The sequence below is a fragment of the Microchirus variegatus genome, assembly GCF_963457635.1.
Source record: "Microchirus variegatus genome assembly, chromosome: 6".
NCBI classification, from domain to species: domain Eukaryota; kingdom Metazoa; phylum Chordata; class Actinopteri; order Pleuronectiformes; family Soleidae; genus Microchirus; species Microchirus variegatus.
This window is the reverse complement of record NC_139807.1, coordinates 11,832,035-12,075,827: the sequence shown is the minus strand read 5'-3', so window position 1 is coordinate 12,075,827 and position 243,793 is coordinate 11,832,035. Positions and strand designations below refer to the sequence as shown.

The following is a 243,793-nucleotide window of genomic DNA, read 5'->3' as shown; positions in this document are numbered from 1 at the left end:
CTGCTGTTTTCAGTGTGAGCCTGTAAGAAGTGCTGTTTTCTCTTGCAATATGCAGAGGCAGCAGTTGGCCGCCTGGATGGCGCTGTCCACCTCCGTGGTGCTGAAAACAGATCCAGCGCCTTTCCCCTCCCGGTCTCTCACTAAGCCTTTCTAGCTGCATCTCCTTCTGTCACCTACACCCATTTATAGCACACGGCTATAGCAAATATAGTAGCTGTTTATTGCACTTGTTTTTCATATCAATTTACTATCAAAGTCATGATTTTCAGTGACAGATCAGAACTGAATTTAGACGTTTTGAATAATTTGAAATGTTGGCATACAGATATTGTATTATTGCAGTGCATAGGTTTTAGAATGGTCTGAGGAACGTAATACAGGCACATTTGTCGCATAAATGTACATGTTGTTGTGGATGCTGTGGTATACTGTTGTGCGTATGTGAGCGAATGAGGCAGAGATGGAGAGAAAGAGAGCCATCTGGGCTCCCCCTCCCTTTCCATTTGTTCTACAGACCTCCATACGGGTATTTTACGTTCGCTGCAGCCAGCGTCATATCTCTGAGGCTTGTTAAAAGCCACGTCATAACATACTCGGGCTGCACTGGCTTTGTCTGGCCACAGGAAGGCAACGAAGAGCCTCGTCAGCCACAAAGGTGTGTGTGTGTGTGTATGTATGCATTTAGGTTCACACATCAGGCAAGATGATACATGAATGAAGACAGATCATTAATCTAAATAGTTTAAGTTTATTAATTTTTGGAAACCGTTCCGATATCTATGCCAACAACAACTTTTTAAGTAATGCCTTCTCTATTTAAATTCCTAATTTATTATATTTATGTTTAAAACATCTATTGAACAGATGAGTAGTAAATAAATACATTGTATAAATTATTTTAATTCATTATTCATTGGTTTGTATTTATATTTTAGGATAGTCTGTATGCTGTGTTTTAAAACTCATGCGATAATAATTTAATTTAAGTATCAATAATATTATATTACATTTACATTTTCCTCCTGTTCACAATTTTAAATAAATTGTATTGGATGGTAAATTACCTCTAAAGAATAGTAAATATTGTTATTTTTGAAGTAACTGAAACCAGATTATATTTTCTTGTGGATTACCATATCTACGTCACTGTAGTGTTCATTTCCACTGTACTGTGATTGGTTTGGGCAACCGTGCTTTGTCCACCAATGACATCCAGAGCTGTACAAAGAGATCTACTCCGTCTCACCGAGTAGCTTCAGCGTCGTAATCACTGCTATGCTCTGCACAGTAGAGGAGGAATATGCAGACACAAAGAATGATGAGGACGCCCTTACATTGGAGTATACATATTTTCGGCTAATTCATTGAAAAATGGGATTAATGCAACGAGGAATAATGTGGAACAAACTGTCTGCTTGGCAGATTTTTTTATGGTGGCATAATTTCTCTCTGTTGTGGAGTACAATAGATGGACAGACTCGCTACAGCATCCCGGAGGAAGTGAAACAGGGCACCGTGGTAGGAAATCTCGCCAAAGATTTGGGTTTGGTTGTATCTGAATTGTATAGACGTAAATTGCGAATAACCTCAGAAGCTGGTCGACAGTATTTTAGTGTGGACTTGGGGAAGGGAGAACTGGTGGTGATTGATAGGATAGACAGGGAGGAACTGTGTGGACAAAGACCGTCATGTCTGTTGCCTTTAGAATTAGTAATAGATAACCCCCTACAGCTACACAGGGTCGAAATTGAAATACAGGACACAAACGATAATTCGCCCAGCTTTCTTACTAAAGGAAAAGTGTTGAAAATCGCAGAGCTGGTGAATCCTGGCGCACGATTTCCTTTAGAAAATGCAAACGATCCAGATGTAGGTGCTAATTCTGTGCGCTCCTACCTCATTAGTAAGAATGACAATTTCAAACTGACTGTTAAAAATCTTAAAGATGGAAGAAAAATCCCTGAACTAGTTCTCGAAAAACCTCTGGATCGGGAAAAGCTGCCTGTGCATAATCTTATTCTCACCGCTGTTGATGGCGGAGATCCTGTGCGCTCGGGAACATCTGAAATAACAGTTGTAGTGCTCGACAATAATGATAATGCACCACAATTTGAGAGGCAGATATATGAGGCAAATGTCACCGAGGTGGCAGCACTAGGAACTGAAGTATTGCAGGTTAAGGCCACAGATGCAGACGAAGGACTGAATGGAGTAATTGAATATTTCTTTGCAGAACAAACTACAGATACTATTCTATCATTATTTGATATTGAATCTTCGACTGGACTTATTGTAGTCAAAGGAGCGTTAGACCATGAAACAAACTCTGTGCACAGATTTGATGTAATAGCAATGGACAAAGGAAACCCTAAAATGCATGGACATTGTGGCGTGGAAATTAAAGTAGTGGACATTAACGACAATATTCCTGAAATAATTGTGACGTCATTAACAACACCTGTTCCTGAAGATTCTGCAGTCGGTACAGTTATTGCATTATTAAGCGCAAAAGACCCCGATTCAGGTGACAACGGCAAGGTTACTTTAACTTTGTCGTCAAAGTTCCCCTTCAAGTTAAATCCGTCAGTCTCAAACCATTACTCATTAGTAACGAATGGGCCACTTGACCGTGAAAAATATCACCAATACAGTGTCAAAATAACTGCCGTTGATTCTGGAAAACCTGTATTAAAGAGTGAAAAAATAATACTCGTTGAATTATTAGATGTAAATGACAACCCACCAGTTTTCTCCCTGCCTTCTTATGTCGTCTATGTAAAGGAGAACCATCCTCCTGGTAAAATTCTGTACTCAGTATCAGCCTCTGACCTGGATTTTGGTGAAAATGCTAAAATCTCTTACTCTATACTGGACTCTAAAGTGCAGGACGTTTCTGTCTCATCGTATGTTTACATTAACTCAGATAACGGCAGCATCTACAGCATGCACTCGTTCGACTATGAGAAACTCAAAGTATTTCAGATTCAGGTTCAGGCAAAGGATCAGGGCTCTCCGTCTCTCAGCAGCAACGCTACTGTCCATGTTTTTATCCTGGACCAGAACGACAACGCCCCCGCTGTTATTTACCCCTCCTCCGCTGCCATGGGCTCCCTCTCTCATCAGAGGATGCCTCGCTTCGCTAAAGCGGGTCACCTGGTTACCAAGGTGACAGCTGTGGACGCTGACTCGGGCCATAACGCCTGGATCTCCTACAAACTGGCGGAGGCCACAGACGCGTCTCTGTTCACTGTCAATCTGTACACAGGGGAGGTGAGGACTAAACGCGCTGTGTCCGAGCAGGACGACTCCTCTCAGAGGCTGATTATAGAGATCAAAGACGACGGTGAACCGGCCCAGTCCTCCACCGTCACGGTGTCCATCCTGCTGGAGGACGGTCTCCATGAGCCCATCTTAGACCTGCGACAGAAGGTAGCAGAGCCCAGCAAGAAAAGTGGCAGAATCGCCCTTTATTTGATTCTCTCTCTGGCCTCGGTGTCCGTGCTGTCTCTGTTGACTTTTCTCATCTTAGCGGTTAAATGCATCAGGAACAGCAGAAATAGTTGCTGCATGAGACGGAGCGACTGTGATGATTACAAGAACCCCAACAGAAACCTGCAGATTCAGCTCAACTCTGATGGACCCATAAAGTACGTGGAGGTGCTGGGAGGAGACATGTTGTCTCAGAGTCACTCCTTCAGGTCCTGTATGTCTCCAATGTCAGAGTACAGTGATTTCACTTTGATTAAGCCCAGCAGCACCACTGACTTTAAGGAGGTGATCAGTGTCCTGGATGCGTCTTTACCTGACAGCACCTGGACCTTTGAGAGCCAGCAGGTGAGCAGAAAACAATTACTTATCTGTGTCATCGAGAAATGAACATATCTTGTTGAATACAATAAATATTCCGTCACATTATTTGCATCCAACACATCTTACAGTCACCCATTCCTAGTATTTCAGCACCACGTCAGTGGACAGCGACGCTGTGTGAAGAAGGGCTGTTTACAGCTCAGTGGGTGTGTGTGGATTATTTTGTTATTATTTCAAATGTTTACTTAATTTTTTTAATAATTATTATTGTTATTTTTAAATTGTTATGTCTCACTCCTCTCATAATATTTCTCTTTTTGAGGTGAAGCCTCACAAACAAATGAATGCTGTGTCTTTAAGACTGTTGATTTGCCTTTCTATCATTGGATGGTGTAAACGGATGCTCTGGACCAATAGGATTCAGAGCTGTACAAAGGAATCTAGTCCCTGCCCCCTTGCAGCCTCTGCGTTATAACACGTATTGACTGCAAAGAGACAGAAGACGGAGCAATGAGCTCTTAAATGTTATCGAGAATATGAAAAATATACCTTTTAGTTTACAGCCATGCTCAGTAATACGTTAACATGCTCAACTGGAATAAAGACTGCGATGATGGAGATCAGGATTTTTCTACACACCATGTCGGTTGGAGTGTATGTGTTGTAGCGGACGAAGGATGACAAAGAGAATGGGATACAGAGACTGGAGGTGGCAGGCGCTTTGGTGGCATCTTTTCTTCCTCTTGTGGAGTATAATACACGGACAGACGCGTTACAGCATCCCAGAGGAGCTGAAGCAGGGCTTTGTGGTAGGAAATCTGGCCAAAGATCTTGGTTTAGGACTTTCTGAGATTTTGGACCGTAAACTGCGTGTCGCCTCTGAGGCTGATAAGCAATATTTCACTGTGGATGCGGGGAAGGGCGAGCTGGTGGTGAATGACAGAATAGACAGAGAGGCTTTATGTGGACAAAGCGCGAGCTGTGTTTTGCCTCTGCAGGTTGTAATTGAAGACCCTTTGCAACTTTTTCGTGTTGAGGTCGAAATATTAGACATTAATGACAATTCGCCTAGATTCCCATCAAATGATGTCACGTTGGATATTGCCGAGTCCACAGTTGTAGGGGTTCGATTCCCTTTAGAAAGCGCCATAGACCCCGATGTTGGCAGTAATTCGTTGAAATCATACACACTCAGTAAAGACGAATGTTTTAATATTCGAATTAAAGAAGTTGCAGGTGGAAGAAAAGTCCCTGAATTAGTTATAGCAAAGATGTTAGATCGAGAGAAAAAGGCTGTTCATAAGCTTTTGTTGACAGCTTTAGATGGGGGTAACCCACTGAGATCAGGAACATCTCAAATATCGATTAATGTCCTCGATAGCAACGATAACGTCCCAGTTTTTGAGAAACCCCTTTATAAGGTTTCTTTTAACGAAAATACTGTAAAGGGTGCAATAATAGTACAGACAAAAGCGACAGATATGGATGATGGTCTAAATGGAGAAATAGAATATACTTTTGGAGCGCACACATCAGAATCTGTTCTCTCTGTCTTTAGTATTGATAGTGTATCAGGGTCAATATCTCTTCAGGGAAAACTAGACTTCGAATTAACTTCAAATTATGAAATAGACATAAGTGCGAAAGACAGAGGAACTCCGAGAATGGAAGGACACTGCACTGTCCACGTTGAAGTATTAGATGTGAATGATAATGCCCCTGAAATAATAGTCACCTCTCACCCTAAGCCAGTGCCCGAAAACGCTCCTGATGGCACTGTAGTAGCTCTGATCAGTGCTCGAGATCTCGACTCTGGCGATAACGGTAAAGTCACATTACAGCTCAAAAAGAAATCTGGATTTTCACTAAGACCCTCGTTTTCCCAAAATTACGCTCTAGTTACCAGTGGCATATTAGACCGAGAAAGTGTCTCTGAATTTAACATTGAGATCACAGCCACTGATTCAGGATCTCCTCCTCTATCGAGTCAGACAATTATACCTGTCATTGTCGCTGATGTGAATGACAACCCTCCTGTATTCAGTCAGTCCTCCTATAATGTATATTTAAAAGAGAATGGAGTTCCAGGATCTATACTGTACTCAGTATCAGCCTCTGACCTGGATTTTGGTGAAAATGCTAAAATCTCTTACTCTATACTGGACTCTAAAGTGCAGGACGTTTCTGTCTCATCGTATGTTTACATTAACTCAGATAACGGCAGCATCTACAGCATGCACTCGTTTGACTATGAGAAACTCAAGGTGTTTCAGATTCAGGTTCAGGCAAAGGATCAGGGCTCTCCGTCTCTCAGCAGCAACGCTACTGTCCATGTGTTTATCCTGGACCAGAACGACAACGCCCCCGCTGTTATTTACCCGTCCTCCGCTGCCATGGGCTCCCTCTCTCATCAGAGGATGCCCCGCCCCGCTAAAGCGGGTCACCTGGTTACCAAGGTGACAGCTGTGGACGCTGACTCGGGCCATAACGCCTGGATCTCCTACAAATTGGCGGAGGCCACAGACGCGTCTCTGTTCACTGTCAATCTGTACACAGGGGAGGTGAGGACTAAACGCGCTGTGTCCGAGCAGGACGACTCCTCTCAGAGGCTGCTTATAGAGATCAAAGACGACGGTGAACCGGCCCAGTCCTCCACCGTCACGGTGTCCATCCTGCTGGAGGACGGTCTCCATGAGCCCATCTTAGACCTGCGACAGAAGGTAGCAGAGCCCAGCAAGAAAAATGGCAGAATCGCCCTTTATTTGATTCTCTCTCTGGCCTCGGTGTCCGTGCTGTCTCTGTTGACTTTTCTCATCTTAGCGGTTAAATGCATCAGGAACAGCAGAAACAGCGGTAGTTGCTGCATGAGACGGAGCGACTGTGATGATTACAAGAACCCCAACAGAAACCTGCAGATTCAGCTCAACTCTGATGGACCCATAAAGTACGTGGAGGTGCTGGGAGGAGACATGTTGTCTCAGAGTCACTCCTTCCGGTCCTGTATGTCTCCAATGTCAGAGTACAGTGATTTCACTTTGATTAAGCCCAGCAGCACCACTGACTTTAAGGAAGTGATCAGTGTCCTGGATGCGTCTTTACCTGACAGCACCTGGACCTTTGAGAGCCAGCAGGTGAGCACATGACAGCGATGAATTCCTATACTGAAAAGTAATTATTCTGTATCTGCTAAACCCATGCAGTTTGACAAATGGTTTGTCAGAGTAGTATGGAGTGTGTCATGGAAGTTTGTCGAAACAAATCTATCTGCATATATTTTCATCATTCTTGTCACATGTCATCGCACCTTTCGCATTGTCTCTTATACGATTTTATTTAGATTTGGTAAAGGCCAACTGGAATGCCTGTAATATTCCACAAACTTTGGAATTGGCAGTGCAGGAATACAACAACTTAGTGTTAAACATACAATTCAGCACCACGGCAGCGGACAGCGACAATCAGACGCTGCAACAACAAACAATGGTTAAAAATGTGTGGATTTTTTTTACAGTAATAATGACGGTGGGTGGATTTAATGCTTTCACTTCTTTCTGTAATGTAAAATTTATTAATTGTATCTTGTGATTCAAAAAAAAAATAAAAATTAGATAATGACTGACGGTCGTTTTAAATGATCAAAAATGACACGGTTCCATATCTTATTTGACAATCAATTCTGCATGTTCGTAACAGCCCAGAGGAAAGCTCACACAGAGTAAACGCCTCTCATAGGATGTCGATCAGCTTCCAACTAATTGGCTGTTAGTCATGGATGCTGTGCACCAATAGGATGCAGAACTGTACATAGAAATCTAGTCCCTGCCCCCACTCAGCCTCGGTGCTCAGACACGTACAATGCAATGAGCTCGAGGAGAGACAACATTGATCTCGCGATTTTTTAAAGGTTTAAACCTATTATTTTAGCTTACAATCATGCTCGAATACTGTTGGATTTCTTCTTTGGGAGTATTTTCTATTGCATTGGATCCCAGGATTGCTGCAAATAAGATCACGGTCGAAATTAATGTGTTATAACGGACCAAGGATGACAAAGAGAAAAGGATACAGAGACTGGAGGTGGCAGGCGCTTTGGTGGCTTCATTTCTTTCATTTGTGGAGTACAATAGACGGACAGACACGTTACAGCATCCCAGAGGAACTAAACCGAGGATCTGTGGTTGGAAATTTAGCAAAGGATCTTGGTTTGGGACTATCCGAGATTTTTGACCGTAAACTGCGTGTCGCCTCTGAGGGTGGTAAGCAGTATTTTAGTGTGGATGCGGTGAAGGGCGAGCTGGTGGTGAATGACAGAATAGACAGAGAGTCTTTATGTGGACAAAGCGCGAGCTGTGTTTTGCCTCTGCAAGTAGTGGTTGAAAATCCTTTGCAATCTCATCGAATTGAAGTGGAAATAAGAGATGTAAATGACAATTTTCCTAATTTTCTTACACAGCAGATAAACCTAAACATACCAGAATCAGTTGCGCTAGGAAAGCGTTTTCCTTTGGAGAGCGCAGAAGACCCTGATGTTGGAAGCAATTCTTTAAAAACCTACTCGCTAAGTAAAAACGATTATTTTTCTCTAAAATATAAAGACACGAGAAATGGAAAAGCTGTCCCAGAATTAGTGTTAGAAAAGTCTCTGGATCGGGAGAAGAATGCTGTCCATCAGCTACTGTTAACGGCATTAGATGGAGGAAACCCAGTCACATCAGGAACTTGTAAAATCATGATTTCTGTACTTGATATTAATGACAATTTTCCAGTATTTAACGAAAATGAATACAAAGTGTCCTTGAAGGAGAACAGCACCAACGGAACATTTGTTATCAAACTTACAGCCACAGATTCTGACGATGGTCTTAATGGTGAAGTTAGATATTCATTTGGCTCCCGCACCCCAGACTCTGTGTTATCAATATTTGACATTAACGATATAACAGGTGACATTGTATTAAATGGGTGGTTAGATTATGAGAGCTCTAGATCATACCTTATCGATATTACTGCTAAAGACAGGGGCGTCCCCGAAATGGAGGGACACTGTCGTGTACAACTAGAGGTGGAGGACATAAATGATAATGCTCCAGATATTGTGCTGACTTCAAAACCAAGTCCAGTTCGTGAGGACGCACCGAGAGGCACTGTTGTGGCTTTAATCAGTGCACGAGACATTGACTCTGGTAACAATGGTAAAGTGACGTTGCAGTCATCCAATAATTCTCCCTTCGCTCTGAAACCAACATTTTCTAATAATTATGAGCTGATTACCAGCGGTACCTTAGACCGAGAACGTTTCTCAGAGTATAAGGTTGAGATCACAGCCACTGATTCAGGTTCTCCTCCTCTGTCCAGTAAGAAAATCATACCTGTCAGTGTCACTGATGTGAATGACAACCCTCCTGTATTCAGTCAGTCCTCCTATAATGTATATTTAAAAGAGAATGGAGTTCCGGGATCTATACTGTACTCAGTATCAGCCTCTGACCTGGATTTTGGTGAAAATGCTAAAATCTCTTACTCTATACTGGACTCTAAAGTGCAGGACGTTTCTGTCTCATCGTATGTTTACATTAACTCAGATAACGGCAGCATCTACAGCATGCACTCGTTTGACTATGAGAAACTCAAGGTGTTTCAGATTCAGGTTCAGGCAAAGGATCAGGGCTCTCCGTCTCTCAGCAGCAACGCTACTGTCCATGTTTTTATCCTGGACCAGAACGACAACGCCCCCGCTGTTATTTACCCGTCCTCCGCTGCCATGGGCTCCCTCTCTCATCAGAGGATGCCCCGCCCCGCTAAAGCGGGTCACCTGGTTACCAAGGTGACAGCTGTGGACGCTGACTCGGGCCATAACGCCTGGATCTCCTACAAACTGGCGGAGGCCACAGACGCGTCTCTGTTCACTGTCAATCTGTACACAGGGGAGGTGAGGACTAAACGCGCTGTGTCCGAGCAGGACGACTCCTCTCAGAGGCTGATTATAGAGATCAAAGACGACGGTGAACCGGCCCAGTCCTCCACCGTCACGGTGTCCATCCTGCTGGAGGACGGTCTCCATGAGCCCATCTTAGACCTGCGACAGAAGGTAGCAGAGCCCAGCAAGAAAAGTGGGAGAATCGCCCTTTATTTGATTCTCTCTCTGGCCTCGGTGTCCGTGCTGTCTCTGTTGACTTTTCTCATCTTAGCGGTTAAATGCATCAGGAACAGCAGAAGCAGCGGTAGTTGCTGCATGAGACGGAGCGACTGTGATGATTACAAGAACCCCAACAGAAACCTGCAGATTCAGCTCAACTCTGATGGACCCATAAAGTACGTGGAGGTGCTGGGAGGAGACATGTTGTCTCAGAGTCACTCCTTCAGGTCCTGTATGTCTCCAATGTCAGAGTACAGTGATTTCACTTTGATTAAGCCCAGCAGCACCACTGACTTTAAGGAGGTGATCAGTGTCCTGGATGCGTCTTTACCTGACAGCACCTGGACATTTGAGAGCCAGCAGGTGAGCAAAGTGTGACACAATATATGTTTTTAATTTGATCGTGAATTATTGTTTGTCTGTCCTCTTGCGGTGGGAAGTGATATGATACTTGATTATTAGAAAACAGAATTCACGTACTTCATCAGAATTGTTTTGATTTTTGATGCAACTTAGATTTTATTTTCACAAACCAAATCCCACTGAAGTAACTGATATAGTAGATACACTTTTTTGCCACCGCAGTGTCTGCTTTGTGTTTGGCTGATTGATTTTGACGCAATATAATACTGTTGTAGAAGCATCACTGATTCATGCTGTGATACCTCGCATCCACTGGAAGTTGCCTTTGTTTTTAAGTGAGTTTCGTATTTTATACATTTTGTAAATGTAATTTACATATAATCATTTTGATTTCAGTGTTAATATATGTCGAGGTATTTTTCAAAAATAATACTGAAAAATTATTAGGTGAAGTGAATTTAATAGACGTCTTTGTTCATAAGAATCACCTCATTGTGCTATAGCACCTCCTCTTGAGTTGCACTGCTGCTCCATCAGTGCTGGATGTGGAACACATTTGTTGTGAGCACATTGGATATGCTTTAGATGCTGTGCACCAATAGCGAGAGGCGCTGTACAAAGAGATCTATTCCCTCCCCCAGCCATCTTCAACACTGTAGCCAGTGTACTGCTCAGACCAGAGATGAGAGGACGATGCGTTTAGACATTCGCATAAAATAACTTGCGTTTTGTCAAGATGCATATATGGATATCTTTGGAGTATGACTAGTGTATCTTTGATGGATTCTTACACTGGCTTCTTCATCAAGAATTATACATCGATGGGAAATAACGTCCTGTTGTGAGGGACTGGGGATGACAAAGAGAATGGGATACAGAGACTGGAGATGGCAGGCGCTTTGGTGGCACAATTTCTTCCTTTTGTGGATTACAACACATGGACAGACTCGGTACAGCATCCCGGAGGAACTGGAACGAGGTTCAGTGGTAGGAAATTTAGGCAAAGATCTTGGTTTGGGACTGTCAGACATGTTTGACCGTAAACTGCGTGTCGCCTCTGAAGCTGGTAAGCAGTATTTCAGCGTGGATGCGGGGAAGGGCGAGCTGGTGGTGAATGACAGAATAGACAGAGAGGCTTTATGTGGACAAAGCGCCAGCTGTGTGTTACCTCTGCAAGCGGTAATAGAGCAACCGTTACAGTTGCATCGAATAGAAGTGGAAATCAGAGATGTTAATGACAACGCTCCGACTTTCCTCAAAAGCGATCATGTTATAGAAATTGCCGAATCCACCGTTGTAGGTATGCGTTTTCCCTTGGAGAGTGCAGAAGATCCTGATGTTGGGAGTAACGGACTGAAGACATACACTCTGAGTAAAGATGAGTGTTTTACTTTAAAAGTAAAAGAAATAGAAAATGGAAGAAAAATACCCGAATTAGTATTAAATAAGTCATTAGACCGGGAGAAAAAAGCCATTCACAATTTATTTCTTACTGCTATGGACGGAGGAAACCCAGTGAAGTCTGGGACTTCAAAAATAACTATAACTGTGCTTGATATTAATGATAATGTGCCATTATTCGAAAACCCCATTTATAAAATTGCTCTTCAAGAAAACAGTGCAAATGGCTCCTTTGTAATCACAACAAAAGCAACAGACATAGATGAGGGTCCAAATGGAGAAATTGAATATTCTCTTGGCATACACACACCACCATCAGTGCTGTCCTTGTTTTATATAGATGTTGTAACTGGAGATATATATTTAAAAAGCAGATTAGACTATGAGAATCAAACTTCATATAGGATAGATGTTAGTGCAAAAGACAAAGGTTTACCTAAAATGGAGGGTCACTGCAGTGTACAGGTGGATGTCTTAGACATAAATGATAATGCCCCAGAAATTTTGCTGACATCTGAACCCTCGTCTGTGCCCGAAGACTCTCGCAGTGGGACAGTAGTGGCTTTGCTCGGTGTCCGGGATCTTGATTCCGGTGATAACGGAAAAGTGACGTTACAGCTTCCCAAAGGTTCACCCTTTACTCTGAAACCTTCTTTTTCTAATAATTACGCACTGGTTACTAGTGGTGTTTTAAATAGAGAGATGTGCCCACATTATAATATTGAGATAACAGCCACTGATTCAGGTTCTCCTCCTCTGTCCAGTAAGAAAATCATACCTGTCAGTGTCGCTGATGTGAATGACAACCCTCCTGTATTCAGTCAGTCCTCCTATAATGTATATTTAAAAGAGAATGGAGTTCCAGGATCTATATTGTACTCAGTATCAGCCTCTGACCTGGATTTTGGTGAAAATGCTAAAATCTCTTACTCTATACTGGACTCTAAAGTGCAGGACGTTTCTGTCTCATCGTATGTTTACATTAACTCAGATAACGGCAGCATCTACAGCATGCACTCGTTTGACTATGAGAAACTCAAGGTGTTTCAGATTCAGGTTCAGGCAAAGGATCAGGGCTCTCCGTCTCTCAGCAGCAACGCTACTGTCCATGTTTTTATCCTGGACCAGAACGACAACGCCCCCGCTGTTATTTACCCCTCCTCCGCTGCCATGGGCTCCCTCTCTCATCAGAGGATGCCCCGATTCGCTAAAGCGGGTCACCTGGTTACCAAGGTGACAGCTGTGGACGCTGACTCGGGCCATAACGCCTGGATCTCCTACAAACTGGCGGAGGCCACAGACGCGTCTCTGTTCACTGTCAATCTGTACACAGGGGAGGTGAGGACTAAACGCGCTGTGTCCGAGCAGGACGACTCCTCTCAGAGGCTGATTATAGAGATCAAAGACGACGGTGAACCGGCCCAGTCCTCCACCGTCACGGTGTCCATCCTGCTGGAGGACGGTCTCCATGAGCCCATCTTAGACCTGCGACAGAAGGTAGCAGAGCCCAGCAAGAAAAGTGGCAGAATCGCCCTTTATTTGATTCTCTCTCTGGCCTCAGTGTCCGTGCTGTCTCTGTTGACTTTTCTCATCTTAGCGGTTAAATGCATCAGGAACAGCAGAAATAGTTGCTGCATGAGACGGAGCGACTGTGATGATTACAAGAACCCCAACAGAAACCTGCAGATTCAGCTCAACTCTGATGGACCCATAAAGTACGTGGAGGTGCTGGGAGGAGACATGTTGTCTCAGAGTCACTCCTTCAGGTCCTGTATGTCTCCAATGTCAGAGTACAGTGATTTCACTTTGATTAAGCCCAGCAGCACCACTGACTTTAAGGAGGTGATCAGTGTCCTGGATGCGTCTTTACCTGACAGCACCTGGACCTTTGAGAGCCAGCAGGTGAGCAAGTGACCGGCTGTTTTAATGTTTCCATTACGCGGTTATTCATTTGGTTTTTTCCTTTCTTTTTTTTTAACTGCTTCAATTGACACTTTATTAATTTGTCCAGTAAAATGTAGTTATTGGTAATTTAGTGCTTAGAAAGAAAACTCTAATCAAAGTTCTCCTCCTAATTTCGATGCTCCAACAACAGCCATATATTTGACAAAATATGTGACAGAGAAAATAGGACATGTGTTTATTGTTACTGTATTTATTCGTTTTGAATAAATGCAAATGTTTTATTTTTTATATTTAAGATTCAAGTTAAGCTATTATACAAATAGTGGGGATATGCTTTGATTTATTTATATCTGTTGATCTGTTACATTGTGAAAGCGCATTCACTTTGATTTGACAGATATAATGTTCAATACACTCACACACACACAAACACACAGTAGTGCATTTGTTCAGGCTCTCTTGAGCGCAGCTGCGTGTTTTAATGCACTGCTCAGTCGTCTTCCTATTGGCTGCTTGTGGTGGATGATGTTCGCCAATCACACACAGAACTGTACAAAGAGATCTACTCCCTCCCCCTCAGCAGCTTCAGCACCACCAACGTTAACAGTGCAACGAGCTGGTGGACGGTGTGTGATGCGTTTATAGCTCAGATATGAACATGAGATCGTATATTTTTAAGCTTCTGAAATGAACGGAAATGCATGGAATATGTCAATCGGAGTGACCAAGCCTCTAATAGAAGTGGATATTATTTTCGATTTTCTCTATGGGAAATAACACATCCTAACGGATCTGGGATGACAAAGACAATGCAATACCGAGACTGGAGATGGCAGGCGATTTGGTGGCATTATTTCTTTCTCCTGTGGAGTACAACAGCCGCACAGACTCGTCACAGCATCCCAGAGGAGCTAAAGCAGGGCTCTGTGGTAGGAAACCTAGCGAAAGACCTTGGTTTGGGACTGTCTGAGATTTTTAACCGTAAACTGCGTGTATCCTCTGAGGCTGATGAGCAGTATTTCACTGTGGATGCGGGGAAGGGCGAGCTGGTGGTGAATGACAGAATAGACAGAGAGGCTTTATGTGGACAAAGCGTCAGCTGCGTGTTGCCTCTGCAGATTGTCCTTGAATCCCCCCTAACTTTACATCGAATTGAGGTAGAAATTAAGGATATAAATGATAACGCTCCCAGATTTCACTCAAAGGAAACGGCTTTGAAAATTTCTGAATCGGCAGCAGTGGGGTCTCGTTTTCTTTTGGAAAGCGCAGAGGATTCGGATGTTGGTAGTAATTCAGTGAAATCCTACACTCTGAGTAAAAACGACTGTTTTACGCTGAAAATGAAGGAGGTTGAGGACGGAAAAACAGTTCCAGAATTAGTGTTAGAGAAGCCACTGGACAGAGAGAAGAAAGCAGTTCATCAGCTTCTGCTGACAGCATTAGACGGTGGGAATCCAGTCATGTCTGGAACCTCACAGATCACAATCACTGTGCTTGATGTAAATGACAATTTCCCAGTTTTTGATAAAAATTTATATAAAGTTTCCTTACCAGAGAATACTGCAAAGCATACGTTTGTTGTAAAAATGACAGCAACTGACGCTGACGAGGGCCCAAACGGTGAAGTTAATTTCTCTTTTGGCTCTCGGACGCTTGATTCTGTTACATCAATGTTTGAAATACATTCATTCACAGGTGAAATATATTTGAAAGGAGATTTAGATTATGAAAAAGACACATCCTACAAAATAGAAATAACTGCAAAAGACAAAGGTGTTCCTGAAATGGAGAGTCACTGTCGTCTCCAGATAGATGTTGTGGATGTTAATGATAACACTCCAGAAATTGTTCTCACCTCTGAACCACAGCCTGTGCGCGAGGATGCACCGAGTGGCACAGTGGTGGCTTTGCTCAACGCACGTGACGCGGATTCGGGTAATAACAGCAAAGTAACACTGCAGCTGCCCAAAGGTTCTCCTTTTACTCTAAAACCATCATTTTCTAATAATTACGCTCTGGTTACAAAGAGTGTTTTAGACAGAGAGAGTTTCTCTCAGTATAATATTGAGATCACAGCCACTGATGCAGGTTCTCCTCCTCTGTCCAGTAAGAAAACTATTCCTGTTAGTGTCGCTGATGTGAATGACAACCCTCCTGTATTCAGTCAGTCCTCCTATAATGTATATTTAAAAGAGAATGGAGTTCCAGGATCTATATTGTACTCAGTATCAGCCTCTGACCTGGATTTTGGTGAAAATGCTAAAATCTCTTACTCTATACTGGACTCTAAAGTGCAGGACGTTTCTGTCTCATCGTATGTTTACATTAACTCAGATAACGGCAGCATCTACAGCATGCACTCGTTTGACTATGAGAAACTCAAGGTGTTTCAGATTCAGGTTCAGGCAAAGGATCAGGGCTCTCCGTCTCTCAGCAGCAACGCTACTGTCCATGTTTTTATCCTGGACCAGAACGACAACGCCCCCGCTGTTATTTACCCCTCCTCCGCTGCCATGGGCTCCCTCTCTCATCAGAGGATGCCCCGCCCCGCTAAAGCGGGTCACCTGGTTACCAAGGTGACAGCTGTGGACGCTGACTCGGGCCATAACGCCTGGATCTCCTACAAACTGGCGGAGGCCACAGACGCGTCTCTGTTCACTGTCAATCTGTACACAGGTGAGGTGAGGACTAAACGCGCTGTGTCCGAGCAGGACGACTCCTCTCAGAGGCTGCTTATAGAGATCAAAGACGACGGTGAACCGGCCCAGTCCTCCACCGTCACGGTGTCCATCCTGCTGGAGGACGGTCTCCATGAGCCCATCTTAGACCTGCGACAGAAGGTAGCAGAGCCCAGCAAGAAAAGTGGCAGAATCGCCCTTTATCTGATTCTCTCTCTGGCCTCGGTGTCCGTGCTGTCTCTGTTGACTTTTCTCATCTTAGCGGTTAAATGCATCAGGAACAGCAGAAGCAGCGGTAGTTGTTGCATGAGACGGAGCGACTGTGATGATTACAAGAACCCCAACAGAAACCTGCAGATTCAGCTCAACTCTGATGGACCCATAAAGTACGTGGAGGTGCTGGGAGGAGACATGTTGTCTCAGAGTCACTCCTTCAGGTCCTGTATGTCTCCAATGTCAGAGTACAGTGATTTCACTTTGATTAAGCCCAGCAGCACCACTGACTTTAAGGAGGTGATCAGTGTCCTGGATGCGTCTTTACCTGACAGCACCTGGACCTTTGAGAGCCAGCAGGTGAGCAGAAATATAACTGAGCTGCTGTGTAATCTATTTCACATGCTACTGTTGGTAACAAAACACAAACACGTGTTCTTACGTTTTATATTTTACCTGCATGTGCCTAGTGTTTGGTATTCGTATGTGTTCTTAACTCGTGATACTACATTGTCATATTTTACTGCCATTTCTTTAAAACATAATATTATACCTGTCAGAATACAAATATATCACATGAAACTTTTACATTTCCGCTTGTGCAATGCTGTATTTAGGTGTTGTAGAATCGCTCTTTTTTTCAGCACCACAAACCTGGACAGTTCCTTGTCTGAATAATATATATTCAGAGCAATAGTTTCTTTTCATCAAAACATATATTGCAGCCTGTTTGTGGTTCTATCCTCCTCTACACTTATATCCTCCTCCTTTATATACTATACTTAAATTTGATATGAAGTATTATTGATGGTGACGCACAACAGCTGGCATCATAGCATTTCTGTCGACAATGCTCATGCAGTAAGGCAGGTTCTTTAGAGGACGCTGTGCCTTTAACAGTACTGCTCATCTCTTCTCCTATTGGATGGTAGAGATGAATGTTGTCCGCCAATGAAACAGAGAACTATACAAAGAGATCTACTCCCTCCCCCGTGCAGCTTCAGCACCACTAACACATTACTATGAGCTGAATTAGAAGCCGTGATGCTCTTATCGGAACTACGGGGGAAAACCTTGATTTTGCTTTTTGTAATGGAGCAATATTGGATCTTTGTTTTGGAATAATGCTTTCTTGCAATGGATGATTCCTACCGTTTTGTCGTTTACCTCACTGGGAAATAATTCTAACGGACCGGGGATGACAAAGAGAATAGGATACAAAGACTGGAGATGGCAGGCGCTTTGGTGGCATCTTTTCTTCCTCTTGTGGAGTATAATTCACGCACAGACTCGTTACAGCATCCCAGAAGAGCTAAAGCAGGGCTCTGTGGTAGGAAATCTAGCCAAAGATCTTGGTTTGACACTGTCTGAGATTTTTGACCGTAAACTGCGTGTCGCCTCTGAGGCTGAAAAGCAGTATTTCACTGTGGATGCGGGGAAGGGCGAGCTGGTGGTGAATGACAGAATAGACAGAGAGGCTTTATGTGGACCAAGCGCCAGCTGTGTGTTGACTCTGCAGGTAGTGATAGATAAACCGTTACAGTTGTACAGAGTCGAGGTGGAAATACAGGACATTAATGACAATTCTCCAGTATTTCCTTCGCAGGATATTATATTAGAAATAGCAGAGTCGACAGCAGCAGGGGCACGTTTTCCTTTAAAGACCGCCCAGGATCTCGATGTTGGAGTGAATTCAGTCAGGTCTTATACGCTGAACAAAGACGAATTCTTTAGTTTGAAAGTTAAAGATGTTTCCGGAGGGAGAAAAGTCCCAGAGCTAATCCTGTCTAAATCTTTAGACAGAGAAAAAAAACCTATACACCACCTGCAATTAACAGCTTTAGATGGTGGAAATCCGGTAAAATCTGGTAGCTCACAGATAACAATTAATGTGCTGGATAACAATGACAATTTCCCTGTGTTTGATAAAAACGTCTACAAAATATCGATAAGCGAAAATAGTGTACAAGGCGCATCTATAATAAAACTGACAGCAACAGACGTCGATGATGGTTCTAATGGAGAAGTAGAGTATTCATTTGGAGCTCACACGGCAGAAAGTGTTCTGTCTGTGTTTGATATTGATTCGTCAACCGGAGAAATTAATCTGAAAGGGAAATTAGACTTCGAAACAACCGCAAACTATGAGGTTGAGATTTGCGCAAAAGACAAAGGAACTCCAAGAATGGAGGGACATTGCACGGTCCACATTGAAGTGATAGATATTAACGATAATGCTCCTAATATATTTCTGACCTCTCAACCTAACTCTGTGCCAGAGGATGCGCCAAGCGGAACTGTAGTAGCTTTAATCAGTGCACGAGACCTTGATTCTGGTGACAACGGTAAAGTGTCATTACAGCTTCCAAAGGATTTCCCTTTCAACCTGAAACCATCTTTTTCTGATAATTACGCTCTGGTTACCAGAGGTGCGTTAGACCGAGAGAACATCTCAGAGTATAATATTGAGATCACAGCCTCTGATCTAGGCTCTCCCCCTCTGTCCACGAAGAAAAATATACACGTTTCTGTCACTGATGTGAATGACAACCCTCCTGTATTCAGTCAGGCCTCCTATAATGTATATTTAAAAGAGAATGGAGTTCCAGGATCTATATTGTACTCAGTATCAGCCTCTGACCTGGATTTTGGTGAAAATGCTAAAATCTCTTACTCTATACTGGACTCTAAAGTGCAGGACGTTTCTGTCTCATCGTATGTTTACATTAACTCAGATAACGGCAGCATCTACAGCATGCACTCGTTTGACTATGAGAAACTCAAGGTGTTTCAGATTCAGGTTCAGGCAAAGGATCAGGGCTCTCCGTCTCTCAGCAGCAACGCTACTGTCCATGTTTTTATCCTGGACCAGAACGACAACGCCCCCGCTGTTATTTACCCCTCCTCCGCTGCCATGGGCTCCCTCTCTCATCAGAGGATGCCCCGCCCCGCTAAAGCGGGTCACCTGGTTACCAAGGTGACAGCTGTGGACGCTGACTCGGGCCATAACGCCTGGATCTCCTACAAACTGGCGGAGGCCACAGACGCGTCTCTGTTCACTGTCAATCTGTACACAGGGGAGGTGAGGACTAAACGCGCTGTGTCCGAGCAGGACGACTCCTCTCAGAGGCTGATTATAGAGATCAAAGACGACGGTGAACCGGCCCAGTCCTCCACCGTCACGGTGTCCATCCTGCTGGAGGACGGTCTCCATGAGCCCATCTTAGACCTGCGACAGAAGGTAGCAGAGCCCAGCAGGAAAAGTGGCAGAATCGCCCTTTATTTGATTCTCTCTCTGGCCTCGGTGTCCGTGCTGTCTCTGTTGACTTTTCTCATCTTAGCGGTTAAATGCATCAGGAACAGCAGAAATAGTTGCTGCATGAGACGGAGCGACTGTGATGATTACAAGAACCCCAACAGAAACCTGCAGATTCAGCTCAACTCTGATGGACCCATAAAGTACGTTGAGGTGCTGGGAGGAGACATGTTGTCTCAGAGTCACTCCTTCAGGTCCTGTATGTCTCCAATGTCAGAGTACAGTGATTTCACTTTGATTAAGCCCAGCAGCACCACTGACTTTAAGGAGGTGATCAGTGTCCTGGATGCGTCTTTACCTGACAGCACATGGACCTTTGAGAGCCAGCAGGTGAGCAGAAAACAGTAGTCCTGCTATTATATGTCTTCCAGTCGCTGGTGAAATATACATTTCGTTTTCAACCAAAAAATATTGGGGTTTTTTCACCAATATAAGAACGTATATTTATTTATTTATTTGTTTGTAGTATTTTTTATGACTGAGATTAAACTCTTGCAACTAAATCATACATATTTTTCTTTTGCAAACTTTTTCAGTACGCGTTACTCTTTTTTTTAATAACTTTAAATCAGATATATCAACACTTTTGTCTCACTTTAATCAGATAATTTAGATGTACAATTTAATTAGGTTAAATTTATTGACGTAACAGTGTGAAATATCCATAGAGTTAGACCATTTTCTTTAGAAGGGCTTTTTTGATGTTTTAATATCACATTGTATCTACAAACTTTCGTACATACCATGTTTTATATACATTTCCGCAGTCAAACTGTTTTTATTGAACATGAGCCAGCTCTCTGAGTTTTTTGAAAATTTTTGTTCACCATCATTTAAAAAAAAAAAAAACTAGATTTTTTTTTGTGTAATGTGCTGTTTTGTTTGCTTTCCTTATTTGTCTCTGATAATAGTTTTTGTGAAATAAATCCCACTATTTCTCCTGTGAGGGTTGATGTGGGAGGGAGGGGGTGGTTACAATAGCTGTGCAGACAGACTCAGCCTTCTGTGATTGGATAGTAAAGATGACTGCTGTGAGCCAATAGCGTACAACACTGTACAAAGAGATCTATTCCATCCCCCTTTCACTCTCCTTGGAAACCACAGTGTCAGAACTGGAGCGGAGATGCGTTTGCTCGAAGGAATCTGGAATTTACACCTTTTATTATAACCGATTATTCGTGGATTTTTATATCATGAAGCATCCTCTCTGGTGGTGGATTTGATGGTGAGCTCGTTGTGGGAACAACAACTCGATGGGACATATAGTATTCTAACGGATCTAGGATGACAAAGAGAACAAGATACAGAGACTGGAGATGGCAGGCGCTTTGGTGGCATCTTTTCTTCCTCTTGTGGAGTATAATACACGGACAGACGCGTTACAGCATCCCGGAGGAGCTGAAGCAGGGCTCTGTGGTAGGAAATCTGGCCAAAGATCTTGGTTTAGGACTTTCTGAGATTTTGGACCGTAAACTGCGTGTCGCCTCTGAGGCTGATAAACAGTATTTCACTGTGGATGCGGGGAAGGGCGAGCTGGTGGTGAATGACAGAATAGACAGAGAGGCTTTATGTGGACAAAGCACCAGCTGTGTGTTGCCTCTGCAAGTAGTGATAGAGAACCCCTTACATCTATATCGAATAGAGGTGGAAATACGGGATGTTAATGACAATTCTCCGAGTTTTCTCAGCAAGGAAAAAAATCTGAAAATTGCGGAGCTGACAGCGGTGGGTGCGCGATATCCTTTGGAGACAGCACAAGACCTCGACGTCGGTATTAATTCACTAAAGTCATACAGTCTTAGCAAAGATGAATGTTTCAGTTTGAAACTTAAAGACTTGGCTAATGGAAGAAAAGTACCAGAGCTTGTGTTAGAGAAGCCGTTAGACAGAGAAAAGCAAAATGTCCATCATTTACTGCTGACAGCGTTCGATGGGGGGAATCCTGTCAAAACTGGAACATCCAACATTATAGTGACTGTGTTAGACAACAATGACAATGTCCCTGTTTTTAAAAAGTCGTTATATAAAATAACTGTACCCGAAAATAGTCAAACTGGCTTCATGCTCGGAAAGGTTGAAGCAACAGACGCAGATGAGGGTATTAATGGTGAGATTGAATATTATTTTGCTGACCATACACAGGAAACAGTGTTATCTATTTTCCAGATTAATTCGGAAACTGGAGAAATTTTGCTTGTAGGGGAGTTAGATTATGAAAACGCTGCAATGCACGAAATAGACATTACCGCAAAAGATAAAGGCGTTCCTGAAATGGAAGGACATTGCCGTGTTCAGGTGGAGGTGATAGACGTGAATGATAATGCTCCAGATATTGTTCTAACTTCAAAACCGAGTCATGTTCCAGAGGACGCACCGAGTGGCACTGTAGTGGCTCTACTCACTGCTCGGGACCTTGACTCTGGGGATAACGGTAAAGTGATATTACAGCTTCCCAAAGATTGTCCCTTGACTCTGAAACCGTCGTTTTCTAATAATTATGCGCTGGTGACGAAGGCTGTTCTAGACAGAGAACGTTTCTCTCAGTATAACATTGAGATCACAGCCACTGATTCAGGTTCTCCTCCTCTGTCCAGTAAGAAAACAATACATGTCACAATAACTGATGTGAATGACAACCCTCCTGTATTCAGTCAGTCCTCCTATAATGTATATTTAAAAGAGAATGGAGTTCCAGGATCTATACTGTACTCAGTATCAGCCTCTGACCTGGATTTTGGTGAAAATGCTAAAATCTCTTACTCTATATTAGACTCTAAAGTGCAGGACGTTTCTGTCTCATCGTATGTTTACATTAACTCAGATAACGGCAGCATCTACAGCATGCACTCGTTTGACTATGAGAAACTCAAGGTGTTTCAGATTCAGGTTCAGGCAAAGGATCAGGGCTCTCCGTCTCTCAGCAGCAACGCTACTGTCCATGTTTTTATCCTGGACCAGAACGACAATGCCCCCGCTGTTATTTACCCCTCCTCCGCTGCCATGGGCTCCCTCTCTCATCAGAGGATGCCCCGCCCCGCTAAAGCGGGTCACCTGGTTACCAAGGTGACAGCTGTGGACGCTGACTCGGGCCATAACGCCTGGATCTCCTACAAACTGGCGGAGGCCACAGACGCGTCTCTGTTCACTGTCAATCTGTACACAGGGGAGGTGAGGACTAAACGCGCTGTGTCCGAGCAGGACGACTCCTCTCAGAGGCTGATTATAGAGATCAAAGACGACGGTGAACCGGCCCAGTCCTCCACCGTCACGGTGTCCATCCTGCTGGAGGACGGTCTCCATGAGCCCATCTTAGACCTGCGACAGAAGGTAGCAGAGCCCAGCAAGAAAAGTGGCAGAATCGCCCTTTATCTGATTCTCTCTCTAGCCTCGGTGTCTGTGCTGTCTCTGTTGACTTTTCTCATCTTAGCGGTTAAATGCATCAGGAACAGCAGAAGCAGCGGTAGTTGCTGCATGAGACGGAGCGACTGTGATGATTACAAGAACCCCAACAGAAACCTGCAGATTCAGCTCAACTCTGATGGACCCATAAAGTACGTGGAGGTGCTGGGAGGAGACATGTTGTCTCAGAGTCACTCCTTCAGGTCCTGTATGTCTCCAATGTCAGAGTACAGTGATTTCACTTTGATTAAGCCCAGCAGCACCACTGACTTTAAGGAGGTGATCAGTGTCCTGGATGCGTCTTTACCTGACAGCACCTGGACCTTTGAGAGCCAGCAGGTGAGCAACGTGTGAAGAAAATATCATGCACAATTATGTTTTATTTGTTTTTTGTTTTAGTTTTTTTCAAACGACATTGATTAAAAGCTTTAGTGTCCTCAAAAGTATCACTTTTAGAGATTTGGTGTGAAATCACAATAACAAGTAAATATCCAGATTAATTAATTAAAAATTATTAAACGGGTTAGTTAGTCATCTAAATGAAAAACATTATATTATTAAAACAATAAACGTTGTGTAATTTATAATGTTTTATTTAACTTATCAGAGTTTATAACACATTATCCCTTTCTTGGATAGCTTGTCCAGCTGAGCCTTTCAGCACCACAGTGATGGACAGCGACTTTGACCTATTCTTTGGAGGGTATGCCAATACGTTGTTGTTGGCAAGGTTTCCTCGTCTTTAACATGTAAAGTTACATTTAACATCCCATTCAGCATTTTTAACCTAGTTCGTGTCTGGAGTTGTATTATTATTATTATTATTATTATTATTATTATTATTATCATTATTATTACAAACTGAGACTGATATTTATTATACTGGGGGAATAAAACCAACAACAACAAAAATGTAGTTATCTGTGAATACTAACTGCAGATAGTGTTTCACATTATTTAATGCAGTGTTAAGGTTTTTCCTCGTGGTGTTTCACCCTCATGGCAGTGGAAATGGTGAGTGTGTCTTTAATGGTGCTGCTCAGCTCTTCTCTCATTGGATGAGAGAGATGGATGCTCTGCACCAATAATATTCAGAACTGTACAAAGAGATCTACTCCCTCCTCCACGCAGCTTCAGCACCAAAAACCAGAATGCTCGGAAAGGGGAGAGAATACGTTCATGTTTCGCATGTTCGCAGTAAAAGATGAGGTCTTAATTGTATTTTTTTTGCCATGGGAGGTATCTTCTAAACGGATTATCTCACAATCGTGGAAGTTGGATTTTGACTTTAGGGTCTTTGTTCCGATGGATTGAAAATTGTGTATTTTACTGAATCAGGATGACAAAGACAATGGGATACAGAGACTGGAGATGGCAGGCGCTTTGGTGGCATCATTTCTTCCTCCTGTGGAGTACAATACACGCACAGACTCGTTACAGCATCCCGGAGGAACTAAAACGGGGCTCGGTTGTAGGAAATTTAGTCAAAGATCTTGGTCTTGGGCTGTCAGAGATTTTTGACCGTAAACTGCAGGTCGCGTCTGAGGCTGGTAAGCAGTATTTCACTGTGGATGCGGGGAAGGGCGAGCTGGTGGTGAATGACAGAATAGACAGAGAGGCTTTATGTGGACAAAGCGCCAGCTGTGTTCTACCTCTGCAAGTGGTTGTTGAGGACCCGCTACAGTTGCATCGCATTGAAGTAGAAATTAAAGACATTAATGATAATTCCCCGAGTTTCCTCTCAAATGAATTATCATTAAAAATAGCAGAATCGGCCGCAGTTGGCACTCGATTTCATTTGGAAAGAGCAACGGACACCGACGTTGGTAGCAATTCTATTAAATCATATACGCTTAGTAAAAATGAGTGTTTCTCCCTTAAAATCAAGGAGATGGAGGGTGGTAAGACTGTCCCTGAGCTCGTTTTAGAAAAGTCTCTTGATCGAGAGAAGAAATCTGTTCACAAAATATTACTAACCGCTTTAGATGGAGGGAATCCAGTCAGATCAGGAACATCTCAGATAACCATTACCGTGCTTGACAATAATGATAATTTCCCAGTGTTTGAAAAAAACATTTATAAAGTAACCCTGGATGAAAGAAGTGTGAAAGGAGCAGTTGTTTTAAGGCCTAAAGCAACAGACGCTGATGAAGGTCCAAATGGTGAAATCGAATTCTCATTTGGTTCCCGGACACCAGGTGTTGTGTTGTCAATCTTTGATATTAATTCGTTATCAGGTGAAATCAGCCTGAAGGGAGAGTTAGACTATGAAACTGTCAAGTCATATGACATTGATGTTACTGCAAAAGATAAAGGCAGTCCTGAAATGGAAGGCCACTGCCGCGTGCAGATTGATGTTACTGACTTCAACGATAACGCTCCTGAAATTGTCCTCACGTCTCAGCCAAAGCCAGTGCGCGAAGACGCAGCAAATGGCACAGTAGTTGCTCTCATTAGTGCGCGTGATCTCGACTCTGCTGATAACGGTAAAATCATCCTACAATTAACCAAGGGCTCACCTTTTGCTCTGAAACCTACTTTTTCTAATAATTACGCACTGGTTACTAGTGGTGTTTTAAACAGAGAGAACTGCTCACATTATGATATAGAGATCACAGCCACTGATTCAGGTTCTCCTCCTCTGTCCAGTAAGAAAATCATACCAGTCAGTGTCACTGATGTGAATGACAACCCTCCTGTATTCAGTCAGTCCTTCTATAATGTATATTTAAAAGAGAATGGAGTTCCAGGATCTATATTGTACTCAGTATCAGCCTCTGACCTGGATTTTGGTGAAAATGCTAAAATCTCTTACTCTATACTGGACTCTAAAGTGCAGGACGTTTCTGTCTCATCGTATGTTTACATTAACTCAGATAACGGCAGCATCTACAGCATGCACTCGTTTGACTATGAGAAACTCAAGGTGTTTCAGATTCAGGTTCAGGCAAAGGATCAGGGCTCTCCGTCTCTCAGCAGCAACGCTACTGTCCATGTGTTTATCCTGGACCAGAACGACAACGCCCCCGCTGTTATTTACCCCTCCTCCGCTGCCATGGGCTCCCTCTCTCATCAGAGGATGCCCCGATTCGCTAAAGCGGGTCACCTGGTTACCAAGGTGACAGCTGTGGACGCTGACTCGGGCCATAACGCCTGGATCTCCTACAAACTGGCGGAGGCCACAGACGCGTCTCTGTTCACTGTCAATCTGTACACAGGGGAGGTGAGGACTAAACGCGCTGTGTCCGAGCAGGACGACTCCTCTCAGAGGCTGCTTATAGAGATCAAAGACGACGGTGAACCGGCCCAGTCCTCCACCGTCACGGTGTCCATCCTGCTGGAGGACGGTCTCCATGAGCCCATCTTAGACTTGCGACAGAAGGTAGCAGAGCCCAGCAAGAAAAGTGGGAGAATCGCCCTTTATCTGATTCTCTCTCTGGCATCGGTGTCCGTGCTGTCTCTGTTGACTTTTCTCATCTTAGCGGTTAAATGCATCAGGAACAGCAGAAGCAGCGGTAGTTGTTGCATGAGACGGAGCGACTGTGATGATTACAAGAACCCCAACAGAAACCTGCAGATTCAGCTCAACTCTGATGGACCCATAAAGTACGTGGAGGTGCTGGGAGGAGACATGTTGTCTCAGAGTCACTCCTTCAGGTCCTGTATGTCTCCAATGTCAGAGTACAGTGATTTCACTTTGATTAAGCCCAGCAGCACCACTGACTTTAAGGAGGTGATCAGTGTCCTGGATGCGTCTTTACCTGACAGCACCTGGACCTTTGAGAGCCAGCAGGTGAGCAGAAATATTGTGGGTGAAACTGTACACGTGAAAATATAGGTTTTTACACAAATGTATTTGTTTGTGCGTTTTGATTTTTTTTGTTCACGTCTTTGTTCAATGTGTGATGAAGCGTGTAATCCAGTTTTGTCATCCAGTACCTTTAGTCCAGATAAAGTGGCATTTTAATTAGATTAATTATTTCAGCAAATGCATATAATCAATACATTCAATTTCTCAAAGTGAATATTTTTAATGAAGTTTTAAACTTAACTTTTCCACTTGTTCATTGCAATTTGCAAAGTCATGGGCACTTTTATTTTGTTTTCTGCATAATAATCCAACATCAAGCTGCGTAGAGTTTTCATGTCTTGCATATAGTTATAGAACCAGCTCACTTGGAAACTCGATTGTAACTTTACTCAGATGTGGACTTGGACTTTGTTAAAACCATGGAAAAACACTTTAGAAAGTATGCCCCCCTGCGGATACCAATGGCATTGCTGTAAAGACAGCTGCATGATTCATCCCTTTGAGGTCTCACTGAGAGCATGCATCACAAGAAGTTAACTTTTACCTCTCCTTTTCTAACATAGAGGAAATAAGATTTCTACAGTGGTATCTCAAACCTTTAAACTTTAAATAAAAGTCGATATTCAGTGAAAATGCAGTCTTGGCTGGAAAGTTTTCCGTGGACCCTGAGTGTGAGTGTGAGTGAGTGTGAGTGTGTGTGTGGGTGTAGAGACAGAGTGTGTGAGCAGTGTGACAGCGCTGGTCCAGCTCTGTCTTCCAATGAGAGCGGAGGCCTCCCAGTCCTCTCCCCGCCCATGAGGGGAGTGAGGCGGAGGAGACAGAGCAGCGGAGGAGTTTCTGTGGAGACGGAAAATACTTTGACTTTTATCCCGTTTTCTTTTTTTAAGTCCGCCGCCATGATCACATCGAAACTTCCAATCGACCTGTTTTTAAAACGGAAATGTTTTCCGTCGAGCCGGGCAGCCTCGTTTTGAGACGATTATGGATCCGTTACGGTGAGAGAAAGAGTTAGAAACTTTCCCATTCCCCGATCCTCGGAGCGCAGCACAATGGACTCCGGGCAGAGAAAGCGCTCCAGAGGAGGGAGGCTGTGGAGGATGTGCTTTTATCTGGCCTGGCTCTCCAGCGCGTCCGCGCAGCTCAGTTATTCCGTATCGGAAGAACTAAGTCCGGGCTCTGTCGTTGGAAATATCGCTAAAGATTTGGGTCTTACTGCTCAGCGGATCGACCAGAGGAGGCTGCGGGTTGTCTCCGAATCCAACACTCAGTACTTTGAGGTAAAGCAGACGACAGGCGATTTGGTTATAAAACAAAGCATTGATAGGGAGCAAATGTGCGAACTGAGCTCAACGTGTTCGCTGCACCTTCAAATACTTCTGGAGAAACCTTTAGAGATCCATCGCGTGGTGGTGGACATTCTGGATGTGAATGACAACGCACCGCAGTTTTCAACGAGTAACATTTCTCTGGAGATATCAGAGGCTGCTGCGCCGGGCACAAGGTTCCGTTTGGAGAGCGCACACGACCCAGACGTGGGGACCAACTCCTTACGCACGTACCACCTCGCAGCGAATGACTTTTTTACTCTGAATGTGGAAAGTAAAAGCGACGGCACCAAGTTTCCAGAGCTCGTGGTGGATAAAGCTTTGGACAGGGAGACGCAGGCCATGTTTCGCCTGATGCTCACTGCCGTGGATGGGGGTCGACCGGAGAAATCTGGCTCCACACTTCTGCTCATTAAAATCCTGGATGTAAATGACAATGCGCCCGTCTTTGAAGAACCAGTAAATAAAGTTAGTTTATTAGAAAATGTCGCACATGGCACTTTAGTAACTAAACTGAATGCGACTGATGTTGATTCGGGCAGCAATGGAGAAATATCTTTCCTCTTCAGTAAATATACGCCGGATCGTGTTCTCAGACTTTTCAGTGTGGATTCTAAAAGTGGGGAGATCCGTGTGAAAGGTGATGTGGATTATGAGAAAGGTACTGCATACCACATCACTGTGCAGGCCAGAGACGGTGGCTCCCCCGCTATGGAGGGCTCCTGCAACGTCATAATAGACATCATCGACGTGAATGACAACGCACCAGAGGTAACACTGACGTCACTGACCAGTCCTATTAGAGAGGACTCTGCACCAGAGACGGTGATAGCACTTATAAGTGCACGAGACCTGGACTCTGGTGTGAATGGGGAGGTTAAATTAACTGTCCAACCAGGTTTGCCATTCAAACTTATTTCAGCATTTGGCATGCATTACAGCCTCATCACTGCTGGTAACCTGGACCGTGAGACTGTACCAGAGTACACTGTGGTCATCAAGGCCACTGATGCTGGTTCACCGCGCCTCTCATCACAAACCACCTTTGTGGTGAAGCTCTCTGATGTAAATGACAACGCCCCCACCTTCTCCCAGCCTTCATACTCTGTGGACATCCCTGAAAACAACGCTCCCAGTGCCCCCATCGCCGCCGTCACAGCCACTGACCCAGACCTCGGTGACAATGCTCGCATCTCCTACACCATCCTCCCCAGCATGGTCCAAGGCTCTCCCATTGCATCGTATGTGTACATCAACCCAGAGAGCGGACACATCTACAGCATGCGCTCTCTGGATCACGAACAGCTGAACGTGTTCCGGATCGAGGTGCAGGCCCGGGATGCTGGGGTGCCCCCAAGGACAGCCAATGTCACTGTGCATGTGTTTGTGGTGGATGTGAATGACAATACACCAGTGCTTGTTCACCCCTCCTATCCGAAAGACAAAGGATTACAGCTAACTTTGCCCTCATCTGCAGCCACAGGACACCTCATAAATAAACTTGTAGCAGTGGATGCAGACAGTGGACACAATGCGTGGCTCTCTTACTCCATTGCCCCAGGACCAAATGCTAGAATGTTTCGTATCGGGGTACATAGTGGGGAGCTCCGCTTAGCCCGCAAGTGGGCTGAGGAAGAAGAGGGCTCAGTTTATGACATTGTGGTCATCATTCAGGACAATGGTGACCCCCAAAAATCCTCTTCTGTGAATATTACAGTAACTGTGGATGATAAGGGCACAGTCAACGATGTTCCAGCAAGACCCCGCCACACGCCTTTTAACCAACGTACAGGGATGTCGGACATCACTCTGTACCTTATCATCTCTTTAGCCTGTGTATCGGCTGTTGCATTTATTACCTTTGTCGTAGTTATGGTACGGTGCCTGAGGCACCGCGACCCAGGGCTAGGAGACTCTGACTGCTGCTGCTGCTATGGGCGCCACAGGACCGGCCGCTACATTCAGAGGCCCAGCAAGGATCTGCACCTGCAGCTCAACACTGATGGACCCATCCGCTATATGGAGGTTGTGGGGGGCCCCCAGGATCCACACACGCGCACTTACAGGCCCTGCTACTCTACCTTATCCAGTCGAAGTGACTTTGTATTTATGAAGACACCCATGCTGAGTCACAACAACACACTCAACATGACACTCAGCAGGAAGCACCTTATGAACTCAGCCAGTGAGGTGAGGCTTTGGTGCAATTAGACCAATAGATTTTTCACAATATATCTGTGATTCTTGCAGATACATGGATTTAAAGCCTGTGGGATGTAAGGTACCTAAAAACATATTGCATCATATGCCTTTATTGTATCTTCCAGTCACACAGCAGTAGTGATGCATTTTCTCTCTAGATTTGGAAAAATAATAATGAATCTGATCTGATGCAGGAAAAATGAGGATTGGTATAGAAGAACTGGTCTTCAAAGAGAAGGAAGCTGAAAAAAGATAGCTAGAAACATAGGAAAGGGAGGAGAGTGGGGGGGAGACATAAGTGCTTTGAGCAGATGGGGAGGTGGAGACAACAGATGAAAATACGTCCTGCAGTGTTGATTCAGTCAAATGGCTTGGAGGCCAAGTCGAACAGGATGGCCGAGGATTTTTTTTTTTCTGTGTGGGGGGTTGAAAGAGGAAAAGGGCCAAGGAAAGAAACTTGTCAGTGGGACGGGGTTGAAGAATTACAGCATAAGGCAGTGGTTGAAAAACAGGAATTCACAGGGTCAGTGGCCTGACCTCAGACTTCCTGTTGTCCTCTGAACTTTTAGTTATTGGATCCAGGACTCAGCAGCACCACAAGTGGGGGTCCCTGGTTCTAATTTTTTTCCATTTATTTTCTGCCATCATCTTTACAGTTGGATATGACTACATCCTAATTATGACCATGTGGTTTAATGTGTAGGAAGCGGGTACCTAAAGAAAATCACCAGGATGAGTCATTGTAGGGGAATTTAGTTGGAGAAAGTGTTTTTCTCATCCACATTTCATGTTACTGTAGAGTTCAAATGGCGTAGAGTCATAATTTTCATGGTGAGTGTGTATCCTACACATGACAGACTCTATACCTTTCAACATCATCTGATTCTCTTGTTTCTCTCGCAAGTTTGTGTGACATTGATTCTCTCTGTACTGAATAAGTTTGTCCCTGAGGTTAGCAGAGTGCCATCTGTCTCCCTGATCTAGTGACACGTGTGCAACGAGGAGAACAGAGGAAAAGAGTTAGAGGGATAGATAAAGGGAAAGGAAGAATGGCTTTTTCGCATGTGTGCCACAGCAACAGACGGCAGAGGCTGTCCTGGCTAAAGGAGCAGCGGCAATCACTGTGGGTGTTTATGTGCTCATGCGTGGGATTGTGTGTTAAACACATCAGGCACAAGAATCCTGTCAGTCGTGTGTAACTTTAGCAGGACCCTTGGGCCATATACTGCCTTCCTCCTGCCCTTCTTTGTATTCCCTATTCATTTACATTGTGCCGTTTTGGCACACTGGATCTCACCATGTGTTAACACAGAAAAAGTTTGAGATTATAGCTTCCATTTGGCCTGTTACTGTGATTATTTAAAGCAATATTCTCCTGACCATGGGTATTTGATGCAACCTTGATCGACCGCACTTTATCCAATTTTCTCGTAGTCTGAACATTCATCACAAGATATTTGTGCATCTTATGACACTTATGAAACTGACCACAAGGGTTTATCAGTTGAATCATAAAGTTGTTCAAAGATGAAGGAATATAGAAATTAGCCACTAGACATTTAATGTTTTTTTTGTCAGTGTTACAGTTTTCTGTGATAGATCCAGCCTTTTAAGGTTAAAATCCTGATTTCCACTTGACTAAAGATAATATTTGTGTAAAGAAAACTCTGGCAGTAAAGAAGTAGGGCTTGGATGTGTCTGCCTCTATGTGCTGAAGGTTATATGGCGTGTGTGGTGTGTCCATGTGTGCTTAAGATTATCATCGGGACAGAAGCGGACAAAAATGACTTCCCATTTTCAGGAGCAAAGCACCAGGTGCAATCCACCCATGGTTATTTTAACAATTTGTGTGCGTGTTAGGAAACTGAATCTTTCAAAAAAGAAAAAAAAAAGAAAAGGCACCAGGTGGACCAGGTGATACTGCATAGGTTTCCCTTTCTACACCTGGATAAATATTTGTGTGACATGATAAAGAAGTTTACGAGCAAACCTGATGTTTTTAGCGGAGTTAACATGGATGAGCCCAGATGTGATCAGTCCAGTGTTCACGTCCACATTCACATCTCTAAAGATCATAGTGTTCCAACTGGCGCATACTTTAATGATGGTGCAGTAGCTAAAGAGCTCAGACAGGTTGCAATTCACCTCGATGTCGTGATGTAAAGAAAGTGAGGCCGGAATTAAATTCTTTCTCTTTGATGAGAGTTGATGTTCACAGAGCTGTTTTCCCTTCACGTCTTTGTATTGGTATGAGTATGACTGACCTTCTCTCTCACATCTTGGCATTTTGAAAACCTTCATCTCATCCTCTTTTTGAGATATATTACATTGCCCAGGAAAAAAAACAAAAAACGCAAAGAATTTGAAAATCCCTTAACCATAACTTGATCAGGAAGGAATTCCATTCTTATGGATACTACCTGTGTGCTTGTGATATGTACTGTATGTGCAGTCGATCTCCATCATATTACACACAGAATAGCAGTACAGTTATGTGTATGGCCCTTCACACAGAGCCTGTTGTCCTTTGCTTCACATACTCCGTGGGATTTCACCTTGATGGAAAAGATAAGCCTGTTTCTGTGAATGTTTGCGTGTCGAAAGCGAGTCACACAGCTGGAATGCTGGATCTTTTTGTGGATGTATTTCGTCCAATCAGTGCCAATCTTTTTCCCTCTCTGCTGAAACACAGACAGTACCCACACACACAGACTCGTCTCTGAGTCCATTTATAGACTCCAAACATCACCGAACTCTGCCATGACGGAGGTTAGGCATTTCATTATGTCCTCCTCCTCTGCATGTCATGATGCTGCATATATTGCTGTAATTTCATCTCCTGATGCCTATTTACGCTCACCGACTTGTTCAATATTCTATTATTGAGTGAACACAGACTGATTTATGGCTACGTTCACACTCCCACCATCAAATGAACAAAGGTTCTTTTTTTTTAGTCCTCTGTTGCCTCATGAATCAAATTATTTACCATTCATTGGTGCTTTTGCTTCTTATTTACCGACATTCATATAGACGATTTTCCCCTGCATTTCTCCTCCTTATGCAAAGGTATTTTTTCCTCTTTGTTTCCTCTCCTGTTCCGTCATGTCTTTTTGAAGATTCCTTCTGGTACAACAACTCTTTTAATAATGCAGCACATCATCCTGCTGGCCTCTCACTCCAGGGAGTTTTTGTGTCGATTAGGTGGCAGAATCTGGAGGCAAGCCAAGGGTCTATTTACCGCATCACTGCACAACAAGAGAAGCTGAGAGAGAGAGAGAGAGAGGGGAAGAGCTAGAAACATGGACTAGACATGGTGACATGGCCAGTGAAGTAGAGATGGTCAAGAGCGAAGACATAGAGCTTAGCAAAGAGTATAGATGAGTGAGGCTTTTAAATGTTGGTAAATGCATTTGGAAAATATTTAAAGGATCCACCCACCTTGTGTGCTGCAGTTAAAAGTGTGTATTTATTTCTGTTAAATGCTTTAATTTAATAATATTCCCTTATTTCACCCTTATCTGTGTACAGTATGTGATCATGTTCTTTGGTAAACCTTTCTTGGTTTTCCCTTCCTAGTTTTTACTTCCTGTTTCATAAGCTGAGCCCCACTTTGTGTTGTGTTAGGTTTGTGTTCCTATGTGTTTGTGTTTGCTCTTATGCAGCATTTTATGCCCCACAGCCCGTGCAGCTTTCGGAAAACAACAAGGCTGCCTGAGTACTCAAATATTTGCGTTACCATCTGTAGCCCTTCATTGAGCCTCACAAGAAAAATCCACATCACACTCTGACACACAATAGGACACACAACACACACACACACACACAGGTTTCAGCCACAAGACAACAACCACTTTTGAACCAAATGGAACACCTGAGAAATTGTCCGGCTGTTATTCCAATGAAACATGTGTTTCATGGTGCATCTTCTGTTCTCTTCACAGCAAAAGCCCCCCAACAATGACTGGCGCTTCACACAGGGACAGAGACCTGGACCTAGCGGGTGAGTACACCGACACTGAAGACGTGTTGTTCTGACGCACATGCTTATCATAAAAGACAGAGAGCAAAGACAGATGATGATTTTAAAAAAAAAAGGGGGGAAGAAGGTCATAAGTGCTGCAGTAGCCACTGGAGCTCCTTGTCCGCAGGCTGCTGATTTTAAAGAACTGATGACACTTAATTCTGCTCAGTTTCATTTGTATATCACTAAATCAAGGTCGTACAATATTACACAGAGATCCCCAACCATTAAAATTCTGATCCAAACTCATATAGACGTACATTATTGTTGAATGTTATGGTGTAAATGTGCTCTAAGACGTACTGTCTTTACACCCCTGAAAGAGCACCTCTGCCTGTTTCCAGCCTGCTCTGTAAAATGGCTGCCGCAGCTTGCACTCCCCCCTCCCCCTCCTGTTCCTCTCCTCTCTGCGCTCTCTGAGCCTGTGCGCCATCACTCAGTACTACTGATGAGGGACTGTGACCAGAGCCAGTGGGGGGATGGGAGGGTGTTTTTTTTATCCTTCTTTCTCTCCCTTCTTTCTCTGTTTTCAGAGAGGGTTCACTGACTGAATTAAAACATCTTTACATTAGTGATTTACCCTTTTAGATGACTCTGTTTCAGTTATGGGTTTTAGTGAGCGTGTTCGTCGGCGTCTTCCCATGTTGCATGGGATAAAAATTGAAAACCTGCACCAAAGGTTTTCACAGCTTCATAAGACTTGAGGCTTTTCCCATGACACATTCTTGCTGAACCAAGTCAGGAAAATGTTAGACACACAAGCTTGAGCCACTGCAGTTTTAGAAGAGGCAATGACATCTCTGGTATTTTTAAATGGATTTTACAGACTCAACATATTTTCCAGAGAGATGTAGAGCACAAAATTTTAGCTCTTTTTTTTCTTCCATTACACCATTCCCCCCAAAAAAACAATATGGTTCTTTCAGACTGTATAACTTGTTGTGTTTTTAGTCCCCACATGCCATACGGTACACACATACGATGGACGCCGAAGAGTGGGAAAAGGTACTAAGTTGGTCTTGGACATTGTGTGGGTCCCTTTCTGTCCTTTTTAGCTGATCAGTGCTCAATTGTATGAATTCACAGAAAGGAAGGACCCGATCAGCTGAAAAGGGCAGGCAGCGGCTAAAAACCTTTTCGGTAGTGCACTGCAGATGCGTGCTGTGCTGTGTGTAGATGTACCTAACCCATAGCTTCTGTTAGTCTCCCTAAAGGTTTGTTGGGGTTTGTTGATCAATGTGCATATAGGCCACAATGCCTGCTGTGGCATAGAAAGGATTGTGACACTTTTGAGTTTGCGTGCAGTGTTTTTGTAGATTTGCTGTGCCATGTATGTGTGTTATACATTTAGCCGTTCAAGTCTGGAAAAAGCTCCTGTTTTTCTCCTTGCGGGGAAGTGGCTTATACTGTGTATACCATATAGCTCTGCCTTTGATGTGCGTCTGATGGTTGTAGCTTATCATCACCACATGCGGCTTTTTTTTCATGTGATCAACTGAGCAATGAACAGTCAATGAAACAGAAGTCTGATGATTGATTTTCTGTTAAAGTGGGAAATTTATTTTCAGCTTATTGAGGCCAACAAGTAGTCAGCACACATCGTGTGACTGATTAAATCTGCAAGTTTAAAGTTTCTGCATGCAAACAACAACACGCGTCCCCCTTGAGAACGACGCATATCTCAAAGTACACAGAGGAAAACAGATAGCAATGTCTAGTCAACCGAGGTCCTTTCCTTCTGGACCACAGTTCACATTTTACCCACAGGAAGTGATAATCCCTACCACAGGAAACTCCGTAACACAGCCACAGGACATGATAAGCACAGCGATGCTAATTTGGCTCAAATGATGCATTCACTTTTATCTTAATTGTGGTGAAGAGGCACAAAATGGCTGCCCAGGGTTTACAGGCCATGCTTTTACCCAGCCTGTTTCTCATTGGCTGTCTGGCACAGGATGGGCATGTTTGTCTCGCTTAGTCTTTCTCTGGCACTTAAGTGAAAACCACTTCAGAGTTCTGGCAGCGAGAGTTGGCAACCTGCTTTTAAGTGGAGCCCAGAATTCCCTTTTCACTTTTTTCAATATATTGTGTCCTTTACTTTCCCTTAATTCCCCCACATAGACCAATTTGTCCAGGTTAGGTGAGTTCACATTGGTTGAAACAGAATGGAAAGCTTTTGTCTCCATAGTGTGCACATTTATCTGTAGTGTTGTTGTCCTTTACAAGACTGTGTTCTCTGAGCTGTGCACGTCACCCACGCCTTTTACACAAGGAAGTTTGTTATTGCCCAAAATAGTGAAATAACTAATGATATTACAGACAAAATCAGCACATTGAGAGAGTAGTTCAAGTTTTTTGTGGTACAACTGCTTGTTCCATTGTTGGTACTGGTACTATTATAACTGTTCAGCTTCATTGCCAACTAAAGTGACCATGTAAAAATACAGGTAGTGCTTTGTTAGCTCTTCATGATCGAATCACTGTGATCCAGTTGTCAGGTGTGGAGTTTGTGTTGGGTGTGGGAATGGAAATAAGTAATGGAGCATAAGCGATCGCAGGACTTCCTTCTCCTTTGTTGCACGCACATGCAAATTACAGACTTTAAACAAACAAGCCTTTGAAAGCGACGTTTACACAGATGGAAATGTTCAGCGCTCACTGAGCGCTGCATGTGTGCACACTATGCGCACAACATTTTCTTTCAAAAGGTGGGATGATAATTAAATATTTGATCGCATTTACTCGATGGCACTGTGATCTCGGTGATATCAGAGAGAGAGTGAATGCTGCACATCGCGCGTGTGGATAATGAACAGGCTCACTCCTGTGCGTCTGTGTGCACACACACCTGCCCGAGAGTGTGTTTAAAAGTGTGTGTGTTTGTGTGCGACACACCCTGTTTTGTGAGCTATACATCCTCCTTGTTATCCTCGCCGCGTTCTCCTCAGGCTGTTGTACTTCACTGTCAGCTGCTTTGCCTTTACGTCCAAAACCACCAACTGTCAAACAAATGACTTAGACACACACAGACACACACAGATACACAAACTGTTCATGACAAATCACAAGTTATTTACAGTTGTTGTTTTTCTCATTTTTGCCACAGGGCAACTGGAGGACCTGAGGTTGCCATGGGAACTGGACCCTGGCCTCAGCCCCCGACCGAAGCTGAGCAGCTCCAGGCCCTGATGGCTGCTGCTAACGGTGAGTCCTATACCACACCACCATGTCCCTCCCTCCTGGTTATTCCACCTCTATCAGTCACACTAGGTGGTTCAGTGGTGCAGCAAGTCATATTTCAACCAGAAGGTCAAGGGTTTGATTCCCAGCTCTTCTAGTCTACTCAGCGATGTGTCCCTGGTTAAGACGGCTGTGGCAGCAGTGAGTGAATGGCTATGAAAATGTGTGATAGAAAAAGAACTCCGCACATAGATGCACTATATAAATACAGAACATTTCCTCTCCTGACCCCATCACGTAGAGGCTGTGTCCATGACGCAGGTGGATGTAGCCACCCGCACGTCTCCAGTCAAACAGTACACAGTCGATGTGTTGTATTCAATAACATGGCAGTGGGCTCCGTGTTTCTACAGGAACACACTGTTCACATGTCGAGTGTTTTAACATAAGCAGGAGGTTTACGCCAGCTCTGCAGTCTGCCCCTGCAGTGACTGCCTAACCCACACACACACACACACACACACTTTCACATAAAACCACAGTGACTCATCTTTGGGCTATTACTGTGGCCTCAGCGAGCACATGGAAAAAATACACATGGAAGCAGGCACCGAGTATAGTGACAGGCAAACACGAAATGAAACGGTGGAGGAACAAACATGACAATTAGTAAAGTCACTGTTATTTTGACAGTTTTCTGCAAATGTTCTGTTAGAGTAAATAGTTAGCACAGACAATGCCATCAGGAAAAAAGGAAACAAACTGTGCTTGTGATAAAATACTGAAGGTCATTAAACCTCTATATTTAATGTCACGGTGCTGATGAGGATTACGCAGGAGAAACCCTCCTTTTAAAGCACTGGGTCAGAACAGAGAGAGGATTTGAGTCTGTGTTTTCAGTATAAAGTCAGTGGAGATGCCGCTGTACATGTGTGTGTGTTCATATAGGCTGAGAGGAACTATAGGGTGGGGGAGGGGGCGTTTGTGTCTCTGGCTCTGCAATGCAGAGGCTGTGGGAGAATTAGGAGCGGAGGAGCTACGTCATTCACACACAGACTCGGGGCATTCGTGACAGAAAACCAGAAACACAGGACTATTAATCACTAACAGTTGAATCATTCCTTAATAAAACACTATGCGTTGTCTCCTAATACACTTTTGTGCATGCTTTTTTTCTGCTTATACCAGAGCTTGTTTGAATTAAATGTAATGCTCACATCTTTAATTGACTGTAAGCACGGTCACTTTGTGGTCTCCACTAAGCCAGCCTGAATCTTTCTGGTAAGCTCTCTTAGCCAAAGATGTCGAGATGTTGAGGATCCCGAGAGTATTTAGTGAAAAAGTATATAATTCAGCAGAGGCTGACTGTGCACAGAGGAATGCACCAGTGAATTTTAAATGTCCTTTTCATTTTAGGCCACTACACGTCCAACGTCCAGGTTTCCCCTTCAAGATAACTGACTTAGTTTGTGCCATGCAGTATTTGAAGATACAATATGTAGCATTTCTGCATTCAAATAAATAAAAACCACAAGACTAATGTTGTACATTTTATTGAATAGTGTTCTCACTTCAGCCAAAATGTTTCCAACATTTCTATTCAAGTTGTAGAGCTGTATTATTTCGGTTTCTCTTAAATGATGTCATCTGCATTCCTTGTTTCTGCTTTTACTTTTGGGGCAAATGGAAACTGTTAGTCAGTGCGTTGCCTTTTGTACTTCCATTTTTATTATGTGTCACAAGTACTTATTACTGTTTACTACATGTTCTGCTGCAGAAGCTCTTCTTCCCTAAGAGTGCAAACGCTTAAGGGAACCAAACAAACCAAAAAACTAGACAAATATTCCCATGTCATCAAACCTTTCATCATTGTTTTGATTGAGAGCGGCAGAAATGACATACTGACTTATGTGATTTTACCAAAACACATCAAAATTCACATTTTCTAACAAGTTTCATCCCTCTCTCCTTCTCCTCCTCCTTTACCCCCGTCTTCCCCCGCTCAATCTCTCTTCTCCCCAGCAGTGAGTGAGGCTACAGCGACACTGGGGCCTGGAACTATGGGCCTTAGCACCCGCTACAGCCCCCAGTTCACACTGCAGCACGTGCCTGATTACCGCCAGAACGTCTACATCCCCGGCAGCACAGCCACGCTCACCTCCAACCCCCAGCAGCAGCAGCAGCAGGCCACTGCCCAGCAGGCCGCCCAGCAGGCACTGCCCCCGCCCCAGATCTCAGCCCAGCCTGAGCCCCCCAAGGCCGCTCAGACCCCTGCCTCCAAGAAGAAGTCTACCAAGAAGGAGAAAAAGTAGATCTGGAAGGAGAGAGGTGGTGGAATGATGAACCCGGCCTGACCAGATGAGAAGTTCGACCCCCCATATCCCTCCATTAGGTATCTGACTCTGCGGTCACTCGTGCTAGCCATGAATTTGGCCGCATGGATAATGTTGATGGTTCTTTGACGGAGAGTCTTAAAGAATCTGAATGTGTTGAAGGCTGTTGATGGTGTTGATAACCCGTGCTGTGCTAAACGTCTAGTATTGCTCATGTGATCTATGTTGGTAGATATTTTTGGCAGGTTATGGGGGGTTATTGTGATTTTCTTTTTCTTTCTTTTTTTTTTAGCTTTTGGCGAAATCAAATGAAATCGGTTCAAAGAGATTTAGTGTAAGCAACAAACCTTGCTGGGATGACGAGGCTCACACACAGTGATGTATTACAAGATAAAAATGTTGATGTTTTTCATGTTGGATCCATTGTTCTTTCCCTGACGTGGAAAGTCCGCTGTAAAGTACGCTAGTTGCCATTCATTTGATTCCTACACAGAATCAGCCTTGCAGGGTCCTAAAGCATAACTCCTGTGGATATAAGGCTGTTTTTTGACCGGTATTACACACTCTTCTGCATGCTCTTTAAGGTTTAAACCACATATACTAGTCTAGAATTACAAAACTATGCATTGCAAAAGCAAAGAGGAGGACATCTGGAGTCTATCATCCTCCCTTCAATCGCAGGTCAACGTAATGCACATGTAGCATTTACTTGACACAAAAAGAAAATTACTTTTGTTATCATAGTTTAACAAATAAGATTTTAATCTCCTGTGATTTTTTTTTTAATGCCCTGAGCATGCACCCAGAGGAAGGGTTGGCAGAGGGTGGAGTGACATGACATTGTGTAATGGAGTCACGGCCCGTGCTGTCCATGCAGGTAGTGCAGCAGCAGCAGACACCAGCTTCTTGTACAACACCTCCAGATGGGCAGAGACATGTCCTGCACCCTTTACATCCCCTCCTTCGTACCTTGCTCATGTCCCATTGAGAGCCAAACAAAGAAATGCACTGTTTGTAATCTGAAGATGAGATGATGTAGGGAGTAGTGTATCACTTTCTTCTTTAGGGAAACATGTAGATGTGGTAAACTTGAGTTCTTAGGAGTATCTCGACACTTGAGCAGAGTATTTCCCCTTCACTATCCCGAAGTGCTGAAGAAACATATTGATGTGACACATTAACAAGCTTTTTGTTTTTGTTCTTTTTTTTAGGGGGGAGATCATGATTCAATAGCAGATGAATTGTTTGTATGAGAAATTAAGTCTTTACATTGCTGTCCATCTGTCTGTCAGGACCCTGGCCGGATACAACTGCATGAGAAAAGGTAGCTTGCAGGCTCAGTCAGTGGGAGTGTGTGGGGGGGAGGAGGGGTTGAGGTGGAAGGTACAGAGACTGAGGTGACACCACAGCGTCAGTCAGAAGGATGTGGAACAACCATGGCTCTATCCACTGAATGTACAGATGAACTTCTGTTGACCCGCCCACCCCCTAAACTTTCTCTAATGCACTGACCCAGGTAGAGGTCAACAGGCACATCCAGGCACAGCTGTCCCTGTTGGGAGGATATACCACTCCAGAGCCTTTAGAAACATCCTTCTCCACTAAAAGCAATGGGAAACCTCAGCCTCTCTACCCGTCACCTCACCCCTCTACTCTCTGGTCCTGTGAGGCGCTTCCCCACTGTACATAAACACAAGTCCTGTCAATGGCATGAGCCAGTTGTTTGTATAGTCGGGACTGCGTCCAACATTTTCAAAATAAGAGTCCCTCTCCACAAGGTGTGGCTTACTACTGGAATGTGTTGCATTTTGTTTTACAAGAAAAATAAGAAAACCGCAGTTTCAAAAAAACAAAAAAAAACAATCATGAATTTAAAAAACGGAGATGTTCTTCAACAGTTTGTGTTGCAATGTAGTAACTAAGCACCATGAAAGCCAACTAACTCTCTTCAGTGTAAATAAATGAATAAAAAAAAAATAACTTTAGATAAGTAAACAAAGTGACACACGTAGACTAGTTAACTTGTGATATGTGTTGCGCATATTTTTTGTGTTCATTTTCTCTCTACTATCTTTTATCACCCTGTAAAGAAACAAAACAAAACAAAAAAAAAATATGGAAATGTTTCTATCCTTCTGTAACCTCTTACTGTTCTTTTGCGGTGATTTTCTCTTGTGCATTTGTGAAAGAATGCCTCTCATTCTCTTTCTGTCCATATGAACAAATGACTATAAATATTATATATGTGTAAGTCCGTCCACTGCTGAATTAATACTGCTCTATCCTGCTGTATTATCTTTCTTATCAAATGCTTAGCCCCCACGCTATATCCCTGTGTTATTCTCTTATTTTTATGCTAATATTTATATTGCTGTTTTATTTTCTCTTGGACACTGACATTTCAAATAAAACGATTCTGAAATCATTTAAGACATTTTTGTCTGTGCTGTTTGTTTTACGCTAATGTATGAGTTTCTTCTTCTTCTTAAATGAATCAATGTTATAGTAAGTGTTATGTTTAATGGACTGAAATCCCAAATTTAAATTTGACAGAAGCTTGAAAACTATTTATTACAAAAAAATGAAAAAAGAAATACTCATTTTCTTCTATTATATAAACACTAAAATGATTGGAAAAAAACAAAACATTATTCAAATTAAAGCTCATTCTACTTGCAATGACTCACTTCTGTTCACCAGCTTGTTTTTCCTCTCACGTACTGTGTGCCTTTCACGTGGTCTTACACAATAACATACATGTCTATAAATAGCCAATGGGAGACATCACAAAGCAAAGCAAAACAAAGGGAGCTGCCGCAAAACTCACTGCTGCAGTTGTTGGGGGATAGAAGAGGGGACTGAAAGGATGAAGATGATGCAAGTGTTCTTTTCCAATCAAGCATGTTTTCCATTCATGTGTCAGCCAGGAATTTAAGGTTACAGCCTGAAGATTACACAATCTGAGAGCATACTTGGATAAAAATAATTGAATCCATATAAAAAAATATTTTAAATGAGAAAAAGGTTTATGTCATGTACAGCATTCTTCATTTTAGGTAAAATAAAAACATTTTGACTTGATAATCCATTCGTTCACACAGCAGCAGCATTCCCAAAATGGCCGTCTCCTCCACTGCTCTTCTCTAGCTGTATTATGTGGTTGCTACGGCAACTGTCAGCCCCAGCACTGGATGCTTTAGGTCCCTTATCCACATCTTCATCACACATCTATGCAGTGGACATTTTTGGCTCCACTCGGAGGCCTGACTGAGCTGAATGACCAGTGTGGGAGGACAAACATATTCAGGCATTTTGTCAAACCTGGCAACACACAGAGAGACATGTGCAGTAAACATGGCAGAGCTGAGCGGAGAATCTCCCTCACAGAGACACAAGTGGATGAGTCAGAGGTGATAAAACACAGCGGGTTTGTTCCAGTTTGATTCACTGAAGATTTACCGGATGAGCCTCCGTTGGAGAGCGATGCAAATTTTGCATCCACAATCAGCGGAAACTGAATTATTATTCACGTGGGCCTGTACTGTCGACTGCTAGACTTTAAAATAGCTTTAGAGCTTACTTTGTCAGCTGATGTTTGTCATCCTGTGACTCGCACAGATGTCCACTCTGTCCCCTTGTGTCACCATCTCCCCTGAGGGGAGACCCGGCAGAATGGGGAGATTGTTCTTTTATTGCTCACCCCCCCATCTCGCTTAATTAAGCACATTCCTGCTGATTATACACAGAGAAAGAGAGAGAGAGATACATAATAGAGTGACACAGTCATACACAGGCAAAAGACCTCAAACCAGTGATATATAGTGTGGCTGACCAATGACAGGAAGCAGTAGCAGACTGGAAATTGACAATAGACTGAGTGTGTGCAGAATAACATGAGTCAAACAACCTGGACAAAAGACAGAGTCACAACCATCATCACATCCTGAATGAGTCAAACGTACATGTACACTCATCCAGACGTATGACAGCACACTTACATAACGTTAGAAAAAACTAATTATTGTGTCAGTCTTACGAAAATCACACTTTTAAATGACATGTAAACATGTCAGTCTGACTGATATTGTTCTAAATTGAATCTCAAAGTGGGACTAGCACACCCAGATAATGCAATTGGGAGTCAAATTACTATTGCATGTGCACGACCAGTCAAACTCAAACTAGCTTGGTCACTCAGCACACGCTCCACAGTCCACAGCACACACTTTGACCTGGAAATGACCGTAGAAGAAGCTGGTATACACACAAAAAGAAGACCTGGCTGATGAGGAGACCAAATATATGCTCTGTCAGATTAAAGGATTTAATGGATGGCTACAAATGTAGGTCAACTTCACTGACCGTGGAAACCTATAGAGACCCTCATGATCAGTCAGTCACATTCACAACACAGATTTTCTGAAACCTCGTAAATCAACTGCATCATAATTTGACTAAAAGCAGTATCAAAGAAAGCAGTGCTGCCTCTCCTCTCCTCTCCTCTCCCCTCAGCGCCAGAGCTGCCAGGATTTCCCAGCAAGCGGAAACAAGGATCTTGTTTCAGGCAGAGGAGGATCACCTCTGATCCATGTGTGGAAATAGCAGGACATGACGTCACCGGCTGCTTGTGGCGCGACAGGAAGTGAGTTTCCGCGCCTTTTTTCCCCTCCTCTCAGTAGTTTAGTAAAGGGAAACGACCCTCCCCCTCATCCTCCTTCACTGACTTCCTCTCTTCTTCCTACTCCCCCCTCCCTCCTTCCTCCCATCCTGCAGCTGCCTCTGCTGTGTGTTAGGTCACCACATGTTGGAGGACAGAGCTCTGCTCTGTGGACATGCAAACTGAGGGATAAGCAGCAGCTTAATCTGGATATAAGCGGGGGAATAACACCTCACAACCCTGTCGTGAACTTAGACGTGGTCTCAATCCAAGTGACACATTTAACGCAGATTATTTCTGAAAGTTTCAGAGACCCAGAAACAGGCAGGAGCGAGTTGATGCGATTTCCTCTAATGCGGTGCAGAAAAAGACGGACTGACACATTTGGATGGATGTTTGTAATAAAATCTTAACAAGCTCGAGAGAGAGAAGAAGGAGACTTGACTGTCTGCTCACATGCACGGCTCCAAAAATAAACCCTGACAGTGGTGCACGCTCACAAACTGTCTTGCGTCTACACGTTGTAAAACACACGTTCGTGTTAATTTTTCTTGAATCTAAAAAGCCCACATTTCGCAGGCTAAAAAGGAATGTGCTCATCAGACAGTGTTAGGAGGGAGAGCCGTGGTCTTTGGCTCAAAGAAGAGGCAGGAGCATTGGAGCCTGATCGTTGCTAAGGCTAACACGACCCTGATTTAAAGAGACACAGTAATGTGCTGGCTGCTGGGTCGACTAAATCACAGCGATGGAGCTGTAGCAACGTGGAAGAAGAACACAATGCTCCCTTTTAAAGGCAGCAAATTCCCTTTTTTTTCCTTTATATTTCTCTCTTTCTCTCTCTCCGTCTCCATCTTCTTTGCCAAGAGCTCTTTCGCCTGTTGTCTCAGCTGTGAGGATGGAAATCAGACTGGAGGGAGAGACAAGAATGAAGGAGACAGACTGAGGGATAGTGAGGGCAACTAAGAAACGGGATGAATTGCTTTGTTGTGATTTTGCCACAGAATTAGAGAGGGTGTTACTTTACTAAGTTACTTTCCTGTATTGTTTTCTACTCGCTTAACAATGTGTTTGGTTAACAGTGTGTGGTTTTAAGGGATCAAACGCTTCCATCTGGTGCGGTGTGGTTTTGGGGGCATCATCTAACCCCTCCCTAACTCCCTCCAGACACATGAAAAAAAAAACATAAACCCAATCTCTCTTCATAAGCCTTAAACCCCACTAACACCCCCCTCACCCCCGACATACAGCACTCATACACATACAGCTGCCACACCCCCAGCAAACAACAGAGCATTTAATTCATTTCATCCAAAGCTGGGGTTGTCATGGAAACATAAAATTCCCCATTTGAGAGAGGGGAGAAGGGAATGGAGTCAGGAGGAGGGAAAAAAAGAGGAAAACATGAAAAATAAATGCAATGCAGCAAATAATCCAATAAATCAAATATCTTTTGTACTTTATTTCTGGTTTTTTTGACAGACAAGTGTGTGTGTCTCTGTATGTGTGTGTTCTCAGACGACTGACAAACCGTGTCTGTGTGCAACCCTTCACTCTTGCAGACACTGACACAGAGGCATGTCGGCAACTCAGCACCATGGCGACAGGTGTTGCCGCGGAACTGGTGCAGCTGCTGCGTGGATATTTCAGGCTAATAAGCGTACAAAGCTCTTTTCTGCCCCCACTCCCTCGTTCTGTTCTCCGTTCAACACACATTCACACACACACATACTGCTGATATTGGAGGCTGGAATGCAAACTCTGAGAGAAAACAACCATATTTATACTAAGTTATTACAAATTCAGCTCGCTGTTTGGTTCAGGAAAACAGACAAATGAAAGATTATTAAATCTTGATCAGATGATCAAACATGGGTTACACAGGATAATGGTGAAACTCTATTATTCCTTAAATGTCAAAACATCATAAAATACAACTGTTAACTGTAACACTTTGCAATAATGGTCCCTTAATTAATGTTATTTAGTACATTATTAAGCATTCATTAACTGTTTAATAATATATTAAAAATTATTATTATGTATTGCTTAGCATTACTTAACATATTAGTTAATGAATTAATAAGAAGTGAATTAATGTTTACCACTAAAAATGTAGTTAATAGATGATTAAGCATTAATAAAAGTTTGATTTTGTAATTAGTTATCATTACATATGCATGACTCAGCATGAATTAACACATTATATGCCGTTAATAATGTCTCTAGTAATCATTTACTAATTATGTTTATTTAGAGTGAATAAGCATAAGTAACAGCTGACTAATGCATCTACTAATCAGTCACTATGTGGTGTACATGTTACCTGGATGAGCATTAATAAACAATTAATTTAGGTCTTAATTAATCATTTACTAATGCTGGGCTGTGTATGCTACTTTACCTTATGTGACTGTAGCAGTATGAGCGTTATGTCTTTTTGTTTACATTGGTTGTTATGGTTTCCGTTCTTCACCAGCGGCGCTAATCAGCCGGTATAAAAGCAGTGATCCGCCCACAGCACTGGTTCTTCCTCTGCGCTCCCATCGTCACCTGTGTCACTTCCGGGTCAGAGGTCGCGTTCCCGACAGGTATGTCCGCTCGCTGTTTCACCTCGCTGCCCGTTTCGTTTGGTCATTTTGCTCAAGGCATTTGTGTTGTGTTGTAGTTCGACTGGTTGTGTGCTGCTCCGTGCTCACTGTGTGCGCTGCTGTGGTTGTTTTGGCGGTGGTTAGCGTCATCTCTCTCTGTGTGTGTTATGGTTGGTGCTGCTAGGTGGCTAATGCTAGTTACAGGTCATTTAGCTAGTGTGGTCACAGGTAAATGCTGGCGGCTGTCTGGAGCTCCTTTTCCCCTTATGAGTGTCGGTTGCTACTAAAAAGGTTATGTAGGTATGTTGTCATAATTATAGTGTATGCTAATATGCTAATGTTTTTCGTGATTAGTTGTTACTGTAACCACCTCATTGTGCAGCTGCTGCCATGTTTGGGTTGAACCTGGATTTTGCTTATGTTTCTATTTTGTTAATTCAGGGATTTGTTTTGTAAATTAGGTAATTTAGTTTTTTTACAACTTACTCTTTTGTTATATTGGGCAGTTATTAATTGATATATTGGTAGTTTAAGCCTGTGACCTGCCCATCCCTATAGGCTCTGAGTTTTCTTTTTTTGAGTGTGTTCAAAGCCACTAATTTGTTGTTCTCCTCCCTTTTCAGTTGCTGTAGGCTGGTGGTGCTGGTGACCTGGTGATAACATCCTCCGGTCTTGTCTTGCTTTGTCCCTGGTGTGGGTTTTCTTCACTGAGAGAGCGTCTAACGGTGGATCCCTCCCCTGCACTAGCCTTTGACCATCCACTTTGGCCTCAGCCCTGATTAGGTTTTTTTTCTTCATTTTTTGTTTGTTTTAATGAGTTTTATTAATACTTAAATACTGTTTAATATTTTAATAAAAGGTGTATTTTTTACTTGGAACCACGTCTCATGCCCTCTCAGTAACCACAAACCAGTGTGCCACTGCCTTGTGTCTGAGAGTAATTCCCTGGGTGAAATTCTCAGGGTGGTGTTGTAGAGCTTAACTTTTTTTTTGGTAATACCAGTTCCCTACCTTCTCACCACATACTGTATTAACATTAGTAACCAGATACTAACCCATAAGAAGTGCCTCATAAGTATTAATTAACCATTACTGAATGCTTTTTGGACTCTTATTGTAGTGTAAATCTGTATCCCTTAGGAAACATGTAACAGTGGTAAATAAGCATTACTTAACCACTGTTAGTTGAAGGAATCACATAAAGCATTTTACACATTTTATTTAAAATGCATTAAAACAGATATTTACAGATAACATCTCAACTTGCACAGAGGAGAACTTTGAGCAAACATGAAAAAATAACAATATGGTGGGGGGGGCCTCACTTACAGATTGGGTTCAAATATTAATTTTGTTCCATGTTCTTAAGTAAAGAAGAGATCAAATGTGATAGTTGAGATGGTTTCTGTAAATATCTGCTTTGGTGTGTTTTAAATAAAATGTGTAAAAGGCTTTGAGTGAAGGAAAAGACATAGCAGTGACAGTTGAAGGGGCAAAATGCACATGCACTGGAAAAAGTAGGCTGCCCATCGCTTGGATTTGTGTAAGCATCTTTGTGTATTTAACACAATTATCTCATGTTCTGAAGTTGAGCATAACTGTATGTAGAAACTACATGATATGCAGAGAGGTTACATGCATTTGTTCAGATCATGTTGGGATGACGTGAATCAACAATGTTAATTATCTTGATACTGCTTCATGAGACTTGTTCTACAATCTTTTTATAATGATACTTATTTGGAGAGTTAAAGAATAATCAAAAAAAGATGGCGACGAGGACACAAACCATGTGACTCTGCAGTCAGACTCTGCACATATCAACTTCACAATTAGCCTCACAGTCTCATTTGTAAATATGTGCCAGTGCCCTAATTTACTGCTCTCATCATACGTCACAGACTCCACATCTCTCCTTCTCTTTGCCCCCCCCTCCTCCTTTCATTGCTGCATTTCTTTTCTACCGCCACACAAACACATTTACTACGTCAGTGTTTTTCATTTCGCTGCTCTCATTTCTTTTCTATTATTATCCCTACATCCATATCCTGGTCTCCCTTTTTGCTAACCCAGATAACCAGGCACACGCTGCCCTAGATAAAATGGACGTCTGTCTCTCCCTTTATGAACCCACCTGCCTTCCTTCCATCCATCCATCCATCCATCCATCCATCCATCCCTTCCTCTGCTGTCCTACTTCAGTCTGACCGCTCTGTGTTTCCGTCTGAGGATGTGGTCCAGGTGCAGAGAGCAATGTGTGTGTGTGTGTGTCATTTGTTTGCCTGTGTCCATGAAGCTCAAATATTCATGTGACATGCTCTACATTGCGACAACCTATGATGTCGGCTGGCAACAGACTCGCAGTTTCCATGGCAACCTCCGCCATCCAGCCCCTCCTCTGCCTTCTCTTGAGTCATTTGGGGGGAAGGGGAATGGCGGTGGTGGTGGTGTTTGGTGATCACCTCCCTGGCAGTACGTGCAAAAGAGGGGAGACTTGTCAGCATCACAGGGAGTAGACCACCAGGAGATGAGGCGAGGGAAAGAGGAGAAACTACACATACTCTGTTATTTAGAGACAATCAAGACCGAAGGAAAAAGAGACAGATGTTTGGCGATTGTGCACTGAACAAAAGACAAAAGGATATTTCAATGGGATGACACCATGAAGTCACAGCTCTCTCTATCCTCCTGGTCTCCTCTCTGTCGCCTCTTTGTCCTCTTTCCTTCCACCCCCCCCCCCATAAGAAGCCAAGAGACTATAAGCTGCTTACTGTAACACGGCTACACAATGGCTTCATAATACTCCTCTTTTACCACACACACACACACACATCAACTATGTTTTCCTGCCTACTAAAAGAGACTGTAAAGCAGGACATGACACTGGATCACTTTATCTGAGCAGAGGAATGTTGCTGGGCTATAGGATTTAATATCATCATTTATGTTGTCAGTGTAGAGCCGTGACTCATGGAGTCCACCATTCTCACTTCACTCTTCGTTTACTGGCCCGATCTTTTCTTCTCAACACCTCTCTGCCGCCATCATTGTTTTATATGCATGACGGAGCATCGTGCACAGTGGTTATTACACCCTGATGCAGCTGCAGCTTTACATGCACATCTGTGTCGTCTTTGTCTATGTGGGTCATCTCTATCTCTGCAGCAGTTCTTGTCTGTTCCTCTCATAATGCGGTGCAGAAAACCTTGAAAGCTGTGACCGAAAATGCATTTAATCCAGAATGAAGGAATAGAGAAGGAGGGAAAAAGAGTAGGAAAGAGAGAGGTGAAGAAAGCAGACACGACAGGATGGGGGAAAACATCAAGAGGAGTCTGGTATGGGTGCTGATTTTTACCAGCAGGAGGTTGAGTGTAACCATGGTTACAATGCAAAGGAGTGATGTCATCGCTTCTGATATGTCATGGTGGAGTATTTGGAAGTGTGAGTCTTTCTGTGCCCTCAGTCATTTACAATCACAACCAGGAGAAAAATTGAGATTTCTGTGTAAATGAGTTTGTGTATCTGGAATTATTTTTACAGCCTTTGTAGATTATTCACCGTCACATCCACCATTTTCCCTTTTTTTTAAATTTATGTCCAAGCTTATCTTTTTTTGTTCTTCAAAACGAGTCATAAAACCAGAGATGCTGCGCCGGTGTTTTGTTCATTTCCTGCGTTAATTGCTTTTTCTTTTCCAATTAACCTCTCAGACTTTGATTGGAACAGACATGCTAGCCTTCCAGTGATATACGTTTCTGTCTGTGTTAGAATCTGCTCGGAACAACCTCTTAATGTCACAGTAGCTGTATCTTCATCCTGTGCTCAACCTCTAATTCTCTTTATAGGACACACGCACACATACACACACACACACATATATGGTGCACCCAGAAGTTTACTGCCCTCTGAGGAAATCTGTCTGCTGCAGTGTCAGCCATGTAGGTCAATAGACGGACAGCTCATCAACCTCCATCGATGTGTAAAGACAGATAGGGGGCAGGAGGGAGGGTCACATGTGGACACACACACACACCGCCTTCCACAATAACATGTAAAAACATGTAATCGCTCACAACTTAAAGAACAGGAATAAGACACTTGAATGTATACTGTAGTAAAAAAAAAAGAGGATTTCATCATTCGGGTCAGTGACTTGTGATGAGGGCCTGACTTGTCCAGACAGACGCAACAGCCTCAGGGGTTTCACTTGGACACCAGCATCATTTCAAACCTCCTCACATCTCTGTCATAACAACTACACAACCACAGCACACTTCCCTAAAGTGCCGAGGTATATCTTGAGGTTAAGATATACAGCTATTTTTGTCGGTGTCTAAAAAGACATAATCTTGGGTTTCACAAACCCCACAAGAATTTATCCCAGCACGTTAAGGACCAAAGATAAAGCCCACAAACAAAGCTGCGTTTGACTGTGAAACCCCTGGTGCTTATTGATATTCTGTTTGCATCAGCATCAAGCTCAGTCTGCAGGAGAAGACAGACCCTCATCTCTCTCCACTTTGCTAATGTTTGGGGAGAATTCCTCTTCAGAGAGATGGTGATCGACCAACATGTGCCACGACCTTATTACGTGTGTTAGCAGTTGAAAATGCACAGAAATTATAAGTTATAAATGTAAGTCGTGGAAGGATTTTTGTGTTGAATGACTTAGTAGTAAATAAAAGGTGGATCCAAAAATTGGGACATAAAAACATGTTGTATCTAATGTTTCTTCATAGCATTGACTGCAGAAGTTTGTCTTTATAACCCTGTCAAGAAGAAGATAAATTGCCACACCTGATGAAAAGAAGGAGAGGAATGTCGAGGAAAAAAGGGACAGTTACAGTGGACACAGACCTTTTTTTTTAAAGAGTCACACAGAGTTGTTTCATGTGTGCATCACGGTGCATCAGGGTGAAGACGAGCAACGCTGTGACGATGGAGATGTCATTCAGTGGTGTGATGGCACAGCCAATCGGTTGACACTCACTGGCCCATGTTAATCGTCCACTAATTGTGTGTCACATGGAGAATGTTGTACATGAAGCCGAGTAATTCGATCAAGCTCATATCATTAAGATATGACCACCAATGCAGGCAGACACGTTTGCACGCCAGCTCCGTCTTGTGTGTTGTTTGTTTAATTCGAGTCCCACACACTCATACTCGCATGCACATGCACAGTCGTACACTGACTGGCTTTTTGTGGCATTCATCAGCAGTCACTCAAGCACTGTTTTCTGTGGAGTTTAAATGCCACAGTGGAGTGTATTTCTCTCTTTAACCAGCAGGAAAGTTGAGAAACTGCCAAACGAAACAAATGAGGTGACGCTTTAATCCAAAGTTCTCAGAAACTGAGACGGGGAGAAAAAAAAAGAGCGTAGCTGCAGAGAGTGTACAGCCAAGTTTGAGACAAATGAAACACTTATTTTAGAGCTCTGGCTGGCAGTGGGAAACCTGACAGCAGCCAGAGAAATGCACATTCACACATAACGAATATCAGAGCGCTCAGGAAATAGACACAGGAACAGAAGGAAAGCGGGGAAAAGAGAGTAAGTAAAGTAAAGATAACATGTTCTGTGCATTCATTGTTTCCTTTTTCTCCACAGCTGAGGTCACATCTCCACACGCCTTCCTCCTCCTCCTCCTCCTCCTCTGCCAGGCGGTGGAGGGGTGACAGAAATGCTCCAAGGTTCACTTTGCTACCTGGAGACCGACAGCCTCCCTCAGCTGGCCAATAGGAGGCTCTGAAACACAGCCTCCTGCTCCTCCATTGGTCCACTGCTCGGGGGAAATCATTCCACTATCAATAGCCATGTCATTGTGTCGTCTGGCAGCGCTGAAGCCAATTATACTGCCCCCTTTTCTTTGTTCAGACCTCTTTTTTCCAGCAGACCCCCTTCATGCATATAAGGACACACACAGAGAGAGAGACTTTTGTTACCTAATAAATACATCTTCCTGCAAGTAAACCAAACCTAAATGTTCTTGTTGTTGTTTTTTTTAGCATAAACACTAACTCTTCTAATTTTCCCTGAATCAAAATATGTCTAAATCAACTAGTGTGCATCTGCAACATTCAGAAGGAAACGTGTACACAAGTGAAATCTGATGACAATGCCATCACCGTGAAGGTATTGATCATTTTGAATATCAATTAATGCCACACTATTTTACACATGCTAACATATCAAACATGATGACATGGTGTTTGGCAGGTTTAACTATGTTTTACCTTCACAGTTTCACATGTTAGCATGTACATATTTGCTCTGAACATAAAGTTGAGCTTATTTGTTTTGCAGGTTGTGGCAACAAGTTGACCTGATGATGTTGGCATACAGCTGAAATGTTACATTTCAGATCTATTCAATAGAATAAAACACAACAAAATCTCTCTTGTTGGCCACAAATTATATCTCAATTCTTTATCTCAAACAAAATTAAAAACATATAGCTATTCTCCAATAGACAATTAGCTATTCAAATCTTGGAAATATGACGTACGGCTGAATGCTGCTAAATAGGTTTTAATTGTCCATATGTTTCACCATCTATAACCACCCCTCTCTGTACGCCAGAGTAAAGGTAAACGCACAATAACTGGGTTAAATTAGGTGAATGTTTAACTAACGTTACAATGAATCGGGAGGAAGTTAAATGTTAGCGTGTCATTTGCATTTAATTGCGAACAACACGTATTCGGCTTTCAGTGGAACGCAATGTACAGGCATTCACTTGTCCGATGTCCTTTTCATTTTTATTTAATTTATTAAATCCAAATCCAAAAACATGGTTAATATTCAATGGAATTGTTTTTAATGATCATAAAAGTACTTCATGTTGTCATTATTTTCTTAGACAATAAAATATAACATCCATGTACTGTGACAGCAACATTTTTGATTATTAGCATACAGTATTAAAAATATAAACATTTGATTTGATTTATATAAGGGAAATCAGTCAAAAAGTTTTGTCACATTTTGGGCTAGAAAATAAAAAATCAAAAAAAAGGTCAGACTTTGGACAAAATAGTGCATTATGACATTGAGGTCGAGGACATGGTATAGTATGACGTTTTGGCACATTTTAGGCTAAAAAAACACATTTCCCAAAAAAAATTCTGATTTTGGACGACATAGTATAGTATGGCGTTTTTGTCAAATTTTGGATCAAATTTTTTTTTTCAAAAGTATGGTCAGATTTTGGACGAAATTGTGTAGTATGACATTGAGGTCGACGACATAGTATAGTATGACGGTTTGCCAAATTTTGGATCAAAATTATTATTTTTTTCAAATTATCAGATTTTGGACGACATAGTATAGTATGACGTTTTTGTCAAATTTTGGACCAATTTTTTTTTTGCAAAAAAATGGTCAGATTTTGGACGAAATAGTGTAGTATGACATCGAGGTCGACGACATGGTATAGTATGACGTTTTGGCACATTTTAGGCTAAAAAAACACATTTCCCAAAAAAAATTCTGATTTTGGACGACATAGTATAGTATGGCGTTTTTGTCAAATTTTGGATCAAATTTTTTTTTCACAAATATGGTCAGACTTTGGACGAAATAGTGTATTATGACATTGAGGTCGAGGACATAGTATAGTATGACGTTTTGTCACATTTTAGTTTAAAAAAAAAACATAAAAGAAAAAAGTTCTGATTTTGGACGACATAGTATAGTATGGCGTTTTTGTCAAATTTTGGATCAAATTTTTTTTTCAGATTTTGGACGAAATAATGTTTTATGACATTGAGGTCGACGACATGGTATAGTATGAAGTTTTGTCAAATTTTAGTCTAAAAAAAATACATTTCAAAAAAAAATTCTGATTTTGGACGACATAGTATAGTATGGCGTTTTTGTCAAATTTTGGATCAAATCTTTTTTTTCAAAAGTATGGTCAGATTTTGGACGAAATTGTGTAAATATGACATTGAGGTCGACGACATAGTATAGTATGACGGTTTGTCAAATTTTGGGCAAAAATTATTATTTTTTTCAAATTATCAGATTTTGGACGACATAGTATAGTATGACTTTTTGTCAGATTTTGGACCAAATTTTTTTTGCAAAAAAATTGTCAGACTTTGGACGAAATAGTGTATTATGACATTGAGGTCGAGGACATAGTATAGTATGACGTTTTGGCACATTTTAGGCTAAAAAACACATTTCCAAAAAAAATTCTGATTTTGGACGACATAGTATAGTATGGCGTTTTTGTCAAATTTTGGATCAACATTTTTTTTTCACAAATATGGTCAGACTTTGGACGAAATAGTGTATTATGACATTGAGGTCGAGGACATAGTATAGTATGACGTTTTTGTCAAATTTTGGATTAAATTATTTTTTTCAAAAATATGGTCAGATTTTGGACAAAATTGTGTAGTATGACATTGAGGTCGACGACATAGTATAGTATGACGGTTTGTCACATTTTGGGCAAAACATTTCATTTTTTTCAAATTATCAGATTTTGGACGACATAGTATAGTATGACGTTTTTGTCAAATTTTGGACCAAATTTTTTTTGCAAAAAAATGGTCAGATTTTCGACATAATAGTGTAGTATGACATTGAGGTCGACGACATAGTATAGTATGACGTTTTGTCACATTTTGGGCTAAAAAAACACATTTCCAAAAAAAATTCTGATTTTGGACGACATTATAGTATGGAGTTTTTTGTCAAATTTTGGATCAAATTTTTTTTTTCAAAAGTAAGGTCAGATTTTGGACGAAATTGTGTAGTATGACATTGAGTTCGACGACATAGTATAGTATGACGGTTTGTCAAATTTTGGGCTAAAATTATTATTTTTTTCAAATTATCAGATTTTGGACGACATAGTATAGTATGACGTTTTGTCACATTTTAGTTTAAAAAAAAAACATAAAAAAAAAAAGTTCTGATTTTGGACGACATAGTATAGTATGGCGTTTTTGTCAAATTTTGGATCAAATTTTTTTTTCAGATTTTGGACGAAATAATGTTTTATGACATTGAGGTCGACGACATGGTATAGTATGAAGTTTTGTCAAATTTTAGTCTAAAAAAAATACATTTCAAAAAAAAATTCTGATTTTGGACGACATAGTATAGTATGGCGTTTTTGTCAAATTTTGGATCAAATCTTTTTTTTCAAAAGTATGGTCAGATTTTGGACGAAATTGTGTAAATATGACATTGAGGTCGACGACATAGTATAGTATGACGGTTTGTCAAATTTTGGGCAAAAATTATTATTTTTTTCAAATTATCAGATTTTCGACGACATAGTATAGTATGACTTTTTGTCAGATTTTGGACCAAATTTTTTTTGCAAAAAAATTGTCAGACTTTGGACGAAATAGTGTATTATGACATTGAGGTCGAGGACATAGTATAGTATGACGTTTTGGCACATTTTAGGCTAAAAAACACATTTCCAAAAAAAATTCTGATTTTGGACGACATAGTATAGTATGGCGTTTTTGTCAAATTTTGGATCAACATTTTTTTTTCACAAATATGGTCAGACTTTGGACGAAATAGTGTATTGTGACATTGAGGTCGAGGACATAGTATAGTATGACGTTTTTGTCAAATTTTGGATCAAATTTTTTTTTTCAAAAATATGGTCAGATTTTGGACAAAATTGTGTAGTATGACATTGATGTCGACGACATAGTATAGTATGACGTTTTGTCACATTTTGGGCTAAAAAAATATTTCAAAAAGAAATTCTGATTTTGGACGACATAGTATAGTATGATGTTTTTGTCAAATTTTGGACCAAAATCTTTTTTTTCAAAAAAGTGGTCAGACTTTGGACGAAATAGTGTAGTATGACATTGAGGTCGAGGACATAGTATAGTATGACGTTTTGGCACATTTTAAGCTAAAAAAATACATTTCCAAATAAAATTCTGATTTTGGACGATATAGTATAGTATGGCGTTTTTGTCAAATTTTGGATCAAATTTTTTTTTTCAGATTTTGGACGAAATAATGTTTTATGACATTGAGGTCGACGACATAGTATAGTATGAAGTTTTGTCACATTTTAGTCTAAAATAAATACATTTCCAAAAAAAAATTCTGATTTTGGACGACATAGTATAGTATGGCGTTTTTGTCAAATTTTGGATCAAATCTTTTTTTTTCAAAAGTATGGTCAGATTTTGGACGAAATTGTGTAGTATGACATTGAGGTCGACGACATAGTATAGTATGACGGTTTGTCAAATTTTGGGCAAAAATTTTTTTTTTTTTTCAAATTATCAGATTTTGGACGACATAGTATAGTATGACGTTTTTGTCAAATTTTGGACCAAATTTTTTTTGCAAAAAAATGGTCAGATTTTGGACGAAATAGTGTAGTATGACATCGAGGTCGACGACATAGTATAGTATGACGTTTTGTCACATTTTGGGCTAAAAAGATATTTCAAAAAAAAATTCTGATTATAGTATGACGTTTTTGTCAAATTTTGGACCAAATTTTTTTGCAAAAAAATGGTCAGACTTTGGACGAATTAGTGCATTATGACATTGAAGTCAAGGACATAGTATAGTATGGCGTTTTTGTCAAATTTTGGATCAACATTTTTTTTTCACAAATATGGTCAGACTTTGGACGAAATTGTGTATTATGACATTGAGGTCGAGGACATAGTATAGTATGACGTTTTTGTCAAATTTTGGATTAAATTTTTTTTGCAAAAATACGGTCAGATTTTGGACAAAATTGTGTAGTATGACATTGAGGTCGACGACATAGTATAGTATGACGGTTTGTCACGTTTTGGGCACATTTTAAGCTAAAAAAATACATTTCCAAATAAAATTCTGATTTTGGACGATATAGTATAGTATGGCGTTTTTGTCAAATTTTGGATCAAATTTTTTTTTTCAGATTTTGGACGAAATAATGTTTTATGACATTGAGGTCGACGACATAGTATAGTATGAAGTTTTGTCACATTTTAGTCTAAAATAAATACATTTCCAAAAAAAAATTCTGATTTTGGACGACATAGTATAGTATGGCGTTTTTGTCAAATTTTGGATCAAATCTTTTTTTTTCAAAAGTATGGTCAGATTTTGGACGAAATTGTGTAGTATGACATTGAGGTCGACGACATAGTATAGTATGACGGTTTGTCAAATTTTGGGCAAAATTTTTTTTTTTTTTTCAAATTATCAGATTTTGGACGACATAGTATAGTATGACGTTTTTGTCAAATTTTGGACCAAATTTTCTTTGCAAAAAAATGGTCAGATTTTGGACGAAATAGTGTAGTATGACATCGAGGTCGACGACATAGTATAGTATGACGTTTTGTCACATTTTGGGCTAAAAAGATATTTCAAAAAAAAATTCTGATTATAGTATGACGTTTTTGTCAAATTTTGGACCAAATTTTTTTTGCAAAAAAATGGTCAGACTTTGGACGAATTAGTGCATTATGACATTGAAGTCAAGGACATAGTATAGTATGGCGTTTTTGTCAAATTTTGGATCAACATTTTTTTTTCACAAATATGGTCAGACTTTGGACGAAATTGTGTATTATGACATTGAGGTCGAGGACATAGTATAGTATGACGTTTTTGTCAAATTTTGGATTAAATTTTTTTTGCAAAAATACGGTCAGATTTTGGACAAAATTGTGTAGTATGACATTGAGGTCGACGACATAGTATAGTATGACGGTTTGTGACGTTTTGGGCAAAAAATTTCATTTTTTTCAAATTATCAGATTTTGGACGACATAGTATAGTATGACGTTTTTGTCAAATTTTGGACCAAATTTTTTTTTGCAAAAAAATGGTCAGATTTTCGACGTAATAGTGTAGTATGACATTGAAGTCGACGACATAGTACAGTATGACGTTTTGTCACATTTTGGGCTAAAAAAATATTTCAAAAAGAAATTCTGATTTTGGACGACATAGTATAGTATGACGTTTTTGTCAAATTTTGGACCAAATTTTTTTTGCAAAAAAATGGTCAGACTTTGGACGAAATAGTGCATTATGACACTGAAGTCAAGGACATAGTATAGTATAATGTTTTGTCACATTTTAGGCTAAAAAACTACATTTCCAAAAAAAAATCTGATTTTGGACGACATAGTATAGTATGACGTTTTTGTCAAATTTTGGATTAAATTATTTTTTTTCAAAAATATGGTCAGATTTTGGACAAAATTGTGTAGTATGACATTGAGGTCGACGACATAGTATAGTATGACGTTTTTGTCAAATTTTGGATCAAAATCTTTTTTTGCAATAAAATGGTCAGATTTTCGACGTAATAGTGTATTATGACATTGAGGTCGAGGACATAGTATAGTATGACGTTTTGTCACATTTTAGTCTAAAAAAAATACATTTAAAAAAAAAATCTGATTTTGGACGACATAGTATAGTATGGCGTTTTTGTCAATTTTTGGAACAAAATTTTTGTTTTTCAAAAAAATGGTCAGATTTTGGACGAAATAGTGTTAAATGTGATGTCACTTAAAAATATAGAATATAAAGATGTATAAATGCCTTTGCCTAAGAGTCTTGTTCTTTTTAGTTGCTTTACTTTGTTGCTACATAATTTGGTATTTTTACATATTCATAGTGTTGTGAAATCAATTAACACATAATAATCGCGAGAATCGTAATATTGTGATTAATTCACCGACAATAATCGTACCATGAAAATCTATTATCTTGACATCCCAACTGCAGATCTCATGAGCCGCCGCACCAGTTATGTTTACACAACCAACAGCGGTGTCACAAAGAGTTTGACACAAAAGAGCACACACCTATAGGCCACATTTTCCCAAGGATGCAACAGTTAAACAAAGGTGAGTCAAGAGCACACACACACACACACACACACACACACACACACACACACACACACACACACACACACACACACACACACACACACACACACACACACACACACACACACACACAGGTTGTCTGTTGTCAGCTGCTCCCACAGAGCTGTCAGTGTGAACAAAGTCCACAGTAGGTTTTTCCCCATCAGCTAATCACTTCATCATGGCCTCACATACTACAGTCTACATCCTCTCAGCTTCTTTTCATCTGCTCCTCTTAGTCTCAAACCTCCTCACAGTTTCTGCTTGCAAATCACGTCCTCACTTCCAAACTCTCAAGCACTTGTCTCCAGAAACTGGCCCACTACTTTATTCAGCCGTTTCTTTTAACCATGCAAATCATTAAAGGTGGTGTAAAAACCACTGAATATGGCATGTTTGTAGTTTGTCAAAACAATTTAAAGCATGGAAGTATATTCAAGCACTGATTCAAATGTGTCTGTGGCATGTTTAAAATGTAATTTCAAGATTTAAAAGTATGTAATGAGGACGCACAAATACTAATGAAAGGCAAAGAGCGATGGGCACTTTGACTGGGATCTGATCTGATGCTGCACAGTGACTCTCTATTTCTGTTTTCAAAGACGCAGGAAGGATCGTCGCGACACATATGGATACTAGGAAATGGAGCACATTTTGATTTACAGTTCTTCTTTATTGTGGAGCCACAATCATTACGGTCCTACGGTCCGCATGTGTGTGTGATTTCCCACAGAGCGACCGTAAAAGATAAAAGGAAGCCGCCTCTTTCTAGTTAAATTAACACAGACACTTTAATGAGGTGAAATCCCAGTTTCACTCGAGAGCGGAGGAGGCCTTCGCTGAGCGAGTGCACGGGAGAACTGGTGGGAAGTGGCTTTCTTTATTCTCCAGTCGTTTGGTTGGTAATGACTTCCAAAAACAGAACTCATTATTTTCAGTGTTCAGTAAGATGAGATCGCACCATTGTGTGACAGCGCTTCTGACAAGATATATTTTCCATTAACTGAATGCTCCATTCAACTTTCCTGGAATAGTTCCTGGAAAGTTTCATTCCCCACTAAATGTCTGCACATCCACTCGTCACCAGTGTTGTCATGTAACTAAGTACAAATACTTTGTTAGCGTACTTAAGTAGAACATTCACCAATATGTACTTTTCTGGCAACTTTTACTCCACTACTTTCCTCATTGCTACCAAAGAGAGCATGTTAAACACCACAAGCTCCTCCCACAATCCAAGATGGCAGCATGTCCTTTTGTTTGCTCAACGTTTGTCTGCTTTAACTATCTTTAAATGGATTTTATGGATGGAAATTACAGTAAATGTAACAGATTTTTACTTCAGTAATATTATAAGAAGTGACGAAAACTTCTACCAAAGTCATTTTCTGGTAAGATACTTTTAGTATCCCTTTAAGGTACTTTATACAAGGCTGCTCTTGACTGATGTTAACCTTTTTTTTTTCAGATGTGAAAAGAAAAATAAATGTTCAAAGAGATAAATTCACTTATGAAAGCTGAGGTCAGGAAAACTTCATGTGACTTTGTCAGACTTGCATCTGTGGTAGGTGGAATGACACAGCAGGGAATTTCTGAGATGTTTTTTTTTTTCCAGACAGAACAGAACAACAGTGCGGTCAGAGTCAGACTGACCACTGCAGGAGGAATCAGCATCTCGTCAGGTGATGAAGAAAAAGTGCTGAACGTGAATGAACATGAACGGCAAAAGTGTCAAGTGTAAAAACAACTAGGGTGGCCATCAAGACTAGAAAGAGGCTATGTAAATATACTCATAATTTTAAAATTTTAAAAACACAGAATTCATTACAGTACTACTAGCTTATATATATATATACACACACTTACTTATACAATAATCACCAACCACTATATTCCTCTGTGTCAGAACAAACATGAGGCCATGGCTCCTGAGAGTAATTACTGGAGTGCAGTTATCTCAGTTTAGCTGTTGGATATTTTGGCTCAAACAGAATTGAAAGAAGGGACAAATGATTAAAAAAACTAAACAAAAAAAACATTTGCATATGGACGGCATCAGTTGTCCTTGGACACTTACGCACCGAGAAAAACAAACCGCTTAATGGAATCTGATTGAAAGGATCGTGTTCAAAACAGGCAATCAATGTTGGAAAATGTCTCTGGAAACTCTGGAGGAGGAGAAAAAGGACAGGAATTTGTCTGTAAAAAAAAACTAATTCCTCTGTTTATTCATTCCTTTGCTGTTTATTGGCAGTAAAAATGATAGTTTAACTGAGTGCCTGAGCTTTCTGATATTTTCACCACCGTGTGTTTACACAAGACGGAGGGAAAGAGTGTGGGAGACGAGAGAGAACAGAGAAATGAACTTTATATATATATATATATTCTCTGTGTGTGTATATATATACGTATATATACATGTGTATATATATATACACACATATACACATATGTGTGCACATATATATATATACATGCATTATATATATACACGTGTGTACATATATATACATGTGTATATATATACATAGATACACATGTATATATACATACATATATATACATATGTATATATATATACATACATACGTATATATACATATATATACACATATATGTATATATATACACATACATACGTACGTATATATATATACATACATACGTATATACACATATATGGACATATACATACATATATACACATATATGTACATATACATACATATATATGTATATACATATATATGCTCATACATATATATGTACATACATATATATATGTATGTACATATATACACACACACAGATATATATATATACACAAGTATATATAAACATCACATATATACATGTATATAATCCTGTACAAAAGTCTAAGGCCACCATTAGATGTGTTGTTTCAGTAGTGCTACAATGACCATACAGTATAGTTGGAACACTATACAGAAAATACAGGAACAATGAATGCAGTTTTAAATCAAATAAAAACCTCTCCAAAGTTAAAGTGTCATGTATTTACCCTTACTCTTGAGCAACACCAGGACCCCGTCTCTCTTAAATCTGGACTGGAAACTTTTTGTCCTCCGATTTAATGTCAAAAAAATATCTGCTATCTGTTAAAAAGGCGTTACATACACATGTACGATTATAACTGTTTGACAGCTTTCAAATCTGTCACATCATTCCAAATCCCAGAACTTGACAGACATAAACACATGAAGGTTATACGGACACATTCAGGATGTCACAAACTAAATAAAGAGCCATGCAAATCACTGGTTAATGACTTAAGACATTTATTAGATTTGTGTAGCAAACAGAATGACTATGTGCATTATTCTGCGAACATTTATGTCTAAGAACAAACTTGTCTCAATTCAAATACATTAAAACAATCAGCTGTAAAAATGAACAAAGAAACATTCACTTAAAAAAGAAAACAGGAGCAAAAGGAATGACTCGAATTAAAAAAAAAAAAGATTCCAGTGATGTTCTGATATCTGATATATTTCAGTCCCTTTCTCTCAAATAAAAGATCCACCTTAGGCACATTATTATAACTGCAGATAAACCAATAGTCATGTAAGTTGTTTTTTTGGCAGAATTCTTCACCCAATTATCTCCAGAGTCATTCTGAACAGAAGCTCCAGCATGAGATGAGACCAAGGACTTTTCTCTTCACTTCTTCAAATCTGTTGTAATTAAATAACCGTGTGTATTTCTGTTTTATGTTCAAGTGCCAATTTCTTCCACATTGCGACACAATTATATGGAATATGTAATGTAAATAGTTGGTGGTGTTGATATAAAAAATGGTTTCTGAACTTCCGGGAGTGGCAAAGTGATGATGATGAACGTCCACCACACTGTCTGGATATCAAGGCACACAACAGTGCACACAACAGCATTGTTTGCATAGGAAGAAATATTGCATGGAGCAGCAGACATCAGCTCTCAGGATTCCTGTCAGATGTTGTAACGCAACATCACGGCTACACGTATGACGACGCCCGCTGAATATACCAACAACAACAAAAAAAACAGGACCAGACATTCAGCAACTACCGCTGTAGTTCAGAGGGAGGGGGAAGTGGGCCGATCAAAACACACAACCACACACACACGACTGAACAGACACACATACTTGTCTCAGCAGTTTGTGGGCAGTTTTCCAGTGTGCTATATTCTCAGCAGAAAGACCGCAAAGCGTTTAAGAAACCTAGCATTTATGACAGCATGGTTGGTACCGTACAGTAATTACAGATGGCAACACACACACACATGCACACTTAAACCTACACGCACAAACACACGACGACACTTGACAACTGAATATACGCTTACTTCTCTCTCACACACACACACACACACACACACACAGGCAATGCAAAATGCTCCAGGTTTTATATGAAAACACCCTTTTTAAAAATGAAAGTTTTTTTGGTTTAACTCTAAAAGAACTTTCTCGCCCGTCTAACTTTACTTCCCTGTGGCGTTAATGACAAGGTTTACGCTCCTGAATTAAATTGTGTGTCGTGGGCATCGTGTGGCAATACAGCTTAGACGTGTTATTTAAAATCATACAACTTTTTTTATGTGAAATGTAACTCTTACATGCAAAAAAAAGTATATATAAAAAAAAAAAAGGAAACACCAAAGTGATGACGACTGATTGAGTGATCCATACACCGACCCAGTGCAAACTGTGATTAAACAAAACCCGGAAGAGAAATAACAAGACTGGATTTCTAAATGTTGGCACATTTTTTTTCAATTATACAACAAACATTATAAACATTCACAAACAGTAACATACAGTATATGAGACAATTATTATAACAACAGTATGTTTTCAAGGAAAAAAAAAAAAAAAGGAGGGACAAACTGGCTGGGACTGAAACATCAAGAGAAGACGATGAAACGACTGCATGATATGTGCCAAATTTCAGACATTCCCTGCCTCCATTTGGAATTTGGAACTACACACACACACACACACGCACGCACGCACACACATACATATACACACACTCCCTCCTGAGTTAGTCTTTGGAATTTCTCAAGATGTCCTTTTTGTTGACTGACTGAATGATGTCAAGATATAGAAAGGTAGAAAGAAATACATCAACAGATGTGTGCATATATTAAAGAAAGCAATTAACGTTGGAATGACATTGACAAAGATCCAAAAAGTCATTGAGGGACACAACCGAGAGGCCTGCCCTCAATCTCAGCCTCTCTGTGTCCTCAGAGAAGACAGCATGTGCTGCCCGAAAAGTTGGTCCTGTTAAGACAAAGGCCTTTTTTTTTTTGTTTACAGCAAGCTGATCTCAGATTGATATTGGACTCTGAAACGCCTAAGAAATATATCTTTGTTTGCTTATCGCCTGCGCAGTAAGTAGGAACTCCTGCCTGCAATGGCTAATTAGACCGAGAGTGAGCAACCTCTACAGACTCTGCTCCCTCGACATTAGGCTCTTCTTTCTCCTCTTTCTTGCTCTTCTTTACAGGAAGTTTACTTGAAGGCTTGTCCTCCTGCATCAGCTCTTTGGCCAGGATGTTGGTCACTGCATGACCAGCACGTCGGTGGTTGGCTGAGAAAGAGAAACGCCAGAGTGAGACTCACAAAAACAAGTCGACATCATCATCATTTATACGTTTTTTTCACACTATGTGCAGACAGATATGCCAGTGCATGCCATGGAGCGACATATCTCATGTATGTACACCAAATACATATGAAAACATGTCAGACATCACCAGCCAGAGACCAAACACGGCGTCACTGCACAAAATAAAGAGACGTAATCATAGGTGTGAGACTGTGAAAATGGTATCAGCAGGTGTTTGGAATCATACAACACAAAATGGATGCTTGTTTTCTTTCCAAAATGCACACACACACACACACACATGCATTAGCATTAGACACAAATGACTGAGTGGTGCCTATGCATGTACAAGGATTAGAGTAATATCTGGAACAACTCACTGCTAACGTCAGATTAGACCTACACATGAGCTTTACAAAGGGGAAAGGGCGAAATGAGAGGATGAGAATGATGTGATAAAGGAAATGGACATGTGTGTCTTAAGGCAGGGACAGGTAGGAAGGCAGAAGACAGAGGCTGAGACACTGAGGAGGGGAATGATTCATAATGTGGGAGGATTAAAGAGGCAGGGATGAATGAAAATGAGAGAAACGTAGATGGAGAGACTGAGTGAGAGGAGGAAATGAGCTCCAAGGAATGACAAGAAAGGGAAGTAAAATAGATCACAGGGGAACAGTGGAGGCAGTGAAATGAGAGGAGATGTGCAGAGAGGGAGAGAGGGAAAAAGAAGGAGCTAGATTATTCCCTGATGATGCTGTGATTTTTTCTTTCTTCCACCTGCTTCTTCCCACACGCATGCATGCACACAAGCCTTTACGTCTCCTTCCTTCCCTCTAGCCTGAACCAATCATCATGCTCTTATGTGGGAGGACAGCTGTGTAGCAGCAGCCATTTTGAACTATATAGGTCAGTGGGAGATTGTGTTTGTGTGCTTGCTATTCTTTTATTTCTGTTTGTGGAGAGCTCTTCAGTCCTCAAAGCAAAGGACGCTGAATGAAAAGTTAATATCGGCACAGGACACATTTGTTTGTTGTTAATACAGGCATTGATGGAATGTGTCCCTGAGTTACAGTAAAAAAGAAGAATCAACCCATCATTGTCACAAAGTAAATCAACAGAAACACACATGCAAATGAACCCCCCCAAACACACAGTTACCGAGCAGGTCTCCAGAACTAGCTGTGACAAAGACACAATTGAGTCTGTGGAGAGAGGAGAAGGAGGATCATGTTTGTTCACAGATGACTTTGAATACGAGTCTCAGCTGGACTGATCAGCACAGACAGCTGGGGTGTCTAACTAGCACCTCCAACATATTCCTGTGAGAGAGAGAGACACAGATTTGTCCTCATCATAAACACCACATCATGGGACCACTTTCTCTCTCTTCTTTCACACATATCCTTCATATCTATTTCCATCCTGCCCCGACTCATCTCCATCACTTATAGACGCATTAATTAGACATTATGCAAATAACTCTAAAACTGTGCCCGTGTGTGTGCCAGTGTGGGTGGTTCTCATGTGTTGCCCTAAAAAAAAAAATGCAACGCACAGAGAAAACCTCATCAAAGTTTGCCAACCAAACTCTTCTCCTCTCTCTCTCACACTCCTCCACTCTCTTCTGAGAGAGAAAACAGGGAGCAGTATAAGAGTCAGGACCAGAGGGCTGTCGCATTGGAAACAGCATGAGAAAAAAGATGAGTTTAAACAGAAAGCTGCAGATTAAAGTAAATGACAGTGACAATGACGATATATTTAAATATGGTTCAAATAGAGGAACTCTTTCAGCCTCAAAATGTCAATTTAGGTGACACAGCAGTCAAAGGAGAAATAAAAACGGCCACTGAGAATAATACTGGAGATATTCTCTATCAACACCATTCATCCAACTAGGGGTCTGTGACACTCACGCTTAAGCCCATTTAGTCTTACTAATAAATATGTAAAGAAACACTTGAAAGTAAATCAATGGTGGAGATTAAAAGACTATTTTTGGAGTCTACTGCTTCTATTTCCCTTCCTTGAAATCTCATTCACATCACATTCAGGATCCAAAGGGGTGTTCAGACCTGTACTAAATGCAATCTGGATGTGATGGGATCACTGAGGGAGGATGTTAAGAGCAGGTCTGAAAGGGGTCGTAGGCATTTCTCACCATGCATGTTGTTTTCGCAGACTGGCTTTGATGTCGACTAAATGATCCTTGCACTTGGCATGAAGCCTGGCGGTTGCAGCAGTCGGAAATGAGACGGCAGGTCTCACAACAAAGACTAGTTTTAGGGCCGTTTACTGGAGGGTGAGAGTGAACGAGCATGTTCGCAGACTTGAGACCCGATCAGAGGCACATGGACTGTAGTGAAAAGTCATCTGGAACAAATTACACTCCAGGAGACTCACTAATGACTGCCTGATGAGGGAAACAACACTTTGCTCTACACTTAACATGTGTGTGTTGCCCTTATGAGTAGAAAACATAGAAGGTGAGGAGGGCATTTGCTAACAAAGAGTTGTGATGAGAGGGTAAAAAACTAGCTCATTGCTACAACACTGACATGTTCACTGGTTATACCAGCTCACATACTAATGCAAGTGTGTCTGCACCTTTTAATACCATTAGGTGACAAGGTAAAGAAGCAACCATCTTTACACTTGCTTTATTAGGAAGCAGCTGCAGCAACAGCGCCATGACTAGCATGAGGTATCTGAGGATGTAGCCTCTTCATCAGTGTGACTTACTATGCAGAGACTTGTATTGCCCTCCTCAGGCTACACTGGGTAACACACAGATGCTCTGCACTAGAGGACTGTGGGAAAAAGTGACATCATCTGCAACACACTGTGGGTTGGTATTGAGGGGCAATCATTCATTTAACAGTACATTACTGAATTGGCACAATTGGTGTATATCATTGTACATAACCCTGGCAAAATCTGTGAAATACGAACCATAATTGGAAAATGTGACTGATGATGCAGTGTGATGGTCAGATATATAGAGATTTTTACGAATGTATATTTAAAACCATAATGGTAAATGTTGGGCCTGATAATATATGCACCATAAATGGATGTTCAGGGTAGGTTTATAAACCTGTTACTGTCCCTGGAAATACCGTCTGTGAAAATAACCTTTGTATTTAACAGTTCATGAGTCAACCTTTACAAAGACACTGCACCATGGGGAAAGCATAAGTGCCAAATGACCTTTAAGATATGGTAGTTGACACTTGTGAATCAAGAAAAGCATACAAAAAGATAATAATAATCCAAGATTAGAAAATGCCAATTGGTAATCGTCTCTGAAACTCTGATAATGACGCAGATGAGTAAGAGGTCTGATAATAAAGACATCGCTAAGTCAACAAAGAATGATAGAATCTATGGTTGTCAAAAAATACATTAAAAAAAGAGAAAATCCACAAGCAACTTCAGCTAAAATACAGGCCTCTGCAATAAAGAGGTGTGGCTGCCTCCAGATCCACAATTATGAAGTTCTTAAACAAAATTTGGCTGCATGGCTGGCTTGCCAGGAAACAATCTATTACTGCACCAACAGCCCATTTACAACACGCCAAACATCACAGAGACGAACCTCAACACTTCTGTAACAAAGTCATTTGGTTGGATAGGACCAAAATTGGACCTTACAGTCACAACCATAAACACTATGTTTAGAGAAGATTCAACAAGGTCTGTGAAACATGGAGGTGAATCACTGATGTTTGGGGCGTGTGTGAGCTAAAACAGGACAGGGAATTTTCATCTAAAATGATGGCATAATGAATTCAGCGTGTTATGTGAAAATACTAGACAACCTTTGCATTCATCAGCCCCAAAAAATGTGGAAAACACTAAAACCTTCCAACATGACAACGTTCCAAAACGCAAGGCCTTCTTCAGTGGTTACAGCAGAATAACAAGGTGGTTCTGGAGAGGCCATCAAAGTCTCTTGACCTCACATTGGAAAGATTTCAAATATTCCGTTCATGCAAAATAAAACAAGACGTTCAATCTGACATTGAGGCTTATTTAAAGAACAACCTTACCACCCAAGACAATAAAGGGCCTCTTAGATACAGTAACTGTCACAAAAGACTGAAAGCTTTGAAAGAGCCTTTCAGTATGTTTTATTTAATGAATTTGCTCCTGTGTGGTGGCTCATAGTTTTCAAGATAAGATAAGATCACTCTTATACATTCTAAACTTAAAAACAGAACTGTTATGTTGTTTGCTGGCCTGTATTAGTGGTTGTTAAGTACAAGTGAGAATTATTTATGTTGTGTGTGTGTGTGTGTGTGTGTGTGTGTGTGTGTGTGTGTGTGTGTGTGTGTGTGTGTGTGTGTGTGTGTGTGTGTGTGTGTGTGTGTGTGTGTGTGTGTGTGTGTGTGTGTGTGTGCGAACATCTGTGAAAACAGAGTGTCTGCACAGCTAGCGTGTGCCTCTATTGTTGCCGAACCCTTTATCTCTGTCTCCCTGCAGTGACCGGTGCTTTGTCCACTTGTTGCTACCCTGACTGGCTGTTCTAGTGAGGGTCAAGACCCAGCAGATGGACCTATAGTGAGTGTTAGACACATCATTCCTCCACATACGTAAGTATGTATAAGCCAAATGCAGCCTAAGTGACAAGTCCGTGCTCATACACAAGGAAATGGACAGACCTTGACTTGATTATTTTCATCAATAGATGAGTGTGATAGTGTTTAATAAGTATGCAAGGTTGTCTGTCCACTGGAATGCAATGTGCTTGTTGTGCTGTTGTTGCTGTATTGGTATGCAAACGTTGTCCATGTGTGTCTTTGTATCGGCATGTGAGCATCTGGTATGTATGCATTTGGTGTGTGCCTTAAAGGGCGGGGGTAGACAGACGGTGGGTAGACAGCTGAGGGTCTCCCCCATGCAGTCTATTCTTTCATGCAACCAGCACAAACACGCGAACAGTTAACTGAGGTACAGGTCAAAGGTCGGCAGCCTCGTGGCTTATCCATTCAGTCACTCTGCTGTGACACAGTGAGCGTGACAACACACTCAGTGGTCTTTTACAACAAAGTTGGTGACGTCGGCTCTCGCCCACAGCTGTGTGAGGATGAAAACAAAGAAGAGGGGGAAAGGAGGGACACACTTCACGTAATGAAGACTGTTAAATGTACAATGGCAATCAATTGCTCCACACACAAAAAGGTAATAAGTCTTGTAGCCTTGTAAGTAAAAATGCTGCTCATGTTTTGAAAGCACAGTAGTATTATAAATAAACATTTGAATATTCTCATTATATACAAGTAACTTGTTTACATTTTGCCAAATGTAAGACATTATATAATGTAAAATATTGAGGCATCTATGAGGACGAATGAAACTGTAATAATGCGTCGAAAAGAGTTTATCATTACCACATGCTGGATATATGGTTTGTAGTTGTGAAAATAAAAGGATATGCAGAAATACTGCTTTGTGGTGTATAAATGATGTATACATAAGTGTTGGACAAAGTTAAAGCTCTTCGCCATAGTTTGCTGCCCAGAAAACAGCTTTTTTTTTTTCACTATTTCATAATGAGACAATTCTATGCATGCAACTTAAAAAGCTGAAAATTGAAGATTTGTGGAAAAAAATGCCTTTCCAAATTGAAATTGTTCCAACTCGTAAACTGTGGAGCAGATTACTGATATGGCAAGTATTAAAATAACACTGCATGACAATTCATAAAAATCCAATTCACCATTGGTGCTAATATTTGACATCAGGCTGGTGAAAAGTTGTAAAGCATGTGTAAAAAAGCTGGATAGAGCAGTGATTTTTAGCCTGTTGATGTGGCCACAGTTGTGCCAGATATGTATCAGTTCAGCCAGAGTAACCCTCCTACTTCAGCTTTACTTATTTAAAAATTTCTCTCAAAAGCAGCCACTCAAACAGGCACATGCACCGACACAAACATAAATACACTCTACTATTGTGTGGGTCAAATACTTGAGGCCCTTCCCAGCTGTACGAGTGGGTAACATTTAAACACCAGAGAGGAATATATAAAATGCTAACATCGGAGATTGCCAAAAACTCTCAGCAGCGCTTCACAACCTCTACAAGAGCCAGGGAAACCAACAATCTAAAAAACAGACCAGAAAATACTGGACAAGAGAAGTCGGGGAGGAGGTACTGAAATGTGATACATATGGCCACTCATAGTTTCCTACCACAGACAAGTATGCGGAGGGAGGAAGGCTCATGCTCCCTTTCTCCCTCACACATGTTAAGGTATTTCCTGTGAGGACTGTAAGGTGGCCAAACAGTACTAAGGGTGACTGACTGAAACCTCAAGTGGGCCCCATTCTTACCAAGACAGTCCTCTTTATCCTGCTTCCTTCATTTCCTCCACTAAATGTTGTCTCAGCTCAGGCTCATCACCACTGAACTGATTATTTGTGATAGACAGAAGAAAGAAAGAAAGAAAGAAAGAAAGAAAGAAAGAAAGAAAGAAAGAAAGAAAGAAAGAAAGAAAGAAAGAAAGAAAAAAAAGAGCAGTCTACTCTGAGTATTTGACTGGATCACCACATCTGGCTTCTATTGAAAAGGGATTGGGTTACACGCTTTACCTCAACTTCTCTTATGTGTGAATATCCACATATGTCTATGTGTAAAAATACACAAATACACATTCTCCCTCTCTCTCTCTCTCTCTCTCCTCCCTCCCTCCCTCCCTCATTCTCTGTTAATGGGCACTGGACACTCTCCCACTCACATGGTTCCATACGAGGTTCTCAAAGTCTGGAATCTTGTTACACACAATCCTATCAACAACGCATAAAGAGGTGTGACCTCATTTTCATTTGCATTTTTTGCTAGTTAGTACAGACACAGTTTACAAATGGCAGAAATAGAAGAACACAGTGGTTTCTACTTAGTGCGAGTGGATTGGCAGACAGTGGAGTAAGTGACTAACCAGATTACTTCCCTCTACGAGCTTACAAACTGAACTACAGGGCCTGAATGAAAATCAATACAAGATGGAGCTGTGCTGGAGAGGAATATGTTCTCACAAACTGGACATGAATACCTGCCTAGCGAAGTAATGGGAAAAACTGTATGTGATGAAGGGGTCTGAAATCAGTAAATCAAACACAAGAGATGGCAGTTTGAAAAAATCTACATGTTTTGTGAAGATATGTTGTATGTGGGTACCTGCTTGCCGGGGTCCTCTCTTTCTCTTGAAAGCAGCACCAGACTGCAGTGCCTCCAACAGGCCATCCATGATACCAGTTTCATCACCCTCTGTAAACAGCATAAAGAAAAACATCAGCAAAGCATCAAAAAACTCTCACACACAACTTCAGTTATCATGCTATTCTAAATGAATACCCTGCTATGATATAAACAGACATTTTTCCCTACAACATGGCAGAGATTATTGGTATTTTGTTGTCTCTCTCAGACATACCAAAGCACATGCAGGCAGGAGGGGTATTTAGCAACCATGTGACCACGTAAACAAATTATCTCCATTAACCCAGATAGGCAGTGAGCTAGCTCAGCTACTGTCACTGCTTAGGGCTAAATGCTGAACCATAACACACATGCTTACATAAAAGACACACCCACTGAGACCAAACCTGCACATAAGCATTAAATTATTACAGAAAGCATAATTATGGCTTACATTGACAGGAACCTTACATCTGAGTGTGGGTACAGATATGGTTTGTAAGGTGGCCTCAGTGTTTGTTTACATCAACATTCTCTGCACAGCCTCAGTGGCTAGTGGCCTTAAATTAGGAAAAAGAGGCCAAACCAGGGGAGGTACTCCATGGCAATGCTGCAGTGTGTTCAAGAGTGTGAGTGTTGTCATGATTGTTTTGTGGACAGGATTCAGTGGCGAAACTCAACACTTAAGCAGATGGTTTTAATCACTTCTATTTGAACCTGAAAACAGACAGAGAGGCCTGGGAAGGGGGCAGTGGGGTTAAAGGTTTATGTTGCCACCTACCAACCCCCACACACACACACCAAAGTCTTACACAGCTCACATACACCCCTCAATGTCCATATCCTGGAACTGCACACAGAGATCAAACTGATGTAGGCCACATTTTTCAGCTTGAGAGGAAACACATCTGGCACATTTCCACTGACACTAATCACATGATGGGATTAAACCACAAGTGGGAGCACAGAGACACACAAACCTATTTATTTAAATGCACTGGAGGCAGTAGAGGGACCACACAATGACTGAGTTGTGTATAAAACACTTATTGTTGATGGAGTGAACACCCAAATAAAACTAGAGGGTCCTGGGGCTCTAACTTTTCACAGACAACACTGTTGTGTTTTTGTGTGTGTATGTGTATGTCTGTAACTCAAGGCAACACTATTTCAAGATGTGTTCTTTCATCTTTCATGTTTAGCTTGTTAACAATTTGCAACAGTGTTAATAACGGAGAGAACAACACTTTTTGACACAATTTGCACAATTGAGTGCAGTGACTTGTTGCTGATCATGTGCTTTTGTCAATTCACACGATTTGTCTACACATGGTCCATGATACAAAGAGTAAATTATTGCCCAAAGCAAGAACGAACATAAGGGAGATTAATTAGTGTAATAGCATTAGATGGTAAGCACACGCACACACACACAGGACAGCATGTTGTGTGGAGCAACAGCACACCTAATGGTGATTCACACAATAACAAAGAGAGAAATGGGTAGAGTAATGTACATAGAGCTGGAACAAGAAGCACAAAATAAAATATAAAAACAGTAAAAAGATAAAGCATTTTCAAAGGAGAAATGGTGTTCAAATGGGATTTCGATTGATTTTTTTTATTTTCCTCATGTCTCCTTAAAGTCTTCCCTTCACAGTCGCCTGGGGTGAGACATCAGGGTTTGTTGGCTTATCCCATCTGATTCTCTCTCTCACCCTGTGCCTTTCTCTCCTCATCCTCCCCTCTCCTCTAACCCTCTTTTCGAAAAGACACAAACACAGTCTAATTCCCAAGACGGCATCTGCTACACTCCTCTTCTCTTACCCTCCCCCACAAAGCTCACTCACTTGCTCTTTGAGTGGAGCACAAGCACTCCTTGTGGCAGTTCCCATACCAGCAACCATTTGAGTCCTACAGCCACACATGCACACACCCTTTGCCACATGAATAGGACGACAGCCTCACACAATCTTTTACAGACAGTACTGACACCTAGCTGTAGATATAGGGAACAGTTGGTTTCAAAGCTGCTTTATCAATTATCAGATCAAATGAATGATAGAAATACGTTTTTTATCAGTATAGTTGTAAAAAGCAGATTCAGATCAAATTACAATTTGATCAATCTGAATCAATTGTGAATGGAGACCCCCCTGGCTTGGCAATGTGTCAGTCTGGTGTACTGAATCTTGAACTACATAAAAGCTTAACAATGCAAGCAACCTTTATTTTAAACTAAATTCTTATATAATTAATACTCAAAGAACAACCATCTTAGAATAACTATTCACAATAATCAGGATCACATGCCTAGCACATGTGAGGTCCTGTCCTGAGCGTCTGTCTGTCTGACTCACAGAGGAATGACAAGGCCACAAACTGCAAACACATTCTGACCTTGCAGAGTTCAACAAACAACTGGGACATTGTGCTTCACAGTCTATCAATTCACAAGATAACAAGGGCGTGTGTGTGCGTGTGTGGATGAGTTGTTGATGTAAAAAAAAAAAAAAAAAAGAGGAACCATGAAGATGTCAGCATGTGAAAGTCTAGCTGTTCAAACAGCCACTGTGTACAGCAATTCAATATGAGGGTTATGAACAAACACAAAACAAAGAACAGGTGTGTCTGTCAAATTTGTGTGTGGTTTAATTCAAATAAGTGTAAGGCGACAGGGGCAGGCAAATATACCACCTGTATGTAAATGATCTCTTTCCCACTCATGCAGGCGCACACAAACACAGACACACAGACAGCTTTGAAGCACTATCATGTTCCATCCGTGCATGCCTCTAGAGACTGCATATGAAATTTGACTATCTTTTACTTTCAATAAGAAAATGTCTACTCCATCCCCGAAAGTGGAGTGATGTGTCTTTTAAGTGGTCTTTTCAATGAACAAAAGACAGAGTGGGAGGGAAAGGAAAAAAGAAGAGGGAGTGAAGGAACACAAGAAGTAAAAAAGAGCGGACAGTAGAAGCCAGCTGGAACATGGAGAAATAGGAGAAAGGCTGGAAAGACTGTCAGTGAAAGAGGTTCAGAAAACAGGCACACAGCCTTACACACACACTGAAAAGTAATTTAAGTTAAAAAAAAAAAAAAAACACATATACACAAATACAAAATGCAGTGGGGCTGCATAGAATTTTTCACTGTGAAGAGTCCCAGGAGAATCCAAAGGGAGCCAGAGAAATGAGGAATGTACTGAAACTAGGTCACAGTCCCTAAGAAAGGGGGAAAAGGGTCTACACATAAATGTGTGGCTGCAAGGGAGGATTTAAGTGTAAACTGTGTACAGGGATGAGAATGTCAATGTGTGTCTGTTACACAGGATAATGTAACTACTGGCAGGCCTCAAAGTATTACACATTTCACATATGCAGAAGCAAGTTTTAAGGTGATAAAGACATCTGGGCTTCCTTTCAGTTCTCTTCTTGTGAAACAAATCCCCTTTACACCAAGGAAGTGAAATGAGGCCAAGTATTCTGGTGTATGCCCTTGGTCCCCTCATTTTCACTTTATGGGGAGTTTCATTGTTAACTTGCTTCTCTCAAACCACAGATCATCAATATTAGATTAACTGTGGTCTATAAATAGTGATTGGTTGTTCTCATACACACACATACTCACACACATACACACACACACACACATGCTCTTCATAAGTGTGGACTCTGACTGCCCCCAACTGGAGTTTGAAGGAAATACAAAATAAAATGTGAGGGCTGTTTTTCTTCTCTCTTTCAGTCCCATGCAAGAAATGAAACAACACCAAGCAATTGTGACCTGCGTTGATGTCAAGGAGCTGGTTCCTTTTCCCCTTCTCCTCCTTTTCCTTCTCTGCTTTTTCCCTGGCCAATTTGGCCCTCTTGATCTTCTCTTCAGCCTCCCTTCTCTTCTGATTCTCTTTCACTGCTTGCTGTTGAAGAAAATGAGAAAGAAGAACATAATTTTAGATAGTGTGTGGGTAACTTAACTGACTTCAAAAATCCCTAAAGGACAAATGAAGGATGCATCTGTCAACAAACCTCAACACCAGTGGATGGGAGTTATTCATGATAACTGGTAAAACAAGTTATTTCCCGTTGGAGCCCTCCCAAATGGCACATTTAAAGCTCATTGTGATGTATAAAGTGATAATATAATGGAATCACTCTTTTATTGTGATATCAATACAAACAGGTGCACAGGCTCCTGCCCTCCCCTCCCATCTTGGTTTGACTTTATCTTTTATCAAGTGCATAACAACATCTTTGTGGCATCAAGTACTTGACTTTGTTCGCATGCAAAATAACCCACTCACCTGGAACATGTTTTTAAAGGTGTTCAGATCGCCAAATAATTCCTCTACAGAGATTTTACTCGGGTCAAAGACAAAATAGTCTCCCATGTCAACATACTGCTTCTCCATATTCTTATGCATCAGATCCAACTTCTCATGCTGCTCATGGGCACTGACAATAAAACTGTGAAGACACTGCATTAAGGAAGACAAACAAAATCTCTACATCTTAACAGGACAACAATATTATGGATTGAAATGTTATGATTAAAAAATGGAACTAAAAACAGGATATGGACATCTTCTCCACAAACAGGTCCTTGTCACTTTGTGGAGCTGGGAAGTTTTTCAGAAGCTCCTCTAGGTCCCTGACCTGACGGCCCATGAGTTCCACGTTCTTCTGAATTGTCTCTGCAGAAACTAGAGGGGACATGAGGGAAATGGTAATGATAAATCATATGCCCTCACATTTTGGTTGTCCCATTAATGGACATATCACTTTTTAATATGAACAAAAGAGCTGCTATAAATATATGAAGCAAACTAATAATAATTGTGAAGTGTCACCATAAACAAACAATTTGGCAGTAAGAGAATAGATGTCATAACAGATGTGACCCTGTAGGGAGAGAAATTCATCAATGTCAGTTAGATGTCCTGTGTACCTCTGCTGGCCTTTTCCACATGGATGAGCTCATCTGGAAAGGTCATGATATCAGTATACTCCTCTTGGCACACATCAGCGAGGAAGTGGAGCAGTGTCTGCTTCTGATCAGATGATTTGGTGTCACGCAACTGATAAGAGATAAGGATTGATTAAAAAGGGTAGACTGGAGGCAATCCATCAGTAGTGATTCAATGTCTGCATGTGCTGTCAGGTTGACAGTTTTCTGTTTGTGGATGCGTCCAAACTTTATATAGATATACACAGAACCTTCAATATATTGACATTTTAAAAACTGTATCACTATATATCTATATAGTCCTTGAATTATTGGTCAGCTCTATGTGCGAGTTAGCATTAATCCACCTTGGAGAGAAACCTTAAAAGCTAGTACAGATTAACCCACATGCTGTGGGTTTTTAACTGTGTGTGTGTGTGTAAACTATGTATACACCTCATTTTACCTTGCAAAGGTATGATATGGAAAAGCCGAATGCCTTCCCATTGCGAGAGCCAGCATTCATGTAATTCCCAATGAGAAGGATGATCTGCAGCAAAGTGGAGAAGTTCTGACTTCCCCTGAGCTCCTCACAGGCTGCCGTAACAGAAACCACATCCGGCTTGATATTGCCCAGCTGCTCCTCAAACTGCAGTTTAAACAGGATGGCCTGAAGCCGTGGCATCAGTCGATTGACAGTGGACATCTGCAGAAATTGGTGTGTGTGTGTGTGTGGGGGGGGGGGGGGTTGAGAGAGACGGGGATTTCATCTATTATAGTTGAACAAAGACCCCTGTGTTTAACAGGAGGATTTTCAAGGTCTTAAATAATGAGAATGGCATGACTCCATCTCAAGATATTAACATTTTCCATGTCTCATTTGTCATCACACAGTTTGTGGTAAGTCATGTCCAAGTCAGCAGGGAAACAAGACTATACCTATTAAAAACTGACAGTATAATTTTTTGTTTTGATTTTGAGTGCATCACTCAACTCACCACTACTCCAAACTGTTCGGACTCGGCCAAGTCATCGTATTCATCCTTCATATCTCCAAGGACACTCAGCTGCTCTGGTGCTGGCAGTTGTTTGATCAGATTCTACATGGCAATAAGAGAGAAAACATACATGACTTCAAAGATATGGAGACAAATAGACTGACTCAAGAAAGTCAAAATTTTGTTCAGACAGCTGGTTACATGCTGTGTAGAGCAGTAAAGTATTTGGGATAAGCAAAAATAAACGAATGCAACATTAAAACTGTATTTAACCAATCTTTGTTACATCACAACACATTACAACACACATAATTATGTCACTTCTAAATGCATTAGCCACACTGATAAACTCCATAGCCATATAGTGCCAGAACATGTTTTCTGTTGATTACAATAACAACATATTATACATAATGTAATAAAGTGTAATAAAAACAATTAGAGCCATCTGAACCACGTCCTGATTTTGTGAAATGACCAAAACATTTAGCAAAAAAACAACCCATTCACGTTCTCCTGCTTTTTATTTTCACATATGACTCTAGAATTAATTCTAAGGAAATTGTATACAGACACTGGGTGGATCTGAGGTAATTACCTGCACCAGGGACTCTGTTAAGATCTTCTCGTTAACCTCTAGGATGGCATTCTTGATCTCCTCATAAGGCAGGCGGAAGGATCCCAGGAAAATGGCTGTAAGCAAACAGTTCATTTCACATGTTAAAATATACTTAGGATTCAGTTGCTTGGACAGTGGAGCTAACCAAATGTACATGAAGAACCATGTTATTGTTATTTTAAAAGAGTAGACATCGATTACTGAACTTACACAGGTTCTGTGCACTCTTGGAGTCGAGAAGTTTTAGCTCCTTCACCTTCTTCTTCTGCACCTGCTTCTTCTCGTCTCCACCATCCTGCTCCTTTTTGGCTAGAGAGATGGACAAAAGAGAGAAAACTTTTTTATAAATGTAATCACATTTATTGGTAAAATTCTTAACATCACATGATAGGATAGGATGATAGGATAGAATAAAACATGTGTTAGATAGGACAGCAGAGAAATCAGTGAGTTCTGTGAGACATAATTAAAGTGGATTAGAGTGGTGATAGGGACCACTTTGATGGCTATAAAAACTGGCAGCCTTGACACAGCATTCACTTTTTACACTCTTTCCCAAATGTTTGGTGTTAAAAGTAGATGATTGGCCTTGGGTGAGACTGAATTAATATGAAATGGCTGTAAACGACAGGGAAGTTGTCCCTGATGTGTGAGGGCCTGGTAAATGCAGTTGGACATTTGTTAGTTGAAGGCCTTTAAAACCCACAGTCATTTTACACGTGTCTACTAAATTTAGCACTCAATTAACACTGGTCATAACAAGGAAAATGTGAGCAGTTCCTTTTATCGATTGTACAAGCAAAAGGACTTTGATGGTCTGCTCAGGCTAAGGTAACTGAAGATTAGTACGTGGCACGATTCCTGACACTACATTGAAATCAAAAATTAGGAATGATGTTGTTTTCTCATCCCTTTGACTTGATGAACACTCAAATCTGCTTCACTTTTGTACCGTCTTTTCCAGGTCTCAATTTTAGACTGTGTTGTACTTGTCTCTCCTTTTGGCATTGTCCATGTAAAAATGAGACAATAACAGGAAACATGAATTGCTGTCTGGAAAACGGCCAACAACAACAATGCTGGCATATGGTAAAAAACACGTAATGCTCACCCTCTTTGTCACTCACTGTCTAACAAAAAAAGACAAACAATATGAGTCAAAATCCTCCCATGTGCTGTGTAGCCCACCTGTTTCCACTACCTAAATAATTATCATGAAATGTAGTGATGTAATGTATGTGTAGACAGCTTAATTTACCTGTTATCCTAATGTCTATTTTCTGTCCTTATTGTCTGTTAGTTACTAACCCCCTGCTCTCCATCAGTCATTCTGTGTCTTTTTCTCACACTTCATCCACATTCAACAGTAGCTTTTTGAGATTAATGAAAACTAGTCTTATTCAAGCACTCTCCACACGATCCACACAGTCACAGAGACAGCCAGTTCAGTATAACAACTCACTCATCCCTCTCTCCATCCTTCCAAATGTCCAGTCAGAGAGTATTTTGTCTTACTGTGAGAAGCCTATTTGTTGAAGTCTGTTAACAAGTCTGGGCCTATTCATGAGCTCACAATCTGGCCATTTGTTTTAAATGCACAAAACAGTCAGTCATTTAGGACTGTGGCCTCAATAAGTCCCTTTGTTTTACACAATTAGCTTTATGAAGCCATTCCCTCTCAGACTCTAATGCAATTTTTGTTTTATCAGCACAATCGGCTTGGTGTGACACTATAATGAATCAATAATGGTATCGTTTGTCAAACACTGCAGCCAGCACCACTACTGAGACCAGGAAACCACAGCAGGAAGTAAACCATTACACGCACAAACAGGGAAGGGAAATCCGTCAGGACATCTGAGACTGAGAGGAAACGACATAAAAAGATTCACACAAACACATTAACAAAGCTGAAAGATTATGGAAGAAACACAAAGGAAGTAAATGGCATGAATAAATATACTCAAGACAGCAACACTAACAGGGAGACTGATAGTGATAATGACAAAAATAGTCAACTTAAATTGGGGAAAAGACATATGAAGATATGAAAGAGCACTTTCACCACTAAAAGCATTTACACCTGCACATGCACTAAATGTCTAACCTGGCTGGTATATAATCTCATCAAGAGTCAATCCAGTTAGTCTGGACCTCAGTGAAGTAGTAACAACACATTATCATGTCAGTGGGTCATTGTGTAAGTGTGTGTCCCAGAGAGACAGAGAACAGGTCAGTGAGCATGTGTATGTGTGTGTGTTCATCCATGCTGTAATCGCTACAGTGCCAACTGTGCTCTAGCCAATGAAATCAGCCTATGCTGACATCATGGCTGATTCATAAAATGGGGTCTGTTGTGCAGAGTGTAAAATGGCTGCTCCAAGCTGTCCACATGCACAGCCAGCTCATTTCATTTATAAGCCAATGGCACCTCTAGTGGTGTTATGAAGCACTGCACCATGTTACACTTAGTCACTGTTGGGGAGGAGGGGGAGATAACAGAAGCAGAACATAAATGTGACTAGACACACACACACACAACTCAGATAACATGAACACACTCGTGGAGTGCTGAGATCTATGTTTGATCATCCCAGTTGCCTTTTCATCTTACCGTCTCAAAAAGAAAGAGTCTTTTCTGGTAACAAATCACTGCCACCCATTCTAACCACACACTCACACACACATCCAAAAACACTCACACGCACACTCATTTCCTGGAACACCTCCCCCTCGTCTCCCCAAACAGCTGCTTGGCAATGAGAGATGATGGGGGGAAAAAAGGAAGGGGGGGGATTGGCTGGGTTCGTGCGTGTGTGAATGTTTGTGTATGTGTGTGTGTGTGTGTGTGTCTGCCTGCAATCACACATGTGTGTCATGAAAGAAGAAACAAACTTCTTCCATTTCTAACTGCTGTTTTCAACTAGGGGAGAAAACAGAAATGAGAGAGATAAAAAAGGGTGATGGGGGGGTGGAATGAAGTGAAAGAAGGGTACAATCATGCACAGCAAACTCATGCAGATGTCAATGTTAATATTTAACAAAGTGTATCGCTGTGTGTGTGTGTGTGTCTGTCTGTGTGTGAGTGTCTGCACAAAGAGGAGTCTGTTTAACAGTCCTGAGTATACCCCCCCCACACACACACACACCACCGCATGGTCTCTCCCTCTCTTGTTCTCTCACTCCTTAAAAGGAGAAAAAGTGTGGAGGGGAAGATGATGGGTAGCCAGGCTTGGAGAAAGAATAGAAAAAGCAAAGAGCAGATGGAAAGAAAGAAAAAAGTGAGGAAAACGAGCCTGGTACACCTTTTTTGTCTTTAAAAACTCAGTCTGAACTTAAATCATCAGTGCTCTCCGTCAGCAATTTTTTAAACTTGTTTTTTCACTCTTTCCATGCTGCATTTAAAGTCCCCACCACATGTGTCATACCAGGAGTGCTTTTCAAGGGCCCTCTGGTGGACACACTGGAGAAAAGCACGTCACTTACTTTATATAACTTCAAACTAATTTTTTTTCCATTCAACATTCCAGGGCTGGAGTTTGTCTAAACGAAAACAGGGGAGAGTGGGTTTATAGTTTCAACATCAGATTACGTGGGGTGAGCAGTTTTTTTGTGAAACGTTGCTGAGGTTGCTTAAGGAGAAAAGCACAGAGAGACACAAAACACATTTGTTGCCAACTTTTACCATCGACCAAGACCACAACATTTCAGGGAAACTAAATGAAAACACATATGTTTTACTTTGAGAAAGTTTGAGTTTTGATAAGAGGGAGAAAAAGAGAGTAGGGCATTAAGTTCTTTGTCTAAAGTAAACAGAAGGCCAGAGCTATGGCAGACACAAGGACAGCTGTAGCTTTGGTCCCTTTAAACTTTAAATGTCCCACATTCTGTCAGTCTCAATATAAGTGTGTGTGTGTATGTTACAATGTGTGTTTGACAGAAGAAGAATAAGGGGGTTTCCACGGTAACCTCGGTCTGAAAGAGCCTCTTCATCGTGTTTTTCACTGTGAAAGGAAAGAGGAGAAAAGATTTCTGACTGTGTGTGTGTGTGTGTGCATGTGCCTCCATGTGCGTGTGAATGTGAAAAGGACCAGATGGCAGGGTGGGGCAGTGAGGAGGGGGGATGGGGGCAGGATGTGGGAGGGACAGGATACAGGGGGAGGGCAAATGGGAGTGGCTAAGATGTGCTCCCTTGCGCTCCCCTGGTGTATGAAGAGTGCAACTACAGATGAATTACATGAAATTATAAAAATTGCACATTATTTTTATTTTATAAAAGCCACTGTTAGACCCTGAAATTTTTAGAAAGCAATTTGATTTACCTCTTTTTTACTCATCCAAATTCAAGACTTATTAGCACTACACTTCAAGTTTTGTTTTTAAGTAATTTGAAGTTTAAAATACACGTATTTTATAAATATCTAATTATATACATACTTTGACCCAGTTAAATGTCTGCCTATTGATGCATTTTTTTTTACACATATTTTTAATCAAATCAATTACATATTTAAGTATATTTGTTATTTAAGTTTTTAATAACTTCATATCTTGTATTATTCAGGCTATCCTTTTTCAACACTCAAAAATAATTAACTTTGAATTATTTATTAGGTTTGATTATTTCAGATTAATAATAAATAAATATAAGAGTGAAATGTCTTCACAGACTTCTATTAGTTACAAAGAAAGTTCATTTGTATTAGACCATTTATTTTACAATCACAATATTATTACATTACTATTTTAAGAAAAGTACTTTAGAGTGGTATAGCCTGGAGTGAAATTAGTTTTTCTTTTTGTATTATTATTAATATTATCTAAATGTAATGACCACAGGAGGCTTAAAGTGAGGATCCATCATTGAGGGTATTGTTTAGGTATGGGGTCATAGTGCCCTCCACTGGTAAACGTGATGTACTGCAGCTAGATGTATAAGGCTGACAAATCCCTTTACTTCACTTACACACTGCATCTCAATGCTGCCATCCAAGTTGTGTGTTGAGAGTGAGGGAGAGAGCCAGCGAAAAAGACAGAGAGACATAAATATGGAATCAAGAACATGTTGCTTGAGATCGCATGTACGTGACAGTACCAAAAGGGGGGAGATAGGGCTAGAAAGAGGATGTGTAAAAGTGTTTGAAGGCGAAAGTGGGGACAAGGGTTTGGACACTGTTGGCCTGTCTTTGTCAGTGTGTGTCAGTGTCATTCTCCCAGGGCCATTCTGACCTCTCTCTGCTCTTCTGACCATGAAGGTCTTAAGCAATGACGCACACACGGCACGTAACAGCATCACTGATGAGACACACACACACACTCAGACACCCACCACACACAGTATGCTGCCTGCATTACTGATAAAGTGCACCATAGTCAACACACCGACACAGCACTACCTTGAACTTGAATTTGCACTTGCTGAAACCACACAAACAACCCATAAATCCCCATAGCGAATAACAGAGGACACAGCCAGACCCCCCTATCCACAACACACACACACAGCCAGGAAGAGGTGAGCTGCTATGGTGTGCTTATTAAATCAGTCCTATATCAGCCAGTCTCCTTGGGACAGCAGAAAAGATTTACTACAGCAATTACACTGGCTAATTACAAGGAGGAGAGACAGAGGGAGCGAGGGAGAACTGGAGAGCTATAGGGTTTAAAGGAGAGAAGGTAATCAAATCAAGAGCAGCAAGAGGAAATAAAAGTGCAAAAAACTGAGAGAGCAAATAAAGAGAGCAAATAAATGGAGAGAGAAAGAGAAGGGAGAGAGAGAGGGGTAAGTATAAAGGACAAATATGATGAGCCTGTGACCTTGAAACAGTCATAACACCTGTTCATTGAATGGGTTACATGACGACAACATCACAGTTCAGTGTGTTAAACCCACACACTAGTCTGTGTATGTTTGTGTGTATTTCCGTGTTGTTAAGAAGTCACTGCAGAGGTAGACAGCAGAGATTGATTCAACCCCATGCTTATGATAAAACACAATACATGTGATCGGTGTGTTCCAGTGGAAACATGCACCTCTGCCATGTTACTGAATACAAAACATTCACTTTAACTGTAATGTTAACACTTATTGACTTACTGAGTATGTTATGTTGTTTTTCTGTGACACTAGAGTGTTTGTTTTTCACAGTATGAATGTCCTTGACAATGCGTTGGCCCTTACAGCACAGTGCTCCCTCTATGGGGAGGAGAGTGAATTACACAATTAACACTCGAGCAAGTGTGCGCCTCATCAGTCAGCCTGGCCTGACGGATGAGATTAGTGTCGTTACAGACTACGACTGTATCTGTGAAGGTCTCACAACATGAAGATCTAAACTGAAAATAGCATGTGAGGGTAGCAATTAACAGTGGCTATGAACTTCAAGGTGTTGCTCACGGACACTTCATCTTGACAGATGATTGGAGTCAGGTCACGCAGTTCAATGTTACCCTTTCTATATAGAGTGCTGACTGCCTACCAAACAAACTGACATTTCCCTGCAAGTTAAGTGTACCCTTCATCCCAAACACTTCATGTGCACACCCATGCAGAAAGTCTCATTTACATGAGCACTGAGGTAGAAATGAAAACTTAAAAACCCGGTTTCTATTGCAATTAAAAAGTTAGATGAACTGTAGCACACATGTACCCCATGAGGCACATTTTGCCCTGGGCAAAGGGGATTAGGTTGAAGCCTCCTGTCAGGCTTCAAATATTCATTATTACATTATAGAAAAATAGCACAGAAAAGGTGAATTGGAGCAAGAAGGACAAAGAAAAAAGAAGAGTGCAAAAAAAGGAGCATGAGGAAGAAAAAGTCAATTTATGAAAACAAGCAGTTCTGACTTATGCAAAAGAAAAATAGATGAAAGGAGGACAGAGAGGAATCTACACAGTGTCATGCCATGGAGGACAGTTAAAAGCTCATCACGGGGCTAGAGCATAGACTCATCCTCTGTTAATCCCTCAGCTTCTGTCCTCTCATCTCCAACCATCCATCCCTTCACTCATCTTTATCTCTGCTTCAGTGATGAGGACAAAGAAAAGCACTCAGTCATTTGCTCCCTCCACCATCTCTTCGTCTCTTCAGGCAAGGCTCGCAGGCCTGATTAGCAATTGTGACTTAAACACATGGTGGAAAGATTGGCACACATGAACATATGCACACGGAAACATGTGCAAATATATATATATACACACACACGCATGCATGCATGCATGCATGAACTCACAGTGTGTGTGGCAAAGAGAAGGACAAGGACCAGTTTTGATGGTCTGATAAACCCTTGAGGATGGCCCAGAGACAATTATGGGGCTGGAGAGGAGGAGGGAGTTTTGCCTTTTCGAATGTCAGCCATTGCTCACAGATACACACACAGACACATTTGAGAAAGTGTATCTGTCTGGAGGCAAAAAGATTGGTCTGTTTTCTGGTGCTGGTCAGAATGTTGTTGTTTTTTAGCAAATATTCTAATATAACAAGGGAGAGGAGAGTGAAAAGACTTGCAGAGAGTAATGCTGGAGGATAAAGGGTCGATGGGAGGCAGCATGCAGCATTAGGGAGGAGACTCTGTGGAGCGAAAGGATGAGCAGAAGAATTAACAAAATGTGAAGAAAGAAACGTGGAATAAAAGTACACATTCAGAAAACTCAAATATAGCAGTCATCTCCAAATAAACAGGACTCAAAACCCTCCCTTTGAATAGGAGTTTGCTGTATTTCATTTACAGCTTAGAATCTTTAAACAACTGTGAGAGTAGTGGGGCGGGAATTGGTGTATGTGAACATTTACCTTTGTTGCAAAGGCTTTGAAAAAAAACTACTGCAGATGTTTGAAAAACATGAGTAACACGGGATCATAGTCAAACTAGGTAGCTGGAGGGGGTGACAACCATGATCTGGCAACCTCCACCCATTCATGGGAACCATGGGGAAAAGTCTGTCTCATCAAAGATCTTTTGGGATTCTGCAGGGATTCCAGTTTATGAAATCAGTTTTACCCTCAGAAGAGAGGAAAACAGCCACCAAAATAAACTAAACAAGAGAAAAATGTTTGAACAGAGAGACAGATGAGCAAATTCCCTCCTATAACATCTGTGTGTTGGCCTCTCAGGAATTGGCTGTAGTTTGGGCTAGACAAAAATATAAACACACGAAGAACAAAAGTATACATGCAATCCAACCATGTGCTTAGTGAGCCATCTGGGGACATGTTGCCAATCAGACAGCTATGTGAGGCTGGGCAAATGAAAACAATCAAGGAACAACACAAAATATGGCTCAGAGACTGGCATGCATTTATGCGAGTCTGTTTGTGTGATTGAGTTGCAAGCACACTTGTACACACTTGATTGGATCGAAGCGTGTGCAAAATGAATGGATATATTGCAGGGGTTATCTTTAACCAAACAGACTACAACAATGCCAAGTTGTAAAGAAAATAATAGTGTTTACTTTTGAGGTCTGGCAGTAAGTCAATAAAATGCTCCAAAAAATACAAGACCAGTGTAGGACTTATTTATTTGTGACCTAGCATGTGTATGAATGTCTAGTGAGCTATCGCTCCCCTCTCTGTTTTGTCTTTCCTCATGGCTCAGTGAGTGCGTCAGTCTGCATTGGCCCTCTTTTAGAAGCTACTGAGAGATGGCAGCACCATTAAAATTTAACTCACTATCTCACCACTCACCAGAAACTGACAAAAGAGAGAGAGAGAGGGAGTGGCAGAGACAGCTAGGCAGATATATACATGCATGTATCTAACCACCGATCTGCGTGAACATGCACACACGCAGACTCATTCTAAGTCAGATGTGATCGCGAGAGATGGGAAGCGACGGAGCGAAAGATCCCATACAGATTGAGAGTGAAGAATAAGGTGGGGCATATTACAAGCTGAAAACCACACACACACTTTGAAAAAAGTGGCATCAATTCATCAGGGGATATGAGGAAAGTGTATGGAACTTGCGTTCCATCATTCTGCACAAATCCCCCCTAAATCCACATTTCCTCATTCCATTACCTTCCCTCTCATCGGGGCTTCTCATTCCTTCACAGGTAATCCTTCTTTTGTCTTGCTCCATCTTTTTTATCTATCACTCTTTAGATTAAATGTTGTTTGACACGTAGCTTCTTTTTTTTGTTCAACATTCTGCATCATCTCTCCTTCCGTCTTCAGTCTTTCTACCTTTCTATCCCTCTTTCTGTTCCTGTCGTTTTCTGCCTCAGTGGAGTGTGGGATAGGAGGCAGAGCTGAAGGCCTATGGTCTCTTAATTAAGAAGCATGGCGGAACGAGGCCACAGTTAACAAGGACACACACAGAGACATTTGCACAGCTTTCCTTGAAAGGACCTTCATTGTCTACAGGCCTCAGCACTGAAGTAAACCATCAGCACTACAAGTTGGCACTGAGACAAGTCTGACGTGAGGTTGTACACGATGACACTGACCTACAAGCGACTGAAACCATAACCATAAATCCAAGCTCTAATCCCCTTAACCTGCACTATCACTTTGTAATACTTTTGACTTGCAAAATCTAAAACTCAAAAATAGCCGGCACACAATTTCCTCCTCTTTCACACACCACAACACCTAATCAAAGGCTGAGGACCTGGGTTGAAATCTGTGGGGCTAGGACTCAATCAGCCAGTGCAATCAGACACAGGCCACACACACACAAACTCACAAGTAACTACAATTACGCACAAGGACGACACACATATAATAAGCCTCGAGTTGACTGACGAGAAGAAGGCAATGATATTATTCAGTCTACCTCATCACTGCTGTAACCGTCGCACACACACACAGAGGAGGCGGGCTGGAAGTAGCTATTTTGAGTGTGCGTGCATCCATTCTCTGCGAAGGTGACTTTGGGCTGGCTGGAGTGGTAATTGGGTACACATACAAATGCCTTTTTCTTCCTCTTCCCCACGTTCGCATCACCCTCCCCAGCCGCCACCCTTTTCCCTCACCACAGCCCCGAACGTGATTACATTTCCGACATGAGTGAGGGGTGAAGAGAGAGAGCAACAGAACGAAGAAAAAGAGAGAGAGAGAAAGATGACTGACTTGGAAAACAAAGGGAGAGGCTAGAAAACAGCTCTCGCACAACAGGGTAAAAGACAAACAATAATAAAGGCAACAAAAGAAATGCATGCACACGCACGTACATACATTTGTTTTTGCCCTCTGTACACAAAAGCGTATACACCTATATACCCATATAGCATTTACTCAGCAGGGGAGCATAGCAAAGCAGATAACTAATACACAAAATGTCAGTCAGACTGTTACCCTGATCTTTTGAAGTGACACATGCAGTAAAACACACACACACATAGTGAAATGGCCATCTAATTTCCTTAGACAAGTGACATTTCTCTCTTTTTTCTGTCTCTCCTGCACTCGTCATTGTGGTGATAAAATTAGCATTCCTTTCCTTCCTCTGCTTCTCCTTCCCTCGACGGCTGGACAAGAGGTGAGGACCACAGGGACAAAAGAAAGGAGAGAGACAGAGAAACAAGAAGAAAGATGGGAACAAAAGCAGACATTAACAGAAAGAGGAAAAAGCCCGAGAGAGATGTAAAGACAAAGAAACAAACAGAATGCGGAGTAAAACTAGGATAAAAAAGAAAAGGGACAGTAATGGAAAGACAACAAGACTCAATGGGAGAGCAAGATAGAAAAAGAAAAATACAGCAATTGGACAGGATGCAGACTTGTAGAGAAAATAAATGAGGGGAGAATGTACCCTCGAGGGATTCATATCTCCATGACAACCTTCTCCTGTCTCCTTTGCTGTCCAGTTGCATGATAAACTCCAGCTACTTTAGTGGACCTCAGCATGGACGATATCATCTCTCACTAAACAACCCAATAATAAATCTGGGATGAAATAATAACTTTCCTGATACTTTTAATGGCCAATTTCCAACAATAAGAGAGGGAAAATGTAACCTTTTAACATGGAGCTGGACATCAATGGTTGAACCTACTTTGTTTATTATGCATGAGTCAACTCCACTTCTGTGCAGGTGCATAAATCCACATATGTGCATGTTTCTACAGGGACAGGAGGCCCCGTGGAGTATAATTAAAAGCTAGAGATGGAGTCCTTGGAAGAAAAAGAAAAAAGGAAAAAGAAAACTGACCTTTAAAAACACAGAGTGAGATGCAGAGAAACAGTGAGAGATGAGAGAGGTGTAATGGAAGATGGCAGAGATAGACTGAATTGGATTATGCTGAACTGAATGTGAAAGAACAAAAAGGTGAAAGACAGAGCAAGACAGAAATAAAATAATTGACTGAGTTGCTTTGTTTTTTGCTTTCTCTGGGAGGGGGGCAAAGGGAGGGACGGCAAGGCGAAAAGAACACTGTCAGTCAGTATAGTACTGTATCCATAGCACAACCATGGCTTATTAAGTGAATTCTGACAAGGTGTTGTGGATTCAAATCAGACACGACACAACTTGTGACTAATGAATGTTATATCATGTTATAATAGTAATCAATGTTTTACTTTATTCTGTGTGTCATTAATGTTATGCAGAGTGGAGATTATGCTGCAATGGACATGTCCTACAGCCATTTTAAACAATTTTGAAAATGAAATGATGGTTCTGCCTCTTCATTTTTAGATGGCATCGAGTTCGGCATCGAGGGGAGTTCATTTTTATCTTACTTTACTGGTGTACATAACCGGGACAATGCACGTGAATAAACATTAACTGTAAATGCACCAGAATTAGCCAATAGGCTATTTTTTTAACCTGTAGTCTCTGGGTAGGTGTTAAAGTCATCCTAACTTTAAGTTAAAAGAAAATATTCAAGACTACAGTGAAAGACAAGCATGCAGGTAAAAGTAGCAACAGGTCAGGAGGCAGCAAGATTTCAGAGCGGATAAAATTGCAGACAGTGTGAATGGTAAATATGCATTTATATGCAGCGCATCTATGAACGTGTCAGGAGCAACGTGGGGTTAAGTGTCTTGCCCAAGGACACATCGCCATGTAGACGAGCAGAGACTGGACTCTAACCCTCTACCTTCAAGTTGAAAGATGACTCGCTCTTTCACTGAGTCGCCCTGTACCATTTTAGTGCAGACAGACCTGATTACTAATGAAGCATTTATTTAAATGAGCTTTAAACTGTGCCCAGTTCTCCAATAGTATATATATATATATATTATATATATATATATATACATTTTATACTCAGAGGAACAATACAATTTCCTCTGGCTGAACCTCTAGTGAATCAGTGAGTTGTTCAAACACTGACAGTTCTGAGTAGAGGGCAAGAAAAGTATTTTTAAATGTTATCACATTTTCCCAATTTAGTAAATCCTATTCATTTAACAGGGAGCAATGATATGAATTGACTAGTTTCTTGTGAGGGATTTTAAGTGTCAGTTTATACAAAGACTGTGATGGTTTGAGTTTAGTAATGCGAGCTTGTGACCAGTTTGTTAAACAGTATGAGAAAAGATAACAGAACACATGCACATCTTAGCTGCCTCTGATGACATGCACTCGCACAGAAACCAAAAAATTGAAAAGATTCAACTTGACCCCGTAACAGAGTTTTTTTTCACCTGAGCCTTCATTAACTGAGCGTTTATTTGCCCTATCAAAATCTAATCAGAAATCAGAACATAATAACAAGGCTGTCAGGGCAGCACATGTCAGCTCAGTGAGAGAAAATATAGAAGGGTAGAGAGGGTGGACAAAGGGGAGAGAAAAATATTCACAATGACAGTTGGGGTTAGAGTGATGGAGACATTTCCGTATTGCTGGCAAGAGGAAGGAATTCAATCTTAATGACACTATGATGCAATACATTGTTGGGAAAGATATTCTCAATTTCCCATTGGAGGGAAACAGAACCATTGGGTCAAGCAGGTGAATCCTCATATGAAGGGTATACAGTATGTGTGTGAGGGTGTGTGTGCTTGCACATTAAAGAATCAAGCTGCCCTTGAACTAACCTTGACTGCAGTTCCACGCATATAGAGGAAATAGCGCTTGTATTGCCAAATTATTATTATTATAATATTATTTTTACACATAATCATGATCTCATTCATTCTATGCCTTTTTTCGCTTTCCTCTTTTCGCTCTATAAGTCCTGTGAGTTTAACTCACACAACATGTATAAGTAATGTCTCGACTGTGTCAGGGTGACCATGGACAATGTGAATCTTATAAGTACATCAAACTTTAATGAGGCGATCATCTCTTTTAAGTTAACCTAAGGTCAGTGACTGATAACACATGGCAGAAATCCCTCATAACTGACAGTCACAGTCAGTCAGAGCTTTTTCAATTTGCATACAGTGTACTGCAATGTTAGAGCAGCAACTCACGTAAAACAAAAGCAGTAGGTGAACATTTGGTTAGTGATACAACAATAATTGACAAAAAGAATATACCAGACAGGTTCACATTTGGATTATACTTAAAGGATTAAATGTGTATTGGTGGTGAGTATTTTAACTTAAGGAGGAACGTCTTGTCAGTTATCTCAACTTATGTTCATCCCAGAGCTATAACCTCTGTAACATAAAACATTATATTAATATGAAGGTCAAAAGGAGATAAGGGTTATTAAATACTTAAGCTGCATTTTCCCCATATACCATGGTTTGACATTCACACCTCAACCATCTTCTTCTGTAAGGACATCTCCCCAATCACTTGTTCTCATGCTCCTTCCCCTCCCTCATCTCGGTCTCTCTCTCTCTCGCAACACCCAGTGAGTAATGGCGGGAGCAAAGGATTGTGGCAGAGAGCTATAAAAGTGTAATTTGCTCAATTTTCCTCAGGAAACCAAATTCACTTTCTGTCCTGTGTTACAATCTGTTAACATTCAGATGACCAGCATTTCAGACAGAGCATTACCCGCCTACACTCTCTACTAATGACCCTCACGCAAAGTGCACACATTTGCAAGCGAGGAGAGAGCAAGGACACACAACTATTAGTGTAAAAACAGCACAAAGCGTATACACAGATACTTGCATTTGCGCACACGTACACACAGAGGCTTGAATTTGGGATGTAATGGGCTGAGAAAATGGAAATAGAGAAATTATAAAGAGAAAAGACGGAATGAACGTCTGTAGGCCAAGTATTTTTTTTCTCTCTGAATTAAATTGAATCACTTGCTAAATCTCACTTTTGTTACTGAAGAAGGAAAAGGGAGTTTTCTCTGCTGCTGTACAAGCCTTTCTGTTCTGTCTCATCAACTTTTTTCATTCTGTCCTGTTTTCCTCCTTTGTATAAATCTCCTCAACTCTTGCACCCATATTCTTCGTCACTTTCATGCCCATCTCTCTCTCTCTTTCCTTGTCCACCTATTCTCGCTCACTCTCAGCTCATCATCCCACTCTCACAGCAATCTTTTCTCTCTTTCTCTATCCCTCTCCTTCATTTCCACCACTCCAGTCTCGGGGTGCTAATAGCCTCCTCCTTTGTTCTTGGAGAACAGCGGGGAACAATGGCGGAGTGGGGCTCGTCGTTGTGGCAACAGGCATGAGACAAGAGAGAGACGGAGGGAGACAAAGAAGAAAGGAAGAGAGAGAAAGAACAGGCACAGAGGGGATGCTGGTTGTTAGCCGGGCGGCAGGGAAGCGAGCGCTGGCTAATTACACTCGTTTCTATGCACTCTGCAATTAAACCCTGGTGCACACACATGCACCGCCTGTGCTCAGAATATCCACCACCAGCCACACGTACACACACCCACTCTGCAACATCACAGAAAAAGAGCAAGCAAGAGTGAAGGTGGCAGAGAGGCAGAAAGGGGTAGGCTGGGAAAGAAAAAAAGAAATGACAAGAAAAGACTGAGGCTATTTTAAATCAATGCTACTCTGAAGGAGCACAGTAAAGGTTCATTAAACTTCCAGTTCAAACATTAGCTTTATCAGCTCTATTTAAAAAGTGTGCAAGTAGACATTAAAGTGTTAGGTGGCTTAGTGACCTCATGATACCCACATATCGACTTTAATCGAACAAACATCTATATATTGGGCCCTATGATTTCCGCAATGCGGAAAATGTGGGCAGAATAACAGAATTGAGCGATAAAAATGTAATCAACTGTTCACGGAATCACACGGAATCTTGTGGAGCTTGTTATGTTTTGTCTGAAATTTTATTTTTCTGAGAGGTCATGTGGGACCAGCCCAGCTTCCCTTTCACAACAATTTCTAAAAAGCCATCTGAGACAAAAACAGTCAGGTGATGTATTTCCGCAAACTCTGCCAGCGCGCACACACAGTCCACTGGGCCCGTTAAAATACAAGCGGCGACCACTTAGCTTCTAAAGCTCATAAGAAGAACAAAGGAAAACAGCATGCTAACAGAAGCGTGCCTCTTCAAAGCACAATTAAAGCTCCAAGTACGTCGGCATGTTCAAGCCAAGAATTTGACCACAACTTTGTGGCTGTGTGTGCCAAGTCCAATATTCCTCGAGTTAAATAAGGTATGGCCGTTTTTAGTGAAATCCTGCAAACTTGTTTCAGGCATGTCCTTGATCCAACACACTGGATTCAAACAGGAGCAGGGAAACATGATAATAATAATATATTTTATTATCATAATATAAGTTTGTTGGCAAACTTATATTAAACATTGAATTTAAGAAGAAAATAAAGGAATTTGAAATATTTTTTGATAATTTTAGATATACTATAGATATAATTTAATGATCAGCTGCTGAACTGTAACTGTTATTTTCACGTTGCGCTCGTCTCTTATCAGTTCTACTCCTCCAATTCTGCATCAGTTCATCTAATCAGCTCATCAGGCCCCATTGCTTCACAGGATGATTTCTTCCTCTCCAGAGATGGAGATTTAACTTCACACAAATTAACAAACTGGGAATATCAGAGGGAGTGAATGAGAGGTTGAGATAAATGAGAGAGAGAGAACAAGTGAGGGAGACGAGAATGGGGAGACTTGCATCCAGGTCACACCCCCCTGTAGGGCAGAACTTATCCTCCGTCTCAAAAACACTTCTCAGCTTCCTTCATCCGTCTATCCATGCCCTCACACTCTTTTCCATTAACACACAACTCGGAGAAACGTGTTTCATACCGTCTGCCTGTCTATTCTATTATTCATGCAGTTTAATGCTTGCCCAAAGTGTGTGCATGTGTGCGGTAAGAGTGTCGGACGTTCATGTTAAAGAGCAGGAACGTGTCACTGCATGTCTGAGGACCAGCTGATGTGCTGGTCACACTGGGCTTTCAGCGCTCATAGCAGCTTATGAATGTGCATGTGTGCACAGATACACACAAATACGCAGACAAAAAAACCCAGCATGAACACACACACACCCACACATACACACACACATGCAGGCTGCCAGTGAGGCACATGAGAAGTGAAAGGAGTCACATTAAACAGCCAAACTTGTCCTGTTTCGCTTTCATAGCCTCAGTCCATTTTCATAATGCATTAAAACCACCGCTGAGAGGGAGGGAGACACAGAGGGGAGAGAAGAGTGATGAGGAGGGGGGTGTAGAGAGGGAAGGAGACGCACACTGAGAAATGGAAAAGGAGAGGGCACAAGAAACATTCTCCAAGTAATCCAAAGCTGGTGAACGTATGGTGATGAGAGGAAACAAGATAAGGTTGAAGGAAATGGAAAAGAAAAGAGTAAGAAAAGAAAACTTGCCTCAAAGTCAAGATATGGGAGTAGAAAACATCTGATAAGGGTGCACACAGATTAAGGATGTGGATAAAAGAAGATGGGATGCATTAATAAAACAAGTTAGGATGACAGCAATAGATGGGGAAGACGGTTGTGTCACACATTTGACTGTGTGTATTATGAATGCATGAGGATTTATTTGTGTGTGTGTGTGACTGTTGTTGTAGTGCTCTGTGGTGTGTATGTGTGTGTTCAACAGTGGCAAGGGGCAGAAGGTTCTCCGTTTCAGCACCAGCAGGCTGATGAGAGTTTGGGGCCAAACAGCCTGGAGGCAGAGCTGGCCTTGTTTTTCTCTCCCTCTCACACACACACTCACAAACACAATTTCAAATTTTAAACAAATGGAGCTTCCACACCAATGCAACATGCTGTGCGTTTTGAATACAGAACCTTAGGTAACAGCAACTAAAACATGAAAACACATTTTCATGTCGATTCTTTTTTTTACATAAATATCCACTGGTATTTTAACTAACAAATGCTATATAATTACTCAATACTAACACAATGCTTTCAGTGAGTGCCAATCAAAGTGTCTGTAATACTTTTGACATGATATCAAATCAGATGAAACTGTACTGTACATAATTACTGGGACTGTTTATTCTACTGAGAACAAACTCTCCATCGTAGCTTTGTAGCGCTTCTCAGCTTGTTGCAATTGTCTTATCTTACAAACTCGCATGTCATCTGGTCTTTATAAAATGCGTGTATGTAAAATGAAAAAAGTCACTAATATCTGACAAGCCAAAATACCTTATACTTATATGAAGAAAGTGGTGAAGGTTAAGTAAAGGCTCAATTCCAACATGTGCATATCAAGTGGCCAGGAATGTGACTTCAGTCATCAACTTCAGTCAGTTCTGTTTGCTGCAGGTGCAAATATGCAAATGTTTGGGAGCACAAAAATTTGACTAACTGACGGTGTACCGACATTTGGAGTTCTGAGACAGTTTGGAAAGTTTTTCTTCTAATTTCATACAAGATGAAAGTCAGGACTTGAAACTTGCTTGAGGTATATAATCCATCACAGCTAACACTATGCCTGCTTATTTCCTGTCTTTGACAAAGTTATGTTTTAGTCATCAGTGACACTGCAGTGAATTGCATGTGTTTATGACCTGGAGAGTGTTTATCCAAGTTCCATCAACCCAAAATATTCTTACATTATGATAATTCCAGGTGCTTGGCGCAGAGGTTTGCCAATGCCTTCCTCAGAAAATTCTAATATGTCATGAATCTGTTAGTTTGTAACTCTCAAACGATCATCCACCAACAGCAACATGCAGAGACAACTACAGCAAAAACTAAAGTTGAAGTACAGTGGTGTTTTTTTCCAAACCAAGTTTGACATCCCTGCAAGTTGATTTTTATTCCCCGAGCAGAAACAAACAGATGTCCAGAAGGTAAGAAAACAGCAAAAAATGAAACAGGATTATAGCAATGTATGATCAAATATATATATATATATATATATGATATAATTGGGGGTGGAGGATGTAAATATAGAATGCACACAATATGATTGATGGAATGTCTAATAAGCTTCAATGAAATCAGTGACAGAGACCAATATTTGTTAATTGGTCGGGAAGGGAGGAGTTAAGGTAACAGTTGGACAAGGGCTGAGACCAAAAATCTATCTCTTCCAAGTCAGTGGCGTGAAGGCTATCTCACACACACCTGACAAAGACAGAGTGCTGCCAATAGTGCCAGAGGGAACAAGAGAGAGGGAGGGTGGCAGACAGTGAAAAAGAGGAACGAGGGAGCAGAAACAGCTAAAGAAAGGAGTCAGAAAAGAGCATAAAACCATGAAATGTGACATTGAAGGATAATAGAGATCACTGTGGTGTCGAAGGATGACTATTGCCTGTTTTCATTCTGTACACCCATGCATCTTGCCTGGACAAAAAAGGTGTGAAGAGAGTTGGAGAAAAAGCATTTTCTATGTGTGAAAAAAGGGTTAAAGACAATTGCCAGGATCAGGCTACACAAATTCAGCCTGATTTTCAGTAACCAAAACATTGCTAATGTTGGACCTGATTATGAATTTTGGGAAAGATGAGCAGACGTGTAGTGTAACATAATTGAAGAACAAAGGGAGCTTCCCTTTGTTCGCTGGTACGCTTTGAGACCCAAAAGAGAAATCTAGCTAGTTAAAGTCCAGCTTTTTCTATTTTCCTGCCTCATCTGACACTTCCTAAGACGTGCTCCTGGTCTTTGACCAATACCATAAGTGCAACCTGTCATGGTGTGACATACAAACATAAGCATGGCAAAGAGGCTATACACATAATGTACTGTACCTCAAGTTCTTTCTGAAGGACAGACAGTCCATATTGTCCTTATCATGACATCCAGGAAAGGATCCACAATCTTTTTTTTCTATCTTTTCTTTTTTGTGTCTGAGCACAAGACCACTAGCATCACCCACAATGCTTAGAGAGCCATGATTGACAACTCCTTGCCGTGCCTCCCAGATGACCTATGAACTGGCGAGTGTCATGAACAATGATTAGTCGAGGTCATACGTGTAGTGTTGCCAGTCCCCTGGACAAGACACGGCAAGAATCTGTGCCACTGTGATTGATAATCTGACACGGTGACCATCATGAAAGACAAAATTCCGTGTAGTCTCATCCCAGGTTAAAAGGGCCCACACCACAATCTAAAACTTAAATCACATATTATTAAATACAGTATTATAACTTTGAGCCTAAGAAAGTACCAACACACATCTCACTAATAGCGTGTTTCCAACAAGGGTGGACCTAGACCCATGACAGTCAGCTGATTGGGGGACAGAAAAAGGTCACTCCCCTGCAACCAGTGCTTCTTCAACGTCCGCAGTCCATTCTCATACAAAGCCTGATGTCTGTGGAGACAAACAGCCACAAACAAAAAAGGGAAGAAAAAAACGAGGTGGAGGTCCTCCACTGTTGTCCGATGTCTGTTGTGTTGCGTTCAAATCATGCTACAATGGTGGATACCATTGCCACCGGGCAAACCGTACTGTACCATGATGTCAACATGATGACAGTTAAATAAAGAAGAAAAAACACTGAGTGAGACAAACAACCTCACTGCATGCAGCATTTTTCCTGCTTTTAAGATCACAATTTCCTTCTCTTCATCCTCCTATATTGGCTGTATAACTTTCATCTGTCAGTCTGTCATTGTCCAAGCTGAATATGAGCATACAAGTGCACACACTTCTACAAATGACCACCTAGATGGGTAGAGGACAGAAAATAGAAGGACAAAGGTAAGTCACTCAACCCTTGTCTGAAAGCAGACCTGCATCATATAGCAAACGGACTTGAGTCTGAACCAAGTAATTGTATGTAGTACAGTTTCCCATCCACACTTTTCACCTAAGAAATAAAGAAAAAGTATGAAAAATGGAAGGCCAGACACAAAATGGACCTCCAGAGAGACACACCTGAACAAAGAAGCCTTCTCTTAGGAGTAGCACAGCTACAGAAATCTCACACTCTTTCTGACATTGACAAAGCTGGACTAGAAGGATAAAAGCACTGAATAAAAGCAGCCACTGGACCTTAAAGACAGCATAATGGTAGCACTGAAAGCAGACATGAGTTGCAGAAAATAAGGACAAGGAGAAGACTGAAAAATACATTTTATGGATGTCCCTATATGAAGCAAATAACATGAAGGAAAACTAAGTGTCAAGGTGGGTGAGCGCTGAAAGAGTAACAAGGGTGATCGAAAGTAAGGCAGCCAGAGGAGGAGGGGAGAGGGCACAGAGAAAGTAAAGAGAGAGAAAAGCTCAACTAATACATTCAGTAAATCTGAAGAAAATTACATTACTTTTCTTTCTAAGCCCTTAACACTCCATGTCCTATATACCCATTCAAAGAGTGCAAAGTATGTATGTGCATGCATGTGAACAGATCACACACTGATAATATTACACTCCTTAATTCCTAATTAATCCTTCTAAAGTGGATTATGGCACAGAGCATGACAAGTCCAGGATTTCACCCTTTCCCTGTCAGCTGTGTGTGTGTATGTGTGTGTGTTTAAAACACCACTTTACTGTTTTTCAGTCTCATAGGGCCAGCCTGTCCTTATGATGTTGAGAAATAAAGTTGACGGTGTCTGTGGTCCCCAGTGGCACAAACGTTCACACAAACACAAGCACTTACACCCTCTCGCAGACAAATACAGTGTCTCCAGTACGCATACAAGTATACACACACGGCTGCACAGGGAGTCCCTAGACCACAGGTCTTGAAACACTTTAATGTGGAGAGTGGCAAGAACTCTTAGCATTACTTTACACATTTTAAGTGAGCACTCGTGGGGGAAATGTGCTTACTCACATAACAAACACAGGTCCCCTGAGATACACTCGTCCTGGTGTTGAATTCTTTGTTAGACTGCAGTCTTCACAGACAGGAAATTAATTCATTTTGAGCTTCGTTTTCCTAAGTAAAAACTGGCATGCATTCATTAACAGAATAATTGCTTTCTATTAGGGCTGAGCAATATAGACTAAAAGTTATATCTCGATATCTTTTAGTTGAATGGCGACACACAATTTTATTTTTAGTTAACAAATAATAATCACCTTTATTTATATAGCACTTTTCTTAACATTTTTTACGGTGAAGCCCCGCCTCCACCTCTGCAAAAAACCAGCTCTAAACTGAGTCAGTTTGACATTTGTTAAAGGAACTCTGACTTCACGGTGCTACTGCTCAACAACAGATAGCGAGAGAGAGCGCTACATACTGAATGCAGAGTGTGGGGTACCAGCACTGGAGCATGACATACTGTGTCTAGCATAACTTGCCTGTAATCATCACATCCCTGCAGGGTCAGTAGCAAGACAAAATTATTGTAATGTCAGAACTTTTCAATAATTATTATTATTACTATTGAGCCTAGATTTTTAATTCATTGCGTTACTGAAAAGAAAAGATGAGAAAATAAAATAAAAACAGATCATATCCTTAGACATGTTTGTCATCAGACATCAAGTCATCTCTCGTGCAGAGAGCTCCACTATAATCAGCCATTACAACAAACAGCAATGCAGAATGTCCGACCAGAACACCTGAATTCTCTGTCCAGGTCTTTTTCCACTTTTATTTTCTCACTCCCATGCTATCACTTATAACTTAATTCAGTTTCCTCATTTTGCCCAAGCTCAATCTCCATCACTCAAGTTGCTTCAGGTCTCTTCACCTTTTGATCATTTGTCATTGCTTCATTCCCTCCCTCTGTGCTCTCTTCAATCGTACACAGATCACTCCTGACTCTGTTCGTCCTTCTCCAAGCCTCATTCATTTCATGCCTCTCTCCTTCAGTCTGCCCTCAATAACATCATCCATCTTCTCATCTACTACACCAAGATTAGTCTCCATCCATCTGAGCCTTCAACAATAAGCTCCCCTTGCTTTTTTTTTATTGCACATCCAAGTTACATTAACAATGTCTAAAATAAAGTTGAACAGATTTTAACAGAAAAGTTAAATACATGAAGAAAAAAATCCTCAGCTTACGTACTGCAGATTTACTGGTTACAGAATCGAGTGTAAACACACTCATCTGCCACGCAAGGATTTTGATTTCTCTGACAACAGAGCAGTAGCCTTCATGTTTGTTTCCTTTAACTGGCTTCAATCAAGCAGCATACGTCTTATCATCAATCCAGCTCTCGCACATTTGCACTTTGTGGTGACAAGCTGTTATCTTTCTTAGCCCAGCCAACTATCTTTACAAAAGCTGAATTGGACACAAACTACATTTCACAGTTTGCAAAAAAAAAAAGTTTTGCTGAGAAAGTTTATCAAATTTCCCAAACACTGTTAAATTTACCAATAAATTTAAAAATAAATCTGTTTTTGTATACTGAAAACATACTGTAAAATGTTTTAGCTGTTTCTTCATCAGAACCCAATACATCCAAGCTTTAGATTTCAGTTTTAGTTATGGTGTGTTGCACCATAATAGTGTCGTGTAGTATTAAACTGGAATCAAAGAAAAGTGTGAGAGGGGAAAACAATTCTAAATCAAAAAAAATGAACATGAAACTTTGAAAGTATAGCTCCCTGGGTTCTTCCAAAACTTTGCAGAACGGACTTAAAAAGCCATTCTTAAGACATCCCTGGTGTAGCACCCCATTCACCCGAACAGACAGCAGTTGGAGCGGATGCTGTGAGCATTCTGAAAGATTCACTCTGCTTGGTGCACATCTACAGTGGAGCAGTTTGTGCAGACAAAGTACTTTTAAGTGTAAAACAAAGAAAACAAAACACACACGGTATACAAGCAAAGCACATGACTTGCATGAGTAAGTGATACTGTATAATTCATGGAATATATGCAGTTCAGAAGAGGTAAGTCCATTCACACAATGGCAAATTACTCATCTGCTTTCTCTCTCCTCCTTTCACTGTTAGTCCCTGATGCCCGGCAACTATCACCCTGCTTTGCCAGTCTCAGTTTCACCCTGCAGTTAATCTACAGGGCGGAGTGACGTGCACTCTGGGAACCAACGCGAGGAAGATGAAGGAGACGAAGGAAAAGGAAATGAGAGGAGAGGGAGACATTGGGGATATGGCCATGCATTATTGAGCATACAGAGTGGAGTTTTAGGGGATAAATTTGAAAGCGTGTTTAGGGACAACCTTTTCCTTTCTGCCTCCTCCGCCTTCTCCCCTCCTTCATTCCTTGCCCTCCCTCCAACTTTCTGTTCCCCAGAGGACAACCACATCTCTTATTCAGTGGGGAGGTTAAAAATTCAAAGCTAGCAGTGAGAAGGTGGAGGGGAGAAGGAAAGAGAGTACCTGAAAATGGTCGAAATGAAGGAATGTCTTTAGGGAGTTTTCTCCAGTGCTAATCTAGAGAGCTCCTTACTTTGATTAGACATGTGCGTGTGTGTGTGTGCGTGGTGGAAGAAAACGAAGACGGGGGAGGTAGATGAATAGAAGGGAGAGGAAGTCTGAGCACGAGAGGGAATAGACGTTCACTTTCATGCAGCGCAGTGTAGCACACAGCATGGTGAAAAATTAAGGTGCCTGCAGGGCGAAGCAGAGCCCACGTCTCACAGAACACGACACATGCAGATACTGAGTAATGGAGCAGGGGCTTCAGCATGCAAATTCACACTCTCTCACACACACAGAGGCAGTTCAGAGAACAGATACAGGAGCAAACTAGATCTAACTGACCAACTGGCATTAATGCATAGCATAGCTCACATTACTACTCACATTAAATGCGCAGACAAGTCAAAACCATTATACCTGCACATACACAATATTTAACACAAACCTCAGTCTTCATACACATTCACACAATTACTGGTAGCATATTAAGGTCAGAAAGTGGAGCATGCCCTGGTCCACCAAGCCCTGTAAATACCATCGGTGTCTGGTGTAAATGCCACTGGGTTATACATATTACACACACAGCCTCCACAGTAGGAGACCAGGGGCATTGTTACACTGCCAGAAATAAAAGCTGGGTAGCTTACAACAAGTGCACGTGTGACACCATACACACACATACACACAAAACAAAGATAATATGCGCCTTAAGAAAGTCGGTACAAGTGTGTACAAAGTTTGGATGAAATTGATAGTTTTAATATGTGTGCTTGTGCGAGAGGCCTGGAGACATGGTGTGAGCCATCAGCATAATGGGGAAAACAGCCCAACAGCACCCTAATAACTCACTAGCTAGACAACACTGCATCAGTAGCAGTTTGAGGCTACTATTAAACAGTTTGAATGAGACAGAAGCTTTCGACTTTAAAAAGACACTTATAGATGCCCGTGTTGTAGCCATCTACCTTCCCTTCTGTCGTTTCACTGCAAGCTTTATCTTAAGCCATCCACCAGTTTTGTGTCCTTTTTCTAGTACTACCCTGTGTTCATTGCCTCTTTTCATATGAACTCCTTTATCAAGCAGAGATAAGAGATGAGAGGCAAGGAAATCAGCAGAGGACAAGAAGAGCAGCAGAAGGGAGGGAGATGGGGGTTAATGCTCCTATCTCATCAACTCCATCTTTGAAGTTGTCGCTCTTTACTGCTCCATTTTTTTTATGTCTGCTATCAGTGACATCAAAGTGGGCTATGCATCTGTGCTTGTGTGTGCGTGGGTCATTGCCCTCAGTGATAGGTAGCTAATATTGTGAAAAATAAACAGAAACAAAGATGCTACCTTAGGCAGAACAGTCGATCTGTGTTTATAGCTACACATTTCTCCTTACCTTTCCACTCACCGTTCCTATGTGGAACACAGATATGATCTCAGAGCTACCCTTCTTCCCCATGTCAAACACTCAGTATCAAAATTAAAACACTGATGCTTCAGAAACACGAGGGGAAAAAAACCAAGGACACACAAAGCAGACATCATATATGCTGCTGTGACCAAGTGCAGAGTAAAAGAAAGGATGAGTGGGTGGAAGGAGTGTAGGTGTGCAGAGATATATATTCCATCAATCCCCTAATCACTGCTCATGCTTTACCCCTCTTGGCCTGGGCGAAAAGAAATAAATCAACAATGCAAATACTTTTCAGTCATAACAAGCCAATTCCTCAATTAAACACAAACACACACAATTCCATGTTGTGAGGAACTCTGGCTGGCTGGCTGGCTGACTGACTGACTGGTTGGCTGTTTGGCAGAGGAGTCAAGTGAAGCGAAGGAGGCCTATTCCCTTTAAAACAGGATAATCTCCAGGAAAGAGAAAGTGAAGCAAGGAGATTAGGCACACACAGCGATAGTGCTCCGGCATGAGTACACAGCTAATTTGCATGTAAAACAGAGGAGAGAGAAATGTAACGAGGGAGGGTTGGAACGAAAAGAGTGAGACAAAAGCATCAGAGGGTGTGTGTGTGCCCACTTATGCGAGTATATATATTCATATGTGTGTGTTTGTGAATGAGCTATTGCATTTGGCAAGTGTGAGCTGCACAGATGTGTTTGAACCTGATAAGGCCCGATGAATGAGTATTTTTATTTATTTTTTGCCTCTGTTGCTCAACCATAAAGAGAATGACGGTGAATGCGGAAACGCTTGTTATTGCCGCACTGAGAATGCATACCGATCCTTGCAGTGCTTAAGAGGTATAGTTAGGATTTAAACTTAAGCACTGATTCCGATTAACACTTAGATACATAAACAAGCACCACAGCAAATCCATCAAACCATCAAATCCTTCATTGTCTGGTTTTAACTACATGTAGGAAAGCATACCCATATATGGGCTATAGGTGCTGCTCAGATTTACAGTATATGTCAGACAGGAATGCACACAGTCATTCAATCTTATGGCCATTTGTTGGAGACAAAAAGGTACAGAGAGAAAATAGGGGTTAGAGGTGCTGGTGGAGAATGGGGTACATCCACAAATGACATGAAAAAGAGAGAATGAAGGCAAGAATAGTGCAATATTTTTCCCCAGCTCTTGCTACAGCATTAGTAACCCTTGCATTAACCTGCTTCCCCTTCCTTCTGCAGCCTGAACACTGCATGATTTATTAACAAAGCCGATTACTGTAGGCACACAACTTCAAACATACACGCAGAGATATACACACAATCAGAGAACATAAAACACATTCTACACAAGCTTTTCAAAGCCAATACTAATTTAGCAAAAAGGGCACAAGCATGCACATATACTCTCGTGGCTAAATAGAGTGTGCCCGTTCCTCATTTAGTCATGTAAGTGCTTTATTAGTACGCATTTTAAACAGTCTCAGGAGATGGCAGCTCTGAGTCTACACATTCCATAAACATGCGTCTTAAGCTCTCCATAATTATACACAAACACATGGACAACAACTTACAAATGATGTTTGGCTACGAGATGAGGATGAGGATGAGAGGGGACAAACATAAACAAAGCCAATCTAGGTATGGGTTATGGGGGATGACAGAAGAGGAGACAGGGTGAAGACTTCTCAATTCTCACCTGTGACATATGACAATAACTTTCCTCATTGTCATTTATCAGGCCCGTATGCCGTAAACAACTTCGCTGGAAGAGCAAAGGTGTGCTTATTCCATTTACATGGAAATTCTTTGCTGACTAACAATGACCTTGTATCAGTGCAGTGTAATACAAGTCAAAAAAACAAGTCAAAAAGCTCAGCAGCATAAGTAATGTAAGGATATGTTCACCAACACTGCATTATAATTCACCATGCCTCTTGGGGTTTTATTGCTAATAGACTTTATCTTTCATCTCTTTAACTGATTACTGTTCAATTTGAGAGAGACCCAAGTCAAGCAAGCACATACACACAGCACTTAAAAGGGAACTGCAACAAAATACACGAACACACACACTCACAAACAAGCACAAATACCTACAGAGAAGGAAATTGATTTTTTAGAACATAGGGAGATCATTATTATAATTGGTTTGAAAATGTGTCTGAGCTCAACCACCCACTCTCTCGAGAACATAAAGGGGATACAAAAACCCTTCCACTGACAACAAATACATTTGCAAATGTGTCTATATACAAGGAAGCAAAGGCCATCAGTGATGCTCAGTGAATGGTATCAAAAAAGCCTCCTTTGCACAGTGGGGAAATGCCACGCAAAAAAAAGAGAAAATAGGTCACCTTTCTACAAGAGACCACAGGAACATAGGCGCCAGAGACTGAAACACAGAGGGAAAGGCTGGAGAATTGGGATATGAAAATTATCTTCCCATTATGAGGATTAATAATCATATATGCTCCTGGCCCTTTTCTTTCTTTTCTCTCCCAAATCAAATTAATCACAAACGCTCCCTGTAGCCCAGTCTTTCCCTGTGCTCACTCTTGTTTTTTTCCACCTACCTCCTCCTCATTTCCTCCATCTCACTCTCTCATTCTTTTGCTAATTGGCCTATCTGAAGTGCCCACTGCAAAGACACCTGCTATCAAACAGAGTGTAAAAAACTGGAAAGAACAGTTCGGAGTGTGTATAATATGTATATACCCATGTTGGATGAACCAAGTAAAACTTCTAACCTCATCACAATCATCCTGCACTTTTTGAAACAACCAGGTAACTATAGAACAGCATATAACTTGGTAAGAAACAAGAGTATGAAGTATGAAAGGATGGAAGAACCAGCACTAAAGGGAGAGTGTGGGGATAAGCTTGCTGCCTGAAACCAGATAAAGTAACTGCTTTACAGCCACATGAACATGCTTATGTCAACAGCTGTGTTTACAATCGTGAATACTTAAATCAGTTCTGACTGCAAAAGCTTAGATTCACAAAATGCAACAAAAATAACAGTCTTTTCTGCAGAAAATGGCACTATAATAGCATGGTTTCTCCACCAAAGATACACTGCAGTGGAATTTGTCTAGGTGCAGACAAATAAACTATTGTGAATACTATGGATGGATGTTAAAATAGATATTTTTTATCATATCAGACAGACATGCACAGATGCAGAGCTTGTAATGAAACAGCTTGCAATAATCCGAGGACGGGCATCTGTTCAACTTCATTCAAATTCATAGTCCCAACCAAATTCAGCACGTGATCTCGTTAAAATATATCATCTTTAGGGCTGGGTTCAGAAAAACAATTTTCTGATTCAATCAATCATTTGCCTAACTGAAGAAAACACATTCATGAAAAGTTAAATGCGTGGAGTTTTCTGTTTATTCACAACATAGAGAACAAAGTGCATAAAGTCTCTGTATTGAATGTGGATGGGGCATCTCTTAACATAGCCATTACCCCGCTGTAAACTCCCTCTTCTTCAGCCAGGTAAGATTCCCTAATTCATTTGAGCAGTACAAGGAAACATCAAGTAGCGACACCCAGCAAGTGAAACTGTCAGGGACTGTTTTCTTAAGAGCGTCGTAATTTGGTTATTAAAATATTGATCTGTGCCCTGGTGTATCGATTATCATATTACACCGGGAAGGACGACGATATATCACCAAATCGCTATTTTGACTCACCGCTAATCGAAATCATGTGGTACTTGACCGTGATAGTCATGCAGAGAGTTTGCAGATTGGTGATTGGTTCAGTACTAGAACCAGAAATACTTTTACATGCCACTTTCTGTCCGTCAGAAGGACAACTTCCTCAAAACAACATCATTTCTGTCGTCTTCTGATGAGCAAAGAGGGCATGAATGCATGGAGTTATTTTTGCAGCATTACTATATTGCAAATCTCTTTCATAACCATGTAAAACTGGTATGGAAACTGAAATAATTGAATTGAAAGATTTAATCGGGACCTTGTGAATCACAATTGAATCAGTTCAGGAAATGAGGAGCGATATCCAGCCCTAATTATCATTTACTTTTTCCCCAAAATGCAGTGGTTTCAGGAAAGACAAAGACTTCCACCTCTATATAGTCCATCCAAATCACAAAGGTGGATGCACTGAACCACATGAAGAAAACCTGCAGGCAGCCTGCACGAGAAAGTAATTACAGTTCCCGCAGCTGATAAGGTGAACCTTATGAAAACCTTGACAGTGAAAACTTAATTTCTTGATCGACATGAAAAACAAACACTTCTAATTTCCAATGTCAGCTGAGTTTCATATTTCTATCACGGTGAATAAGATGTTTGGCAGCACAGCACTATACCAACAATGACCTTGGCTTCAACGGTTGTTTGCCAGGCAAATTTAGCAGTCTGAAGGGATAACGGTGAAACAACTCGAGGTAAATACATCTAGGAAAGAATCAAAACAACTACATTGGAGTATATATTTTTTGCTATTTAGTTTAAGGTAGGTGGTGAGCTGTACGCATGGATGCATAGCTTGAGTTTGATAATACTGAAAACAGAACTGACTACAGAGATAAAGAGAAAAATATTAAATATGTGTAGTGTGTATGCGTCTGTCTGTGTGCAAGAGAAAGGGTGCAATTGTGTCCATGAGAGCCATGCGCAGCCAGAGGGTGTGTCTCCCACCATCAGATCTCTGCTCTTCCACCGAGCATCAAAGGTCACCAACACCCCTGACCCTGCCCTGAGCAGACTAGCCCCCTGAAAGTCTATTTTCTGTGTGGGTGTGGGTGTATGTGTGCAACCCCAGCTGTGCTGCTGGGCAGCTGATGGAGAGGAAGAAGGGTGAGGGAAGGTCAGCAGAGGCTCGTTGTGATGTCAGCCTGCTCTTGCTGGGTAAACAAGGAATGGAAGGCACTGGAGGAGGACGACAAAGAATAAATCCAGGCTCCCAGAGGTGAGAGATAAGGAGAATGATAAGGAGGTCAGGACGAATGTATTAGGCCCTGAGCAGTGTGTTTAAGCAAGAGAAGGAAGGACACAAGGTGAAGGGTCAATCTGCATAACCAGGGCTGGCAAATTATGGGGATTATGTGCATGCACAGCAACAGATCCACATGCATGTATCTATACAGTGACAGTGTGGATTAAACCACATATGGGTTTTCACACAAAAACATACCGAATTCTTAGTGAGGACACTCTTGAGCCTTTTTCAAACTAAAAGTAACAGGTTTAACTCAGAATTTTAAAACCCAGGTGAAGATGCCAAAAAGGCAATTAATCCCATTCTTTTTGCCAGATGTCGTTCTGCCCTGTGGTGTTTTTTTTTTCCTCTAACCCTTGTATCACCCCTGTGTGACATCACAGATGTGGCAGGAAACAAAGCGAGCCATGGTAAGATGAAAAAAAAAAAACATCACCATGTTAAAGTGGTTACTATTTTCCTTTTTTACTTCGGTTTTACTTAGGTTAAAATTATGCTAACAGCTATGATAACAGCCAAATGAATCCAAGTCAAGAATTGCACAGGCGTCGGCATCTGGCAAAAATAGAGCACTCACAAATAATACCTACATAGCAGCACAACAAAATCTAAATTCTGCTTCAATCTATGAGTGAGTGACTTCAACATATTCAAAACACGCACAGTAAACAAACACAGAGAGAACAGTAAACAGTAGGTCTCTCTCCCCTCCTCCCCCACTCCCCCTCACTCTCTCACACACATCCACACAAGTTGACAAACAGACAGGGGTGGGTCTATGAAAAGGCCACAGTGTCTTTATAGTGAGCTCTCAGAAAAGGTTATTAGACATCAACCAGAACAGGCTGCTGTCTCAGCCAATAAAAAGGGAAAGCGTGGGTGCACAGGCCAGGGGGATGGAGGGTGGGTGTTAGAGAGGTCAAATTAAGGAATGGCAAGCAGAAGTTGGACTTGCAATACAGGTGAATGCAGATGGGACAGCTGCCAACACTGACATTTAGATGACATCTACAGCTAATGTCAGCCATGTGTGCCTGCGCACACTTCTGTTGATGTATACGACACAAGCGAGTCTGTGTGTGTTTGTGTGCTGAGCCTGAATCTGAAGGTCAGATGAAATTATATACACACCCACACTCTGTATGTCTCTGAGTTCCTGGTATCTTGGTTATGATATGAATATGGAAGAGTTAGAGCAGAAGGCTCAGTGACACTGGGACAAGGTGATAAGAGTGGACAGGTGTGCATATGAGAATGTATGCCCATGTGTCAGCGCTTTGTGCCAGAACAGCAGGTGGCTAGTCAAAGGACAACAGTGACCTTCTCCTTATCGCTCTATCCATCTCTCCCTCTGTCCCAAAGTCCCAATTCATCTCACCCGGATGTAAGCACTGTCTCTGCACAAGTCACAGGCATATTGAGAAGATGAGCAAACACAGGTGTGGGTGGTTTATTCATAAACTCATGTGAGGGTCTTTTTTTGACACAGCATCACTGAATAATGTAAATGTGCCGTGTGTCCTCCAAGAAAAGAAAGGGAGTAGAGAAAAAAAGGCTAGAGAAGACGTGTGAAAAAAACAACAAATAGAAGTGTGTTTGTGAGAGTCTTACCTCGAGAGCCTGGTGGAAGCAGGGCAGGAGCATTGTAATATAGAGTTTGGGAGGAGATAGTTCCAGCACAGGAGAGGTGAGGAGAAGAGAAAGACATTGTTTATTACAGAGGAAAAAAATAACCACAATAGTAAGAACACACAATCCACAGACACTCACTCTTTGTCTGCGAGGAGAAGGACAATGTGAGTTTGGCAAAGAGCTCATCTTTTTCAAATCGTTCCTCTTCTGCTTTGGTCCAGAAACTGCTCTCGGAGAGGTCTTTAGGTTCGATCTAGGAGGGAAATGCCAATGGGTACAGAGAGGGCGAAAGAAGGAGAGAATTAGATAGAACAATCTGTTAATTGTATCATGTGATGTAAATTGTGCAAAAATGTCAAAATATCACCCGTCACTTGCAAAAAATGCAAAACAAGAGGCAGCAGTTTGGTCTTAAAGAGAAGGCACAAGTATGAGGAAGGAAACTGTGGAAACATGTAGTAATTTCCTCTAATATTTCCACAGTGAAACATAACATTTTGTGGTACATATTGTGAGCTTCACATACAAAATGTGAAGAAACAGGGGTTTCCACTTCCCTTCTTCCTTTCTTCACCCTTCGGTCACCCTCTCTATGTCTTTTGTTGTGCACATTCTCTATTCTAGTCACAATTAACTCTTTTTTTTCCCCTCAACTTTCCCAGTATTCTCATCAAGGGAAAAGGGAAATTAAAAATTAAAAGAGCAAGCAGGAAAGCAGTGGTAGTAAATTTACAGATATCAGACGTTTCATTATGGACAAAGCCTTAAGGGATGGGGAAGTTGGACGGAAAAGACAAAGTAGGAAAAGGAAATGTGATATTAGGACTAGCTGAAAGAGCGAGAAAGAAAGCAAGGGACCAAGCAAAAAACCTTAATTTAAATTACAAAAGAACACTGTCCTTTCTAGCAGCAATTTAATTATCTTTCAGTGGTGCAGTTAAAAGAAGAAGGCTTATTAAAAAGCAATTTCTGTGACAGCCTCGTCAAACACTCACCAGAGAAAGAGAGAGAAAGTGAGAGGGGGGGAGGAGGAGGGAGAGAGAGTAAATGCTGATGAAGTCTGCTGAAGCCATTAAAGAGTAGCTTTAGGCTAAAGAAAGACAGAGGGCAGTTTTGATGTTTTAACCATCACAGATGAGAGGAAGAAGAACATGAAGCACATTGTCATGAGACACACGTATGCAGCATGGAAGTCACTTTAAGTTAGAATTTCACTATTAAAGCTCCATCTCACACAAAAGCCCACCTAGAGCCATTTCACATTATATCTTAGAACTTGTCTCCCAAACTTTAAATTAAGTTTGAATTATTTACAATAAAATTCTTCTGTTTTTACATGAGTTTTATGCAATAATAAGGAGCTCAATACACAATGATAAATCTGTTAGGATGTAGTGTCTGAAGTGCCTCGTTCGAAAAACTGGTGTTTTGGGCATTCATTATTCTCAATTCTAGACTATTTTTCTACTGGGAAAAACGTTTTAAGCTGGTTGAGACATTCCTGGCAATGCTGTGTAACATTTGTAGCTGTTAGTACCCATCAGGCGAAAGAAAATTTAACATTTGCACAGGTGTTCTTCTAAAGAGCAAAAGGGTTGTTATATTGTACGACAATGATAAGCAGATAAATTGGCAACTTGGTATTCTCTTTTTGAACACTAATGAGTATCTATCCGAGGACTGACCTTGCTCCAGTTGGCTCTTTTCAGCTGGACCTCAGGCTTGTAGTCTTTCTTAGGTTGTAGCCCAAAGGGCAATGGAGGTGGTGCAGGGGCAGCCCAGCCTCCCATGCCAAACGGTGGAGGTGGAGGCATGCCTGGGCCTGGTGGTGGAGGTGGGATACCAGGACCCCCAGGAAAGGGTGGTGGAGGTGGTGGTCCTGGCATGCCAGGAAGAGGGGGAGGTGGTGGGGGTCCTGGCATGCCAGGAAGAGGCGGAGGTGGTGGGGGTCCTGGCATGCCAGGCAGAGGTGGAGGTGGTGGGGGTCCTGGCATGCCAGGAAGAGGTGGAGGTGGTGGAGGTCCTGGCATGCCTGGTAAAGGAGGTGGTGGAGGTATATAAATACCAGTTTGACCTGGTAAAGGAGGAGGGGGTGGAATGGATGCATGGCCTGGAAGGGGTGGAGGTGGAGGGGGCACACCAACATTTTGGCCAGGGAGAGGAGGTGGGGGTGGAGGAGGAGGCAAACCAGGTGTTGGGACAGGAACTGTAACAGTGACAACTTTAGTCTTGGCCTCCTCCAGATCCTTAGACAGCTGTTCAATCTGTAAGAAAGGACATGGAATGTGATTAGGGACAAACTATTTGCCCCACATCATCCCAATTTGCCAATATCTCATATCCTGACATACGATAGTGCCAAAAAATTATAATACATATTAATTAAAAACTTCCAACTGTTTTGCGGTATACAACAGCATTTTTATGCATGAAAAGGGAGTGGTAAAGCCGTGTGTATGTCAGTGTAACAGTACACCTGCTTGGTACCCTCAGATGTGTTCTCTGTTAAGGTAACTACCACAGTACTTCTTCAGCTCATCCCGAAGCATGTGTGGTGCAGCAGTGAAAAGGGCCCCACATTGAGCAGTGTTTTGCTGTGCCTCGTTGTGTTTCTCATATATCGCATGCTAAATATAAATCGCATGGTTTAGCATAGAAATGAAGGCAACATGAAAAGGAAAGTTAACTGGCAAAAAAAGAAGTTGAACGCAGAATAATGACAAGGACAATGGTGAAATGTATACAGCTCCTCCAAAATCAAACCTTGCTGGGGACATTTCATATACTTTGGTGAGAAACATTCTGAGGTAATTGTCTTGCAATAAATCAAGTACCACAGAATTGCTGCATTGTAATATTATTGTAATTGTTGGACATTCATCACATATATTATATGTTATCATGAGTTACTCTGTAATTCCCACCCCTGATACTAATGTATGCTGTATGGTTAAACATTTAAAGTCATTTATCATTCTATCTTGCTGTTACTGTCGGTTGCCGTTTTTTCTTTGATGGGACATTAATTTTGAATAGATTTGGCTATTTCCAATGAATTGCAATGCCAACAGGGTGATTAGTTTTGGGAGGAGAAAAAAGGAACAAAGAGCAGAAAAATGTTACACTGCCAGAGATTAAAGCCTGGGCAGGACTGGGTTTGGTGAGAGATGCTGAAGAAATTGAGAACAAAATGAAGAGGGGAAAAAATGTGTATATGTGTGTGTGTGTGTATATGTATATGTATGTGTGTGTGTGTGTGTGAGCGAGAGAGAGAGAGGAAGGAAGACAAACGTTTACATTAAAAGTGAGGGTGAAATTTCTATTTCAACACTGAAATATTGATTAAAGTATTTATCAGCCAGGCAACAATTCTTGAGAAAGCAGTCCAAGTCATTGAGCAGCTATATTAAAAGGAGAATATCATGTATGTGATTTAAAGAGTGCATGTGTGGAAGATCAAATAAATACTAAATGTGTTTTTACGTGTGTAAAATAAGTAAACATAATCAATTTTGCCGTATCCTCTGACTTTGAAAATAAGACGGTAACTGGCATAAAGGGTCTCTGAGGCAGGCTTTCTTAGTCAGGCAGCAGATGAAGAGTTGGGCACAGCATCACAGTCAAATAGTAAGACATCTCTATGTGTGAAGAAATCTTTGATGGGCAGTGCCTCAAACACAGAGAAAATGAGCCAGCTTAGTATGAGAAGCTTTTTTGATGCTTGGCACATGATGCTGTTTATGCTTTGGACAACTGCATCTACATATGTGTCTTTATGTGTTTGAGATTTTGCATGTGGAGAAGATGACTGCTGGCATTGGTCACACACACATGGTTCTAGGTCACTTGGTGCAACTGTGAGTTGGGGTGTAACTCTGAGGTGGAGTCCAGCTTGCACGGCAGCAGGACACTGACAGCTAAACAATACTCATCTTTGCCTCGACCACTGTATGTGAACAGAGACACGCACAAAAACAGACACAGTATCCTGGCAATGCCCTCCAGTTATTCATCTTTATTTACTGACTATACTTTCATTTCACCACTTTCCATTTTTGTGTCTTAATTATTTCTCTGGAAGATTTGGGTTCAACCCAATATTGAAGTTTGTTTCTTCTTTTCATGCTACACTAGCATTTAAAGCCAGGAGGCTTCAGTGTTTGTGTGGGTGTGCATGGATGTTATCTTGGACAGTTGTGTGCTTAGATTTGCATAATCTTACATTTATCTAAACCTTGAAATATTTTACCACTTGCAGCTTTTGCCAAAGTTTATTTTGTGTGTGTGCGTTCTCAGTATAAAACAAATCTGTATCATTTCATGGTCTTGTGATTATGTGATATGTGGTTTCAATTCATGAATATAGGCTGTCACCACACCAAAATATGTGTTCCGACGCCACCTTGCCAAATTTGAACAAGGAAAAATGTTTTTAAAATTTGGTTTTGAATCATGTAAAACTCAGCTACATTCCATTGCTCCAGTGTATGTGCAGAATATAAACATAAACATAAACACTCCAAATCCAAATGTACCAAATCACCTGTTCAAATGTGTAAAGAACTGATATTAATTCATCTTTGGTCCCGACTAAAACATGTCTTTGTGTGCTGTGTGTGTGTATGCAGTGCATCAGAGCTTCTCCAAATGACATGCACACACATACATGCTTTGGTAGGGACCCAAGCAGGTGAAAGTCGCTTCCCTCCGCATTTGTTGGACAGGTTGTTAGATACTGGAGCGTTTATGTTTATGTTTAGATTATGTACAAACGTTTTGTTCTTAAAGAGGGACCTTGCCCATGCATTTAATCACACAGTGTCTCCTCGACATAGCAATGCCCTGATATCCAAACTCTTCCGAGTCTGCCTCCACTCAGTGTGGAACATGTCTGGTGGTCATTCCTTATCTAAGGGACGATGTCCTTGTCTGTGATTTTTACATCTGTGACATTGTGATCTTGCAAAGTTACAGTCACAGTTTGAAAGTTAACTGGTCATTTTCTGGGAAAATTGTGTGTGTGTGTGTGTGTGTGTGTGTGTGTGTGTGTGTGTGTGTGTGTGTGTGTGTGTGTGTGTGTGTGTGTGTGTGAGAGAGAGAGAGATAGTTCACATTTGTGACTATGGCTATTGTGGCTATTTTGTAGGTTCTGCCAGTTTATCACAGAGTCTGTTGGTGACTCTGTTCTTTTGATTCAGCATCATTAATACCATAAATGTTTATAACTTTGGAGGTATCACTATAAAGTACATGCAGAAAAAATGGGTTCATTAAGACAAAAATCAAGAACCTGTTAGATGGAATTGTCACATTAAGGCTCAACACTTGACAGTAAGAATGATAAACACATTTGTGTTTGACTTATTTTAAAAATAATTTAATGGGGCATAACAGCTCACAGTAACAGGTGGGTGTGCATATGTGTCTGTGTGTACCTGCTGTTTCAGAGTGCTGAGCTGTTGTTGCAGTCCCTGGTTTTCCTTTTCTTGCTCCTGCTTAGAAGAAGCCAGCTGTTCCTTCTCTTGGCCCAGGTCCCGTAGCTTCTGCTCGTAGTCACCCTCCAGTTTCTTAAGCTCCACCTGTAACTCGTGGCGTGATGTCAACTCTGCATCAAGCTAATTACACACAAAGACAAAGAGAAAAATAGGCAGGTTAATTTCCTTCATTTTTTTTACTTGTCTAATGTCCAACTACAATTTTTAAAGGGCATTTGATATTATTTCACAGGGGTACAAAAACATACTCCAGTAGTAACTTGACTGTACAAACACCATGCCACATTGTTGAAAGTGGTTTCCCTGGTATGCTGTGTAATGAACATTAAGCTATTTGTGTGTCCTTTCTAGATTATGTCCTGCATATGATAGATAGGTCCAGCTGTTAAAAAAGTATCTTCCCTCTTCTTTGGAGAACCTCTGCATCTAACAGAGTTGATTTAAAAATCAACCTGACATTAGTCATAATGAGTCCAACTACAATTTTTAAAGGGCATTTGATATTATTTCACAGGGGTACAAAAACATACTCCAGTAGTAACTTGACTGTACAAATACCATGCCACATTGTTGAAAGTGGTGTCCCTGGTATGCTGTGTAATGAACATTAAGCTATTTGTGTGTCCTTTCTAGATTATGTCCTGCATATGATAGATAGGTCCAGCTGTTAAAAAAGTATCTTCCCTCTTCTTTGGAGAACCTCTGCATCTAACAGAGTTGATTTAAAAATCAACCTGACATTAGTCATAATGAGTCCAACTACAATTTTTAAAGGGCATTTGATATTATTTCACAGGGGTACAAAAACATACTCCAGTAGTAACTTGACTGTACAAATACCATGCCACATTGTTGAAAGTGGTGTCCCTGGTATGCTGTGTAATGAACATTAAGCTATTTGTGTGTCCTTTCTAGATTATGTCCTGCATATGATAGATAGGTCCAGCTGTTAAAAAAGTATCTTCCCTCTTCTTTGGAGAACCTCTGCATCTAACAGAGTTGATTTAAAAATCAACCTGACATTAGTCATAATGAGTATGACTACAAAAACACATTTCCAGGACTGTTGTGAAATAGAGGGTAAGTAAAATGAAGTAGACTTCAAAAGCCAAATTGTTTTATGAGCCATTTGGAGGATGATTTAGGAGAAATGTATCAAATCGATCAAATGTAGTAAAATCCTACCAGCACACCAGTGAGTTTTTTCTGAAAGAGATATGGGTGCAAATGTGCTGGCATGCATATACTTTTAGCCTCTTGAAAATGCAGCAGTTTACATTTCTCAAAGACCAGCAGGAGCCATTTCCTGCAATCTAGTGCTTTCAGTTACATTGTATAATTCACACTGCAAATTAGTGTCAATTATTGAGTTAGGATGCTTCAGTGCACTTGTATGAGCTCATTTCTCACGTCAATTTTTAAGACTTCACATCCATAACGGAAAAATAAATGGGAGACCCACCTTACGCCCACATTTAATTTTCCAACTTTCATTATTTTTTTAAAGATTTTTACTTGACAAACAGCCTAGGATTGTTTAAATGGATGAATACATGAACACACACACCGCTGTTTAATTGGCAAACAGCAGATCTGTTACTCTCACTGTCGGTGTCCGGACAGCCTCATCCTAAATTCCTGCCAAAGAGACTGCCTGCAATTACCCCTTCATGCTCAACTCGCACTATGGCGTGTGGTCAACAAATATTAATCTGAGTGTGTTCATGTAATGTGTATTTGTGTGTGTGTGTGTGTGTGTGTGTGTGTGTGTGTGTGTGTGTGTGCGTGTGGATGGATGTGATCCCGCATCAGTCTGTGTATCTTTTCATGAGCCAGAATGAAAGCTAGTTTTACCTCCCTCCTGGCAATTATTCTGTCACTCGGACTGAAACATCAGAGTAGCAGCATGGTGCAATCAAGGCATTTACCCCCCTCGTGTGTGTGTGTGTGTGTGTGTGTGTGTGTGTGTGTGTGTGTGTGTGTGTGTGTGTGTGTGTGTGTGTGTGTGTGTGTGTGTGTGTGTGTGTGTGTGTTGATAGTCAGTAAAAATACGTGTCTAGGTTTGTCAGACATGTGGATGTTGATTCATTTACCCTCTGGGCCTCTTTCAGACACTGGATGCATACAATTTCATTATGATGTAGTTGTGTTGTATGTGAGCGTACACGTATGAGGGGTACAAGTGTAAGCTTACAATGTACAAATTTCTGTTGTGTCTATATGACCGTAATGGCTTGTGTGCTTCTCTGTGTGTGGTGTGTTATATGTGTGTATTTATGATCCGTGTGTATTTCACCTTCTTCTCCAGCTCAGTAGCCTTAGCTTCACTGGTTTCCACCTTGGTCTGGTCCACCATGTTATCTGCAGACCAATCAAGGACAGAAGCAAAGTGAGGGAAAAAATGGTTAAAAGGTTGATTGAAACGATAAGTCTGGCCATAGAGACATTGCAATCTTCAGTTTGGCACATGATGTGTACACACAAACAAGCACATAAACACTTTTCCAACCTATCCTCATATTTTTTCTCTTATCACACTACTCGATGTCCTGCAATAGCCTGAGTAATTCTCCAGAAATCACTCTTTAAATTCTCACTTGTTTTCCTCTATGGAAAAACACACCTCACACAGTTCATTAGACAATCTTTTAGCCAGTGCCTATTTTGCAAGACTGAAAAAACCCACCATAAAACAGCCAGAGAATAATCTCATTATAAGATATTCTGCTTGACAAAGGACAGGGTGATAAGGACACAGACTAACCAATGGTATACTTTTAATGAATAATAGCAGGGTCTATAGGTGCTTAAGTGCCAAAGGGCTTAACAAGTATGTGCAGTAAAGGAGCTAATTAACATGAAGATGAATACCACATAGTCACTGGATCAAAGACAGATAATCATGATGCCCAGGAGGAAAATCAAGGAGATAGATCGAAGACTCAGAAGAGCTGTAAAAAGCTAAACTGGAAAATGTAGATATTATTTAAGAAAGTAGATGAAACAGATGAAACAAAATGAGATTCGTTAGCTGCTGTGAAATTATCGCCTGTGGAAGAAGGAGCTGAAACTATTCCAGATTCTCTAAGTCTAGAAGGTCTCGTCAACAAACCAAAGAAAAAAATCTTTCTGCATGACAGAACTTCACAATAAAATGCCAACCCATCCAATTTCAGAGTGTGCATTTGTGTGCAAGTACATGGCACATGGTTATTGGATGGGTAATGGAGGGGGTGTTACTTCTCTCATGGTGGCTGGACTAAATGGGACAAACTTCAGAAAGAGAGCACTAAGTGAGACAGAATGTGGGGAAAACTGTGCTGAATTTCAGAGTTCAAAGAAAAACACTAAATAATGTATGCAGGGCAGAATTGGGCTGCTTTACACCGATAACTCTGGCAGTCTTAAAGGAGGCCAGCCAGCCTGTGCGTGTGTGTGTGTGTGTTTGTCAAGACACATTTAGAAGCAATGCAATTAGAACCTCCTGTGTTGAGCAACAGAGATCTGCCATAAAGGAGTATTGAACTCTTGAGACATGTCCTGCACCCCTAACTCTGCTCTGGTTTATTTTACAACACTAATCAGGTGTATCCTACTCACTCAAATTCATAAAATCTATATTTACGAATATCAGTCCAAACCACTGCCACCAAGTCACTTGAATAAATTGCAACATTTTGCATTAGTATTAAAATGTAACCAAAAATGTACCAGTACTTTCTGACTCAGAAATGTTTATATCTCCCCTGTTTCTTGTAGGAATATTGCATCTTCTTCACATGTAATAAAACAAACCAGATACTTGCAGATACATGTACTAGGAGCCAGTGTTCTCTTTTATTATTTACAGTAAATAGATTCACCAGAAGTGCTTTTAAGTTACCATCTAAAACGAGAGAGAAATTTTACCTTTTAGCTTATGAAATGTTGATTAATGCAATGTAGACCACAGATATGACTGTAAAACCTGTAGCAAATATCAGTCAAAAGTAATGCACAAACCCACTCTGGCACCACCCTGTGGTGTAACCAGACCACTGCATGTGTGATGTGGTGATATTCACTTAAATGAAGGCATGTTGCCATTGACAGGAACACAGGAATTGTGCCAGTGATTGGAGAAGTAGTAGCAGTAGTTCACACACACATAGGGAGAGTAGAAAGGAAATGTGTGTGGTCATGTGTGCTTTCTGGTCAATCAACTCACCTATCAAGCCTTCAATGTTGAGGCTGAGACTACGACACTTGAAGTCAGGGTCTGCTCCATTTCTGTGAAGCACGATCTGAGCGATACATTCGTCTATCACCTTGTAGTACTGGGGCCTGGTGGGGGGGGGGGGGGGTGTCAGGAAACAGAGAATAGAGTTTAGAAGAATAGAGAGGAAACATGGAAGGAGGGTAAGAGTCTAGAGAGCTGACTGTATACATAGTGCTGGGAAACATTTCTTTCACTTTCTAAAATACATTTTGCAAGTTACAACATGTAATGGATGTAAGTGAGTACTCTAATCAACCAAAACATGTAGGGTAAATTGTAAATTGTGAGTAAAGAATAGGACTGACAAAGAGCAAGTGGGTTCATTTGTCCAGATAAGTGTGTGAACACACATGCCTTGTCACTTTGTCTTTGTAACTGAGATTGGCTGTCTGTGTGAGCATGACAGTTTGAGTTTCTTGTCACAAAGATTGATTGTGTGCGACTGCGTTTGTGAGTGTGTTGGTGTATACCCAGCACCGGGTCTGATCAACTGAGCTTCACACAGACACTCAATTTTAGAGGTGTCTTATTCCCTGACCCCATTAGATGCTGCCAGATTCACAAACTCAATACTTTATTTATTCTGTGTGTGTGTGTATATGCGCCCCCCCTGCATTACCCATCTCTCTTTGTCACCCTATCTCTCTCTACACTTGTTCCAATCCTTCACTACACTTCAAGGGTAGATTTATTGGTGGAGCAAGAGAGACATCTAGTGTCCTTTTGGAAAACAGATTCAAAGTGAAATATACTTTTGTGTGTCTGAATTCCTAAATTTCAACAATCCTGATAACAGCTTCATTCCTGAATGTAGCACATTTAGATGGTATGTCAGGATTCAAGTTGTTAGTAGACATACAGCTGCACAAATTTTGACAAACACAAATCCAAATGTACTGATGTCAATCATCTAAGAAGACAAACATTATGTAGTATTACAAAGTCTGTGCAGGAATTTAAGTATGATCATTTATATTTTTAAAAAAAAAGGTATAAGGTGGAAACTCCATCTCAACTTGAGATTAAAATACAGCTGTACAAAGAATAAAAAAAAAGCAAAACAGCAGGTTCTCCATCATTCATTCTGACATAAATGCTAACTCTTCCATTCTGTGTACATACCTCCCTCATTCTCTCAGCATCTACCTAGCAATTTACCTCAACTCCCAATTTCTTTTTCATTATTGTCTCACCCTCCGCCTACATTCTCTTTTCATCTCTGTAATTACCAAGCTGTATTTTCTGTCACTCTGCAGCTCTCCCTCCCACTCTCTGTGTGGAGTGCATTACAGACTGCGTATAATGTGTTCACCTGGCTGGAGAATGCAGGATTACAGAAAAGGAAGGATGGAAGAGATAGAAGAGGAGCTAAAAATACTTTGGCTGGGACCAGCTGTTTGTGCCAACTTACCTTTTCCATTCTCACAGTTTATTCCCCAAACTGTGCTAAAAATACACCACAATTTCCTTGTCCGCCATCAGGACAAGACAGGAAAACACAACTAACTCGACTGAAATATGTTCAGGCCTGCACGTAATGTGATAGCATGTGAAGAAATCATTTGTGTGTTTGTGTGTTAAAGTGGACATAAATGTGCACAACTGCACACACCGTTTACTTTACTCATCGTCGTTAAGTCATTCTCTCCTCAGTTCTCCTAAGTTTCTATAACTAAATCCCCAAGGTCTACAGAGGACACAGGGAAAGTCATTTGAATTCTTTGGGTGAGGAGAATGGAATTGGACTTCATTGCATGTATTCATTTCACAGATTTGGAGCAGTGCTCAAGAAAACAACCAGCAAATAAAAGGATAGGCTAAGAGGAGGGAGAGGGGTGGATGAGGAGTGTCAACTTCAAAAATGCATTTCTTTATCCCTTTGTCATGGTAATTTTGGCTTTTTATATATATCACTGCTATCCGTACTGTGAAGGAACCCACAGCTTTGCATTGTGTTACATGCAGCTTTTTTTTTAGAATATTGTGGTTGATTATTATTTAAATTAAACATCTTCCAAAGCTTTATAGCAAATTAAGTGTAAAGAGATTCCACTACATGGTCTAAGCTTGCCTCACCTCGGCTCTACACAGTTTGGTTAGTTTTCCATTACAATATAGTACCTCATCGCTGCACAGCTGCATGAAACTGCCATGACTTTGTTTTAAACATGACACACATACTAGTGACTTGTAAAGCAGTTGTTTTCGGTGTAACTGAATCATTAGAATTAGAAAATCAAAAATATTTGTTCAGTACTTCCTCCAAAACCGGAGCACAGTTTCCGCTTGACACCGAGTTGAAATACAATGCCAGTCGTGATCGCAGGCTTTCAGCAGCGCTGTCGCTAAATACATCAGACTCCTCTGTTAAATATTGAGATTTTAGACATGTCCTTGGTAATTGTTGAAGATTAACCCACATTTTTAACTTTCTAACTGATCTAAAGTTTGGCATCGTTCTTGATTCTTGAGCCAGACGTCACTCTGACCAATCAGTGGCCTGGCAGTCTGTCATGCATAGTGTCAGCTCAGCTGGCTTGGAACCTCGCCAGAGCAGGTACTTGAAAAAAAAAAGTGCCAGGAACAAATGCTAATGAAAACGCAAAATAACTGCGTTGTGCTGCGCTACTAGAAAAGGTGCTATAAAGATCGAAAAGAGTAATTATGTTTGACACACAGTCATTGATAAATTGGCCATATTGTAATTTTGATTTCAGTTTTGATTAAAAGACACCCTCATCACAATAATGACTAAAGCAAACCTCATCTGTTAAAAAAAAAAAAAGAATTATGTCAACATACCAGATGTGTGAGCAGGAGCAAGTGTGAGAGAATATTAACATGTAAATTTGTGTACTGTGTGCATATGCGTTACCTGGCCAAATAGTCATTACGGATCAACAACAGGTGCTGCATCAAGGACAAGAAGTGGTTTTCAGCTTTGGAGTCTTTCACGGTGTTGACCAGGATCTCAAACACTTCCCTCACATCAGTGAAGCAAGGCAAGTTAAGGGCTTATCATTTAAAACACCATAAACAGTCTACTCTAACAGTTGTTAATGCATTATTATTGACAAGTAGGAATAGCTGTGCATCAAAATTATCTGCATTTATAAATAATACAAGGCTTGAACTAAAACTCAACACATTTAGTTGTTTCCTGCAGACATTTGGACACATGAAACAATGATTTCAACTTAACTTAATACTTGATGTATGGTTATGTTTTCAAACATCATTTGTCCTTCTGTATTCTATATCCTATATTTGAGATTAATACACGTAGAGCGAGACAAACACTGGACTATGTTGAGAGCCCCTGGGAGACACCTGGTGTTAGAAAACTGAAACTTCACCTAAAAGGCAGCAGGAAATATTTGCATTTTCAATATTTACGAAAAAGGCAACGTTTTCCAACATGTTGAAATCTGTACAGGTGGTGTGGCAAGGATAACAGTAACTATAAAGATTATATTAAAATATTTTTTTCTAAATAAGATCAACTGAGATAAAGAGATAAAGATAAAGCTTTTAAGGCACAATTGATTGTTCATTTTGCATGTGATAAAAATGATACAAGTAAAAAGCATATATCATAATAGGCAATGACAGAAATCCATACTTAAATGGTTTATTTTGCTATTGTGTACGGAATTTGTATGACTTATGTACATCTAAAAGGTATAATGAAAACAAATCATTTAGGGTTCTATGAGAGCAATGAAAAAGTCCCGTGGTTGTTGGATGTTTTGTTGTTTTTACAGCAACACACTAGCGAATGTCTTTAATATGTTAATTGGGGAAGATACATTTTGAATGTTAAGTGTGACCGTGTCCCTAGGGGTATGCAATCTTACGCTTATTAAGTTTGCAAATGCTAATTTTGCCTCCGTCTAGGAAGAAAGTAGTCATACTGATTATGCAGGAACAGAGAAGAGCCAACTTTTGTGTAGATAGCCGACTCATTTTTAAAGAGCAGAGGAAATGATGTGTATGATTCTATATGCTCTATGAAATATCTGTCTGACACATAAATTGGAAAACTAATGCAGTCAATGCAGTTATTTTATATTAAGCTAGCAAAGTACTTTAAAGACAAAATTGTGAAGATATAAAATTATGTAGTAACCAAGTTAGAGACTTTGTCAAGCTCATGCCTTTCACTTTAAAAAGGCAGAGCAGACCTTGAATTTCTGAACAATTTCTCCCTGTGGAAGGATATTCCATCTCAATGCGGATGTCATCAAGGCGCACTTTGAGGTCCTCAGAGTCATCTTCAGCCTGCTCGTCAAACACCGTAAGTTGCACCCTCAGCTCTTCATTTTCTATCGTCCTAACCTCCTGCAGGGAGAGGGATGGGATGTGGGAAGAGGGATAGTTGATAAAGTTATAACAGCACACAAGTGTTCAGCCATTCAGAAAAACAGAGGCAACAAGAGGGGGACAGGCATGAACAACAAGGCTGTGCAAATATGTGATGTTGGAGTAACTATGAGGAAAAATATAATATAAGGGTGTTTTATGTACCATCAGCAGGTCTCTGAGTCCCAGTCTGAGCAGCTCCGACCGAATATGGATCCTGAAGTCCAACTCTTCTCCTCGGCTGATCAGGGCATTGATTAGCTGCATGCAGCCACCCTACAGAAAGGTACACCAAACAATTTAGGTGAGACAACAATATTCATTATATAATCACCATCATCATATTTGTCAGCTGAGCGTATTTTCACATAGATAGCATCAACTAGTGCTACTTGTCAAGCAAATACCTTAAGAGCAATGTTGGGATTGTTCATGCCAGTAAGAAGAGGCTGAAACCTCTCAATATCCCGTTTCTCAGCTTCTTCTGTCATGGCCTCCAAAACACGTTCATGGCTGCAAAAATAGACAGTTAAATAAATGTCACTGTAAGAATGTTAATTGGGGAAAGGAATCATGCAACAAGGTGCATTCTGCTGCTTTAGTTTGCAGCTATTATTAGAACCTGCCATCGAGAATTGTTCATGCCAGTAAGAAGAGTTCTTACAGGTTTTCAGGATGTTCCAAAATGGAGATGGCAGAAAGCAGCTTGACAGCATCCACCATCATGTGAGGCACAGTAGGGTTGATGGCTCTGACCAGCAGAGGAATTCCCTCATCTGACTCCAGCATGGATTTTAGACCATACTAAAGGGGACAAAAGGGAAGCAAAATGAGAAAGTCCTGACAAATACAAAAATCCCATTTTATTGGTGAAACAATCTGAAAATAGCACTTAAACATACACATGGAGAGCACAGATGACATGCTTATCATCAATAGTAAGCATGATTTCTATAGCTTAAAAATTCAATACGGGCCAATACATCCATGCATATAGTGAACATAATTGACTTATCTCCTTGAATAAAATGTTGATTGATTCATTTTAAATATGTTAAATAAGAACATGTGTGTTTTATTTCATAATACTGTTTTTGTACCTTTAAGTTCTATTTTAACATATAAAAACTGTGCAGAATTTTGCAGCTCTTCTTCACCACATAAGATATGGACATATTGACTTCACAAAGCGATCAAAACATTCTAAAATCAGTGTATGATTTAATTGCAATGAGCAGATCAAGGTTGATCTCAATATTATGACGACGCCCTCTAGTGGAGGAAATGCTACACTACAAGGAAACAAAGGAGTTAATAATTACATATTTTGATGTATGTCAGGAAACAGTCATCGGTCTTACCTTGTTGTTCATAAAGGCTTTAAGACATCGTATTATCTCGTGCTGGCATTTCACTCCCATCATTCTAGTTGAAGATACAAAGAGCATATAGATAGAAAGATGTTACAAACACACTGCTAAAAATAACACAAGCTAGTCTGTTGTGTTGGTGACTTACGGATACTCGTCTTTCTCTTCCTGGAGTCTTCTTAGTAGACTCAGTAGCAGCGCCAGGCCCTCATCTCCAAAGTTCTGCACCCAACTGGAAGTGACAGGATAACACGATTAGCTCACTGTGTTTTTCCGCCCAGATTTTATCGTACACCATTAACCCATAGGCATTGTACAATCTAATTAATTTCAACAATTAAAAAGTGATGACCCATATGCTCTATGATTTCAATTATCTCAGGTGAACTATGTATATAATCAAAAGTAAACATGAACAATGATAAATTAATTGTAAAAAAAAAGTCTTGAATGTAATCTGAACAGCACATAAACCTGGCAGCAAATATTCGACCCATGTATTATTCAGTCATTCCTCTGATTTTACTCGATTTTCTTCTTTGTTTGCTTTGTTTTTTGTTAAATGTATACAACTACATTTAATTTCATTCATTACCTGACAGGGTTGTTGTTGAGTGAGACTCGTAGAGATTCCAGACAGCTGAGAAGCTGCGTGTCTCTGTAATCTGACTTCAACTCCTGGATGTACATCATGGCTGATTTGGAGCTCTCCTTCTGGTTTTGGCCCTAATAAACAAAAATAAAGAGATGCAACAGGCACACAGACACAAATTAACTTTGTTTTTATACAGGTTGTACATAATTTTCTTTTAACAACAACAACGGGGAAAGCAGAACAGTCGAGGCTAATTTGAAATGCTCATTTACAGAGTTGAAGGGTATCGTTTGTAGAACCTTAAGAGGCATATTTCACGGTTAAATGAACTGCGCTACCAACCATCTGTGCTTCGCTGCTTTGTTGGTTCTTTGAGCTATTTGCTTCCAGCATATTTAATTTGGTTATGAAAGTTAAATGAAAAAAAAAGCTTCCATCCTTGAACAAAGTTGTCAAAAGCCCAGCGTCTAGACATTTGTATGAATAGCAAGTCTAAGATAACATTATAACTTTTTTTTTTTTCTTGAGGTAATAATAGCAATCCTGTCCATATGTAACACTGTGTACTGTACTGTACTGTATGTGGCACTGGATGATATGAGATGTCAAGATCGAAATACAGTGAGATTCAGAAGCTTTAACTATATTGACCATGTATTTTGATACTGACAGCTTTAGATGTGTGGAGGTACTGAGACACCATCTCTCGCTTGATCATGATGTCTTTCTCTCTTAGAGGCTGCTGCTTCTCGTCATTCAGATTCATATCCACCTGGAAGAAAGTGAGACAGGAGGAGGGAGGGAGAGAAAAAGAAAACCGAAAGTACTGTGAGATGAGGTTAACAGAACATTTTATTAAAATATTTTTCTTTTTCGTTTGCTAAAGCACCAGCAAGATGCCGATAGAGGCTCAGTTAAAGGTGGGTTGGCTTTGCTATTATACAGCATTTCGTAAATATGCTTCCAATTCAATATTTCAAACATTGCCGTTATCTTAATCTGACATTTGGACTGGAAAGACTTGAAACACACCTACAGTATAGTTGGAGCAGACAAACAAAAAAATAACTATTATAATAATGTTTATTCTTAAAAAGTTACATTATGCTTTTATTAATCAAGTATTTGTGAGTTTGGTCACGCACACACAAAAACGTTATGATGCCATCTTTCTCACCAGCATCTGTTCAAAGAGCTCCAGGACATATTCATCAGAATGATCATGGAGAATGGCAGACTGAGCACTGATCTCATAGCTGGCAGCCGAAGAGTGACGCTGTCCCTGTGTATGGCCAGGTTTCTCCTTGTCCTTCTTCATCCTCATGCTGGTGAAACGCTCCAACTGGATAAGCAAACAACATGATAAATTAGATGAAAGAGATCAGAGCAAATGGGCAAAAATATCCCAACAGGTCTCAAAAATGAGGTGGCAACCCATAATCAATCAGTCTCTTAATACGATAACTGAACCATAATAAATTACCCATGGATTTTTTCTCCCTTAGGTTTGTGATATTACTCTGGAAGTGCAGAACTGCCACAGAGGCGGGAAATATCAGCGCTGTTCAAGTTTGTTTTACAGCTTAATTTCATTAGTTTCATGCACTTTACAGCAGTGATCATGTGCATAGGTGAAGGATAAGGATCATCTGCATTACAAAGAGAAAGATATGTTTTCTCCCCCTTGGCAGTTCTATGCTTCCGTACATTACCACTTCTAAACCTTTCAATAATGTAGGGTGATGATTAGGGTTTGCACACCTCAAAAGGTTTTGCCGACAAGCAATGCCACACAAAGTCAACATGCATTTGATACAGGATGGTGCAGAAATGTGACTTTATTTTTACTCTATTTTAATAACATTGATTTTCTTTCCACGGTTTGAAATGACTCTGTGGTACACTGACAAGACTTACTGCATTTTTATTATTTCTTGTTGTGTGTTTCTTTTTTGGCAACAAGAACATCAACTCTGGTGTACATGCAACCTTGGCACATATTGGCATAATGATCCTCTAAGATTAATAAAATGGTCAGTGAACTATGGATCCCTTGAAGTCTCTGGTTGCAGACACTTAAAGGGATCACTAGTCCGTGTGCCAAGATTTTCATGTCATTGTGCATTTTTCTGCACATCCAACGTGAGTACAACACAGAACAAAACACAGATACTTAATGCCACGTGTTATGATGGATTAGGGTTTGACACAGACAGAGACCTTACATTAAATGAATAATGGTGAGGTTATTTATTAAAGAACACACCAACAGATGGAGTTAAGCACACAGGTGATCGTGGTAAGTGGTAACAAACCTACCTCATCAGGAATCAGCCGTTTGAGTTTCTGTAGAGGATGAATGAAAGGGAAAAATATGGTACATAAAGGTAAGAAATAAATCAGAAAAGAGGTAAAAGCAGCATTAAGAAAAACGTCAGATAGAGGGAGAAAAAAAATCAATTGGAAAGAATTCATTGTGACAGGAAAATTTCATAAGTGATTCACAACAGGATAGAGTGAAAATCATGGCAAATAAATTTGTAGTAGTACATTCATTTAAGCAGTAACAGTTGGAGATGATAAATACATCTAAATGAAAGAGATTCTATTTTGAGTCAAGTGGGACATTTACAAGAGTGTAAATACAGATAAGTGATTATCAACAGTCAACATACGATCAAAAAGGTACTAACAATATTGTACAGAGAAAAAAAAATTACACTATAAAAATTGCTCTACCAGTTGTTGGCCACTAGATGACAGACTACACCAAATAATGCTCCTGCAGGCATGAGCGGTGTGTGAAGTCTCAACCCACAAAAAATTTAATAAAAATATATTGAGTGATAATGATGAAGTGTCACAAAGAAAAAACAAAGCACTATGGACCAAAATCCAAGCACGACGACAAAAGGTATTTCTTAATAACAATGGGGCCTTGTATTTGAACTGAACCATTTCCTTGTATTTACACTCTGCGTCTTTTGGCACGGACCATATCAACAAACTACAAGAGGATCATTTGCATAAAACTTTTTTTTTCCCTTTTTTTTATGTGGAAGTAAATTGGGGTGCTACTGCCTGTTTCTGTGCGACACTTCTAGGACTGGTTTACTTCCATTAATTGCAAACTGAACAAGTTTGCAATGTTTGCAATGTTGTGAAACGATCTAAATTACAAACATGCATGTGGATGTAGAATGGAATCACATTTATAAAGTAGGCCATATAATCCAGTTTTTAATTGCACAACTATATTTTATGTTACTTGAGACACCAACTCAGACCACAGACAACACATAACCATAATTCGCTGTGGTTTTGCCTGCGGGTGCTGAAGTTGCCTTTGAAGTTTTACCGGCGCTTCTTTGCCCGGCTACTACTCTGGTACCGGAGTTTCTTCTGTAGGTTTATTTTCAACGAAGTCAGACAAGAGACAGAGACGCTTGGGAGGCAAAGTGTAAAGCGATAATAATATATCTTGTTACTTTGTCACCCCACTGGAAAATGGGTTAGTAACCATCTAACCAGATTTGAGTGAAAAAAGTGTATGGCTTATTCCAAGCGTGCAATTCCAAGACTATATTATGCAGTATGTATTTTAGATAACAATAAGTGCATGGATTTGGCATCAGTCTGAATGTTCTTATTAATATCCAGTGCCCTTGTAATGGGGTGCTCATAAATCTACACCAGGATAGGCAAGCCAGTAACAACAACTGCCTAACCTGGAAAAGTTAATTAGACATTCAGAGTAAGAGTTAAAAAAAGAGCAACAAACATAAGGGGACAGGATAAAAGGCACTGATTGCAGGGACAGCAGTCATGAGAGGGATGGTTCCACTTACACAGCTGCCATTAAATAACATACTATGAATCCGTGCAGCACACACAACAGAAGTAGATACAAGTGTTGTGGTGGTATATATCCCACAAAATGGATATTGATAGCTGGTATGGTTTCACTTTTCAAATCACTACTAGAGTCGAGGATATAAGCTCATCGACAAAGCTCATAGCAGTGTTTGACACAGGTTTGTCACTGAAGAGGTCAATTTAACTAGAAGTCTTATATATGATCTTTAAGTGTGAGGGGAACTGTAAAAAGCAACAGTGAGCCCCAAAAATGAGTACAGTAGCCTCTATAACATTCATGAACAAACATCGTCAGGATGCTAATCATACAAAAGACTGTATGATACAGCCGAGTTTAAGAGTTTTTTAATCAAATGTGAATCACAATAAGAAAACAATCCAAAACGATGTATTGAATTACTCCTAGTTAGATGACACTCCTTCAAAAAAGATATTTGCACTACCGTAGTTGATAGTGAATGCTTATTGTTATTGCTTTACATTGGTTAGAAAAGATGAGCCATGTGAAGACATTTACTTGGGATCTAGGAGACTGTGATGAGACATTTTAGAGACCAAATTGACCAATTTTCAGGCTTTCTCTATGATGGCTCTGGTGTTTTTTTCTCTAAATTTGACCAAACAGCAAACCCCACAACATGTGTTGATTTTAATTCGGAAAGCTCCTTAAGCACTTGCTGCCGTTAAATGAGCAGATTCATAAAAAAAAGGAGGTGGTTAGACCGAGTGGTGCATTCACACAGATTTCCTCCTATTACAGTTGGATACAGATTCTACATACTGGCCACATTGTACTATGGATGCTAACAAAAGGGAGAGGGTGTGATGATGATTAATGCTGCATTACTTTATCATTAGTAACCAACTAATCAATTAATGTCCTGTAATGACCACTTCAATGTTGTTATTTTAATGTACTTTTTTTAGGACAGCTCTGTCCACGTCAGATGACATGGCATTTATTAAATATTCCTCCACAATGTGAAGTCAAGACTTTACATGGCACAAACAATAAATGACCAGCAGGGCATGTAGTGAGTGGACTCCTAGTTTGCTCTGTATTTTGCTATTTTCCAAACATTTGTGGTTACTAATATTAAGGGAATAGGTATGGCAGACAGATTTAGGTGGTGCGTGTGTCATCATCAAAAGCACATTACGTTGATATTGCTTTTGGTCTTACCATGGCAATATATTGTATCACACAAGGGGAAGCAGTACTTAGGCAGACACACCCATAATCATTTCAATAGTTTCCTACAGTTAACAGACAAACCAGGAAATTGCTTATATTTTCATGACTGTTAAAATGAACCACACACACATGCCAAGTCAGTTAAAACGTTCAATCTTCCACTTGTGACAAAGACAAAAAAGCAACTCTGACAAAGAGCTTCTTAAACAGCAAAGGCCAGTGTCTCTACTTCTACGCAACTTCCAATTCTTTCATGTCACATCTTCCCTAAGATGTAGTTATAATGCTCCTACATGCCTCACTGACCTACTGATTCAAGGTCCATTTGAGTGCACTGTCTGTGTGTGAGAATTATTTTGATTGTATGCCGCTCCAAGTGGAGCATGTTTGCTGCATGACTGCACCCAGTCCTTGAGCTACTGTTAATGGAGATTCAAAACCTAACCACCCCCACCCACCGCCACTTAAAACAAGGGAGGCCACTGTTGTCAGGTCTCTCTTCACAACTCTATTTCTGTCTCCAGTGTTCTCCAACTTATTAGACAAACTTTAAATCTAAACATACAGTACAATGAAAAATGCGTAACAATCGTTTCATTAATCTAAATCTACGTCTACGTCCTTATTATGCCTGGTGCAGAGATGTCCCGTGCTATGGTACATGCACAGAACCAATGATTTTCAGAGAAGTCGGAAGGGGTTCGAGTTCAGTAACGTGCCTTGCTACAATGGCTACAACCACAACACTGTTTTTTCCCCTCTGGCATGCCTGCAGGCCATCACACTGGGGGCATGGTTAAATCCTCAATTCCACCTTTGCTTTCGAAGGTCAAGATTGTCACGTCGTTTCGATCAATGTTCAATTTACAATCGAGATCGTGACACCCCTACTAATGAATCAATATCTCATATCATTATCTGATCAGTGCATACACTATAGTACAAGGATTAAAAACCGCAATTGATCTAACACATCGCTTAAAACCCATAACAGTTTGAATACATATGTAGGTATACAGTGATGCAACTAGCTTTTAACCTGGTGTTTCAAACAAGTGCTTCAACACTAGATATCATATCATCTCTTTTCTGAAGTTGTCAGCTCTCTATATAATACTGTCATCGTTTTGGCATATGGTCCAGGGGTAGTATTTTAAAAACTTTAAGGACACTTTGGAGAACGGACAAGCAACATATTTTTGAGAGTTAATTTCTGCTATAACTTGTAAAATCTCCTTTCATTAATAGTCTACATTTCATTGGTATGTTCATTGTTGTTTCATGCTTATTTCATTCAACTGAAGCAGTGTTTTCCATTAATTACACAGACTATGACAGTCTGAAGTGTGCACAGCTGCCATTCTCTCACCCTCTCTCTTTTTATCTCTCACCCCCTCTCCCTCTCTCTACCCCTACCTTCCAAAAATCCATTAAGTAATACTATCTTCTGCAAGCAAACAGAAAACAAATAAAACCAGCAGATTCATCTTTCACTATGCACTGCTCACAGAATTTATCTGCAACACCTCAGTAGACAGGCACACCTGCTCGCTTTGCATCAGGTGTGAGCAAGTAATGTGTATGTTTACAAGGCAATCACACGCCCCACCAGACACATGTCAACACACTAATTTGTCTCATCTCCCAATAGGCATACACTATGAGGCAGAATTTAGATTTATCAAAATATCTTGAGGTATAACCGTGGGTTTGTGATCCTGGGAAGCTGGTTAATTTCTTATTGCGGTAAATCACCATAGTAACTTGTGTTGACAATCTACAGGGCAGCTTCAGCTTTGGGAACCTTTCTAAAGCTCTAAAGTACACACCAATCAATTGCAGCAGGACCCCTTCACAAGCAAAGGAAAAAGGTGAGAAATAATAGAGCTTCAGATATTTCTATTGATGAGTAAATAGTTTTACTGTTCCAGACATTCCATTTGTCTACTGTGGATTTAAAACAGGACTAACAACTTTCTAACAAACAGGAGAATTTATCTCATTAAATTAATACAAAATAAATATTTTCAGTTCGATCATGATTATGACAAAATATGTGACAACGATGATGCTTTTGTTCTTACATTTTATTTCTTCAGTAGTTAGCTGTGGGCAACTGGATTTGCTTGAGTGGTGTTGTTTGTGGCTTTCACCTTTCATCCAAGACACTTCTTCAGTTGTTCAGTGTTATTCTTGCAATTTAGAACAAGATAGAAACAATACAAACCCAAACTAAGCTTCTGATTTTTGTTATAAAAAAATAATCGACACTGTACTATAGATCTTTTTAGGTTTGCAGCTCATCACACATTAACAATTGTTCTCTTTCTCGATTGTTTACATTTTACTTTCGAATTTGTTTTATTATTACAGTAACCAGCATTTAATTTCATACAACATACAGTATATTGGTTATTTAGAGTACTATGTAATATTAAGTCAAGGCAGGCGATAAAAAAAAAAGTTAAATTTGCTTCATAGTGCATACCCCTGATCATTAGACTGTGGTTGAAGCACTGACCAGCAATGGTCGAGAGTAACATTTTAGTTCCTTGAAAAAAAAAAAACGTTTCTGAGACTTGAAGTTCCTTAACTGAACCTCCTAGATCATATTTCATGGTCTGTACCTGACACCACACACCTAGAACAATGCAGTCCTTTTTACTTATTATTTCATATATTACTTAATGATATTATATTACTATATTAATATACACAAAAGACGGTAGCCCACTAAACCGGCTACATAAGGTGTTTTTAATACTCTTCAAATGCATATACACAAAGACATAATACATACGTCTGACTGATATGTTGTAGAAACTGTAGTGTGCTGTTGATTGTATTTATTTTAGCTGCTACTGCTAGGTTATTGCTAGGCTATTGCTAGGCTTTTGCTAGGCTATTCTATGCTAGTGCTGCTAAGGACAGACAAAACACTAGTATGGACCAAATGTGAAGACTGTGTTTGAGGAGTCAAGCTAACATGGGTGCACATTCACATACACTTGGTGGGGTCATATATACTGTACCTTTTCAGGTGATGGAAAAGATGTGTTTGCAACAGCACATCACTGCTGGTGGAACACATCAATCACAATAATCAAACGTCATTAAATCAAATCTGCCTCAGGATTCAGGAGCAATATTGTGATTCTGATGAGTCTGTTCACTGAGAGATCTGCAGAAATAAATACCTGCTGAGATCCATTGTGTTTGTTTTAACAGTTTAACAAATCAAGTTGGTCTATTTTTATTTCTAATCAATTTGTGACAGTCATTGTATGGGAAACTCTGAATTCCATTTGTTCTGTTTGACTGTTACACGACATCAGTGATGACAACAGGTTTTCTGCATTTACTCATAGATGTTTAAGAGAGGATAACAATGCATTTTCTCACCCCAATACAAACCTGCATTTAGGAAAGAAATGGGGAGAGTTAAGATTAAAAACAAGTCTTGGCCAAGCCTATAATTTGGAGAGGAGTAGGACTTTACAAATGGGTTTTACAGCAACACCCAGCGATATTTAAAAGAGGAACCTCTGAGTCACCAACACTAATAGCCCACAACTATACCCTCAGAAGGCAAGAGAAAGAGGGGTGGTGTGTGTATATTCATTCGGATCAAAAAAAGAAACACTGGGTAACATGGATATAATACAAGTCTCACAATAGCAACTGATTATCTTAGTTATACAAGTTTAAAAGAAATAAACATAGAGAATAAAAAGAATTACAGATGGATTTCTACCTCAAGGGTCACAGGTCTGACATGATTAAGGTGTACAGTCTGGATGTTTCTTATACGTCTTTAACCAAAATTACTATTTGACCCATGTTTCACATGGCCTGGTGTTTCTTTCCATCACTAAATAGATGGTAATTTACCCAACACTGTTTATTAGCGTTGCAACAACTGACATAACGTCACACTGTTAAAATAATTGCCCGTCATTTTGTGTCAAAATTGAATTTTGCCTAAATCATCTCCTCATGACGACGGCCACCTATGGTAAAATCGCCTACATCCTCAGTTGATCAGCTCATGTGTTTTACCCCTTTAAGATAATGGCCTGTGATAATGGCCTATGTCAAGTGTTTGAAGTTTTTTGTGTTTCCTAAAAAACTTGAAAAAATTTGTTCGCCGATTATTTTAGCAGGGTGACGATAATCAACGACTTGATTATTAAAATTCTATGTTGCAGAATTGTATTGATGTATCTTTAACCTGTTCAATTAGAAAAAACTACCTCAAGCAAACCACATTCAATAAGTGCAATGCACTACAGGAAATGCTGGGGGCAGTAGGCTAATTTTTCTTCAATTGTATACACCAAATGCTTTCTGGGCCAATGAAGGGTTAGACCCTAATAACAGCTTCACTGCATTTGATCCCAATTTTTACATGGCTCAGGAGGAATATATTTTATTTTATATGCTATTTCGTCATATTAATAATAATAATAGCTTCAATTGCTTCCTCGTAGTAAAAAAAAAAAAAGTCTGCTAGCTTTCATGGGGTTTGAACTGCAAACATGCCAATTTTGTTTGTTTACTTTGTTAGCAAAGTTAATTGAGGACATGCAGGTACTCAAAGCAAATTCTACTGCAAGGAGGTAGAATTAAAAGTCACCACAAGTTAACAATGAGAATAACTTTGCCTGTACGTAAAGCTAATGCTGAAGCTATTGTGTGTCGAGTGTCAAGCTACCTTATGAAACAATAAAAGAAACTCAAGGCTCAGACATGGTGAAAATAGATGCAGCAGGTTCATACAGAATGAGAAAAACAGTATGTTTTTGGGAACATTAAACCTACAAAAGTAGCACATCCAGATGAAAAAAAAAACAGATCTCCCAATTATTACTCTATTCCTAATAACAGAGGAGCTGCTGTCCTCCACCCACTCAGCAATTAGAGAAGCACATGGGCTCATGCTTTTTACAGTCGCCGTGTTGAGATACACAGTGTTCTGAGATTAGCTCTAATCTGTCAGGGGGACACTAAGGAGAGTCCCAGAGGAGGAGTGACCAAGTAATCCTGACTAAGGCCCCCCCATACACAACTTAAATAACATGCTTGGTCAAGAATATTAATATCAGTGAGCATCACATGCAGGCCTATGCAATTCTCTGCAGGTTGGTGAAAGACGGGATGAATACTTACATACGTTGGAAAGGCCCCCTCATACCACTGCCTATGAAATTTATCTGTGTAAAAGTGGGAAACACCTCAGGGAGTATAACCTTGCATTTGCCTTTTATAACACTGTTAAATTAATCTTACATTGTCCCCTGCTCCTGAGATTTAACAACCCTTTTACATTAGGGTGATTGTGATTAAATTTCTTAATGTATCTGAAAGATTTCATTTGAAACACTCTGCTGGTGAAATTATTTACTCAGGATCATAGTGACTACTATGACTATCATAGCGCGACCCATCACTAACTGCTGGAATGTTTCAAACATGTCCACAAGGATCAATGACTAACTGCTGTAGATATTAACTGGGGCTGCAGCCATTCGTCGACATAAGCAACTAATACATACGAGGCACTCAGTGTGACTCATCCCTAGCAATAGTCCATTTACACTTAACGGTCTGTTATACAGAAATAACAGGCCACTGACAGTAACTTTTGGCCAATTGCCATCAAGTATTCAACTAAGCCGTTTAATAAGTCATGTTTGCCAACATGTCAAGTGCAGTGAATTACACAAGCAGCTGTCTATCTTTTAATTGTATTAATAACATTAGTGGTGTTCATTCTGAATAAAAAGAAATAATTGTGACTCATCAAAAAAAATAAATTGGCCGATTAGTCGGCTACCAAAACAATCTTTACTGGCAGCCCTAATATTAACATCACCGAGGACTGTTTAGTCCTGAGTGAGGGCCGTGTGCATGTCTGTTAACATATTAAGTAGCCCAGTGGTACCTCCTCACACAATGGTGGAAAGAAGTGAATAAGAGAGATAACGTTGAGCAATAATGGGGACGAATAAAGACGCATCCTGTTTGCTATTTTTGCACAACTTCCTGTCCCAGCCCACAGAATTTGAGAAAAAAATATAACTGAATGCACAACCAGACGTATTTGTGTGTATACACAAATATACATGTACATATGCAACTAGAAAGAGTAAGAAGGAGAAGTAAAATTTAACAGTTAACATTGTGTATACAATGGCACCCAGTTGATTAGAGTAGTTTGAACACAAAGTTGCTTCATATTGTCGTATTGCTGAAAAGGGAAACCATATTTCTCTGACTGCAAGTGTAATTCACAAGAGCAAATTAGTTTTTTCTAGAATGAAAGAGTATGAGGGTGGGGGTTTGGATGTGTATAACAATTTCAGACAATTCATTAACAGATAGCTAATATTTTAACAAACTAATCGTTACTATGAACTCATGTTTGTATAATTGAACTGACTCATTGTGGGTTCCCACTTCCAAAACAAATATGAGGTGAAGGGGGGCACGGGAGATGTGCTACGAGCTAGGCTTAGCCAAGACAAAGAAAGCACGAAAATTAAATGTTTTGTGCTTGCTGGAAGAAATAAATGCCCAAATTCCTCCTGATCAAGTTGAGTGTCCGCCCGTATGTTCTTCACCCACTTGTAAAAGTAAAAGTGTCAGCCAACAGAAGCAGCGACAGCTCCCGTCCTGGATGAATATCTCCCCTGTGCTTTCTGACCACCGTCTATCATTTAAGCAGGAAAGCCAACAAAAGCAAAAGTCTTGTTACATGTGAGGCAGTTCTGGTGAAATATAACCAGACTTTGGAACATTTAATGTTTAACTTTCTCCACTGTCTGTGGGTCCTGTCTTTGAATCCTGCAGCTACTGCCTCTGTGTGTGCGTAGTGTCTGACAGACAGCTATCCCCGCCCCCTACACAGACACGGAGACAAACACAGGTCTCTCATCAGGATTTGGAACAGCAAATCTGATTGTGTCCACTACCGTTAACAGCACCAGTAACATCAGCGCTCAATTTAAAAAAAACAATTTTTTTTCAAAATTAAGCCCCTCAGCCTGCTTAGTACTGGGTGTTGGTATCATCCCCAAGTTTAAAGTAGCAATGAATAGCATCAAACTGAATCTGCATGTGTAAAAAAGCCTGCAAATAGTTGACAACTGTTGAAGCAACCCCTCTTAGTGACGGTGAAGATCTGACAAACAATGATAAACAGAATTGGCCATTTCCTTTTTAACACAAGCATGACAGCACAAACATCTGCCAGCAATGATGGTATGGAAAGCATAATTCTATGGCCAGAAGAGAGGATGTGTTTTATGTGTATCTGCAATTTGACTACAATGTTTTTTTTCCAATAATTTTTTCAAGCTTGATTAAAAAATATACTATACCGTCCGTCAGAAATAATTTAAGGTTACCTTTACTATAAAGCAAAACTCTTAAGTCTATCTAGGAATGGATGATGCAAAGTCACATTGGTTGTCATAACAAGAAATGTTCCAATGTTTAGTTAAATGTACAGTTCTCCTAATTCAAATATATGTGTTGGAGGACTATAACAGATTATGCTAATAAACAGGGATGTACTGAACATCATGGCAGCTTTTTTTTTTTTATTTCAACTCAACTCGGACTACTTCTGTCAAATACTGTGACAAAAAGTATACTACGTAAGAGTTGAGACCTGTCTGGTTTGATTCATGGTATTATCCTGCGTTAAGCATTTGCTGAGGTGAGGTGATTCCCCCAGGAAGTAGATGCACTGCTGCACAAAAGCATATGCAGGCACAACATTTCATGCTTGAGGGATGGTACACTAATCTTTGCCATTTTTCAGCCCTGTGCAGATCAACACTAGCACCGTCTGAAAATTACTTGAACACCAACCCAAGATTCAACTTCACATGCAATTCAGCAGAAAACTGCTGCTGGTTTTCCAGTAATGCAACAACAGTTTGTTTGGACAAATAATCAGTATATTGATATATTACAACACTTTCTGTATCATGAAACTAAAGCCTGTAATCTGTGAAGCTAATGATACGACTTTAATTTGGGTTGCTCATACGCAACAGTCCCACTATAAAATGAGGCATTCAAGTGTTTTATATACAGTGAGTAATTGCACACTGTGTGTGTCACAATTTACAAACAAACCATAATTGTTCATTCTGTTGGAACAGAGTTTGATGAAATTACTTCCATTATCATGTATCAATATGACAACATGCATGTGGAAAGTGAGCATATTTTCCAACTCCGGTCTCACTTGACTCGGTTTCTATGAACCTCCATCGTAGCAGCCTAAGATGCAGCTAAAATGAACAGGACCGATGTTGGATTCAACCTGTCAGAGTTCACTGTGCACTTTAAATGGGATGCCAACATAGACAATACTGTTAAACATGGTCAACAGAGCACCCATCTACTGAGGAAGCTAAACTCTTATAACTTGTGTAACAGGATTCTGTGTATGTTTTATCAGTCTTTGAAAGACAGTATTTTAACATTTTCTTTTATGTGTTGGTTTAATAGGCTGAGTGTAAAGGAGAGGATGAGCCTGAAGCTCTGCTCCAACATTATCCGAGTCCAGCAAAAAAGTTTTAAATTCTCTCTGGGAGGAGCATGTGATCAAACGACATAATTGACGAATGTGACCACACCCTGTCCACTGAAGTTAAATGAATGCCTTCAGGTCAGCGTTTTATAGCTCGAACCACAAAACTAACCATTACATGAAGTCCTTCATCCCAGCAGCCATCAGACTCTTAAGCCAATACAGCACCATTTTATTTATTTATTCATTTTATTCCTTGGTAAAATTTTACATAAGACACACATTTTCTTGCTCAAAGCCACTTTTCTTTTTTTACATGCAATAAATTCACTTTGTTTAAAGTTCAAGTCAATGAGGAATCTTTTGAAATAATTGTGATTTAAATTTTTACCCATATAATCATGATTATTATTTTTTCCAGAATCAAGCAGATCTACCCGGTGGTGCTTTGCACAAATATGGAAACAACCATTATTCCAGACCTGCAGTATCCGGACACCTTCAACTTTCTGATAAGCTATTTCTCATCGAACTCTGGGGAAAACTTTGACATTGCAATAAAAGCATGTTAAATAAACAAGATATGAGAGCAACTAAGTGTTGGATTCTGTTTCTCATAAGAAGTTATCACACTACACAAGTGGAAACTGTTCCCTGTGGGTTCCCATTGCTCAGTCTTCTATGTTCAATTAAAGTGCGTTCTATGGCAGTGATCCACCTCTGCCGTCTTCTCAGAATCTCGAGTTAAGTGGACCTTGTTCCCTGTGGGTTCCCATCGCTCAGTCTACTATGCTCAATTAGTGTGTTCTATAGCAGTGATCCACCTCTGCCGCCTCTCAGGATGTAGAGTTCTAGAAAAATGCTCTCCCCTTAACTTGTCCTCAACTCTTTTGGTGTCCCAGGGCACAACAACTATCCACCATCTTTACTAGTTATGAATGCCTGACAGATTGTCTTATATACATCTTCCTTTGTAAGCATGTCTATGGATTGGAACAGTGCCATGATAATATTGTTTTGATTCTGACTGCGACTGGAGTTGGGAATCACACCAAACATTTCCTGTTAACATAACTATTCTATCTATCTTCTGCTTTCTGGTCAGAGATGATAAACTCAAAGCAATAATACTTCAGTATGGTTAGGCTGTTACCATATGTCAGTCTTAATGCCCCACCTAACATGTTCAAAATGGTTGTTAAATAAAATTGCCTGAGAGTCTAGAAAGAAAAAAGGAAAAAGGGAAGAATCATCAAATATTCCGACTGAACAGCAAAAATTGATTTAAAAGACAATCTTAATCCCCAACAGACCATTCCAAATGTTCAGTTTCTTTAATTTAAGGGATTGTGTGGTTTTGTTTTTCAGGATTATATAGATGCAGTTAATATTTCAAGGGTTGAAGATGGAGCAGAATTACACTTATTTTGGCAAAATAAAAATATGTGTCTTGTGTCTAGAAAGATTGATGACAAAAAGGTGTATAACTGAGCGACAGTGTAGCTTGAACCACTAGAGAGTAAGATAAGTGAAGACAAAACAAATGTAAGTGACACATCATTGATGGTATGTCTGAAATGAGGCAGAGAGCAATGAAGTCACAGATAGCAATGAGGTCATGATCCAGTACGCAACACCACATATCTACACCCTCTCGCCTCTGACTGAACTCTGACCATAGTGTTATAAAACTCCTGCCAGAATATTCAACATAATGTTAAACATGCTAACACACACAAACACACTTTCAGACAACTCTCAATGAAAACAGGCTTGCACACTCACTATTATCTAGGGATATTGTGCAATGCTCCCTGTAGATGACTTACATTTACTCAACACTGCTATTATAAGGCAGTACAGTGTTCTTACAAGTTGACTGCTTGTATAGATGCAATGTTTGCAGAAAAATGCCTTTAATAAAGACCAACACTATACGCACATCGTATGTCTAACTGGGCTCATGTCTGGCAGGTGGTACTAGTTAAATTTAAATTTCAGAACTGGATTTTGCTAAACTATTATATATAGGGTATCAAAATATCAAAACATATTGGTGGCTCATAGGAGAGGACTGCTGACTGGGACTAATTAAGTGTAAGAACTCACTTAAAGGTGAGAGTGTATTAATTTATGTGTGCATGTGTGTGGTGGAGCTGTTTACTATGTGACTAGATGTGTCTTCTGAGCATCCTCTATGGATACCATTTGTCTGTGTGCGTATATCAGTTTTCACCTGTTGCTAGACATGGGTTACATTACACAACAGTTTGCCCTGGCTACTGGTGACTCTCATCATGACCCCACACTGAATCACACATGCTGACACAACATGTCACTGTAATTAAGTCATCTTGGGAAAACCCATGTTGTCAAAGCCACACCTTACCAAAGAAAGTTTGCCTGGTAATTTGTTTTTCTTTTAAATGTGAATCAAAACGCATTCAGCCATGATCTGTATTTAAAAAGGTAACAATACTTCAGTATGGCCAATTAATTGTTATCTTTGGCTTAACTTTGTTTAATGTTATAAACAATAAAACATCCAGATCATATGTTGACTTGCTGCAGATTGTCAGAACTGCACAACTTTAAGGTTTATGTGTTCAGTACCAGTCTCCCAAGGTGGAGGGGCCAGCTACTTCCTCATATCCCGACACTTACTGTGTACTTCATCGTAAAATCTTTCCGTGTCATTTAGGGGCTGTGTTGACAGCTGGTGCACAGCTTCAGGTGGTGAAAGTAATTGCAGATATAATGGCAGTGTTACTTCACTTGCAACATAAGCGGAAGAAAATGTTGTCATATGTTAAATTCGGTTTAAAACCAGCGACGCCGACGTAACCAGACCAGATCAGATCAGTCGGTGTGCCAAATTGAATTTGAAGGGGTACTTACAAATTTCTTTTTCCCGTCTCCATCCTCTTCTTTGTAGTTCTTCTTTGATTTCTTGTCCTTCTTGGGACCGACCGCGGACGCAGAGTTGCCAGTGTGTGGATCCATAATCAAAAGTTTATCCGTTTCCTTGAAGTGGTTGTCAAAATACCTCCGTGTGTGGCGGTAATCTCCACTCTCACAGAACAAAGCCAAATATCTCCCCCGACGGTGTTTTCGTAAGTTTCTTAAAAAGTCAGCGAACCGCCGGGCCTGAACTACTCCCTTGGCTAACTAGCCACAATTAGCACAGTGCTGCAAATAATTTGGTAGTACGCCAACTATACATAGAGAGCGAAACCGTCGCTAAGCCGCCTGTCCGTATATATCACCGAAGGAGGGAAATTCAAAGCAGAATCTTGAGCCACAGGACGAAACGTCCGAAAACAACCTGTAGCGTCAATAAAACACACACGAAGTCATCACTAACCCCGTGTCCACACGCAATACAAACCGAAGCTTCAACAAAAGTGACTGTTAAGTCCCGAAAGTATACGGCACGATGTGAGCTAACGTTAGCTTTAGCTCTGCTAGCTTGTCCACAACAGTAGGTGAAGTAACCGTAGGCGAAAAAAGAAAAGGGGGGGAGAGAAAACTCCACTCTTCCCACTTTCACGAGTTGTTTTGGTCACTTCAACACAATGGGTGTGTCGGCGTTATTAGTTATTTTTGTCTACAGTGTCTCCCAAATTAGTTTCCATGGCTGCGATAAGTTAGTTTAGCGTGTTGTTAACCCCTGAGTGACAGCGGTTGGCGTGTTTAGCAGCGGTGAAGTCTTCCTGTTCCTCTGACAGACACAGTCCGGTCTGAGCTGGCTGGGGAGGAGCCTGAGCTCAGCAGCTACACCTGAGAGAACTGACTGCTTCAGCCCTTCCACCTATAACCCACCTAAACCAGGGTAAAGTGTATTTTAAAGAACATTTTTCATGTATTAAATTGATTGATGTAAACATAGAATGCCTACAGAAAAGCTACATATCAAAGTTAATCCACAATAATTGGAGCAGTCATCTTACTAACTGGAACACCTACTGGATGTTTGTTTTGTTGTTGTTGTTGTTAGGTTTTTTTAGGGGTATAAATCTGTACATCTGTGAAGGGTGCCTGGTTTACAGTTATACAGTATTTTAGTTGCTACAGAAACACTGGATTGGAGAATAGGCTACTACCTACAAAAGAACATAAAAGGAGCACATCACTAAATTCTGTATGAAAACAAAACAGAAGACAGATAAAAATTGCATGAATGATCATCTGTCAGCATGGGAAGCACTTAGAAACTGCATTGGCATAATGTGATATTTATTTAAATAATTTTTAAAAAAGCCCTCCATGTCAAGTGTTTTTGGGGCCTGAAGCATGCTGTACTGGAAAGCTTTGCTCTAATTGAACATCCAGGGAGTATCAAAGCCACATGAAACAACTGCTGATCTACCACATGGCATAACGTTTAGCATTCATAAGGCTTTAAGTGAATATTAGCTATTTGCACCGATATTCATCACTCATCATATATGTGGGCAATATGTCGCCCCAGGTGGACCATCTTTTTTTGTAGCTCACAAGGCTTTTGCATAACTGCTAATTTTCTACTGTTTTTTTATTTTATTTTATTGTCTTCTGTTGACATCTGAGATATGGAGGTTTTTGGAGGTTCTTGTTACACGTCTTTTCAAATTCAAAAATGTAAAGGTTGCTATGCATGTTGCATATATGAGTGAGATAAATTAGGCTCAAAGAGCTATTGGAGATGCGTTGTCATATTTCAATGTGTGGCCCTCTGCTTCATTCAACTGAGTAATGCAGTACAGAATAACACACTACCTGCAGGCAGCACAGGCCCCTGACATTAATAACTGACCTCAAGTGCCTCTTGGTTGTCTCTCACAACAAGTCCCACATCTTCCGTCACAGATGTTTGACAGCAGGAACCTAAATAAACATTATACATGTTTAAGCAGAAGCTGGTATTGGCTCTGGCGTCTCCCTAGACCATCATGTGCAGGATTAGGCAGTAGACAATGAATGAATGAATGTTTAAGTCGTGCAGGTGCAGCTATTTTCTGTATTTGGTAAACATGGTGTTACACAACATGTGGTTTTGGCAAGAAATAATCAGAGTCGGGGCGCCACCAAGCGGTTAGAATACAAACAGCACTCTTAAGGCAGCCGAAGAAGAAGACTGCACACTGACAATAACGCGCTGACTAATCGACCCGTGTGCACAATGTCCTCCTAATTACGTCCAGCACTCCAGGTCCCCGCGTCCCCCTGTCTCTATAGAGCCTCTGAAATCCAGAGACAACAACAACTGTGGTTTCAAGCATTCAAGAAGTCACTAAATAAAAAAAAGAAAGAAATCACACACACACATACACACACACAATCTCGCTCTCACACACGCACACTGGTTTCCATGATTTCAGAGGACCTTAAAATGTAGTAATACGTTATCGGGACTTGATTTTTTAGATTTAGGTCCCCACAACATAAGGAATACCAGGTATACACACACACACGCACACGTTTGCACTGCATTAGTGCGGACCCCTTAGACATAATGCATTCCCTAACCTTAACCATCACAACATAGTGCCTAACCCTAAACCTAAAACCAGATCTTAACCCCCCAAAAAGCCCTTTAATGTCCGCACTCGATATGGCTGACCCGATTTCTGGTCCTCGCAAAGCCACCAATACAAGAACACATACGCACCACACACACGGGATTACAGAGATATATAGGCTCATCTATCTGCCTTGGTATGTGAGAAGTGTTTTCCAACAACAAGATTGGGGAGGATTTTCGCATCACCAGTGGCTGACAACAGTTTGGTTTATCACACAGGACTCATCATACTTTTTTTTCCTTTTTTTTTATTATTATTATTATTATTTCAGCCTCAAGTCATCCTCCGGATATTGGATCTGTAAATTGTGGGAGAGGTTAATTAAAAGTGAGAGTGCATGATGAGGCTGGCAGCCCTATGGCTCTCGTATAAACGCCTCTGCGGACATAGTCTATTACATGATTACCAGTTCAGTTGGCCCCTCACTTAAACTGCTGCATCATCATCATCATCATCATCTCTATTATAGCAACGCTGTTCAGATACAGACGAGCTACTTCAAAGTGCGTGTTAAATACGTTTACGATACATCCTGCCATTTAATCACCCTTTGTACAATGCACAGCAGAGAGGAAAGTTTACAAGACAATAAAGTTACAGTCACACAAATATTGTATATACACAAACACTTGCAGTGACCCTTTCAAAAAAAAAAAAAAGGGGGAGGATTCATTCAAAACAGATTCGTTTTGTCATGATGACACATGTCAGTGTGAATAAGATCCAAACTGCAAGTGACTGGGCACAATATGTCAAACCAGCTCAGAAGTATGGGAGCAAAATGAGGGAATAAATGGTTTATTTCCAAAGTGCCTATATGCGGGGGTTGCATGAGTGAGTGGATGATGGATTGTTTCACCATTTCCTCCATTAATTACAAGAAAATACGAGAGACACGAATTTAATTGGGAGTTAAAGTTGATCTCTCTCCAGCAGCAGCAGCAGCAGCAGCAGCTCAAGGTCTGTTTTTTTGAGGTGCTGTGAGTGAGATGAGGGCTCAGTTAAGTCCCCACTGATCAGGTTGGGTCTTATTGGGGATTCCAGGTTATTTAGACCCAACAAAATGTGTCTAAGACACATGAAGGCAACTACTTCTAGTAGAGGCAGTACAGGGGAAGCTGCAGTGCACAGACCCAGCAGAGTCTATACACGAGCTTTAACATTACTTGTAGGAGGTCCGGGCCTCTCTCAGTGACCTGTCATATGGCATTGAGGCAAAGAAAGAATTCCGGAGTTGGCAGTTGATGAAGAACACAATGAGCAGCACCAGCAGAAAGAGCAGTAGGCACATGACTATGTAGGTGATCAGGTCCGGTTTGTGGAGCTCGCCCTCCCGGAGTCCCCCTCCTCGCCCCGTGGTGGGTCTCAGAAGAGCGGCCACGCTCACCGAGCCGCCGTGGGAGGCGTTCAGCGAGGCGGGACCATGCGTGGAAGACTGGGCCATGAGCACCAGGTCGAAGTCTGGGGTGTCGGTGGAGTTGAGGAGGATCTGCCTCAGCATGGCGCTCTGTGGACTCACCGGCTGCGTCAGTCGGCTGCAGGATGGAAACAGAAGGAGAGGGTGATGAAGCCCACTGACCCCCGTGATTATTCAGCCTGTTTATAACACTGGTAAAAAATAGAATCAGAGAGGATTCATGAACGACACATATATAATATAAAATACCACTACAAGAAAGCATTTTTTATGTCCGACAAGGTCACCAGTAGAATGCTTTTCTTTGCTCAAATCATGATGAAAACACCACAAAGTATCTGCCTGGAATCAACCCTTGTTGTTTTTGAGCCAGAGCGCACGGTTTAGTTAGAGGAATCACTTACTTTCGTATATGCTGCGAAGAGTTCCGCAGGTGAGGTGGACAAGACTAAATCCTGGCTCCGCATTCCTCAGCGCACCCGGCTCTGTCCGCACCAGCCACGCCGAGAACGCGCCGTGGAGAAGGAGCGAGTCGACAGCTCCAAATCTGCGCCCACATAGACCGTATGTCGCCGAGAGGGATTTTAACAGCGTCTTTCCGCTCCACGGGGTCCCAGCACAACAGCAGCTCACCAGATAAACTCAGTTCAGTTACCCGAATCTTCCCCGGCACCCAGAAGTAAGGCACAAACTGCGCTAAGACTCTAATGTCCTTGACGGAGAAGCGTAAAGTTCCACTGCATCACTGGAGCGCACGCATGTCCTCCTGTGTGCAGTGGTACGCGGCACAGAGAGACGAGAGGATCACCTTTTCTTGTGCGCACGGCGCGCAGTGGAAGGACCCATGCACACGCCGGGTCCACTCACATGCCCACTTCTTCGTTCTTTTATCCAGCCAAGAGTCGCTACGTGTTGGATAGAGCGCCACAGATGGTTTTACCCTCACGGGATCATCATCGATCCAGCATGAGTAATCATACCAAGGGAAGGATGAATGGACAACAACAACAAACTGGGTCGTGAACAGTCTCCTGTCTTTGCCTTGGGTTGAGTGTGACACACAGAGAGAGAGGGAGAGAGGGAGGGAGATAGAGAGAGGGAGAGAGAGAGAGAGAGAGAGGGGGGGGGAGGGAGGGATAAAATGTGCAGAAAGAGGTGGTGGTGGCACGTCACCGGACAAGGATGTGCTACTATAGAGTAATAGTTAAGAGATCTATCTATCTATCTATCTATCTATCTATCTATCTATCTATCTATCTATCTATCTATCTATCTATCTATCTATCTATCTATCTATCTATCTATCTATCTATCTATCTATCTATCTATCTATCTATCTATCTATCAGAATGTGCTATTACACTATTATAATAGAACATAGTCGTGATAGTTAAAGGTGCCATATGTAAGAATGTGGCCAAAAACGGTTACTACATTCAAATTCAAAATACCGAGTTCTTTTGGGTTTCGTTTTCTGACGTACCTGGCAACCTGTGGTTGCTCGGCAGCTGAGACTCTACTGACTGCAATGATTGGTAGACGGCGGTAGGTGGCGCCACATGCCAAAACATGATTTCGAAACATAAACATGATTTGCAAATATTTTGGCTGTACTGTTGTTGTTGGTGAGTTCAGTTTGTTATATGAATATTATTCCTGAGTCTCTGTGACACATTAGGAGGATTTTATGGCCAGTTGCTTTAGATTTATTGCATAATGCACCTTTAAGTCAGAGCTGTTTCTCGGTCAGTGTGAGGAATGTCACTCTGGGGTGACGAGAGGACAGAAAAAGGGTGTGAGATTGGTGAGTGTCTGTAAAACTCATAGGGGTTTATTTAGATTTTAGAATAAATCTATCAAGTTGTTGTACTGTTGACATCACAGTACCATGCAATGTCCTTTTACTTTAAGTGATAACATTTAGTAAATGTGCCCTGATCCATTTGTTTCCGTTTGTGGTAAAAACGTGTTTGCTCTCCGTGAAGTAGATTTGGCATTGTTGTCAGGCAGACACTAAAAGTAAAGATTACATGTTGTTTGGAACATGAGCATGCATACAAAGGGCCAGGTATCTGTTTTATATTCATCTGCACCTGTTCTGTCACAACATAATGGCTGATGGGCAAAGACCAAGGGTGAGCGCACACACATAGACACACACAGACACACACACAAAGAAAAACACTGCAAAGAATTTCCAGACTGGAAAATGACTTTGATCCCAAATGCACAATTATATGAACCGACCAGAGGAAGCACTCAGAGAGAACAAACCTTTGCACCACCAAACTCTAGAAAATTCCCCCAGAAAATTCCATCCCACTCGGTTGTTGAATTTTTTGACTCTGCTCACAGTCAAACAGACAAACTCGTATCCTTCTTTGTGTTAACAGAACATTTGGGCAAACTACCAATAACAGATTAAAAGGTCCAAGCTGTTCAAGTGTCCGACATAAACTTTCTCTGAGTGCCTTCAAACTGTTATCAGTGTCCAAAAAAAAAAGAAAGAAATCCATCAGGGAAATGTAGTGAAGCTGAAAGGAGGAGAGGAGAGCTGTGTGATATACCATGACATACGTGTCGACTGCTGCCTTGCTCTGTGACTAATTGTGAGAGTTATCAGACCTTGCTCATTATCTTGTAACCCCTGACGGTGGAATTTGACTTCATTAAGGGTCTCAACTGATCTGAGATCCTCCTCACTCTCCTCAGCCCTGTCAGGCGTCACGTGAAAATAGTGTCCTCTCTCCTTGTCTGTGGTTGCTCTCACCGTGCCACACACGATCACAACAAACACACATCAGCTCTTCCACCTTTCGTGTCCTGCTCATTGTTGCTCTTTTTTGATTTCTACGTCGTGTCGTTGTCTTCCTCGTCTCATTATTAATAGTACACGCATCACTCTCTCCGACTCTTTGTATTTCTTAATCCTTTTATTCCCTTAAAAACTAAGAAAAAGACAACCCATCCGTGAAACACCGAGAGCTAAATAAGAAAACCAAGTTTAGAGATTTATATTTTTCAGGGATTTTGTTTTACAAGATGGAAAAAGAGAGAGGAGTGTTTACAGAGGGAGTGAGAGAGAAGTGTTTAAAATAAGCTTAATATTCCTGCTGATGAGACATAACCAAAGTAAACGTCAGGCTATGTGAGCCAACAGGGATTATGTTTGTGTTTTTGTGTAGCGCTCACACAGAGCAGCCATACCACACACACACACACACACATGCACGTCACTGCACTGTCAGCTAAGTGGAGAATTGGCTCTACTCGGGGGATATTATTTGATTCATTTTATTTTTCATTAGGAGGGAAAGAACAACATATAACAATCCTCCCTTAAAGCAATCTGCCACTGTTTTACATCGTTAAGTTGCAGTCACTGCAAATTACACCATGTGAAATAAGGGGGGGGGGGGGATTGTACGGAGCATGAAAAAAACAAAAAAAAAGTTACGATAATCTGCACTGAAGGCAGTGCTTACCTGGACTGTTATTGCTAATTCCTTTGAGGTTAATTTGTCTTCTGGGTTTTGCTCATTTTCATTTCATGAAAGAGTAATTTTGTTTTGCTGCTTTCCTCAGCATGTGTTCCTCAGTGCAGTCGAGTAACTTGCTGCACAGGCAGGACTCCAACTGCCACCCAAATTCATCGTCTGTGGACTCCATCTATTCCTGCCTCCATTCTCTTAAATGGAACAGCTAGTCCCTTAACAACTTGGCTGAATTCCTAACTCGAACCCAGCCTTTACCCAAACATTAAAACCAAGTCACAGCCCTTTGTCAAGTGTTATAGTCCAACATGTTCTCAAAACTTAAACTGCTTCTCATAAAGTATACAAACACCAAACACACACACACACATACACACATACACTCACAGCATCAGATAACAGTAAATCAAACACAGACAGACTCTCCAGACAAAGGCACACACAAAACACAGAGACAGATTATAAGAACATTCAGTCCTGCTTGTGCATGCGCAACCACACTCGCAGTAGACGTCTGTGACATGTACGAAATACAGCGGAACGTGCACACACACTGCTACACACTTGCATAAACAGAGAGAGAAATATGGAGAGGACACACACACACACACACGCACACACACACACACATGATCACTAATGGCAACACAGGCAGCTAAGACTCCATTATCCCCGATGTCAATACAGTTACATTCTCTGACTGGCTGATTACCAACACAAAACTTGAACGAACAAAACATGCAATATGCAAATGTGTCCCCTCTCTAATTTTTAATAATTGTGTACATTTTCTTCTCATGCGTCTTCTTTCTAACCTCAGTGGAAAAAAAAATCAGCTGGCAAAATAAGATTTCTCCCTGCCAGCATATCAAACGCCCCCATTGGCAGAAATCAGAAGCTCTACAATTAGTCACTTGATTATCTCGCTCGAACACCAAATGTTGCCTCTCATCTCAGGCGGCGATAAAATGAGAGGCATTTATTTTCTTGCAGTAAAAATGACAAATGGATGCTCAAAAAAGGATGGGACTCAAATTTATTTATAGAGCACACTTGGAAAAACAACCGAGGCTGACCAAAAGTGCTGCACAAAATGACTTCAATCCAAAAAATTAAATCAACAAATATAGAAAGCATAAAAAACATTAAAAAAACCATACAGGGCATAGTTTTTAAATTAAAATGCTCAACAGTCTGGGCGCAAGGGCAGGGCATTCCAGAGCCGAGGAGCTGCCACTGCAAAGACTCGGTCACCTCTGGTCTTTAGCTTTGTCCGACCTCAGCGCTCTGACTGGACTGTGTTGGTGCAGCAGTTCAGCCAGATATTGAGGCGTCAGCTCATTTAATGACTAAAAAACAAATGAGAGAATTTTAAAAATCAATCCTAAAACGAACTGGTAGCCAGTGGAGTGCTGCAGCGTTCTGCACAAGTTGCAAGCGATAAATCAAAGATTTGTCGATGCCAAAGTCGAGGGAGTTGCACTAATCCAGCTGCGAGGTGATAAAAACATGGATTAGTCTCTCCAGAGCTATCCTTTGACCTTCGCTAAAACTGTAAGTTTGTGACGGGCATATCTCACTGACCGTTAGTCAGATCGTCCCAAGATTCTGGATATGGGTTGAGCATGGCCCGGACGGTGTGCATCCTTGATTTTCAAATTTTTTGGAGTCATTGTAATTTTCGCTGATTTACCTAGCTGCACTTTCGCTGATTTATCACGCTACACCAGGCAGGAAGCGGCTCATCAGCAGCAGCTGTGCTGTCTGGAGCGGGGAGGTGGGCGTGAAGAGGCTGTCCTCACGGTGGGTGAGACATTTTCACTCATCAGCGCAGAACATGGTGTTATACTGAAGCGACGAAGTTGGTGTCCATTCACCAATAAATGAGTACATATTTATTTAGCATTAGCTACCATTTTGCGGCTAACTTGGCGAACCTGTTTCCAAGGGTAAGCTAGCAAGGCTACGATTAGCATTAGCATAGCTAGCTGTTTTGTGACTGTCAGCCAGCCACGAGCTGGAAGCTCTTTACAAGGCGTATTTGATTTGCGGTGTGCACATTTCCTACGGGCACTGCACTAGTCATTTAGATTTAAGAAGTTCCTGCTCATCCAAGATTTCACATTTCTTAGGCAATCAAGCAGAGCCTGAACACACATATAGCACATGTACATACATCCTAATATGCTCACTGTATTATTTCAGACCATAATTTGTGAGGCAGATACATTATAGATATATATATCATGATGTAAAAGGCAACTGCAGGAAACATAAAACAAAACAAGAATTAAGAATTAACTTTATTAAACAATTATTAATATTAATTTCACAATTGTTGCGGATTCAACACAGCTGTTTTAATACATCACTGCATTTGTATTACGTTTCACTGACGGATTGCTTAAAGGTGAAGTAAGTAGTTTATAGTGCCATCTAGAGGAGAGGCTGAAATTTACAACAAAGAACTGCTCCTCTGCTCACCCCCTCCCTTCCCTGAGCGCTACGGTATCCGCAGCTGGTCAAATGTCGTCCTCGTTGTCTTTCTCCGTGTCAGCAGATGAGGTTCGTGAGGCGAGGGAGAGGGCGAGCTACTGTGGCCGTAGCAGACGAAGCGGAGAGAGAGGAGGCGGGACTTCCGCTACAAGTAAAGAGACGCTTGATTTGTTCTCTCGCGTTTGTCCTTACAGGCTCCGGTAGAAACATGGCGTCTCGATGCTAACAGTGGCTATGCAACCGCGGCCCGCGACCATGTTATTTTTCATGACTTTTTGAAACACTACGAAAATGAAACAAAAAATATTTTACAGCGACTAGACAATGCAGGAGCACATAATATGTATAAAAACGTGAAATTTGGGTAATTTAAACCCATAAATACTACACAGTGTCCCTTTAAGTACACATTATATTTGTCTGTGTATATAATGTGGACCCAGATCTCAGCATGGGTCAAGTGGCCTCTCAGCTGAATGACAAACAAAGCAGACGACTCAGTCAGTGTACGACTGCAGGATGTTTCAGAGTGTGATTTCGACAACAATAAACAAACTACAAGTGAGGGCCAGAGATGCCGATGCTCAGCTTGCTTCTCTGTTGACTTCCCAGATGTGAATTATTTCGAGGAGGTCATGTTCACGATGAGTGAAGGACGTTTTGGTGAGGGGATGAAAAGGAGTTCTTCAGGTAAATGCTTGAATAAGAGTGATGAGGGTCACCAGGGAAATAGCCACGCAATAAAGCAGAGATACTCACCTGAAGAGTAGAAGGCAGTGGGGTAGGGAACGAAAGGAGCAACTAAACAGAAGGCATAAGCACATCTTGTGTGTATGTGTGTGGAGTCGTGCGGATTTTCTGCAACCTGTCGGCTCAGTCAGAACGAGGAGAGGATGGAAAGACAGAGAAATGTCCTCTTACTCAATAGACGCCGTGTTTCTTTAGTGGATGAGGTCACCGCAACCTGAGACAAAATAGTGTAATGAAAGAAGATTAAAAGAAAAGCAAGGTAGACAAAACTTAGAGAAAGTGATTACAAATAAGGTGCTGAGCAACAGAGTTCTTTAAAAAAAAAAATATGGCAAAAATATAATAGGAGGGTGGCTGAGTGAGTGAGTGAGTGAGAGGAGGTGGTGGATTAAAAACAAAGAGAAAAAAAACCACGAGAACAATGGGAAAGAAAGGCAAACTGAGTCAGAAGATGGATGGTGATACAACAGCTATGGCAAGGCCATAAAAGGGAAACTATGTTGTAGTCACATAAATATACTGAAGGGAAATGTTGCTGTATATTACCAGCAGCAGCAGCAGCAGCAGCAGCAGCGTGGGGATTGTTATAAACACAACTTCCTCTCTCATTCTCTTTTCATGCTCTCTCGTACACACACACACTGTGTGAATGTGAGAATGATGACAATCCAGGAAAAGTGGCAGCACTTTCTGTAAATCATTGCGTGTGGGTTAGTCACTGCTGTTTATTATTAACTCTGAGAAAGATTCAGGAGTGGATTTGATGGAATCACCGACTGTGTTGATCGCACTCCAGACAACGAGCCGAATGCTGCTAATTTGACGACAACAACGTTGTGCTTCAAGTTATGAAAATCGGTATGTCTTGTGTGTGCGTGTCTGTGTGTGTCAGGTTATGAAGTCGGACTTTTATAGCCCAATTTTGAATCCCATAACATTTAGATATGGTGTGATGTAACATTTTTGAAATGTTGTGCTTTATATGAGCTTTTATTGCAGTGTGACGACACGTCCTCATTCATATTTATGACATTAGGATCGATAGTACCCAGAGTTTTATGAGACTGAATCGATGACTGTTGCTCATCCATAATTTTTCATTGCGATCCTTTAAAGCGGAGTCACTGATTTCTGATGAATTTTTTTGCGTTCCAGATTGATTGACTTAAAGTCTGAAGTGGTCCGTTTTGAAAAAAATGGAAAGAGGTGTTTCACAGCAGCACAGTTGGGAGAATTCAGAGGCATACACCCTAAATCTTTCATACTGGTAAACATAAAAGTGGAATCTCATGGAAATAACTTTCATCACACAGTCAGGGCAGGAGCTGGGCCAAATCAGGCGGGAGTCTTCACAAAAGAACTCAGCTATGTTTCATTGGTTAGGTTAAACAGCAGGTCAGAGACTGTGTGCATGGGTAAGCTCCCACACACAGACAGAAGCATCAGGCGCCTTCATTATAAGACCAATCCAAGTGAAGTTCTGAACCTCAGACAGCGCAAACAGAAGCTACTTTTTTTTTCTGTTACCACAGCCAAGTTGTGCCAGTCATGATGATAATAATAAGGAATCCGTGGGGAACAATCCACCCATGTGGTGACGTGAGGTGGACCACCTGATACAACACTCATACACATCCTCTCATTCCTCACTGCAGCAGCTCACATGCTTCGAGGACCAGCTGAGCTACCTGGAGGGCTTGTCAGGGAGTCATCACATCAGTCCCTCCATTGATCTTCAATTGGTGCGCTGTGGCTTTGAAGAATTGGTAAACAATCAACAAGTCCTTTGCACTGATAACCCCCCCGATATCCCTTTCCACTCCTACTCCATCAGCCTTCTGACTGCTCCAGAAATGAGATATTGGCGTTTCACCAACGACGGGCTCTTAAAACAAAATGTCTCAAAACTATTGATTTATGACTTTTTTTTTTGCAGCCTGCCACGTCAGTGATGTAAAAAAAAAAAAATGAATGGAGGCAGATTGGATGATATTCTTACGACTGTAATAAAGGTTATATCTTACGTGATAAATGACCATGATTGTGTGTCTGTGACAGCTTCATGCCTCACAATTGTGGTTTCTTTTAGAGGTTTTTTCTCGATGAGCTCCTCTCCTGAGGGCTTTCGACTAATGAGATACTGAGAGCAGAGACATGGATGGCTTCGGGGTGGGTTTGATAGGGTCCGTCTCCGAGTGTGTGCAAAAATGTCGGCTGACGCAGACACATTGCCTACGAGTGTGAGAGAAATAAAATCAGCGAAGCCTCCCAGCTTAAGCCTTCTATGGCGTTAATGTGCATGCTTTTCTTTGTCTGTGTGCTGCGCAGTTAACATTACCGCTTCAAATTTGGGTGCTGACGATAGACAGTTTGGTGCGTGAGCAGGCATGCATATGTGAAGTACCGACGCCTGAGTGTGTGTAATGTGTGTCACTTTTTGGCAGACGGAGTCCACCCACGTGTGGATCCGAGCTTCTAATAATAAACATGCAAGGATGAGCCACTATGCATGTTTATACAAGTAAGCATATTTTTTATAAGCATGTGCATACTGCTCCGGGTGTCTCTTAAGGGGGCTTCCAGGCAGTAGGTGGGTGGCAAGTTTTAGTCTTATCTCTCTTCAAAATCCCTGGAATCTCTGATGCAGGAGGTCAAGTTTGTCACTGCTTTCCTAGGAGGGACAGAAACAGAGAGAGACAGATGGAGCAGAGGGAAGATGAGGAGGAGTAAAGAAAGAGGGAAAGCTAGAAACACTGCCCTGCCTCGGGCCTCTGGGACAAATTACACAAGAGAGAGGATGACGGTCATAAAGTGTGCGCACATACACACGCACGCATGCACATGTCAAGGTCTAATATCTGCTCACAAATCAGATAATTAACAGATTCACCTGCATAACCTTGTATCTGTGCAACACACAGATGCACAGACACATTCAGCACTAACGCCATGTTATTTAGTAAAACACTAAAGGCCAAAACTTCTATCAAAGGTCTGAGGGGGAGCACCAGAGGAAATCAGAGAGATAATAGAGTTTCCTGTGCACTTTAAAAAGCACACATCCCTTGGACTGACTTTGTTGCTATGGTGATTGGCGAGAAAGGGTCTCGGCTGTAATTTATGTGCATGTGTGTGTACATGCTCATCTGCTGAATAAGGTGTTCTTTGTTGAGACAATGTTTTGGCATTTCTGTTTTATTGGCCTGCATATATAGTGCAGTGGTGAGTGATCGGAGGCAAAGAGGAAGAGTGGAGGAAGCAGAAGGAGAGGATGTGACAGAGGTTATAAACCAGACTCACAACACAATGAGTAAAATATGCTGCACAGAATGCACATGACCCTGTCATTGAGATTTTCCTAAACAGCAAGCCTTATTGTTATTGTTGTTTTCTGCATCTTTCATCACTAGGTGAGGATGCAATTGATTTGAAGATTAGCACCTCACACCTGTTCATTAACAAGACTCAGTGATAAATTCAGCACCTCACAGCTGTTCATTAAGAAGACTCATTGATTGGTTTATCACCTCATGTGAATTATGTAAAATGACTCACTAACCAGTTCATCACCCCATAGCTGTTGAGATGGTTGCAATGATGGTGACCTTTGAATAGAAAGCTCTTGACATAGCAAGTGATGAGTCTCATCCATTGCATTTTTAATTTGAACTGAGTTTCAGGAAGAATTCAACCCAACCCAACCCAACTCAACTCTACCCATCCCATCCCATCCCAACCCGACTTATCTAACCTATTTAACATAACCTAACCCAACAACAACCCACCCATCCCATCCCAACCCACCCATCCCATCCCAACCCACCCAAACCTATTTAACCTAACCTAACCAAACCCAACCTAACCTATCTAACCTTACCTAACCTAACCTAACCTAACCTAACCCAAACCCAACCTAACCCAACCCAACCTATCTAACCTAATCTAACCAAACCAACCCAACCCAACCCAACCTAATCTGACCTAACCTAACCAAACCTATCCTAATCTAACCTAACCTAACCTAATTTTACCAAACCTAATCTAACCCAACCCAACCAATTTGTGATGTTTGTCCTGACAGGTGTATGAAACTTTGTATATCCTCAGGTGATATGTATTCGTTAACATGAGTTCAATAGTTCATGAAACACAAACCCACCTGTTTAAAGGCCTAAAAGGGCCTTTTTCACATTGATGTGAAAAAACTTTAATCAAATAAATGTGAAAAAACTTTAATCACATTCTTCATTCATACTCTTTAAATGACATTTTCTACCCTGAAACCTGAATCAAATGCACTCTTAGCTTAACAGGGTTCATTGGCCTTTGTGCAATGACAGACTAGACAATAAAAGGAAGTCTGCCAGTGACAGGCTGAAAGAATGCAGAGAATGCAGGGAGGATGGTTGAATGAATGGTGAGGAGTACCTGAACACTGATAAACATGTACTTGTACACGGATGTACTGTCTCTTTACTAAGCTGCTGCAGAGGACAGCTGCCAGAAAGCGATTGACGTGCACACACACTGCACAGTAGGCTACATTTCACCACGGAACTTTTAAGACCCTTTGCAAACACGGTTTGTTTAGTCTGCAAAATGTTACATTTTATATAGTAGATTTTTGCAGTGTATCACATGAGCAGTGTGTGTGTGTGTGGGGGGGACTTCAGGGTGACTTCAAGGCTGCAGTGGCTTTAGTTGTGGAGTTCATGTTTACTTTGAGCACCTGCTTTAAACAGCTCCAATAACAGTCTATATATCCCCTCAGGACATTATATAAACAGGGCTATAGAAAAAAAAGTCACATGTGCATAACAGTACAGCTTGTAAAGTTACCTGCTGTGTGAGCCATGATGAACAGTGTTACTGTTGGGATAATGTTGGTAATAGAATAAGGTGAAGTGATTTATGCAGCCGTGCATAAATGTACATAACAAACAATTAAAAAATAATAGTAAAATAAAGTCAACTGATAGCAGACAATATGATACTGGTACTTTTCAATAGTTGCAGACGAAAAAGCTTGCATAAATATGTATAGGATGTACATGTGTGAATACACTGTGTAAATAGCTTTTAATAAAAAAAATAAAATGCATATTCTATGTAAATAGTTTAGCAGACTTCTCCAACCATCAGTACAATCATGCAATGATGAAAGGAACCAGTTTAGAGCTTACTCTCTTTAATCCAAGGGTCAAAAATATGACAATATACAGTACAAGATTTTGCTTTCATCGACATTTCTTGCAGACAAGTTGAAAATAAAGTATTTCAGGTAAAATTTGTCTTTGTGGCAGTGGATTATTAAAAGCCTTCACTGGGAGACTCAGTCGTTCGGGTCTACACACAGAAAATAGATAGCTGCTCTTTTCTTTCTTACACACAGTTGATACGGATAAATAAATAAAGACACATGTTTTCAAGTTCAACTCCTTATTTTAAATGGGGGAAAAAAAAACCCTGACTCTAGAAATGAAACAAAGCTCTGTCGTTATGATGAAAACATTATATCTCTAAAAGCTTTTCAAGTAAAAACTGTCACTCAGCCTTGGTGGTACCAAGAAATTCTCATTAGTCTACAACACCTACATGGGAGTATAGGCTTCTTAGCTTGAAATACTAAGGGTACAAATGCATTTGTAATTAATTGTCCTGGCAGTGACTCATCTCATCGACTTGCACACAGAGGTTTCAGTGTAATGATAACGACGTGACGATGATGAAGATTTGATTTGTTTATCCCGTCCAAACAAATGATGTATAACAACAGCCCTCTAAATTTGTTATTAGGTGCAGTAGCTCCGTGCTGATCGTTCCCTATGGGGCTAATGACATTAGATAGCATCTAAACAACAATAGAATAATAACAGTGTGATTTTCTTTTTTTAGCTTGATCTAAATATTTAAAAGCATGTTTTTTTTTATTATTATTATAATAATAGTGGTCTTAAAAGGAATTAGATGAATAATATGAGGTATTCACATTATCTGACACCACAACAACAATCAGTTAAATATATAACAAAATGGCAAATGTTAAAGTAAGAGTGTGACTTAGGCACCAAACCAGACTACTGTGACTGACACTATGTTCAAATTTATGATTGGCAAAACTAGCAGTTTGTCATATTGTTCACGATAAGTGGATGACATTCCCCCCCCCACAATTTCTCAGTTTAAGAATTTCTTATCCGTTTAAGTTAGCGAATGGAGAAGTTTGCCAACTAGTCTCCAAAAGGGAAACAAATCCATAAAATGACTCCACACAGCCTCTACAGCAGATCCCCAGTATTTTGCAGTTATATAGTATCGCCGTATGGCGTCACATTTATGTCAAAATTCGTGAGAGCAGTAAAAGCAAATAAAATGACTGCCCGCGCGCAGAAATGTGACGCCATATCTCTGCATCTCCGTGATGTTGTCCTACTACCACAAATGTCTGGCTGCTCTCAAACAATCAGGCAGAGTGTGATTCTCATAAGTGATAAGTGCTGACCTATACCGCATTGTAGAGCTGTTAAAAACACTTTTTTTTTTTTTTCAGAAAATGAGTCACAGAGAGACACTTTGTGCTGTAAAGGCACAGTGAAGAGGGGGAAATATCCACATCAGTTATTTAGGTCACGCTTGAAAACTGTTATTGGTTTAGCTGTTCAAATATGTGGAAAACATCGTCTTTAAAACAAAGTACCAGGAATATCATGTGATGTTTTCTCCATTGCAAACATGCTGTCTGGAGTAATGTTATTGCCACAGTGTGTGTTGTTGTTGTTGTTGTTGTTGTAATTCTATTAAAGTCAGTTCTTGCAAACCAAAGATCTTTTATAGTGCTTTCAAGTTGACGGTACATGTTTGGTCTCTACTTCCATTCAGAATCTTTGTGCACTCAGTGAACCAGCCTGTTCACACAATTTCAGCAGAAAACTTCCTATGTCATCAACAACAGGTGTTGCTCAATGCTCAATGCACAGTGTGAGTGGAAGTAAACACAACATTGGCAACAGCTTTCTTTCTGTCAAAAGTTGTCCAAAGACCATTGGATGTTTTTTGTTTTTGTTTTATGCTTTCCTTATTTTTTCCTCTCATTTGTAGCTTTACATTTAAACGCCCACTGATGACATTGTGGTTCACAAGGTATAACCAAGCATGTGTTACTAGCTTTTTAGGGTTTCAAATGTAATGTATTTGTGGTGTTACTGTGCCAGATGGTTCAACATAAGTATGGGCAATGGAACCATGCCAGAGCTTTGCATGTGTGAAAGCCCTATCAGAGACATGGAGATGCGATACTGTATATCTACAACACACAGTGCGTGAGGTGGACATAAAAATGTCTTTGATTTTCATCGACTGAAATGACATGAGCGTACAGTACGTTTTTCATTCATCAAGTGCATAAAACCTACAGTGTTTTCTGTTTTTTTTCTTTTTTCTTTTCTCCTACTCATAATGGCAGGTTGTGCATTGTGGATGGAGATGCATTAATTAGTTATAGCCTGGTGTGTGAAAAGGATTCTCAGTATCACGACATGTCTCACTGCTTGTCATGACAAGGTGAAGACACAGAAGCAAAGCCAGCCTTTTTGCAGTGAACAATGGTGGCTTTTTTCATATATCGTCACTAGCCCCACCCCCCCCAGTCCCAATCCCCCCCACCCCCAAACCCCCCGCAGCTCTCCTTCTGAGTCATCCTGTCTCGGGATTTCCATCTCTCCTCTCTAAGTTGCCAGTGGATGTGGGGGCCCTCATTGCTGCACTGCCTCAGTCCTCTGCCCTGCGGTGCATCTTCATATCTCATGGTGCTTGTGTACTCCTCCTCCTCCTCCTCCTCCCTCCATCCCCTTCTATTTCACATCGAGGAGGGGAGCCTCTGTCATCCCCTCCTCTGTCACCACCTGAAGATGCTGCCTTTAATTAGAATTCAACTGTCAACACGCCCCCCCCCCCCCACATACACACACTTCACCTCTGACACTTTCACCTCACGCTCACTTGAAGTCACTGTTTTTCAATTCCTCCCTAATTGGTCATTGCATATACAAACACATGTATTTTACCTTGTGTTAGCAATTTTCACTCACAACTGTCTCTTCTCCAACTTGCTTCCCTGACTCTGACTTTTCTCTCTCCCACATTCAAACCTGAAAACTCCCCCTGCTTTCCCACCCCTCATCGTGATTGCACCCTCTTTCACATCTTCCACTCTCTTCCCCACCGGTGAATACTGTCAGTGTCTCATGGTGTTCTTGCCAAACTTGTCACCGAGTTGCTGGATGAGCAGAGCCAGTTCATCAGCGGCCTGAGACTTCTCCTCCAGGAGCTCATAACGGAGGCTTGAAATGTCTTGCTTGATCTCCTTCAGTTCACCTACAACACAGAGAGAGAGCACGTGAGCGAACGCAGACACGTGTCGTGTCCGAGTAAGCGCTGTGCTAAAGGGGTGACACTTTAGAGTCTATGCAGCCGCACGACACACACAGCACAAAGATATACAGCGTTTTTTTATGGACTTTATCTCACACATGCAGGCACACATGCTCCTCACATGGTGTACATCCACTCATGCACACACATGCCCTCAGCAAATGACAGCACAGTGAAAGAGAAGAGTGAATGTTTACCTTCATTGACTTCATCATTCTCCCTGTCTACTTGAGCCTTCAGCACATAGCGCTTAATCAGGCGCTTCATGATCTTCTACAAGGAGGAGAGGAGAGGAGATTAAAAGGAGGGAAGGTGACGGTGACATAACAACACATACACAGACGTCTCTATTTACATTCTTTTCTGCTCTTTTGTGTGTGCGTGCATGATTTGCACGTCAGACAGAGGTTCAAAAAAAAAAAAAATCCAGCTCTGTGTTTCTGAGCTGGAGTGTTAAATGTTAGGTATTGATTTGCAGCCAGTGGGGACGTCCTGCAGACACTTCCAAGGCTCAAACTGTCAATGCCTACATGTGGACAGTGTGGGAAGGAATCGATACCTGTCACTGCACATACGGCGCACATTCATGCCTGGTAAAGTGACATCTTACTGTCTGGTGTGTGCTGTATATTTGCTGGATGAAACGCATGCATGTATGCAGGGATACACACACACACACATACACACACACACAGAAAAAGGGTTGAGACTAAAGCACAGCAGGCCAGAGAAAGAAATTAGATTTCCCTTTGGGTAGAGGGTGAAAGGCAGATGAAGGAGCAGAGCACCTCTCTGCACAGTGCAATACTTTCCGATCATTTACCCGGTGCCTGCTTTCGATCTCCTTCAAACAGCTCATTAGAGGCATTTTCAGGCGTCCTCTGTTTCTCTCGCTCTCCCAATCTCCTCTTTCCTCTTACACTCACAATCACCTGTTCAACCCTGCCTTCCTTCCAGTCGATGCCCTTTCATCCTAACACTAGTAAAATGATTTCCTCTCCGGTATGAAAGAGGTAAAGAAGATCAAGAGAGATGGAGTGATTAGACAGAAACAACAGTGTCTCTTCATGGGTCCCACCCTCTCATTCTGTATTCCGTCTGACTCCCCGCCTGAGGTCCTCCTTACTTTTTTATATCCATCATCGTCTATATATTTCCCCTCATTACTTTCTTCTTACGTCGCTCATTATTGTCTCATCTTGACTCCACCACTTCTTTGCTCTCTGTCTTACCTCATATCTGGTTGGGTGTTTTCGAGATTTCCTGTGGATAAACTCCTCTCCTGGTCGCGGATAAGACCTGAAGCACTCGTCCTGCTGAAACAACGAGATACGCACGGGCAGTTCAGCAATGTGCGAGTGATGAATGAAAACAGAGTAAGAAGAGACGACACTTGCACAACTGCAACAATGCAGTGTTTGAACACAGTTATATTCAAAGGGAAATTGACATCACTTGACCAGAGTGAATCTGAATTTACAGAGTGCACCAAGTGTGACCTTGCTTCGCCGCTTGTGTCCCTTCAGTGCTGTCGAGTCAAGTCGAGACTATTTTTAAATCACTGTGGGTAAAAGGAACAAGCTGCTTCCCTGTAAGCACCAAAGGCCTGCAGACGTACATCATTAAAACCAAATAGTATTAAAGTTAAGTTGGATGTTTAATTTTTATTCAAAGTTATGAGTGCACAACATACAATACACTGTATGTAAAGCTGTACATCATTTTTATCGTACAGCATCTCTCGGGAATCAAATATGTTTCAGATTTCATTTTAACACTGAGGGTTACATAAATGTATCATCCTAAATTTGTTTTTAATTTTCATCCAATCGTAAAAGAATAAAATGTGCAGTAAAGGCCTTTTCATGAAAAAGTACCTTTATGATTGATAAAGGTGGAATAGTTTAAGTTTTAGCTTTGTATTATTTGCTTGCAGAAAACAGAAGATTGAAATAGTTTTCCACAAAGTCTTGTAAAATCATTAGCTAACAAAGGAACAGCATTGACAACATTTAAAAAAATAAAAAAGTAATAGGCAAAGTGAACAAAAGCAAAGAGAGCATGAAGAAAACGTTTTTACAGAACAAACGCTCAACCTTTTAATCAACTTCAAATATGAACGTTCATTAAAAAGGAATTACCAGAGGCTCAGTCAGGTTCTATTAACTGTACAAAGTCAGTCTCGTCCATTAAATCTGGAATTTCAGCAAAGACTGACATGGTTATCTTTCTGAACACATGTTAATGACACAGTTTGCTTGAACAGAGAATCACCATTCTCAAACCAAGAACAAACGCACCGTCTTCTTTCGTGATTCTCACTTTACATTCTCAACGCAACGCTGTGGCTGCGCGTGAACTTATGTATCGATCGATCGCTCGCTGCCTCGGCCTTGCCTCTGCAATTCAACTGTCAGAACACAGAGAACTTTAAGCGCTCACAGGAGCAGCGGGGTGTAACGCATGTTGTCCCCATCCAAAACCTGCCGAGGCATTTGAGCAGACACAGGTGGATCCAATGGCCTGACTAATAGCTTTAGCCGCGATGCTGAGGTTAGCCATTTGAGCTGAGGAATCAGACGGAGGAAATGCCCGCGGACGAGGCCAGCACAAAGATTGATTCTGTGTTAAATGGCCTATGTTGTTTTCTTCACGCAAGACTTTCCTTTCATTACGGTGATTTTATTTGGATGGACAATCTCTGAGTGTGAACGTGTGAAAATGAAGAAGGCTTGAGTTGCATTCCAGGCTTGCATTGGGAATATCATTTATTATATTTCCTGGGTCTTAACCACAAGGCCACGTAGGTACACTCATACGCTGACAGCGCAGTAACGTTCTATAAATATTCAAATCTACTACTCATACATAAGCACTTCCACTGCACAAGTGTTTTGATGCGGTTCACGAGCTTGTTATCTTTTCATTTGCACCGATTTATCAACTGGAGCCAACGAGTCAACAAATAAAAAAATTAGCGTTCGAAACAGTAACAGCCAAAAAAATAAAGAACGCGGATAAAATAAAGAGCACGGCAGCTGTAAAAGCATTTAGAGTGTCAGCCACCGGAAAATACATTCGAAAATAAAGACCACAGCGGGGCAGCAGCTGTAAAAATATTCAGCATGTCAACCCGCGAGGAAATGAATGAAGAGAAATGAAACGTAAACAAAGAGAGTGGACGCTGAAGTGAATAGTTACTGTACAATATTACACTGGCTATAACCGTCACTTCATGATTCTGTAAACTGAGTATAACGTTTGGATGAAAAGTTTCGGAAAAGTCAAATCTATACACCACTACAATGGATTTGAGATTAAACAAACACTTTAACTGCACACTTTCAGCTTTAAGTTGAGGGTATTTACATCCAAATCAGGTGAACGGTGTAGGAATTACAACATTTTCTACATGTGCCGCCCACTTTTTAGGGGACAAACTAAACAATCATAAATCAAACTTTCATTGTTTACTACTTTGTTTAAATCCTTTGCAGTCAGTTACAACCCGAAGTATGGATGTCATTGACATCACCAGACGCTGGGTTTCATATCTGGTGATGCTCTGCCCGGCCTCTACTGCAGCGGTCTTCAGTTCCTGCTTGTTCTTGTGGCATTTTCCCTTCAGTTTGATCTTCAGCAAGTGTAAAAAATACCCTCAAATTAAAGCTGGAAGTCTGCAGTTAAAGCAGGAAAATGACACTGACCTTTACTTGTGAATTGAGCATGCCCATCTCCAGCTCGTTGTTCCGAAGGTGACCATTGCCTTTGCAGAGGTGAATCAGGCACGACTTAATGCGGAGGACCAGGTAGTAGAAAGACTTTGGGCTGGGAACCAGGTTGAAGGGAGCGGGCAGCGTACGACCCTCGTCAAAGTAAGAGAGCCACAGCTTGGCTCGGGCAAACTTCCACTCCACATCGGCATCCTCCTACACAGTTTCATGTTTAGATCAATTTTTAAATCAAAGCTAGAACTTAGAATTTTTATCAGATAATATAACCGACTACAAATGCATGATAATTGGCGTTCTGAATAATTACCAGACAAAATGATGAAAGAATCTTAACTGACCAAGATTTCACTTTTATCTTTGTGGGTTATAAGAGCAGTCTGGATTTTCCCCCCAATGTAGAAATACTCAGAACAATGTTTCTGCTTCAGTTATTTATCACAGCTTTCCAGCTTTTGTTTTGGATTCTGTGATTTTGTTTGTCACCACATTGATTTCTTACAGCTCGTGGTTGTTTCGGCCGAATCTATCTCTCTCCTGCAGGCACAGATGTGATTAAAACTATAATCCTTTACTGAAACGTTGACAGGTTTAAAACCTCGACCGTCTCATCAACGTACCTCTATCTCCTGGTACGAGCTGTTGATCATGGCTATGAGCATGTTGAGGAGAACGACCACCATGGTGACGTTATAGACCCCGTACAGCACGTAGCCGATGTTCTCGATGAACTTGTGGTCGTACTTCAGCACCACTGAGATGACTTCAGACAGCCCGAAGATCGACCAGAAGAGAGTTTTAAAACTTTCCTCCACGCTGCAAATAAAGACAAGAGAGGAAAATGTGACATGAGCAGAATAATTAAAAGCAATGATTTGCACATGAAGCACACTGTGACGGCAACAAATGGCCCGTTGAGTAACACCAAAAAGACACTCATCTTTTTTGCACACACTGACATGTGTTTACGTAACAGCACATTCAACTCCTGAATAACCGTAAAGCAGGAAATGACTCAAACAGATGCTGAGTCACTCCAACGGTTAACAGAAAAAGAGTGAATGTTTACTTCATTCAGAAAGATATATATACAAAGACAGTGGTAACATGGTCATTAAATTAATGGCCAAATAAACTTTATGAAAGGCAAAGTGTTTACAAGAGTTTAGTGAGTAAACTGGTGGGAATTTAATATACTACAAGCCACACTGATATAGTGGCAAGCACTGTTGCCTTACAGCAAAAAGACAAAAAGAAGTTTGCATGCTCTCCCTGTGTGCGGGTGGGCTTGTCCAGGTCCACAATCATGCAGAGGTTAAAGGGGGCATATTATACCCTATTTTTCCAAGTTAAGCTAGTTCCCTGGTGTCCTAATGAACATGTCTGTGACATGCTTTTGTCAAAATACCATAAGGATGAAGCACCACAGCAGTTCAATCACCCTGCCAAAACAGCCCTGTTCAGTAGTATCTCTTTAGGTCCACCTTAAAAAAAAGTACAACGAAACTTAAGGGACAGGAAATGACATCAGCCACAGAGGCTACTGGGAGCTAACAGCAGTTAGCATTTGGAAAAGTGATCATTTGCAGGCTCTAGCAGGCACATTGCCGTCATATATAACATGTATCCACTGGACAGATAAATCCTCTGAGCCTGGAAGTGTGTGTAGAACTTTGTGCTGCACTGTGGAGCCAAGAATAGAACTTTTCGCAGACTTCCGGTTTTCGGATACCGTTTGCTCTCGCCAGCACTCTTGCATGTTTTACGGACAAAGCGGAGCTCCTCGAGACAACAATTCCAGGAATTTAGCGCATTGTGATGTCCCAGTGAGTGCGGAAGTCAACATAGTGTGTTTCATCTCCTGTACTTAGACTGAGGAGGACCACAAAAAACATTATGCCGACTGATAGGACCTCCAGAGTCCCAAATATAAGGATTTAAATGATTAAAAAGTGGATTTTGCATAATATGGGACCTTTAAATGGACACCCTAAATTGTAAGTCTGAGTGTGTCTGCCTTCTTGTTTATACAGCAGCGTGTTATTGTGAATGAACTTATTAATACGAGTATGAAACAGTTGTGCTTTCCTCCTGCTATTAAGATGATGGAAAAGCAAGCGCTGTTTGTAACGGCGCAGTGCTATGGCCTCATAAAACACAAATAAAAAGACTCAAATGAGCCCAGACTGATTAAACAGACAAACAGGAATAAGAACAATAGGTCACTAAATAATAATAAACAATCAAATAAAGCTAACAAAAGGGGATGGAGATCCTGTCAAAAATAAAGACCACAAAGCGAGGGGTAGACGCCAGGCCAAGAGTCAAGAAAGAGAGGCCTAGGAAGTGTGCTAAGGCTAAACACTGCCCTCTCTTACACTGCTGCTCCGGCCTCCTGATTGCTCGGACATGTCATCAGGTAGAGATTTAGTACTATTGTCACATGTAACACCCATTGATAATGTAGAGTGACGTCCGGGGTCAAATGTCCTTTCAGCTTGAGGAATCACACTTTGACAAGGACAAAGAGTTGGAACCAAGTGGCAACTGGTCATGATGACGTCACCGATAAGAATCGAAACTCTTGTTCTGAAGCCCAAAATTTGCAATTCAGCTTATTTATAGTGTATTTTCCTCTAAACACTAACATAATTTACAAAACTGACATCATGTTCTATTGAAGAAGACCTGAAACTGGCAATTGAGACCATTAAGGTATAATACGGTATATTCTTACTTCCTGATTAGCTTCACCCAGCAAACCGCAAAACTACGGAAGGGGAGATGAGGTGAAGCAGCACTAGAGCTGCAAGTCCTGTGAACACTGACATTGAGGTACAGTACATGTCTGATTGTTTCATGTTCATGAGTGGCAAGCATTGGGGGGGGGGGGGGGCTTGAAGAATCCACTTGGCTGGATCGCTGGAGGGGATGAAGAGGAAGGAGGCTTCAGGTGAAAGAAGATCTATAGGCTCCTCGTCTTGAGCTGTGGGCGTCTTCCATATTAGCGCCCTTTCAAAGAGACAGTTGCACTGGCACACAGTGAGCCAGGTGAAGGCACAGAGAGAGAGAGAAGTAAAACGGAAGAGAATGACAGAAATGCACACACACACACACACACACACACACACACAGTTTGTCCTCCACTCCCTCACACTCATATCAAAACAAGGGACTCCTCTGGGTTCTCCAGCTTTGACCTTTTAGGAAGAAAGAAACAGACAGTCTTCAACCTCCAAGACTAAATTTGTGAGAGTGTCTGTGTGTGTGCTCCCTGGACTCAAACTAAAATGCCAAACATCTTAGAATGTGCTCTGTCTTTGTCACTTTAGTTTGAAAGTTTTCCACCAAATATTTACACACCGAGGGCACCCGATGTTCAACGAAGTTCAACCTTGTTCTTTCTCCTGCTGATCTTTATCTCGCCACCCATTGTTTATGTGACTGAATTAATAATTTCTTGAGCATCTCTGAATATATTTACATATCATGTACATTTAGAGCATTCTAGTCTGCAAACATGGTGCTTTTCAGTTAGAACTGATCTGATTATTTCACATTTAATGTTCCTGCTTCTTTCTTTCTTTCTTTTTTTGTCAAAGGTTTGCAGTGAGCAGAAAATAACTATGGTGCACTTACTACTCTGCATGAAACACCAATAAAGTTTAAGCCCGCTTCAGAATATGCTGATGTTGAAGTTGCTGACAATTGTTGAATCTGACCAAATTGCAGAACACTGATTATCTAAATATGCATTAAAAAAAAAAAAAAAGAAAAAGATTTTTACTTAAATGTTGGCATTTCCACCTAAGAGTAAGATGGTAGTTCTTGTTACCTCCACCAAGGAGGTTATGATTTCGCCAGAGTTTGTTTGTATGTTTGTCTGTCTGTTAGTTAGCAACATAACTCGAAAAGTCATGGACGGATTTGGACGAAATTCAGGAAATGTCTGCAATGAGACCAGGAACAAGTGATTACATTTTGGGCGTGATCCGTAGATGCGATCACTGGTTATAGCACTCGCTGTCTGACCCAGGCATGCCGGCAGGGTGTATTTTGTAGGCACTGAGCTGCTTTGGCGGAGGTCTGCGCTCCCCGAGTGCTTTTCTAGTTCTCTTTACATGTATTGAACATAGATCAGCCCCAACATTCAAACTGATAACCGGTTGTAATGTTGTAGCCGACTCAGGAAAATCCATAGCTTGTTTTAAAAGAGCCCTACAGCATTAATAACATGATTTAGAACTTATTTTGTAGTTTCAGTAATTTTGCATAGTTTCATGGCTTGACCAGATCAGTGGCAACCGTTTTCATGTTGTGACTGATCAGTGTAAATCTCTATATGTTAATCCTGTGATAGACTGGTGACTTGTTACCAGATTTGTTGCCAATCCCAGTTAAAGAGGCCCATTGTTAGCTGGGATTAGCTCAAGATCCCACTGTGATCACCAGAGCTATGGCTACTGAGCAAATGGATGTTACTTGTTTTTTGCAGCACATTTTTTCATAAATATTTATAGAAGCAATTGTTCTCAAGAGTCCCGTTGTGTTAATATGTTTTCGCTCACGTACGACCATATAAACTTCTCGTGCTCTAATCCCCATGAATCCCTGACCCCTGACCTCTGCTGTCTCTGACAGGCTCAAGACATGAAGCAATTTTCTTGAACGAGAATAAATACATACGCAATATATTTATCGTGTGTTGTCAGGAAGGAGACACTTTAAACAACAATGGGAAAAAAAAGGCACTGATCCTCAAACCCTCCAGTGCAAGTGTTTTACACTCAGACCGAGCAGCAACATGAATCAGCTTCTGACCACAGAAACAAACGTAGAACCATACAAATATTTCTTTGTGAATCACATTGACAACTACATTATACTGGCTGACATCACACAATCTGCTTCTTTGGTAATTACTTTCAGAAGTGAACTTGCTCGGATGCAGAGGCTGCACGTCGTCAGGCACAGGAGTCACAAGTGAACAAAAACACACAGGCAGAGCATTAATCATGGCTCCCAAATGGTTTGGTATTCTTGGTGATGCTGTGTCAGACGCCTGAGACATCAGACAGGCGATTTCTGCAAGACAACAACTGACTGAGGCCATTTCCTCATTCTTTATTCACGTCACACACTTCCTCCAGCCTATCGTGCAATCAGCAAAGCTGAGGAAGGTGATTTTTTGTGAACATGCTGTTATTTTGAGCCTTCTCCCTTTAAATAATGTCTCGTCACTTACGTGCAGCCTCTCTTTCAAGATGAAAATGCTTCCCTGTGGCTTTGAAGTGAGAAACAAAATTAAAAAAAAAGAGAGAAAGAAAAACCAGAGGGAACAAATATGTGGTCTTGATTACGTTACATACCAATTATCTTTTTAATCAGATGAAAGACACAATCCTTCACAGCCTTATGAAACGCTCACTTGAGTTTCATGTTCCTAAAATGTGCAGTGCAGATAATGATGAAGGGCTTTGGCCCAGACGACATTAACGTGCCGTTAAACACAGACACACGAGGATGAAGGCTCACGCGTTATTAAAATTAGACACTCACTACATGGCGGATTATTTATATCCACCGTTAAACTGTTCTGGATCAAAGTCGGCTGTGAATTCATGGCGACCGGGCTGGTGCTGTGTTGATGTTTTGCAAACAGAGGTTCACAGAGGTCACCTGCAGCCAGACTTCTATTGGACAATACTGTGCACTGTGCACCATTAGATTTGTTGTTTTAGCAACACTATAATTAATAAACAGTATCATTATTTTGCAGCAGAAACTGCAGGAAACATGCATGCATGTATGTTTTATTCTTTATTTTTTTCCCCCAGAAAACAGCTGCTTCTGAAGGCTTAAATGTCAAATACTTAGTGTGATCTACATTTACACTTAACACGGCCCCGCCTCTCTTAAAACTGGAGTGGAACTCTTAAACTGGGCTTGTTCTACTATTTCATGTCAAAAAAAATATGTGCTGTGAACAAAGTGTATTACAGCAGGTTTTCTGAGGACATGCTCGAGTGTTATGTACACATGTTGCATGAGATAAACTCTGTGACAGTTTAATAACTATAATATATATAAGAACATTTTCAGTCACATCATTCCAATCCTAATTCCAATGATCACACAGACATAAAATCAACAAAGCTCGAGGTACTGAATGTGCCACAATGCGTTTGTCAATTATACTCCCGAACAGACAATTATTCATTCATCCATTCATTCATTCATGAGCTCAAAATCAGGTGCTATTGATCACTATATAATCCTCAGGGCAGTGTTTACTGACTGTAAATCAAGTAAGTTGACTCATTTCCCCATAGACCTCCATTCAAATGAAGTTCTTTTTGCACCCAGCTGAGCTGCCCCCTAGTGGCTATCCAATATATCCCTATTCCCTGTTTAGCTTCAAGGACAACCTGCAAGACGTCAGACAGAACAATTTAAGTGTCTTCTTCCAGCCTGTATAATGGTGATTCATTATCAGACAGCGCTGCTGTGCACTATCATTTGCTTTTCCTTTTTTTTTTTTTTGGCTTATTGATTTCACTTTGCCCTCCGCGACCGTCATGTGGAGGAAAAGTGGCAGAAGACGGATGGATGGAGGATTTCACTTAAATCTGTGTGACGCGTCTTTCCCGAGAGAAAGTATGTGGGAAGGACGATCTAAAACGAGACGATCGGATAATTCTGTGTTTGTTTTTTGTTTTGCTAATTTTATCAAGGCACCCAGCCGCGTGTTACTGAAATGGGTGAGACAAATGATGCTCAAAATAATTTCTTTCTCTAGAGCCCAGAATGAGATGATTTGGTTCTCTGCATGTGTGTTTATAACAGCATGGTAGCAGTGTACTGGCAGCAAATTAGCGGAGACATTGTGGATCTTGAGCCAGAGACAGACAATGTGTTATTATGTGTTATTAAGAGTGGCAGCTCCCAACAAGCTGCTCATAGTATGACACACACACGCACACACACACACACACGCACACACCCACTACATCTTTCGTACCCACAGCTTGTAGCTATTTCTCTCTCTTCATTTGATTAACATTTTACTTATTTTTATTCCTTCTCAAATTTGATTAGTCTTTGATGTGTAACAGCATTTCAACATTGGTCAGATGTAAATATGGATTTAGACTGTGCCTACACGTGGCATTCTGCTCTGTCTCTCTCTCCTTCTGCCCTCATTATCAAGATATTAATGCCTCAATCAATTGTCAATCGACAATCAGCTCTTCTCTTCTCGTGTTTCCACTAGCGTGACTCACCTCGCCTCACCTCAACATGGTTACTTTGCGTTTCCACCAGCATAGTACCTGGTACTTTTTTAGTACGTGCTCTGGCGAGGTTCCAAGCGAGCAGAGGTGACGCTATGTGTGACGTCGTCAGACTGCCATCACAGCAGAACCGACATCAGACACAAGAATCAAGCCGAACAATTCCGAAGTGTAGAGCAGTTAAAAAGACTTAAAGGTGCCGTATGTAAGAATGTGGCCAAAAACGGTTACTACATTCAAATTCAAAATACCGAGTTCTTTTAGGTTTCGTGTTCTGACGTAACTGGCAACCCGTGGTTGCTCGGCAGCTGAGACTCCACTGACTGCAATGATTGGTAGACGGCGGTCGGTGGCGCCACATGCCAAAACATGATTTCAAAACATAAACATGATTTGCAGTCTGCAAAAGATTTTTTTAATGCAAATATTTTGGCTGTACTGTTGTTGTTGATGAGTTCAGTTTGTTATATGAACATTATTCCTGAGTCTCTGTGACATATTAGGAGGATTTTATGGCCAGTTGCTTTAGATTCATTACATAATGCACCTTTAACAATCCGAAACACGTGGGTTAATGTTCAACATTTACCAGGGAAATGTGTAAAATCTCAATATTTAACAGAGGATTCTGGTGTATTTAGCGACAGCGCTGGTGCTCGTGACTGCAGCCAGCGAGCCGCATCAAAACCCTTTGAGTTCAGTGACTGTGTTCAGGAAGTAATAGTTTAAATGTACTAATTCCAATGATTCAGTTACTGAACACAACTGCTTTACAAGGCCCTAGTCACTAGTTTGTGTGTATGTGCCGAGTGTAAAAGGAAGTCAAGACAGTTTCATGCAGCCGTGCACTGATGACTACGTCCACATTGAATAGGTATTATTTTGTAGTGGAAAACCAACCTAAAGTGTGCCGTGTCGAGGCGAGCTGGGACCATAGGTGGAAAAGGGGCTTCAGTTTTACTTTAATATCCTCCTCTCCTCTCCGAGAGACAACTTGAGTTTAACTTTCTATCCTTTGTGCTTAAAGACATGTCTCCATGGCAACAACAAAGGTGTGCCCACCTTGGTTTAGCTGCTGCTGCCAGGAGACGCCTGCTTCCCTTTCCTGTCTCTGTGAGTGTTTGTCTTTGATTGAAAGACAAAAAAGAAAGGTGATGGAAAGGGGACGGGGGGACTGAATTAACATCGACGCGTGCCTCTCATTAGCATGATCGTTCGCGAACGTGTACATTTGTACGAGGAGCATTGGGATAAAAAAGTGCAATGACAAAAAACAAAGGCTGTTTTGTGTGTCTTCGGGCAAAAAGTTGTGGGAGAAAACTTTATTAAGTGGGGAATACGACACCACAAGATGAGCAATTGCAATTAAGGGTGTTTGGATAGTGAATCGCACAAAATGTCAACTTTGTTTTTTCAACTTTCACAGTCTGTTTTACTATCTCGGCTATTGCTTTGATCCTTTCAAAATGTGCAGCATAAATCAATATATTTACACTGATTATGACTTCGTCGCACAGTTTTAGATTTCCTCACACAGTACGACTGATTCTTATTAATACAAATTAGTTAAAGTGATAAAATCAGTTGTTGTGCTTGTATGAGATACTGACTGCAGAATCAGCATGAGACAGACGGGCACACTCTGGTTGCCAGCGGAGACACTAGAAAAAAACAGACTGAACAAAACTAAACTTTGTGCCCACTTAAGTCTGCAATATCTTAGTAAGTATATGTTTATCTCACCATAAACACTGAAGTTTGTGTTGTTTTGGAAACCAGTCACGACCTGCACTAATGTCCTCTACCAGTAAGTTTAATTGTGTTATTTTATATTATACATTTGGTGTTTGAAATCCTCCATTCAGTTTGCCCTGGTGGTCCTGCTGACTGTCATAGTATCACCGAGTGTGTGTGTCTCTGCCTGTTTTATGTGGCTTCTAAGTGCAGGAGGCCGTGCACAGTACAGTCAGCACTGACTATGACCCCCATTCAGACCTGGTGTTATCATTCGTCCTGTGTGATCTGATCACGTCCAGATAGCGCTAAGTACAGGCCTGAATGGCCCTGATGTGTCCCATGTGTCCATATTCCTGAGCTGCATGGACGCAATCTGTCTTCAGGATGGTTTAGAGACGGCTTCCTCAGCTGGAACTGTAGGTTCAGTGTTCAGAGGTTTTTTTTTTTCTTTTTTTTACAATAATCATCACTCATACTTGTACTTTAGCCTCCACTACACTATCCGTCCTTTAACACGTGTGTCTGACAGTTAATTGCATAACTGTCCCGCTGTCTGATGCACTGCTGACACGACTGCACAGTCAACAGTGTTATAAAAGCAATTTTATTGATTTTTTTTTTTAACCCAAATCGAATCATATGTGGTCATAGGAGACGCATCCAGGATGCATTTTAATGCCAGGTGTGAAAAAGTCCTTCAGCTCAGTTCAGACAACTTTATTTGTCCCCAAAGGAAAAATGAATGATGACAACTGCACTGGATCATATCATAAGGATGGATGTGTACTTTAGTATCTTATACAACCGCACTATCCTTTTAAATAGTATGTTTCATCGACTCTGAGCCACAAACAGGCTAAACTAATCTATAATGACCTATAGTTGTGACCGATTAACATGTCGCCAGTTAACTACATTGTTTATTATTTGTTCATATTACACAATTGTGTATTGGTTTGTTTATAATGATGAAAATGAATGCTCATGTATTACAACATATATGTAAAATGAGTAACTCTCTTCTACAATTAAATGTATTGCTATTATTGTTGTTAAAATATAACCCAGAGCAGCCCTGAAGTCGACCACTATACCAGCCATTTTCCTCCTCCACAGAAGAGATGATTTCCTCAAAGACAGTGTGATTCTTTCTTCCAAACAGACTCTGTTTTTTTTCACATTCTTTTCAAAGTCCTGATGCTGCTGATAATGTTGTGCCGATGTGCCGAAAAGATTAAGTATTTCATTATTTGTGAAGCCCAAACCAAAATGGAACTTCACAAAATGCTCTCCGTGTTCCTCATCCTGACGCAGGTTACAGCTGATCTGAGATCTCACTTCAATGATAATTATGACTTAGGAGATTACGACTTCATTCTCACAAAGATTACGACTTTATTCTAACAATATTACGACTTTATTCCAACAATATTACGACTTTATTCTTGAAAGATCAAAAACTATTTTCTTCAGATTGACCCTAATACTCCGTCGTGCGCTCCTGCTCTTTATTGGATTCGGAATTTTCTTTTTTACTCTGCAACAAAATACTGCCAAACTCATTCCTCAACAGAGCTGTTTGCCAAACTCAAAGAAATCCTCAAAGCCAAAAATACACAGAATTATACAATAATATAATAATTGAATCTGCAGGTACATATTGAATAAAAGAATAATCAGTCATTTTATTGTGGTTATTACAGTAATTATCTTGACTTCCAGAATGAGAGGTCACTGTTTTTGTCTCCGTCCGCTTCAGGAGCTTCACGACTCAGCAGAAAAAAAGAGATTCTAAAGTGTGAAATGATGATTTCAGCGCCGTTTCAGAGGGATTACATCGCACTTACAAGGATATTAAATGCTTGGAATAATTTGTCAGGATGACAGCAGAGCGATTTATTGAAGAAAAAAAAAAAAAAGGTTAATATTGGCACAGATTAAAGCTACTGGAGCGGACATCGACAGCCCATATTGGTCACACTGTGCGAATGCATTCCAGTTTAGATATTTTTTTTTTTCTCACCCCTCTCCTCCAGCTGTCACACCGTAATTGTAATTGTGTCTCCTCTCCTCGTTTTAACATTCAGATGTGCTTGACTGGTAAAGGCTGAACACAACACCTCTGTCTTGCCTTCAGAGATAATAAATTCTCTCTTTAGCTCAAACCCCGACTCTGTCTCAACCATCTGTTTTGCTCTCAGCCACCTCTTATCCTCTTTTCACAGACTGTCTCTCTCTCACCAGAATTCCTGTCTCGCTACCACTTTCTGGCTTTATTCATTCTCATTCCCTTTGTTTTTTTTTCTCGTCCTTCCTTTTTAATTCAGCGTCAATATCGCATTTCTATGTGTCGTCTTTTTATCCGCTGTGCTCCCTCTGCATCCTTGACCTCTCATTGCTTCACATGCCTTTGTCCTTGGCGTTTATCTGATATAGGGTCATGCAGCGTCTCGCCTGCAGATCGCCGCACTCTTCCTTTCATTCAAATACATGGCATTCAACATCCACAAGTTCATGTTGCCAAGGCAAATGATTTACATTGTATACAAAAGCTCACTGTGGTGGACAAATGTCAATAGTTCATAATAATAAACTGCTGAAAGTTTATTGTACATACAGTACAATCTAAGTTACATATCCACGTTTCTTCCCACCCTCGGTAATTAATAAAAAATTAATCCGTGCTGAGCTCAAGCCTCTGTCTGTTTGACCTTTCTTTGTTCATTGTTTGTCTTTGCATCCTGGCTGCTCTCCAAAATTTGCCTGAACAAGCAACTGAGCCAAAAACACAACAAAACAAAACACAACACAACAAAACACAACACCCCACCTTCCTCTGCATCCCTCCCTGTGGTTTGCTCCTCATCCCTTATTCCCTCCCAGTCTCCCTGCTCTTCCCTGTGTCTGCTGTTCAGTTCAATCACCTGTGTTTCCTCAGTTTACTTTCAGCATCAAGAGATCTTTTCAAGGTCGTTGACACCATGCTGTGTATTTTTATTTTTTTTATCATTATTATTATTTTTGCTCTGCACCTGCACACGTTTCAACCTCTGGTTATTTAAACACACTTTTCCCCTTTTCATCCACAATTTCTGCCTTTATCTCCCCATGCCCCCCCCCCCCTCCTCCCCCTCCTCTCTTTGTGCAGTGATGTCATGCATGGTTGACCAGAACACAGCGTCTCGTCCACTGTTCCACCGACAGCGTCCAAACCAAAATCCAGATAAGTGTGTGTGTGTGTGTGTGTGTGTGTGTGTGTGTGTGTGTGAACTGATTTGGGCATAAGTGTCCACCAACGCACCTGTTAAAGAATATGCAAGAACTAAAAGTGAGAGTGAATCATGACTGATTGTGTGTGTGTGTGTGTGTGTGTGTGTGTGGTAACATTACTGGGTGTGCACAGCATGTGGTTTTGTGAATGTGTGCATGTTTTCAGTCAAGATAGTCGTCTCACGCGTGTCTTTATTGAGCCTTATCCAGCTGTGCATTTATGTGCACGTGAGTTTAAGCCTGTGAGAGTGTGTGTGTGTCTACATGTGAGAGCAAACCCCCCCCACCCCTCCACCCCCCTAAACCATCCTCCAGTCTGAGTGGCCCCTGCGGGAGTATCATTACAGTCTCCACCTGGCTTACTCCTCGTCTTCCTGTATGAGAGTTATCAGAGCAGCTCTTACTTCTGCCCTCCATCAAACCTGCCCTGTCAGATCAGTGTGCCACACAGGAACGAATGCATGGACACACACGCACACACACGCACACACACACACACACACACACACACACACACACACACACACACACACACACACACACACTGTGCTGAGAACACACACACACAGAGTTATATACATTATTAGATCCTGTTATGAACAATCACTCCAAATATACTGCAGTTCAACCAAGCAATTCAATTAAGTGGGACAGAAAAATAAATAGACAAAAGATTCAAGCTTGAAAGAGTAAATATTAATTAAATGAGACAAAAGATATAGAGAAAATATTGGACAAACGGTTTGATTAGATTTACACAACAGGAGTGCAAAAAATAATATAAGCATTTCCACTGTTGACCATGTTACAGACACGTTGAGAGTTAAAGCTAGACTGACCCCTGGTGGTGAGAGGGAGAACAGCACCACACATGAAGGGCGGGTGGGGGGGTATGTCTGTCATGCTAAAAATGCAGCTCCTGTCATCTGTGTAAACAACTGACAACCTGCCAGAGGAGAAGCACCATTTAGAGGACATGGGAAAAAAGAGGTTGTTACAGTAGAAAGAGCAAAAATCAGCCTCGATCTCCATCTCTGAAGCTGAGAGGGGAAGTGAAGTGATAAGCCGAGAGCTGGATTATCGTCTTGTGATGGAAAAGATTGCAATGGTAATGATAATACACTTACATCTACAGAGCCTGAGGTCTGTGCTGCTCTCGTCTTTATAGTTTACGAGGAATCTTCATCATATCTCACTGTCGGTTTGTAACCACTTTCTTCCTGACTTCCCATTTCAGATCCATTAAACTCTGGTTCTACCTGTCCATTTGCCTCTCTGTCAGTTCTCTCTCTCTCTCTCTCTCTCCTGCGCAGCTGCTCTGTCTGTCTGCTCGTGACGTTTCCTCGTTCTCAGGTGCCATGTGGGCAGCCAAGCAAGAACTCACAGCCTCTGAAACTCTTGCTGCTGCAGCTCAGGAGAGGAGCTACAATATATAAACACAGCACAAACACTGGGGCAACGTCGGCACCGCAGAGCACAGTCGTCTGACAAGAGGTCCAGTCATCAGTGATTGTATCTAGGTGAACGTGCAGCAGGTTCATAAAAGTGGAAAATGCTCCCAGACGACCCATAACTCGACAGAAATGTGATAATAATGACATTCAAACACTATAACACAACTATTGTCATTTCACTTTGTATATCAGCAGTCGTTTTTTTTATAACTTTCTGACCTTACAATGTTAAATAAGAAACAAAAAGTGAGTAAATGGACAAAGAGCTTGTTATTTAAGACAACACATAGACAGATAGTTTGGCTCTGTAAACTGCCAGGAACACTGAATCATAATCACGGTGCAGCTTGCCAAACAACTGGAAGCAACAGGATTATTGTAAGACTCTGAGGTTATTCTAACTTAATAATTTTTTAATCCTTCAGCTTCAGGGACACACAGTTGGTGTAATGTCAACACTCTTGCCTTTGCAGAAAGAAGACCAGTGGGAACAAGGGTCTTTCTCCATAAAGTTTGTATGTTTTCTCCGTGCCGTGCGTGTGTGGGTTTTCTCCAGGGTTCTCTGGTTGTGTGTCGGTGCGAGTGTGAGAGTGGATGGTTGTCGGTCTCTGTGTGGCCCTGTGACGGACTGACGGACCTGTCCTGGGTTTACTCTCTGCCTTTCACTCTCATGCGGAGGATAAAGCGGTAGAAGATGATTGAACGAATAAATGAAGGAATCCCTCAGCTTTGGTTGTATTATAAATATAAATCCTGAGTTTACTGCGCCACACGTTAAAGGTTGATGTGTGGTTTACTGTGAGTGTGACAAATCAGTGACAGCAAACAGGGGTTTGCGCACTTACTGCCATCTGGCAGCTGTTTGTCTTGGGTGCAAAGCCTGTTATATCAGCACTGATTCAGATTATAACCAAGTTATACTCTCTGGGCCAATGCTTATGTTCAGTTTTATGTTATTTTTTAAACTGATATGAAATCCCAGATGGGCAAATTATGCTAAAAAGATGAACATGAACATGAGCAACATGCTCCACTCAAAGTAGAGTGTCATCTGCTCGGACCTGGTGAGAGACTGATTATTGCAGTTTTTCTCAATTGTTTACACACAAATACTGGTAATTGAGACACAACGACCACAACAGGTAACTCATGCACCAACCCCCCCGAACCAAACTACAAGCACAATTCCTGCTTTACACTCAAATTGCAGTTCTAAAACACACTTTTTCCAAAACACTCCACACAATTCTCTGCATTTGGCACAATTTTCATGAAGAAAATCTCTTGTTTGTTGTTTTCACAAGGAACACACTGTCATTCGAAATTCTAAAGTTAATTTCCCTACTATGCAAAGTGACTCATCACATGGGAAAACACCTGTCACACAGGTTTACAATTTGCAATCAGTGCGTTAAAAGGGCAACAGGTGAGCTCTTCTGTTTTGTATGTAGACCACTGTATGTGCAACTTTGTGTTGGTTGGGATGTACACTGTGTACATTGTTTTTGTGGGAAATAAATAGGAAAAACATATATGTGTTACTGTGTATTTGTGTGTTTTGAGTATAAAAACAATCCATTCATTATCTCCCGCTTCATCCTCCACCGGAGGGTGACATAGGGCGACCGGTGGGGTCACACCCTGGACAGTTCACTAGTCCATCACAGGGCCTATAAAAACAATATTCTAAAATATTTTATGTGTATGTATATATGTATGTACTGTCTGTGGTGTCTGTCTGAAGTGTAACACTAAACAAAAAAAGGCCTAAGTCATTATGATCAATGGGGAAGAAGTGTTTTCCATTGAGCACATCAGTGTTCAACTGGTTCTTATAAATGTCTATTGATATGATGGTTTGTGTTTGTCTTTTGAAAACAAAATACCATTTTGAGAAGAATTAACATTGTTTTGAATGTAAAGTTTTATTTTGCAGGAGGATTGAGGGGCATGAGGCATGCTTACAGAAAATGTGTGTAAACAATAGAGCAAAAACTGTAAACTTGGTCCAGGCTCTCTCGTAGCTGGTGTTGCAAGTGTGAAACTAAGATGAACCAGATGAAAAGTATGTGTGACAACATAATTACAAACCAACTCGAAAAACATTTCGTTTTGCTCTGTCGGACTAAGTAGAAATAATGCACTATCATCTGTTTAAATCTGTAAAACGACTTCCTTTGAGAAAATGAATTATGATATGTGACAGAGGGAGAACTGAGAGATACTTTCTTTCATTTTGAGATGAAGATAAACACATCTGCTGACAGATTCTGTCGGTGGCCAAAGATGAATACATTTCTAACAAATAGGAGCAGTGACAGTTCCACCATCAGTCTGGCTGCAGTGGATATGAAAGAAAGGACAGGTAGAGATATGGCTACATTTAAGTAAAGGTGGGAGGCAAATTTGTTTTCCGCTCAGATGATGTGTCGTGTGTAGCGTGACTTGTTGGACAGGTTGATTGCTTTATGAACAGACTGATAAATGAGCCAACGATAATTTAAACACTTTAAATCCCCCTTTTCCCTGACAAAGATGGATGTTAAACACAGAGTAAATACGGCTTTGTGTGATTGCGACTCGCATTGATACTGATAATTAAGTTGAATGAAACACTTCAGCATGTAAAGCAGATTTCATGTGCTTAGTGTTATCACCTCATTAAAACTGCAGTTGGATGATTTTCAATTGTTATTATTACAAAGCAATAATATCCTGTACCAGTTCATCTTTGTGTCTCTAAATCAGAACAAGAATTTTGTTCCATATTCACAGAGTATTTGTGCTTCATGTCCAGTCTGGAGAGGAGGAGAACGACAGAAGTGAAGTGCCGAATGAAGTCTAAACACATCTGACCTTTAGTGAGACCTAGATGGATCATACACCACTGTGCAATTTTATTGATTTGCTAAATCCTGCTAAGATCTGGACTGGATCTTATGTCCCAGAGGAAACTTCACTACTTAATTCGAACAGGAACCAAAAACTTCTGAGACACTGTCAATAAAAACCCATCTAAAAGATAATAATAGTTCCTTTTTAACATCCGTACATTTTATTAAGCACTTTATTCGCCCCACCACTCTCACTAACATTTGCAATCTCATTTTACTCCTATTAAGAAGTCCTTCAATAATTGTGCTTATTTTAGACATAAAGCACTGTGGATGTCTATTCTACAGTGTAGATAACACTTAATGGTGCTCCAGAAGTGGCTTTTCTCCCTCTAACTTTGTTAAATATGTTAGAAACAACATTAATAAATATAGATTTCAAGGACTCAAACATCCCTTTTCCCATTCCCCATATTAAATTCACCCAAATGGACTGATTTCCAGCGCTGGGCTTGAGGAGAGATTAAAGTTCGATTTCTCGTAATGATAAAGCACCACGGGTTTAATGAACTCGCAAACAGTCACATCAAGTAGGATGTGACAATTTATATTGTTCCGGGGTTCTTGTTCTACGAACTTGTTTAGCAATAAAGCGAACATAAGACCAAAATCAGATACTCGTGTCCTTTAATTGTTCTTTCTTCTACTTTTGTAGTCATCTCTCAAACAGCCAGTAAACCAATACATAGCTCCGCTGTGTTTGCCTCGGTAACGTAGAGGGAAAGTGCAGACATGCAGACATTAAACTGTACACATGTTCTGACTGTTCTGACACACACCACAACAGACACACGGCCAAGGGTATAACTCACGTGGTGAAGGCAGGATTGTACTTGGCGCCCAGGTAGTACGAGTACAGGTTGAACATGCCGATCATGAAGGCCACGAACACCATGATGAAGATGACCATGAACTTGAAGATGTCTTTGACCGTGCGTCCCAGAGAGATCTGCAGCGGGCCAAAGCTCTCGTTGGCCGGCAGGATGTAGGCAATGCGTGAAAAACTCAGCACGACGGCAATGGCGTACAGGCCTTCTGAGATGATTTGGGGATCGGACGGCCGCCACTTGATTCTGGCTGGAGGAGGAGAAATGGGAAAGAGAGTGGTGGATTATTCTGTTACTGGAGTCAAACCAGAGCGATGCTAAATAAAATGCCCCCCGGGTTTCTTCTAAATACTGACGATTAAAACAGCAAAGTATAACCCTTTTACATGTCTGTCTATTATCAAACTGAAACAAATGGTAAATCCCTATTTGGTTCCTCTTAATTAGCATTTACAACACCTTACAATGTGATACAAAATCCATCCATCCATCCATCCATCCATCATCTACCGCTTTTTCCTCCACCAGAGGGTCGCGGGGGGTGCTGTGCCTATCTCAGCAGACATTGGGCGATAGGCGGGGTACACCCTGGACAGTTCGCCAGTCCATCACAGGGCCACATATAGAGACAAACAACCATTCACTCACACACTCACACCTATGGTCAATTTAGAGTGACCAATTCACCTAATCCCCATATTGCATGTTTTTGGACTGTGGGAGGAAGCCAGAGAACCCGGAGGAAACCCACGCACACACGGGGAGAACATGCAAACTCATTGCAGAAAGGCCCTTGTTCCGAAGATGTTCCAAACGGGGCTCGAACCCAGGAACCCGGGTCTTCTTGCTGCAAAGGCAAGAGTGCTAACCACTACACCAACCGTGGGCCCTGATACATAATCATTCACCAAATATGCTAAATACAGCAGGTGTGTTGCCAAATTGGAAATACTGCGGTAGTTTAGGTTTGAGATAAGGTCACCATGCATTATCACCTGCACATCACATTGCTGGGAGAAAAAAAAGCTCACAGTGCGATCTGAAATATATTCCTAGAGAGCATAATTCTGGCTTTTAATACAATGTGCTTTGAGGGATGAAAACACTGTAAGAAGATGGATTAAGTAAAAAAAATGGAAAAGAGTAAAGTTAGAGAGAGGAGGGAGAGGGTAAGGGAGGGCGCGTATCAGAGTGAGAGGAGATAAAAGGACAGTGTGTCTGTGTAAAAGAACAGAGAGAGAAGAACATAAAAAGAGGCACAGACAGAGACACAGAGATGGAGAGGACAGTTGATCGGAACGGACACATTGATGAAAGGAAAATCAATAGGGAAAGAGCCGCTAACACGCAGATTGATCTGTGAAGCTGGGATTATCAGGTAGTGAGCAGAGAATAACGTCCACTGCATGTCCACATGTGGACTGTCAGTGCAGATGTGAAGAGGGAAATAGAGACGACGAGGCATTGCATCTGACACTTCAGAAAGCACTTTCATTGCTCATGTGTCATGACAGAATCAGACCAGCAGATGACAGCACTGATGAGGGTTCCTCCACAGGCCACTGTGACGTGGTCAGACCAGCATAGCATTGACGGCGACAGCAGTGATTTGAATCTGGAAGTGAAGGTTGAATGATGCTCGTGTTCTTCAGTGCCTTCCTGATTTGTTTAATATCCCGAAAGTACAAGGCAGGATATCTAATGTAGGCATTGGATCTCACTTGAGCCCTTAAGGAGAGTGATAACACTTATATCTTAAATGACAAACACACTCTGATCTACACTGCTCAGTTTTTTGTGAATGCATGCATTTTTGAACATTCTTCTTCTCCTTTGGGAAACACTGCTTCTCATTATCAGTGACTGTTTTTATTATGTTACCTCTGTAGGACAGTGACTTTGTCAGGGCCAGAACCTCATTTCTGAGGAGCTGGTTATGTTTGGGGCTAAGATACAGTATAAATTGTGATTATAGGTTAAGGTTTGGGTGATGGTTATGGTTAAGATTTTGTATAACACTTTGTTAAGGCTATCCAATGTAAAGGGGACACATTATGCAAAATCAACTTTTTAATCATTTAAATCTTTATATTTGGGACACTGGTTGTCCTATCAGTCGGCAAAGTGTTAAAAAATATGACTCACTCATCTTTTTGTGGTCCTCCTCATTCTAAGTACAGGAGATAAAACACACACTGTTGACTTCCGCACTCATTGGGACGTCACAATGCGGTAAATTCCTGGAATTGTTGTCTCGCGGAGCTGTGCTTTGTCCATAAAACACGCGAGAGTGCTGGCGAGGGCAACGGTATTCTATTGTTGGCTCCACAGTGCAGCACAGAGTTCTACACAAACTTCCAGCCTCAGAGGATTTATCTGTCCAATGGATACATGTTATATATGACGGCAATGTGCCTGCTAGAGCCTGCAAATGATCACTTTTCCAAATGCAAATTGCTGTTAGCTCCCAGTAGCCTCTGTGGCTGATGTCATTTCCTGTCCCTTAAGTTTCGTTTTACTTTTTTTTAATTATTATTTTTTAAGGTGGACCTAATTAGATACTACTAAATAGAGCGTTCTGAACAGGGCTGTTTTGGCAGGGTGATTGAACTGCTGTGGTGCTTCATCCTTATGGTATTTTGACCAAAGCATGTCACAGACATGTTCATTAGGACACCAGGGAACTCCTTTAACTTGGAGAAATAGGGTATAATATTTCCCCTTTAAAGGAAACCAAAATGGTGTCCTGAGGGGAGCAGCTGCCCAAACCTGTGTGCGCGAGTGACTTACCATAAGTGAAGTAAGCGACTTCGTCAGGTAGCGAGGCATTGCTGAGGTCATCGTCCGGCACATGCATATCCACATACTGCTGAGCTTTGGTTGCCTTGAGGAACGCCATGAAGCGTGCCGTGAAGGACGCTACAAAGATGGAGAGCATGCCGAAATCCAGGACATTCCAAAGATGCATCGCGTATTCCCTGGGGCCATCACTCCATATCTCTTTACACTCCGACCAAATCATGCCTGAGGAACGAGAGACGTACACACATACTGTACAGATCAACACGTCAATACAATAAACTCAGATGGATGGACTAAATGGAAAATACACATGCCCAGTAAAAAAAATGTTCCCCAAAATAGTTGCATGAATGCACTTTTTATTCAACATGACCACACAGTGCCACTCTGTGGTTCAGTTGTCGGTGATAATTCAAACTTGAATATTAAAATGCAGTTCCAGTTGAGAACACACAGCCGAGAGGTGCATCAGGCAGGCAGTTTGAAGAGATTACCAAGTTGCCAGAACAGCTTGGTCTGCATCCATGCCCTCTTTGCTCACCAGAAGAAAAACAGCAGTAGTGACGCTTTGTTGCTTTGCTGCGACAACGGAGGACACAGACAAACCGTACACCCTCCTGAGCAAACAATCACGACACCAGAGAATCTGAAAAAGTGTCGCGCGGAAGTATTATATTTCTGGTTCTACGCCACAGAGAGCAACAAGAGATTAACAAACAAATCTGCAGACTCCTCTGTTTGCTTGTTTTGCAGTCGAGCAAGATTATCGCAGGCGTTTTTTTTACATGACTGTGGTAGTCTTGTAAGATTTGTGCAGAGGATTCAGGAAACAGGAAATAAGGAGCAATAATTAGGTAGAAAATATGTTTGCACAGATATAAACCCAATGACACAGAATTTATTTCCGACTCAATCACCCAGACATCCCCACTTGTGTCTCAGTTGTGGCCCACATACACACACCACATACACACTCTCTGTGATTCTCCATTTGAATCCTAAACAGGAAAACATGACTTAAATGGTGTCAGCTCTTTAATTACCTTCAAATCATGCTGCGAGAATCACAATTACCCTGATCTACATACGCCACTACACACTGACACACACTGACACACACACACACACACACGCACGGTATGAGCACCTGCTGCCAAAAGGAACAGGGATGGAAAAAGAAAAATGGTGTCATTACACGTAAACAAATAAAAACAACCCTGTGTGCCACAAACCAAACACATAATGTTACATTATGGGTGGACAGATTGAAATAAGAGGAGACTCAGCAGATGGGGAAACAGCTGAGGTCTGACAGATATTGCCACGGACTATACATGTGTCAAGTCGGTTGTTGTTTTTCCTTTGTCCTCTGCATTCGCCATGATGTATGCCTGTCATGTTTCACCCTCCCATAGACCCCGCTCCTATCTCTCTCTCTTTTTTCTACATCCCTCCCACTCGTATTTCCCCAGCACCACGTCTCAGATGAACCTCCAAATCCCCCTCCAGCTCGTTGTTAGGACTCAGCATGACTACTGCCTCAGTACATCTGGCCTCTGCTGTTTCCAGCCAGGAAACCTCTATTTGATCCTTGACTGATGAAAGTGAATGACCCTGTTGTGTTGCCATAACCTTGGCTTTCATCCACTTGGTTATTATATAGTGCCGGATTAATCTTTAATTCAGCCTCATATCAAAGTTGGTCAGAAGTTCACAGAACTTTCCAGGAACTTTAATGATTTACATATCTGTATACATCAGGGGGCAAATGGATACTTTGAAGTGATAAAATACATCCGTATTGAATAAAACACGACATGTCTCTTCCATGACATGTCAAGGTTGTTTGTTATCGTGATGGATCATCTGTTTTGATTAGCTCAACAGTATTTGCATTTTAATGGACCGCAACGGTGCAGATTTTCACAATGCCACTTACCCAAAATCCACTTCATGATCAACATCTCTGTCCAGGAGAACTGCGTGGTCTTGACCCTGAACACCTGCCGTGGATGGTCTGTGATGGTCTCGTTGGGCAGGTTCTTGACGCCCTCGAAGCGGTCGGACGCGTTGACGACCAGCAGACCCAAGAAGACGGTGAAGGAGACGGCGTGAGCCACAAACTTCATGAAGGGGCTTCGCAGGATCTGACCGATCTGGAGGTGAGAAGGAACAATTTGTTCCACTATGTATTTGTGGATTACAACTATAACCTGCACTTCCATCTCTTTCAAATAGCAGTATTACACTATGATACTTTTGCCATAGGGGAGCACATAAATGCTTTATATTTACAGTGAAATTACAACATAAATGTAATGGAAAAACTGCACATTCTCTATTTACACTGCACACTCCCGTGGATAAAAACATCATGAAACTATTGCACAATCCCTTCAGCCTCAAGCATTGTTTCAGTGTTTGGTAGAAGTAGGTGCAAATTAATTTTTCAAATGGTTGAGTTTACAGTGGGGGGCATAATATCATCTGCCAGAGGCTAAGAGCTTGTATTCTGCATAGAGGGCGAGTCCTGAAGATTTAAGGTTCACATCACTGTAATGCACTCTGCATCGCAATAGAACGACAAACCACATTTCAACGCAAGATTTCACTCAGTGATGATCAGTTCCAGTTGTTGTTGTTGTGTTTGCCTGCAAATTACGTCTGTGTCAAAGTAACGTTCAACAAACGTCTTTGAACAAAAAACACCCCAAAAATGTCTGACACTGAGATTCTGATCCTAAGAGATCAAAATTTGAAAAGCACCACTGCACAGCCATCTCAACAGGTAAACAACAACATCTGCTGACAACTGTGGACGTGCTTAACCACCGATCACCTTCACTGCAACATAATGCCAGAGTAAAAGGATGCCAAACAAATCAAGAGCTTGTTGAAATGCACCATATGGCAAGAATGTAAGGAGTGTTAAACATGCCACCACGCAGGGACCCTTTCATAATTGCATTAAAAAATATGCCAAAGATTGACAAATACACACATACAGACGAATAATACACCCACTTCCAAGCCCCATACAGACTTCTGAGATCCCAACATTTGCTACACTCTAAACCCGCTGTGTTCAATATTACCTACCCACAGGATATCGCTACTCTCTGCATGCACAGTAACACATAAGATTTGATAGCTGCGCCAATGCCACACACTACTAAACCACGCCGGGAAGAGGTTGTCTGGTGAATCTTAACCCTGTAAAAACCTAGTCCAAAATGCCTCCGAATACTGAGATCAGTCTTCATTTCTTCCACTCTGCAAGGATGATCAATTTCACTCCTCAGATAAATGAGATAGTCAACCTAGATCAGGCCTCTCACTATACACACGAAGACAGCAGAGCCCAGGGGGTTCTTTTTTTTTTATCAGTTTGATTGTGACAAGAGCTGATCGTCTCTGCTCCGGCTGAAATGCTGGCTGCTGGCACCAGTTACATGGAGACTAAGTAAAAGAGGTTTAGTGTAAAATGGAAACCTCGGTAGACAGGGCTTGAGCTGCTGTGACCTCCGTTCTTCCCCAGCATATTTTCGCCAGGAAGAATCAAACGTGACATACAGTACACATAACGCAGACAGACGGCTACTCTGAACAGCTGGGTACATGTAGGTGATTGTGATTCCATATTTAAGCTGTGTCCTAATGCAGTGGAAGCTGTCTACTCAGACAGGTGCACTTTGTTGGCCACATACAGTCGACCAAAAAGGCTCAACCAAAATGTCTGTGGAGGATTTCTCTATCTCGTTACTGGTGTCAGCTAACAGTGGACCTGTAGGTGGATGTAGTGCAGATCACTATAGTATGTAACAGCCCATTTGTACTGTTAGCTATTCAGTTGAGTTGAAGCCTTGCAGCTACATTTAAAGCTGCAGTGCGTGACTTTTAAATACAAACAACTGTGCGATATCGTGACTCTCTGCGTCTCTGTGTACAGCAGTGCTCTGCGTTTGCGTTGCCCAAGGAAATTCTTTGTTTTTCAAGTCACGACTGAATGAAGGAATGCAGAAGCATAGCAACTACTGTAGGGTATAATGTTAATTGCATTTAGGATAATATCCCAAAGTGATGAAACACGATTTTCTAACTGCCAAGACTGTGGCCGTTACGAACACGTGACTTGAAAGCAGCAGTAGGGCACTGTGCTGATGGAGGAGGCTACCTGTTGTATATTAACCTCAGAATCAACGCAACCATGTCAAAGTGGAATAGTTGCACAGTTGCGTGGAACCATTTGTAAGAAGCTTGTGGGACACTGAGGCACTGAGGAAGGTCAAGATGTTAGGAAATGATATGAAATTGCAGGCCCGCAGTTGGTGTAGTGGTTCGCGCTCTCGCTTTTGCAGCAAGAAGACCCGTGATCCCTGGGTTGGAGCCCCGGTTGGAACAAGGGCCTTTCTGCAAGGAGTTGGCCTGTCCTTCCCATGTTCTCCGGGTTCTCCGGCTTCTTCCCACAGTCCAAAAACATGCAATATGGGGATTAGGTGAATTGGTCACTCTAAATTTACCGTAGGTGTGAGAGAATTGTTGTTAGTCTCTATATGTGGCCCTGCGATGGACAGGTGAGCTGTCCAGGGTGTACCTCCTACCACCTATCGCCCTACGTCAGCTGAGATAGGCACAGCACCCCCTGCGAACCCTCATGTGGATGATAGAGCGGTAGACCATGGATGGATGCATATGAAATTACAGTAATGGTTAAAAAAAAAACCCCAACATAAAATAAATATTTTTCAAAATAGTTCAGCCCCAGCAGCAAATGGTTGGAATGTGCGTTGTTCTTTCAGACAGCTCTGCAGGCTACACCTGAGGAGCGGGGAAGGTCTAATGTCACTCCCTGCCTTCTACCCTGATAATCGTGCCTCGTGCAGGCAACCTCTGAGTGTGTGCCACAAAGCTGCAGCAGGAGAAGACGTGTCGTCCTCACAGCAGCGTATCTGTCACTCACTGCAGAAGCTCAGTCTGTTTTACTTCCGCCGGCTTGTTTTTAAGCCCAAGCTGAGAAACGATCATAAAAAAATACCTTTAGTCTATTTGATTCACTGCTCATTCTGTGTGCTCCTTGTTGAGGGGGGTGCGGGTGAGACTTGCAGTGCTTTGGCAACAGAAGTTACTCACTGGAGCTTTAAAAGGGTGTTTTTGGACATTTTGTTGTTTGTTGGCCACAATTATTTCCTGGCAAAACGCTCAACTCTGTCGCACAATGAACCCTGGGAGAGGTTGGGCCGTAAAGGATCCACTCACTGTTGCTTGTGGACGGAAGAGCAAGAACACATTAGAAGGAGCCCTTTGCTTTGTAATTTATCTAATATTTTGTAAGTGAGACAGTTTTTTTTGCATCCACAGTGACAAAGATTAAGGACGACTATTCAATTACGTCCAGCCATTCCATTACTGATTAACCGCGCTCCTGTGTGCAGCAACTGGATTTTATGTCTTGTGGTGACCTGGGTTTGAATGTCCCGAGAGAAGAAAGTGGTGGAAAGGACGAAAGAGAAGGACAGAGGTGCAAGAGAAGAATCTAATTAATGTCTTGAGTGTGCGTGAAATAATTAAAACTCCCTAAACAGAGCTTGTGAGATAAAACAGATGACAGCCTGCAGGAACATAATGAAATAAAATGAAAATGCCATTAGCTAATATGAGAGTGTGAGAGCAACATGTACAACTTCTCATTGTCAGACTGATTGTGAGAAGCTGGTATAAATATATAGACACAGAGAGACAGGAGCACACACCCACTATGACTCTCTGACAATCACAGTAACACAACAGGCACTTTAGCTGAACTGAGTGACAGACACGGCACGTTCAAGGAACCCTGGATAACTCGGCGCTCCTGAACTGTGCTTTGACACGAAATCAGAATTCACAAAGGTGGTAACAAATCACATGATGATATAATTCAGCCCACTGCAATATAAATAAATGGCAGATAAAAAAAAAACCCAGAAAATCAAGCCAGCAATATTTGTCCCTTACGATTAGGCAAATGACCTAAAATACAGTCGTAGACTTGTACTCCCTCTGTTTGTGGTCAAATAGTTGTAACAGAAATCCTTGGATACCTGTTGGGTGCCATCGCTGACAAAACAGAAATTTAGACACTTTACAAGAGAAATGGACACAGAATAAAAAATTGCCTTGAGTGAGAGGGATGAAGTTGGAAAGATAAACAAAACAAGCCGATCCCAGAAATCACTGAGTTGTGAATGTTTTTGAATAAAGGTAATACTGTGTGGTTTGGCATTCTTTTTTTTCAGAGACAATGCTACACAGAACCAGCAGTTAGAAATTGGAAAAGTGATCATTTAGGTTATAGCAGGCACATTGCCATCATATATAACATGTATCCACTGGACAGATAAATCCTCTGAGGCTGGAAGTTTGTGTAGAACTCTGTGCTGCACTGTGGAGCCAAGAACAGAACTTTAGTTCTTAATGTATAACACAAGACTGTGTCCGGCTTTAAACACTGCCATTCCCATCACCGTCCTGGAATAAACTGCTGTTCATCATCCTTATATTGATTTAAAATGTGTATTTTGTATATTCTTTTAAACTGTTTTGTGTTTTTACTCTACTTTAATTCAAGTTATATTAAGTACTTATGCTGGTTCTTGGTGCACGCACAAGGCAAGTGCAGCTGGAAATGTGTCAGAATAACAGATTCACTCTTGGTCCAACTACCTCCCTCTGCTCCAGTGAAACTGTGTGTACATCCTGAGGATTTACTTGTATTATTCATCTAGTCTCAGACATACAGTGTGCTGTACCTGCATACTCGTGATAACGTGAGTTGGCCAGCAGGCCAAGAGGGTTTGGGTGGACTTATACAGAAGAAAATACAAAAAGTTCAGGTGAGTCGGTCAAAAAATGGCTATTATAAATAAACTATGAATGATTTATTGCCTGTAGTATATAGTGTACAGTATACGTGTGCACACTCACACACAGAGTGAGACTTCATCTATGTTTTATATCATCCTTTAAGGGGTATCCATAGCTATTGTTTATACTCCACCGGCGCCAAACATATCTTTCTGGACGGATCACTGCTCTGCTCTCTCCTCTCCATGCTGACTTGAGTGGTGTTGTTTATTCCAGCAAGCCAGTGCCTCAAGCAAGTTCAGTGGGTCATGTGCTGGAAGTGCATATAAGAACAGGCTTTTTCTTAGAATTAAACATAGGTGTAATAATTTACATGTTTATTTTGTCTATTTATTTAACCTCCTCCTGCACATAATTATGACCGGGATGTGGAAATATCTATATATCAGCAGCCAGGAGAGCCCTTTAGAGTGAGATCTCCAGATAATTGTAGTTCTATAATAAGATAAATAAAGCCTAAAATACATAATTGGATGAATGGATCATTGCTAAATTTGCAGGCATTCAGTCTGTTTCCGGTTGTAATTAACATAGATTTACAGGACGGTTGGGTCCGGTTAGCTTTCATAGCGGGTCAATAAAATCCCCCAACCTACATCACTATCACTATCACTACTGCATATAATGAGTCACTGTAAATCTGTGCTGGAGAAATAAACATATAATATTCCATTTAAAACAAAGTCACAGATCATCAACAGCATAACACTGAGCCAAAAGTATAAAGAAAACAGAAAAATAGAGCTGGCATCATAAATTCAGCATATTTTGTATGGAAAGTATTTCTCTGCAATGGTCATATTAATGCTGACGCTCTAATTATTTCATTAATAATAAATCACAACAAGCTTTTTTCGCTGTGAAGCTGTTTTTCTGCGTTGAATACATTTTTACCAAACTCGAGATGGAGGTCATCTTTGACAAAAAGCATGCTGCTCGTCACAGGAGGAGGGGGAGCATGATATCGTCTCCCAGGTGTTTTATTTCACTTACCATGTTTTCCTTCCTGTCCATGTTTCATTTCTTTTCTGTCACTCAGGGGCGGCAGCATATTCTCATGTGTGTGTACATTACCCCCGTGAGCCTCATGTGGAGGACAAAGCGGTAGAGGGTGAATGAACGAGAGACTCTGCATGGCAATGCTCCCCCCCCCCCCCCCCCGCACGCTTTTTCACCTGTTCCAATCAGTAAGCAACTTTCTATATTAAAATATGCATCTGTCTCTCCTGTGAGATTTCCCACAGACATTACAGTACGTTCACGTTTCATTTCTCTTTCGCCTCCCATGACTTATACTGCTTATCTTAGAGCAACATATACATCAACCTTCAGCTCTCCTCGCTGACATGAATTGTAATGTGCTTTGGGGTTCTGATAATGATGTGTTGTGCCGTGGTCGACAAATTGACAGAATTATGAGCAGTAAGACACGAGCCTTTGATGAGACGAGCAGAACAAAACTGCATGATTAGCACCAGGTGTTCGAGGGCAACCGCGACACATCAAAGCGCTCTCGCTGCAGCCTTTCTCTGTCCTGAATCACTCGGTCTTTATCAGTTTCATTATCAAATCCAATTTAATATACCTTATTGTCTTCTGCTGATAAGGCATTACATTATTGTCAACTGTGCACAAACACCCATTTTGCCTTGTTATCCTTTTCCCAGTTCTGTTTTAAAGGACTCATATTATAACTTATTTCTCCAAGTTAAACTAGTTCCCTGGTGTCCTAATGAACATGTCTGTGACATGCTTTGGTCAAAATATCATAAGGATGAAGCACCACAGCAGTTCAATCACTCTGCCAAAACAGCCCTGTTCAGAACAGTCTGTTTAGTAGTATCTCTTTAGGTCCACCTTAAAAAAAAATTTTGAACGAAACTTACGGGACAGGAAATAACATCAGCCACAGAGGCTACTGGGAGCTAACAGCAGTTAGCATTTAGAAAAGTGATCATTTGCAGGCTCTAGCAGGCACATTGCCGTCATATATAACATGTATCCACTGGACAGATAAATCCTCTGAGGCTGGAAGTTTGTGTAGAACTCTGTGCTGCACTATGGAGCCAAGAATAGATCTTTTTGTGGACTTTGTGGACATCTGGTTTTCGGATGTCGTTGCCCTCGCCCAATGAGTTCGGAAGTCAACACTGCGTGTTTTATCTCATGTACTTAGACTGAGGAGGACCACAAAAACATGAGTGAGTCATCTTTTTTCACACTTTGGGGACTGGTAGGACCTCCGGAGTCCCAAATATAAGTATTAAAAATGATTATAAAGTTGACTTTGCATAATATAGGACCTTTAATATAATCTCAAATTTCTATTTTCATTAATGAACTAGCCTTCATTTTAATACTCCTACGTCAACTACTTTTTCCACTACTAATAGTATACTAGTAATAATACACAGTTAAAAGGTGTTTTTTTCCCCCCGTTACCTCAGCTGCATCAGAAAATGACTGAGTCAAACAGGGTTGTCTGCTGCTTGATTCATAATCAAATGTAATTATGCACGTGTGTCTGTGCACACACATGCACACACACTCCACATTAACAAATACTTGTGACACAGCAAGATCTGCAGTGGCGTATATGTCTCTTGATTAAATCCACTGGTGGAGACGTACTCTCTCACAGCTATGACGACTCCACATCCACTCACGCACAGTCTTGTCACCAGCATCTTTTCTCTTTCTCTTACTCTCACAGTCTGGAAAGTGACTTCTTCATTAGTCATACCTGACACTCAGAGACCCTGAAACCTGTTTCTGAAACAAATGCAGAGGCCCGTACACACTCAGCGGTTGATGAAGAGGGAGAGGATTATCTTGATGGACAAGTCATTTTGCAGAAGCATTTACTCAGCTCTGTCATATACGATGTCATTTTAGAGATTATAATTTGCTTGATGGAGTATTAACACAATGTAATAAAGTGCTCCAGTGTCCTTTAATCAAGCAGTGATGAGACAGTGTTCTTTCAATCACAAATCTGTAATGTTTTAAGCCACGCTCATCATTATGGCCTGCCTCTATGATGACAACCAGTGGATGAATTACCATGAAATGTGGCCACACTTTCAACATTTGAGGCCATAGGACCTACAGGGCGTTAAACCTGATAGCACATTTTACAGTGGAGGTGATTTGTCCCACGAAAGCCACATTATAAAGGTGCAGTAAAATACCAACAACACTCAGACACAGTTGATTCTGGATGGAGAAATGTTAGAGCGGCCTGTAACAGAACTGTAATGGGGCTGCAAACGCTCGATAACACAAGTTATTCTAACTATAGCTGAGGATGATGAAGTACTGTACATTTGGAGAAATGGTCTGAGACCAGTTGCAGGCCAAACATTGCTGTGTTAACCCTGTAATGGGCTGTGTTTTAATGGCTTTTGAGGTATTATGAGGACACATCGGTGTGTTTTAACTCTGCTACATTCAATGGACTTTGACACTACACTCTTAGTAATACAGGTGCTAAATAGAACCATATATAGGTTCTTCGGCTTGTCCTAATAGGAGAACCCTTATCAAACCCTTTATTCAGGAAAGGGGTTTTAAAGGCTCTCTGGATCAAAATGGTTGTTACTGGAACCATTAGTGTTACAGTGTTAAAACAAATGGTTCCAGGTAGAACCCCAGCCCTTGTAGAAGAACACTTTTGGAATCCTTATTTCTAAGAGTGTATGAGGGGAAAAGCATGATACTCCTCCTACTCCTAAACAGGTGCATAAAAACTTGAGGCTCAAAAAAGCACCTGTGCCGAAATCTTACCACTTTCATTAACACAAAATGGTAATCATGTCCTCATTTTCCTGTCAAAAGCAAAACAAAATCACATTTCTATTCACATCTGTAGACATCACTGACGACTGCTGGTCTGTGAAACGCGGGGGAAGCTCATTTCAGGGTACTTCAATTGAAACAAGATCTGTGATAAACAGCCGAGTCTGAACAAACGAGTGATATAGTTGATCGGTTTCTCGCAAACATTTGGTAATATACGTATAAATACACCAGTACTTTTTTCTTACTATTTATCTGATTAAATGTTCCCTTGCTGTCATAAAGCGATCACCTCTGGTAATAAAAGTGAGCTCACACATATTTGTGGTTTGCAGAAACATACAATAGAAACACAATGATCCTGGTGAGTGGGTTGAGTTAGTCACGCCCCTATGCTCTCACTGTGTGTGTGTGTGTGTGTGTGATAACTATAGCTACAGTACGTGTCCATACCTTGCTACATGGCATTATCCAGTAAGCAATGGCCAGGAAGGGCAAACCCACAGTGACTCCCAGCACGGTCCAGCATTTCACCCCGACGGACTGTTGCCTCAGACCAGGCAGGTTCTCGTACCAGATTGTCATCAGCTGCTGCTGACAGTTAGGATGAGCAACAAACTGAAGAAAGAGGGAGAGAAAACAATGTTTAGCAATGGAGAATAAGGTGTAATAATAAAAAAAGAATAAAGAAGATGGATGCACGGGGGAAGAACATTGAGAGAATAATAAAGTATACCTTTATAACCTGAGACTCACATTTTTGGTGATTAAAAGTGGCAGAGAACAGATAAATAGAAGAATATGGCTCTTTGTGCATTACCCAGAGAGGAGTTATACTCGTGCTTATAGGTTGAGTCATGGTGAGACTCTGCTCATCCGTGACTCTGCGTGGTGTATCACACTGTGATATGTGTCCACACCCCGAGGAAGATTGAGTCTGATCCCTCAGGAGTTAGCATAATTTCTCACTGATCAGCTGAGAGGGCACAGAAAGCTCCAAGTAAAATGAGAAATATACCTCCAGAGAGTTGGACTCATTCTTCCTTCTAAACGGCTGCATGCATTTCAAAATCCTTACTGTTTGCTTGCATTGGACACTGAGATCACTGGGAGGAATATTGGTGGATCAACGTCTCTGCATTAACAGCCCTTTGTGTGTCTGTTAGTTGGTTGAGAGCAATGCAATGGCTGAATTATTGCTATACAAATACGTTTAATTCATTTATTTTACTTTTTTTATTATTATTATAAAGAGGTGAAGACGGTGAACTTTGTTGACCAGAAGCATTGAACATTAGATGATGAATCTGAAAAGTTAAAGGTTTCCAAAGACAAGTGAACATTACTTTATTTGATATTTAAATTTCAGTGGTATAACTTACAATATTTGGTCATTCCTGCTTTGCTTGAAAATGCCTCTGAAAGCAAAATGGGGTCATTTGTCAAGAATCACTGTGGCATACGTAACAACTGAGCTCAGCTAATAAGACTGTAATCAATCAAAAATATTGATCTTCTTTGAATTTGTTTCCTCTGTTCTGCTTCACTTCCTCTTTCCAGGAGTGAAACATGAACAGATATTACAGCATGGCTATTAAGACCTGACCCTTATTTGTGAAATAAATCAGCCTCTGTCTGTTCAACTGATTTATTTGTTTGCTTTTTCTTCTAAAAATCCAGCCATTAGCAGCCATACAGTATAGACTAAGAGAGATGAGCGCTGAGGGCTAACTCAAAGATCTCACCATAGGTTCATGGGCGCTGAATGAAAAATAACATTTGAATAATAACTAGAATGCATTTCCGGGGGAACTGCAGAATGTGCTTGCTCGGGTGCATTTCACTAATGCGAGGAGCTAGTGGAATAGGGTGTGTTGATGCTTCAGCTGAGAATTTCATCAATACTTCATTTTTCAGATCTTGTCCTTCCTCATATTGGAGTCACGAGTTCACGCACAAAGTTTGGTTTCGATACGTGAAAGCGTTCCTGATATACGAGCTAACTTCCTGTTCCTGTAACTTCTTCCTTGCTTGGTCCAAGGATCATGTACGCTGTAAGTTTCGTGAAGATCGGACACAATTTGTGACCTGTGAAGGTTTAGTTTCGCTTTCTATTCAATCCAAGGGTCAGAAACACTATCTTCAATTTCCACACTACACCGGTTCCGGCTGGACGTTGCAGAGTGGAGATATCTCAAAAGGTCTAGGAGCAGGAGCTGACCCTATAAAGGAATAAGAAAACTTAAGAAGGAAACTCCAGTCATTATTTTGTCACTATTTTGCTTTTATGGTCAATTTCTATCTTGTCATTCAGTGTTTCCCTCTCAAATATCCTGGTAGTCTTTACAGTATGTTTCACAAGCACCAATCACCGTCTTTATCACGAAACGTGCACGTTCAGGGCGCTACCAACTGCTTTTGAGTGGAATTGATGCAATCCATTAAAAGCGAATAAAACACAAAACGATAGTGTATTCATGAAGAGGGCTTGTGGTGCTGTTTATGATAATACCCAAGGTTTCCCAGGTATGTGACTGTGCATGCAGGCTGCTTTTCTATTTAGAGCAAACCTATTGTGTATTCATTACAATCATTATTCACAGCACACTGGCTTTCACAGCTGCCACTTGGCTTTAGAAAGTAAAAAAAAAAAAAAAAAACCGGCATGAAATACATTGGGAAATCAATTTACTATGCAGTGTATGAAAGTAAAGCAGCCCTTAAATAAGAGGCACTCCGTGTTGACTGATGAAGCACGTAGGCTTGGTCTGGTATTGCAGCATCTGCTGATGATATTACTTACAAGAGAGGACGTGATAAATGAAAGCTACCACTGGTCTGGCGAGACAAGAGCAAATGAATGTTTTTGTTCCTGCAGGAGGAAGGATGTGGACAACAGAGCAATCAATGCTCAATAGGCGGTCAACTATAGTGGAACAATCAAACTTTGTTTGTTTATCGTTAATCATTCACATCTAAGAGCAGAGTAACAGGTTAATTCCGGCGAAACTTGCTCCCCCTTGATTTCCGTTAGCCTCTTTGTGTTCTCCCTCCATCAGTCTCTTATGTTCCCTCTTCACATGTCGGCCTCAGTTATCAGATTCTCAGCATTCATCAGAGTTTGTGATTGACATCACGTACTTGGTCTTCTCACATTTTTTTATCAACCCAGAGACCCACGACATGAACCCTTCCTACATCCAGCAACATGCATTACACAGTTATGCTCCACCTGGTCTCCATGGAGAGTTGTCCGTTCCTCTCCTCTTTTCATCCACTGTAATTAGCTCCCAGAGTATTTGTCAGGGTCTCTTGTACAGGATAAAAACACTGCTTAAACAGGTACTACTGAGCATAGACACACACACTGAAGGTCAAGCAAGAGAGAGTGCGTTTGTGTTTGTGTGTGTGTGTCTCTCTGTGTGTGTGTCTGTGTGTGTGTGAAAATGAGAATTATGGCAAGGTGAAATGGGAAAAGGGGATTTGGTTTGACATTTACTAAGAGAACCTGTTCTCAGCAGGGATTAACTCCTGACACAGAGGCCAGTTTGTTGTTTACATGTGGACCTTTGAGGCCAAACACAAAGAACACAACTCAGAGTCAGAACGTTGCAAATCATGTGTAAAACTCTCGTGGTTCCATGTTAGGCCTCCTCGAAACAAATAATCTTTGGCACATATTGTAGGTACAGTAATTTACTTTAGATGGATATATTAAAAATTTAAAACACTGAAAAACATTTTCAACCCGAAGTTGATTAATGAACATCTGTGGATTTTCACATGCTGAAACAACAACAACGATAATCCTCCAAAGAAAATCACCTGGCTCTCCATCTCTGAGGTCTTATCCTCATTAATAGGGACAACACCTCCATCTATAGGGAACAAGTTCTCATATCAAACTAATAACATTTAATGATTCCACATTTTGATTTGTTTCTATGTTAGAACGTAGTCAAAAAAGCATACTTATTATTTATTATATGGCATTTTTCAGGCAGGAGTGCATTGTAAACAATTGTTATCCACTTTTTGTTATGTTGGAGATTGACAGAAAGGAAAGGAAAGGAGTGCATTTCCAGTGATGTACTGCATTTGTACCTTTTTGACTTCATACTTGATGCTCAGTTTGATGCGGCTGAGGCAGGGTCGGTTGTAGGGCCTCGGGGGGCACAGGTCCACGTCACCATTCAGTATGGCCTCCACTTCCTCCGTGTTTCGACAAAGGTCCAACACACCCACCACAAAGTCCTTACACTGCATGGACAGCTTGCGATAGTCGTTCTGAGTTGTGGGTGGAAGAGAAATGTTGAATTAAAAGACAATATAATAATCACCCGTGAGTCAGCTGTTGATGGACAATGCACCGTTATTCAGACGGATAAACATGACGTCATCTAATCACCAGTGTGACTTCAGCCGCCGTCTGTCCTCCTTGTTTTGAAGGTGTTTTTCATCTCCTCACAGAGACAGTGTACGAGTTGGTAATTGGCTGTCAGCTCACCTGAGTCCTCGCTTCATCCCTGTCAAGTGAAGGTATAGCTTCTTTCTGTGGCTTTTTAACTTTTTCATTCTCAGTAACGTCTTTAAGGTGACTCCTGGGCTTCTGTCGTGTATGGGCCTCAAACTGTATATGTGCTTACACATCCCAATGTTTACAGTGATCTGAGAAATGTCTACCCATCAGGAGACATTTATTCCCTTTTGCAATTACTATGTAACTTGAGTTGAAATTGAAAGAGCGATACTGTGATTCATATCAAGGCCTTTTCTAAATCAAACACAGCTCTCTGCTTTAAATACAGAGTTGGTTTATCTTTAAAATGATATTAGTCCATGGAGGGTGTCCACTTGTGACTTGTTTTAATCATAATAGTAAACCTACTGGTATACTTATACTACAACATAAATAAAGCCACAGGACTTTGTCCTGCTAGTCTTTGTCATATTCTTTAAAAAAAAGAACATGCCTCTTTTGTAATGCTAATTTAATTTTTTGTACACTTTCTTTCACCAATTTCATGCATATAGTTTCAATCTGCAAAAATGAGAAAAGCCTGGATTTTCAATTAAAAAAAAAAAAACTGCAAGGTAACTGCCAACCAGTTTCGAACATCCAAAAAGCAGAAAGCCGAAGAGAATAATTAAAACAACTACTTCTCTAAAGAGACCAAAAGGTAAAACATTAAACAGCCGACTGATGAAAACACCACAAAGTTCACAAGAGGCTGCGGTCATTCACTTAATGAACATAAATGTCTTCCTACAGGAGACGAGCAACAGAGTTCAGCGTCTCCTTAAACAAAAGACATTTTGTTTTCTTTGGTGTAAGAAAAACAGTTATATCTGACTGACATTTATTCCGGTCAAAACCCATATGTCACCATTATCAAGTATCTTTTTCATCCTTTAAACACCACAGTTGAAACAAATGGCTGTAATGAATGTGCCGTTTCTTTATCTCTCTGACATTCTCATTGAAGTGGAGCTAATGCTCCAGTCGCTCTGATGAAGATAGAAGACTTTCAGGACTTTGTGGCCTCCCTATACCTCATATGGTGGAATTGCTTTATGAGCCATTGTTAAAAGTGAAACTTTGTAAAGTAAAGTGAGCTTCTCTCATGAATCATTTTCTCAACTTTTCTTTACACCACCTCCTCTCCCGTCGGACTCCAACTGCTCACCTTCAACAATGGGTTGGAGCGGGGACGCGGAATCTCTAAGGAGCGACTCTCATTATACATTCATTAACTTGCGCCGTGTTCAAACGTACCTTTACACTTTGTTTCTTTGTTTGTTTTGTAATGCCCCACTTAAACGAAACAAATTAGATAGGTCTTGTGAGAAAATTCATCATTTAAAACTTTGGGAACTACCATCACTGCTGAATGCAAATATGGTGTGTGTACATATGGTGTGTATTTTGATGCATTGGCTGGCAATAAGTTTATCAAGTTTTCTATCCTCCAGCTTTTTTATTTCAAAACAATTTGGTGTTTTGTGTTGTTGGGTCTTTCTGCATGGAGTTTGCATGCTCTCCGCCCTATGTCAACTGGGATTGGCATCAGCGACCCTCATGTGGAGGATAAAGTGGTAGAAAATGGTTAAAGGTCCCATATTATACCCTGTTTCTCCAAGTTAACCTAGTTCCCTGGTGTCCTAATGAACATGTCTGTGACATGCTTTGGTCAAAATACCATAGGGATGAAGCACCACAGCAGTTCAAAAAACAGTTAGCATTTGGAAAAGTGATCATTTGCAGGCTCTAGCAGGCACATTGCCGTCATATATAGCATGTATCGACTGGACCGATAAATCGTCTGAAGCTGGAAGTTTGTGTAGGACTCTGTGCTGCACTGTGGAGCCAAGAATAGAACTTTTCACGGACTTGCGGACTTCCGGTTTTCGGACAGTTGCCTGTTTATGGATAAAGCGGAGTTCCGCGAGACAACGATTCCAGTAATTTAGTGTCTCGTGACCTCCTAAGGAGTGCGGAAGTCAACATCACGTATTTAGACTGAGGAGGATGACAAAAACATGAGTGAGTCATCTTTTTTCACACTTTATCGACTGATAGATCCCTCCAGAGTCCCAAATATAAGGATTTAAATGATTAAAAAGTTGATTTTGCATAATATGGGACCTTTAAGTGAGTGTTTTGTGGAGGTACTGGTGTTGATACCAAACACTAAACAGCTGCAATTTAGGTGAAGTCTAACTCATCAGACTTTGATTGATCACAGTGAAAAAGAAAAGGTGCACTATCATTAACTGCAAAATAAAAAACAATTACGTTCATCAAGGATCGAGAACATGTTTAAATTGTCCCTTAAAGGAGATGAAGGAAATTGCATTTGGTGTGTCCCCACCCACACAGCTATCCCCCCCTCCTTCAGGCTGCTAAGCGAAACAAATCAATTACAATATCACGGGCAAGACCTCAGGGCAGCACAGGTGCAAACAGGATTTCTTAATCAATGATGAATGCATTGGCACACATGCAGGGCACATACACGACGACGTCGCTCGTTTTAATGTATATGTGGAAATCCAATCACAACTCCAGGTATGCGGTTTCAGCCTCGGGTGCTGATATAAAATAAAAAGGGAACAATGCTTTGAGAATGAAAATGTAGAGAAAGAGAGAGAGAGAGAGAGCGGTTTGAAGCAGAGGGAGAGTGGTTACAGATGAGTGGACTGAGAGGAGCATGAGCCAAGTCTTAAATATGGAGGGAGAGAAGGGAGGGAAATGGTAACACGGATGAAAAGAAGGGGGAGAAATTATGTATGACTGCACCTCAGTGGACATCCACCTCCACAGTGCACTTTTTTTTCCTTAGGGAATCTTCTAAAAAAGAAACAAAATGAATCCAAAATAAACACAAAATGTCCTCTGTGTGTTTCTTTGATCTCTCTGTCTCTCCCAAGGGTGAATGTATGTTTGATCTTAAATAGTAAGACATTTGAAGTTTAATGTTAGGTGGTTAGGGGACGTCTCAATGTGCCTTAACTTCTAAAGAGTTGTTTTGTTTGTTGTTTGTTGATGTAATGCTGCATGTACAAAAACAGTGTAACTTTATTTAGTAGTTCTTTGTGTTTTCAGTCATACTCCAACGTGTGTGTCTGTCTCTGTCAGGTAAAATCCCGAGTGTGAAGTAGGATTGATGGCTGGTGACAACAGATGAATTCGTGTGAATTGACAATGTAGAATCTGATGTAGATTTGTTTATATTAAAACGGTATGCACTCCAGCTTTAAAGGTGCCATATGTAAGAATGTGGTGAAAAACTGTTACTACACTCAAATTCAAAATACAGAGGTCTTTTAGGTTTAGTTTTTCGGCAGCTGAGACTCTACTGACTGCAATGATTGGTAGACGGCGGTAGGTGGCGCCACATGCCAAAACATGATTTCAAAACATAAACATGATTTGCAGTCTGCAAAATTTTTTTTGTAATGCAAATATTTTGGCTGTGCTGTTGGTGAGTTCAGTTTGTTATATGAACATGTTATATGAGTCTCTGTGACATATTAGGAGGATTTTATGGCCAGTTGCTTTATATTTATTACATAATGCACCTTTAACCAGCCCATAAATATTAACCATCTTCAATAAATTTAAATATGCTGAATGATCCTCTTAACTCCCCATGAACTAACCGACCTCACAAACATCCAACTTCTGGAGTTCTTGCCCTATCGTGTGAAAGACACCAATCCTCAATCTCATTCGTTGGGATTTTTTCTTAATGACTTGTCAATACCTAGTCTTGATAACATGATCTCATCCAGCTGTGCTACTGAGAACAATCTCTCAGAAAAATCTTGGTGATTGATTCAGACTCCTTCCTGCATGGGGTCCAAGAAATGCATCTTTGATTGCCCCTTAGAACCAACTGGCTATTTAAAGCTATTTTTTTTCCTTTAGGCTCCTCCCTCTCAAGGGGTCGCCACAGTGGGTGAGCGGCCACTGTTGAGGCTCACTCATCTTCTACTGCTTTATCCTCCACACGAGGGCTGATGGTGTCCTGGACAGGTCGCCAGTCCGTCACAGGGACACAGAGAGACAAACAACCATTCACACTCACACCTACGTTCAATTTAGAGTGTCCAATTTGCCTAATCTCACATCTGCATGTGTTTGAACTGTGGGAGGAGACCGGAGAACCTGGAGACAACCCACGCACACACGGGGAGGACATACAAACATGCAAAGCCCTATTAAGGCTATATACGATTATTCTTATTCTTACTGTATATTGCATGTGATAGCAGTGGAAATGCTTCAATCCTTTTCCATAGTCAAAATATTTTGTTTTTATTTAACAGGTCTACAAATTCAATTGTAGACATTTATTATATCTGTCCAGCAGAGAGAGACCCATGTGCCTCAGGCTTTGTCCAATTTTTTATTTTTTTTTAATTGAGGTTTTCCTCCATTTTAGAACACAATTGGTGTCCATTCATATGTCCCATGTATTATCATTTTCCTGGGTGATAGATAGGTACTCTCAGAATGCACTGATCATAGTTATTCCTCCATCAATAGACAATAGTTTTATTGACCTCTCAAATTTTATATTGTGGATCATAACATTATATTTTATGGCCGTCTATATGAAGCCAAGTTCATCTGGCTTCACTCAGACTTGACCATAGTTCTTTATGGTATCCTGTCATGTCGTGAGAAATGAGCTGCCATCAGCATCTGTCTATGGTTGGATGCTCTTTTAATTATACATTGATAGGATCGTTGTTCCCAATCAATACTTAAGTGTAAAAACATTTTTTGCTGATGATGCTGTTTTGTATGCCTCGGGCACCCAGGTCTTCACTGTGCCTTTTGATGACTTCCTTTTATCTTTGCTTAATATTCACGCTATGTGGTTTTCATTACCCTGACCTCCACCACATCAGATTCTTACAGATGGGCCAAGTCACATGGCTTTGGACGCAACATTGGGATGCTACTTTAACACAAACCACCTTGAGCACCTTGAATTAGTAAAGCTCTTATAGGCAGCAGCACCGCAACACATGGATAGATTTCATCATACCAGATACAAAACAAATATTAATATTGAATATCTTGCATGAAAGGATCTATACAGTGTTCATCTGTATATTAATCAAAATGTCAGAAGAAGACGTCTCTGATGAGTTTACAGATTTGGCAGTAGGTGGACTTTGTTACCTTCTGTGTGCTTCGATGACCCAGCAGGCATTGCACGCAGTAGACTTCCACCCCTTTTCTGTTCTTTTTATGGTCAATATTGGTCATTGTGCCACCTACTGGCAACAGGAAGTTCAACTTCAGTAACAAACAGCTTTCAGGGTGAGGTCTGTGTTTATTATACTCTGCAATAACAAATGATCGGTGGTCTCCCTCAATGGCCATTACTGTCGCTCCACATCACAACATGCATGGGGGGCCACCAGGGCCCCTTCAGTGCTGATTGCAGCCCTAGTATTATAATTATTAATAATTATAGCAGGCATAGCATATATAGCAGGTCCGTGTTCAGCCATTATTACACAGTTTTTTAACAATATTTGATATTTCAGCGTAATGAGATAATGACGTGAAGAGGGACAGAGAAACAGAGGGGTGATAATGAGATGGTAATGAGAAAGATGAGCTCCAACACAGCTCCGGTCCCTTAGGTGAGCCCCTCTCATTAACTTGTCTGGTGACGGAGAACACAATGACAAGCAGAAAGACTGAATGACAAACATGAAGGTGGACAGCGAGAGGGAGTAAAGGACAGACAGAAATGAACGGGGCATTAGAGAAGTTTATACAGCAACACACGTGAGGACAAAGCAAATCAGCAAAGACCGAAATAGTAATTTCATGTCAGTGAATTAAAATACTGTACTAAATATAATTGAATATAAAATCAATCGATCATGTTCTGTAAATTTGGATTCAAATGGAAAATAGTTGTATGTTGTTTGACCTGAGGTCAAAAAACAGGGGATTATCTACCTATATTTAAACTTCTTGCTGGCTTTGGGCCAGTGCACAGAAAAGGCCACTTTACTTTTCGCACACTGTGCAGAAGAACAACACCATCGGAAATTGCAATGCCACAGAGGCAGCAAAGTAAATTTTAAACGATGTCCCAAGCAGAGAGACAAGGGACGACGATGCTTAGAGATTTCACACAATAACAGCCATGCCAAAAAACACAGAGAACAAAGCTGTGCAGGCAGCTGGAGACAGCTGGTGATGTCGTTCAATTTAAACACAAAAATGAAGGCAATGTCAGCACATAATCTTCTTAGTGAGTCAGTTGGTGTTATTTGCTTATCATTCAAAGTTTTTCACTTGGATCATGCATCTATCTTCTTTCCCTTAGGGCTGGGTAATGACTCAATATTTAATTATTAAGGGAGCTTCAGTAAAAATCACATTTCTATGACTCTGGTAATCTCTATTGTTTGCTGGAAATAAACTCCTAGCCTGCATCAATCTGGTACATTAATCTTGCTCAAACCTGTGTCCATAGTCAAAACTAAACAAATGATCAAATCATCATATCATTAAACAGAATTCCTTCTCATGGCTCAGAAAGTGCAAACCCCTGTCAATGTTGCTCAGTTTCCTACAGTGTCATTACACTCAAAATGTGATCTGTATCAACACTGAAATCTATTCATTTTCTTGGTCCATAACCAATATCCCAAGAATATTTGATCAAAATCAGTCCACCCCAAACAGACAGAGACAGGTAAATGCAGGCTAACAAAACCTCTTTGATGGAGACCAAAAAGAGACCAACTCACCTTAAATTCTGTCTCGATGTTGGCCAGTCTTGCGAGTTCATTGCTGAGCTCCAGTGCAGTCAGCACAGGGTCTTCGCTGCTGAGCGACAGGTAGGCTGCACTGGCCAGACCTTTATAAGCATTCATCCTGGAGCGCGAGTGGCTGAACGAGTCTTTCCTCCGGTCCTCCACGCATTCCGAACACTTACAGAAGTAGTCGTGTGGCCTTTCTATGCGCGCCCCCTTGGTCAAAAGGATGTGGACGATCTCATACTCCTGGCAGTGAGCGGCCAGGATGACGGGCGTGATGTCGTGGGAAAATCGCGTTCCGTCCTCATCGTAGGCGTAAAAGTCGTCGTCGCGCATCTCCTGCTCCAGGGGGCTCAAAGTGAGGCGGAGACCTCCACCAAAGGCAGGGTGGGCGAGAATGGCTTCAACTATTCGGACATAACCCTTGGAGATAGCCAAAAGCAGGCCGTCCCCAATCCTCGCCAAGCCGTCCTTCTTCAGCAGCAGCTCGGTTACTTCTAGGTGCTCGTTGCCCACCGCCAGCTGCAAAGCATTCTGTCCCATGTAGTCGACGCAGTTGAAGTTCAGCGTTTTGGATTCCTCCAACATTTTACGCACCACAGGAATGTTGCCGTATTCAGCAGCATCCATGAAACGTTCCTCCTCTGCAGTGAGCGGCGAGCCACGTTCATTGAACATGTAGGCGGGGCCTCGCACTGCTTGGCGACGCCCCTTCTCCCTCAGCGTGGTGTGCCGGCGATGCATGGCTTCCACCCTGGTAATGAGATTAAGCAAAACGGCATTGGATAATTGGATAAACTTTGAGGTAGGTTGAAGCATTTAAGATTTAGATGACGGGAGGGATGAGGTGACGAGCGACCGATGGAGGTGAGAGAGAAAAAGGACAATTAATTATGTCATAGTGACAATGGTGTAACTAAGCAAAGGAAGCCATTACAGTCAGTCACGGAGTAGTGCTTAACAAAGACTCATCCTCTGACCTCAGGGGACGCTCCACTAAGACTGATGTCATAGTATGTACATATATCTCTGTGCAGATCAATGAACCAATACTGGGGTCAAAGCTCAATGTGGAGCCATCTCAGGTCAACAGCTCTGATTGGAAAGAGAGAGAGAGAGAGATGAAGCGGTCACTTTGCAATGCTCTGACATGACAATGTCAGACTACGAGGCATAGTTCCTTCAAAGTGTCAAGAATATGTCGTTGCATGTGTGCACTTGCATGTCATTATTTGTGTTTTGTTCCGAATAGAGCACTATTTCCACACACGTCACATCCTAACAGGTCAGAACAGGTGGAAAAAAAATCTGTATGAATACGAGCTTTTCCAAGTATAACTTGTAATCATCTATTGTTACTGCAAAACCCTTTCGCTGGCACAATTCTCATCTTCTTATTGCATTTTAGAAATGCAAAGACCTGTCGGTTTGATCTTCTTACCCTGACAGTTAAAATAAACACAAAAACGTGTTGTTTTCCTGTAGGTAAAAAGGCTGAATAATGATGAGGAAGCGGAGCAAAAACTACTGGGTAAGCTCTGAAATAACAAGCAGGAATATGACATTAGAGCTGGTGTTGGTGAAAAGCCCAGGACAGATTTTACACAGTGCAGGATTAACCAATGCACGCTTAAGATTTAATTCATAAAATTGTATAATATTACTGCGCACTCAACAGTAATGCCCCTAACCGAGTGTACTAAAACAATATTAGACCTCATTTCCAATTTGACAGTCTATAAAAGAATAATTTGCTCATAATTGTATACACAAAAGACTGCTCAAAGGTTTTCGTCGTAATTCTGTACGTTCACGTCTTCTGAATTGGAACAGTGCCCTCTCAAATAACGAGGTCTAGCTTCACAAAGAAGAAACTGAACTGTTAAGAAATTAAATGCGAGTGCACATGCAAAAAACAAAAAAAGTGGACTTTGAAGGAAAAGACAAAAATGGTGACCTGTTCTCAGTGGAACAGTTCCCCGAGGGTGTTAAATCATGTGGAATTGAGAAGAAGATGAAGAAAGCAATGTGGAAGTGTGAGTCTTTGTACAGGTGTGTGTGTGTGTGTGTGTGCGTGAAATACAGAGAGAGGTGAGGATAGTGTGTCCGTCAGAGTGCTATTAAAAGGTCTATAGATCTTGATTTTCAATTTGAACCAGGGGTGTTACACTCAAATAACCCACGGGGCCACTGAGCAGCTAGTCTGGTCATGAGGGGGACGGTCAAGTGAAAAATAAAGTCCACCTGTTCAGTAAGGGGTGGGAAATAAGAGCTTAAAATGATATCACAATCTTCCATCATGATTAGAGTATACATGATGACATTTACACAGAATTTCTAAGCAAGTGTTTGATAGGGGAACGATATAAAGCTCACAATAAAAAACGAAACACTGTTGAAATAATTGCTAACACACATATGCCGTGTTATATTCTTTCTTATAGCTCTTCATTGTCATGTAATGACCGCACTTGTATGTATGAGTCATTGTTGGTTTACATTAGAGATGCATGATGCATTGGTTTTTCTGCCGATGTCTGATATGTCGTTATTGGCAGAGCTTGGGCCGATAACCGACACTGATAGACAAACAGAAGCGGTCTCTCAACATCAACATCAACATAAACAAAATAGTAGTCGGCATGGGCACCAGTAGAGAAGTCAAGGAGGCAGCAACTTATTCAACCTACTGTTTTAGTCATCAGTCATAGCGGGGGATCCTGATGAGCCGATAACACATTTTGAAGCCAATATGGGCTGAAACCAATATTGTGCCGATAATATCACGAATCCGTCTCTCTGTGCTTATTCAGTGCTGCACCTGCTCTGTTACCTGCTGCAGATTAAACAGTCATAAAAACCTCTGAGCAGCAGTGTGTTTACAAACGCTGATATACAGGCAAGACTGTTACAAAGGCCGACTGTTGTTCATCTTTATTTCTCAGAAGCATTCCCTTTTACAACTTGCTGTGAGTTAAGTTTCACTTCACCTGCCAGTATCTGCAGTGCACCTGTGCTTCTGATTGGTTCTAATCAGAGTCAGCCAATCAGATGCTGCGGGTCATGTCTGCGAGAGCACAGACTTGTGTTTTTCGTTCCCTCTCTTCTGCACACACACACCGCTGGCACACGCACTGATTACAAGGAAGAGGAGGTCACAGGCCAGCTTTCAGTATAACCCGATATTCAATGGTGGATCACATGAAATCAGTTGAGAGGCTGCATATGGCCTGTGGGCCATGAGTTTGACACCTCCCATTTACACAATCAGCGGTGTATGTAAGCTGTCAATCAATGTTAGATGGTAAAATCTCTCTCTCACATGCACTTCACCACACGCGCACGCGCAAACGCATTTGTAAATGAGGGGCCAGTCTGGTTGCTCAGCCACTTAGATAACCTCATAGTCAAGTAATGAATTGTCATCTTCCATCTCCTTCTATTCTCCTCTGTATCCATCTCTGACTGTTTGTGATTCTGATTTGAAATACAATTTAGCCGCATCATTTCTGTGTGGAATTACAGTCACACCAGCAGGATGAAGGAGGCACAATGGAGATGGATAGATAGTGAGAGAAAGTGTGTGTGTGTGTGTGTAGGAGAGAGACGAGAGAGGGGAGCGAAGACAAAGTGATGACCCAGAAGAAAAATGAGTGAAGGATTTTCTATGTGCATGTGTTGTGAAAACGAAGGAACTTTCCTTGTTTCATTGTTGCAGCTCCCGATGTCTTTGTCATACAAAAAAAAAAAAATCCATCCCTCAGCAGAGTCCTCTGCTCTGCCTGAATGTATGTACAGTATTGACCTTTATACCCAACAGAACACACACAGCAAACTATATCTGTGTATGTATCGTCATAGATGATGACCGGCTTGACGTGATAACTAATTCCCTTCTGCTCTCCAACATTTCACACCGTGCACTAATGTGTGTGTAGTCGAGGTTGTGTGTTGACGAGGCTATGGATTATTACCAAGCAAAGCTGCGACGGGTTGAAAAGATTGACAGCCCCCCGACAGCCTCACGCAGGAGCATTACACCTGTTTACGTGCATGTTAAAGGTACAGTATTTAGTCTGGAAAACCAGACTGCACTTGCTCGGAGCTGTCACTGATTCTGCCCAGCTCTCATTTTTAGTTTGATGCTGCATCCAAGTCAGAGGCTGCTGCAGATCACTCAGAGAGCCTGGCCGAGCAAGCGGCTGCCAACCCTATTAACAGCAAAAGTGTAAGAAAACGGGGAGAAACTATCTTGAATCACTGCAGCCTCTGACACACCAGTGCACATATCTCCCTCATCAAAAAAGGAATCTGAAGCCTTAATTATAAGATAATACTTTATATAATGATAAATATAATGACTGTTATTGTTATTGAGTTCAGTATTTGGTGTGTTGCAGTGCTTGTAATGTAATACAATATGATCATGATGAGCTATTCAAATTAGATATAAAGTGGGACTGATTCTCCTCCAAAACAATATAACATGCTTGGTGCTGCAGTGAAGTAAATGTTTCTGTTACAGGCTAAATTGTGCAATAGTTGTGAGTTCCTGCAGCTGACGTCACGCAACCAAGGTTAACACAATTTTGGCTATAGGAACAACGATCTCTGCCATGCAACACATTCAAAGTGAGCGTGGAAGATTCTGCTGGTATCATTTATCATTTACTGACTGACCAAACATATTTATTTCAATCACTGTTCCATTACAGACCCATTAATTACTTGAATTGTCCTTTGTCCTTTGAGGATCAATAAAGTTGTCTGAATCTGAAACTTCATATCGGGTACTGTCGTTCATCATGGCGCAGAGGTTAGCATCCACTTTAACAACTTCCTGTTCGGCATTCAAGGGTACACTTCTCGATTGCTTCTGACTGATGCAGAATGTGTGTAACGCTGTACTGTTGTTCAAGACACAGTGACATTAAGAAAACCTTGTATTTGTCATCAATCAAAGTTAAGTTTCCTCAAAGTTTACCCTTAACCGCCGACCAGGAAGCTGTGAATCTGGACGCCAATTCCAGCATCGTTACAGACTCCAAGTAATTTAAACATCTTGTTTATTTTACTAGAATGAGGGAACGTTTATCAGAGAGCTGAAGATTGTTGCAGGTTTGGAATAATGTGCACTGTGGCTCACACCTGGGGGTATTGAAAGGGCCAGATATATTCTGTCTGTCAGGTTCTGTGAATAATTTGAAATTTTGCTCTATCTCTGTGGATTGAACTCATAATGCTTGAAACCCGGCACAGGTGCCATTCACTTTTCAGGAGATTCCAGTCGGTCAAGATATGGCACGGTGAGCAAACTGTCATGGGACGTCCGAAGCTCTGTAGCACTGATTTTTGAAGCAGAGAGAAAACAGTGTTGAATTCCAGTTCATAAACAAACCAAACCATGACTGAAAGGAAACAGCTAATTTTAATGTTGTCTGATGAAACGATTACTAGAAATGTAATGTAAACAAAAATGCTTGAAATTGTTAAATATGTTTTTTTTTTTTAAATATGCCCTAGCTTTTTGTAAACTATAGGTCGAATTTGGAAGCAGTTCAAGAATCACACTTTGAAGATGATGAGCAAAAAAACAAGTTCTGGTTGAGCAGGAATATTTACAGAGCTGACTAATGGATTAGTAATTTATCAGTTCACAGACACGGACAGAATACTTAAAAAATAATACTGCGAGCTCTCTCATTCTATCACTCACTCTTTATCAAATACACACACACACACACACACACACACAGATAGACACTGTCGAGCAGTTAATTGGCAATTTTGAAGATCAAAGGTTGTGATGCTCACCATAGTTCACTCGTAATGAGAAACAGACACGTTCAGCCTCTCTTTCACACATGCCCAACATTCAGCCTTGCATGGACTCGGGCTTCATTGAGCGTGCACATGCTCTTTCTCCATGCAAGCTGAGCACTGGTGTATCAAAGAGGGCAGAACCAGGGAAGATCAAAGACCCCCAAGAACCGACGCCTGCCATTCGCAGTATGTTATAATCAAAGCTAAGCCAGAAATGCTAATAAACAATATCTCTCTCTTTTTATTTATATATATATATATATATATATCTCTGTGAATGATTTCAATCAACAAATGGAGATTAGAAAGATGTTACATTTGAAGAAAAACATGCTTGACAGATTGCAAATCAAAGTTCTTATTAATGTGTCTGTGTTTTGTGCCCATGAGTGTGTGTGAGGATGGAATGCAAACTGGTTTTTGTACACTTTTCCTGCACAGTCACATGGATTTGCCCTCTCTGAACACACACACACACACACAACACACAACACACACAATCCCTGATGCTCATGCACTGATTCACTAGAACCAATCAAGGGGCTGTAGTGGAAACCTCCCAACAAACAACACATTAATTCAGTGAGACTCATGCACACCTCAATGACCAAAGGTAGAAAACTACATGTATTCTGAAAATTAAACACTAAACTAACGCCAAAACTGCTTTACATTTCATATGTCAAATTTAAACAACACAAGTTGAGGCTGTGGCTCAACAGTTTGCTCTTGCTAAGCTTAATTTGCTGAAATTATCAGATAATATGTGTCTTTAAAGGGCCTATAAAGCCCAGCTGGGACCCAATCAGTGGTTAATGTGAATGGAGACAAGCTGGTTGCTTTACTCTGCCCAAAAACTGACCTCTACTTTATTCAAACAGTCACAAAGTGACCGCCCAGTTGCATAATTAAAACTCCTCACTTTATTATCATTTGCCTAAATTGTGGTTAATAATAAAAGGGGGGGCAGGACTCACGTTTGTCGGGTGTCAGATTTGTACTCGGTGTCCTCCACGGTGTAGTGGTTCCCGTAGTCCGACAGCTCGGGGCCCCGGTGGAGTCTCTGTCCACGGTGCTGAAAGCGCTCAGCGTTTGCCGCGCCTCGTCCTCTCCACTTGGGGAACGGGTCATCGCTACAGTCGAGCACAGCGTCCACCCGCACATCCTGCTGCGACCGAAACGGAGAACCGGCAACCCCGGCGCGCTGACGGAACTTTGGCGGCGTAAAATGTGGACAGTCCCCGAGCTCCCGGTGCTCCGGAGAATGGCGATGGCACTCCGGAGTGGCGAGGTAAGGCGGATCTGTGTCGTCCAGGAGCCGAGAGGCGGAGGAGAACAGGTCCAGGGGCCGTGGAGAGGAGGGAGACCCTCGGGGAAGACAGATGGACAGCGGTGGTGAGGGAGACTCGGAGAGATGCGCTCTGTCGCCGCTGTCGCTTTCTTCTGCCTCGTCAGACATCGTAAGAGTTCACCAACAACATACACTTTCGATTAATGTTCGCTATGTGACAGACATTTGACGGTGTTTGTCAAAGTTTCGGCAGCACAAGTTTCTTCCAGCGAGCCTCTGCCTTCACCTTTCCAAGAGCGCCCTGCACTAATTAGAGAGCCAGCGAGTGCGCGCGCAGGGAGCCAGCCCTTTCCAAAATGGAAGAAAACGCTCAAGTGGCAGCAACACTATAAAACAGCCCACCTTAACTCTGCACTGACCCACTAAAGTGTTACTATGAGATTTGGATTTGTGAGTTTGATATTGCTGAATATTTGCACTTTTATTACACATTTTACTGTTGGTTATGTCGAGGTCAGACAATACTTTTACTCTAAGACAGAAGCATAAGAGACAAGGTGTATATTTTGTTGAATGGGGTGATGGTAATAAAGCTCATAGAGTTGGGGGTGAGTAGGTGAATATGGCCACCAGTTGTTGTTGGTCACTTACTGACATAATACTGTTGCTGCTTCAGAAAGCACAAGCAATACAAACAGTAATGTATACCCTGACTCAGATGTGGTTTTATTTGAGGATGCAATGAACATGGACTCTTTGCTCATTCTTCGTACTGTAGGTCTGCACAAACACAAACTCAAACCTTTTAAGGCGCCTGTCTTTAGATATGATGAGAGAGAACATCCTGTGTTTAAATGTAACTATGTTAGTGTGTGCTCTTGGGTGTGTGTGCTTCTTGTAATTAGAGGCAGAGACCCATTAGTCACAGTGGAGACTTCCTGCACCCCCATACAGACAGTAACCAGTCCTAACCAGCTCTTTGATCTATCTGTATATTGATGCACCCACATCATCACTAAACAGCAAATTAACTCACACATGACAAACTGTTTTCACTGGAGTGATATACTGTAATTGCCAAAAAAGGCAAATACTGTTATTAGATAAATGCATCTCGTCTTCAGTTTACTCAGTGAAGTGCATTAAAATGTAAAGGTCATTTAGTCATTAAAATAGATTCCCCAGAATATGGAAGCTGAATCTGGTACTATAAAGGGTATTTAAATGACTTCGGGGGGAACAAAAATGTTCATGGCAACTCATGCAAACCAGAGGAATCACTGCAGCTGCACGCTAATGTTAGCATGTCTGCAGCCAGTTGGCAAAGAATAACTTTCTCTGGACAATTATACATTAAAGTCTGCTCCACACTTGAGGAGAATTGGCCAGATTTCAGTTCTTCCTTCTGTCTGAATTGTAGGCTGATTTGAACATTATGTGACTAAATTATCCTGTAGTGAAAGTCACAAATGTGACTTTAATGTCACCGTATAAAAGTATCAAACATGTTTTTGATGTTGATGAGTGAACAGTGATTTAGGCGTGAGCGGAACCGTGCAATAACCAATGAGAGCGAGTTGTCCGGGAAAAGGGTGTTGCGGACTCTTGTTTAGAACCGGATTAAAAGATTGAACATCGGTTACAATGTTGGTTGTGTCTGTGGTCATGATTTGAAAATTCTCAAGTGTGGGACAGGCTTAACCGAGGCATCAGCAAATCTACAAGTCATTAATTATTAATTGGGAGTGTTGAGTCAGTGTTTCCCAACTATTGTTTTCCTTTTTCTGTATGATTATATTATGTATCGTATCTGGTTGCCATACTGTGCTTTTGAGGGAATTTCATTAAAAATACTCAAATTACTTGTTTAGCTGTTGTATTGTAGATAATGTTGGCTCTTGTTGCAGGCTGATGTTTCCGTGCTCTTTATTGTCTGTAACAGGCAGATTCCCCGTTGAGAAATCACTGGTTGAAGGAGGATTTGGAAAAAAAAGCAACTTGATTGTGCAGCAGCGTTCTTTCTTTCTTTCTGTCAGTGAAATTACTGTCAACAACCAGAGTATCTGGTGGAGGGTTTGTCGCATAATGTATTTTAATGTCCAATAGTAGTAACGAAAGCAGACAAAGATGGATAGAGATGAAAGACAGACAGGGAACATGACATTTTTTTGTGAACAGATCACAGGCCAAGTAGGATCACATTAAAACACCACTCCAATTCCCTTTCGCTGGCCAAACATTGAAACAATCTCCACTCATGGTAAAACACGTCGCCCCCTTCATGACACCGTCATAAATCACAAAGTGTCATACCTGACAGAAGAGCACATACACAGTACATAGACCTTGAGGTCTCAATAGACCAAATAGAAAGGATGATTGATCAGAACAACGTTCCCTATCCATTCAAACACACCAAGCCTAAGAGCTCAATGTTTCCATCAGTGGACAGATCTGTGCCCCATCCGTCATCACCAGCTAACCGCCCACAGCATCTGGTATAGAAAACCCAGCACCTCTCTGGTGAAGTCCTGCAGCTAAGTCAGTCCAGTCTGTTGAACAAGCTGCTCAGATGTTCCACTTTTGTGATGCCAACGATCGCTTACTCTACAGGAAACAAGAGAAAAGGTTCCACTCATAGTCTTGGCTCAACATTTCACAGGTTTCTGCCTGCCCAGATCTGTGCAGCCAAAAGCTCTATGATGTTGGCTGGAGAAGAAAAACTGCACTTTTTTCCTGCCACAACAGGTTCTCATATTGTGTTCCATCCATATTCATTAGAGATCTACAATGTGTTGGCAACCTAGTGAATAATCGCCTAGTAAATAAGTTACCTGTCTCACGTTGTATAGTAGGATTTTGGTTTGGTTTGAAATACGTTGCCATAATGCTAGAAAAACACAGTCCAAACCTTAAAATATTGTGTAGTAAAAAAAAGTTCACATACATGGAAACGTGTCTTAAAGGACAGCGAGCCTTAGTACACAAGCTCATCATGTGTTCTGCTACAACATATACTCAAAGCATCCCTATGACACATACAGTAAACTTCCTATATGAACACAATCATGCAATAAACACAGCATATAATTCAGATTTTTAGAGCAAGGGATTTTCACACAAAAGACCAAGGCTTAAATGAAGTACACGCGATGTATTATATTGTAAAATATTCATGGCATCTCATCTCTCTTTTTATTTTTTTTTACTTCCTCAATATCAGTGATGATTGCTCTAAGACAGCAATGGAGGCTCAGCGTCCTCTAAAATGCCATCAAATATGTACTGTGTTGTATTGACATTTACAATATTAAACTGGTGCTGGAATGAGATGACGGATCGTCTTACATGATTCTCACTATTCTCGTAGCAGCCTCCGCATTAAAAACACTTGAAGCTCAGCATCAACTGTTCTCCATGGCGGTGTTTCCCTGATCCTGGCCGTCAGGGACCAGAGCCCCTGCATGTTTTAGATGTTGCCCTGCTCCAACACACCTGACCAGGACCAGGATCGGGAAAGACTGCTCTGTGGAACCACACAGAATAGGTTTATTTCACTGCGGTGAGCTCGATGGTGATTGGTCAAATGTGGCAAAAATGCAACTTCCGCGGAAGCTCAGCTTCTCTCACAGTCAATTGGAGCCTTTTCTGTATCAGTCCTGTGTGGATTTTGCGGGAGAGGTCTGTAGAGATACAGCTGGTAGTTGTATGTGCTTTGCTCACCGATATAGCCCATACTTTACATATTTATCTTGTTTCCGTGTTCTTCGATTTCATTTGCAGAATTTATTATGAATAACTGGGCCTGAAATGAGCTTCCCCTGTCTCAAAGACCAACAACCACTACTGCTCAATATGTATCTCTTTCTCTAAGACATGCTTTGAGTGGTGATATACGCAGCAATAAATTGATCGTGCCACAAAAGGGTATAAGGATAAGAGTGAATGTTAGGCAGAGGCATTCAAGTGTTTTTTGTGCCGGCAATAAACATTACCGACAATCATTTCATTCATCCATTTCATACCTCTTTATCCTCCATATGAGGGTCGCAGGGGGCGCTGTACCAATTTCAGGTAACAGGGCATAGGGCGATAGGTGGGGTAAACCCTGGACAGATCGCTAGTCCATCACAGGGCCACATAGAGACAAACAACCACTCTCTCTCACACATATGGTCAATTTATAGAGTCCTAATCCTCAAATTGCATGTTTTTGGACTGTAGTAGGAGAACATGCAAACTCCATGCAGAAAGGACCTTGTTCCAACCGGGTTGCAAACAAAGGGTCTTCTTGCTAACCACTACACCAACCGTGTGGCCATGTTATAATCCATTATGATTAATACAGAAATAAATCCAGCTCCTGCTGTGTTGTTGTTGGGTAAACTTCATGTTTAGATCACAATGCAAACAGAATTTACATATTCTGAACAAAATGGCACACATTAACCAATGTATGTTAATGTGCTTTGGGGCAACACCGCAGGGACGTTTCTTGTGGCTATGGCACTGAATGGAGCTAAATATAGTCCACTAATACTGTCCCTCATGTGTAAACATGGCCACAAAGAAGCCATTCTTTTTGTCCTTTTGATTTCAACAAACCAATCAGTGTTAATGTGCCAGACGAGGTAGGGCACTAAAGCCAATCACTCACGCCCTCCATCGACCTCATGATAATTTTATTGGTCACTTGATCAATGACACGTCAGGTCATCAATGGGAGCTTCACTCCCCTGAGGATATAGGAGACGCTCTTGGTGTTTCTTTAATTTTTTATTTTTGCTGAATTCATTCTCTGTCTGTCCCACTCAACCAGTGAGACTCTTTACAACTGAGAAAGTAATTACAGGCAGATACTGGAGTCAATATATATTCTATGCATATTTTATTGGTTCAGAGCAATGGGACCAAAGTGTTTAAAACTTTTATTATGACTGCTTGCCGGGGGTTTGAAGAATGACTTTGTACCAGAGCATTTAATGAGGTATCCTGCCAACTGGCATTTATTACAGATATCAGTGTGTGTGTGTGTGTGTGTGTGCATATCTGACTCATTTTCATGGGTGCCAATATATAAACTCACTTACTGCTAGAACGTATTATCAGTATTAAGCTTATTCACATCTGACGATCATGTTCATTTATTTACTGCCTAATATATCTGTAATTGCTGGAACATTGTAAGATCTCAGCCTTGGTGATTTGCGATATCTTATGTTGTCATTTGGTGTTATACACATATAATGCATTTGATTTGATATCATACGAGTTCCTAACTATAATCCTGTTATGTATATAAATTGCAAACCATACTCTTCTGCCCTTGACTCGGTGCATTTCCACCTTCATGACTCTTTGTCATTATGGAAAGATTGCAAGTGTTGCCAGTTCAGCAATACAATTTGCTGTGTGTGTGTGTGTGTGTGTGCGTATCAGAGTATCAGCACATTTCATTTGTACGTGGCCTTGCTTCCTTCAAGGCCACGTACAAATGAAATGTGCAGGTTTGCTCATTCTGAGATTAAATGAATCAAATACCATCTAGCTTGGCCCCTGGTTAAACAATGGTGTGCGGCGCACTCTTTGTGGATGTTCAGTAGAGAAAAGCCTCTTTCTTACACCTGTGCCTATTCATATCTCTAATATGCTAATGTATCGCTGATCGCAAAAAAAAACGACAAGACGAAGAATGAATAGACAAGTGGAGTCTGTTGTAAAGATGCCTTTAACCTCCTCTAAGGAGTCACAAAGGGAATTAAAAATGAGTTGTGCTGCTAAAGTGGTGAGTTAAAATCAAGCGGGTAATTGCATTGCGATATAACTCACAAACAATTAGAGTTTTCTCTCTGGGATAGACCAACTAGTCCATGTGATGTAGTGAATGCAGAGTGGATCATAGGAGTTATACCTGCCATCAATTATCCTAACCAATAGCCCGTGCTGGGAGGATCAACACTGTCTGTGACAGTGGAGGAAATAGATGACCTCACTGTGTATCTGTATGTAGGAATAATAATTTGAGTCAAGATTATTGAGTAAAGGTTCCTCTGATAATGGAACAAACCACCTAGGTTGAATTTAAATGAAAGTATTTGTGCTGATGTCCACTTGAATTAAACCGATTTACAAACGGTTATTGATTTCACTGCAAAGAACACAATAAACAACTGCCCTTTAATTCATTTTTTTTTTAAGGGAGTGTAAATTAAACGCTGAAACTTAAGTTTATTAAGTTTAAGTTTTTTTTTGTAGTATCTAAAATAAAATAAAGTCAACATATAAAACTAAAACAAACATGTGTATGTGTGGTTACAGAGGCTACACTGGCTTCAAAAATATAGAAAGACTTATAAAACCTTGACAATATGATAGTTTAAACTCAGACTGACCACAACATTATTCATCTCATGCCACTTCATCAACTGCCTATTATTATAATGACTATATAAAGAAATTAAAAGCTGATAGGTCTTTTCATTCATTTTAATCAAAAGTTCTCAGGGAGCGTGGTTCGTGGGTGTCTCCCATTAATTAGCATCACATGCAGCTCTTGTACATTAGTGATTTATACCCAGTTCAGTGGCAATATTTACGCGTTGCATTTTTATAATGCAGGTAAATAAAATAGATTTGTGTAAAAGGATGGACTATAAAACTGTGAACTTTAACTGAAAGCAGTTATATTTAGAACATGTGACAAAATGATGATTAAAAGTAATGGGTCGGCATTATTACATCATGATTGTAAGTAAGTATGAATGTGATTTCTAGGACAAATGACTTTAGTGCCTGCATATTCCCCTGCCAGCCAGTGAAGAAATAAATCACTCAGGTTGTGGCTTTCAAATCCCACAGTAGGGCCTAGACATACTATGTCAACACACACACACACACACACACAAGTACATGCATTTTAGTTTGTATATACATACTAATGAGAAAACCTGTCACTCTTTCAAATCCATTACTGCCTCATCATTAGCCTAACCACATAGGACCTCACTCTGAACTATATAACAACTACATACATACGCCTCTATAGCCTTGTAGTGAACCTCACACTCCAGCATTATTAGAAACATGTAGAAACCTCAGCTTTCCTTAACCAAGTCTCTGTCTCACCCAACCTTGACAGCCATGGGAAATCCATGCTGTAAATTAAAAAGCACTCCTGAGGGAATGAAGTGGCTCGCTAGATTTATTTTTCCCTTCCCTGAAAACAGAAGTTAACGTGACATGAGGTTGTGGTGCGTGCCAACAGCAAAAATAATGAATATAAATGACCTAATATAATCTTAAATGGCTTAAAGAAAATATGAAATATAAGTATTAATTAGGGCCACATAGTTGGTGTAGTGGTTAGCAAGGTCCTTTCTGCATGTAGTTTGCATGTTCTCCGCGCGTGTGTGGGTTTTCTACGGGTTCTCCGGTTTCCTCCCACTGTCCAAAGACATGCAGATTAGGCGATTAAGTAAATTGGATGCTCTAAATTGACCATAGGTGTGAGTGTGAGTGAATGGTTGTTTGTCTCTATGAGGCCCTGTGATGTACAGGTGACCTCTCCAGGGTGAAGCTGATAGGGGGCCATGTAGGCTATAATTCCTTTTTTAACGTACACATACACAAGTTTACCTCTCGCGCACACAATTTTGCCTCTCATGTACACAATTTTGCCTCTCACATTCACTATTTTTGGCTCTCACATACACAATTTTACCTCTCACGTACACAATTTTGCCTCTCACATTCACTATTTTTGGCTCTCACATACACAATTTTACCTCTCACGTACACAATTTTGCCTCTCACATTCACTATTTTTGGCTCTCACAAACACAATTTTACCTCTCACATAGATTTTTTTTACCTCTCACATACAGTATTTTACTTTGCACATGCACAAAATAAACCTCTCACATACATTTTTTTACCTACCACGTGAGAGGCAAAATTGTGTACGTGAGAGGTAAAATTGTGTAAGTGTGAGGTAAAAATGGAATTATGGCCTGCAGGGCCCCCCATAGAAGCCCGCCTATCGCCCTATGTCAGCTGAGATTGGCACCAACTCCCCCGTGACCCTCATGTGGGGGATAAAGCAGTAGAAGACAGATGATGGATTGATGGATGGAAGTATAAAGTATTACATTTAAATATACAATTTGTTGTGTTGTATCATCATTACACAGTGCAAGAAACGAGGGGTCAAGGAATGTGCCATCACATAAATTGTCCACTATGACATGCTCTTCCTCTGTTAGCAATGCTATTAGCTCTATATATATATAGAGGAGTCATTACAGCGGAGATGATGCTTGTGTTGGATCAAACTCATGGTGTATGTGGTGTGACTTGTAGTGGCCGCTGAAACATCAATGAGATGTGTAGTTTTCTTTCCCCTAGCATTTAAACAAGGTGAAACGTCAGCGTCAGCGAACAATCATGCCAGTATTGAAATGAAAGAGAGTGGCTATGTTTGATAATGAAATGATACATGCACACGTTGGAGTCGTGGCTCATGTTGTCTTATTGTCCAGCAGTACATACATAAATTAATTCTTAAATTGGAACAACAGGTCAACATTTTGTATGCTGCCTTCTCTACCTGGGGAGAGTGAGGTGAGCAGAGGGCACTCACAACTGCCACAGGTTTGCTTCATGCAAAGCAATTATCACGCTGATCAGCGCATATGAATTAAACAGCACAGATGTTATGCACGAGTGAGCCGATTAGCTTCTGGCTGCTTTGTCAGCTGGCAGGCATCACATTAGTGTCTGCCGTTAGTTTACTGGTAATAACTACATGCATCTAAACTTGTGTCCTGTGACAGCATATTCTACTTTCTCCTTATACACACGGGTGTGACTGCTGCTACTCACTACATCATCCAGTCTATTTATTTTTTATTATTATTATCATCATTCACACATTTGTGCACTTGTCTGGCTCATGCTGATATTCCATCTGATTTGAGTGGACTATAATCTTCCCAATTGAATGAAATCAAGTAATTTTTTTGTCACAAGTCAAGGGCTGCAATCACTTTTTTTTGGCAGGTATTTCAACAGATAAAAGGAAATTGTGGACTATAAACTGTCAAATATGACCTTCGTTGATTGAGGCATAAACAGCTTTCAGTCACAGAGATAGGTAAGTAAAAAGCAAAAGTACTGATTACTGTCTGGGCCATGAAATAAAATAACATAGAGTCATCGGCGTAATTTAAATGTGCTTGCAAGTTGTGAGAAACATAAAGAGCTGCATAAAAATGGAGCTGTCGAGCTTCGGCTGTGTGCAGACCCTGGGAACACGATCGGTGCATGATGGGCAATTTCTTTCGAGCATAGCGGTGGTGTGATGATGTCACTTTTAGAGCACACACCTCTCAGTGAGAGGATGCTGTCGTGAGCACCCTGTGCATTAATCCTGCGCCGGTGCTCAACTGTTATCAGCAGTCGCCAGGCCACAGGTGCTCCCACTGGGAGCCTGTCCACCAGTGATGCTGATAGAGTTCCGCCCTGCATCTATTTATATATATATATATATATATACATATATATATATATAAAAGGAGCTACGTAATCTGTAAATCCATTCATCCATCTTCTACCACTCCATCTTCCCACATGAGGGTTGCAGGGGGGCGCTGTGCCAATCTCAGCTGACATATAGGACGAAAGGCAGGGTACATCCTGGACAGTCCATCACAGGGACACGTACTCTAACAACCACACAGCCAATTTACCTAATCCTCATATTGCATGTTTTTGGACTGTGGGAGGAAATTGGAGAAAACCCACGCACACACGGGGAGAACATGCAAACCTGGGTCTCCTTGCTGCAAAGGCAAGATTGCTAACCACTACACCAACCGTGTGGCCCGACCTTTAAATCCTTTGTAGATAAACATCATCGTAATCACACAAAAGAGTCGATGTAAAAATGTCACATTATCTAAGAGGTAATTATGGCAACTGTGAGTCTCTTTTTCGTTTCAGGTGTGATTTAGGACGAAAACAATGGCAGCCAAATGAAAAAAAAACAACAACAACAGAGCATGTAGATTTGGTGGCATCTTGTTCTCCTCTCATTAGATAAAGTTTAGGTTTGACAACTGAGGACATTTGGGATGTAGTACTGCGAGGGAAATAGAGTGTGAGTGACAGGAGGAGCTTGTACTGTGTGCATGTGTTTTGTTTTATGTGCACAGTGTGAGAATTAATGATGAAGTCTCCTCTGTCTGGAGGCAGGAGGAGCGCAGTATCTGCACAGTGTGTTCAAGGTGTTTGGCCAAAGCAAACATCTAGCGCTTTGGTTTATCCTGCCACCTTTACTACTCGTAATGTTTCTTCAAATTTCCTGCTCGTTAAACAGGACGTGTGTGTGTGTGTGTGTGTGTGTGTGTGTGTGTGTGTTGTATTTGTTGCCCCTTTAGGACCTATTTTTAGTCCACATGATGACCCAAATGAGGCAGAACTGCTTAAGTTTAGGTCTAAGATTTGAACTATGGTCACGTTAAGTTCAGGTTTGGGCATTAACTGGTCACGATTAAGGTTAGGATAATAAGGGATAATAGTTAGTGGAGTGACCTGAGATGAAGAGGTGCACAAATCTGAGAGTGTGTGTTTGTGTGTGTGTGTGTGTTCTGTATCAACAGAGCGAAAGAGAGATGACACCAATTAGCAAAGGATGTCAGGCAAAAACTCTCGTATTGCAAGGACGGTGTTTCCTAGAAACTAAAGTTTGGTGATGAATTTTGAGAGATCGTCGGAGTTAGGCTCTTAAAACTTTTCAGCGCAGACACCATCCTCAGATCAGCTGATCAGATACTGTGAAGCAACCAATTGTCAGAAACGAAGCTTATTTATTTATTTATTTTTTTTTAAACGCCCATAAAAACGCAATCGTTCTGCAATCAGTGACATTCATTCGGTCACGGCAGGCTACCGACCACTGCCATATGTCTTCGTGGTTTCGATGAGCAGAAATATAGCACATGGTTTTTCAGCTCGGAGGGAACTGTGTGGTATCAGAGTCAGCGGTGGAAAATAAAACTCATTTGAAGATAAAGCTGTTTTGTTTCGTGGTGAACAGAGTGAGATGGAAAATGTTTCAATTTCATGGTTGTTCTCAGGTTCTCCGAGAAAGGCAGAGGGCGTGTGTGTGTGTGCGTGTGTGTTCTTTTCCTTGCAAGCCAACAAAAGGTGCATATAATTGGGCTCGGGTGCTCATCCGTAGACGAGCGCAGGACTTTTCCGTCATATATATCATCTCATTTATAAATACAAAGCAGAAAAAATGTATAAGTAAACATGAGCAAAAGCGTCGTTTTGTGTTGAAATCGAATGAAAATCATGGCTTCATCTTTAATAAAAGCAGAAATTGCATTCTCAAATGAAATCCCATATAATTTACTTTTCTCTGTTCTCTCCTGCTCTCTTTACTTAGTCTTGTTTTCCCTCCGTACGGCAGCAGGGGAGGAGCAACCTGTGTTAACTTACTAATGTGAGATTCCTCTGCAAAGAATTACACGACTCATCTCCTCATTCCTGTTATCTCTGCCTCTCTTTCATCATCATCTCCGCTCTCCGACAATTGAATTACTACGTCCAGTGTTTCTTGGCAATGACATCCTCTCATGCATTGTTATTGATTAGGTTTAGCACATTAAAAGTTAATTCAATCCGATATTGGGAAGAGCATAAACCACCAACAACAAGGCATGAAGATTCCATCCAAATATGCTGGCTCTAATGTATTAAAGCTCACATAGAGTGGTCCTGTTGCATATGTGAGTTATGGAGGTCTACTTACATACATTAACTTGTTTTTATGGTCAAAAACCTCCTAGTTGCTGTAAACGAGCGATATTTCAGACATAAATCTCACACCCAGAAGACAGAGTGTCTTGTGATTGGCCAGTACCCGGAAGTGACATATTCAGTACACCCGCTCTCAGAGGTGCAGCTCCCCCCGCTGGAACGGTGGATGTACTGCTACTCATTATCAAAACATTGTTTTAACAGTGTTTAAAAATAGCTTCTTCACGACTCCCCGCCGCAGTCGATTTTATGACTTTGACCCGGAGTCAGACCCAGAGTCAGAAGACACTGTCGCTTGTGAAACACCTCCACAGCGGACGTTATTCTTCTTCTGTGGTTCAATGTACGCAACCCGATGTACCCGGACTAGTGCTGATCTGCTGTTCAGGAGAACTGCTGTTTATGTAACCGGACCGGGTTTTTTCCGAGATCTCGCTGAGCCCGAGATTACAATAAAACACAGCAGTGGCTGAACTGTTTGTTTCGAAACTTCAGGGCTTCGTAAACAAGGTAATGACAGAGATACACACTATAAAACAGCGTTAATTGGAACCTCCGGTCTAGGTCCGCTTAAAAAAATACTATTATCAGTATTTGTGTCTAGATTTGGGACAGTAAGCGAAGAAAAGTGTGTGTTGTGTTTACGTTCTGTGTTATTCTGGCCCAACAATCAAACAAAAGAGGAGATACGAGAAGCTGCCCGTGAATTTTTTAGCTTATCTGCTGTGGTGCAGAGCAGCCACTTTTCAGGACAACATTGTCTTCCTTTCTCTCTCCCTCTGTCTTCTACCCCATGCACCGTACTGTCTCTTATCAGAGCCTTTCAGTGACACTTCACTTCATCTGCAATCTAAACAATGTCAGGAAGAAACAAAGGAAGGTGTATGTGGTTTGCACAGCTCTTAACACTTAGTGGTTAAAAGTAATTATTTCCACCGTGTTAAATACTCAACATCTCCAGGGAGTCAAGCACATTTACAAAAAAAAAGGGCATGGCTGCCAATTTGATGCTATCACACAAACATGGAGGATCTTAAACATATTCTCAGACATTATAAACGGTTCTAATTACTTTCTCAAACACACGGGCATCGAACTGCATCAAAAACAATGCATGCATTCTCTCACCGAAGTGAATATTAGTAGAATTTGCAGAGATGATAGATGTAACTAACCTTCCAATTACATTTTCCACCTCATCAGAAAGTCAGCACGTCTTGAGAGGAAGCAACAAGCAGAGTAAAGTGTGAGCCCAGTGCCCAACCACACACACACACACACACACACACACATATATATATAATGTGATATTCTCAAAGGTGGTATTGACTGATAGCGACAGCAATAGCCAACAAGTAATGACACAAGCTGTTGGCACTGCAGGATATCAAACTTGTAACATTTTAAGAAAGAAAAGCTCATGTAGTGTTTTGAGTGCGCACAGAGACCTAACACATTCAAACATGCAAGGTGTTTTTTTTTTTTTCTGTTAAAGAGATGATTTAAAGGTCAGCAGTTTGTCAAAGGAAAGTGTTTCAGAGTCATAATGATCCATTCAATCAATCCCGGGCAAGACTCTGAACCCCAAACTGCTCCTGACGTCTGTGCTGGCAGCGTGTGAGAGCGAAAATGATGGATGTGAGATGAATGTAGATGAACGTGTGAACGGCAAACACTGAAGGGTTAAGTGCTTGGAGTGGTTATCAAGATTAGAAAGGCACTTATATAAATACAGACCATTTACCACTGACTTTTAATTGGCTTAGTTTGTATGTATGTATATACCATGGCCCATTAACCGTTCATTTAGCAGGGGTAACAGGAGATGACAGGAAGCCACCGTAAAGTTTTTGTACATTAGATTTAGTCATTAGTTGATATGTTAATCTGCTTGTTCTCCATTAGATTTGCAGGCTTTAATCTCAATTGCAGGCAGGGAAAAGGAGAAGAAATGACTCACAATGATACATATTTTATCTACCGCCTCCCTTTTCACTCTGTCGCTAATAGCCTTAATACATTATTTAAACGGTGTTAAACAAGACACAAAGTTTAATTAACTTAGGCCGCCCCTGTTGAGCTGGGAAATTAAACCTTTGTCTTCTCTTTGTCAAGCTCGTGTTTTATGGTCGAGTTTCTGCCTTTTCTTATACATGAAATACAACAGATTATCCTCTGCATTTCGCCTCCCACTTAGTACGACAAAGAAAAGCATTTACCGCAGCTTAGATTTATATAATGAGCAGTCAGACAAATAAAATACATTGACATTTGTACAAGGATCAACAGGAATCAGTTTTTTCTTGTTTTTTTTTGTTTTAATGATGTCAGTAAACATACACAATGAGTACTGCAGCATGTGTGAAAGCAACGGATCTGTCTGGAATGAGATCCAAGAGATGAATGAGCTCACGAGTTGATCCAGAGTCGATAATGCTCATAAATAATGCATTACATTTATTCATTTTACCGTGCAAATTGCATCTTACTTTTTCAACGTATAGCCTTTCCCATAAATACTGCACATTAGTGAAACCAACTAAACCTTTTGAATAACGTATATTCCCCTCCTCGCCTGAGGCAGCACTGCATCAACAATTACTGAAAGAGACCCCGCTAACCCTGTAGTTTAAAAGATTTGTGAGCTTATACTAGCAGTTGTGATACATATTCATCTGACCATATTCCTATCAGAGATTTCACCTCGTTCTCACTCCACGTCTGACCACGAGCCATTTCTCCCAGCTTTCTCCACAATGCCCTGCGTTGTAACCACAATGCCCTGCGTTGTAGTCCGCTTCCTGGTTCACTTGAAGCGAACAGAGAACTACGTTTTTAGGCGGATCACAGTTACACCTCCCGAAAACAACCAAACTTTCCGAGCAAACAAACTAGGGTCCGATTAAGAAGGGCGGATGTGAATGCACCCTTAAGCTGTGGCCCTGGTGCTCTGCACATGCGCCTCAGTTCCCACCCCAGCAAATACCACAGCAAAACCACCGTAACACACTTGTACTGATGGGGAGATCAATTTAAAGGTCACATAGAGTGGTCCTGTTGCACATCATATGTTAGTCTACTTACATACATTAACTTGTTTTTATGGTCAAAAACCTCCTAGTTGCTGTAAACGAGCCGGTAGAAATCTGTCCTTATTGAAGCTCTTGTCAGCCGCGCTGTTTCAGACAGAAATCTCGCCCCGAGAAGACAGACTGTGTTGTGATTGGTCAGCCAGCGTAGAGCCTTCCCAACTGTCTTGTGATTGGCCAATACCCGGAAGTGACATAATCAGTACACCCGCTCTCAGAAGTGCATGCTCCCCCCTCTGGAAAGATTTTTTCAGAGATCTCGCTGAGCCCGAGATTACAATAAAACACAGCGTTCTCAGCAGTGGCTGAACTGTTTGTTTTTCGAAACTTCAGGGCTTCTTAAACAAGGTAATGACGCAGATACACACTAAAAAACAGCGTTAATTGGAACTTCCGGTCTAGGTCCGCTTTATGCTCCTTCAGCACATGTTTGCAGGCACGACTACAGCTGCCTCATATTAGAAAGATGAAAGGGTGGGTATGTGTGTGTATGAGAGTAAGGAGGTGTGGGAGAGGTCATTGAGGCCGCACTGTTTTGGTAATTAATCAGAAGTCCAAGTGGGGGGATAGAGGTTCCATACTGATGCTTTAAAAGGGTATATTTATACGGTAAAATTAGTAATTTTGTCCCTAAATCTCTTGCCCAAGTGCAAGTATTTGTTTAATGATCAGATGGTGTTTGCTCAGTTGTCACTATGAGATAATATTCATGTATAACCAGCCATTCTCACATCACTTAATTTTAACACGTATCAAGTACAAATTTATAGATTGGAGAAATCCCTAAAAGAAAACTGAATTAGTATTAGTTGTCTTGCTACTAGGCTTCGTCATATATCGCTCTCATCACTCACTCACTGCTTCGTTGTAAAAGCTGGCATACATCACCTACAGCTGACACGTTAGGTAACAATGACATGGACAATCTTCGGATTGCAGCGTTAGTTAAAGAAATACACCAGAAATTGAAGGTATGTCATCACAACCTGTCTATTCAGCGACGATACTGACAATGACATGAATCAGATGTCCCTGGTCGAGTGACTGTGATGCGTCTTGCAAACAAATTGGTTAGTTTGTGATGTACAGCATCAAAAGGGAAACCTGTCAGTGTTAGCAGTATTCTATGAGGTCTACCCTTCACAAATTATAGGGGGCATTCCATTTTCCGAGCAAAGTTGGTGTTTCCTGTGCACCAATAGAGATGAAGTGTCTGCAGTGTCTATAAAATAAAAGTATTCAGAGTATTCATGCCGACTAATGAAAGGGTTTTTCCCTCACAGCTAATTAGACATGATAAGCTTGGCCATAGCACATTGAGAGGTATTAGGGATCCCTTATTTCTTGCCAGCATAGGCTTTCCCTATCTGGCTCTGGCCTGCAATGACAGGGAGAGAGAGAGCAAGACAGAAATGGACAGACTTCATGATAATGGAAGGAATTAACAGGAGTGAAAAGGCGAACAAGGATGAATGGAAAAAGGGGAGGAAAATGAAGCAGGTGCTCACAGTTTCAAGTCCTTCATCCAATCTTATTTTCAGCTTGAAATATTTCATTTGCACTCCTCATACAATTATGAATTGCATCAGTTCAAAAAACCTGTCCCTGACTCCTCTCTATCCCAATGCCTTCTATTGCTTAATCATGACTGAACCATATATTTATAGGGCCATGTATTACAACCCCTCACGTTCCTTCTTTTCTACCCCGCGAATTCTGCTGCCAAATTTAATTAAGTAAGAATGTACAAGCTCTCCTGCGGGGATAAACACAAATGGTCTCTTTAGGAGGAGACGTTTCAGTTTACAGTTTGTGCGAGAGGGAGGCCGCGCACTTAAAAGCATATTAAATGAGAATGGACACGAGACAAGTGGCGGCAGTGTGTACATCCACATTCACTGGGGAATAGTTAGGAAGCCATCAAAGCAATTGAGACAAGCAACATGTAAGAGAAAAGAATGTAATCACAGCCTTCCACAGTGATTAATGGCACTATATATATATATATATATATATATATATATATATATATATATATATATATATATATGAGTGCAAATCTAGAGTTATACCTCAAGTGTTGTAGTCATTACAACCTGTCACTGAATATGTGCATATTCCTGTTAAATTTTCACGTTTCTGTTTTGGACACTTCTGAAATTGAACTGCCACACACTCAATCCCTATGTTGCCAGCATAATAGTGAAAAAAAACAACAAAAGAATGGACCAAAAATAATATTTTTTTTCTGTCTTATTGACAGGGAGTTGAAATCTGCTACTGATTGTTATCATAATGCTGTAATGGACAGAGAATTTGATTATTTTATGGACAAAAGTGAGCGAGGCTGCTATGATCACACATAAATAAGACTCGCACTTAAGTTTCCATGTGCAGCTTTCAACTTGCATAGAAAATAACTTGAAGGAAACAAAAATGACACAAAAAAACATCAACCTTGATATAACACGTTGAAGTCTTTACGCTTGAATGAGGTGCAAAGTTTGTTGTATCAGATGCATATTTAGATTACTTTAGATCTTGCATAACGATAGGAACTCCTGAGAGACATCATTTACGCAAGACACAAAAACAATTAATAAAAAAAAGAGTCTGAAGTTTTAGCTCCTAACACAAAGTTGATACAAAATAGACAAAAGAACATCAGGGCGTCGGCACCCACTTCCTTTAAATCTGTAAACGGTAAATGCAAAGAAGTGCAATGACAACCGTTTCAGCGAATCTCTGTAAATCTCTGTAGTAACAGTATAAAGAGTGAAGCAAACCCCACAGAATGTTGAGCCAACTGTGTGCGGTAGCACCGAAGGGCCGAGCGTGCTTTTATATCACATGTCTGATTGGTAGAAAAGTGTTGACTGCATGCAGCGCAAGTGGAGCTGGTGCACTGAAGCCAAAGCCAGTTGGCAGCCACAATTGCCTTTATCTTTTACGCATAAGGAGTCATCAAATATGCATGGGAAATTGGGCAGGGTTGTGCAAACAAAGCAAGACAGTGCTTATATTGGAAATGTGTTTACGGATGGAAATAGTCTCCTGTTGCGAGCCAGAAAAAGACAGAGAGATTAACAAGAGTGACGTCTCTATGTACAGTAAAACCTGCAGCCGTAGTTACTGTGTGTGGGATCCTCCTTAAATCAAACACAGTGTGCTCGCATTTGTTACAAGCATATGCTGTTATAGGCTGAGAAAGTGGAGGGAGTGGACGCACAACTGACAATACATCCACAAAAATCATTATTTTAAATCACTGATTCACTTTTTTTTTTTTTTTTTATTCCAAACCTGTCTATATTAGTTAAATCAAAATCAAGCGACTGTGCAGTTTTATGATTTTGTTGATTACATTGTTGACAGGCAGCTAGTAAGGTTTCAAAGTGTCACTGCACTGCGAGAAAGTGTTGTGGAAATTCTCTGCTGCTGGTGAAGAATGAAATAGAGAACTTCTGATGGCCGACAAGGTTTTATTTTCTTTGCAAGGAAAAGGTCAATCTTCACAGGAGTGATCCTGGCTGGAGAAAGACCAGAGCAAAGTGAGCCCTCCCCTTTTGCATGCCTCTAATAGACAAAGGAGTCTGTCTTTCCAGGCCATGTTTTCACACCCCTTTGTCTAGTGTAGGTATTGGGGAGCCGACTCTATGGATGTTGTAGGAAGGTGCAAGTTCAGGCTAGAAATCCTAATTACACAATATACATATATATATACACAATGCACAAAATGACCTGGTATTCTGTGTTAGGGAAAGGCTCTAGCACTGAGACAAAGAAATGTAATTTGCCATTACAGAAGTCGTCCAGCACACAAGACCACGTTAAATGCCGAATTGTTGTTTTCACATGATAATTTGTACTGAATAAAAATAGACCGACTGTGATAAGTAGTTGGGCTGACAGAGGAGGACATTTGAGCACTTAGCAGAGAGGCTCAAAATTGTTAGTTCGCCCATATAAATTCTCCCATTCACGAGCACTGCTGGCAGTAACATTGGCCGCCCTAATGTCAAGTCTTTGGCCGTCTGCGATGTATTATCAGTAGCATAAAACAAAATGGCAACATGGGGAATCGTTTTGCAAAGATTTACACAACTCTCCCAGAGAAACCCAGGGCTACTGCCAGTCTGGCCGGATGCCAGCATTTAGTATGATTCCAGGATTAATTAGCCAGGAGGCACGGAGACTTAACAGATATAGTTCAGCGGAGGAGATGAAAGGGGCATGTCTTCTGATTTGAAAGAGACAGAGTGAAAAACAGAGAGCAGCATCAATATTATAAATAACACCCTCAAGCCTCATTTCCTAATCACAGCCTGAATGAAGATTAATCTCCAGAATGAATGTGTGTGTGTGCGCGTGTACATGAAAGCGTGCATTGTAGCATTTAGGGATAAAAAGAAAAGTCGTACGAGTGCTCGCGACAAAATATATAGAAAACCCTGGAGTGTGATTATCAGTGACTGTATAATGGCATTAATTTAAAATGTTTATCTGTTAACAATTAACAGAAGGAATGCCCGGTAAACCTTTGATATTTGATAAAAAAGGTGCGTACAAATATAGCCTCTCAGTATAGCAAAGAATTTATTTTGAACTAACTTAGTAACCCTTTACTTCACGACATCAGAGAGGGAGACAAATGGAAGAAAGGTATTGGGAAGCCGTCAGCTGATGACAGAGCACAAAGAAACAGAACACATCACAAAACCCTTTGCAGGGTCAACATAAATATAGAGTTGGACACTCACACCTACAGTGTCCAAGTAACTTCTGCATGTTTTAGAATCAGTAGCCTTTTTGCTGTGAGGTTCAGATAAATGCAAAACAAATCAGCCTAGAGCACCTGCTGCTGCAACAATTGCCAAAAAACATTCCCCATTCCCATATTCTTCATGACCTTCACAGCCCTAAACACACAGATGGGATTGTGTCCTCTGTGTGACAAGGTCTTGTGGGAATAAATGAGCTATGGTAAAGTGGGTGATGTCTTTGTTGGATTGATGAGACCTCTACTGTATAAACCCTCCCACTTTGTTAACAAGCTGACAGTGAGGAAAAATGAGCATACTACTTTGTTGTGTACCTCTTGGCTCCTGACTGACAAGCCACTGGCGTCAACAGGAAAAGAGCAATTCAAGTCACACACACCGTCCCCAGGTGCATGCATACTTAATACACGCGCTTCCAAATTGACTTGGCAGATGCAGTGCAGTTCCAGTGTTGTTTTACTTAAATATCTCATCCTCTTCGGAAAAAAAACACTGAATTTGCATCTGCGACGTCGTCCCATCTGTTCACAATCTAGCAATCTTAAATACACTCGTACACAAACACGCACAGACGGCCACATACATACGCTTCTGCAATTTAGTGTATTTAAAAGTTGAATACAAGAGCATGATAATCAAAAATACAGACCTCGCAATTTGTATCTGCACCGCAGAGAGCCATCTCTGCTCGACTGACAGTCACAGACAGATTATACACAAATATAACTTTCACCACATTCATTTAAAAGCAATAAAGCTAAGGGGGGAGAAAATCTATTTCAACAGAGATCAATTTGTAAAATTGTTTCACTAACATAGTACACCAGAGGGGAACAACCATTCCAACAATAAAGGATGTCTCCTCTTCACATACTCCATCACTGCACTTTGGATACTAATTATGTACCTGTATAACAATGTATGATTGAATGTGTTTTCTTATTATATGCATTTCTCACATGCAGACATCCAACAGACGTCCAATTTGGTTCGACTATCCTCAATGCAGCAGCTGTGTATTCATCCTTCAAGTGGACTTTTATGACCAACTGTGCATTCACTGAGTCCAAACCTGTCCTCGCACGTCCACAAGCGCCTATAATTACAGATATTATAAATAATCACCTGTTCAGACAATGACAGTCACTCAGCCCTTCAGTGGTGCATTAGGAGCAATTTTGGGTTCAGTTTCTTACTCTGTGACACAATATCTGGACAGGAGGAGAAACAAGGACCGTGCAATTGATGTTGACCTGTCCTACGTGTTGGTCATTAATTGCAGGGTTTTTGCGATTGTGTCTGTGGCTCTCGGTAAGCTATTATCATAGTAATAGTGAGCCAAACAGTAGGTTTTGCTTAAAATGCAGGGAGGGCTCCTTCTAAAATAAGCAATTCAGTCAACTTTCAGTTTAACCTTCACTAGGAAAAAAAAGAGGAGGAACTGAAATAAGAGTCAAAACAAGGTCATTTACAGCGTCATGAGACTAAAACAATAAATTCTCCTATGAAGAGTTTACACTACAGACTGTCACACGCTTGTCTCCACAGTGGAATTGTTGGGTGACCATGTGACAATACAGCAGAGTACAATACGCAGTACCTGCTTTACTTCTGCTAACACCCGTCCATTGTATTTTCTCACTCTATCAACAATTACTTCTCGATTCACAACTTTGGCTGTGAAATTTTATATGTTCGGCCCCCGTGCAGTCATTTTTCCCTCCCCACACCCTCCAGTTATGTGTCCCTCTTCTTGCCACTCACTCAGGTTTGTAATGACATCAGACCACTGAGAGTAGATAAGAGTGGCTGTTGTGATAAGGAGCTGAGAGAGGGAATGACGCAATCTATCTCCATCTCCTCAAACTGCCACGACTGTGTACAGCACAGCATGTCCTGCTATCTGTGAGCTGCAAAGGACGCGGCATCTTTGCCCACAAATGCTGATTTTATTATTTCACTTTTCCTATGGATTTTTCATAATGAGAGAGGAAGGAATTTGGAGATGATGGACTTAGTTACGATGGCCAATTAAACCATTTCAAGAGTTCAGGCATCTGACAGGTTAAATGTTTTGATTTGAACAGTTCATGTTCAAGATACAATGTTTGCATCCAGTGGAGGACATGATCTATCTCAACATAAGCCATGTGCATGATTTGATTAGTCTTTGTTCTGCACAAATATCCTTGTGAAATATTAATAAAAACCTTAACAACATTTATCACATTTCAAAGGAAACTCATCAACCTGGAATGTACTCTACATCTAATTTAGAAGCATGCTGCATTTTTAATATTTGCTGTCAAAAATATGTTAATAAAGATAGGATTAATGAACCTTTTGTCAACGACTTTATGTTTTTCCATCGTAACAACTTCCGATGGAAAAACAGCTCAGTGTGGAGCTGATAGGGTTTAAGGCCTGTACATACTCCACAAGAACAGAGAAATGTGTTCTTTTTCTTGAGGTGGCAAGAACAAGAACAAAATCCTGGCCAGGTCATGTCATACCTCATGAGAAACTCAAGTGCAGAAGTCCTCACATGGAATTTCATTTCTGTAGTACCCTCCACCTCAAATTTCATCCATCATACAAGAAAAAGTTTTTCCCGGATGACGTGTCAAGAACACGCTGCAAGAGGGTTGCAAGAAAATAATGACGTCACTCTTTTATTAATAAAATGGAAGAGACATTTGTTTGGATTGAACACTTAAAAATGTCAGCTTTAATTTACAATCCAAACAAAGGAATCTAGGTAATGTAAGGGTAAGGTATAATTTATTGATATAGACAATGTGACACTCTTGATCGCATTTTGAAAATGGGATTTCTGTAATATAATTTCATTGACGAAATGCAATAACAGTAGACTCCATATAAAAAATTTCATTTTTAAGTCTCAAAGACATTTTTGTTCCTTACTCACCCCAGTGTTGAGGATGTTCATCTGACAGTCTGGTGACCTTCAGTGATCAAAAGATTAAAAAACAAAAAATAATCATGTAAAATGTACTGTCAAATTATCAGGTTTAAACAGGTCAGTCACATGTTTGGGGCCTGATGAACTCTCTACTTAGCAACCTCTAAACTGTTGATAACTTAGCCACCTAAACAGTTGCTAAACTGTTGCTAAACTTAGCAACATTTTAATGTTTTCAATTATTTGGCTGATTAAACCTCTCTTAAGTAAAGTATACACTGTAAAGAATTTCTCTGTAAAATAACAGTAAATTACTGGCAGCAGAGACGCCAGTAATTTACTGTTAGTTTACAGTGCATCTACTGTAATTTATTTTAACAGTATCATACCGTATTTTGGAAAACAGTACACAACTGTAGGATAACGGTAGGTATTATGGTAGTTTTACTGTGCACCTACTGTAATTTTCAACAGTATATTACCGTATTTTGGATTACAGTACATGATAGTAGGATAACTAGTTTGTGGCAATTTAACAGAGCATCTACCGTAATTTAAATTAACAGTATATTGCTGTATTTTGGATTACAGTCCATTACAGTAGTATAAATGTGGGTTATGATACTTTTACAATATATGCCAATGTGTTACTGTTTTATACACAAAGGGTAATAAAATCTGCTCTTTATTGCATTTAATTCCTATAAATCCCCATAATTTAAAAAAGTTCAATTAATCAAGTGTTATGTTATTCTATTATCACAAATCATTCCTGACCTCTTACCAAATGAACAAAAAAACAGATGCAGACTGTTGAGTAATACGTTTGAGGACCTTTGTTATAGAACACAAGAGAATATACATTCTATAACATTGTTGTAGTTTATTACAAACCCTCATTTGTACAGCAGACTTGTAACATACATTTGAATTACAAAAATTACAAGGTGTAGCATTGCCATAATTTTTGGAATAAACTGTCTCCAATAAAATCATTGATGACAGGATTTACTAAACTCACAAGACACTGAATTAAGTTAGCTTCAAGAACAGTGTAACAGAACAATGTAGTTTGGTAACAAGTATTTAACACATGAAAATGTGAGCAGTGAGTACTTATCAAATGTTTGGCAAGTATCCTCAGTCACTGATGACGAGTGCCTGTAAAACAAACCAAAGGTTTTGTGCTCAAAAAACTCGGAAGGAGGTGCTGCCTTATAGGTTCAAAGGCAGGACACACTCTATTAAAAAGCCAGTGTCCAGAAGGACCTTCAGAATCAAGAATGAGTTGAAAATTACACAACTAATACTAAGCACAGCGCTATTTTATGTTACACAGGTGGTTGAGATAACTTTGAGGCCTACCTAATCTGAAGGCCTTGAGTAATTTTCTTTGCTGTATAACAGGTAGAAGGCCTTTGATGTCCTTCTGTTGGACATACTTCAGGTCATCCACAGACTCGACACCAGATGTCTGAAGTGTAGAAACAATCTCTAATTGCATCTCCACAGAGAGACTGGGCAAAGTGTTGAGGATAATCCTTTTGATGCTCTCTTCCAGTGAAGACATGCTTCTGAAAAGTTGGGAGAGAATGATGAAGAATTATGAGTGACATTCCCCAAACACTGTATTGTGTCAATGGATAATAGTCTAGTAGCTTCTCATGAGCAACACAGCAATAGGCTCTCTGCACTGGTGTGATGTTATAAACACCAAATTCTGGCAGATGCATAGCTTGATACTGTTCAGTAAGAAAATAAACAGATGAACTCTAATGAATAAGAGTAATTTAATTTTACCAACAATAAGGCCATTATTATTATGAGCGATCACAACAAACATTTTGCTGGCTTAAGTTGGTGATCTGGAAAAGTTTGTATCTTCGAATCCAAATACTCCTCTATTAAGACTGTATTGTACTTGTACTTTGGTATGTGATATGTAGACCTAGACAGGCCATAACAGTGATGGTAAAAATGTTCTGAACTTTTGGAAAGTTCTATGACATCCAGGAAAAACACATTTAAAAGAAGCATTTGGTGTACAACTTTGGGTCTAAATGTGCCTCTTAACAAACCAGTGCAAGTCTTAGTACAAAGTAACAAAGTACTATATGTTAGGAAAACAAGGCAATACATGGCTAATATAAAATTATAGTGGATATATTTGTAATAATTTTTAAATCAAGTCAAACAAACAAATAAGATGATAAGATAAGCTAGCTACAAGCTAACTTGAGCTAGCTTGAGCTATGAGCTAACCTGAGCTAGCTCGAGCTATGAGCTAACCTGAGCTAGCTCGAGCTTGCATCACCAATTTTAGCAACCTGACCTAATTAAACATTATCTGAAACAGTTCAATAATCATGCAGACAAAACAATACTGAACACTGCTCATTTCAGGAGATGAGCATATCTTTACCTCCTCCGTTGAACTCCACATGGACTGCTCTGGTTGGAATGATGACAACGCTGTGCTGTCCAAAATCAAGTTCGAAAATAGCCAATCACGTCTTGTTAATACAGAATACTGTTTTATGCTGTTGAATTACAGTTGTTGTATTGTTAACTGAGCATTAACTGTTAATTTACATGCACCGGATGAATATTTTACAGTATTTCACAATTATTATAAAATACAGTAAAATACTGTTGTTATCCACTGTAAATTTACAGCAATTCATTACATATACTGTTTTATCCGGTTAAATTACAGTTATCTACTGTGATTGTTAAGTGACCAATTTTACTGTTAATTTATATGCAAGGGATGAATATTTAACAGTATTTTACAATTATAGTAAAATACAGTGCACTACTGTTGGAAATCAGCTGTAAATTTACAGCAATTCGTTACAGTGTAGGTGTGTTCCTTCTGTGATTGACTGTCAGTTCACTGTCTTTTGGCTTGAAAAACATATCCATTAAAAGAACTATGACGTCAAGTAGACTAAAACACTATACTGTTAGCATGTTCCACATTTGCTAGCATGTTAGGGGACCGTATCTATGTTCCCCGGGTCCTATGTTCCCCGTGTCCTATGTTCCCCGGGTCCTATGTTCCCCGGGTCCTATGTTCCCCACTTTGTATGTGACCAGGGAACATAGGACCCTTTCTCTAAAAAAGTGTCCTATGTTCCCCACTGTTCACCCAAAGGGTCCTATGTTCCCCGCTTTTACACAAAAGGACCCGGGAACATAAGACCCTAACCCTAACCCTAAACCTAAACCTAACCCTAACCCTAACCCTTACCCCTACCCTAACTCTACCCTACCCTACCCTACCCTAACCCTAACCCTTTACCCTGGAGCTCCACACCCAGGCTTCCACAAAAAAAGGTCCGATGCTCCCCGATCGGGGAACATAGGACCCGGGGAACATAGGTACGACCCCCATGTGAGGTAGGCATTAGTTCACCTGTGACTAGGTTTCTCTGTCACTAAGCTACTAGCAAGACCTGGTTTTATAAATTAAATGAAATGATACAAATAAAACAACAACACATGGATGAAATTAACTTTCTTAAGTGGCACGATCTTAAACATGCACATCTTCAGACATCAAGCTATAAGAATGTAGTGATCAGAATTTGTTTTTGTTGTCTGTGTCCCTTCTATCACCAGCCTTCTGTTCAAAATGTGTCAGGTTATATAATTCTGAGGTGACAAAACAGCTACAGGTACCCATTCATCCCCTGTGAGCTTTCTTTCTTACATCCTCATCTGACCACTGGCTAAAAGCTTGCTTGCTTACTTTCCTTTCAGATGACCTGAGGGCACTTCACCACCTGCTCGCACTGCTTCTGATAGCGGCTTTCTTTGTTTATTTGTGGCTGTGGTATTATTTTATTTAGTGTCCCGAAATTGAAGTGAATTGCACGATCAGAGATTTGATCGCCTGTTTCTGAATTGTTCTGGCAAAAACAAGCAAACCTCACCGCCTATCTGATAATATCTTGTACAAGATAACTGCTTTCAAAAAGGCCATTGTCTTGCTACACGTTTCTCTCTCTCTGTCCTTAGAACACTAATACACTCATACACAACCTTTCTCTTACTGGTAGATTTAATGTCAATCTACCACTTCAGCCAGGACACACTTTTCCCCAAACCTCAGCTCAGCTTTGTGTTCACAGTTTCTCTATGACACAGAATCAAGCTGACACCTGTCTCTGTTCACCTCCACAACATTCTGTGATCACACTCTATCCACCTCCTCCCCTGAAGTAACACATTTCCTGATTGTTACTGCCTCAGTTCACCCGAGCCACACTGGCCAAAGAAGAGCATTTATTATTGCAGCTTTTTATTAGACAGAAGACATCAGTGTCCATATGGACATTAACAGGACTTAACGGGGACTAATGTAATGTGAAATAAAGTTAATAATGCAATCAGTTAATTAAGGTAATGAGGGGATAAAAATTCTGGCTGGAAAAATGAACGGTTGACTGGTTAATTGACTGCGTACATGGTCACTTCCTAGTTTTCAAAAAGCCAGCTGGACTTTTTCTGGAAAGCTGTCAGCCAGAGATGCAGAGATATTTTACAGTTGGTGTCTGCAGAAGTTACCAAGAGTATTTAGGGATTAATTATAGAATTTAGCTGAGGCTGTGTACAGATGGATTGCTCTGCTGTTGTCCCCTCACGATACTGAAATTTCAGTTTACCCAGAGAGACAACTGACTGGATATTTTAGAGGAAGTTTTTAAGTGAGACTTAAGCCCAATTTATACTTCTGCGTAAAGTGCTCTGCGTAGGCTACGCAGAGTCCTGTTGTAGAGTCTCTGCGTCGTCTCCGGCTGCACGAAATATTTTTTAAGTGTCCGTCACTCCGTCAAGGGACAACGGAGACGGCAAGAGCTGCGATTGGTCCTCAGGACAGGCCGAGCGAAGCTGCTCTGTGCCGGCTCACAGTGAGCAGCGAGCGTCCACAGAGGGCGGAGCTGAATACCGCCGACTTCGTCGCTGCCGAACTATAAATACGTCATATCTT

The 243,793-nt window shown here is 41.0% G+C and overlaps 8 protein-coding genes across 12 annotated transcripts; 5 read left to right on the top strand and 3 right to left on the bottom strand.

Moving 5' to 3' along the window:
- Window positions 1-1,371: 1,371 nt before the first annotated feature.
- Window positions 1,372-10,324, top strand: LOC310928809 (uncharacterized protein; the record flags this gene model as incomplete). Its single annotated transcript, XM_083891460.1, has 2 exons — window positions 1,372-3,861; window positions 7,778-10,324. 2 exons carry the CDS (start codon window positions 1,372-1,374, stop codon window positions 10,322-10,324), a joined length of 5,037 nt encoding a protein of 1,678 aa, XP_083747586.1.
- On the top strand, window positions 4,467-6,953 carry LOC310928453 (protocadherin gamma-C5-like; the record flags this gene model as incomplete). The annotated part of the gene is made up of 1 exon (XM_083891000.1): window positions 4,467-6,953. One exon carries the CDS (start codon window positions 4,467-4,469, stop codon window positions 6,951-6,953), a length of 2,487 nt encoding a protein of 828 aa, XP_083747126.1.
- An 840-nt stretch (window positions 10,325-11,164) lies between the features above and the next one.
- Window positions 11,165-13,624, top strand: LOC310928454 (protocadherin gamma-C5-like; the record flags this gene model as incomplete). The annotated part of the gene is made up of 1 exon (XM_083891001.1): window positions 11,165-13,624. The coding sequence occupies one exon, from the start codon at window positions 11,165-11,167 to the stop codon at window positions 13,622-13,624; it is 2,460 nt and encodes an 819-aa protein (XP_083747127.1).
- Window positions 13,625-14,412: 788 nt separating this feature from the next.
- Window positions 14,413-20,170, top strand: LOC310928808 (uncharacterized protein; the record flags this gene model as incomplete). Its single annotated transcript, XM_083891459.1, has 2 exons — window positions 14,413-16,916; window positions 17,605-20,170. The coding sequence occupies 2 exons, from the start codon at window positions 14,413-14,415 to the stop codon at window positions 20,168-20,170; spliced, it is 5,070 nt and encodes a 1,689-aa protein (XP_083747585.1).
- A 936-nt stretch (window positions 20,171-21,106) lies between these two features.
- LOC310928451 (protocadherin gamma-C5-like) lies at window positions 21,107-42,523 on the top strand (the record flags this gene model as incomplete). 3 transcript variants are annotated; one of them, XM_083890996.1, is made up of 4 exons in its annotated part: window positions 21,107-23,560; window positions 34,504-34,562; window positions 37,693-37,790; window positions 39,792-42,523. In XM_083890996.1, 4 exons carry the CDS (start codon window positions 21,107-21,109, stop codon window positions 40,076-40,078), a joined length of 2,898 nt encoding a protein of 965 aa, XP_083747122.1. In that variant the 3' UTR covers window positions 40,079-42,523. The 3 variants fall into 3 exon arrangements, with proteins under 3 accessions (XP_083747122.1, XP_083747123.1, XP_083747121.1); XM_083890997.1 differs by lacking the exon at window positions 21,107-23,560 and adding an exon at window positions 24,561-27,014; XM_083890995.1 differs by lacking the exon at window positions 21,107-23,560 and adding an exon at window positions 27,948-30,547.
- A 23,137-nt stretch (window positions 42,524-65,660) lies between these two features.
- On the bottom strand, window positions 65,661-143,910 carry diaph1 (diaphanous related formin 1; the record flags this gene model as incomplete). The annotated part of the gene is given in 29 exon segments (XM_083891458.1): window positions 65,661-65,828; window positions 65,831-65,833; window positions 67,004-67,053; window positions 73,028-73,117; window positions 76,838-76,970; window positions 77,355-77,517; window positions 77,627-77,753; window positions 77,999-78,128; window positions 78,462-78,701; window positions 78,994-79,095; window positions 79,592-79,686; window positions 79,823-79,921; window positions 111,347-111,461; window positions 112,894-113,472; window positions 116,644-116,823; window positions 119,000-119,064; window positions 120,911-121,026; window positions 123,837-123,953; window positions 125,184-125,302; window positions 125,489-125,599; window positions 125,731-125,836; window positions 125,988-126,127; window positions 126,685-126,748; window positions 126,842-126,925; window positions 127,289-127,419; window positions 127,959-128,060; window positions 128,466-128,630; window positions 129,608-129,634; window positions 143,806-143,910. Coding segments are annotated over 29 exon segments (3,726 nt in total).
- A 3,723-nt stretch (window positions 143,911-147,633) lies between these two features.
- Window positions 147,634-147,972, bottom strand: smim32 (small integral membrane protein 32; the record flags this gene model as incomplete). Its single annotated transcript, XM_083891024.1, has 1 exon — window positions 147,634-147,972. One exon carries the CDS (start codon window positions 147,970-147,972, stop codon window positions 147,634-147,636), a length of 339 nt encoding a protein of 112 aa, XP_083747150.1.
- Window positions 147,973-162,861: 14,889 nt separating this feature from the next.
- On the bottom strand, window positions 162,862-216,349 carry trpc7b (transient receptor potential cation channel, subfamily C, member 7b; the record flags this gene model as incomplete). 3 transcript variants are annotated; one of them, XM_083891576.1, is made up of 12 exons in its annotated part: window positions 162,862-163,001; window positions 163,256-163,331; window positions 164,291-164,374; window positions 166,766-166,987; window positions 167,410-167,605; window positions 184,249-184,513; window positions 187,054-187,287; window positions 189,005-189,221; window positions 198,220-198,384; window positions 201,871-202,053; window positions 209,059-209,821; window positions 215,868-216,349. In XM_083891576.1, the coding sequence occupies 12 exons, from the start codon at window positions 216,347-216,349 to the stop codon at window positions 162,862-162,864; spliced, it is 3,027 nt and encodes a 1,008-aa protein (XP_083747702.1). The 3 variants fall into 3 exon arrangements, with proteins under 3 accessions (XP_083747702.1, XP_083747703.1, XP_083747704.1); XM_083891577.1 differs by having other exon boundaries at window positions 164,291-164,371; XM_083891578.1 differs by lacking the exon at window positions 215,868-216,349 and having other exon boundaries at window positions 166,760-166,987; window positions 209,059-209,811.
- Between the last annotated feature and the right edge of the window lie 27,444 nt (window positions 216,350-243,793).